Consider the following 288358-nt stretch of genomic DNA (forward strand, 5'->3'; position numbering starts at 1 on the left):
CAACCATTTTTGTTCGACTTGTGCTGCTCGGGTAATAATAAACCCGTTCAAAATTTCGGAACTGTTTCATTCTGTTGCTTAAACAACACCTTACTTCAAGGATTTCTCGGATGACTAAGTCTTTGTTTATGCAAGTAGACCGTAATGCTTCATCCCATGAATTTTTTGCACGCACGCATAAATCGTGTAAAAAAAAGAATTCAGTGTAATGCGAAGAGAGAAGTGAAAAGTCTCATCACTCATTTCTCATTTCTCACTTTTCACAGTGAGCAGTGAGAAATTAGAAGTGAGTAGTGAGACGTCTCACTTCTTACTCTTCATTTGTCACTTCCAAATGTAAAAATTGAGAAACAGGAAATGAGAGAGAAGTGAGACTCACTACTCCCGCCTCATTTCTTACTTTTCACTGTATGAGTAGTGAGACAACTCACTACTCCCACGTCATTTCTCACTTTTCACTGTTATAAGTGAGTGGTGAAACGTTTCACTTCTCACTTCGCACTACTATCATATTCAAAACAGTCCACATAGTCTTTGGTTATGCAAGTAGACCGTAATGCTCCCATGAATTTTTTGCACGCACGCATAAATCGTGTAAAAAAAAGAATTCAGTGTAATGCGAAGAGAGAAGTGAAAAGTCTCATCACTCATTTCTCATTTCTCACTTTTCACAGTGAGCAGTGAGAAATTAGAAGTGAGTAGTGAGACGTCTCACTTCTTACTCTTCATTTGTCACTTCCAACTGTAAAAATTGAGAAACAGTTTCACTTCTCACTTCGCACTACTTACTTTTTACTGTGAGGAATTAGGGGTGAGTCATCTCACTAGTAACTTTGCGCTTCCCATTTTTCACAGCGAAAAGTGAGGAATGAAACGTCTTACTTCTCACTCCCCGTCTCACTACTCACTTCGCGCCCCTCACTTTTTACAGTGAGTGACTTTTAACAGTAATAAATGAGGAGTGAGAATTGAGACGTCCCACTTATCTTTCCTAATTTCTCACTTCACACTGTTGAAAATGGAAAAGTGATAAGTGAGTAGTGAGCCGTCTCGCTTCCCACTTCGCACTAGTCACTTTCCACAGTGAGAAGTGGGAAATAAACGGGACCCATTTTTCACACCTCTTTTCTCACTTTTAAAATGACCTATTCGGTCAAATCTCCTGCTCGCTCAAATGAAATGTTCGGTCATCTTCTTCTTCTTATTGGCATTACATACCCACACTGGGACAGAGCCGCCTTGCAGCTTAGTGTTCATTAAGCACTTCCACAGTTATTAACTGCGAGGTTTCTAAGCCAGGTTACCATTTTAGCATTCGTATATCATGAGGCTAACACGATGATACTTTTATGCCCAGGGAAGTCGAGACAGTTTCCAATCCGAAAATTGCCTAGACCGGCCCCAGGAATCGAACCCAGCCACCCTCAGCATGGTCTTGCTTTGTAGCCGCGCGTCTTACCGCACGGCTAAGGAGGGCTCCATTCGGTAATATAATCTATTAAACCAAATGATCTGTTCGGCCAAATAACCTATTCGGCCAAATGACCATTTCAGCCAACTGACCTTTCGGCCAAATGTGTTATTCGGCCAAATGTCCTAATCGGCCAAATGCCCTATTCGGCCAATTCACCTATTCGGCCAAATGACCTATTCGGCCAAATGACCTTGACGACCAAATGACCTATTCGACCAAATGTCCTATTCGCCCAAATGTCCTATTCGGGCAAATAACCTAATCGGGCAAATGTCCTATTCGGCTAAATGGCCCATTCGGCCAAATGACCCTTTTCGGCCACGTCGCCGCCCCCGAACAAAATTGTGACAAACGCCTCAGCCGACGATTTCCCGACCGACTCACATTTCTGCTCATATTTAACGGACATCAATTAAATTTCTGTGTTTGGGATGCATGAGCGGGATTTGTTGGTTCTGAATTTTACTGAATTTTGAAAGAATTGACGATCAATCATTTCAATGGTTTTGGCAAATTGCTGGAGAGTTTCCGAATCGTTAGATAGAAAAATTTCGAAAATGCATCGAAAGGTAGAAGTGCTATTAGCGTCTAAAATTTTGTCTAATCCGAGACCATCACGATTCGGAAATTTTCGTTTTACACGCTGTATACGAGCCTTCCCCCTAGACGCAGTTCACGTCAAGAAAACACGACAAGATCTCATTTAGTTTTAAGTATATCTTATGCACTGGCAATGCACAATCGCTACTAGGTGAATCAATCAGGTTTTTAGTTTGGAATCCTTCACCTACCTATTGATGGTTTTGGTTTGCGTGGGAGGGTTATCATATTCGTCAAATCGTCGTTGGAATCTTTGTTTACAAAAGCAGATAAGTCGTTTTGAAAATTTTGTCTTGGATTAGTCCATTTAAAAACGAAAATACCTATCATTGTTTACTAAAACTTTTTTTTTTTAATTTCCCAAGCGTTCATGATCTTCTTCTTCTGTGACCCTGCATTCCAACTGGAAGTTGGGCTGCATTTCAACTTAGTATTCTATTAGCATTTTCAAGTTATTAATTGAAAGTTTTTCTATGCCCGCCATTGCATGAGTATGTGTCTTGTGTGACAAGTAGGGGAACTGTTCCGTTTTCCATTTAACTGAACATATATTCATCTCATCTCGAAAGAAATGAAATACAGCACCAATTTCGTCGATTTTTTTTGCTAACATGCGTGCTTACTGCTGAAAAAACCACAAAAATAATAAACAAATCAAATTCCTTTTCATTGCTTTGTTTTTCGTGGGATGAATATCGGAGCTATGAGATGAAGTCCAGGAACAGTAACCCTACAATGGATTCACTTTGCCCAGGGAGTCGAGAATGCATCCCACCCGAAAACATCCTAGACCGGACCGAGAATCGAACTCCCCATCTCCAGATTGGCAATCCTACGCCTTTGCTCGGAAGGCTAACTGGAGATCCCCAAGCGTTCATGACGCAATGTCATTAATGTCATGAAAGAAAGAAAATCTTTTCATAATGTTTGCTGTAAAAGGAGGGTAATTTTAATTTCTAATTGCGGTGAGGACAAACGACGAACCAGTACAGGATCCACAACAATAATAATTTGTTTACGCTAGAGATGGCGTCTTAAAAAGTAATAGGTCAAATGTAACTAAGGAAGGGAAAACTTAAAAGTGGCAACGAACTCCTTTGTTCGTTTTTTGGTTCGTTTCAGAAAGCCAGAAGTGCGGTCGAAACTAAGCAGAATGGAATCATCAAAAATGAACAATCAAGTTCTAACGAGACCGTCCTTGAAAGGAAGATTTTCATCCTGGTAGGGTTACTGGTCCTGGACCTCATCTCATAGCTCCGATCAGTGTTGGTAAAATCACTCATAAATTTCAATCAACGAGCGTTCCCGTGCGAACGAAATCGTCTGCGATTTTAAAAGAAAGCATCCCGCTTGAATTCTTCATGCTAAAACGCATCATTTCACTCATTTGCCAAAAAATCATTTTGGTTTAAAAACGCATTTGAATTCAATTTGGGGACAATTTATTGCTTATATATAAAAGAGAGTCTAATATTTTATGCGACAAACGTCAATTCACTGTTTCTACCGAAGGAAAACAAAAGAAAACCTACGATGATTCAAATGGATGATTCAACTCATCCATGAGTTTTTAGGTGCTGAGTTGGGTGCGTTTCAACTCACGCTTGATTTGAATCATCCATGAGTTTTGAGATTTTGAGTTTTTACCAACACTGGCTCCGATATTGATCCCACAAAAAATAAAGCAATGAATAGGTATTTGATTTGTTTCTTATTTTTGTGATTTTTTCAGCAGTGAGCATGCATGTTAGCAAAAAGAAGCGACGAAATTGGTGCCGTATTTCTTTGTTTCGCGATGAGATGTATATATGTTCAGAGGAAAACGGAGCAGTTCCCCTATTCCAACGATACCTTTATGGTGCGCTTTTTATTTGTAGGTGACATTTTTTTTGATGGCTTGATTATTCTTCGCTGTATCGTGATGATGACGTGGTCGGAGTAATAGCTTGCTTCTCATGGGTTCGATTCTAATAATGAATAAATTATGGGTTTTCTCATTGTGCTCGATGAAAAATCAAAATACCTAATGCTTTGTTGGTATTTAAACCTCAGTCCAATAACAATCATTGCGTTTTATTGAATGACGATATAGACGTTCAGAAAAATGTTTACCACTGCGCCAATTACTATTCTATGACGATATTATTAAAATAAAGATTAAAGTTAGCATTCCATGGTATCCTATCGAACTGTCCCTGCGTGATTGCTCAATAAGTAATCCAGTCTGATGCTTAAGCTTAAATAAAACGAAAGAGAAGGAAATACATAATATTTGTTTATATAGTGCGGTTTCGTATGTATATTTCAATTTTGTTGTTTTTAACAACAAATTAATAATATTCGTCTAATTACATATATACAAACTTATGTTTACGAATGCCCATGTGCTTATATGCCTAATTGCTACGCATATGCATACACAATTATTCTTTGGAACTAAAATAGTTTTATCTGCAGATGTGAATCGTTAAACCCGCCATTACCGTTCCGCTCCGAAACAAACAAAATAAAACTCAAAATAGGTTTACTACCGCGAGACCTTGACATCACGGGCTCCCCCTAGTCTTCATTGTTCCAATGGACCGTGAATTTAAATCATCGTGCCCAACACAGTCTGGCAGTGATGCTAATGTAAACACGACTGCACTCCCACGCCACCCATTTCGCGACAGGCATGGGGTGTGTGTGCAACTGATTGATTCCGAATCCAGGCACAATCGAACGCGTGTCTTCGTAATAAACGCCCGTTTTGTCTACTAATTTGACTAACCAACAGCCATTGATTGCCTCCAATGCGGATGAGAGATGACCCATGGGCGACGATTCAAGCCCCATGCGATTGACAAACCGCAGTGTGTCAGTGGTGCCGAAAAACTAGAGCTCCGCTCAACCTCCACATCTGGGCGCTTCACATCTGATGCCTCATGCTGTGTGGGAAAGGAAAAGTGGAGAATGGTCTGATTGATGCCTCGTGATTTTTTTTCTTGGCTACGTCTCATTATTAAATCATATTGAATTAAAATTATGCTCAAAATGACGATCCGGGTAGACAATAATTCGCGATTTTTTGTAAGGTTTGGTTTGATTTGGTGGGATAGGATATCATGATTTTCCATGTCGTATTGAAATTGATTTCGATTGGACGGGTCTTCTTTGTACAATATTCTGTGAACTTTTGTCAACAATTAGACATCAGCGGTACTTTTTTTTAAATATAAAATCAAATATTTAAAATAGCTCCTGGAATCTTAAATAAGTCTTCCTGCATGAAGAGGGGTGGCCGGCTACATGAGAATTAGTTACGTCGCACTGGATGCAATGTTTAGATTTCCTGACATGTAATTTTATGTCATCCTACATAGAGAAATATACAATTTAGTTTATGTTATGTGCTTTTGTGTCATTTTATTCAATTACGTCACCTGTAATAATCATTATTTTTGCAAAGCAAATGCAAAAACAGCTGTCTTAGAAGCCTCACAGTTCATAGGGTTTCTTATCCCGTTCCCGGCCTAACTTGCGTACGACTGCATTATTTCATTGATATTTATGACAGGAAGCAACTTTTTCTGAATTTTGTGGGCTGTATAATACTGCATTGAGGTTCACTTCTGCTTAAAAAATAGCTATCCATGCTAAATATCGTTCAAAAAAGCTTTTATTTGATTTTAATTAACGATGTGCAGCACTCATTTCAGTCATAGCGATTCCCATTCCGGCATACAAAAAACCAGTTCCCGGCCTAAGCAAAATTTCACTCAATCTCTCAACATTTTACTCTCATTCTCTCTCGGGACGGTAGAAAATGCGACGCAAACAAAAATATGCACGTTCCACGACAAGATGCCAGATGGTATTTTTCTTAATCATTTTTATTTGCTTGAGAAGACATATTTACTCATCCAAATTTCTTCCAAATACTTAAAAACAATATTTTTTCACCTTTTGAAATCGAGAGAATTATAAATAACATGATAGCGTCAATGTATTAGATAGTTTTCCTATTAACAATGAAGGATCATTTTCATTCTCCTGACCTCTTGGCAGCACGGTGCGGCACGAAGTTCTTGGGCCGAGGTGATTTTTTGATCGGTTTGAGGATACATTTTAAAATGTATTCTAATGTGTTTAAATAAGTCCTTGGGAAACGAAAAATTAAGAAGAATTGAAGCGCGTGTGTGTAGAATTATGGTGTGGTGATTAACAGCTTCAAGCAATGGTTGCATCGAGCACTGTGACGATTTTCAGGTAAGTGTTTATTTGATGATACCGTTTTGTAAAAGTGGAAAGAATCACTCCGGCTCAGTGGTGTGGCATCGGAGAGCGAAATTTTGAAATCTACTTTTTTATTTTCTACAATTGGATCAATTAACAAGTGGTTGAAAAATATTGAGTATTGTGAAAAATAAATGGGAGACTTTTTAAAAATTATCAATCATGAACCTATGGCTTTCAAACAGTATAAATCATTAGTTTTATGTGCAGTGAGCCGGGAACCGGGTCCATAGGCCCAAGTAGTGATTTACCCTATCTGTTGAAGTGCTTTTTGAACAAAAAAAAATGCGAGGCGACAATGTTCCAGCGGGGGATGTAATAATGCCAACAAAGAGAGAAAAAGAGTAGTTGGTCCAGTACGTAGCCTGTGGCATACATTTTTATCCCATGCGGAGCGATTTATGCCATTCTCTTCTGAATATAAAACAACCAAATTAATGGAAATTGAATAACGGAACGGAGAGAAGAAGGCCACAACGTCTACCTTCGCGAATCGAACGGTAACAGGTTTACTATGAATCATCCACCTCTGTTGGAGTTTTTGTTACTTTCATCCAATTTCCATGCTGTGCTAACATATGGTCGACTCAGCTATAGATACTTTACATTATATAGACTAGCGGAAACATGGGTGGGCCATATCACATTAATGTATTTTTTGCTATCAAATTAAACTTCACATCACTTATAGCCAAATTGAAAGTTCAGCTAAATCTTAGCATAACTCATCTACAGATTCAGCAGTATCTATAGGTATGAACAGCCGCGTGCAGATTCAATGTCGTTTACCTAAATTGAAATCGGTTGACTTTGCACAGTCAACTCAACATGAGTTCTTCAGTCCCACTCACAATATAAATGGAGGGGTTTTACCAATTTGAGACGGAAATCAAAAAACAATTTCACGAAATATTTAGCCGGCAAATGTAATGTGGTAACCGATTGTCTAACAGATCAGGTATGAAATTCCGAGTAGGAGAAAGTAACTTAATAATACCTCATTTTGTTATTGATACCATACCAAAATTAATAAACAAAATACTTCATGCATGACATACTGTTATTACAACACCAAAATCATCATTCGTTTCGTGTTTTACTGAGCATTTTGCAAATAATTTAAGGGTATTATGTTTTGGTATTCTCATTAGCGTAACTAGTAAGGGTATGTGATAACACACTTTTTCCTGGCAAAACGAAACGAAATTTTAATGTTCTTTTTTGGCTCGATACGAAACGAAACGAAATAGAGGAACTGCTCCTAGAATTAATCTCATGGCTCCGACATTCATCCCATCAAAAACAAAGCAATGAAAAGCAATTTGATTTGTTTCTTATTTGCATGTTGACAAAAAAAGCGATAAAATTGGTGCTGTATTTCTTTGTTTTGCGATGAGATGAATATATGTTCAGTGAGATGGAGATCGGGACAGTTTCCCTATAGGTTAACGTCCTTGACTTCGAAACGATACGAAATCATTTGATTCGAAGTTTAACAAAACGAAGCGAAATTTTTATTTTATTATTTTTGCTTTAATATTTATAAAGCCAAATAATTGTTTTACGAGCAACAGTATTTTACTAACATATCTGATATGTTTGATTACATATGTATTAACAATACAGATTACTCTGGCAACAAAACAAAAAAAAACAGCCGAATGCAAAAACAGTAGGTCGCATGTAGGCCGAGCAACATAAACATAGCATTGCTGCTTCCACAACAATTAAAAGATGAAATGCAAAATCTGCATTTTTCGATTGAGAATTTTAATTAATTTAATACTGAAACTTTTCTGACAGCACACACGCTACAAAATACATCAATTCAATGCGAACCAAACTTTAAGATTATGATCAGAAACTGTGCGGTAAACAGCGTATGGATCCGGATCGGAAACGGTTTTCCTTGCAGATGGGCGATCAAGTTCTGCCAAAAGCCTACAACCAATAGGCCAGGAAATAACAAGCTGTCCACGTGCTAGGCACAGCGGTATCCACAATAGTTCTTCACTCATGTAGTTTCCTTGTTGTGAGCACCAACAGAAGCGTGCAAGTGCAAGTCGAATCAGCACCCACAATATACTACCACAGGAAGGGTCTAGAAGTGGACTGACTGGATTGGACCAACGCGTATTGCTTCCTTCTTGGTGGACTGTATATACAAGAGCAGCAATCAAAACCTTGGCAGTGGACGTTTCTCTTTGATCGTTAATTCTTGATTCTTATAACATGGTTTGTACAGAGTCAATGATTAGGGGCATGAAATGCGTTCTATTATATACACTCCCAGCTAAAAGTTTGGATTAAAAAAAAACCACACCAAAATCTGAATTCTAGTTACAGCCAGTGGCGCCGGGAGTGGGTGGGACAAGTAGGACATGTCCTACGCATGAAAATACCTGGGTAGGACAGTCGAAGCATTGTCCTACCCATGATTATGGTAAAAAACATACCAATGGATACTTGAAAGATCTAATGCTATCAACACTGTTTCAATTTCTAAATCTAAAAAATATCAGAAGTTAAACTGACAATCGTAGAAGGTTCCGGGATTGTAAGGGAGAAATTCTTTTCATTCCAAAATGTTCTCAATGATGTATTGAGATTTTTCTAGAAGTCTTGAAATTTCAAACAGTTTCTACTCTACCATAAAATTCTTGAAATTTTTCTGGGAGTACGTAATTTTTTCCGCTAGTTCAGGGAGACATTTTATAAAAATTGACAGACTGACAGGTGAATTAATCAAAAGTAATATCTAAACAAGCTTAACTTAGCTAAGAGTGGCTGTACTTGTCAACGGTTGGTGGTCTAAATTGCACTACGATCCAAGTACATAAAGGTTGGTATTCACTACCTACAGCTCCAGTCAGTTGGGAAAGGAGAGTAATGTTAGTGTGTACTAATAGTTGCTACTAAAAACCAAGAAAACTTCTGCATCCCCATAATACCACGGAAAGGAAATTTCGTTAACTCGGTAAGGTAGAATAGCAGAAGTATAGATCGATGATTCACTTAGAAAAGTGATGTAGTCTTTGCCAGACCTCCTGTTTATAAGGCAGAAGCGGTAGTCGCTAGACTGCCGAGCTCGTATCCAAAAGTTGAAGAACTAAACAAGGATATGAGAGAACAATCCCAGAAATATAAAGCAGTTCATGATGATGGTAGCAGGCATATGAGAAGAGGAACTCTAAAAGCTTATGAAATTTCATTGAAATCTGTAGGAATCACAAATATATCTACGTTTGCATGAAATCTTAGAAGTTAGAAGGAAAAAAGTCTGAAATTGGGAGTAACATTATTCTTGAGATTTCTGCAAACCCGTAAACAGTACTAAACACCCTTTAAAAATCTTGGACGATCATAAGCTTTACTGGTAGATCGTAGCGATGTTTCTGAAGATTTTTAAAGGTTCGAATTTCTAGAAGTTAGTGAAATTAAGTGCTTAAAACCGTCCAATATTTTATAAAATTGACAGGAATCCATAATCACTTCTGGAAGTTTATGAAAATGTTTGAAGACATGCTTTTTGGAAATGTTCGATAAACACTAGAAATGTAATGTTTGTCTTAATAGTTAGAAACTTATTTGAGGAGGTCCGAAAAAATCCGTGAGGATCTCCGGAAGGTCGGAGAAATTTCATGAAAGTATTATATAGATTTGAAAATCCAGTTTTTGTCCTACCCACGTCTCGAAACGTGGCCGCGCCTCTGGTTACAGCAAAATAGAATGCTGAAGTATGTTCATTGTTCAGCAATCGATATGACATGTCAAATATTTTCTCTCAATATCATAAGAACTCGCGAAGAAGTTGAGAAAAAACGATCATGAAAGTGTTGTTTTCAAGACCTATCTTTGTTCATATTGAATACTATTTAAAAAGTTTTTTCTGCACATTCCGAGGTTGAAAGGTAAGGAAAAATCCTTAATTATGTGAATGGAAAAAAAGAATTTGTTATGTATGTATTTTGCAGTCATATACCCAGCTGGATACACAATAACGTTGCTGCGCTCTCGAAGAAGTAGAAGCGTGAGAATCTTGTCGATAATAAATAGCATCTATAACTTTTGAATGCAAAAATACAGTGTGTGCACAATTTAGAAAAGCAATTCGAAATAAATAAACTGTTTGAATTCATTGCATGTTGGATTTTTTTGTAATTCAACTTGCACTAGTGGAAAATTTGGAACCATTAATAAAAGCTCATTAAAATATCTGCATTTTAAAAATTGCTGTATTTAAATTTTGGCATTTTCAGGATGGATGAATGTGCTGATTATCGAGCATCATGCAAATTACTTATTACGACTCATTCGAAAGATAATGAGCTTGAGATATTTGACAGAACACATTCTTATTGGAAAGCATGTTGACATTTTAACCAAAGTTGCACTTTTTGTTCGAAATTAACATAAATTTTTAAACCTAAATTCTTCGAAAATGAGCCGACAAAATTTCAAAGCAAGTGTGGTATGGTCGTCTTACTAATCGATGCACTTTTAATAGCAATTTTGGCTGAATAGGACATTTGGCCGAATAGGAAGTAAGACGTCTCGATTCTCACTCTTTATTTCTCACTTATCGCTATAAAAGGTGAGAAGCGCAAAGTGAGTCGTCTCACTACCCACTTTGCACTACTTTCTTTTTACAGTAAGAAGTGAGAAATGAGGTGTGAAAAGTGAGACGTCTCCCTTCTCGCTACTTATTTCCCACTTCTCACTGTAAAAAGTGAGTTGTGGGAAGAGAGAACTGAGACGTCTCACTACTCACTTCTCATAGTGTGAAGTGAGAAATGAGGTGTGAGAAGTGAGACGTCTCACTACTCACATCGCGCTTCTCTCATTTCAAAGCGAGAAGTAAGAAATAAGGAGTAAGAAATTAGACGTCTCACTTCTCACTCCACATCTCTCACTTCTCACTATCAAAAATTAAAAGTAGTGAAACGTCTCACTACCCACTTTGCACAACTCACTTTTCACAGTGAGAATTGAGAAATGAGGTGTGAGAAATGAGAAGTCTCACTTCTCATTCTTCATATCTCACTTCTCACTTTTTACAGTGAGCTACTCACTTCTAATTTTTGACAGTGAGAAAAGAGAAATGAGTAGTGAGAAGTGTGACGTCTCACTACTCACTCGCGCTTCTCACTTTTTACAATGACAAGTGAGAAATGAGTAGTGAGAAGGGAGATGTCTCAATTCTCACTCCTCATTTCTCACTTCTCGCTGTAAAAAGTGAGAAGCGCGGGTGAGTAATGAGACGTCTTACTTCTCACTCGCACTACTCACTTTTCACGGTGAGAAGTGGGAAATAAGTAGTAGATAGTGAGACGTCTCGCATTTCACACCTCATTTCTCACTTTTCAAATGACCTATTCGGTTCGGTCGAATGACCCTTCCAGCCAAATGACGCTTTCGGCCAAAATTGCTATTAAAAGTGCATAGATTCACGGTCGTCTTCCCACACTTGTTTTGAAATTTTGTCGGCTCATTTTCGAAGAATTTAGGATTAAAATTTTTTGCTAATTTTAAACAAAAAGTGCAACTTTGGTTAAAATTTTAACATATTTTCCAATAAGAATGTGTTCTGTCAAATATCTTAAGTTCAAGATCTACACATTATTTTTAGAATGAGAATCGGACATAAGATTAAAGAAATATATGTAAAAACTTTGTCATATTTTCAATAAAGTGAAGTAAGTGAACCCAAACTTATGTCAGGGAGTGTACACAAATGTTGTGGAATTTTCCATGTCGATTGAGGAAGAACGGTTTACAATCCCCGAACAACTTTGTAGAAGACGGCAACATTCTAAATCCCACAGATCTCGATATATCGAACCCAATTGATTTCTCATATACATTAGCACCGCCTTGCGAATGAATTCTGAACTAAACAGTTTGTCAACATATTGGTTTTAAATCTTTGAACAACTTTGTAGAAGGCAGCTACTTTCTAAATTCAACAGATCCCAGTAGCGCCGCCTTGCAGATGAATCCTAAACTAAACAGTTTTTCAACATATTGGCAACAACCACCGAGCAACTTTGTAGAGGACAGCAACTGCCTAAATCCTATAGATCTTGAAATATAGATCCAAACTGGTGCTTTCATATAGGGGTGGGGAGACTTGATCCCCGGGGAGACATGATCACCCCTGTTTCATCGAGAACTAAAGTAGTTTTTTTCTAGCGTATTTTTAGTATAGATCCTCTAGACAAATGACCTTTACGTGGTGAGTTATTTTTTGGATTGATAACCTTATTTATTCTGCAGGGCGGTTTGTATGTTTTGACCTTCCTAAAGATTTTTTTATTGGCCACGAAAAATTTGAACAACTTTTCATAACAATGACCAAATGCTTTCGTTTTTTTTTACAGCACAAAGCCATAAATATGCTTAATGATCTGTACTGATAAAAATGTTAACATTCCATTTTTAGGATATTTGGATTTTAAGTTATTTCCTTAATATGGGGACACTTGATCCCTCATTAGTCACGCATCCAAGAATTTAGAGCAAATCAAAAAATCAAAAAAATATAAAACCGTCTAAGACGAATTAAGTACTGTCCATTTAATTCCACCAGTTAATTTCCGTTATCTTTGCAGATACGTATTTCGACCACAACTGTGTGGTCGTCTTCAGTGTCTTGTACTTGACTCGACTTGGACAGTACTTAATTCGTCTTAGACGGTTGAATACATTCCACTAAAAGAGCTTAATATATTTTTCTGAAAAAAAAAATAAGTCTGTTCTCTGGCTTCTATTTTTTTTTGTAGATTTGACAGATTTGATGAAGGGTTGGCAGGAAAAAATATTTCTTTCGTAGATATCATAGAAAGGGGATCAAGTCTCCCCAAATTTTAAAATTGCATGTGCTGTCGAATTCAATAACAAAAATAGTTCATGTATACGCACAGTAATTCGAAAATTCCGCGTATTTTGAAGGACAAATGTTAAAAATTCTGAGGTCACCTTTCTAATTTTATCAAAGCAAGTTCTTGGAGAGGGATCAATTTCCTAAAAAAAATTTAAAAGTCGATTTTTGACAGCACTTCAAAAAATAGATTGGGTATCAATAACAACAATAATTTAAGGACTGTCATACATCAGTGGAAATCGCGTATGTTTATTTATTTTTGGCTGTGATACATCGGAAATCAGAAAAGGGGATCAAGTCTCCCCAGTCTCCCCTGTACTTGTGCCCCGACAAGTAGAACAATTTCAAGTCAATTCGAATCTTTTTTATTTGACAAACTGCATATATCCATTTTACACAATTTCGAGAAAACAACAAAAAGCTGTTTTTGAACAAATTGGCACCGAATCTTTCGATTTCTTCGGTAAAGATCAATAGTTTTTGGCAAAACTCAATACCCTGGGACACTTCCAGTACAAAAACTGCAAGCAGTACTCCTAAGTGCCTGGACATATGTAGTTTCTCAAACAAACGAAGTTTTTTTCATACATTCCCGAACAAAATTTTTTTTTCGTATTTTTTGCCAGAATACGTGTTTTCAGGCAAGGATTCAGAATATATAAAAATCTCATTTTGGCCAAAAATGTTACATCTGCAGTCTCTCATACAAACTGTTCATTTGTTTCTTGACTTATTTAAAATTTGTTTTACTACAATAGGATTTTTAGAAATTTTATAAGAAACATCGCGCCGTTTATTGAAAAAAAAAAAATAATGATACTATTTTCACCGGTGTTCGGTTGGTTCCGGATCTTCCGGAGGACCAGCATAAGATTCATTGGACTTAATGAATGTCTTCAATGGAAGTTCAAAGTGAGACCCTCCATTTTTTACTTCTTATTTCTCACTTCCTGAGAAGTGAAATCACAGTCCACTCTTCACTTTACTCAGTGAGATGTCTCACTTTTTACTTCTACGCTCTTATTTCTCATTTTTCACTTCTCATTTACTGCTTTCCACTAAGCATATACGGTATTTCGAAAGAAAAAAAATCGTTTCAAGTGGTTCGAAACGAAATTTTGCCTATATTAGTGGAATTTGAGCATGAAGGAATCTTATTTCTTGATTTTGTTTCGTTTCGTGAAATTACAAAAAAATCGCTAAAAAAAACTAACTATTAACGAAATTTAACGGAATTCCGCGGAATTTCTAAACAAACTTTGACTTAAACCATACTGTACGGCTGTGCATTATCAAAAATTTTGGCTGTGCCGCTGAACAAAATCGTAAAGCTATTTTCTAGGTTTTGTTATACAAAATTTTCTATTAACTATGCGCTACATAATCCCATCCTGAGTCAATAAATACGTATTTAGTTTTCTTCGACAAATCGTCTTCAGTGTCCAAAATGTCCAATGTTAGAAATGACCAACAGAAAAAGATAAATATCTTTAACTATTCTATCCTATTTTTTTTCAAAAGTGACCCGACTCAATATGTAAGGCGTCAGGCTCCTCAGAGTGTAAATGTAATCAGAAATGAATCAGATCAGTACAACTTTATCAAATATCGGAGACGAGCCAGCCTAGGGCTAACAGTCTCCCTAATACAGACAATAAAAAAAAACTTTGTCAAAGAGGCAAAGCCGTGGCGTGGATTCCTAGGGCCCTTGTGAAGTATTATTAGAGCGCCTTTTCCTTTATTAAAGGCCGACTTCTTCACCTCTTAGGCCTCAAGCCAGGTTTAATCGCATGACTAAGCACCGCCATTCATGGAGTTTTCAAAATAACTTCGTTTACAATTAATCTAATCCTAAATTGACTGTCAAGGCGTGACCGGCTCATACTGTCCATAGCAGCTGTTTTTTTGCACTCAATTGAAGCCGGTTGAGGATGAAAATTTGACAATTTTTTTTGCATGCCTCCTATACACACACATAAACAAAGACAAACAGACAACCGATTGGTACGTCGAGTTGAATATATAAGACTATGGGTCTCTGAGCCTCCTGTGAAAAGGTTGAGTTTGGAAGGAAATGATATCTTTTTGTTACTAGTTTTTGTAGGAGATTGGAAAAAATTATTTCTCCATACCTGGCAAACTGCTGCCATAAAAACTTTGCGATCGCATTTCTTAAATACAATCTCAAATACATATCTTTGTGCATTTCAAAAAGGTGCACATGATTCGTCTAGCAAGCAAATGTATGCTATTAATAATTCTGTATCTGCTTATACGCCTGACAGATGTTGATATATAAATGAGTATCCCACTTGATAAAAAATAAAATCTATGCATTCATTTTCTGGTTTCTAGTTAGCTCAATACCATAAAAAACGTTGATAATCCAATATGAGATATGCTTCAGCGTAATCACATAGTGCTTAAGTGAAATAAGGTTTTCAACAGAATTTGAATCAGAATACAAAACAAATCCCACAATTTCTATATTTTTATATAGGGGGAATGACGGCTTTGGCAGGTTTTGTTCAATTATTGTCAGGGGGGTTTTTTATGACTGATTATGCTCAAATTTGGCCTAAACATTCTTTGCATATCAAAGTATATTGTGGCCAAATTTCATAAAGTATGGTCGACAAAAACCCCCTGCCAATAATAGAACAAAACCTGCCAAATCCGTCTTTCCCCCTACTTACTAATTAAAGCTAAACTGATATAAAATTGATCAGATTCTGAAACACACACTGCACGATGCATTCCTTTGAAAGCAGCACAAATGCTGGAGTATTGCCTTATTGCCTGTTTCTTCTGTTATGTACTCTAGCTCTATTGATCGCAATGAGTTACTTGACTTTGAAAAAAAAAAATCAGAATTGCGTACATCAAGGACCGAAATAAAGACATAAAAAAAGAATTCCGAACATAATGTAGAATCGATTCAATAAAAATTCCGCGGAAAAAATTAATTTCGTTTCGTTTAGTAAAATTTCGAATTAAATAGACCGTGATTTCGCATCGTTTCAAAGTCTCGAAAGTTAATCTATATTTCATTTCCTTTCGTTTGGAATGAACATAGAACTTTTTAATTTCGTTTCACTTCGTGTCTTATCGCATACCCTTATTTTCCACTCCTTATTTCTCACTTCTCAGTTCTCACTTCTCAGTTCTCACTTCTCAGTTCTCACTTATCATTAATCACTTCACACTTTTCATAAAGAAAAGCTCGAATGAGAAATAAGACTTCATTACCTAAATTTTAAAACGACTTATCTGCCATTGTTAACAAAGATTCAAACGTCGATTGATCGATTACTCGCTGGTTTCTATACAGATACCGAAACCAGAGGATAGGTTGGCAGATTCGAATTCTTTCCGATTTGAATTGATTTTTAGGGGGGATTGATGAAATTTTAAGTTTGCCCCATAAGAGAACACAATCCCAAATAAACGACTGTGGACATAGAGGACTTGTTGTTTTCTAACATTTTAGAATCTTGAACTGCATATCCCTCGACGTCAAATCCTTCGTAAGAGATTTGAAGGATCAGGCAGAGGAGTTGGAAGGAAGGTGCTCCGCTTACCGTATGACAAACGGAATCAGCCTACGACTAATTGATTTCGCCAGCCTTCCTTATCGGCAAACCTGGAGATCACCACTGCAGACAAAATTACAAATGGGCCATGTTCTGATTATTGATGGATTGCACTTTTCCGACATTATCGATATAAGGACCTATCGCGTTCCGTCATCACTGATGCTCGGTACCGACGACCTGATGTCCCTACCGCATACGCGCAGCATCTAGGCAGAGTTGCCGGAAGATAGTGAACTCGACGGGACCACTTCTTGTGAGGATTGCTGGAGTACAGTTAAAGCAGCCATTAGCAACGCAGTGGAGAGCTGCGTCGGGTATATGGAACAAAGTCAACGGAACGATTGGTACGACGAACAGTGCAGCCAGATTCTGGAGGAGAGGAACGCAGCGCGTGGGGTCGCACTGCAATAAGTGACCTGGGAGCAACTTTCATTTATCAATTCTGCGATTGAAAATAAGCTTGGAGGCTTGAGTAGTATGAAGACTGCAAAGATCTATGCATGCATAGGTAATTGCGAGAAGAAGAATATTATCACATTTTTCTTTCACTCCCCAAACGTTAATAACGAATCCTTAATCCTTAATTGGGGTTGACTGTTGACTCATTGATCAACACATCTGTCAAGTTCAATGGTATCTCTCTTCGTTTCTTCGCCATCTCTTGCATTTCACTCTCTATCCTCCACTGAGGCGAAACATCAATCAAAGGAATCATTCATCTATACAGCTGACCACTGACTGACTGGTCAGTATGGCGTTGTGCGCCCGGCTGAGAAAGTTGCATCACAATCCCACTCTGTGGGTTTGCTGAACGTATATGTACAGTTACCCCACATATATGAAGAATCCGCAGCTCTGAAATAATCCTATCACGGATACTCACATCACAAACTCATATGGATTTAAATCGTTCTACATGATTATTTATGACAAAGGTGTTTTGCAAAACTACTAGCTGATTTCTTCCACTTTTCGAAAGCTAATTCATCTATTGTTGTGTTAGTTTTTTTCTGATTGTTAACTGTAAGGGTCACTGTACAAATCATGAATGCGAGTAGCGCTGGCTGATGGCGTCAAAAGGTGTGTGGGATGATAAAATCCGCAAACTTAGTGAACCTTGACAGAATATTCAGGGTCACGGTCCAACACGTTGACAAAATGATTTTTTTGTTTGCATGAAAAATAGCAATTCGGCTTGTCAGAAACTTTGCAAAACAGCAAATTTGTAGTTAGGGGCGATGAGTAAAATGTCTAAAATGATTCTGGTCAATTTTACGTATTATTGCCATGGAATAGCAGAACGAAAATTATAATTGATTATCCATGCCGATCTGTTTCGATACTGAGTCCGTGATTATGATTGATGATTTCCTCGATGTGATATGAAATAAAGAACCAAAATGAGTCACATTTATATCAAAGGATCTTCTTATTCTTCTTCTCATTGTCGGTGGACAATGCTTTTTTTTTGTCTTTATTATCGAGACTTTCAGCTCGAGACTGGCTCGTCTCGAAAGACAATGCTGCGTACTGCACATTCAACCAACTGATTTGAGATTTTCTTAATTTAAATCTACATTAAAAACCTTACAATATCTAATGAAAAAGTCCAACCATTTTTAGTGGAACGGCTCTAGTAGAGTGCCAATGAAAATTACATTTTAGAATTTCAAAAAACGACATTGCTCACAAGTTTCATTACCCCAAAATATGACCCCATGAAAAATTTGAGCTCAATCGAACATGATTTAGGGGTGCTCAAAATTAATCTAACCTTTTTTTCTCACAAGGGGGAAATAATTTTAAAAATGCATGAAACTTTGAGAATTACTTTTTTGAAAAAAAATTGCTTATGACGAAAACATTTTTTTATCGAATTTAAATACCGTACGTTACGCAAAGATTTCCAGGTAGCCAAAGTCTTCACCTTTTTGTTGATGGTGTTGGTTTGCGTAGGAGTGCTCTCAGATTTGACAAATCGAAGTTTAAATCTTTGTTTACAAAAGCAGATGAGTCGTTTTGAAAATTTGGTATTGAAATATGCCCCTATGCAAAATTTGAGCTCCATCGGATATTATTTAGGGGTGTTCAAAATCTTGCTATCAAAATGAATTCTTTGCAGCTTTGAAAACTTTTGAGATCAGATTTACGGAGAGAATTATCAGATTGCTAGGCAATGTTTATTACACTAAGGTTTGTTTTCACGCGGTATCGCATGAATTCAAAACACAACGTGCAAAGATCAAGAAAACTGATAATGTAGAAACACATGTCATTGCGGAACTTTTTTTTAACGTACCACATATAGGATACATACCACGGAAAACTTCCACCTGTGTATGACTTTTAATTAATCCTGCACGCGTTTTGACCATTAGTTTTTTCCCTTTCAACCAAACTTCAGCGTACTTCAGTAATCCTCTTCCTATGTGCCATGCTGTCGGTGGTCACGTTCGATTTAAAGAAAAAATGAATGCCATTAGGCGAAAAGTATCCTCCATGTGGACACGTGAGGCAGGCTTGCAGTTTTACAAAACTTTCCAGCCGATATGCTGGAATAGATGACGATTGGACTCCGAGAGTGGACCCACTTCAACTACGATGGCTTTTGTGGCTTAGCACTGTTCGATACTGGTTACCCAATATGGTTGTTACCAAAGCAATATATGGTTACACATAACTAATCGATTTGGTTTACATTTTATAGACGAACACACTCAAAACCTAGTGTGGTTGTTACGCTCGCGTAGAGAAAGATTGTCATAAAACGATGAGATCCGCCTAGGTTGAATAGATTAGTTTCCATCAATCATGTCCTTCTACTGATAGCTGCCATATTCATCTTATTAGAACAAAAGTATGAATAGCAGCGAAAGAAAAAAACCACTTTTCACTTTTGACCAATTAGTAGAGTAGAGTGGGGCAAGAGTGCGCGTGGGGTAAGAGTACGTTTTCGATTTTTTGGAATTATTAAAAAAAAAAAACTAGCAGCACTGCATCAGTTTGACAGGTATTCTGACCAACTATTGTCATGTGTAATTGTAAACGATTTGAATAAACAACAAGGGAGATATGAAGTTAGATAATTTTCTGGTCATTTTGCTGAAAATAATTGTGTTTCCTAGTATTCCATTACCATATATACGTTCAATCAGATGAACACTATACCATTTCGATAACCTATTGTATAGAGTACTTTATGGTGCAGAACTTCGATTGGGTTGGTTTTCAAGAGGTCAAAATCATTAACTGTATACATTTTGTTTACACATTAATAAATTTTAAAAAATAATGCGTACATTTTGGGGATGTGGGGTAAAAGTACGCAGGAATGTGTAGGGCAAGAGTACGCATATGAATCTTCAAGTTCTGATGCCATACCCGTATCTTTGGCCGAAATAAGACTACTTCCGAAGCGTAAATATCTACAACAATGAAAAAGACGGTAATCGAAAATTATTAAGTTCTCTTTCTAAGAATAAGCTGAAGTCATTTGGTGTTAGAAAGGACTTAGCGAACAAAGCGCTGAAGCGAAATCATGAAATTGTATTAGATATTGTTTTACATCTAAACATAGTCTGAAAACACAATTTCATCTAAATGATTATTTCATTTTATCAAAAGCAACATCAATAAACTGGACAATGCTTATCTGTGGGGGGATTAGGTTTGTGAAATGTATAACGATTTATATGCAATTTTTTAGAGGATTCATACAAAAATTGTAAAATAACGGGGAGGTGTGATGAAATGGCAAAATTTTGCGTTACGTAATTAGTGGACTTTCTGGAAAATTCGTTTGTTTACGCTACGTGAAACCTGATATATTTTTATCAACATAGTTTTTTTATTTAAAATAAAACAATGTTTTTTTTCGTATGAAAGTTCACATTTCTAGGACCCCCTCCCTCTTTCAGAGTTACGTAATCTTTAAATATTCCACGATATACTTTCAGTAAGCATCAATTGAATTTAGATCCTTTTTGTGTTAGAAAAACTTAAAATACACGGTTGGAAAAGTGCGTACTCTTGCCCCACCCAATGCGCACTCTTACCCCACCGGTGGGGTAAGAGTGCGTTTATTAGGTGTTTTACGTACGATAAGGGTTCTGCTGAAATGAATTTAAATATATCCATTATTTTTCCACTGGGTAAAATAAAGGAAGAGTAGAGTAGAGTGGGGCAAGAGTGCGCGTGGGGTAAGAGTACGTTTTCGATTTTTTGAAGTAATAAAAAAAGATAAACTAGCAGCACTGCATCAGTTTGGCAGGTATTCTGGCCAACTCTTATCATGTGTAATTGTAAACGATTTGAATAAACAACAAGGGAGATATGGAGTTAGATAACTTTTTGGTCATTTTGCTAAAAATAATTGGATTCCCGCAACTAGTATTTCATTACCATATATACGTTCAATCAGGTTAACATTATACCATTTCAATAACCTATTGTATAGAGTACTTTATGGTACAGAACACCAATCCGGTTGGTTTTCCAAGAAGTCAAAACCATTACTTGAATATTTTTGGGACTGTGGGGTAAAAGTACGCAGGAACCGGTGTAAGAGTACGCAAAAGAATCTTCAAGTTATGATGTCAAACCCGGATCTCCGGCCGATATAAGACTTCTTCCAAAGTGTAAAGATCCACAACTAAGAAAAAAGGGACAGATTTTGAAATTATCACAAGATTTTAGGATAAGTTTAAGTAATTTGAAGTTAGAAAGGACTTAGCTAACAAAGCACTGAAGCGAAATAATGAAATTGTATTAGGACTTGTTGTACACCTAAACATAGTACGAAAACACAATTTCATCTAAATGATAATTTCATTTAATCAAAAGAAACATTCATAAATTACGCAACGTTTAGCTGAGAGGGGTTGTGAGATGTGTGACGATCCATATAATTTTTAGAGGATTCATACAAATAGTGTAAGATAGGGGGAGGGGTGATGAAATAGCCAAATTTTACGTTACGTGATTGGTGGACTTTCTTTAAGGAAAATGTTTTTGTATACGCCACGCGAAACATTTTTACCTCTTTTTTACGAAAACATTTTTACCTCTGTAGTTTTTCTGTATATAAAAAAAACCATGGTTTTTCGTATGAAAGTGCACATTTTTAGGACCCCCTCCCCCTTTAAGAGTTACGTAATCTTTAAACATTCCCTAATATATGCTCATTAAACATCAATTAAATGATATGGAAATGCTAATATCATCATGGTTTGACTTGCTCATATGCCAACGCGTGCGGAAGGATTTTCTATCGACGAGTACTGTCTCCAAATTTCTAATATGACATCAGCATTTAGTCGAATAGGATTTTTATTGCACGCGATGGCATATGAGCAAGTCAAACCACCTTCCTTTTGCCAGTGGAGATATATGAGCTTCCACACTGATATTCTTCCCTCCCCCTTCATACGGGAGCTTGGCAGAAGGAAGGTCGTGTGATATGTGCCATCACAAATATTGCCCTCCGCTCGCTTTCAAATCGACTTCTATAAAAACATTCTTCATGCCTGCCGTATCCTAACGGAACTATCAATTCTATACTTTCGCCTCTAATGCTATCATGAACATGTACGTCCAAGTTTGGAAGATGATATTAGCATTTCCATATCATTGTAAATCGTTTAACTTCACGTAGAAGTAACACACACGAAATCATTAATTTAGTATCAATTAAATGTTATTAACTCTTATTTGTGTTAATACACCCAACCAGCGGATGGCAGATTTTGATACAGTTCTGCATAAGAACCTTACAGAAACTGTATAATAATTGGGCATATACAATTTCGGAAGATTTTAATACAATTATTGTATTGAAATAATACAGATTTGTATTATTTTAATACAATATTTGTATAAAAAGCTTACAGAATTGTATATGATTTTATACAAGTATTGTCAGATTTGTTTTTTGGGTGTATATACTTAAAGCACATGATTGGATGAATGCGTACTCTTACCCCACCCGATGCGCACTTTTACCCCACCGGTGGGGTAAGAGTGCGTTTTTCACTTGTCTTGCAATAAGGGTTCTACTAAAACGAATCTTAATAATTTCAATATTTTTTCCACTGGGTAACATAAAGGAAGAGTATATGAATCATCGACACTGATTTGATATGCAGAAGCTTGCATCATAAGGGCCACATGATCGATTGAAAACTAAGTGCGTACTCTTGCCCCACTCTACTCTATACGAATCGTCGACATTGATTTGATATGCAGAAGATTGTTTCATAAGGCCCCCATGTTCGATTGAAAACTTAGTGCGCACTCTTGCCCCACTCTACTCTAATCAGTAATCTGCTCCTGGTACAAAAGATAGCACAGACAAATTAAGGGTAATGTTGCATTGCACGTTTCAGTGATGCCTCGGAGAAGATTAATAACCATGACCAAAAATTCGCTGGCATGAATAAAGTCGATAAATATTTATTGAAACGACCGATCCATACTTACTTGATACTTGATTGGCTACAGCTCTTCGATGAACCTACGCCGAATGGAGTATCCTTCTCCACTGGACTCGATCCCGGGCCAATCGCTTCCAGTCGCCCTGAACATTGAGCGCCCTCAGGTCCTCTTCAACTCCAAGCAGCCATCGTATACGCGGCCTTCCACGAAACCTGCGTCCTCTTCCGGGTTCTCTACTAAATACTATCTTCGCTCGACGTTCTTCCGGCATATGAACAACCTGACCAGCCCACCGTAGTCTGCCGTGTTGTATAAGCTTAATAATATCCAGCCCTTTATACACCTGGTACAATTCGTGATTCATGCGACGCCGCCAGATACCGTTCTCCTGTTTACCGCCGAGTATTGTCCGCAGCACCTTACGCTCAAACACTCCGAAGGCTCTCCGATCAGCCTCCTTTAACGTCCATGTCTTATGGCCGTATAAAGCCACCGGAAGAATCAGAGTAGTATACACCCAGGTTTTTTTTACACGGTTTGGTTTTGGTCGTTTAAGACCTTCAGTGACAATGAAGCAACGAGTTAACCCCACCAAAAAATTCACAAAAAATCAAAGAAAATTCAGGGGGTATTTAAAAAGCTATGAAAGTTATGGTTAACCGAGAAATTAATGAATTCCAACCGTGTAAAAAAAACCTGGGTGTACATCGCGAGTTTTGTTTCCGTTTGCAGACTACGGGACTTAAGCTGGTTACGAAGTCCGTAATGAGCCCTATTTGCAGCTGCAATACGCTTTTTCACCTCGCGGGTAACATCATTATCGCACGTCACTAAAGTTCCAAGATACACAAATTCTTCTACCACTTCAAATTTTTCACCATCCAGCACCATTTCGCTACCACCACCACTAATGAACCCACGTTGATTGCCAGCGACCATGTACTTCGTTTTGCTGGTATTGATCGTGAGTCCAATCCTCGCTGTCTCCCTCTTAAAAGGCACAAAAGCCTCTTCCACGGCACGGCGATCAATTCCGATAATATCGATATCGTCCGCAAATCCCAGGAGCATCTGCGATTTTGTGATAATGGTACCGCTTCTTTGCACACCAGCTCTCCGAATCGCTCCCTCGAGCGCTATATTGAACAGTAGGTTCGAGAGTGCATCACCCTGTTTTAATCCATCTAAGGTAACAAATGACGTCGATATTTCATCCGCTACCCTTACACTTGATTTCGATTCGTCCAACGTTATACAAATCAGCCGTATCAGTTTCGCCGGAAAACCATGTTCAAGCATAATTTGCCATAATTCATTCCATTTCACTGAATCGTACGCCGCCTTGAAATCAATAAACAGATGATGTGTCTGCAAGTTGTACTTCCGGAATTTATCAAGGATTTGTCTCAGGGTAAACATTTGATCCGTCGTTGATCGGCCCTCACGAAAACCTGCTTAGTATTTACCGACGAAGGACTCTTCAAGCGGTCTCAACCTGTTGAACAGAATACGGGACATAATTCTGTACGTCGAATTAAGGAGAGTTATTTCTCGATAATTGGCGCACTCCAGTCTGTGCCCTTTCTTAAACAGAGGGCAAATGAGGCCGTCCAACCAGCTAGCAAACGACCGATCCATGCGATCCCTGTGGAGTAAAAGCTCCTGAATATTGGCTTTCCTCTTGTCAGCACAGATAGGAGTAAAAAAATCGTATGGTGGCCAAAACTATTTCTTACAAATATTTGGGCTTGAAGTGTAGCCTAGGATGAGGAAATAATCATAAATTATATGTGAAATGCAATTTGTCTGAAATCAATCCACCTAACAGTCTAAAAGCAGATAAAAAACTCACGAAACCCACGGGAAAATAAGAATCTCCTTCCAGCAGAATGATCCAACAAAAATAATAATGAAATTTGCAATACTTGTCATGCTTTCCACGGAATGGTTTGTTTGAAAAAGGGCGCGTCAACTGGTTAACAACTGTTGAAGATAAAATAGACGCGAACGACTGATACTTTCCTTGCTTGACTCCGATTGGCTACCACTCCATTGTCCAGCTGTAACTTCATTGATTTCCTGATGCACTCTCCAAAGGTCATCTCATATATGCTTTGTGAGCAAAGACCTAGGAGAGCCAGTCATTATATTAATGAAAATATCACAATGAAGAAAAAATACAAGTTTGTTTAAAAGGTCTGTTGCTGTCCCCAATAAAAGTATTTTGTCCGACAAGACTTGTTCCATTGACTGTGAGTCAGAATGGACAATCCACCGTTGTGAACGTAATTAGAAGGAATAAGATAAATATAATGTACATATAATTATTAAGTTGAATATAATCTCTCCAAAATTCTTGCCGACATCGTCAATCAGAAGTTTATGGGGGAATGAAGGTTGGCAACACACTATTACATATATCCGTATTTTTTTAATAATTGTTTGTTATATTGCCTGGTGTTTCACTAACACAATCACAATTTCCCGAAGGACGGAAAGAGGCAGACGATACACCGCCCAAGGCCCTTTCGTATGTATAGGTTAAGGTGAAGGTGGGTTGAGTACCAAAACAAAGCTTTGATAGTATTGGTACAGTAAAAACTTTCATATACTGTAGTAGTATTGGTGTCGTATTTATAAAAAACAAAGAATATTAGTAGGGTGATTCAAAAAACGACCCAGCACCATCTCGCTCACTCGATTCCGTCCCATGCTCCGAGTGTCCTAAAAAAACCGATTTGAACAAAAACTGGTTGAGCGCAAGCCGGTTCAGGTTTGTATGAAAACTAGAATGGGAAACTAAACCTTTTATTACACTGATTACGGCGCTTTACCTCCAAACGCTGGCGAAAAGAGAACCCACATTGCTGAAAGCAACATTCCAGAGACTTCAGTGAACGAAAACCGCACCGCAGGAAAGATCCATTGATTACGTAACGCAAATATAGCATTTTATACTCACCCTTATGTCATACTTTTTGTATGAAGTATCTGCCCCTGGTACGATAGATATCACAGACAAATTCTGGGTATTTTGTTGAATTGCACGTTTCACTGATGCCTTCTGAGAAGCCTAATTATCATGCGAAAGAATCGCAACCTCGATTAAAATCGACTCCCAACTATTGGAACGATCATTCAATATGGATTGTCTATGGAGATATTTCATCCCGTCATTTGGTCTCCCCCCTCGCCATCGCCCATTGACGGAGTGCCAGAATCAAAATAATATTAAATTCAACCTCGCCATATCAACTGTCATACAAACCTGAAACGACCTACGCACGGTAAGCCTATTCAAACCAGCCCAAACCATTGGATGACACCCAAATTATAAATCATAATCAACCGAGCGTGGCGAAGCAAAATTATTTTTTGAGCCACCCTACTTATTAGTTTGCTGCTGCCGGTGCCGGTGCACCGCGGTGTTTACATTCGCTCCGCGATCAGTTTTTAATCGTTTTTTTCGGGCAAATCTAGCAGTTTATACTAAGTTTTCGGCTCAAATAAGTGACTGATTTCAAAAAGTGGTGTTTAATTTGCATTCTATCAACATTTCGGGCTGCTCATGTGCGGAGAAGTGAGTAAAAACTTGATTTTTCCAATGCCCTTTGAGAAGAAGTGAAGTGCAGTGATGAACGCACCAAATCGCGAACGGCTATTAAATTGGCCGGAATACATAGGATTCATTGAAGAAACATGTTCATTATCACGGGAAGTAAGGAAATATGCTGTAAACAGGTTAGTAATTTGAATAATTAACTTTTGTTCGATGCTGTTCGATGCATTCGAATGTTGGTGGGAGAGGAGTGCGGGAGGTGTGGGGTTGGCTCGTGGAAGGTCCGGTGCCATATTGGCTGCCATCGTGGTACTCTTCCAACTATGTCCTTAAACGACTTTGTCAGTAGATGTAAATAACCAGCGCGGGGGGGGGACATTACATTTCAGTGAAAAACTTAAACAAACGAGCATAAATTCCATACAAAAATCCTAGATGGCTGAGTTGGAGATATTGACAAGTCAGAATACCCCTCAATAAATGCATCCTGACACCGCCGATGGCGAATTAGTCTGAAAGCTGTTTTCTTTTGCCAACTTGAGCCTTATGGGTTTGTTCTCGTTGTAGTCCAAGATGTTCAATTACCTGATAATACGAACATCCTGATTCATTCAATATAATGAAACGGTGAATGCATATACAAATTTCAAATTACGATAAAAACGAAGATAAAAAGGATTAAATGTAGAGGAAGGTCCTATTTTTTGTACTTTATTTGCGAAAACTATGGTTTACTTATTGTGCACAAATCTTCTTCTTATTGGCATTACATCCCCACACTGGGACAGAGCCACCTCGCAGCTTAGTGTTCATTAAGCACTTCCACAGTTTTTAACCGCGAGGTTTCTAAGCCAAGTTACAATTTTTAACAAATAAAATATTAAATTAAATACCATACTTTTAAGCCCCAATTGTATTTTTTTACAATAATCTGAGGCATTTATGAAATAACCACAGCTGGCAGAATGTTCTTTAATATCTAGAAATAATATAACAGTGTAGAAATGTTGAAAAAACTAAAAGGTGCAGCCCAATCGTATTGTACGCAAAAGTGACGTAGGACTACCCGACCAGTTAGTCATAACAAAATATTATCACAATTATATCAATATGTGTTACGAATAGCAATACTTGCAAATAATTTTGTTATAAAGGAGGAGGCGAAGAAGGGATGTAGGAAAAAAATTCATGATCGTCATAACAGGATTGTATCATAATGTGTTATGTTTATTTTTACCGACAAAAAATTGCCTACATTTTTGGTAGATAGAAATTGAAAAAAACGAAGGTATCACCTTTAGTATAACTTCAATAACTTCAATCAAAGTTGAACAAGCTGGACAAATTTAATTGCCTACATTATGGATAATCATGATCTTTCCAATAACATAATTTGTTATAGTATAAGCTATTTTTATCATTTTTGCCTTTCTCGTACAACAAAGTTGTAAGTTGTATACATATCAGCCTAGGTTCAAGCGCCATTACTCGCCCTCTGGAACGAGAAAGAATAGAAACAAAAGCGATGAAAACGATCTAAAACCCATAAGACGTTAAAAATATAAAACTTTTACTTACAACATATGTTTCGTGCCTGGAATCATTGTCTCGATAATCATCGTCGTAACCAAATTTACTTTTAACATACATTTTTGTCACAGAATTTATGGTTTCATAACAAAATTACAGTATTTTGAATATTGGAGACATGAACGTCCACGGAAGATCAAACAGGCATTATTTTGCTCGTATACTGCTTTACCACGTAACGCGTGCATTAAAAATATATTTGTCAAAATAGGGCATATGGCAATAGAGGGAAGTCTGGCTTTTTTGCGCTCCAAACCAACAGAAAAAACTCAAAGGTGCAGCCCAATTGGGTTGTACGCAAAGGTGACGTTGAACTACGTGGCAGTACTGATAGCTGTTTTTGTGATTGTCTGCTGAGATTGAGTGAGTCGTTCGATAATTGTATCTCGATTCGAAGCATTGATAAATGCTACTTTTGAACTTATTTTCCTTATTCTAATAGATTACTAAGTTGAAAAGTAGGCCAAGTTCCAGTTGGAATGTAGTGCTATGGTAGAAGAAGCTTGCGATGCACTTACTAGTTTGACCAGACTAGATTCACCAAAACCGATTGCTAAACTGTTAGCAAGTGTACAGTAGTAAATAATCATACATAAATATTGTAACACACTGGAGTCTGCTTTTACGCGGAGGATATGGGCCGCGTGAATTAAAACAACGTAAAAAACCGCATAAATTCCAAAATATGTCTAAATGAATCGCGATAATCCCGAAATTTTAGTGAAAAAAATTGCATAAAAAGCGATTCGTGTAAAAACAAAACGCGTAAAAAACGACTTCAGTGTACATCGGGAATGAAGCGTTGACTCTTCCTTGATCGGATGGTCCAAGAAAATTGAAAATCCATCGAGAAACGGCTGAGATATTAACGATCAAAGTCTATCATATTTTCGTGACGTTTTTCGATTTTTTGCAATCGTAAAGTGTACCCCTATATAGAAAAGACAGACGTAGTTCTACGTCAAAACGAATTGTATAGATTTTATTTTAACTATGGGGAGAATGAAATCCATGAAATCCCATAAGTTATTAGTTGTCGGATTTACGTTTCGCGTTGCTTAAATCCGTCCACCAATTACGTTTGGGATTTCATGGATTTACATGAAATCAATCCACCTACCTTGCTGGATATGCCGTAAGCCTAATAGGAGTAGACTTACTTACCAACACGTGTAGAGTATCCTTACCGATATGCCGAAACAAACTAAAAGTCGTACGTAATTGCTCGAACGCGTCCTCTGCGATATACTATTGGCATATATCATCCAACGGGCTCGTTATTGATACATGTTTGATTGATGGAACCATAAACTGAAGCACCGGTGTACACTCCTTTCTCTCCCGAAAACTTGGTTTGCATGATTCTTGGTCCAGCTATCCAGTATTGATCGTCTATTGCCATTCTGCATGAGAAGGGCGATAACGAAGTGTGTTTGGGAAAATCCTTAGATCTTCAAATTCGCTCATATTTTTCAAACGGCTCCTCACTTCTTGTATGGAATTAATATGTAACAGTTCAATTATTTTTAGAATGTCAGCGCAGCGCAAAATCCAAACCGTCCGATGCTGCTGCCTACTACGATCTCCCGATTCTCCTAATTTTTGATAGTTTGGTAAAACTCGCAGAGATCTGTCTCTTAGCTGCAAATTCGCTCGAAAAATCTTGAAAAATAAGAGCTACAGTGTTCTTTTATTTAAAAAAAACTTACGTTGTCTGTGCTCTGGGGTCATATTGACCCCAAATTGAAATCGTTATAACTTTCTTACTGTTTGGCCAATTTTGGATTTTTTGGGCTATTTCGAGAGATAATTTAATCATCTTTCAGGACGCTATCTAAGATTTATCATAAGTGGGCGGGTACCTCGCGGGGAGTACCTTGCGGGGAGGGGCTTCCCTGAAAAAGGGTACAAAAACAGTGATTTTTTATTCTTGTTTTGCTATTATCTGAAAATCCTACCAATTCTGAGCTACTGCTTTTCAAAAAGATTATGAAGGCAGGCGTGCGCTTTGACATGAGGCATTGATTAGATTAGATCATGTCCGGTAGGTGGTGGCATATATGAAATCATTAATTTAGACTAACTCATGATATTACGATATATGGAATTTCCTCATTGTAAATATTCCTATCAAACTAATTTGAAATTTGTGAAAAATATGCCTTTGGCCTGTTGTCCGAAACAAAAGCCAACACGCACTCATCTGGTGGAATGGACTGTCTTGTGACGAAAAAAATAATAAAAAATAGCGTTAGTGTGCTTGCGATGTTCTTGAATGTGTGAAATATTGCTCTAGCTTGAGATCCTTCGTACATACACCTAAGTTGTATCCATACACCTAAGTCCGTCCAGGACTGCAAAGTGGTGCTCAGTGTAATAAGCATTTCTTCCAAGAGATGCCGCTAGTGAACAGTTATATTTGAGTAGATTTTTCCATGAGAGATCTGACGTATCGCCGCCGTTTGGAAGAAGTGCAGTCCTGGACATCCTGAACATTTTTGCTGAATACAACTTGGGTGTATGTACGAAGGATCTCAAGCTAGAGCAATATTTCACACATGCAAGAACATTGCAAGCACACTAGCGCCGCCTAATTGTAAAATTCCTAATTATTTTTTTTGTCACAAGCCAGTCCATTCTCACCAGATGAGTGCGTGTTGGCTCTTGTTTTGGACTGCAGAACGATCGCGCGATTGGCCGAAATATTATGTTCTGCATTGCGCGGCCGTCAGTGCCTGTTTTGTAGTGTTTCTGCTCAGTAAGCAGATAATTCGCGCGGCCGAGTGAGTAAACAATTGGTGCGTGTTCGGACGTGTTTCAGGTAGGATTTAGAACATTCGTAAAATCCGAGTTTTTGGTTCTGTTTTTAACGTTCGGTGAATAAGTGTGCGGTTGAACGTGTTTTGTATATGATGCGAAACATTTGTAAGATCCGGGTTACTTTGTCCTGCTTTGGACGGTTCGTAAGTAAATTGATGAATATATTTTAATAATTTTTCGGCATATACTGTTATTGACAAACGCTCTATATTGTCAAATATTATTCACCTTACCCACTAACAATAATTTTCCTTCCTGAGACATCTATGAAGGTAGTATGGGTTCCCTGCATCTTCACTAGTAGATGTTGAACTAACATTCCTTCCCTTCCTTCCGTGATTGTAAGGACGTGGCCAGGTATACAACTGCTACTGTATAGGAAAAGGTACTAATCCCAAGTACCAATTTGCGACAATATACAGTAGATTGCTCAATTGAGCATTATATAGCCACCCACGATTTGTACAATCACATATGCTATGCTATGCTAAGACAGTCCATTCTCACCAGATGAGCTTTTCCAAAGGCATATTTTCACAAATTTCAAATTAGTTCTTTGCCAACTTTGCCAAGGACATAATTTTTACAAATTTCAAATTTGTGCGATAGGAATATTTACAATGAGGAAATTCCATATATCGGAATATCATGAGTTAGTCTTAATTAATGATTTCATATATGTCACCACCTAGCGGACAAGTTCTAAACTAATCAATGCCTCATGTCACAGCACACGCCTGCCTGCATAATCTTTTTGAAAATCTGCAGCTCATAATGGGTAGGATTTTCAGATAAAAGCAAAATAAGCATAAAAAATCACTGTTTTTGTACCCTTTTTTACGGAAGCCCCTTCCCACGAGGTACCCGCCCACCTATGATTAATCTTAGGTAACACGCCGAAAGATGATTAAATTATCTCTCGAAACAGTCCAAATCCAAAATTTGCCAAACAATAAAAAAGTTATAGCAATTTCAATGTGGGGTCAATATGACCCCAGAGCACAGACAACGTAAGTTTTTTGGAGCACAGACAGAAGGTTAAACTAAAAGAGATTTTCTTACAATTTACGTTAAATTAACTACTAATGGTACATGTTTTATAACAACCGCTGTTGTAAAAAAAAACTGCGGTAACAGAATAACAAATTCTGATATAAATCTGTTACTATCTACTGGTCGGGTACTCAGCCTCACGTAATGGACTTTATACGTATAAAAGGGGTTGGTAGTTAGTGAAATGTCTATTGTTTGCTTCGCGGAACTTTTAATCGATTTCTATTTGTTTGTATTGAAATTACACATTCTCTATGAAAAAAACTGAAACATCAAGTGAATTTTCTCAAAAGATTCCGACTTTGTATTTGTTGACGTTTGTGATTGGAAATGCGCATTATTGAAAATAAATCATTTTAACAAACACCAGAACAGCTGAGAAATAATCTGATTTTGAGTGGGATCGCTGAATTGAAATTTAATTCAGAATACCAGCAATTTCTTTTCTCGCTAATTAAAATTTTACTTTTTGCGCCTTCCCCGAGTTTGTCTTTCCAAACATTAATAACAACCAAATGACTAAATTTTGTAAGAAAACTTCACTTCCTACTCATAAATGGCTGCAGAAGCTATCGCATCGGATAACTTTGATGGTCGCTGACGGCCACCACCGCTACCTGTGTTATCATTAAATATTATATAAGTTTCTGTCGATTTGAGGAAAACTCATCTTGAACCAACTAAAGGGGCTAAAGGGATTAGTTCATTAGATATAATAAAGCTGCTTTCCGGCGCGCGCAAGCCATTTTGATCGGGATTCCGCAGAGAGCGGACCGATTTTGAACCTGGTTATGAGCTGTTAGTTATTCAAAATGATTATTGTTGAGAAGAGTAACAACGGAAATTTGACCCAAGACGACGTTTCTTCATATTACAAAACATTATCGCTTGGCATCTGTTGGTCCGAGCGACGGTCGCCGATGGGTGGCTGCTGTAAATAATTTCCTCTAGGGTGACGTCTCCATCTATTTGGCTGTCGTCGGCGGAAAGTGAATTTTTTTGGCAAAATTGTTTGATATTGTTTCTATTAGTTATTGTAGGTGAGATCAATTCTTTCCGTTCCATCATATTATTTTATTCAAAAGATGGTTTATCCGAGGTGAATTTTTTTCAAAACGCAAAACTTCATCATTTGGAGACGACTAAAAGTTGCCTTCGGTAGCAGAATCTGCAAGCGCGTGAAATGAGCTTGAGTTTGAGCTTGATTGAATGCTTGTAGTTGCTACTCCATTATGACCAGATCAGCTGTTCTTCCACAGAGAACCAACAGATGCTTGCTTGGGACTAGCAAACATCTTCAATGTACAAGTACTGAAGATCTCATTTGTTAGGTCATACAGGCGCCTGCCACGTCAGAATGCATGTCAATACAGGGAAGGGGGAGGAAATGATGATGTAATCACTCGCCCACTGCAAGACGAGTATACCTCTGCACTTGCCATAAGTTCATACGGAATGTATTGGAATTTCGGGAATTAAAATTTTGGCGAATGCTAGAACATGAGAAATATAGAGAAAGATACAAAGTTGGAGAATGGAACGAACCTGGGATTGAACCCACGAACCCTCCTGTGTATGAGGCAGAAGCAAGCGCGCGAAATAATGCAATAAGTTTGTTCGAATGGATGGCATCAGTAGCAGTAAAATGAAATTTCCTCAATTTTTCGATTATGTTTTGTTACTGTTAGGGATTGAAATGTCGTATAATTTGGGATATATCGGTTCTTTGCAGGACCATTATTTACACAAGGGAATTTTCAGACAGAAAGTTGCTCTTCGGTAGCAGAATCAAAAGCACACATCGGAGACTGAGGATGTAATAAATTTGAATGGATAGAATCACTAACAGCAACTAAGCTACCACGCAAAACGCCGATGCCACCGAAAAAGTCCATTTTTCATTCAACCTTTTCTCTCTAGAAAATGCTTGTCCTGAGGCGAACCAATATTCTTTCCCCAATGCGCCTTTTCAACAACTATCTGCAACCAAACGCTTGTCAGAATCTTTGCGTTGAAATTTCACTTCGTGCTGTTATTGTCCGACGGCCACTCGATGACTGCTCGCAAAGACGCCACAATTTGGTATCAATTTTCAGCATCGCCACTGTTGACGCGGGATCGCAACCCTTTCTTCAGATAAAATGCTGGTTCGTTGAGATTGAATGATCTGCACCAACACGCCGACGATCACCACCAATAATGTTATGGGTTTTCGTTGGAAACGCCTTTGCTCTGCTGCGTCCGCACTGCGTGAAATCTTGTTCGAACTGAGGATTAGACCCAAACTCACCATTTGCTTGAGTTTGATGTCTGTGCTTGCGATGCATATACGTGATTGGTTGATTTACCTATTTGATTTTTTTTAACGATTATCGATAATAAATAGTTAAAAATCAGTATTTTCAGATGAATACAAAGAAGCGTTGACTTATCTTTGATCGAATGGTCCAAAAAAATTGGAAATCCATCGAGAAACGGCTGAGATATTAACGTTCAAAGTCTATCATATTTTCGTGACGGTCTCCGATTTTCGCAATCACAAAGTGTACCCCAATATAGAAAAGACAGACGTAGTCCTACGTTAAAAAATATTTTGGATTTTTCAGCGCCCAAATGGGCAAGCACCACAATCAGTACATACAATGAAAAATTTAACCTTCCCATACCAACGGATTCCTGGATATCGGATAGTTGGCCATCTGGCCAAAGTTTGTCCATGGGGGTCCCTACCGTGGAAGACGACTGCCTCCTATCGTAATTGATGTTCTTTTGTCCTTTATTTTCTCCCAGCTTTTATTTTCCATCCAAATTTTAAAGACTTTTTGGTGTTAAGTTTTAAGTTGATTTGTTAATTAATCCTATGTATACGACATAATAAATTAGCATATGAAATAATTAATATGACATTCAAAAATTCACGCTCACACAGCGGAGCATCTTCCAGCAACATCCCCAGAACAGAACCCTTAGGCCTCAACAATTCAATTTGTTCATCTCCGAATGCCAGCACTCTCAGGAGGCAGTTAAAAATTTTTCATTTTCCAGCACCCAAATCTTTCACCAACATCAAACCAAACCCAAGTTCTGAAATTAATTAAAAACTGGCATACCACAACATTCATGTCACCAAGCATTTATCCACCGATCTCGATAATTATTTTCGACTTCTCCGATTGCCAACCGACCGATTGTGGTCCACATTCCAGTAGGTGTGCTGCTGCAGCACCTCGAAAAAAGTTCTGTGCATTTGTCGTTTCATCACATTTCACTTTGATCCCCGCACACATGTTGGGTTATTTTGGATGAGTGAAATTTGTCCAATGTCATGAACCAATATGAAAGTTTTGGTACCCTAATCAAAGCACTTGTTTTTTCTGGGACCAATTGATATTAAAAATTAGTAAGCCCATAGATTTTTCTATGGTTAGTCCAACTTGTGCCTAATTAGTGGTGGCTGTGAAACATGTTCGAACGTATAGAGCCCATGTGGCAAATGAAAAATCATAACCATGAAAGGAACGTTTGAACATTTGAGATTATAATTGGAACAGGTTCAATTAGTAAAAATATAGGTTATCTACTATCCAAATTGGAGATACCCTCAAAAGTTTTTTTCAGATCCACATCAGATACTCACTCGTACGTTGCTACATTGCAACTAATGGCCTTCCTTCTCATACCTATGTATGTCTATTGCGTTGAAAGTCTTATGTTTGGCTTCGGCTTCTCTTGTGTTTGATGAATCTGATGTATTTGTATTAACGACGTACAAACGACGTTGAATTTTGCACTTCAATAATTAACATTATTGTACAAAAAGTATCGAAAGAACAACATCGACGGATTTTTTTTGCGATTTTGTAACTCAACTATTCAGCAAATTAGACAAACAAGGCTTGACAATAAAATATGTGAAATATAAATGTTCTCTTTTATTAATTTTGTTAAGTTTCAGTTACGTTGAAAGAAGGCTCAATAAAAATGAACTGCTGGCCAAAGTACTCACATCCGTTGGAACGGAGCTGCCATCTCGGGGTTTGCCTCTGGGGAAAACCATTTAGTCGCTGACAGATCCTACTCAATCTCAAAACTTGCAGTCGTTTGTTAGCATTTGAACCAGAATTGAGGTAGACGCTTGTGAGTACCTCGAGCTCCTTCCACGTTCTCAACTTACTGTGTCGTTTCATATAACTTAGATTAAAATTTTTCGCCTACAACCAAACGTTCTGTACAAAAGGAGGCAAACACATTTTGTTCCAGGGAACTGCATTTTGTTGTACGTGTGCTACCAACAAGAATCATTCCACCGATGTGATGTAGGTACAGGATAAAAGGTTGTTGTGGGCATGTCCAGTTTTCTAAAGAAAACTTCTGCTGCTGACTGATGTGGATGACTGGAGCGAAAACTTTCGTAAAGCGTGCTCTAGTAAATGTCACGGAGGCTGCAAACGAACAATTCCATTGGTGCTGCTTGTGGGAGAATCTTTCGGGTTCTTTTGAGCAGCAAACCAGTGTTTTAGTATGATTTGCTGAAACATAAATGTATATATTTATAGCACCCATTCCATCAATGTGCATCATACATTGTTCACCCTATTCTCTACTCCCGTTCCATTCAACAATCTTAAGCCTTAACAGTCACGATTTTTTAGTATTATTCTGCCGTCATACGCATGTTTGTCCCATTTTTGCTGGGATTCCTATGTACATGGAAGTTATGCGTATAACGTCAGTATAACCTATTATGTTATTATAGTCACTTTTGATTAGCTTTACATGTTCGAATATGGAGGGTTTCACGCGGTTTGTGTTTGGCTATTTTTGGCTTCAGAATTTATCAAAATCAAAACATTGAATTGTCCCCACGAAAAAAAAACAAAAGAACGAAAAATCCGGTGGTATTTAAAATGATAAAATAATTCATAAAATCCACCCGCTGTAAAAAGTTGAGTTTCTGTGAATTGAGATTCAGTCTGAAATTTTAATGACTTCGTTAACTTTCCATACTGTGCTGTCAACACATCATCTCACTTCGACCAACTACATCGAATGGCATGAGAAACTTGACCCTTAATTATTTGTCTAATTTTTAATGTGAAAAACACTGCCTTTCAGTACTTTGTGGTTCATAAACGGAAAACCAATTCAATTTCAACAGCATCTTTTCTCTCTCTTACTTTTCAGAAGCATTCGAATGTGACATGAAGCTTCAAACCCATCCTTAATCCGTCGAGCACTCCAAGTTGCATCACCCGTCACTCACTAATTAGCACCGTTCTATTTGTTCTGTTCTATCCCGTAGTTAATCCCGTCGGATAAACCCTCATCCCTTCGGAGAAGTGACATCATTCAGTGAAGAAAAAACAATGCGGATAGTGTCGCTATGGACTTTGGTGACATTGTCATCGCTGTGCTCGGCCGCAGACATTCTAATGGTCACGATGGGTGGCACAAAATCGCACAAAATTCCTTTCTGGGAGCTGGCTAAAGGACTGATACCGAGGTGAGTGTTGATGGGATGGCATTCTCACTTGTCTTCTAAATAAAAGCTCTATCTGGACAGTATATCTAACAATTTGATGATTTGAAAGTTTTTACTAAAATAGTAAACCGTGTAGTTAATTCATTCGGCCATTAAAAGAGCAAATTAATAGAAGCAGAAGAGCAGATTAACAAAATATTCAATCTGACTCACACTAAAAACGCTGTAACTTTTTTCCCATTGGGTTATTTTTTTATATTTTTTTACACATTTAGCTAAGGATACATTGTTTGCATTCTGTAGGTTTCTTTGAATACGTTGGCATATTTTCAATAACGAAAACAAGTTCGCAGAAAAAAATGTAGGTGCACGACATCTGAAAATCGAAATCTTTCGCATTTCACAGTCGCAGTAGGTAGGTCTTTCTCTTGTAATGAAACACTTTAAAGATCGTTCGACAATCCAGTGTAAATAAAGAAATAGAGTAAAATAAAGTTTTTAGTGCTTCCCTAAAATGTCTGCAAGTGTACGAAACATGAGGAGCTGCTTTTGTGAACCATATTCAATCAGTTTACTCAACGCAACAAATTTGGAATACTCAACTCTAAAGTGAGATAATGCGTTGTTATACGCCAGTGAAATTTTGTGTGCATCAGCAGAGATCGCACGGAAATTGCACATTGCACATTGGATGATTTAAGAAGGGACATCGTCAAGCTCACGCGCTGGCCAGAGGTGGAAATACTCGCTGCACAAGCAAGAATAGAGTGTATTTGCACCTACCAAAAATGCCTCACTCGCGCGAACCTTCTTCTTCTTCTTCTTCTTATTGGCATTACATCCCCCCACTGGGACAGAGCCGCCTCGCAGCTTAGTTTTCATTAAGCACTTCCATAGTTATTAACTGCAAGGTTTCTAAGCCAAGTTACCATTTTTACATTCGTATATCATGAGGCTAACACGATGATACTTTTATGCCCAGGGAAGTCGAGACAATTTCCATTCAGAAAATTGCCTACACCGGCACCGGGAATCGAAACCAGCCACCCTCAGCATGGTCTTGCTTTGTAGCCGCGCGTCTTACCGCACGAACCTACTGCCTGCATTTTCCTGGCGCTTGCTTTGTTCGCGAATACGGGCAGAGCAAAAACGAAAAGCAGGGCAGTATTTTGTTCGGGAGTACAAATCACGGTCGCGAGTATTTGCGGTTACTTCGACTACAATGAATAAATTTGACTTGACATAAATACAATAACAATAAACAACCTTGTTCTTGCTCGAACATCCGTGAGAAACATGTTCCGATGTTGTTTTATGACTTTTTGTAAATTAATTAACCCGAATGATTCGCGAAGCTTCACGAACATTTTTCGGGGTTCGTTTATTTTGTTTTCTCTGCGAGTAGTAGGTGGTCAAGAAAAAGACAAAACAAATGTTCGCGAGGAATCTGTGTCAAAAGGTCGAAGCTCAAAAGGTCGAAGGCCAAAAGGTCGAAGGACAAAAGGTCTAAAGGACAAAAGGTCGAAGGGACAAAAGGTCGAAGGGTCAAAAGGTCGAATATGCGTCATAACGTCGAAGCCCAAGCAACACAGCTTGTTGTATCCCCGTAATAGCATTATGTTTATAACTATTTAAAGAGGTATAATACTGTTGGCAATTTCATATATACGACTACAATATAACGGAAAAAGTGCAACATCTTCTAAGTTACATTCGATCTGTTTCTGAAACGAAAACAAGACGCAGTGTTGTTCAAGTTCAAGTATTTTAGGGTAATTCGCCAAATGTTGAACAGCTAATTTCTTCGTCTATTGTTGAACGTACGTGCATTTCTTGTGGGAGTTCAACAATAGGCGACAAAATTAGCCGTTCAACATTTGGCGGTTTCCCCTACTTGATTTATCTAAGAAAAATCTGGCTGTCAATTTTGTTTTTCTATTATTTGGCCTTTTTGAACATATTTATAATTGTACCATAGGGGCTTTTTAATGGAAGTAAAAGTAAAAGGTAGTTATTCATTTTTTTATTCGTGATTTACGATCAACTATAATGCCTATCCACCTGCCGTTCCAAATTTGTGGTGTATCTTCTGTGGATACTTCTGTTTTTTTTTTGCGCCATCTCCATCTAATAGAAACAATAGCATATTTGTCAAAGTATAATACAAATTTAAATGAAAATCATAAATGTTGTTGTTCGAGACCATCACCATCCGCCGCCAACGTCTAGCATTACATCGGTGTCCAAAAATTTTAGAACATGAGAGAAACCGCAAACTGTATTGAAAGGCTGAATAAGATTATGCTTTCGTTCACTTTTTAATGTTTACTGCACACTTAAAATTTTGCACCGAAGTCGGTTCTTTGTTTAAACCGAACATGATCGGTTGCCATTAAAGTACCGAATGTTTCGGTAAAAACATGGTTTTCAGTCACATGTTTACGAATAAAACCGATTGATCGGTTGCATTGGATACCGTCTAAGACGAGTTTTGTACTCTCCATTTAATTCCACCAATTATATCGATATCTTTGCAAACGCGTATGTCGACCACACATTTGTGGTCGAAATACGTATTTGCAAAGATATCGAAATAATTGGTGGAATTAAATGGAGAGTACAAAACTCGTCTTAGACGGTTGAATACATTCCACTAAAAAGAGCTTAAAATATTTTTTCTGCATTGGGTAGTTTTTGACAGATAAGATGTGGAACAGAACCGAAAAATTCGGTTTATCATTCTTGTTTTCTGTTTCGGTACTTTGAAACCGAGAAAACTCGGTAAAAAATTTTCACGGAACCGAACATCCGTGTCACTGCAGCAAGATGTTAAAATTTCTGAACAAAAGAACTCGGTGCAAAACAAGATGCATTCCATCATTGTGTGTACACGTCTTGGAACAAATTTTTCATTTCCAATGATAACAAAATAGTTTCTGAAACTGGGATAAACTACTGTAAGGTAAGGGATCGTACACTTATTACGTAAGTAATTTTTCTCAGTTTTTCGACCCCCCCTCCCACCATGTAAGATTTTTTTCGAACAAATGATTTTATATTTAAATGCAGCGTAAGATATTGACCGATCCCCTCTCCTTCCATAAGGGCTTACGTAATATGTGTACGGCCCCTAAGGAAAAAACATTGGAAACAGATTAAAATTTATAATAAATGTTTTTTTTTCATCTCAGGCCAATTACGCCAATAAAATGTTTTAAAAAAGAATCCATCATGTTAAAACCAATGCACACGATGCACCAATATTGAACGACCCAAAAGACAATTTATTCGCATTTGAGGAACAAGCAAAAAAAAACTGCTGTTATTTTTATTATACAGCATTAACATTAAATTCAATAAAACAAGTAGGGTAAAAGACCCAATAGTGGAGGAACTAAGCACGTTCTACCCCTTTTTTTGGTTCACACTAAGCCTATACTTCATTTCACTTACCTCAAGGGCGCACATGAAAGATTTTTAATTATATTTTATCCGAAAGGTGTTCTAATGGCACCAGCATCCATCATTGTAACCTAAAATGGTACCTCCAATTATTGGTACAGTGTTCCAATAGTTGCGGTATTTTTTAATTCGTGTTCCTATAGTTGTGAATCCCATTGTTTTCATATGGAACTCGCAACTATTGGAACACTACCACAACTATTGGTGCAAAGCAGAGAAAAGGATAAGGTATTTTATTGATACTTTACCAATTTTGATGCAATTCTTGACCCGTTTTCCTCTGTTTCGTGTAATGACAGGTCAACAAATTGATATACTATATGGGTTGGTGCGTTAAATACGTAGATTGTGTAAAAACAACACTACTGCAACTATAGGAACACCCACGACTATGGGAACTTTTACCCTATTCAAAGAATGCTGTGTTTTGTTTTCGTTCAAAACTGAAAGTAATTCCTTCGGGCATCACAAAAATATAAACAACCGAACTCCGTAGTTTCTACAGTTCAGTCGGTTTTATTTGACAGCTTTCGGTATGGTTTTGTCGGTTATAAAAATTGCAATTTTTGTAACGAATTAGAAATTTTCCATAAACATTGGATAATGTGAATAAAGAAATGGATGTCAATAAAGATATCAGGGTATAAGAAATAAATATATATATTCCCCAAAATAAGGCCGATACAAATATTTAAAAATTATTTTGTCTCCCTCCCCCCCCTTCTCTTCGGATTTTTTGCCAAAAAATAATATTTTGAGGTGGCAACAAAATAAATTTTGGATTTTTTTAATTTTAATATTTATTTTTTATTATCCCCTTTCCCTTTCCGAGACCAGTAGGAAAAAATGTTAATTAAATATTTGTAACGGCCTAATGCAAAATTTCCAAAAACTATAAGTATTTTTCCAAAAAATACAAAACATCCATAATTTAACCAATATTTGCAATGAACAATTACAAAGTTTTTCAGAATTTTATTTCTTTTTGGAAAGTTATTTTATTAAAATTGCAATTTTTGCTTTTATAAGTGCTAATATAATTTTGTTTCGTGTAAAATTCTGTTTTATGTATGGACATTTTGCATTACTTAGGAAAAATTTATATTTATTTATCGATTCAACACCGATTTATTTATTGGCAATTTCTTATTTTTTTAATAAAAATTTTCTTAATTTTTAGGGGGAGTTAGTCATTGAAAAATAATGTCGTTAGAAAGTCAACCTTATGTTTAAATAAATTCAAATGGCATAAATAATCAACAACTAAGCGGGTAAAAAGTAACCTCAGTATCATTTTCAAGCCACGTTGAATGGAGAATATCACGATGAACAACAATATTGTTATTGTTACCATTGTTTTCTTTTCCCATTTTAGTACGTTTTCATCTCATAATTCAATATCAAGCAATAAATAAATTGTTCAATATTGAAATGCAACCCACCAAGTAAATATTAACAATTCAGAAGCATGACTAGACTAACAATTCAAGTTACAGAAATGCATGTAATGAAAAAAAAACACAATCCTTGTTTTATATTTAAAGACAAATATTCATACTTTTGAGCATCAGTGTAATGCAAAGCTGACAACAATATCTGTGTTGCATAATTTCTTATATAAAACTCATAAGTAACATGCTACTTTGACCAAAACATTGGAGTTTGGTATAACACATAAATCAGTTTTCGATATAAGTTCACATTATGAAGGAGTTTTACATGTCACGAGCAAAAACAAAAACAAGAGTATCGCGAATCTATTGAGTGCTTAGTTTTATGTTGAGATTATTCAGAGTGATTGTGTATAATAATAAGGTGAATAAATTTTGATCAGAGTCGGGAGTGATTCCAATGCACATAACCCTGAAGCCCCAATGAATTAGTCGAGAAAGTCAACCGAAACATGATCCGTGAAGCATTAGATGGCCATTGCATGGTTCGATATATTCTACCTCGTCTTTGCTCCAATTCTTTTACTTCAAGAGGTGTACTGGATTATGAATAGTAAGTATAGTATGTTTTTGCCTTTCTCGTACAACAAAGTTGTACCAGAAGGCTATAATTTCACTCCAAAAGTGTGTATGTGTGTAGCCCATAAATATTTTTTTTTTTTCATTTTCATTTTTTTCATTTACGCGTTTCATATAGAAGGGCTTGACAGATTCGAGTGCAACTGGTTTCATTCGACGGAGCAAATTTCCTAGTTGGACACTATTGTTTTTGTTTTATAATAAATCAAGCAATTTGGATTATATTTTTATTTTTTAATCAACAAAAACACAAATGCACATTGAATCATTAATCATTTTAGCCGTGGCGCAACCCAGGGTAACCCACGGTAAGTAATTTTTAAGCAACGTATTAGAATTGCACCAAATCTTTTTATCCCTGAAATGTAGGCAATAAGCACTGCATTTACAACATTAATTTGAATTCAACATATTGAATCGAGAAAGGCATCATCACCACCGGTGGATAAATTTGGGTTTTTTTAGGAAGAAGTGTTCGTAAATTGATTTGATTAAAGTGAAATTATTTTACATCATGTTAATATCTTATATCCAAAGACCGATTTTTGGGGGTAATTTTTATAGTCATATACAAGTATATACATATATATAACATATATATGACAAATAAACCTAAGTTTTCAGATATAGTTTAAAATCAGTTATAAACAAGTTTTCAATGAAAAGGAATAATTGATAAATCTAGAAACAAATAAAACAGAATTACAATCACACGAAAACACAAAGTGACGAACAAAACCTGTTTACAATTTATATACAAATTATTTTTATTTGTTTCTACTAAAGAAAAGTTGCAAATGCTACTTGGGAGGTCAAAAGATCGAAAGAACAAACAGACAAGAATCAGATGGGAGTTGTGAGTAGTGACAAGTGAGATGCAAGATGAAAGTAAGGAGCAATGATAAATGAGAAGTGAGAATTGAAAAGTGAAAAGTAAGAAGTGAGAAGTGGAAAGGAAGAAATAAGAAGTAAAAAGTGACAGTAAAAGTAAGAAAAAGAAAGGAAGAATAAAAAGAACAGAAGAGGAAAAAATAACAAAGAAAGAAAGAAGAAGGAAGAGGGAAGAAGGAAAAAAGAAGGAAGAAAAGAGAGAAAAGGAAAATAGAAGAAGGAAGAAAGAAGGAAGGAAGAAGAAGGAGAGAAAACACAATGAAGCAATACAAAAGAAAGAAGGAGGAAGCAAGTAACAGGAAAAGAGAAGAAAGATGGAAGAAATGAGGAACAAAGAAGGAAGAAAGGAAAAAGGGAGAAAGAAGGATGAAAGAAGGAAGAAAGAAGAGAAGAAGGAAAAAAGAAAAAAGAAAGTAGGAAGAAAACCAGGAAGCAAGAACAAAGAAGAAAGAAAGAAGGAAGGAAGAGAGAAGAAAGAAGCAAGAAACGAGAAAAAAAAGGAAGAAGAAAAAAAGAAGGAAGAAAGAAGGTGGAAAGAGGAAGGAAGACGGAAGAAAGAAAGAAGGAAAAACGAAGGAAGAAAGAAGAAAGAAAGAAGGAAGGAAGGAAGAAAAAAGAAAGAAGGGAAAAAAGAAAAAAGAAAAAAAATAAAGTAGGAAAAAGAAAGAAGAAAAACGGAAGGAAGGAATAAAGAAGGAGGAAAAAAATTAAAAAAAAGGAGAGAGAACCAAAAAAAAAAGAGTGAAGAAGGAAAAAAAGGAAGAAAGCAAAAAGAAAGAGGAAAGAAAAAAAAGGGGGAGGGCGAAAGAAGAAAGAGAGAAGAAATAAGAAAGAGAAAAGGATGAAAGGAGGAAAAAAGAAGTAAGAAGGAAGAATGCAAGTAGGAAGAAAGAAGGAAAAAAGAAGGAAGAAATAAGAAAAAAATGAGTTAGAAATAAAGAAGATGAAATATGGAAGGAAGAAGTAAGAAAGAAGAAAGGAGGAAAAATAATTGAAGGAAGGAAACATATGAAGTAAGAAGGAAAAAGGAAGAAGGAAGAAAATGGAACGAAAAAGGAAGAATAAATGAGAAAGGAGGAAGAAAAAAGAAAGACCTTTCGTCCTTTCGACCTTTTGACGCAGTTTTTTTGTTTCGACCTTTTGTCTCGTCGACCTTTCGACCCTTCGAATTTTTGGCCTTTTGACCTTCGACCTTTTGCCCTTCGACCTTTTGTCTTACAACCGTTCGCGAGTATTTTACATTGCCTACTTCTCGTTTTGTGAGTAAGGTTCACAGATTTCCACCACTGACGGTGGCAGAGGCAGTTCTTCATCGCAGAAATTCTTAACGTCATACATCAAGCAGGGGGCTACTATCGCTGCAATCGAAATGACATGATCTGGTGCAACGATGAGCTGGCAGAGGCCATTACACCATTCTGAGACTATTTTCTCTTGTCTTTTCTATTTCTCTTTTCTAAGTCTTCTACATTCAGCTCGGTCCATCGCTCCACGTCGCCAACCACGCAGTCTGCGGAGGGTCCACAAATCGTCTTCCACCTGATCGATCCACCTTGCTCGCGGCATTCCTCGCCTCCTTGTTCCCTTCGGATCGTTGTTGAGAACAATTTTTGAATTATTTCCCGACAATCTGGCTACGTTCCCGGCCCACCGCTGTAGTCTTATTTTCCCGGTGTGAACGATGGATGGTTCTCCCAACAGCTCATGCAACTCATGATGTAGCAAGCACGCCATATTTATTAATTTATTTCAATGTTGTATAAACATTAAAATAAATGAATAAATAGATAAATATGGCGTACTTGCTACATTGTTTCGCAGCACTTTCCTTTCGAAAACTCCCAGTGCGCGTTGGTCCTCCATGAGCATCGTCCAGATCTCGTGTCCGTAGAGAACTACCGTTTTAATAAGCGTTTTGTAGTCACCGCACCGCATCCAGAACAGATCGCCGGAGGGTACGTTGGTGAACACGTCAACGATTACCCCAGCACAGTCCAGCTCTATGGCAACTGTTCACCACAAAATCCCGTTGATAACTCCCTGCGCACAGATGAAGCCCCCACAAACAAATCAATCGCCCGCAATGTCCTCAACTTACCTATTGAACGTTCTGCAAGAACAACAACCATCCCAGGTCGAGCAGTAACCTCCGTTACAGTCCAAGCCAAGTTTCTTCTTTTGCAAATGTGGTAAGTTCAGCAAGGACCAGGAAATGTCGACCTTGAAGAAGACCACCGAACATATACCACAAAAGTTCAACTCAATGGACCCAGTAGTTCTACGCCCCAACAAAAAAAGACCATCGAAGGACTGTAAGAGGGAAACAATCGGAAAGAAGATTCTTGCCAATCAGCAGATGCAAGAAAGCGTTGGATGATGACTGGAGAAGGTCAAAAAGAACGACATCTAAAGCTCCCAAACGTTCACTTGTTGTGCTAACTCCAAACTTACCCTTCACATGCAACAACCAGCTCTTCACACTCCTGTGCCATACTCAGGACAGTTCAAGGGCAACAGCAAGCGGGTTTTCCCCGTCATTGTGGAAGTTAGACCCCTACCGGAGCTGTCGGACAACCCTCGGCACTCGGACTAGGTCCAGAGGTAGTTTCAGTAACACACTACAACAAATTCCACAAGCTCCGATACGGTCCTAACGCCTCTATCAATCCCAGCTCATCGCGCCTCAGCGCCCCCTAAGAAAATAAATCCCTCCTCCCAATGGCAAGAACCTGCCTCTGGTGGAGCTTTGGGGGAGAAGTACATCTCTCGCCTCAGTTTCTTCTCCAAATTCCAATTTTTTCCCGATTCCTGCCCCTTCTCTGCCAGTCGTGGACTCTGGACCACTAACCCTTTGCAGCTGTTCTTTCTTCATCGTTTCTCAACCTCAGTTCCGTCGAATAAACCAGTGAAATCTAAGAGGATTTCACAACAATCACAACGTCCTGGAGCTGCTTACTACAGGACAAACCTGGAGTAATCGCTTTGCAGGAGATCTATCGCAGCACTGCAGTCCGGCCGTCATGGATCGTTCGTTAGGCACTAAATATTGGTGGCTCACTGAGGCGGAAGCAACGTCTACCGATCACCCAGGTAAAAGTAAGCATTTAAATAAGCCGTGCGTGCGACTATGACGTTATCACAAACCTAACAAGCTTTATACTAGCTCTATGATAGCCCGATATAGCCGAAAAGGCGAAAAATAGTGCCAAAGGTTACCTGGACAGCCACGATCGGCATTTCTGACTATTCACGTTTCACCCAAATCGTCGTCAATGCTGATTTCCCGGTAGTCTTGCAGTTAAAATCGTATATGCTCCATAAATCTCCCGAATGGTAAAATACCAAATCTTCGGAATAAACTCCAGAGAACACTCAAAGTTCTGTCGACGCCGGCGTTGATTATCGGTGACATCATCGGCTAACACCAGGCTTGGGGTAGCCGCTCCAACAATCACAGGCAGAAGAAACAAAGTGTGCAGCGCAGCCACCGAGTCTGGCCTTACCATCCTGAACCATGCCTCATCCACGGTCCGCATATGCTGATTCTGACGATCGAGCTCAGCGACCTGATTCAGAAACGCCTTCCTGCCGATCAAGAAGTCGGCAGCTGTTAAAATATGTAACAAACAGCTAATATTGTTTAATGAAAATGAATTTTTCAACTTACTAGTACATAAAATACAAATATAAGTATACGCTATATTCACATTCTTAACTTGTGATATGCAGATATTATCATTTTGTATTTTTGCACTATGATTATGAGAGTTCAATTCAATTATAAAAGTAGGTATCCTTCTACTAGCCGTCAGATGGAATGTCATTCTACCTCGGTCACTTCGAAAATAGCGAATCGCATAAGCTTCATCAACAAGCATCACCCATCGCTGACATTGAATAGATGCCTCCTTGCTCGCGTGTGACCAGGGGAAATTCGCTCGTCGCATCCCCAGGGTTGTTACGGAGATCCAGAAATATTTTCCGCGCCAAATCCGCGCCGACTAAAATCAAATCCGCGCCATTTCCGCGCGACATCAAATCCATTTCGCGCCAAATCCGCGCTACTTAGAACTAAATTCTAAGCAAATAGGGTTAGGCGGGGCAAGATGGGTCACGGGGTAAGATGGGTCTGGGCCGTTTTTGAGCATCGTGTACATTTTAATGTGGAGATTATGACTTTGTAGGAGGTAGGGTAAAATGCCCAATAGTGGACCCCCTAGTAGCGAAATTTTGCTCTTTTTGTCATAAGGAGTAGAAATTTTCAACATATTAATTCCGCTTGACATCTGATATCTGCATCTCCTCTTCACGATACATACATAAAACACTTAAATACACGACGTTATTCGTTGAAATTATCATTTTAAAGTCTGACTGAATAGGCCCTATAGTAGACCCCCTGGGGGTCCATAATAGGAATTTGCTTCCCTATAGTCGACACTTCATTTGATTTTTATGTTCCGTTTCGGGACGTTCTTCTTCCCTATTATGGACCCCCCAAAATATTCCTATAATGGACACTCTCGTGTTTATTTTTTATAGAATTGTAAAAAATCATTTATTTTTACTTTCCACAGCATTTCCAATGTATGTAATCATAGGACTGTAAGGTAGGTTCTCCCGATGGAATTTCATAGCAAAATTTTTACATTGTGCTGTAATAATGCAAAAATAGCTGGAGGGTCCACTATTGGTTGGGGGTCCACTATTGGGCACTTTACCCTATAATTTGGTTCTACTTTATTGTCACTCGATTTGATGATAACAATTTATTTTGGTGGGGTAAGGCAATGTAGAATATTTTTCAGCATTTTCAGCAGTTTCTTATGCGAAACACACTTTCTATAAAACGTGTAATCTCGTCGAGCAATGTAAAATTTGAACATTTTTGGCAGTGGCGTCGCGTAACCTCACTTTTTACCTGTGCACTCACCCAAAAAATGAAGATTTTGATATTTTGACAGCGCAAATGGAAACTAAAATGATCAGAGTTGTTTAAACTAATCATAATCTAGTTATTCTATGCATTTCCAAACACCAATTCCTTAAGTTTAAGTCCAGTGCACAGGTAGATTGAGGTTAGGGAAACGCCACTGATTTTTGGTAACATAGTGAACGTATTATAAGTAATGTAGTAGGTGATGTTATACTAACTCCGTTGAAATAAATAAACAGACATATAATAAAAATTTGAAATTGAAATTGAAATAAATAAATAGACATTCTAACATGAACTTACAAATGGGGCAAGATGGGTCAGCACATACTGAAGGGCATAGTTCGTATTCAAAACATATTTTCCATTGCTGGTTTAATCATTTTAAGGTTATTTTTGACAAAATGATGTTAATTTGTTTATTGAAAATGTCTATTTTTTGTCTTTAAGAAAGCAATACTCAGACGGCTTGTTTTTATAAGAATATGCAGACATTTTTGAATGTAGAGCCATTTCTTCATCCAAGGCTCAAAAATTATTTTTTATTCAATATAATCATTGGCAAAAAAGATATCTATCAGCGTATAATTCAATATTGGGAATAAAAACATTATTAATTGCAGTATTTAAAGGTAACCCATCTTGCCTCGATGTTTGACCTATCTTATCCCGTCATTTTTTGATTGACAGAAAAATAGACTTCTACTTGATTGACTCGAAATGGAATAAAAAGTGGAGTTTTTGTTATTTCATACCTCTGGCTTACATATTATGAGCTATTTTTATAGATCCATGTTGAAAAGTTAAATTAAAATGTTTCTGTTTTGAGATATTCAGGGTTCGCCTTAGGCGACCCATCTTGCCCACACTACGCATAAAATATATATTTTTTTATCACAATTTACGTCTTCTCTTCAACTTTGGTGTAATTATTGATCACAAGACAAACTTGCGTACAGAATAAGAAATTTGACAATGCAGCTCCGGTTTTTAACAAAACGTCTGTAAAACAATTATTTGAATTCGTATCAAGAAAAAAATAATACAAAATCTAACATGGTTGCCCTAACTCCGTTGATTTCCCAGTCAGAATATTGAGTTTCAAGCGTAAATTCCTTCGGAAATTTCTGAGGAATGTTTTCAGAATTTTCAGCAGAAATTACTTTGTGAATTCGGTAGAATAATTTGCGTGAATTTTAGAAAAAAAAGTCCGCTATTTGTGCTTATTGTCCTTCAATTTTGCAACAAGTTTCTCTAAGAATACAAGCATAAATTCCGACAACATTTTTAGTTGAAATTAATTTGCAATTTTTTTACCATGTTGGAATTTTAGCCTTAATCTCCGAGAATATCTGCGAAAACTTCTCCGAAAATTCCTGCAGAAATTCATCATTCGTGTGCAGATTCATCCCAGGCCAATCCTCCGGAAGTTTGCTCGGAAATTTTCTAGGAAATGTTTGCAGAAATCCAACTGCTGTCGGAAATTATTCGGAAATTCATTTGGGATTTTTTTCGTGAGTTCAAGTAAATTCGTCAATAATAACCTGCGGAAAACCTTCAGATTTTCGGAAATCTCTTCATAAATTCCTACGAATATCGCTTTGAGAATTCTTGCAGAAATTGAAGAAATTCCGCGGAAGTTCATCCAAAAATTTCTTTATTGATTTTTGGATTTTAAATGCTGCTAAAATCTTTATTATGTTGTGGAAATTTATTTACAAGGACCCTTATAGGGTCCTTGTGAAAACAATTTTTAGTGTGTTTCTTCATTTTTTGTTGATATCCCTGTAAAAATATCATCGGAGTTACAAAAAATATCATAAAAAACCTTCAGAAAAAACTTTTGAGAATCATCTTCTAATTTTTGAAAGACTTTCTGCGGAAGAACCTATTAAAATGAGGCATCTGCATCAAATCAAAGAACATTTATGTATTTACTATTGTTGTATAAACCCTTATTCGTTTTAGATGAATGTCATGAAAGCAATTTAAAATGTTTTAACACTATTCAAGAATTCCTGACGAAAAAACTTTTGATAAATGATAAGATATACCATGCTAAGTGGTTCATCGTAAAAGAAATAATCAATCAGAAAATAAACAAATAACTTGGTATTACAAAGAAATTAACAAGGTGAAAATGGGTGAAAATGGTTCAATAGACATGTTTTGCGATGTTTCAGTATGGATTAAAAATGGCAACAAGTTACATCCTTCTCTTCATAACATTCGTTTAAAGTATGTTTAAGAATCTAATACATGCTATTCAATAAGGGATTGGACATATTCGAAAAATAAAATTAAAAGCTTTCAAACGTATGTTTTGTTCTCAACAACATTTGCTAGTTTAAAATAAAGTCCATCTAGATAGACATAAAACTAATTTTCTAATAAATAGTCTTAGATCTAGCATATTATTTTTTAATTTTTTTTCCTAAAACTAAATCCGCGCCAAATCCGCGCGAAACCGCAAAATCGTTATGTAAATCCGCGCCAAATCCGCGAAAACCGCGAAATCCGCGAAAATCGCGAAATCCGCGTAGTCGTAACAACCCTGCATCCCCCCAAGCCACTCATTCCCATAGTGCCAATATTTAACTACCAATTATCACTGCGGTATTTGCCGAATCGAAAGCCAAACCGAAGCCGCGTGGCACGTCGTTGGCGTTGGTATTTGCCTATTGGTAACGGTTCACATGCACGTGCGTGCATTTATGGTAGGATAAACAATGGGAAAGTGTAGTACCAGTGCTTGATCGAAGGGTATAAAATTCCAAATCAAAATCCAAAAACGAATTCTTATTAGAGTTTGATTAGGGAAGTACTAAAATATCATTTGTTCAAACCCAATTTGTTATGGTTATGACACTAATTCAAGGACGAATTTTTAGATCGTCTTATCTGATTTTGCAATCAAAGATTAAAATGTCGATTTGTCGAATCTGAAGTTGATTCGAAAGCGTGAGTCATAAGATTCGACGTATCGACATTTGAAAGTACGTTTATTGTTTTTCTTATCATTATTTGTCGTGTCGGACTGGAATGATCTATTTTCCGACTAATGGCCACATTCTCTCCCGTTGTCCAACGCTATTCGGAGGAACGATGCACGTGGCCATGTGATCGTTTTATTAATTAATTATGATTTTGCCCGGATAGCAATCCCATTGTTGCAATCGCCAACCGCTCACCTGATCCGGAAGATCCGTAGGCGAACCTCGGGCAACAGCATTGAAGTAACGACTGGGCGCAACCGAATGGTGTACCCAAATTGAACATAATGAGATCTTATCGCCATGTTGATGCTTTAGAAATGTACGTGATGTTTGTCTTGTTTTGGTGTAAGTTCGATTCGAATGGCACTCCCGAAGCCTATTACGTTATCTATCTGATTTCAGCGGCGATGACAGTTGCAAATATTTGTGAGATTTCGAAATTGTTTGAAAATCGAAAAACAAGAAATCTGCTTTGGGGTAAAATGACACTAGCCAACTTTATTTCACTCCTTTCAACCGTTTTCAGCGTACTTTAGAGATTTTTCTTCGCTGAATTCAGAAGTGTATTCACGTCCAGTTTGTAGAGGATTAGCATAACAATAAAATAAAACGAAAATAACTGTACCTTGACTTACCGTTTGCTTATTTACGTACAGACTAAATAGAAGAAATGAAAAAGAATCGAACGAACTAGAGACAAAACAAAGTATGAAAAATTGACATTTTCTCCGATTGCTGTGATTCGGGTAAATAGGGGTAAATCAAGACAAAATTTTCAAAACGACTTATCTGATTTTGTAAACAAAGATTCAAACGACGATTTGACGAATCTGATAGCTCTCCCACGCAAAGCAACACCACCAATAGATGGGTGAAGGATTCCGCTACCCGTTGATGGTGTTGGTTTGCGTGGGAGAGCTATCAGATTCGTCAAATCGTCGTTTGAATCTTTGTTTACAAAAGCAGATAAGTCGTTTTGAAAATTTTGTCTTGAAATATGGTTTTAGCATTGAGCGTCCTTGACTTTTGAATGGAACAGAATGGAAAAGAAATTATGTGTAGGGTTGATGTCCCAGATGAGCTTTTGACGTGAAAGGTAAAATAAATCACTTAGGAAAGGGACAATAGTGTGCGAAGTAATTCTATATACCTGGGTGGTGCGAATAGAATCGATTTGGTTGTCAAACTGAAGCCAAACTTTTCTATTGTGCCGGAGCCAAACATTGAAGATTGTGGTTATGTTTGTTTCAGATCCTATATTGAGAAGTATTGTTATTATTTGTGAAAAAAATAAAAATAAATTTAACAACTTCTTTGTAACAAATATTTTCACATTATATTTCGAGTTGAATATTAGTAGGAATGCAATTAAATAGCACTCGTTACGAAATTTTCCGAAATTCAACAGCTGATTGGAGCAGGAATGTATAATCATCGTAAAGTCATGTAGAGTCTCGCGCATTTGTGCGCCTTCATGCAGCATGGAAAGAGAAATTCGAAGAGCGGGAAATGTTTGACAGCCAAGAAACTGCAAAATAATTGCTTATGGGATTGATTTCAAAATATCCCTCTCCTCGCTTGAGAGCAGAAAAGCGGCTCTATCCGCAGCACCCAGCTATATACAGATACATTATTTTAATTGTATGTGTGTGCGCAGGATGAGTTTGAGCTGAAAATAAGTTGTGTTCTTCTACAAATTGATCTTGAAAATTAGACCAATACAAAGGTAAATCATCCGATCGGGATTAAAATATGAAAGAGTGAGTGAGAAAGGAGGTAGAGAGAGTTGATGAATTGAGTACGTGAGCACATCATCGTCATTCAGAAATCTAGTACAGTCGATTTCTCCTAATCTTCGGAATTTGAAAAATGGACGGTGAAAATTTGGATATTTACCACACAGTTTTTGAGAAAAATGAGTTTTCATGGTTCTGTAAAGTTGGTTTTCTGCTCCTAATCTTGAAAATGAGGTTTGAATTACATAGAATAAATCTTACTTGATCAACATAAGGTGTTGGATTTTTTTAGGTACGTTCATTTGTTGTGAAAAACGGGATTAAGTTCCGTATTTCGTGAAAGAACGTATTTTCACAGAAATTTGGTTTCTCTACTCTACAAAGCTTTTCACTTTCACTTTCAGAATAAAGTTTGGAATTCATAAGTGGGCATAGAATGCATACGAGTTGTTGGATTTTATTAGGCACGTTTGTAGTGAAAAACGGAATTTTAATCACAAAAGTACGTTTTCTCATAGAAATTTGGTTTCTCTGCTCTGCAAAGCTGAATTGCGGCATCTCACTTTAGGAATAAAGTTTGAATTTCATAGGATGGGCCTTACAGAATGCAAATGGGTTGTTAGATTTTATTTGGCACGTAAATGTGTTGTACAAAACAGAATTAAATTCACAAAACTACATATTCTTATTGAAATTTGGCTTCGTTTCTCTGCAAGGATGGATTTCAAGAACAAAGTTTGAATTTCCTAATTTTCCAAATTTGTTCTCAAAGCGAGAAGCTGAAATTTAGCATTGAAAAGTAGAGACCAAATTTCTTTGAAGATACGTACTTTTGTGAATTAAATTCGGTTTTGTCGTTGGATAACGTCTTTCCCGAAGGTACTGGGTCAAAATCTAAAATTGAGAACCGTCACGAAATCATGTAAGATTTTAAACGTTAATAGCGCCTTTGAAGATTCAGTTTTATTGAAAATCAAGATTATTTACGATAAACTATTCAAAATTAAAATTCTTGTTATATCCAGTAAGATTTTCAAAACCAACCAGTTTTGTTCATGCATTCCCAACACAGACATCAGATAGCTGTAAGCTGCGGGCCTTTTGGCGAACCGCAATATTTTCTTTGTGTATGAAATAAGCAGTGCCTGCCGCGTGACCCGTAACGCAGGGTAGACCCCTTTACTTGGTGTGTTACGGGGTAAGATCTACCACGGTTACATTGCCAGCTACAGGCAAATCCTGACCCAACGAATACCTTCCTCATTATCCAACTCCATGGTACTTATGAGGGTGTCGCAAAGTCCTAGTTACGGTGAAGATGGGGGAGGCCAGGAGTAGTAATCCTCATGATTTTGTTATTTTTGTCTAACACTGGAATCAAGGACCCCTCCCGTTCCTGATTTCTGATAGCATTCTAGATAAGGATTTCAAAAGTTAAACATGAGTATCACTAGAGTCCAATCTACGAATTACATCGTAACAATGGTAGTGCTAATGCTTGATAAGCAGTGCCTGCCGCGTGCGAGTCATTCTTTACACGCGCATCATACCGAATGGACTGCACCGGTTCGGACCGAAACAAAACGATGAGAGTTATGGCATCAAATCTGTTGAAAGGAAGACGAGAACAACGAGACGGTAGCGGAGAGAGTTATTAAGAAAATGGAATCGAACTATGTAAGCGCCATATAAGGTTGGTGTCTTGGCTAAATGCGAGAAAGGCAGTATCACCACTCGGTGAATTAAGTTGGTTTTTTTTGTTGCTGTTTGTTATTGTGAAGACGAACTATTGAAAATAAATCACTTCTTTTCAATACTATTTTTGAAAAGAAAGCTGATCCGAGGGCTACGAACTGGTGAGTTGAAATCCGGCAAGGGGCGCCTAACATAGCTCTGGTCCTCACAAGTTCCAATACTCACGCTTCCACGGGTCTTCCGATGACAATTGACCGCCAGCTAAAGGTTGCGTACTTGGCTGGTAGTGTAGCCTGGGCACTGTTGTCCTTATGACATCAGCTATAGTGAGAGGGTGAGTCATGTGGGGTCTGCCTAGGATGTGGTGGGGTTCGACAGTGGGCTCTGTTGAACTTCTATAAAAAGCTGCATGTGTCCCTAAGCAGGCCCTATCATAGCGACCGTGTGCCGCTCAAAGCGCACTAGCCTAGTCCTGGTGTCGGGTGGGACTTTAAAAAAAATTGACCCGACTGATCGAGCGTCTGTTCACCATGGAGGTGCGGCTCCAACAGCGTCTGTTCTGGCATCCAGCGGCTGAGTATGAAATGCTATTCCCCGGAAACTATACCTAAGATGGCAGCCCCATCCCGGTGGATAGGAAACCTTGGGCCAACAACCTAGAAATTTGTTTGAAAAATTGAAACATCAATTTGTTCGAGAATCAGATAATGAAAGAATACGGACTGATTTTACGGCGACGACTCTTAGCGCGAAACAACGGACACGAATAGGAACATGGAACATTTAAACCCTAGCCCAGCAGGGTAAATTGGCACAACTTGCCAATGAGGCACGCCGCATGAAGCTTGAGATCCTGGGACTGAGTGAAGTCCGTTGGCCAAACTTTGGAGAACACAGAACGCCGTCGGGACAAGTTCTGCTATACTCTGGTTTACGAGGTGAACACGCTCCCCGGCAGTTGGCTTCCTACTAAGCGCTCAGGCACACTCTGCGCTTATGAAAAGGGAACCTATAAGTGAAAGGATAATCGTTGCCAGATTTAGAACACGGGTCCGGAACCTCACTATAATCCAATGTTATGCGCCAACCGATGCTGCCGATCTGCAAGACAAAGATAACTTCTACAGCCAACTCAATGCCATCGTAGGTAGAATCCCGAAGGGTGATATCAAGATCTATTTGGGCGACTTCAATGCGACGATCGGATCCGACAACTCGAACCATGAGTGCATTTTGGGACGCCATGGTCTCGGAGAAATGAGCGAAAACGGAGAGCTGTTCGCAGAATTTTGTGGTAATAACGACATGGTGATCGGGGGATCGCTCTTCCCTCATCGACCGGTTTACAAGGTCACGTGGGTCTCCCGTGACAGCTTTACAGAAAATCAAATCGACCACATCTACATCAGCCGAAAATAAAAATGGAGCCTTCTTGATGTACGGAATAAACGTAGTACCGATATCGCGTCTGATCATCACCTCCTCATCGGCGAAATACGCCAGCGCATTGCGCGAATTCGTCGGCAGGAGGAAAGAGTTGGACGACGATTCAACACACGCCGACTGGAAGACGCCACGGTGAAACGGTCCTTCGTTGAAGAACTGGACTCGTGCTGCAAATATTCCGGAAGGTGGCAGCGTGGAATACCAATGGACTGTCATCAAGAATGCCTTCATCGCCACCAGCGAGAACAATCTGGGCGAACTGCGCACCCAGAGAAAACAATGGATCACCGATGAGACCTGGAGGAAGATAGAGGAGCGAAGAGAAGCCAAAGCCGCGATAGAGCGATCAAAAACCAGAGGAGCCAAAGTCTTAGCCCGTCAACGATACTCGGCTCTTGAGAAGGAAGTAAAACGCTCATGTCGACGGGACAAGCGAGCGTGGGCAGACTCTCTGGCCGACGAAGGAGAGAGAGCCGCCGCAACCGGGGACATTCGCTTCCTCTACGATATCTGACGACGCTTAAGCGGGACGAAGATGAATGCAACGATGCCTGTGAAAGACGCGAATGATCAGTTATTGACCGATCCAACTAACCAGCTGAAACGCTGGTTCGAGCACTTCGAACAACTTTTTCAAGTCCCAGCCAGGCCATCACCACCTCGGCACGATCTGCCTAGGATCCGACGTATAACACGCGTCAATACCGAAGCTCCATCACTGCTAGAGATTCAAACAGCCATCCAAAGCATGAAATCGAATAAAGCCCCAGGGGTCGATCGCATATCAGCCGAGATGCTCAAAGCTGACCCCATGACATCCGCTCAACTACTGCATCGTTTATTTCGTAATATCTGTGACACCGCAACTTTCCCGGTCAACTGGATGCAAGGTATCTTAGTGAAGGTGCCCAACAAGGGTGACCTGACTGTATGCGATAACTGGCGAGGCATTATGTTGCTGTGTACCGTTCTCAAAGTTCTATGCAAAATTATCCTAGCCCGGATTCAGGAGAAGTTCGATGCGACTCTCCAGCGGCAGCAGGCCGGATTCCGTGCGAGAAGATCCTGTGTATTGTCACGCTCCGCATCATTCTGGAGCAGGTTAACGGATTCCAAGAGTCCCTTTACTTGGTATTCATTGACTACGAAAAAGCTTTCGACCGTCTCAATCACGAGAACATGTGGGGCGCCCTGAGACGCAAGGGGGTTCCTGAGAAAATCATCGGCCTCATCGATGCACAGTACGAGGCCTTTTCGTGCAGAGTGCTGCACAATCGGGTGCTGTCCGACCCTATCCGGGTCGTAGCTGAAGTGAGGCAAGGATGTATTCTATCACCGTTACTGTTCCTCATCGTAATCGACGAGATTCTGGTAGATGCGATTGACCGTGAACCAAACCGCGGGCCGTTATGGCAGCCTATAGCCATGGAGCACCTAAACGACTTCGAATTGGCTGATGACGTTGGACTCCTCGCGCAACGGCGCTCTGATATGCAGAGTAAGCTCTACGACCTTGCCGAGCGCTCCTCTTCAGCAGGTTTAGTCATTAACGTCAACAAAACCAAATCGGATGTAAACACGGTGACTCCTTCCAGTTTCACAGTAGCCGGGCAACCAGTGGAGAATGTTGAAAGCTTCCAATATCTTGGTGGCCAAATGGCGTCAGACGGCGGTACCAAGATCGACATAGGCGCACGGATCAAGAAAGCAATAGGGCTGCCTTTGTGAGTTTAAGAAATATCTGGAAAACAGGCAGATAAGTTTATTTATTATCAGACTAAGGCCGGAGTGGCCTGTGCTGCACATAAAAGTCTTCTCCATTCAGCTCGGTCCATGGCTGCACTTCGCCAACCACGCAGTCTGCGGAGGATCCGCAAATCATCCTCAACCTGATCGATCCACCTTGCCCGCTGTGCACCTCGCCTTCTAGTTCCCATCGGATCGTTGTCGAGAACCATTTTCACCGGATTAGATTGTTAGTTTGGTACGGCGGTGAACTCTATTCGATCGGAGCGTCTTGCGGAGTCCAAAGTAGGTACGATTTCCAGCCACTATGCGTCTCCGAATTTCTCTGCTGGTATCATTTTCGGCAGTCACCAGTGAGCCCAAGTACACAAATTCTTCTACCACCTCGATTTCGTCACCACCGATGAAAACTCGCGGTGGGTGGCTCACATTGTCTTCTCTTGAACCTCTTCCTATCTTGTACTTCGTCTTCGATGTGTTGATGACTAGTCCGATCCGGTTGGCTTTCCTCTTCAGTCTGATGTAGGCTTCCTCCATCTTCTCGAAGTTACGTGCCATAACATGTCGTCGGCGAAGCCAAATAGCTGGACGGACTTATTGAAAATTGTACCACATGTGTTAATCCCTGCTCTTCGTATTACCCCTTCCAAAGCGATGTTAAATAGAAGACACGAAAAACCATCACCTTGCCGTAACCCGTGTCAGTTTATCCGGAAATCCGTGTTCGTGCATTAGCTGCCATAGCTGGTCCCGATCGATTGTATCATACGCATATGCGGCTTTGAAGTCGATGAATAGATGACGTGTGGGCACGTTGTATTCGCGGCATTTCTGCAGTACTTGGCGAATGGAAAACACCTGTTCCGTGGTGAAGCGTTCGCTCTGTCGCAACCTGCGAAACCTAGCGACTTGCAGTTCCATGTTCCAAGCTTCCAATCGAGATCCTTTATTCGTCGCCTAGGTCTTTGCCGATTATCTCTTATATTGTTCGTAATTATTGGTTTTCCAGGCGGCTTATTGGGCCTGCGCAAACCTCCTATCTGGTCTGAGGGCCTTCTTGTCAGGGCTGTTTAGCGTCCCACCTAACACCAGGACTTGCACTTGTGCGCTTTGAGCGGCACACGGTCGCTTTGGTGGGCCTACTTGCGGATACATGCACCTTTTATAGGAATTTAACAGGGCCCACTGTCCAACCCCACCACATCCTAGGCTGGGGCTTGCCTACTCGCAGATGTCCAGATCGTCAAGCCCTTGGACATAGTCCCTGCTGCCCGCAATTGTATATGGGTCATTCCATACCAAGTGACCGAACCACTTGTAATCGACTTACACCAATATTTATCAAATTTTGTGGATTTGTTTATCTACCGATTATATGTGAAAATCCAAATTTATTTGATGATTGGACAACCCCTCGGCAAATGCGAGCACCCCCGTTTTTGTCGATTTGTAAAAACTATATTTTTGAACGACTCATAACTCGGACAGTTTTAAAGCTACAAATAACTTCTTTTTATGCATTTTGAAGAGAATTCTTCAAACTTTTTGAAAAAAATATCGATTTTTAGTAGAAGTGTTGCCATCTCCATTGTTTTTGCGTTTTAAGTATAAAATTGTATTTTTCTGCCAATGAGTATATTTTTATTTGGAAAATAACACCAGCATCGTGTTCTCCAGAGAATTTTGCATTAGAAACACTTGAAACCCCAAGGTACTATGAGCCGTTCTCGAGTTATAGAGTTTTGAATGTAATATGATTCATATGGAGCTTATCAATCACATAAGATTTTGTTATGCATACCCAACCTTTACCCTTTTTGCTAGTGTTTTTATAAAATTGCCAAGAATTGTTTTCTTAAAAGAAATTGTAAAACATGTAACATTGAATAGAAAATAATTTACTTGGCAACGTAGTCACTTTGGAAAAAAAAATACCTTTTCTGTATTGTTGCAAAGCGTACTATTAAACTATTACTCACATAGGTACTATAGTATTTCACCTGCTATGGAAAGATTTTTTTTTAATTTTATAGATCATTATTAATTTCATTTCATAAAATTTCATAATTTCGAAAGCTTTCGGCTCTTATGCTGTTAAGCGTTACGGAGCCGAAATCTTTTTTTTACTATTCTATTCTTACAAAATAACGTTAGATTAAGTTCACCGAAAGACTCGTGTTTTAATCATCACATTTTCTTAAAAACAGCAAAAAAAAAGACATACGAAAAGCAATTACGACAGAGGAAACGATATGATTATCTAAAAAACCTTGATTAATTTACCTTGCGGGAATGGTGCACTTCTCGTGCATTTTGAAAATAGTATTTTGACCATATGTTTCGAGTCCATAGTCCGAACCAGTCAAATTTAAATAGCAAACAATGGGACAGGATTCCCCGTAAAATGCAACATGTTGTGAGCAAATCGGTTAAGGGCAAGTGCCTTGAAAGTGGATGAAACTTTTCTGCACACACACACACACACACACACTCACACAGATATCAACTCACCTCAAGCTGAATCGATTGGTATACAACACTATGGATCTCCGGGCCTTCTACAAAAAGTTTATTTTCGAAGCGAACATATAGCCTTTAAGAACGCTTAGTGTACGAGAAAGGGAAAATAAAGTAGCTCATAAGGAAGTAGACTTTCACTATGTTATGTTGGGAAAAGGGTATGAAAAAGGAAAATCATTAAGTAAATGATACTTGTACTTTCAGAAGAAGAGGGTAAGTGATTTGTGACTATTTGTGACAAGTGGGAGGTAAGAGGGTTGAAAATGGCAAAAAACGTTGGATGCAATTTTCAAACGAATTTTGTAGTTATACACAAGGCAGAAGAGAAGCTCAATGTCAATACTAGTCGACCAGAGGAGAACTATCCACGAAAAGTTTTTATCTTACTACCACGGGAATTAAACCCACACTTCACAGCACCCAAATGTGATTTGACGACAGCCATGAGCTCTCAGTCACTCACCAAGGAATCGAAAATTGTCAACTGTGTATGTATATTGTCAAAATATGAAAAAACATCATAAAAATTGTCTCCTTTGAGATAATGATTTTATTTTCCGTATTTTGAAAATAAATGGATAATATTTGCTATCCATTTTTTTTTATTTTTTGCATTTTTAACTACTAGAGAATTCAGATTTTCTTAAACCATGTGACATATTGCGTTAAAGGTTGACCCTAAGGATGCCGAAAAACTTTGCAGAAGAAGGATCACTCAGGAAAATCGACACATACTTTATGGGAAAAATCCATGTATTTTGAAATATACATATCATGCGTCGGCACATACCTAATTGCATACAAATTCACACATGGATACTATGACCCAGATGGATAGTATTTGTGAACACTTATGCAATGCATGTGGGCTCATGGAATATATGTGTCGAAAATATGGAATCCTTTTCGCCAACCCCATTGCAAAAATCCATGTGTGAACTCATGAATATAATGTGGAGTTTTTTTGTGAGTAATCCTTGCTGGAACGACGATCAAAATTGTTTATCCAGCTTTCCACGTTCGCCATAATGGCGGCTGCTATAAATAAATCTGACAGTAACTGCTTCCGACGCTTAACTGTTTTCGACGCTGATCTGATTTCGACGGTGCTCGTATCTTAGCAACAATTTTCACACTGTTTATTTGTATTTATCTGAGCAGGAACCGCATGGAAAAATTGCAGCAAAAAATTTGACAAATATATTAACATTTTTATGTTGTAGGTGCAAGAATGGCCATTTGGCAATACGGAGCATCAATATCCGCATGATTGAACATAACATTCAAATACAAAAAAAAATCAAAAAGAGGTCCCATACTGTTTGCAAAAGTACCAGCGCTTCTGGTTCAGTGTTCAACCATTTGCAACGCAACAAGTTTTAGTTTAGTTTTAGAACTCAGATCCGAGTATTTCTGAAGCAATCGGATTGAAGGGACATCAAATACAAAATTGGAGGTTCTAGAACGTTGATGGCAAGTGCAGTTATCCACGTAAGAGAAGTTTGAATTCTTCGGTAATACTTTGATTCAAGTAGCAAAATCTAAACCAAAAAAGTTCATATTAGGCGTGGAGTAATACATAGTAGCACTGTGAAATGTGTTTACCATATCTGCACAATTATCTGTTAAATACGACATATATTTGAATTACATATACTATGCCATGCACCTAATTTCATTTATAAAAATAAAAGAATCCGTTGCAACTAAGGAATAAGTTTATTGTTTGGGGCCTTATTCAAATGTGTTGTATTCTGTTTTACTTTCATTTATTTATAATGGATAATTGATCTCATTTCCAGTAGGTCAAGTTTAGAAAGTATATGAAGGAATCAAAAAGATCACCAGAATTAATTTTAGAAGGGGGGTCCCGTAGCGTAGTTGGCTACACGTTCGCCTTACAAGCGAATGGTCATGGGTTCGATTCCCAGCCCCTCCACCAAACCCTCGTCAGTCGCCGGATCCGCAGCCCATACGGTGGCGTTTGGGGTACGCGCCTTACCGTCACGGCTGCCTGATGACGACTGACACTTTGACACTCTTCTCGGAGGCATTCCTCCAACGTTACCCGAATAAATGGCAACCGAACAATACAACGATCAATGGATACACGACATGGACAAACGGACACAATGGACTCACGACGAGATGGACTGGCACCGACAACAATAATGGTAATGGAAATCTAAAAATAGATTCTGTGTGGATTCTGTACAGCAGAATACCACAGTAGATCTCGGCACAGTAGCGGTTAAGTAAACACAGAGTGCCTAACAAATAAATAAAGGAATTAAAAAAAAAAAAATTAATTTTAGTCACAGTTCTACATATATTATCTAACATGTGAACCTTTACCAACGTCATTTTGCTATTAACAACGTAGTATTTAGAACATGATTTTGCTTTGTTTTCAAGATTTATGTCTAATTTGTAACCGTTTGTTCCAATGTGTAGCTTGTTAGCTCCTGCATAAGCATCCCAATGTCTCGACCCCCACGCTAGTAAGCACCTAACGCCTAGTCCATTTCGAATCGATTTAGTAGAACATCCCGATCCCAGATTCAAGGTACTTCCGGTAATTTATTTAGCATCAGTTCTATGAGCTCCTCCACACTGTTCCCTCCGTGGTTGAGATAGGGCTCATACCCCTGACTAACGGGAGTCCTAATTGCTACTACCGCAGAAGTGCGCGCCGATCAGTAAAAGTTTCGGTCTTCAGATTTGTTTAAATTTTTACAAATATATTATCAAAAGTTCGTTTCTAGTGAAATTGGGAACTATTCAGTAGCCAGTGCATAGTGAGGCTAGCATAAAATAGGAAAGTCGAAAAAATAGTTATTTCATTGTTTTTCTTTGTATATTGTATAGTCGAAGTGAACACAAAAGAAAAAAAACATCCCGCACCGATAGCCGGTGAAAAAACATAAGAAAAGGTAATTGTCTACCTATGCTATTGTTATAATAGAGAATGGTGAAGTATATGGCATGGTAAGAGAGTGACTATTTGGTATTAATCCTGTGGGGCAGGTTCGGGTCTGTTTCCGGTCCTTTTCTTTTTTTCCGTTGGCCTCGGGTGCAATACCCGGAGGACCCCAGCGACGACGACGACCAGCGGACCTTGAAGAAATCTCATACGAAGCACGACGGACGGTCTGAAAGCTAAAATTCGCCGGTGGAAAGCATAGGAGGTTGCGTGTTGCGCATCCAGGACCTGGTAACCACGTGGACTGGCACTACGCCATAGGTCAAGCCGGACATATCTTTCTTTTCCCGGATTCGAAGCGACGTGGGTGGTGCACTACTATAATCTAGGCTCGGATACGGTCAGTACTCCACGCTCAGCCGCAACACAGCTAGTAGCTGTTCCTCAGGAAGGCAATCCCGCCGTACGGTAATGGCCGCGTTTCGCCTTCGTCCAGCAATCGTCGTCTCCTCGATCTATCCCTGAGTGGTGACCGCAACCCAGATCCGTCAGAGTCCCCGCCTCATCCAGCAGCATGAAACATCGAATAATATGCAAGTACCCTTGCAAACCTCGGTCTGTGGTAGTCCACCAAAAACAACCGTTTCTGAATTTTCTTCCTCTGTCGTCAGTGAACTCGGTTGGCTTTCTCCTCCGTGACGTGACACAGCAATAGATGCTCCTACTGAGGTAAGTGCTAGATGGTGCAGTAAATATAGCTGCGCTAATTAGCTTACGACCCAGTGCTTGACAACTTCCTTCCACAAAATTTGTTTTTTTTTTGCTTGAGTGGATAAATTGGGCTTCTTCTATGAATAAGGTAACGTGGAAATCCTCAATTTCAAAATTTCGCACTCGAAGAACATTTTTTCAATTCTTTCCACAGTTTAATACTGCGATTCTTACATTAAGCTTTGGTATTGAACACCTCAGAACATTAGAATTTGGAAGCTAAAATGTGTTGAATTTGATAATGCATATTGTATGGTTATACCCGTGCTGCATTTGTCATGTTTGTAATCTTTGAATTGTAAACTCCACATTTACAGAGGTTTCAAATCTCGCACACGAACTACTTCAACCTTCGGAGAAATACTTCAACCTAAAACGAAAATGCATATTATATTATATTTGTGACGTTAGGTAAGTTTAGAATTAGTTTAAAACTATCTGAAGCTGGTTACAAAAAATCTGCGTTTTCTTTGAGTTTTGCTTTTTTCGATAACAATAAATAAACAATGTAAAAATGGTTGCTGAGATACAACCAGCGTCGATTACAATTCAGCGTCGGAAGCAGTTACTGTCAGATTTATTTATAGCAGCCGCCATTATGGCTAGCGTGGAAAGCTGAATTCTGCCAGCACTGCCAAACTACGTGTATGTACCAATCATTCAACTGAGCGTTATTTCAAAAATTTTATTTTTTTAGGACTGAGGAACAAATTGTAGTATAGTGCTGGCAGAAACATTTCAACAATCAAACTTCCAAGCGTTGTAAAATTTCCAGCAATGCTTATTCTTTAGCAAGCTTTTTCGGCATCTTTCAGACTATATGCTAACGTATTGAGTCAGATGATTGAATTAACGATAAAATAAAGCCGCTAGTAGCAAGAATGCAAAAAAAATCCATGCAAATCTTCATATAAATTTCAAACGCGATGCGGAAAGTGGGGAAGCAACCAATTGAGCTGTGTGTGTATGTGTCAATGCGAATGTGTGTGTATGTTCGGAAATTGGTAAAAATATTCAATGTTCACATTGAAAAAAGGACTTTTCATTTTTTAAATCCTGTATCTCAAGATCGGAACATAGTACCTCGGGGTTTCAAGCGTTTCCAATGTAAAAATGGCCAAAGAACACGTTGGTGAGGTTATTTTTTAAATAAAATTATACTCATTGGGTAAAAAATGCATTTTTTGGACAAAAACTTAAAAATTGTTCATTTGGCAACACTGCACATCAAAAAAATATTTTTTAATAAATTCCTTGAAAAATCTTCTTTTGAATGGTAACCTTAGATTCATTATACACCTCACAGTTCCAGAGATATTAACAAAACAAAATGATGGGTTTCATACATTTGTCCGAAAAGGGGGATGGTCGTATTAATCGTGGGGAGGTCCAATCACTACGAAATTTTGGATTTTGGGGTATAACCCAAACATAAACAATTGGTCCAAATTTCATTTAATTCTAAGAAAGTCGATTGCACGTTTGCATTTTTTCTCGGTCACTTCATATGGAATGACCCATATGCTCCCACCTAATTTTTATATCTAAGCTGCCTCCCGTTTCCAGAAGGGGAGGTTTTCCGAGGCAACATCGCCATGAAAATTTAAAAAATGTACATATCAAATGAGAAATTGCCAATAATGAAAACAGGATAATCGCATAATCGAATCACTCAGAATTCGTTTGTCAAGCCAACACTCCCACGTGTGTATAGTACACGTTCACATTAGAGTATTTAGAATGTGTGGCGGCTACACATATTATTCATCAGCAATTGTACTGATCAAGTGGGGTTGTGTGTGTTGTGTTGGCTTGACAAATGGATTGTGAGTGATTCGACTATGCGTTAAGTTGCGAAGGCCGATGGAGGTCTTTCGTAGTTTAGTAGGTTAAAGCACCAGTCTAGCGTACTGAGGATCGTGGGTTCGAGTCCCATATAAGGAGAGTAGTTACCTCCAATACATTTTTCTAATCATAATCTTCCATATAATGTACATATTCACATCTGAATTTTAGAACATTGTAAAAAAAACTGTGGTTGTAGAACGCAAGCTGTGGACTCAATGACAGTTTAAAAGACAAAGCATATGGAGAAAAATATTTCCCAACTAGTATCCCAACTTGTATCTTCTTTATTGTTAATCATGAAAACAAATGAAATATATCAATCGTACTGGGGCGTATCTGCAGGGTGGTGTGGCGCAGGGTAACAAGGGTCGAATTATTTGCATTTCTCATATGTTTTGATCAGCCGTTTCATCAACAACCGAACTATCAATAGGAACAATTATTTAACTAGCTGAATGGGTCAACTGTCAAAATTAGTATATTGCCCAAATGATCCAACTAAAATAGTCGACTACTATAGAGGAAAAACAAGATTATAACACAACTACTACAGCTTCAGTTATTTATAACAATTTGTGATATAAATGAACTGCAATGCTATGTTTCGGAAAATTTTCACAACATAATTATTACAAAACTAGTTACGTTTCACAATTCTGTAAGGGATTTAAGTTATTTTAGAAGCATCCTTAACTAAGTTTATAACTGCCTTTGTTTGAAAACTGTTGAACTCAGTCTCCTGCTTGGATATTGATTAACTAATCAAAAGTGAAACCGGTTGAATTAGAAACGTAATGATTAACTAACCTAGCAGAATCAGTTAACGGATCGGATAAGTTATCCTAGAAGTCAGTTGATAACGCTAGACAATTGTCAATATAATATTTTACTGGCTTTTAAGATTTTTATTTTGGCATCGGTAACATGGTTTAGAAATCCTGTAGTTAATAATTGTGGAAGTGCCTTTTTACTGAATGCTAAAGAGTGAGGCAAAAACATCCCAGTTCTGGATTGCAATGAAAGCATTTAAAAAAAATGTTTTTTGTTGGGTAGCGATGAATGCAAAATTTTCTTATATAACGAATTGACTACTGATTAATAAATTATTGAAAACTGTTGTATTTTACTAGATAAAGCTCAAACCATTGCAAAAATAATTGAATGAAAATTTTAGTTTCTTGGAGACTGGCTTGAAAAACAGTTTTTATTACCTATTTTGCAATTAGTCGTCTACGTGATGAAATTATGACCTGCAGCGGACCGACCCAAAGTCGTCGGTGACGGTGCACAGCACTAATTGATAAATGTTTTCCAAAAATAAAAACAATACTCACGATGTTCAATAAGCAATAACAATCCATAAACATAGTTCTTCAAACTAACTTTCTTTATTCTTTTCTTGAAAAACATGTACAAAAAGAAATACGATGTCTTGATGACCGATCATTTTATAGATTGAACAGGTGATAAGCAGTGGATATATCATGAAGCGAACTCACCTGAATATTATCCAATATATGCGTCAAACCTCTTCGGTTCTTAATCCGCTAGCGTTCACTGGTTCGATAGAAAATCATCAGCATAACACCATTTTTGGCGAAAACGAAGCACCAAACGTTACGGACGCTTTATAAACACTGACTTCCAAGGAAAAACCAAAGCAGCTCTATGTAATGCAGGTTGAGAAACAAAATCTATAATGGTACCTCTCTTTGTAGTGGTTTGTCATCGATGACACTGTCAGATCCCACAAAGTCAATGCCAAGCTTGTCATTAAAATGGGATCATTTTTGGATTGGAATTATGCAACAGCCACCGTGCGCTTGTTACCGATATGAATCACGGAATAGAAGCCAGCATCCGGGAGGAAGCTCAGTTTTTCATCTCAATCGACCCAACGATAACAGTTTAATCCGATTAGTGTGTACATGCCGTCTACATTCCATTTGATAGTTCCGTCCTGGCCGTGCCAAATGATCAGCCGTTTTTGGCCTTGACTTAACGAAAGCTAACCACCACGCGTCACGTCCATTATCGGTAGATAAATCCGATTCTGTTAATTACTCAAATAGTTTTTTTCCTTTATTTTTTTCAGGGGTCATAACATCACATTCCTAAGTGGCTTTCCAGCGGATTTCTCCTACAATGGCCTACAGGAAGTCACCCCTTCCGGATTGGTCGAGTACATTCGAAACTACACCAACTGGGACCTGTTGGGCGCTCGAATGAAGGGCGACCTTCCTCTCTCCCTGTGGGATGTGTTCCGATACTCGTGGCAGGTTAGTTAACCAACATTATGGTTGAACAAACGTTGTCATTAAATACTCTATTTTTTATTCCTTTTTCTCTCAGGCATGTGATGCCACCCTCGAGGACAAAGAAACTATGGATCTGCTAGGGCGGAAGTTTGACCTTCTTATCTTGGACGGTGCGTACCCAGAATGTGCACTGAGTTTGGCCTACCGGTTGGGGGCACCCTACATGTACATCAACACCGTTGGGTTCTACACCGGAACGATGGCGATGGCAGGGAATCCGGGCCCTTATTCGGTCACGCCGGTGTTCTATCGATCGTTGACCGACGATATGAACTTCTTCGAACGGATTGTCAACAGCATCTGCCATCTGACGATACAACCGGTTTATGCGGTAAGTAACTCGAGCAGGGATCAAAACATACGATAGATTATGATCAGCGCGCTGTGGCGAACAAAAGGCAGCGCTACTAGGTACTCAATTATGAGTAAGTACAACATCTGCATCTGACTTCGAAACATACACCCAATCAGGGGATGGTTCATTTTAATACAGTTCTGAATAGAAACCTTGCAAAAGTTTTGGCATAATCAAATTTGGAAAACTTTTATAGGGTTTCTTACCCCATTCCCGGCCTAACATGCGTACGACTGCATTATTTAATTGATATTTATGACAGGAAGCAACTTTTCCTGAATTTTGTGGGCTGTATAATACTGCAATGGGGTTCACATCTGCTTAAAAAATAGCTTTTCGTGCTAAATATCGTCAAAAAAGCTTTTATTTGATTTAAAATAACGAAGTGCAGCACTCATTTCAGTCACAGCGATTTGCCATTCCGGCACACGTAAAACCAGTTCCCGGCCTAAACAAAATTTTACTCGATCTCTCAACATTTTACTCTCATTCTCTCTCGGATCGGAACGGTAGAAAATGAGACGTAAACAAAAATATGCACGTTCCACGACAACAAGATGCCAGATGGTATTATTCATAATCATTTTTATTTGGTTGAGAAGATATATTTACTCATCCAAATTTCTTCCAAACACTAGAAAACAATATTCCTTTCATCTTTTGAAATTGAGAGAACTATTAATAACATGATAGCGTCAACGTATTAGACAGTTTTCCTGTTAACGATGAAAGATCATTTTCATACTCCTGGCCTTTTGGCAGCACGGTGCGGCTAGAAGTTCTTGGGCCGAGGTGATTTTTTGTTCGGTTTGAGGATACATTTTAAAATGTATTCTAATATGTTTAAATAAGTTCTAGTGAAACGAAAAATTAGGAAGAATTGAAGCGCGTGTGTTCAGAATTATGGTGTGGTGATTAACAGCTTCAAGTAATGGTTGTATCGAGCACTGTGACGATTTTCAGGTAGGTGTTTATTCGATGATACTGTTTTGTAAAAGTGGAAAGTATCACTCCGGCTCAGTGGTGTGGCAACGGAGAGCCAAGTTTTGAAATCCACATTTTTATTTTCTACAATTGCACCAATTAGGAGTAAAACAAGTGATTGAAATATATTGAGTATTGTGAAAGATAAATGGGAAATTTTTTAAAAATTATCAATCGTAAACCTACGGCTTCCAAACAGTATAAATCATTAGTTATCTGTGCAGTGAGCCGGGAATCGGGTCCATAGGCCCAAGTAGTGATTTACCCTATAATCGTTGTAATGAAACCTTTTAATTCAGTATGATTTAAATTCATCATCTGTATGAAAAGCTTAAATTTTTTGAATTGAGTACCTTGTAGAATCTGTAAATGAACAGTTTTAATACAGAATTGTAAAATTTGTTTTTTTCCCTGTCCATGGATGATGGGATCGACGGAGGTTCGTCAAGTGTCTCGGTATAACATGAATTAATGGAGTTAAACTAAATTCACTCTCAATAAGTTTTATTTTTTTTATTGCGGTCGCATTATTTAATATTTTTAGGTCCATAACAATTTTCCAATTACATGCATATTTTTATATTGTGAAACATACATACACTGACTAATTAACAATTCTTAACTACCTAAACAAAATCGTTTGAAACTTGATGCTCCACGCCCCTAATATGCGCATTGAACACTGGCACATCCTTTATCGTCAGCAGACTATGCGTAAGATTGGAGGAGCCGGCAGGGCCCAGTACGAGTCTTTACTAACCTTATACACAAATAAGAAAGACTTCGGAAGCTAACGATCATCCGCTGTAGCTCTTAGGAGTAGTAATAGTTGTCTTAATGGTTAATATATTTTCGTAGTAATAGCAGTAGCTGTAGTAGTATTACCAGTAACTTGTAGCTAAAACTAAGTAGATTCGCTGCCTCTATTAGCGTAATGATCTCAGGCCGATTTTCTTTTTGTAGAGTATTATCGTTGAGATTTTAAATTCATTCTACAAACGGTTTAAAACTAATAAAAATTTTAAACTCTAGGTAACTTGAAACAACATTGTTTATATTTATATTATCATTGAATTATTTATTAGGCCAAAAATGTGTTTATGTATTGTGTTGTGTATGAAAAGCTAAAGTTGGACTTTTATTTCCGAAGGCAAGGTACAGCGTAGGTAACCCTTCAGAGATTGGTATAATACCAATGGTATTAGATGGGAAGAATGGAAATCTAGTGATTTGCAAATATTATAGACTTAAACTGAATAACGTGAGGTACAGAAATTGACTGAGACAGATAGGTGATGGGTGAATTGAACAGGGTGAGATGAAGTGGCATCGTGTGAAACGTTTGATTTATTGGGAAATGAACTTTTCAAACTTACTAACACTTGTATCCCCTGGCTTTGCTACAATAGGTTGAACTCATATGGCTCGACGACACAATTCTCAAAATTGCTTTTTTATATTATGATACGTTCTCCAACAACAGATTATATTAAAAAAATACTGACTATTTAACTCATATAACTTTAGCATCGAACGTTACTTAGAACTCAGATATTAGGATGACTTAACGAAATACACAATTATTCAAAACCTTTTTCTATGGGTGAAATATGAAGACAACTTTTAAGCGAATATATCTTATTACCATAACAAAATTTGCAGAATTTCGCTGATTTGATTACAATCTGAAAAATTTCATTACATTTTTATTCAAGATTGGTTACTTGGAGGTGACAATATTACCACCCGTTGTCAACATAGACTGCTTTTAGGTATCTAATGTCATATCCAAGAAACCCTATGTTCTACTTCACGTTAAACTAATTCACTTTCGTTGTAACTATTTATTGATCCGGATTAACAATTGATAGAAAGACTGTAAAATTACTACGAAATATAAATTATAAACAATAACAGAAATTTTGACAATATGCTACTACGCGATACTCAATACAAACAGTGTTCACCGCATGAAGATAAACTAATTGTGCTAAATATTGGTACCTACTAGTAACGGTAACACTTATGTTAAGGTCTAGACTTGTGTTTCGCCATTTAAATAATTATATCCCTATTTCAAGAAGTGTTACTTGGAGGTGGCAACGGTATCACCCGTTGTCAACATAGACTGCCTTTAGGTACTGATTGTCGGCTCCAAGAAACTATAAACTAAACTTTACATTTAAATTCTGCTCAAATTTTACATTTCAAATCGCCAGATAACCTTCGTTGTGTGTTTAAAACGTTTTAAATTAGAACTTCCATTATTTGCTTGACAGACTGACGGGAAAACGACAATGGAAAAGGGTAAAAGGGAAATCTACACTACAACAGAAATTTTGAGATTTTGCTAGCTTTCACAATACTAAAACAAATAGTGTTCAAGTGGTCAACATAGACTAGTTCTTCTAAGTATTGGTCCTAGTAGAAGCAAAACTTCTGATCGGGTCCAGTCTTGACAATTTAAGCTACCAGGTAGCTCCAGCTGGACACCCAAAAAAAAAAATAATAAAAGTATTGTAAAATTTGTTTTTTGTGTAGCTTGGTAAGGCCCGATGCCCACGCAGAGTGGACGTGGCGTTAAAAAGACACTAAGTGAGCATCAAGCTTCAAAATACCGCAAAAATGTAATTCACCAAACATCTATTTTATGTTCCGAACAAACCAAAGTAGTTTCCTAAAAATGTACATTTTTCAATCATTTTTCTTCTGCATAGAGGCGAGGAATGACATCGAATATATTTGCTTCGATCCGATATTTTTGTAACGATATTTTGCTTACAATATAATTTTTTGGAGAACAGCGTAGAAGAACTCAAAAAGTCGAAAAGTTATTCTGAATTTCCTAACGGAATTCATAATAATGGGGACGTAGGATAACCAATCCGGTGAATGCTGTATTCGATTCTCGATTCAGTCGGGGTTGTTTTCGGTGGAAAAAGTCCTCGGGCATAGTTTATCCATTGTACCTGCCCCACAACATACTCATGCAATTGGCTGGCAAAGAAAAGCCCAATTCAAATGATAACTGTGGAAATGCTGACATAACACCAAGTTGAACAGTTGGAGACTCTACACTGAAGAAGAAAAAAATGAAGCAAATTGCTCGAGCAGCACACATGTTGTATATAGATCACAGTAGCTTATGTGTGACCCGATTTAGTCACATTTAGGTTGTTGTAACCAGTTTCATTAGACTTGTGCTGCTCGGGTGCCAAACGGATTCCATCTTGATTACCAAACGGAATTCTTCTGAATTTTTCAACATATTTTTTTTCCAAACATCCAATCTTCCTACCTTCTAAACCAAATTGTTCCGAATTTTCAAACCGAATTCATCCGAATTGCAAACGGTATTCTTTCTAATATCCCAACAGAATTCTTCCAAATTTTCCAAATGGAATGCTTACGATTTCCCAACCTATCGTTTCCAAATTTTCAAATTGTTCGATTTTCCATACGGAAATCTTCTGAATTTTCAAGCAAAAATCCTCTGACTATCCATACGTAATTCATTCAAACTTTCAAAAAGAATTCTTTCGTGTTTCGAATTTCCCTTCTGATTTTTCCTGAATTTTCAAACGAGATTCTCCCAAATTTCCAAACTCATTTCTTCCAAACTCCCAAACGGAATTTTTCCGAATCACCAGATACAATGTTTGGAATCTCAAAGCGAAAACCTCTCGAATTCTTCCAAATTTCCAAATAAAACCCATAGGTCCAAACGGAATGCTTCCAATTTTTTTTTTTACTTTATTCTTTCGATTTTCCTAACGTAACTCTTTCAAATTTTAAGACGTAATTTTTTCTAATTTCCAAACGCAATTCTTCGAAATTTGTAAGCGAAAATCTTCCTTTTTTCCAAACGGAATCCATCCAAATTTCCAAAAGGCATTTATCATAATTTCTAAACGGAATTCTTCCGAATTTCCAAAAAAAAAATTCATGTATTTCCAAACAACATTCTTCCAAGTTTTCAAAACGGTTTTCAAAATCTAACGCTTCTAAATATTCGAATGGAATTCATTCCAATTTCCAAACAAAACTCTTTGAAATTTCCATACAAAGTTTCGAATTTCCAAACGGAATTATACCAAATTTCCATATTCCAATTAAACGGAATTTTTTGCATTTCCAATCAAAATCCTTAAGCATTTCAAACGGAGTGCTTCCAAACTTTTCAAACTGAATGCTCTCGGTTTTCCAAACGTAATGCTTTCAAATATTCAAACGGAATTCGTTCTAATTTCCACAAGAAATTTTTCCAAATTTTCAAAACGTTCCAAATTTTTAAACCGAATCCTTCCCATTTTTCAGTCGGAATACTTCCACATTTCCGAACGAAGTGCTTCCAAATTTTCCAAACGAAATTCTTTCCAATTTTAAAAAGGAAATTTAGTCCAAATTCCAAACAGATTTTTTTTTTCAAATTCCAAATTTTTCAAATAGAAAGCTTTCGGTTTTCGGATTTTTTGCTAATTTTCGAACGAAATTCTTTCAAATTTCTGAACAAAATTTTCCGAATTTTCGATCGGAATACGCCCGAATTTCCAAACACAATTCTTTCAAAATTCCAAACGTTTTTCTATCAAACTCTCCATCAGAATTCTTCTGAAATTCCATTTGAAGTTCTTTAGAATTTCCGAACGTTTTTTTGCCTTTCTCGTACAACTAAGTTGTACTGAAAGGCTATCATTTCACTCCGAAAACGAACTTTTTATAGAAGCCTTTGAGACCCATAGTATTATATACCAATCGACTCAGCTCGACGAGCTGAGCACATGTCTGTCTGTCCGTGTGTATGTATGTGTGTATGTGTGTGTATGTGTGTGTGTATGTGTGTGCACAAAAGCTATAAAAAACAATAGATAACTTTTCGTATAGTAATCCTCAACCGATTTTCTTGCAACAAGTTTCATTCGACAGGGGACGAAGCCTTGTTGATCACTATTGAATTTTATAACGATCGGTCATTGCGTTTCAAAGTTATGAAGAAAATGGTACATCGGACCATATATACTCCATATAAGGTTGGTGTCTTAACTAAATGCGAGAAAGGCACCACCAACGCTAGGTGGATTATTCCAAACGAATGTTATTCTATAATTTCCAAACGAAATTCATCTGAGTTTTCAAACGAAATTCTTTCAAACAAATTTTATTTTGTGTCTTTATTTGAGAGGCTTTCAGCCCTAGGCTGGCCAACCGCAGAACAAAAATATTCATTTTTTCAAAGCAAATATCTTCCAATTTCCAAAGAGAATTATTTGTATTTTTCAAGTTCTTCACAATTTTGAAACCTAATTTCCAAAAGAAAATTTCCCGAATTTCAAAAGGGAATTGTTCCGAATATCTTAATGGAATGCTCTCTATTATCCAAACGTAACTCTTTCAAATGTTGAAACGTTATTCCTTTCAATTTCCATAGGGAACAATGTCTTTATAATGTCCAAACGCAATTCTTCCAAATTTGCAAACGAAAATCGTCCGAATTTCCGAACATTTTTTTTTTTTTGCTGAATTCCAATTAGAATTGCTACTAAGTTTCAAAAAGAAATCTTTCAAATTGCAAACAAAAATCTTTTTCCAAATTTCGGATTTCAAAACGTACCGCTTCCAAATTTTCAAACGGATTCTTTCGAATTTCCAAACAGAATTCCAAATTTCCAAACAACATGTTTTGAATTTCAAAACGAAAATCTCTCGAATTCTTCGAAATTCTTCCGAATTTCTAAATAAAATCCTTCCATATGTCCAAACGGAATGCTCCTAAATTTTGTATACGACATTCTTTCGATTTTTCAAACGCAATTCTTCCAAATTTTCAAACGAAAAACTTCCTTTTTTCCAAACGGAATTAATTTAAATTTCCAACAGGCATTTTTCATAATTTCTAAACGGAATTCTTCTGAATTTCCAAAAGGATTTTTTTCATGTTTCATAATTTCTAAACGGAATTCTTTTGAATTTCCAAAAAGAATTGCAAGGAATCAACAAAATTCTTACAAGTTTTCAAACGAAATGCTTCCAAATTTTCCAAACGTAACGTTTCCAAATATTCAAACGAAATTCTTTCCAATTTCCAAACAAAATGTTCCGAACATCCAAACATAATTCTTCGCAATTTCCGAAGGAATTTCCATCCAAATTTCCATACAAAATCGCTTTAGATGTCCCAACGTAACGCTTTTAAATGTTCAAACGGAACTCATTCTAATTTCCATTAGAAATTATCCTAATTTCCAAAAAAATGTTCGAAATTGCTTCTCATTTTTCCAACGAAATCCTTTCAAATATCCGAACGGAATGCTTCCAAATTTTCCAAAAACACGAAACAAAACGAAAACACGTTGATATGAACCATCTATGTAGAAAATTCAGGGACACTAAAATTGAAAACCCTATTCCGTGAAATTTCCTATTATATTCCTATTTGTAAAATTTCATTAACTCTAATCTCGATCCCAGTGGACAGTTCTTTCCGACTAATGAACTACCAAAAGTAACTTCTATGGGTTTAAACCCCGTCTTTTCTCACGCTTCAGAATTCGCGCTTACCCCTTCGCAGTTGGCCGCCAGACAAGTTATGTCTCGTGACCTACCCACAATCTCGGGAATTCCAACCGAACGGCCTGTGTTTATAAGTAGCTTCAAGAACTTAACACTGGCTTGCGGCTACACGAATACCGAAAACTTGGCACGGCTGCAACGTTGTTTACGCGGTCAAGCGTACGCCGCGGTACAAAGTCAACTACTTTTACCAGATTCAGTTCCGTATGTCATCGACACCTTGAATTTGTTGTATGGCAGACCAGAAATATTGATCAATGCGCTGCTCGGAAAGGTTAGATTGGTCCCAGCGCCCAAAATCGAGAAATTAGAAACTCTGATCGATTTTGGTATGGCCATTCAAAGCTTGTGCGATCACTTGGAGGCAGCAGATCAGCGCGCACACCTGTCAAAACCATCATTGCTCTCAGAATTGGTTGGTAAATTGCCCGGACATATCAAAATGCAGTGGGGCGCTTATCTTCAGCAGTTCCCGGAAGTCAACTTGAAGACCTTTGCGAGTTTCATGTCGGGTATTGTCTTGTCTGCGAGTAAAGTGACTGTGTATTCAAGTGTCAAAAATGCTTCAAACGAAAAGTTCAATGCCAAGTTTCGTGGAACTCTGAACACCCACACCGAAGAAGGAGAAGTCAGTCAGGAACGGGAAAAATTGTGCAATGCGTGTCGAAAACCAGATCATCGGATTGCACAGTGCGGAAATTTCAAGCAACTTGCGATAGAAGACAGATGGCTTTGTCGTACGTGCCTCAACGATCATGGAAGAAGGAGCTGCAGAAACTCTAATCGTTGCGGAATTAACGGATGTCAATACCGGCACCATCCACTTTTGTACTCGCCGCCATCCAACGATACCATGCCATCACTGATTACAACCGCAGAGAATTTTTCTCATCGTCATACTGTAAACCTGTTACTATTCCGCATTGTTCCAGTAACGCTTCATGGACCGGAAGCTTCAATTGATACCTATGCTTTCATGGACGATGGTTCTTCAATGACTTTGATCGAAGATAACTTAGCGAAACAACTTGGTGTCGATGGGGTCACGCTACCGCTATGCTTGTTGTGGACAGGTAACGTCTTACGAATGGAGAAAACTTCCCGTCAGGTCAATCTTAGCATCTCTGCGATACACAGCAAGAATCAACATGAATTGAATGACGTCCGTACAGTGGATAAGCTATCGCTGCCTCGCCAAACGCTCTCGTTTGATAATCTTGTGGAAAGAAATCCTCACCTCAGGGGATTACCAGGGTCAAGTTATCACGACGCAACACCAAGGATACTGATCGGGGTAAATAACTTGAATGTTATGCTTCCACAACGCGTGAAGGAAGGCCTACGACAAGAGCCGGTGGCTGCGAAGACCAGGCTGGGGTGGTGCATTTACGACGGTGGAAGACATTGGAGCAAAAAGTGAGGTAACTGTTGCTTCTAAGCAGGATGAACGAGCTATGCGTATCCTTGAAACTACAACCGTTCGCATAGGAACAGGGCGCTTTGAGACAGGGCTTTTATGGAAAAGCGACCAGGTAGAGTTTCCCGACAGTTATGGAATGGCAATTAGACGACTGGAATGCCTGGACAAAAGGATGAGAAAGAATCCATAGTTACGGGAGATCATACAAAACAAGCTGACAGAATATGTAATAAAGGGTTACGCACATCGAACTACGCCAGACGAAATAATCGAAGCCGATTTGAAAAGAGTGTGGTATTTACCACTGGGCGCAGTGTTCAATCCAAGAAAGGCTAAAGTTCGTTTGATTTGGGACGGTCGAGCTCAAGTAGATGGTATATCTTTCAATTCATTTTTGCTTAAAGGGCCTGACCAACTGTCCTCGCCTCCAGCAGTGCTGATGCGCTTCCGACAATTCAGAGTTGCCGTTTCATCTGATATTAGAGAAATGTTCCACCAGATATATATTCGGTCCGAAAACAGACAATCGCAAATATTTCTTTGGCGCACAAACGAGTCTGGACCTGCGGAGATATATGTAATGGACGTAGCGACGTGTTCTAGGATTACTGTGGATGACAAGAACTGATGAACTGGGATTCTCTACAGATGTTACAGAGGAAGTAAAGCAGCTTCTACGATCTCAGGAGCGTCCGACAAAACGTCAGATGCTGCAATGTCTGATGGCTTTCTTTGACCCCTTTGGGTTGCTTGGTGTAATTCTTGTACATGGAAAGATATTATTACAAGAAGTCTGGCGTTCGGGTACACTCTGGGACGAGAAAGTACATGATGAGATTTTCGAGCGATGGGGGAAATGGATCGCAACGTTGAACAAGATCAGTGATATATTTACATATTCCCCATTGTTACTTCGATGGTGCGACCATGTATCATTACATTGGTCTTTAGTTGCACATTTTCGTAGACGCAAGCGATGCGGCCTACTCAGCGACGGCATATTTTCGCATTACAAAACGCCCGAGGAAATGGAGAATGCAGTCTTGTTGCCGCAAAAACTAAAGTGGCACCCCTTAAGCCGCTATCCGTTCCCCGCCTTGAGTTACTCGCTGCGGTGCTTGGTGCTCACTTAATGAAATTTGTCGAAAGCAATCACACTGTGAATATCGAACGATGCTTCCTCTGGAGCGATTCAGTAACTGTCTTGTCTTGGCTGAAATCAGATGCTCGTAGATATAAGCAATACGTGGCTTGCCGTAACGGAGAAATTCGAACGTTGTCCAATGTAGAAGATTAGAGATGGGTGCCATCTAAACAGAATCCAGCCGAGAAAGCCACCAAGTGGGGTAAGGGTCCGTTGTTATTGGCAGACGGTACATGGTTCCAAGGTTAAAATTTCCTTTCGCAATCAGAAGAAGATTGGCCAAAGCAAGGTATCGCAGTACAACCCGTTTATGACGAACTACGTCCATGCCATATACATAGAGAATTGACTGTGCCACAATAAGTGAAAAATTTGGATAGATTCTCAAAGCTGTCCAGGTTAATCAGGGTTGCTGCATTTGTGCATCGATTTGTAAACAACCCGAAAAGGAAGAAAATTAATGAGGAACCAGTCAAAGGACACCTAGGAACAGAAGAATTGCAAAAAGGAGAATATACACTGATTCGTCTCGTACAGTGGCAAAGTTTCACGGATGAGCTCGTGCAAATAACACGTTATCAGAAAAAAACCGATGGCTCGGCAGAACCATCTGGAAAGGTCAAGTAGCCTCTATCAACTTTCTCCAGTGATAGATGATATTGGTGTTCTACGAATGGATGGAAGAATTGGAGCGGCATTAAATGTGAACAACGATGCTAAGTTCCCGATTATTTTGCCACGTAACCACCGGTTCACATACCTAGTGATAGAGCACTATCACCGAAAACTCCGCCATGCAAATACAGAGACTGTATGAGACATTCCCCGATTGCGTTCCAGCGTGAAAAAAGTAGAGAAAGATTGCCAGTGGTGTAAGGTGTATAAAACTATTCCGCAGATCCCACGCATGGCCCCTTTACCATATGCTCGTATGGCTTCGTTCATCAGGCCGTTTACCTACGTAGGTTTGGATTTCTTCGGGCCCCTCATCGTCAAGGTAGGTCGTAGCAACGCCAAAAGCTGGATAGCATTATTTACGTGCATGACGACCCGTGCAATCCATGTGGAGGTAGCCTACAGCCTCAGAACAGAATCATGTGTGAAATGCGTGCCCCGCTTTGTTTGCCGTCGTGGCTCGCCATCTGAAATATACTCAGACAATGGTACCAATTTCGTGGGTGCAAACACGATGCTGGATCAACAACGGAAGCAGATAGCAGAGGACCTCAACGCGACATTCACTAACGCCAACACAAAATGGTTGTTCAACCCTCCAGGTACACCACATATGGGAGGATCCTGGGAGAGGTTAGTTCGTTCAATAAAAACTGCTCTGGAAACAGCCTATAACAATAACAGAAAACTTGATGACGAAGGTTTGGGGACTCTAGTAGTAGAAGCCGAGGGAATCGTCAATAGCCGCCCTCTTGCGTATCTACCACTCGATTCAGAAGAAAGTGAGGCGCTGACACCAAATCACTTCCTACTCGGAAGTTCAAGCGGAATACGTCAACCAGCAATGGAGCCTACAGACCCGGGATCTGCGTTGAAAAGTCCATACAGCCAGATTAAAATGTTATGGATATGTTTTGGAATCGTTGGATACGAGAGTATCTGCCAACTCTTACTAAACGACCAAAATGGAACACAGACGTTAACCCACTAACTGAAGGAGATTTGGTCGTTGTGGTAGATGAACGCCCTAGAAACAGTTGGACGCGAGGCCGTATCGTACATGTTATCAAAGGAAGCGATGGCAGAATCCGCCAAGCACTTGTTAATAAAACTGCGAAGGGGGTTTTGCGTCGATCAGCTGCCAGATTGGTGGTATTACAGGTTCAAAACGACAACCTCTCGAATTTCCAAACGGAATTCTTCCGAATTTCCAAATAAAATCCTTCCATTGGTCCAAACGGAATGGTTCTAAATTTTATAGACGACATTCTTTCGATTTCTCAAACGCAATCTCCCTTTTTTTCCAAACAAAATTTATTTAAATTTTCAAAAGGCATTCTTTATATTTTCTAAACAGAATTCTTCTGAATTTCCAAAAGGATTTTTTTTATGTTTCATAATTTCTAAACGAAATTCTTCTGAATTTCCAAAATAAAATTTCAAAGGGAATCAACAAAGTTCTTACAAGTTTTCAAACGAATTGATTCCAAATTTTCCAAACGTAACGTTTCCAAATATTCAAACGGAATTCTTTCAAATTTCCTGACAAAGTGTTTCGAATTTCCAAACAGAATTCTTCGCAATTTCCGAACGGAATTCTTCCCAATTTCCAAACGGAATTCTTCAGAAACTCCAAACGGAATTCCAAATTTCCATACAAAATCCTTTCAGATGTCCAAACGTAACGCTTCTAACCCAAGTAACCATTAGCACTATATTACGCCAAATCGCCAATATACGGCTATTTAAAAACTTATAAGCATTAAAATAGCATTAAATGACCGATTTGGCGAAATATACGGCTTATTGGTCACTTGGGAAATGTTCAAACGGAATTCATTCTACTTTTCATTAGAGATTTTTCCAAATTTCCAAATTACTTCCCATTTTCAAACGAAATTCTTTCAAATATCCAAACGGAATGCTTCCAAATTTTCTAAACAGAATTCTTTCGATTTTCCAAACAATTTTTTTTTCGAAAATAATTTAAATTATTCTGATTTTCCAGACGTATTTTTTTTTTCAAATTTCCAAACGGAATTCTTCCAATTTTTTAAACTGAATGCTTCCTTATTTCTAAACGGAACTTTTACGAAATTCTAAACAGAATCCTGCTCAATCACTGAACGGGATGCCTCCAAATTTTCCGAACAGATTTCTTTTGATTTTCCAAACGAAAGACTTCCTAATTTTCAAATGGAATTCGTTAGATTATCCAAACGACACTTTTCCAAATCTCAGAAAAAATGTTCCGAATTTCCAAACGAAACTTCTTCAAATTTTTAAACAAAGTTTTTATCAATTTCCGAACGGAATTCTTTCAAATTTTTAAACCCGATTCTTCCTAATTTCCAAAAGAAAATTTCCCGAATTTCCAAAGGGAATTCTTCCAGATATCCTAATCAAATACTCTCTGTTATCCAAACGTAACTCTTTCAAATGTTAAAACATGATTCTTTTCAATTTCCATATGTGATTCTTTATAATGTCTAAACGCAATTCTTCCACATTTTCAAACGAAAATCGTCCGAATTTCCAAACATTTTTTTTTGCTGAATCCCAAACGGAATTGCTTCTAATTATCAAAAAAAAGCTTTCAACTTACAAACAAAAATCTGCTTCCAAATTTTACAAACGCAATGATGCCGGATTTTCAAAAGTAAGGCTTCCAAAATTTCAAACAGAATTCTTCTGAACTTCTAAACAAAATTCATCCAAATTTCCAAACAAAATGTTTCGAATTTCAAAACGAAAACCTCTCGAATTTTCAAACGGAATTCTTCCGAATTTCCAAATAAAATTCTTCGTTTGGACATATAAACGGAATGCTTCCAATTTTTTTATGCGGCATTTCTTTGATTTTCCAAACGTAAATCTTTTAAATGTTAAGACGTTATTCTTTCCGATTCCAAACGCAATTTTTCTAAATTTTTAAACAAAAATCAAAATTTCTTCATAATTTCCAAACGGAATTCTTCTAAATATCTAAAAGGATTTTTTCATATTTCGAATTAAAACTCTTCCAAGTTTTCAAACTTCCAAATTTTCCAAACGGTTTTCCAAACAGTTTTCCAAACGTAACGCTTCCAAATATTAAAACGGAAGTATTTCGAATTTCAAAACTTAATGTTTCTAAATGTTCAAATGGAATTCTTTTGAATTTCCCAACAAAATCCTTATGGATTTCAAACGGAATGCTTCCAAACATTCCAATCTGAATGTTCTCGGTTTTTCAAATATAATTTATTTCAAATATTCGAACGGAACCCATTCTAATTTCGATAAGAAATTTTTCCAAATTTCTAAACAATATGTTTGGATTATTTTTGCAAATTGCAAATTCCAAATTTTGCAAATTCCAAATTTGCAAATTCCAAAATTACAAACAAAAAAACGGAATGATCCCAATTATTCCAATCGAAAAGCTTCCAAATATTCAAACGAAATTCTCCTAAATTTCTAGACAAAATGTTCCAATTTTCAAACGGAATTCTTCAGAATTTTCAAACGAAAAGCTTCCGAATTTTCAAGCTGAACCCTACCCGAACTCCCAAACGAATTTACAAATACCACGCTTCAAAAGGAATGCTTCCAAATTTTCTAATCTGAATGCTCGCGGTTTTCCAAACGTAACGCTTCCAAATATTCAAGCGGCATTTATTCCAATTCCCAAACAAAATATTCCGATTTTCTAAACCAAATTCTTCCCAATTTTCAAACGGAATTCTTCCCAATTTTCAAACGGAACTCCTCCGATCTTCCAAACGGCATTTCTCCGAATCATTAAATACCAAAATTCTTCCTCATTTCCAAAACGGAGCTCCTCCAAAATTCCAAACGAAATCCTTTTAAATGTCTAAACGAAACGCTTCTAAATACTTGAGCGGAATTTCCAAACAAATTCTTCCGAGCCTTCAAAAGGAATGCTTCCAAAGTTTATCAATCTGGTTGCTCTCGGAATTCATTCCAAGTTCCACAAAAAAATGTTTCTGAATTTCCAAACAAAATATTCCTATTTTCTCAACCGATTTCTATCAATTCCCAAATGGAATTCTTCCCAATTTCCAAACGGTACCCTTCCGAACTTGTCATAAGACGAGTTTGTACAATTCCATTAAATTCCACTACTTTATTGTACCTTTGACATATACGTATTTCGACTTCAACAGTAAGGCCGACTTCAGTGTCTCGTACTTGACTCAACTTAAAAATAATTTTCGTATTTTCCGAACTTCCAAACGGAATTTTTCCGAATTTCCAAACAAAATCCTTCCAAATATCTAAACGTATAACGCTTCTAAATGTTCGAGCGGAATTCTTTCAAATTTCCAAACAAAATTCTTCCGAGCATTTGAAAGAAATCCAATTTCCCAATTTGAATGCTATCGGAATTCATTCCAATTTCCACAATTTTTTTTTTTGATTTCCAAACAAAATATTCCGAATTTTTCAAACCGATTTCTTATCAATTCTCAAACGGATTTCTTCCCAATTTCCAAATAGAATACTTCTAAAGATCTGAACGAAATTCTTTTAAAATGTTCAAACGGAATGCTTCCAAATTTTCAAACAGAAGTCTTCCGATTTTCCAAAATCAAATTTTTCATATTTGGTCACGCAAGGGTTAATCGGAAGAATATGAGAGATGATCACATATTCCACAATGAGCAATACTATTGATCCCTTTTTGACACACGTCAGATTTATACTTGTTTCACTCGCGTAGATAAAAGATAAGAGAGTTATCTGTAGAGTAAAATTTTGAAATCTCTTACCAGTCAGCTGATTAGGTGAATAATTCAGTTTATATCAGACCGCCGGGAAATATACGTCGCTCGACCGCAATAAAATTAAGTAGTTTCTTGCACGGAATAAAAGTGTTTTAGTTCAGTTCAGTTAAGTGTTCAAAAACAGTTTTTAGAAGTGTCCGAAACCGTATCCGTTTCCCGCGCGCAACCAATATTCTCAAACACAATTCTTTACAATTTCCAAACAGAATTCCTCCGAGTTTCCAAACGAAATTCTGTTCAATTTCCAAATTCCATACGGAGTTCTTCCAATTTTCCAAAAAAAATTCTTTCAAACTTTCATGGAAAATTCTACATTTTCCTAACGAACATCTTCTAAGTTTCCAAATGGAATTCTTTCTAATTCCCATGAGCAATTCTTCCGAATTTCGAAACGCATTTTTTTTCATATTTTCTACAAAACTAAATTCTTTCTCAGAATGTTTTCAAACTTTTCAAACGGAATGCTCTCGGTTTTCCAAAAGTAGTAGTAGTAGTAGTAAAATGTCTCTTTATTAAAGTCGTTTTCTGTATGTTACAAGTAATTTTACATATCGATTGATTCTGCATTTTGGGCACTTCATCTCTAGTTTTCATCTTCAGTTTTTTTTACATTGAATTAGGCGTCTTTTAACTATTTTACATGTCTTCCATTGATGGATTTTGTCTTTTGGATTTAATTTTTTAATTTAATATCCTACCTACTTAAACTAAAGTTGCCAGCCATGCCAGGCTAGTGTTTAAACAACCAGACCCCCCTCAGCAGCCGTTCTCAATAACAAACATGCCGAGAGTGAGGATCTGATCGAAACGGCTTTTGCAGTCTCGGAGACGGGTCGCAAGTTGGTTGAAGATCGGCACTAGTTGCTCCGGTGTGAAAAGGGGAACAGTATCCTCCGCAGAAGCAGACTCACCAATATTTTGCCGCCGGAACCCGGGAGGAGCCACTGGAGGCCATTGGATGCTTTGGGATGAAGCCAACGCAGCAGGATTACCTTTTGACGGAGGCAGTTCTGGAAAATTCTGGTCTGACAGCGCTGGTGGTTGATTACGTTTTGGTTGATTTTTCGTTGATGAACTCTTTCGAATCAGTATGAACTCCGCACGTTTCGGGCAGTTCCTGTCGTTGGCTCGATGATTTTTTTCACAATTCACGCATTTGGGGTCAACTTCCTTCATTATGTTGCAGTCGACCAAGGGATGATTGGCACCGCATGTACTGCAACGCGGTACCATGTACCATGACCGAAATGGCAACAGTTCATGCACTGAGTTACATCCCGGTGAACTGGTTTGTAACGCTGCCATTCGACGATGGTGCTATTTATTACTGTTATTGTCTTCAGATCTCTCAAGTTGGAGGATCCGCGTTCTAGATGAACCAGATAAAGCTGGTCTCTGTATCTTCGTGAAGAGTCGCGACGCGATATTTTAAACACGTTGGTAGTTTTAAGCACGTTCAAACCGCAGCTCTTTAACTCCGTGGCCAGATCTTTAGTATCCATTGCATCGAGTCCTCGCAGTACCACTTTCAGTGGCTTAGTGCCGGGGACATCGTGAGTGTAATGCTCCCATTTTTGCTCTTTCAAGAGAGCAAGCAGCTTTTCGTAGTGTGCCTTTTCATCGGCGATCAGCTTTACTCCCTCCGTGCACAGCCGGAAGGTACACTTAAGACCTTTAGCGATCCATTGTCGTATCGTTGGGTGCAAATCCGGGTGGTTGCCTTTCACAAAAATCGGCGGAAGTTTCACTTTGCGCTCAGGTTGCTTCTCCTTCTGTTGATGCTGCTTTTTCGTCCTTATTGCCAGCGCATTACCGGCGTCGTCATCATTCAGGGTAGAGTAAATATTGTTGGTCAACCCCCTCTTCCTCTTGTTCACAGTCGAAGCGGCTGTTGCGTCACCCATCGCGGGATCGAAGCGAAATAACACACACACCAATGCGCGTGTACTCGAATAGAAACGACCGGGTCGAATTAAGATGCTCCAAAAGTAACGATTCAAAATATTTAAACGGAATTCTATCCAAATTCTAAACGAAATTCGTTCAAATTACCAAACAAAATTTCTCGAGTTTCCAAACGGAGTTCTTTTGAATTTCCAAACGAAACCCTTCTAAATTTCCAAAAGAAAATCTTCTAAATTCCATAACGGAATTTCTCCAAATATCCGAACGGAATTCTTTCTCATTTCCAAAACAAAAATTATTTGAATCTACAAACGGAATTCTTTGAATTTCCAAACGGAATTCTCCGGATTTCCAAACGGAATTCTTCCTAATATCCAAACTCAACTCTTCTGAATTACATATGGAATTTCTTTACATTTCTTACACACCAAATTTTCTTTCAGCTGGAAGGCAAAATGTTTTTTTAAAAGTTTACTGAATTTCAGCTTTGTGTTTTACTGAGTGCTGAGCAATTCAGTGTTTTCTGAAAACCAGCAAATCTATATCAAAATATCAAATGAAAATGTCAATAAAGTTTTATAATCTCTTTTTCTTGTCATAAGACGAGTTTGTACAATCCCCTTGAATTCCACCAGTTAATTGTATCTTGACAGGTACGTATTTCGACCTCAACAGTAAGGCCGTCTTCAGTGTCTCGTACGTGACTCGCCAAGTCGAGTTAAGTGGTGGAATTCAAGGGGATTGTACAAACTCGTCTTATGACAAGTGAAGACATTCCACTAAAAAGCTCAAAATAATTTTCTTAACAATCTCTTTTTGTTTGCCTCAAGTAGGATTGATTTTTTTTAAACGGCAATGCAGTGCAATAGGCAGTGCAGGTATTTTCGTCTGTTCGTCATAGTCTCGAAAACCAATAAAAGAGACGCTTTTTTGTAAAACTCATACATACCAAATCTTAAGCTCAGGAAAAACGTTCTGCTATAGTGGAGTTCTTGCAAATGTTGCTTTCGTTGGTTTTAGCCCCTATGACGATGAACGGAAATACCTGCCGTGTCCCTACTTCAATTAAGGGCTTGTTTTTATAAGTATTTTAAATTTGAAAAGTTTCCATCGAGGTGGCTGAAAACAACAATTGAGTTTGCTGAATGAACAGCACACAAAAAACAGCAATATTTTTCTGGTCTTTAGCGAAAAAATTTTTGTGTGTAACGAAAATTCTTTTAAAATTTTAGCGATAGTTTCCAAGGTAAGTTCTGATGCATTTCTGGGAGAAATCTTCTAAATTTTTTATTCCTCATATCCTTTTTTCTTGCTGTACAGAATTATCACGTAATAATCAGGATATGCAACAATCTCAATACTCATAAACATCCTATTGAAACTCCTTTTTCATTTTTTTTTATCCTTCAACATTGTATAATTTATATATCCTGTTAACAATGCTGGATCGTGCTCAGCATCCTCTCACAGCATTGATACGAGTGGTTGCCAATTACCATGAAACGCCAATCAACCGCTATCAAACGCCAATTACCTTTATCGTGCATTAGCGCGCACACAGCTCCGGGGACCGCACCATGTAAATGTCACGGTTCTCATCTTCTATCAAGTGCTGACCTACCACCACTGCGGCAGTGCTCTCTGGAGCTGACCTCAAACAACCTGTTACAAGCCAACTGTCGCCAACTGGTCATGTATTGCGGTCAACGCTCGTTCGACTTCCCCGACCCGCTGGCGGTCCATTCATGTAGCTACACTTTCTGATCCGATCCGGTCGATTAAGGCAATCGTTCTAGAAGCGACAAAAATACGCGTACGTGCGGTCATTTGCCACTGATGACTGCGCGCTGGCTTCTACCGATACTAAGTGGTCAATTTTCTAGACCACGGCTTTCCACTTGATACGTACCTACGTACCTTTAGTGGCAGTGCTGTTGATCGACGTTTTCCACTTGACTGCGTATCGACGCCTCGTCGCCTCATCATTATCATCATCATCATCGTGTACGGCGATGGTGAACGCAAATTTGGAAAACGACCAAACCTGTTACGACTAAAAAGGGTTTGTCGCAAAACGCAATCTGTTTTGTTTTGCTTAAAATGGTTGCACCTGAGAGAAACAGTAGAACTTTGATTCTTTATAGCACAATTAAGTCTAGAAGTCGCGTTTCTACAAAATTGTTGGATAACAAACTTATTTTTATTATAACAGCTTCTTTTATAGAGATCTCGGAAATAAATCAAACTTTATTATTAACAAATCAGAGCAACGAGTTCATAACAGCCCATTTAATTGGAATACGAACACTTCATATGAAAAATACGACTATATAAGATAAGATGAGCTCAATTGTAGCACATTGAGGAAACACAACAAAAGATGGCAATAAGTTGCACTTTGTACCACGTGCCCTCCATTACATTCTACACGCGCGCCGGATAAATTAGATATCAGCTTACAGTTCCATCACGGAGATCAGGAAGGGAACATGACTGGCATGATTAGTACCAAAACTTTTCCTATTGAAAAATTATAATTACCGAATAGAGTTTAGCAACGGCGCAACCAACGAATGCGGTCCTAATGGGTGGATAATTGAGCTGGATTGATTCTGCAGTAATTTAGAAATTAATGCGGTTCGTCGGATAGAGTCTCATTATTGCAGTTAATGAGCGAGTAAACTGACTATGATGCCTTATCCAAATAATGGATTTGAACCTAAATTGGAAGTTGCCGTTGCTGTACATATTAAATAGCCCAAAATTTAATTATCTCTCTGAAATTATGATTGAACTTATGGCCAATCCACATTCGCCGCAATGAAAAATTCTCCGGGTATGACCAAAATAATTGTGCGAAAAGGAGGCTCTCTTTGTCCACGCTCTCTTTCGCTACTCTGAGCTACTTTTGCATTTTTTGCTTCATTTTTACTTCAGCACGTAACCAAAAGCTATTGTCTTGAGACATCTGCCAAGAAATCCGAAGTAAACTTTGATATATTTTTGTAATAATCGAAAGAGAAAGTAAGCAAAGAGAGACTCTCTTTTGCACATACGACCTATTCTCAAAGTAATCTTATTTTGATTACTTTTTCTTTTTTCATAACGGTTGGGCCGATGCACAAACTCCTTCGGCTTGCTATGCTCAAGAAATTCTCTTCGAAAACCTTAGAGCAAAACATTCTGAAATTTACGCAGAAATGCAAACAAATTCCTCCGGAAGTTTTGGCAGTAGTTTCTCCGGAAGCTCCCTCCACGGGTAGAAGAAAAGAGCAGATTAATATATGAATAACTGCAGCGGCTCCGGGAGTGGGTGGGACAAGTAGGACATGTCCTACGCATGATAATACCTGGGTAGGACAGTCGAGGCATTGTCCTTCCCATGAGTATGGTAAAAACATACCATACGGATAACAAAAAGATTTAATACTGGTTCAATTTCTAGATCTAAGAAAATGTCGTTTAAACGTTTCAAAGTTAATCAGAGGTTTGAAAGTTTATCAGAGGTTCAACTGCCAATCGTGGAGGCTTCCGGGATTGTAAAAGTGAAATCTATTCTGAAAGGCTCTTCAGAGTCTGTGAGGATTTTTTTCTATTCCAAAAAGTGCTCAATTATAGTTTTTGCTCTTCCGTAAAATTATTGAAAATTATCTGGAGGTACGTAATTATTTCTGCTAGTTCAGGAAGACTCACAGAATTTCTTAAATTTTATAAGAATTGACAGACCGACAGGCGAATTGAACAAAAGTTCAATATCTAAACAAAGATAATACTTAGCTTAATTTAACTCCAAAAATTGCGAAACTAAACAAGAATATGAGCGAATTGCAGAAATATGCAAATATGAAGTAGTTAATGATGATTGTAAAAAGAACTATGAAAGCTTCTTCTTCTTTGTTTTTATGAAATTTTAGAAGTTAGAAAGAAAGAAGTCTGAAGTTCCAATAACATTATTCTTAAGATTCCTGAAAACCCGTAAATAGTACTAAACACCCTGGAATAGAGGTTTCCAAACTTTTTGGATGTGCGACCCACCTGGCAGAATCCTATATTGCTTGCGACCCACACTGGGGCAGCCCTGGCTCAAACATGGAATTACCCTCTCAGGCATTGAAATGATGAAATTGACCATAGGTGTCTTCAGCGAAGTTTCAATATACCCCAATGCCGACATTTTGGTCAATATCCACAATTTTTAGCGATATTAGCGATAAATCCCACACACCAAATCGGCCAAACTGCGTTTTTAAAGTGCGGTTTTTTCAGAGAAGTTAATTAGGTACTTTATTTCGATGAACCTTGCTAAAAGTTTCAAAATTCCAGAGCCTGCTGTGATGATTTATTTGCTTATTTTAAAAAGAAAGACCAAAAAATGAAATTTGATCAGTAATTGTATACTCAGTTTTGTATACTTTTTCAACACTTTTACTGTTGGATATTGTTCAACATCGTAGATATTGGTAAAATACACGATTCGTGGCAGTGATCCAGTTATAAAAATGATTTCTGGCGATTAATCGCGGAAAAAGGCAAATTTATGGTATTTTTCACGTATGTCGTTTATGCGATGGGGCAAAGACGGGCAGGTGTTTTAATCGGCAATGGACAGAAATGTTCATGCCCTTTCATACAAACACTTTCCCAAAGACGTGATATTCGATAGTTTTTGCCTAGGATGTTTTTGCCTTTCTCGTACAACAAAGTTGTACCAGAAGGCTATAATTTCACTCCAAAAGTGTGTATGTGTGTAGCCCATAAATATTTTTTTTGTTAAACGCGTTTCATATAGAAGGGCCTGACAGATTCGAGTGCAACTGGTTTCATTCGACGGAGCAAATTTCGTAGTTGGACACTATTGTTTTTGTTTTTTAATAAATCAAGCAGTTTGGATTATATTTTTATTTTTTAATCAACAAAAACACAAATGCCCATTGAATTATTAATCATTTTAGCCGTGGCGCAACCCACGGTAAGTAATTTTTAAGCAACGTTCTAGAATTGCACCAAATCTTTTTACCGCCGAAATGTAGGCAATAAGCACTGCATTTACAATATTGATTCGAATTCAACATATTGAATCGAGAAAGGCATCATCACCACCGGTGGATAAGTTTAGGTTTTTTTATAATAAATTTTACTGAATGCCAGTGTGCGACCCACCAGGTACCAAATGCATTGATTTTTAGAAATTGGATAAAAATGAGTTCGCGTTCGATTGAACAAATCATAATAAATTGCTTCATACCCCAAAATGCCAAAATGCTAAATACTAAAATACGAGTTGCCAAAATCTCATAATTTTTCTCTATTTTAATTGGATATGGATTGGATTTGTGTTGGACTTGGATTGGATTTTTTTGGTTTTTGTTTTTTGTCTTTATTAAGGAGACTTTCAGCCCGAGGCTGGCTCGTCTCCGGCGCATTTGGATTTGATTTACATTGGATTTGAACTGGATTTGGATTTGATTAGGATTGAAATTTAATATTAATTAGATTTGGATTGGATTTGAATTGGATTTATATTGGAATTGGATTAGATTTGAATTAGTTTTGGATTTGATTTGGATTGGATTTAGTTTGGATTTGGATTGAATTTGGTTTGGATTTGGATTTGAATTAGATTGAATTTGAATTGGATTAGGATTGGATTTGGATATGAGTTAGATTTAAATTGGATATAGATTGGATTTGGATTGTATTTGGATTGTATTTGGATAGAATTTAAATTCGATTAGATTTGGGTTGTTGTAGGATCGCGTCCGTCCGTCGCTGCGGGTAAACAAGACTGAGCTGTCACCATCTCAGCAACAATCATCATCATGAACAGTGTTGCCGAACACATAACAAATGCAAGATCTACACATTTAAGGACTACTGACATATTGTGCATTTCATCATAAGTTGTACGGTAATGCACGTCTAATATACTACAATCCCCCTTTTGATATACAAATGTTTGGGTTATACATATTGAATTACTTAACGTTTTCACACCCACTCAAGATATCATAGCAAGTTATGCCAGACGAACTTTAGCCTAAATTAAAGTAAATGGTCATTGTATTTACTGTTGCCATCTGGTAAATGTCTCTAGAATAGATTCACCATCATTTGGTTGACTTGTTACCATCTGATACATTATTACAGTCCAAATCGATTTGAATAAACTACAATGCACGCGTTCTAACCATCGCTGCAATCCCACAAAGAATTCAAGATTAATATCAGTGTCTTAATAATGGATTCCATCTTCAACTTCACTTCACTTCAAATCTGTCAATCTTCACAAGAACTGTCTTAGTCACGACTCATTATTACCAACACTTCTGCCACGAATGACTGGCACTATATATACACCTTTTGCAGTATAATCCTATTCCTGCATGTCCTTCCTCCCTCTTCTTTATAAATAGGCGACCATGGCCGGTGATTTTCCACAATTAACATCTATTAATTTTGAAAATTATTATTAGGATGCTGATTCCTGCACTATTCCTGTAGATGAAACATTCGAATGGATCTTTCAAATCGTTTTCTGACATAAGGCAACTTTCGTTGCATAAGCCTACAAGTCATCATAGTTTAATCAATAATGTTCACCGCTCACCACAATCCAATCAATAATGGTCATATTATTGATAATCCATAGATATTGTTAACTTTTCCGATAAGTATTCTAGCATACCTGGCATGTCTCCTTGTACTTCTACAAAAACCGTAAATAACATTCAAAACATATCAGTATATACGTCTTTTTTTAATATAATATTGTCTAGGTTATGAACCTAAAAGCGCTATCCAACGCAGATCACTTTTCGACCAAACAGTATCCAATGTAGGCTAATTGGATATAAGGAAAAGGACTTTTCATGAAGCAAACGTTTCAAGCAACGTCTTCAACATTTAAACTCGTACTCACATCTCAAGTTATTGATGACCTCATAACTATGCACAAAGTTTGTCCAGATAAACATCGTACAACGTGAGAATATGTTTGCCTCAGGGAGAACTCAAGAACAAGTATACACACCTCTCCTTCACAACTTCATAGTAATCCTACTGGAATAGTGCGTTTCGTATACCTATCACACAATAAATCGTCAAGGGTATGGATTCAATAGCAGTCCCCCTATCATATCAAGCCTAAACCCCCCCTTTAAACCTTCGGTCATTTGAAGTAGCTTTGCCGTTCAAAAGTCGTACGCCACCAATGTAATCTCGTTTTTCTTAGCTCCTCTCATGTCGATAGATTTATACACGCACAGACATAAAGAGCAAGTGTTTATAGAATACTGGCCAAGATTTGAAATCCCCTGCTAACGTGAACTGCCCGGCATTCAATCTCAATATCAACAAACACTTGTGTAGGTATATACTACACAAACTAAGAAACTCCAGAACTCAGTGGCAATTAGTGAATTTTAGCGCAACAGTAAAATGTGACAAACAAACCATAAGCACACTAGCACCAGCGGGCATACCTCCAACATACTACAAATTAACCCTCACACCACACACCGGTTTGAACTACTCTGATTTTTTATGCATCGACTCTCTCATTATTATATACAGTTCCACGTATTTCAAAAGGAACTTTACTATATTATGACAAATGCCCTCGGATAAAGAATTCGACCATTCTTCGACAGGGTTCAAGCAATTGCAGACAGAAACTGTCTTCTTCAAAGCCACCAACAAAAATCCAACACTCATGTGAAACTACCAAATTCAAAGACCATACTAAATCACAAATAGTCAGGTCTAGCCTCTTCGTTGCTACATCACAACCCATCTTATAACACACTTCTTCTTTTCCTCCAATGGCTCAATATTCCAACTTGAACTTAGTATTCTCTCTGCACTTCCTTAATTGAAAGCTTTTCTATTCCCGCCATTGCATGAGTATTTATCTTGTGTGGAAATCACAATAATGGGTATACTATTCCCAGGGATCAAGAATGTTTCCCACCAGAAAGCATCCTAAACCAAACCGAGAATCAAGCTTAAACGCCTTCGCTCGCACAAATCAGCATGCCTTATCACACCTACCAACGTCATGTATCATCGGTCTCGTTGCAATGCACAACTGAAGCCACTTCCATCGAATCAAGTATTTCCACAATTTCCAAGCATGAAGATTTAAAAACCAAATAATAATATTCACTTCCTTCCATACTACATACACTCATCGTGAAGCCTACACGAAGGGGTATTACTTTACCTGAAGAGCGTGTTTTACAAAGTGTCGACACTGGCAGAATTGGAACAATATTCATCTTCCATACCCATACGAAATTGCGTTCCAAACGATCAGGAGACCTGTCCAATGCGGCACATGTCAGTACTCTTCCTACTCCTACAGAACTCTACCTTTACCCACCAATGAATCTATCATTCTGGAATCCTTTACAACGGAACAAGAATCGAACACCGCCCACTCGCGAATTGCAGCTGCGCATCATATTGCACAGACAATGAAAAAACACAATATCTCTCTTTCCACTTTAATGACTTAACATCTCGAACCGGGACATCGCTGTCTCCAGCACTTTTCAGTTATTTACATGATTACATGATGATAGTCGAGAGTTTGATAATTTCCAACCTCACAAATCTCAAGATAGGGTCGTGAATGAACCTAGCCGCCTTTAACACATCCAACGTTGTAGCCATACATCTTACTGCTAAGCCAAGCGAAGTTCCAAGGGTCGCAATAAAACTATATTTAGTTATTTAGTGCATCTCGAATCATGCACCTCGAATCCACTTGTCTTACTCCGACGACAAAGATAGCATCGCTCTTAAGCAACTAGTCACGGCACAATACGCTCTACCAAACCGCCAAACTGCGAACAATCAAATAAACTCTACTATGCACCAAACTGAAAATTGGTCTTTAGTAAGTGAAAACATCACTGTCAATTCATGAACATGTTTTCTCCAAACTTCCAAAATTTAGCTTCTTAGCATTCGATGCTCGGTAATACCTTAGAACAGAATTTTGTGAAATACACCGATAAACACCCATGAGTGCACCTCTGCACCCTCTGCAATCTCTTCTTTTTAATCTCCAACTAATCCAACAATCCTGTCAAATGTAACCAAATGCCAAGAAGGCTTATGTTATGCAACAGGAGCATCTTTTCAATACAGATCTCTTCATTTTCATTGTAGCGCCAACAATGGACTTTACCATATGAATACTGGTCCTCCACTTATCATAATTCATTCATTATTTCTTTTCTCTCCGGGGTCGACACTCACTGTCATCAACATGTATTACTTTTCCAACCTCCAAGTGCTCAGAGGTAATCCATGTAATATTTGCATGTCATTCTCATCAAAATTCTATATTTTCCTGCTTCAGTAGATCTCATAGACTCCGGACTCCGCGCTCTCTGAGAAAAACAACAACTATCAAAATCAATGAAACTTTTTTCCGGAAAACCAGAAGACTTCCGCCCTTTCACATTTCAGGGAAACTCTCCGCACCACAATGACTACTGCAGAATTCACAGATTCCGCATGACAACTCATCGTCCGGGAAATCCTATAAACTTCTGCTTGCTCCACGAAAATGCCAAACATTTTCTCTATACCTTCAGAATCTACAGATTCTGCCTGATTTGCTTCATCTGGGAAATCCAAAATATTTCCGCTTCTCCACGAGAATGTCAAACATTCTCTCGAACTTTGCCCCTGGAGAATTCTTAAAATTCTCGCAACTAATACTGGAGGAATCCTTCAGATTCCCGCCAACTCCAAGAGAATCACTTTGATTCTCGCAAAGTTCGACGCCACGGAGAATTCTCGTCAATTCTCGCATCTTTATTTCATCCAATCGGCAGCGAGGTCATCGTTTTCGCTCCGCAAAACCCAAACAAGGAATGCTATCCTCTTCAGTTTTTCCCTCTACAGGGAAAAGTATCCACTGGTTTCAATATACCCGTGTTTTCGAAATATTTACCTTTTATGATCCCATCCTCGTCGCCAGTTGTAGGATCGCGTCCGTCCGTCGCTGCGGGTAAACAAGACTGAGCTGTCACCATCTCAGCAACAATCATCATCATGAACAGTGTTGCCGAACACATAACAAATGCAAGATCTACACATTTAAGGACTACTGACATATTGTGCATTTCATCATAAGTTGTACGGTAATGCACGTCTAATATACTACAGTTGTATTTTAATTGAATTTGGATTTGATTTGGATTAGTTTTGGATTGGATTTGGGTTAGAAGTGGATTGTATTGAACTTCATTCTATTCGCCCAAATATCGTATTACAAATAAAGGTAATTGACCCCGTAAGGTTTGCTGTTCTCTAATCATCCAATTATTACTTAGATACCAATCTAAAAGTTAGTATAGATTTGTGGGACAAATAGTGACAAAAGTATGAATCAAGATTTGTTTTTCGCGACCTACCATTCATCACCCCACGACCCCTATGGAACTTACGATCCACAGTTTGGGAACCCATGCTCTGGAAGATTATTGGATGATCATAAGCTGTACCGGTAGATCATAGCGATGTTTCTAAAGATTTGTAAAGGTTCGAATTCCTAGAAGTTTTTAATAATTGCTTCAAGCCATTAAATATTTTATAAAATTTACAGAAATCCATAATCAACTCTGGAAATTCGTAGAGAGGTTTGACGATATTCATATGGAGTTTTGTAACTTACCTAAGGATGTCCGAAAAAATCTTTTGAAATACGAAACGATGTCCGGAAAGTCCCTGAGACTCTCTAAAACTATTCTATATAGGGTATCTGTTCCTATATCAATAGCAGTAAGGCAAAGCGCATATGAAATGCATTGATTTCTCACCCAATAACCAAGAAACATGAGAATAATATTATGCTCACCTCACGTAATTTTTAATTGAGAACAATTTGGCAGCTTCAAAAATGAAATTATTATCACATTCTAGAAGTATTTAGCTAAAAAACATCATCACCGCCATGTACCTATATCAATAACATTCAAAAACAGTTAATCCTATGCTTGTACCTATATCAATAATACTGTTTCCAACATAAAATACACACACTATAACTTGTGTGTATACGTAACGATATGATTGCAGTGATGCCGAATTCGTCAATGTTTTGTATTTGAGTTGAAATATAATTACAAAATTGCAGTTTTTGTTGTAGTTTTTCAACTTATCAGTTTAATTTTATGTTTGTAATAGATAATTTTTTCGATATACCTTATTTTACAAACATAAGAGTTGAATTTCACAGTGAAAGTTCATTCAAGCATTTTTGAAATAAAAATCTAGGTCGGCAACCCTTGAGAGTACTGCAAGCCATGTAAACAGTTTGGAATACGGACAAGGATAATTTAGACGTTGTTCGTAATAAACCTATATCAAACTATAGGAAATCGCGTTGGTTTTTCAAGTATAATTATATTTATAGTGAAAATGTGATGTGCTTTATGTGTTGTGAAGTGAGTTTTGGAAGAATACATTTGTGTTGACTTGAAATTGAGTGGAAAACAACGGCTTGAAAATAGATGAATCTGCTAGTAGCAATCGAGCAGTGCATCAAACCATCAGTTCAGAGGTAGGAAAATGAAAAAAAAATGCTTTAAAATTTTATCTTTAAATAATTTGATTCTTGTGACTTAAAACATTACATAAACAAAATCTTGAATAATGTTCCAAACATTCAAGAATGTGTTCCATCCATTATTGTGTACATACGATGTGAGAGATTGTAATTAAATTGATTTTTTATTTGGTTTATCGACGGTTGAGATTAATATACGGGCTGTTATTAATATGGGAACAGATACCCTATTTGATAATCCAATTTATGTCCTACCCACGTCTCGGAACGTGGCCGCGCCTAAATAACTGAATAGCAAAAATAATATCAGACATTGTTCGAGCAAATAGCTCATGAACAACTAATTTTGTCATTATAATAACAAACCAATAGCAAAATATTTGCGGAAAATAAAATATAAAAATCAATTATTATGGATTGATATTGATATCACTTAAAATAAATCGCCGAATTCGGTAAAATCTTACCGAAATCTCAACAGCAGAACTGTTCAGTAAATAATTTTACTGATTTTCGGTTATTTTGACAGTTGGACAATGGAAAAAATTACAAAAAATCTGTAAAATAATTACCGAACAGTTCGTCTGTTGAGATTTCGGTAAAATTTACCGAATACTGTGAAATGAGTTAAGTGTGTGCTGAAGTTCCAAATGATAAATAAATAGCAAAATTTGTAATGATTGCAAAATTTTTCTTTATTTGATGTTCTGCTCTTCCTTACAATAAAATATAAATAATAAATTTTGGTATCATAAGACAATTTGTTATTGCCATGCTATTTTATGTTACTCGTGATAACATAAAAAAAACATGATATCACAGCAAAAATTGTTACCCGTGTAATCAATTCCTCCTCTAGGAAGAAATTGGTCCTAATTTTTTTAATCAAAGCAAGTAACCATTGAGTCAACTATTAAAATTCTGTGATTAAATGATGGAGTGATCCTTCAGAAATTCTAGTTGCTGCACCAAGAATTCCTACAGAAACATCTAGCAGAGTCACTCCAAAATATTTTTCAATAATAAGTACAGGTATTGGCCCGGGAATACCACAAAAAACTTCAAAGATATACGGAGAAAAATATAATTGATTAAGTTTCAATCAAAACTGTACAATTAAACTATATAAATATAACAAAAATGTATTTTCAAATTGTGCAAAGAGGAAGAAAGTAGCAATTCCCAGAGAAATTCCGTAAATTTTTATCAAACATTATTTCAAGAGCCTTTCCGAATATTCCTCAGCAAATCGTCCAGGCATTCCGCTGAAAATTCCACCAGGAATTATTCTAAAAATATCCTTAGGGCTTCCTTTGGTAGTTTCTCATATTATTTCCCATGAATTCTGCTTAGAATTCCTCCGAAAAATCCTTTAAGGCCTGAGGGAGCCTCTCGCGCGGAACAGCGCTATTTTCGAAATAAAATCTCTATGATTCGAAATTGAGAAGGAATTTCGCTTATCTTGAAATATATCAAGGAATATTCCTACTTTTTTTAAATTTAAGCTCTAAATTCTGAACTATTGTACAACTGAAATTTTTGCTTTTCAGCGCCTCTCTCCAATGATTTGAGGCATAAAGAAACCGGATTTTGCAAAACCTATTTGACAAAAAATTTGAAAATTTTGCAACTATCATTTTGGTGTAATAAAAAGAATATGCACGTATATGTAACCGCATAAAATTTTTAAGGAAAGTCTTTTTACTTCAACCAAGTTTTCCAAATTCCATACAAAAATTACCATTTTGGGAAAGCACCCAACATCATATTTTGACGTTGCGCACGACAGGGAAGGAGCGATAAGAGCGATCAATTTTGTATCTAGCGTGACACTAGAAAATAGCGCTCAAAATCACTTTTGCAAACTCGAAGTCACCAAATTTATAAATTAAAGGTAAAAGACGAGACAAATAAACCAAATAATTATTTCCTTATATCTCTCTAGCTGCAGGTCCAGGAATTGCTCTTTATATTCCTCCAGGAGTTCCTCCGGATATTATACTCCTAATATACTTCCAGAAATTCGTCAGAATATTCTTTATATTAATCCAGGCGTGCCTCCGCATATTCCACCAAATAATTCTTCTGATAATCCTCTAGGAATTCTTCCACATTTTCCTCCAGGAATTCGTCCACATATTCCTCCTGGAATTTATCTGGATATAATTCCAGGAGTGCCTCCGGATATTTCTTCTGATATTCCTCCAAGAATTCTTCTGGATATTTCCCCAGGAATTCCTCCGAATATTTCTCCAAACAATCCTTCGGATATTCCTTCAAGAATTTGTTAGGATTTTCGTCCACAAATTCTTTCGGATAATACTCTAGGAACTCGTCCGAATATTCCTCCAGGAATTGTACTGGATATTCACCCTAGCAGCACAATATTGACTGATTTGGTTGCTGTAACATATAAATGACTGAATATGGTCGTATATTAACAATATAAACATGTTTACAACATGTGTGCAGCACGGGCATCCAGGAATTTATCCGGATATTCCTCCTGGAATTTCTCAGGATAATGGTGACGAACTTAAAATAATATTTAAAAATCACCCCAATAAAGTACTAAAAAAATCCTCCAGATATTTCTAAAGGAATTCCTTAAAATACTCCTCCAGATATTACTCCAGGAATTCATCCGGTTATTCCACTAGGAATTCTTCCGGATATGTCTCCAGGAATTGTTATGGATATTTATCCAGGAATTCCTTCGGATATTATTCTACGAAATCTTCTAGATATATCTCAAGGAATTCCTCCGATACTCCTCCAGAATTTTCTTCGGATATTCCTCAATGAATTCGTCCGGATATTTCTCCAGGAATTCCTTTAGATATTCTCCAAAATATATTAAGTATATTAAAATTCCTTCTGGAATTCTTAAGAAAATTCCTGAAGACTTTCCCGCAAAAATTGCTTTGATGATTTCTTCAATAATTTCTACGCGATTTTCCCAAAAATACCTCAAGGACTATTTCAAAAAAAGAAGTCTCTGGGAAGTTCTCAAGAAATCCATACTAAAATTCGTCCTGAGGAATTTCTCGAAGAATATCTTCAAAGTTTTTCCCGAAAATTCCTCCTGGAACTCGTTCCAGAATCCAGGAAACACCTCGGAAATTTCTTGAACAATTTCTCAAGGATTTTATACGTGAATTTCTCCATGAAAGTAGTTCTTCAGAAAAATCTACATGATTTCATCAGTGTATTCCTCCGAAAATTTTCCTTGGAACTCCTCCATCACATCCTCATGTAAATCCTTGAGGAAATCCAGGAATTCGTCTAAGAATGTGAGTGAGTTACTTCAAGTATACCTCCAAAAACTTCTTCGTAAATTCCTCCCGCAACTCCTTCTTTGGAAATTTTTACACAATTTATCCGTAGATTCCCACGAGAATTCAGAAAGAAATTCCTGGTTGTTTTCTTAAGAGAATTCCTTGGCGGGATTCTTGAAGGAGCTCTCGAGAAACTCTCGAATAAGCTTCCGGGAAATTCCTAAATGAAGAGTAATTTCAGAAGGTGTTTACAGAGGAATTCCGTGGGAATACACGGAAAAACTGATACGAACCAGTAAACCTCCGGAAAATCCCTCGGAAAATTCCCCTTGGAATTCATTCCTTCGGTAATTTCTCTGAAAATTCTTTCATAAATTCCCCCGAGATTCCTTTCATAAACTCCTCGGCGATTTTTTCTGGAATTAGCCCAAGTTCCTTTTTTTGGAATTTCCCTTGGTTATTCTTCCGAAAATTCCTACGGAAACTCCTCTGGAAGATCCTTCAGAAAGATGAGCCAGCCTAGGGCTCCATGTTTCGGTAATAAAGACATAAAAAAAGTTCACCCGGGAATTCCTTCGGGAAATCTTTCGAGAATTTCGTTGGAAATTCTTTCCGAAATTCCTCCAAAACATTCTTGGGGAATTCCTCGAGGAGATCCTTCAGAAATTTCTCCGAGAGATGGAATTTCTTCGGGAATTTCTCTGAGAGTTCCTTCGGAATTCCTCCGTGAATTCATTCGGGAATTCCCCCGAGAGATCCTTCCTGGAAATCATTCGGGATTTTTTTCTGGGAGAACCCTAAGGAGTTCCTATGGAATTTCCTCTGGGAGAACATTCAAGAACTTCTTCGGGTAATTCCTCCAAGCCTTGGGGAATTCACGCGGAAATTCATTAGGGAAAACCTTCAAGAACTCCTCAGTGAATTCTTTCGAGAATTTGTTCAAGAATTTATTCGAGATTTTCCGGGAAATCCTTCGGGAATTCCTCTGTTAGCAGCTTTAGGAATTCCAACGGATGCTCCTTCAGAAGTTCCTCCAGGGATTCCTTCGGCAATTCTTCTGGGGATTTTTTCGGCAATTCTTCAGGAGATTGCTTTGGAAATTCATCCGGGAATTCCTCTGGAACTTTCTTCGGGAATTAGTTCGGTATTTCTCCAAAAATGTGTTGGACAATTCCTCCGATAATTATTCCCGGAATTCCTAGATGAATTACTTCAAAAATTCCTCCATGAATTACTTCGGAAATTTCTACGTGAATTCTTCGCGAAGTCCTACGGGACTTCCTTCGGGCATTCTTCCGGAAATTCCTTTGGAAATTTCTCCGGAAATCCCTTCAGGAAATTATCCGGGAATTCCTTCGGTAATTCCTTCGGCAATTCCTTCGGTAATTCCTCCAGGAATTCCATCCATAATTCCTCCGGGAATTCCTCCTGTAATTCCTTCGAATTTCCGCCGGTAATTATAGGTACAAAGAATCCCTGCATGCATTTCTTCGGGTATTCCTACTTGGGTTCTTCCAGAAATTCCCCCAAAGGAATTCCCGGAGAAATTCCCAGAAGAATTCCCGGAGAAACTTCGGAAGGAATTCGCATGGAAATTACCGGAGGAATTGGCAAAAAAGTCCCAAAAGAAATCCCAAAAGAATTACCGCAAAAAATCCCAAAGACATTATCGAAGAAAATCCAAAAAAAAACCCCAAAGGAATTTCGGGTGAATTCACAAAGGAATTCCCGAAGAAATCCTATGGGGAATTCCCGAAAAAAAACTTAGAGGAAGGTTTTCCTTAACGAATTTCCTCGCGAATTCTCGAAGGATCGCTTGGTGGAATTCCTTAAAGTAATTCTCGAAGGTTCTCCCTGGATAACTTCCATATGAAAATCTCAAATGTATCCCCCAAAGAATTCCCAAAGGAATTCCCGGAGGAATCGCAGAAGGTATTCTCGGAGGAATTGTCAAGGAATGTCTGGAGAAAATCTCTTAAAGAATTCACAAAGGAATTCCCGTAGTACTTCCCGAAGGAATTCCCAGAGGATTCCCGCAGGAAATCTTGAAGCAATTTTCTAGGGAACCCTCGAAGGAATTGCCGAAGGAATGTCCGGAAGAATGTCCGGGGGAATCACCTGAAGCATTCCTGGAGTACTTCCCGGAGGAATTCCTGGAGAAATTCCCAGAGGATCCTTCGGTAATTCCTTAGGAAAATCCTCCAGGAATCCCTTTGGTAATTCGTCCTGGAATTTCTTCGGTAATTCTTCGGAAAATTCCTTCTGAAATTCCTCCGGCAATTCCTTAGCAAATACCTCCGGGAATTCCCCTGAGAATTACTTCCTGAATTCCTCCGGTAATTATACCAACAATTTCTGGATGCATTACTTCGGGAATTCATCCTGGGGTTCTTCCAGAAAGTCTTCTGGGAATTCCCTAAGTAACCTTCAAAGGAATTCCCTGAGAAATTCCCAGAAAAAATCAGAAGGGTTATGTACAAGACACAACCGCCCAACGTAAACTACGTAAGGCAGTTTTGTTAATTGAGGATTGTAGTGCGGTCATGCATGAATATTTTTAGAAAATTCAGTTGATTACTTATGTCACTGGTATCGAACAAAACTAGCGTATCTTAAGATATGAAAATTATTAGATACGACAATTGTTTAAAAAATTTACTATGAAAACTGTCTAGCAGTGTCACCAGTGTTGGTAAAATCTCAAAATCTCAAATCTCATCGGCGATTCAAACCATGCGTGAGTCAAATCCCACCAGAATCATGGCCCAGAGATTTGCTCATAATTCGAATCGCAATTTGCATCATTGCATGATATTTATGTGTTCTTCATTGTTGAATGCATTGAATTAACTGTTTTTCGTCTAAAACAATGGCTTTTAATTGAATATATAAACAAAACATACGCCTCGATTGCGTTTTGACGCGAGAAATCATTTTGTGGTGAGTGAGCGAAGCGATGCGATGCTCCCCCTACAGAATCGCAGGCTAGTTAGCTCGTGCATGAAACCTCGATCATTCAGATTTGAGTATGATTCTACCAACACTGAGTGTCACTATGGATAAAATGGATAAAATATTCGTGCAACCATTTTATTAACATCATTGCAAGACTTATGAATCAGGGAGCAAGAAGGTGATAGCTCTATTGTAACTCATATAGCCCGCTTCAAGAACGTATGCGTTCTTTGAGCTTTTGTCGTGTACAATAAGTACCGCATGATTGCACCCACGTATTATAAAAATATCTTAAGTGCAGTCACACTTCCTGAATCAAAGGTAAATCCTTCTGATTCAGGCGCGCATTTAATTGGACAAAATATTATTAGGCCGATATAAATATTTTTTTAAAATATTCCCATCCCCTTCGGATTGTTTTGCTCAAAAATAACAATTTGAGGGGCAACAAAAAAAAATCCGGTAAATTTTGAGAACTTTCAAAACATTCTTTACCAAATCCGAGTTTTTTTTCCATTTTATTATTTACTAGCAGACCCGACGAACTTCGTTTCGCCTAAAATTGATTTATTCTCTGATTAGTTCTCGAGGTATGCAGAAATTTTTGGTTCATTTGTATGGGAGCCTTCCTTCCCAGAAGGAGGAGGGGTTTCAAACCACCACAGAAACATATCTTTCCTTCCAAAACCTTCACACGCCAGATTTGGTTCCATTTGCTTGATCTCGAGTTGTGATGAAATTATTGTTTCATTTGTATAGGAGCCAGGTTTCAAAGAGGAGAGGGGTCTCGAACCATCTTAAGAATCTTCCCCGGCCCAAAAACCTCTGCATTCAAATTTTCACGCCACTCGATTCAGTAGAAGAAGAAGAAGATTACCCCCTTCCCCTTGACTTTGCGGAGACCAGTAGACCTTGACCTTGCGTAGACCATAATTTTTAATAAATATGTGTAACGGCCTTATTAGTTTTTAGTTTGCAAAAAAAATGCTCAACATTTTTCCAGTCAACAGTCCTTTTCTAATATAAACATGTTTGTGCAATGACATTGCGATGATTGCATTACTAGCAAGGGCATTGGGATTGATAACAATTGATCGTCTCATGCCTGCACAAACATGCCCCTATCTGCATCACTTTTTACACACCATGCACTACATTACGCATTTTTGTTACATTTGTTTCAACCGCAGTCACTGGTCCGGCTCCATTGTTTTACTTTTTGTACGAAACACCGCACAAAAAGCAGAGTCCAAAAGCCAACCGCACTGAACGGCGACGGTCGAAACGAGACTCTTGCGGAAAAAAAAGAGGGTGCTGCCAAAATGATCCGATACCCTATTTTCACGTTCATAACCCAAAGGTTCAATATAATTGACAAATTGGTAGAGAATTTTCGAGTCGATTGATATATAAATCTCAAAAATCCATCGGAAGATGAAGGCGCTATTAAAGTTCAAAATCTTACATGATTTCGTGACGGTCTCGAATTTGGAAATTTTCATTTGTCACCCTGTATCCGAGTCTTCCCCTTAGACGTAGTTTACGTCAAAAATCGTGCAGGAATTTCCGAAGGAATTCGCATGGGGATTACCAGAGGAATTAACAAAAAAAAGTTTCACAAATGAACTCCCAAAGATATTTCCTAAGGAATTCCCAAAAAATCCTCGAAGGAATTTCGGAAGAATCCACAAAGGAATTCCCGAAGGAATTCGCTGAGGAATACCCGAAAAAATCCTCAGAGGAAGGTTTTTCCTAATGAATTTCCTCGTGAATTCTCTTGGAAGAATTCCCTAAAGATATTCCCCAAGGTTCTCCCTAGGGATTTTCGGAATAAAAATCCCCAACGAAAATCCCAAATGAATTCCCCAAAGATTTCCCAAAGGATTTGCCGGAGGAATTTTACAAGGAATGCCCGGAAGAATCGCCGAAGGCATTTTCGGAGCAATTGCCGAGGGAATGTCCCGAGAAAATCTCTTAAAGAATTCACGAAGGAATTCCCCGAATACTTCCCGAAAGAATTCTTGGAGGAACTCGCAGAGGATTTCCAGGAGGAAATCTTGGAGCAATTTTCTATGGAATTCCTTGTGGAATTGTCGGAGGAAATCTTGGAGCAATTTTCTAGGGAATGCGAAGAAATTTCCAGAGGAATTCTCTGAATAATTTTCAGAAAGAATTTTCGAAAGAATTCCCTAAAGAATTTCCGAGAATTCACAGAAGAATTTCCTGAGAAATTCCCAGAGAAATTCCTGAATGAATTCTTAGAGGTATTCCCGATGGATTTCCCGGATGAACTCCCGAAAAATTCCCAAATAAATTACCGGAGGAATTCATGAAGAAATTCCCAGAGGAATGAAATACTCAGAGGAGTTCCCGGAGAAATTTCAGAAGGAATTCCCGCAAGAACCTCCGAAGGAATTCTCAAAGGAATTCCCGAAAAAAATCTCAGAGTAAGGTTTTCCTTAGTGAATTTCCGCAGGAATTCTTCAAGATTCCCTTCATAAATTCCCGATGGTTCTCCTCGAGAATGGGCTAAATATTCTGTCAGAACCCTGCTCATGTTGCTGTTGAAAATTATGCTCAGAATTCTGGTGGAATCTTTTTCACGATTATATCGAAATCCTGATCTGAATTCTACCAGAATCTTGCAAAAGATCTCAAAGGCATCCTGCTCAGTTTTCTGTCGAAACTCCAATCACGATTGTATCGGCAATTTGACAAGAATTTGGAAGAATGTTAAGGATTCTATTAGAATTTCGTTCAGGATTATGTCCGAATTCCGTTCAAGAGTCTGTCGGAATCATGCTCGGGATTCTGTCGTTGTCTATCGGAGTCCTGCTCAGGATTATTTTGAATCCTTGTCAGGATACTGTCGGAACTCTTTTCAAGATTATGTCGGCATCCTGTTTGGAATTTGATCAGGATTCTTTCGTAGTTCTTGTCTAGAATTCGAAAGATCGTTTAACAAGATTTCGGAACGATTTCCAGGTTTCTGTCAAAATCACGATCAGGACTCATGCTTCGTATTCTATCGAAATTCTGGTCAAAATACCAGTTGATAGTTAAAAAATAATTCAATGGATAGAAGAATGCCTTGCGATAAGAGATTCATTTTAGAATTACCCAAATGAATCCATTATATGTCATTCTTTAACAGTAGGATTTAAAGGCTGATGATATTATTTAAATGAGATTGATTCTTATCACTGGTAACCCGATTTTTTTACAATCATGTTTAAAATTAATTTTGATCAATTAACCAATTCAATGTTTTTGTCTTTTATTTCTTTATTTAGATAAACATACCGAAGAGATTCCTAAAAAAATTCTTTACTGAGACACTAAGTTTTTCTTTTTCGAGCTCTGCAAAGTTGGGCACCGCTTGTAACTCAGTAAATTTTTGAACTGAACTTCGGTCGGTTTTGTGTTTTTTTTTTCAAGAAACAAAACGTCACTTTTACTGAGATCTCCGAGCTTGTGTCATCATCACGAAAAGACATAGCCCGCTGTTATCATTGAACAGCAATATAAAAAAAAATGTGCCCAGGGCATCATCGCTACGATCTGCCAATGAGCTAAGCAATAAGTTGTCAGCAGCCTGGAGATCTCGGCAAAAATCATATTTGTGGAAACTCGGCGGTGCCCATCACGGGAAAATAGGAAAAATCTGGAAATGGTTTGATGGCTCTAGAAAATTTTAATTTTATATAGTCTCAAAACTAGGTCTATAATCTGAGAAAGTCAGATAAAAATTTAATAATGATTTTACTTAAAACGAATCAGTTTTAACCTTTCCATTCGTAATAAAAACGTCCGCTATTAACACCATTGAATACCACAAACCTTGCCACTAAAACTCGTTCACCACTGTATCCTCATGTTCCAAACAGGTAAATATGGCGAAATCTAATCAACATGCTAATAATAACATTCTAGCCACAAAACTCAGTTCATTATTCGTCCATTGCTAGACCACAATCCCATCCCACCATCGCCCATCACCAAAGCATACTCCGTCATAGCTCCCGCCTTCCAGCACCACCTGTCAAAGCTACACATCGTACTGTACACCACTTGGTCAGTCGGTCGCCATCGTGGCCAACACACCACATCGTGATTAACGAGATTTAAAATCCACAATTTACGCACGCATAATGACCATATTTTGCGCTGCAGCCGTCTCTCCAAATCGGCGAGTCTTTTTCCACCTTCTAGCATCGTTAAACTTGAACCACTTATCGAGAGCTGCGCTGATGAATCAATCAGCCGAGTAATCACTCTTTCTTGCGGGGTCTTCCCATTGGCAAGGTCCAAGGCCCGTTTCATTACATTGTCATAATATTTCAATTAACCATTTCTTCCTCTTCTGCTTACATTCGCAGGCGAGTATGACGATTCTGCAGGCAATTGTGAGGCGTCACCTTGGGGCGGACATTCCGCACGTGTGGGACCTCTCGCGGAATGTTAGCTTCATTCTGCAGAATGGTCACGCCACCGTGACGTACCCTCGACCTTTGCTGCCGAACATTGCCGAGATCGCGTGCATTCACTGCAAACCGGCTGGGCCGCTGCCCAAGGATCTGGAGGACTTCATCGCCGGTGCCGGTGAGTCCGGTTTCATCTACGTCTCTATGGGTTCGTCGGTGAAGGCCGCCAACATGCCGGACCACTTGAGGAAGTTGTTAATCCAAACCTTTTCTCATTTACCCTACCGAGTGCTGTGGAAGTACGAGTCCAGCTCGTCCGTACTGAACGATCTCCCACCGAACGTAAAGTTGGGTCGTTGGTTGCCGCAGCAGGACATTTTGGGCCATCGGAAGCTACGCGCCTTTGTGACGCACGGCGGCCTGCTCAGTATGTTCGAAACGGTGTACCATGGTGTCCCGGTGGTGACGATGCCGGTATTCTGCGATCACGATGCCAACGCCGCCAAGGCGGAAACCGACGGCTACGCGCTCCAGCTGGATCTGGAAACGTTGACGAGCGAGAAGTTGGTGCGAGCGATTCACCGGGTGATACACGATCCCAAGTTCCGCAATGAAGCCAAGTGAGCTGCTGTTTAATTGCTATGATTATGGTGTGAATCTAAAGCCATGTTAATAATAAATTTTAATTTTAGACGACGACAAACACTGTTAAAGGACACTCGGACGACTCCTCTAGAGACGGCGATCTACTGGACAGAGTACGTCCTGCGGCACAACGGAGCCTACCACCTGCAGACGCCAGCACGGAATCTGTCGTGAGTATTGATGATTTATTGATCTTAGTTTTTATTTACGTGGAAATAATTTATAATATTGAATGATTCCTGATTATGAATAGTTTTCATAAAATGGGTTAAATAGCTTCCAAATTACCATAATTAGACTTTCACACGTTTTCTATAAGATTTATTTTACGAGTGAAGTGGTTCAAGAATTGTTTATTATGAATCTTTTCAATCTGCTCGACCTCAAATTCCAAATTCAGATTCTCACCTTATGCGAATGGCGTCGCATCATCCTACTCATAGATTTACTCCATTATTTTTGTATACCAAGGTGTACCACTCCATGTATGAATTTTGATAGGAGCTTCCAGTCCCAATTATGGTTAATATCAATCGACTCAACTCGATGAAACGAGGTGATGTCCGTGTATGCATGGACGTAGCTTAGATATCTTGTGCAGGAGCATGCAATATTTAAAGTCTTTTTAACCATAAAATAAAATTCTAGAAGGTCAAATGATACAGCATGAACTTTAAACGATTCAAAAAAAATTGTTTTATATTTTCATCAGGAATTCGCTGGAAAGAAATTTGTGTAGTGCACATAACATGTGTTCCAGTGGAAATCACAGAATTCTGTTTCACCTGATTTCTATTTGCTTGATTTAGCGCTCATTTGGGATATTTATAGCATATTGATTACCTTTTAATGAGAGCACCAAAAGCCTCTTTTAGTTCCGGGTCCCAAGGGGTTAGAAACGTTGAAAGATTTTGACAAAAGCTATAGAATATTTAATTATGTACCTTCATTTATAAACGAAAATGGGTATGGCGATGTGCTAGCGGATGAATTAATCGGCTATTTTCTGACGCTCTCCTTGCTGTCTGACTGCTCTCGATGCGACTTCCTTGCTGGCAATCGGACGTCCCGGTATACTAGAGATGTCAATCGAACATCATATGGCCAGATCGTTGTTCAAAAATAGCGCATGGGGGAGAACAGTGCAAAACGCCCCCACTCGTAAATTCACTCATATGATCTATTGCAGGACATTTCTCGCTTAACTTTTCAAAAGCACCTAAGTTACATTTTTTTATGAATCAATTAGAGTACTGCAATCAAAAGCTTTCATATTGGTCTGTTGACTGCAATATTTAAATTAAATCATGAAAAAATGTTACTTATGTCCTTTTGAAAAGTTAAGCGTGATTTCTGAACGAATGTTACCATTATAATTCAATATTAGTTATTCATTGTCGAGGTACAATAGAATTTAGCAAAATCCCTTCATTTTCCCTTAAATTTTACGATTTGCGATTATTTCACCTCACCCGTTACCTTCTCGTTCAATCCATTAAGATAAAACAATCAACCATGCGTTTACCACTATTTCACATGCAATTGAGTAATTCTACGTCATCATTCGGGCGTTTGGCCCCAGGCCAGTTTTGAAACATATCTTGAATGCGTTAGAAAGTCACAAAAACATTTTGGTTTTGAATAGGAGATCATTGTGAAATGTAGCTGGTTTTGTAAATTTTACATCTGCACGATGAAATGGTTCGGTATTCTTGATATTATTGGCGAAAATATCGAAAAACTTAAGGGGCGCAATTCGGGCTGATCTCCCCTACTACGAATGCAGGGTACAGGCTTGCAAATATTCGGCAGCACTCGATGAAGGTGATGTTTTTTTATTTAATTTTTTTATTTTCTTCCTTCCTTGAAATCGATCTCACATTCCCGAAGAGGGAGAGAGGTAAACAACAGAACTCACATCACCCAATGCGCCACAAATATGAAATTCACCACAGTCAAATGTACACATTCTTTCAGCAAATGACAACAAATCACCAAGCGTTTATATGGGCCACTCACATTCATCCCGAACGCACGAACTGAGCAGCCTGTCAGAGCGACTTGTTTTGGGTTGAATGGTAAATTGAATGGTTGGTGCTGGAATGATTTTTTGACTATCCCCCAGTCCCACTCACGACGGCGGCGATGAGATTGACCGTAGAATATGCTGAGATCCATGTATTTCACTGCATTGACTTTGACATATTTCAACCCTGGCAGGGTATGTCTTCATTGTTGAGTGGAGAGGGAGTTGTGGAATGCCTTTACGCATTAACCCACTGCACATTTGGCTCTCCTTCTTGAACCACTTCTCGATCCCTTTGGCTTTCTTCGTGCTTCCTATGGGTAGTAATTCTCAAATTACTAGCAAATGCACCAGGAAACAATTCACGATTACATTTCAAAACGATTATTACTCAACTTTAATCCAAAAATTCGTTATTCAGAGATATATTTGTCAATTTAATTTTAAAATCGATTCCCTGTCTTCCAATAAAACTTCAAGAGTTTTCATATTTCGACAGAGCTGTTGAAAATTAGATAGGGGGAAAGACGGCTTTGGCAGGTTTTGTTCTATTATTGGCAGGAGGGTTTTTGTCGACCAAATTTTATGAAATTTGACCACAATATTCTTTGATATGCAAAGAATGTTTAGGCCAAATTTGAGCATAATTAGTTAAAGAAAACCCCCTGACAATAATAGGACTAAACTAGCTAAAGCCGTCATTCCCCCTATTAATTTTCTATCTTTTTTTTGCGATTTTGCAAAAATTGGGAATACGATTGATGTTTTGGAATCCTCAGAAATCGTTTAGTTTTTGGTCAAGATGAACACAATACTAGGTGTTCCAATCTGCCAAATTCACGTTTCAGACATCTAGGATTCAAGTATGGGAGAGCCTGGGAGAGCCAGCAAGTCACTTCTTTTTGCTAACCATTTTATTTATTTGGTAGGCTCGGTCGTGTGTGACACTTTGCGGACCCGCTATTCTTAAGTATGATATTTTTACAATGTGTATCATCTTATCATTAACAGTTAGTAGGGAAGGGGGACGTAGACTCGTGGTGAGGAGGATATAAATTACTTAATTAAGGACGGACTGGGTAGGAATTTGGATTAAGGTTATTCCAGCTGCTAATCCGGGCATCTGACGTTGAAAACGGTTTTACGTGGCGTCGTGCTCGATTTTTGTTCGGCATGGAGCATCTTCCGGATGGCTTTGTGGTACACGGAACGGAAAAACAGAATCGAACGGAAAAAAAATCTGAGAAGGAGAAAAACACGGGCATTTGACTTTGATATCATCCGAGCAAAGAAAGGCATAGATGGCCTGCATATAATCCACATCGCGATCTCCCAACACACCTCTTACTTCCCTGAAGGGTTGTTAACCTCGGGCCACAAGATATTCAATAATTGCCCTCTGGAGGCGTCATTTTCCGAGCAGAACCAAACTACGTGATCGATGTCATCGTAACCAGTACCGCACCTACATAAGTTGCTATCGACAAGGTTTATTCTGTACAGATGTGCGTTTAGTGAATAGTGATTGGACATATGTCTTGACATCACGCGAATGAAGCCTCGACTTAAGTCCTCTGAACTACGCTCGCCCAGAAACTTTTGGAACTATGGAAAAAAGCCACCGTCCAAGTTCATTGTGTGTCCAATTCCTTTGGCAACTTTGAAGAGTACTCTGACGGAAAAACTCGTTGCTCGAGAATTGTATATCATAAACCTCACCTTCCTGTGCGCCCACCTTTGCCAGCGAGTCAGCCTTTTCATTGCCGTAGATTGAGCAGTGAGATGGGACCCAAACAAAGGTAATCTTGAATGATCTTTCGACCAAAACACGCATCTGCTCTCTTATGTTTGGAAAAAAGTAAGATGCGTGCTTAACAGGTTTCATCGACCAGAGTGCCTCGATAGAACTAAGACTATCCGAGAAGATGAAATCACGGTCTACGGACTGATACTGGAAATTATCCCCAAAGCGAAGGTCATTACTGCCAGCTCAGCAACATAAACCGAACACGGTTCCTAAAGTTTTTGGATCCGTTGATGCGAGAACCATCAGTGAAATATCTGTTGTAGCAAGACCAAGATCTGAAGAAATGTAGTTGAGATAGACTCTAAGAAATCTTGAACGACAAGTCGGTTCAAGCATTTTATCGAAGCTACCTAAGACAAGTGTGTTACTTGTTCCACATTTGACGAGTATTCTAAGTGAAAGCTCCCAGTATTTATTATTTATTCAGACTAAGGCCGAAGTGGCCTGTGCGGTATATAAGAGTCTTCTCCATTCGGATCGGTCCATGGCTACACGTCGCCAACCACGCAGTCTACGGAGGGTCCACAAGTCATCTTCCACCTGATCGATCCACCTTGCCCGCAGCGCACCTCGCCTTCTTGTGCCCGTCGGATCGTTGTCGAGAACCATTTTCACCGGGTTACTGTCCGACATTCCGGCTACGTGCCCGGCCCACCGCAGTCGTCTGATTTTCGCGGTGTGAACGATGGATGGTTCTCCCAGCAGCTCATGAAACTCGTGGTTCATTCGCCTCCTCCACGTACCGTCCGCCATCTGCAACCCACCATAGATGGTACGCAGCACTTTCCCTTCGAATACTCCAAGTGCGCGTTGGTCCTCCACGAGCATCGTCTAATGAGTCTAATGAGCGTTTTGTAGATTGTCAGTTTGGTATGGCGGCGAACTCTATTCGATCGGAGCGTCTTGCGGAGTCCAAAGTACGTACGATTTCCAGCCACTATGCGTCTCCGAATTTCTCTGCTGGTATCATTTTCGGCAGTCACCAGTGAGCCCAAGTTCACACACTCTTCTACCGCCTCAATTTCGTCACCACCGATGCAAACTCGCGGTGGGTGGTTCACATCGTCTTCTCTTGAACCTCTTCCTATCATGTACTTTGTCTTCGACGTGTTGATGACTAGTCCGATCCGCTTAGCTTCCCTCTCCAGTCTGATGTAGGCTTCCTCCATCTTCTCAAAGTTACGTGCCATAATATCTATGTCGTCGGCAAAGCAAAACAGCTGGACGGACTTATTGAAAATTGTACCACTCGTGTTAATCCCTGCTCTTCGTATTACCCCTTCCAAAGCGATGTTGAATAGCAAACACGAAATACCATCACCTTCCCGTAACCCTCGGCGCGTTTCGAAGGGACTCGAGAATGCCCCTGAAACTCGAACTACGCACATCACCCGATCCATCGTCGCTTTGATCAACCGTGTCAGTTTATCCGGAAATCCGTGTTCGTGCATTAGCTGCCATAGCTGATCCCGATCGATTGTATCATATGCGGCTTTGAAGTCGATGAATAGATGATGTGTGGGCACGTACGTTGTATTCGCGGCATTTCTGCAGTACTTGGCGAATGGCGAAAACCTGGTCCGTGGAGGAGCTTTCGCCCATAAAACCCGCCTGGTACTGCCCCACGAACTCCCTTGCAATTGGTGCTAGTCGACGGCGGCGTTCAGCAATGTGATGGCGCGGTGAGAGCTCCCAGTAACGGTACTTTAAAGGAGTGACTCCAGCAAGCACCTCCAGGCAAATGTTATGCGTTGAATGCAAACAACCAAGGGCAATACGCAAACAACGATACTTAATTCGTTCCAATTTGATCAGGTGGTAATCAGCTGCTGAGAGGAAGCAGAAGGAGCCATACTCTAAAACAAAGAAAATAGTCATTCTATAGAGTTTGATGAGGTCTTCCGGGTGAGCACCCCACCATGTTCCGGAGAAGGAACGTAGAAAATGAATCCTTTTCCGGCCTTTCTCCATCAAATATTCAGAATGGAGTTTTCAGGTACATTTAGAATCAAACACGACCCCAAGGTATTTAAAAGATAAAGATTGGTTGATGTCATCATTCAACAGCTTAAGTTTCAGTTGAGCATGCTATCGCTTCCTAGTAAACACAACCAACTAACAGAAAAAATATTTTAAGCTCTTTTTAGTGGAATGTATTCAACCGTCTAAGACGAGTTAAGTACTCTCCATTTAATTCCACCAATTATTTCGATATCTTTGCAGATACGTATTTCGACCACAACTGTGTGGTCGTCTTCAGTGTCTCGTACTTGACTCGACTTGAAGAAAACAATCGCAACTTACACTATTTATACTACGCTAGGTACCTAATCTAATCCTATTTGCCTACCGTATAGGTAAATAAATGGCCCAAACAGTCAGATTATTTAGGGTACTTTGCAATGGTCCTTACAAGACAGCTGCACATGGACCTCTTAGAGAGACCACGGCATCATCTGCAAGTTGTCCGAGCGTGCGTTGTACTCCAAACAATTGTCAATATTTTTAACATATAAATTATAAAGCAAGGGACGTAAACATGTACCTTGGGGGCCCATGTAACTAGTTCTGGAAGTTGTCAGAGTGCCGAGTGTGAATTTCTTTTGTTTTTCTGACAACAAATTGTACAAGAAATTATTCAAAATAACGGGCAATCCATTACTGTACAGATTGTCTGACATGGGAACTGAATCAAAAGCGCCCTTAATATCCAAGAATCTTCTTCTTCTTCTTATTGGCATTACATCCCCACACTGGGACAGAGCCGCCTCGTAGCTTAGTGTTCATTAAGCACTTCCACAGTTATTAACTGCGAGGTTTCTAAGCCAGGTTACCATTTTTGCATTCGTATATCATGAGGCTAACACGATGATACTTTTATGCCCAGGGAAGTCGAGACAATTTCCAATCCGAAAATTGCCTAGACCGGCACCGGGAATCGAACCCAGCCACCCTCAGCATGGTCTTGCGTTGTAGCTGTGCGTCTTACCGCAAGGCTAAGGAGGGCCCCGATATATCCAAATATCCAAGAATACTGAAGCCAATTGCTCCTTGTGCGCAAAGACCAGTTGTATGTATATCTGAAGAAAGCAATGCTAAACAATCGTTTGTTTCTTTGCCTTTTCAATCCAAACTGAGTATATGAAAGCAATGCATTTTATTCGACCCAATGGTCGACTCTTCAAAGGATCATTTTCTCCAATAATTTTCTCATGCATGATAGCATGGCAATCGGTCGGTATGAATTGTGATTAAACGCTGGTTTCCCAGGCTTTTTAATAGCTATTACTTTGACCTGTCGCCATTCAGGTGGCACAATGTTGTACTCCATGAAACAGTTGTACAGGTCAAGTAATTGTCTTTTTGCGATATCTGGGAGGTTTTTTAGAAGATTTGATCTTATCGCATCCCGGAGCAGAGTTATTCGATGAAAGAAGAGACATGGATAGTTCCAGCATTCAGAATGGTCCAACCAAAGAACCGGGATCGGAAAATAATCTCGAAACTGCGGTTCTGCTGGTACGAAATCTGGACAGACCTTTTTTGGAAATTGAATATCCATCGATTGGAGTATTCTTCACTCTCGTATATGGAAATGCGGTTCCGCATGCTGCGGGCCGTTTTCCAAAGTGTTGTCTGTCATTGAGGTCTCTCGCGATAGTCCCTCGACAAAACGTTGCCAGTTGCTACGTTTTTTAGCCTTTAGAAGATTTTTGAGCAGCTTTCTTTCAAGCCTCAAGTACTCCTCAAAATACTCCGACCTTCCGTGTTTATGAAAAGCCTTGAAGGCATCACATTTTTCAGAATACAACTTAGTACATTCATCATCCCATCCAGGAGTGGCTGGCCTTCTTATGACAGATGTACTTGGAGCGCGTCGTTTTTGAGCTTCTAGTGCGCTTTTATGAATCAATTCGGTAAGGAATCAACACATCCAGTGGCGGAATTATATGGCGGGTATCCAATCATGGTTTGAACTAGTGTAAAGCGTATCATGGTTTGAACCATTTTCAAATCAGTCGACATTACCATCTCATTGGCAGGAGTTGAACTTTAAACAGTATGATTGGCATATTTAGGTATATTGGAAGTTATAGAGTTCATTTAAACTTTCGTACATATTGTTTAAATAGTAAAATGAAACGAATTAAAAACGTCCTGAATTGGCGCAAAATTCCCCCCCCTTGGCACAATTTCCAAAAGCTCATAAAGGACGCATTTCATGACATCGAAGTGAGATCAACATATCAAAAGAAAGCCATTTTTATCTGTAATCGACTGACATCATCGTACAATTGAGGAACGGTTTTAAATAGTTAAAATAGCAAACGAAGTTTATTTTAATGTATCCAGCGTAGTGAACCCAGCCTGAAATTACCTGGCTATCGTCTCGCACAGGAGCTCGGTTGCACATTTCCTTTCCATTAGAAAAATACTGATTAATCATCATTGATTTGTTAATTTTTTGTGGCTTCATTCCTAGAAAATAAAATTATATTAGGTTCTGCAGCGTCTGTATCTAACCTCAAACTGATGACAGATTAGTAGTACTTCGCGTTGGACTCGGAGACAGCCAACCAATCACGAACTCGAACTTGGTCGGAGTCAGTGGAAAGTACTACTGAACTGTCAAAAAAGTTCATTTGACGAGGACCGAATTCATTCGTGACGTCATGCTGCAGAACCTAATTAAGTATTACAAAAAAATCCACCAGAAATATACCAAATCCTTGAATAACCTACACTCAGGCAAATGAACATACGAAATTCATATGGTCAAAGTTATGAATCTACAAAATTGTTGAAAATGGTTGATACATAAGTCCCTCATGAAAATTTTCATTATATGCGGATTAGGAATTCATAATACAGCATTATGAATTGATTAATGTATGGTTGAATGCAATAATGAATTCATAAATCTACATTATGAAATATTTAAAAATCTTTATAGAAATTAGGAATTCCATAAGGCGTGATTATGGCCTCTAAATGATACTGCTGTACTTCATAAGGTTATGTTATAGATATATTCATGTCCACTGTTACGGTGGATTACGGAGGTGTGTGAGGCTCAAAAGACCCCGAAAATCTCCCCACAGCGTTCAGCGTTCGTTCGCGTACAGCGTTCATAAGTCCTCATAGTGAATTCATAAATGTGCCTTAAGAAAATATTATGTTTTGTATTGACCATGAAAATTTATTTCATAATGAATCCTTTTGAATTTCAAAGCAATAACTTGTGGCAAATTTCCAAAAGGCAGAATTATGATATTCGAAAGAGAATTTGCCTGAGTGTAGAAGAATTATTTGACTTTTGTTTGTTTGTTGATAGCGGATGAATGCCAATATTTTTCAATAAATTAAGGCCTACTGTGATTGAAATACAGTCACTCTCAAAATTGAGCGTACAGTATGGATTAGTTGACTACATTCGAAAATTTCAAAGGAAATTAAATGGTTGGCTCGGGTTTTTTAATGCATTTCAATATTCATCCCTTCCTTCAATGTATGCGTACATAAAATTGTTGAAATTTTCTCTCTAAAGTTCATTTATTTGAAAATAATCTCAAAATACGCCTATTAGATGTGACAAAATTGAGCGTACAGCGAAGTTTTTTCTATAAAATTTCTTATTATAAACACGATTAATGTATTTTAATATTGTTTTCTCATGATTATATTTATAATAATAAACATCCGCTAGTTAAACATTCAATGTTTTGAAATTAAACCATGTTTTAATCAAAATATCGAACAAGTAAGATGTATAAACAATGCTATTTAACAATTCAATGCTGCTGGGTAAAATAGATGCTTTAATTTGTATGTTTCACCGGCATCGTATCTTATATATGATAGATAATCGAAATCGAGCGAGACATACGATTAATTTGGGAAATTCAGTCGGTAGGGTAAGACGGTATAATGCGCCCCACCTGGCCAAAACGCCCCCCTTTGATTTCTAGAAAACTATAACTAATTAAGGGTCAAAATCAGTTGGTACCTATAAGTATTTGTAAACCCATCATACTATGTGAATGTGGAAGTATTTTTGTATTACACAATGAAAAAAATAGCAAAATACAAAAAGTTACAGTTTTGATGTAACTTTTTATGTTTGTTAGCTCAACATTCTGGAGCGACTCTGGCATACTGTCCACAAAACTTGCACTGGAACACTCAGCTGGGCAACAAAATAACTTTGCTCAGTGGTTAATATGATATAAAATTGCTTCTATCTTCAAAAATGTAACGATTTTCGAAAACATGTTTCACTGGTCAAAACGCCCCAGTGTAGGCAGGACGATATGCCCTTACCAACTGGACACAAGCGCAGCGAGCCTGCAGCAGTTACTTCCAAATTGTATGGAAAATATTAAAATGTAATTCACACCTGCTTAAATGGACCTATGTTGGTTTTTTAATGTCAAGCGCATAAGGATTTGTAACCTTTTCATTATGGGATTGATAAAATACTAATGAAGGGCTATGAAACGTCTTTGGCTAAGGTGGGGCGTATTGCCCAGGCACTTGTTAAAATCCATTTTTTCGCGACTATTCAAAAAAGCTTAATTACGTGTTATTTGTAATATTTTTATATGACTACTCACGGGCAATGCATTTGCGACTTCCTGGACTACCAAATAACATAAAGTTTGCATAAATTGCGTTGAAAAGTAAAAAGTTATCAAGGAGTTGCCTTAGGGGGGCATATTATACCGTCTTACCCTAAATGATGAAAACAGATGTGAACATACAGAGAAAACGACAAATGTTAGGAACTAGTCGACCCGGCAGACGTTGTCCTGCATAGTAGGCGAAAATGTGCGTTGTGAACTACCCATGCGAAATTTCCATACGGTTCTTAATTTTAGTTTTTCACGATTTGGTCAACCTTATTCGTGATTTTTGCATGAGGAAATATCATATAAACCCGTCGGAAACGATAACGAACATATTTGCTGAAGGGATGAAGTACATCCATCCAGCCGTTTTCGAGTTATGCGGATACGAACACAGACCATTTCATTTTTATATATAAGAAGATGACATAATTCAAATTTAGAATGTCTTTAACTTAAATTTGTTTTTAAGCTCAATTATTGTCTCAGGTCTATCATTAAGAGTAATATTATTGAATCCAATCATTCACAGCCAAATTCTAAAAGTACAAGGTGCATGTTAAGGTACCGAACATAAAAACAGCTTTTCAACCACGTAGAGCACTTCTGGTTGAATATTGAAAAGATGGCCTAAAATTGTAATTTCATAATTAAATTTGAATTAAACTCCACGATCTGTTATCATAAGGGATACAATTAGATGATTTCCATGTGGCGAGTAAAAATAAACTTTTTTAAGAGTTCGGCAGCTTATTTAATGATATCTTGGTGAATTTAAATGATTCAACCAAATTTGTTCCTACAGTACCTGAGTCTTCAAATATAAAATTACATCATATAATGTATCCGTGTGCTGCTCTTTTATTAATATTATTATTAATGAGTGTCCTGAGCTTATAAGCTACCTATACATCGACTTTTAAATAAAGTTATACTTGATTTGAAATATGCCATTCCCAACATTTGTCGTTTTCTCTGTATCTTTACAGCTGTTTTCATCATTTACCGACTGAATTTTCCCAAATTTACCGTATGTCTCGCTCGATTTCGATTATCTATCATATATAAGATACGATGCCGGTGAAATCCATATCTTAAATTTGCCCAGCAGCATTGAATTGTTAAATAGCATTGTTTATACATCTTACTTGGTCGCCATTTTGACCAAAACATGGTTTAATTTCAAAACATTGAATGTTTAAGTAGCGGATGTTTATTATTATAAATATAATCATGAAAAAACAATATTAAAATACATTAATCGTGTTTATAATAAGACATTTTATAGAAAAACATTAGCTGTACGCTCAATTTTGTCACATCTAATAGGCGTATTTTGAGATTATTTTCAAATAAATGAACTTTAGAGAAAAAATTTCAACCATTTTATGTACGCATACATTGAAGGAAGGGATGAATATTGAAATGCATTAAAAACAACCGAGCCAACAATTAAATTTCCTTTGAAATTTTCGAATATATTCGTCAAATCCATGCTGTACGCTCAATTTTGAGAGTGACTGTATGTAAATATTTTCTACATCTTGAATGTCAAAAAGGCACTCATTCGGCCGCCATTATCGTGCGCAAAATACTGGATAAAGTAAAAATTGATCACGGTTTGAACTAAAATGTATCGTGGTTTGAACTTGTAAATGCAGTCATGTTCTACTGGTGTCCGCTAGGAACATTTACATGATTTTCACACGTTTCGTGTTACTAATCTAATGCGATAAGATGAATAATAAAACAAATTTGCTTTTCTATAGGTTTATTCACCGTTTCAGGCATGCAATTAGTAGACGGCTTTGGCAGGCTAAGCTTCCTTATAAACTAAAGTTCGCAGTTGTAACATGCCTGCTATTTGGTTCAAACCATGATTTCAAACTATGCAAAGGTCTTTATTCTAGTTACATTTACTTGGCATGCGACAATTTCTAAACCATTAACAGTCGGAATGGGAATTCTGTAGAAAGTGTGACATTTTTTCCCCAAAAGAACGCCACCATAATGATCATTCCGATCTTGGCGAATAATGTTAAAATCGTGGAAGTTGATTTAATCTTCAGAAGAAAGCCATGTTTCACAGAGTGCAAAAATATTTCAATCGGAATTGCGAATTAAAAACTTGAACACGTCTAATTTATCAGACTATGACAGTTCCACTGCGGCACAGTGATTGTATCTTGTGTAATGGCCGTATTATCCATCGAAAGATACAATTTCTGCAAAAATGGGCCATGAAACAGTCAATTGCTTCAGATAACTTTCAACTGTTGTTATAAAGAGGTCAATGCTTGGCCTCAATGAATTCGGAATATTGAAAAAATTCAAAAAACGGTTCACAAGATCCTTAAAGGAGATCAATCCTCGCTTGGACGGAATACTTTTTCTGGAAGTGTGAATTGCATTTTTCTTTAATTGATTCTCCTAGTCGGATGTTTCTTGGAAACATCGGTTTTTGGCAATGTCGGGAATGTCTTGCTGCAACTAGGATCTAAAGGAGCAGTGAAGACAGGTTGCTTCGGTATTTTAAATAATCCCCCATTACCTTCAGATTTTGGCAAGCTTTTGTGGACGACTTTTGTTCTCTTACGGTGCGATCCCGGGGAAGACGGTGCCTTCCTCTTTTCGGGCACGTGTACCTCCGAAGAATCATCCATATCAGCTACGTCGGAGTCCAATCCATCAATGGCAACGGAATCGAAGTAATCACTTACTCGAACGGCAGCTGAAATAGCAGCCGTGGCGGTGGTTGTGGCGGATGTGCCTTGCGACATAACCATTTCCCCATACGACTGCTTGGAGCGCTGTACCAACGAGCACTTCACTTTTTGGGTGCGCTTTTTGTACCCCGGGCATTCTTGCAAACATGGGGAGCATCTTTGCCACAATAAGCGCACTTTGTAACTTGCTGCTGGCCGGACTCGTCTCTATGCTTTTCAATACATTTGCCACAACGGGGCTTGTTGTCGCAAAACTCGGCAGTTTGCCCCAACTGTTTGCAGTTGGTACAATTGAACACATTTTTTCATTTATTTAGTTTACAACTAAACAATCAACAATTTGACGCCACAATACACGATTCGAGGCCGATCGAAAGTTCTTACACTCCAGCTTGTCGCCTTTCTTGTAGATGGGGCATATAACCCCTTCCTTCCACTCCTCCGGTAGCTGTTCAGTAGACCTCTTCATGTTTTCAAAAAGTATCAAAAATTCAACCGGTCAGCCCAGAATCACAATTCTTCTGCTAAAATAAGTCTCCTGTCAAACTTTCAGCTAATTTGGATAACATTTCGAGGTGGCTCAAGTCGATTTAGTGTTTTTGGGCTGTTTTCAATTTTGGAAAAATTCTAACAAGAGATATAAACGTCGAAAACTATCGTAACAACCTCTATACGGAAGCTTTTGGTATGCTCTACAAGTCTTGTGAACATTGCGATTCGTTCCATTCACGATTTGTCCATGTTAAAGTGATTTTCAAGCTTTTAAGTGCATAAAAATGCTGTTTCCCCCAAAAGTCGTTGTTCTACAAAATTCTTGAATTTATGACAAATGATTGTTAATTTATTATAATATTATTCCTCTTTTTTCCCTGGAAAGTTGAGTAATATAATTGCCAATGTGCGATTTACCGTTAAATTCTTAAAAATCAGAAGCTGAACATTTGTTATAAATTTGCACGCTGAGATTTCTTCAAACAAGTTGTTCAAACAAAGAAGCTTCGATTTCTCTTGTTACTACGATGCACTCAATATTAAAAGCATGCAGACATATGGTGAAATTAACAAAATTTAGAAGTTGTTTGTTGTAAGCATCAAATATTATATGATTTGATTTATGTTTTGTTCGAACAACTTGTTTGAAGAAATCCTAACGTGCAAATTTATGACAAATGTTCAGCTTTTGATTTTTAAGAATTTAACGGTAAATCGTACATTGACAATTATATTACTCAAATTTCCAGAGAAAAAAGAGGAATAAAAATATAATAAATTAGCAATCATTTGTCATAAATTCAAGAATTTTGTAGAACAACGACTTTTGGGGGAAACAGTATTTTTATGCACATTTTCGAGCTTTTAGAAAATCACTTTAACATGGACAAAACGTGAACGGAACGAATCGCAATGTTCACAAGATTTGTTAAACACACCAAAAGCTTCCGTTTAGAGGTTGTTGCGATAGTTTTCGATGTTTATATCTCTCGAAAATAGCCCAAAAACACTAAATCGACTTGAGCCACGTCGAAATTTTATCCGAATTAGATGAAAATTTGACAGGAGACTTATTTTAGCATAAGAATTGTGATCCTGGGTTGACCGGTTGAATTTTTGATACTTTCTGAAAACATGAAGAGGTCTACTGTTCAGTTCCCCAGATTCTGACAATCAGTTTGTGCAGCCAAGTGGCTAGCTTTTCCGGGCCCATCTTTATGAGCTCAGCTCCGATACCATCCTTACCAGCTGCTTTATTGGTCTTTAGCTGTTGGATGGCATCCTTAACTACCCTCAAGGGTGGGGCTGGTTGGCTTCCATCGTCCGCCGAACCGACGTAGTCATCTCCTACGCTGCCTGGACTTTCACTGCCTGCACTCTCAGCGCCATTCAAATGTTCCTCGTAGTGCTGCTTCCACCTTTCGATCACCACACGTTCGTCCGTCAAGATGCTCCCATCCTTATCCCGGCACATTTCGGCTCGTGGCACGAAGCCTTTGCGGGATGCGTTGAGCTTCTGGTAGAACTTGTGTGTTTCTTGAGAACGGCACAGCTGTTCCAACTCCTCGCACTCCGCTTCTTCCAGGCGGCGTTTGTTTTGCTGAAAAAGGTGGGTCTGCTGTCTCCGCTTCAGTCTATAACGTTCCACGTTCTCGGGTACCTTGCAGCAGCGCGACCGCCCACGCTGCGTCCTTCTCCTCCAGAATCTGTCCACACTCTTCGTCGAACCAATCGTTCCGTCAACTTCGTCCCACATATACCCGACGTTGTTCTCCGCTGCGTCGTTGTATTCCAGCTGTCCTCAAGAGGGGCCCCATCGAGCTCACCGGCAACGTTGCCTCGAGATACTGTGCGTATGCAGTGGCGACATCAGGTTGCTTCAGTCGCTCTAGGTCGTACCGCGGCGGTCGTCGGTACCAAAAATTGTTGATGACGCAGTTAAACTATCACCAGATAGTGGTCAGAGTCGATATTATCGCCACGATATGTCCTGACGTCGATAATGTCGGAGAAATGCCGTCCATCAATCAGAACGTGGTCGATTCGTGATTCTGTCTGCAGTGGTGATCTCCAGGTGTACCGATACGGGAGGCTGTGTTGGAAGTAGGTGCTGCGAATGGCCATATTCTTGGAGGCGGCGAAATCAATTAGTCGTAGGCCGCTTTCGTTCGTCAGCCGGTGAGCGCTGAATTTCCCAATAGTCGGTCTAAACCACTCCGCTTGGCCAACCTGAGCGCTCAAATTTCCTATGATGATTTTACCGTCGTGACTTGGGCAGCTGTCGTACTCACGTTCCATCTGCGCGTAGAATGCGTCCTTATCATCATCAGTGCTTCCGGAGTGTGGGCTATGGACGTTGATTATGCTGAAGTTGAAGAACCGGCCTTTGATCCTCAACCTGCACATTCTCTCATTGATCGGCCACCACCCGATCACCCGCCTTTGCATATCGCACTATTGATCCCTTCCAACAAACCTCCTGCAGCGCTACGATGCCGAATCCACGGTCCTTGAGCACATCGGCGAGTATGCGTGTGCTCCCGAAGAGATTTGCAGTTCCACGAACCGAGTTTCCAATCGTTAGTTCCTCTTCGTCGCAATGGTCTTCGCCGATGGTTCCGGTTCGTACTCCCATGTTGATTGTTCATTGCGTATGTTTTTTTAAAGCTGGCTTGCAGGGCCTGACATCATATCCCCTAAATTTCCGGAGGACCATTCCTCCTTATTCTCGGTGGACCATGGTGCACTGTTTCACTTAGAGTCCCTCGCTGGCACTCGGACGGCCACTTTCCCCTATCATGAGTATTATGAAATTATGGCATATCATGTGGCGCAATTGAAAACAATTGTCGTGCAGTATTTGGTCTAAAACATTGTCAAAGAATGGTTTAAGAAAATTTGTTTCTTTTCTAAAAAAAATAAAACACAAACTGATTTTCCTTTAAAAAAAACTATTTTTTCAAATCACAAAATTTTCAAAAATTCAATGTTGAAGAGATTTACTATAGGTAATAGCTAATGAATCGGATAAAAAATGCCATAGTTATGATTATTTTTATGAAACTCTTAACTTGAAGATGAAAATAACATTGAAGTTCTTTGTGCAACCTCTAAACTTCAATACTTTGGCCTAAAACTCTGAGACTACCATTTTTTTTTCTCCATAAAAAAAGCGTTTATGCGTCCGAATTCTAGGTTTAGGAATCATTAAAAAAAAAAATTGTCGACTGGTCAAGCTCATCTCATTATCAGCTATGTAGATACCGCTCTACTAGTGCCGGCGCCCGACTGTCAGAGATATTGCGAAATATCGTGTGATATACGCTGAAGACTCACAGGCATATCAGCCTATTCATACTATCCAACTGTTGGACATTGCAGCTTGCCCTCAATTTTGATACCCGCACTGGACACTCGTATACCGCTTCTAGCGTTCTTCTACACCTGCTTTGACTTCTAATAGCAGTCTGGATGAGGATAAACCACATGAAACATCCTTAGGGGCCGTACACATATAACGTAAGCACTTATGGGGGAAGGGGGGTCGGTCAATATCTTACGCTTCATATAAATAAAAAATCATTTGTATGAAAAAAATCTTACATGGGGGGAGGGAGGGTCGAAAAATCCAGAAAAATTGCTTACGTAATATGTGTACGACCCCTTAGTAGCTTTAGTGTCCGAACCGAACTACAAAATATACCATAACAAAGCTAATGCCACAGATAACAGATATTGAGGCTGGTATCCGATACATGACCGAGACCGAGTTATTTAGAAAGCCAAATTTAGCGTTACGTAATTTGCGAACGAATCCTAAGACCATGCTTAAAGCAATGATGGTAGTCATTTACAATTTCAATTATCGAGCAATGCCGCACGAGCAAACTCGTTTGCGAATTCAAAGGAATGCATCACGAATGAGTTATCCATGCTAAATCGCATCGTGACAGAAGATTTGCCAGAAAATTATTTCGTTCCTAATTTTTAAAATCAATTCTTCCTAAGCGTTTAAAATCAATTTGGGGGCACTTCATTGTTTACACACCCAAGAGTATCCTTTGCCCTATGCGATGAACGTCAATTCACTAAATTCAACACAGGAAAACATTTGAAAAACCCAAATGGATGTCAGTCATGAGATGATTGATTTGAATCGTTCTGGGATTTTGAGTTTTTTTCAAAAATTGGCTTAAAATTGGCGCGGTAAAAAATCCCGTTGGTAACTGTGTCAACTTCCCTGTTAATTGAAGTAGCATCTCGTCATGGTACACGAGTGCAACAATTGTACATTGGCGTAGAAATCTTGCCGTTAATAACAACTGTGGATTTGAAAGCTGCGAGACGGAATTTTTTTTTTTCTTTATTTTTTTTTTATTTAATTTTTTTATTTTTCTAGTGGGGGGAGATGTTATGCGTACAAGAAAGAATGAACTGTATTTTGAACATTTCAATTTCTTTTTACTATTTTCTTTTTTTTTCAGCTTCTTCACCTACTATGGTTTGGATGTGATCTGTTTCTTCCTGGCTGCTGCCTATTTTCTCCGTCTGATGGTGCGACGGGTGCTGAAGCCGCAAATCATTCAACTTACCAAGGAGAAAATTCATTAACCTGGAGTTGAAAACAAGTTTCAATACCAAGGGTAATGAAACGCTTACACCAAAATATCAAAAAGGCAATACAAAGTGACACGAAAAGTGAGATAATGTAAACTAGTGAGAAATCGGCTTAAGCATTGGATTTATTTCAACAGTCTCAGCGGAATTAAAAATGCAAGGATGAAATCAATATCGCTCCTTGAGAAAAAATAATCTCAGACTTGTGGAGCAGTTTTCTAGGAAATGTTTAGAAACTAAAGCCAAAATTGGTGAAAAAAAAGAAAACCCGGATATTCTACAACCGATTTGATACTTATTTCCTTATCTGTATAAACAATTGTTAGCATATTTATGTAAACTACCTGTGCTATAATGGAAAGGAAAGAGTCACTAAAAGGTTACTAATGGACAATTCGTGTTCTATTATTCAAAGAGAATAACTAAATTGTTTTCCCCAAACATATTTAAATCAGAATACCTTTCCTATGATGGTCTGTTCTACGTACCGTAAAGTGCTTTCCTCTTCAAAGAGTAGTCCTCTCAGGACCGGCAGTGAGACGAGCTCGATGAGCGATTTATTTTAATCATAAAGTTTTCATCCACATACACACGATGTGATAACTGGCTCGAAAGCGTGACCGAAATAAATAATGAAAATGGCAAGGGACGAGCACAGTGAAGGAAAATCATAGTTTCATATTATTAACGCTAAAACCGATTAGCAACCGCTTTGAGGGGTGCGCTAGCGGGATTTAAAATTTTGCTCACTTTTTTCGCTACAAGTAGAATACGGGAGTGTAATACTTTTAATAGTCACTAGAACGTGAAACCGGGGTAGTATAAGTGTCCATTAATTTATTTATCCCATAACCCTTGGGTGACGGGTGACTCCGAATCACGATGTACAATGTTTGCGGTGACCGTGAAACGGTTACTGCTTTTCAAAATGAATCGAAATGGAGTCAGGAATCAATGTAAGATGTTTTAACTAGAGTTTAAGTGTGTACAGATAGATGTTTAGATGTACAGATGTAGTGTAAATACTAGGATAATAAAATTAAATCACTTTGGACATTATTGTGAAAAATAATATCACAGTCATGTGAATGTGAACCTTATGAAGTTTGTGGATGTATTCCTTCGACAATTTTGAAATCCTTCCGAAAATTTAGGCAATTTGATGGCTACCTCACCAATGCGGCGCAAAACGATGTAGGGTAACGGTACAAATAGTGAAGGTAAGGCTACTCAGTTAGAGGAATCGATGTGATGTCTTCCTGTTTTTATGTATGTTTACAAATAAAAACTCACTTTTAGACACTTATCTTCAACCGATTTGCTTGCAGCAAGATTCTTTGTCTCCTGAAAAGGACAATACTTTCTTATTGTATCCTATTGAATATTATGGCCAGATCGGACTATGGGCTCAGAAGTTATGAGCAACCTACTGTTTTTTTCACAATAGACGAGAAGACACTATTATCGCTAGGTAGCATATTTTAAAAGGGAAATTGCTATAGATTGCCAATTAAAAACTAATTTAAATTATTTTAGTCAAAGTATGCAAACCTGGTATAGTTTTTATTTATTTTTTTGTGCCAAAATGTATGCATTGTTCTTCAAGTTCAATTCCAACTGCTTATACCAGGGGAACAACATACAGTGACCTGCGAAAATAAAAGCCCACCCCCCCTGTTTAAAAACTTTAGCTTGACAGTCATCATTTTTTGAGAGAAAATAGTTATTCAACAGTGGTTCAACTGTTGATACCCCTTTTTTATTGTTTCAAGATTCTATTGAGATAGATTATTGGAAAAACATCAAAAAAGGTATGACAAAAATAGAAGCCCATGTCCAATTCATAACGGGTAAAATAGTGAATATCCATTCTTTATAATTAATATGACCCCCTTTAGCCTCAAGTACTTCCTGCAAACGTTTCGGCATACTTTCAGCAAGGTTTTGCAGATTCTGCTGGTTGATTTCGTCCCATGCGTTCTGCAGAGCAGAAAAAAAATGTCATTGTTCGTAACTCCATCTTTCGCCACACCATTGTCCAGAATAACCCACAGACTCTCGATTGGGTTCAAATCTGGACTCTGGGGAAGCCATTCGAGAGGTTTTATACGACGTGAGCGGAAATAAGCCTTATAGCCTATTCAGATTACGCCATTAATGACATAATAATTGGCGTTTCAGGGTAAATACGCTTTATGATGTCATTATTTACGTAATATTCCATACATTTTGCGCTGTCAAAAGATACCCGCTAAAAAGAGTCATAAAGAATTTATTACGAACAATTAGGGGAACTGTTCCGTTTTCAATCTCACTGTACATATATTCATCTCATCGCGAAACAAAGAAATACGGCACCAATTTCGTCCCTTCTTTTTGCTAACATGCATGCTCACTGCTGAAAAAATCACAAAAATAATAAACAAATCAAATACCTTTTCGTTGCTTTGTTTTTCGTAGGACCAATATCGGAGCTATGAGATGAAGTCCAGGAGCAGTAACCCTATTACGAGAGAGCTTTCGTTCTAACTGGGATGCAGGGAGAAATTCAACAAAACAAAACTGACAAGCGTCACGCTCTCTTTGCCAGAGAGAAAATTCTCTCTGTTTTCATTTCGTTTCGTAGTTGACAGTCATGCTCTTTCTGTCGCAGCAGGGTCGAATGCATGTTAGATGAAAATCTTCTGAGCGCTGAAGAATAACTCGGATTGTGATGGTTTTGTGGAAAGCATTTTATATGATGAAAAATAATGATGATAATTATTTATTCTCCACTTATTCAACATGAATTGTTTAAAAAACAGATGCTCTCTAGAACAAATCGAATAAATTTTCAAAGTTCAAGGGCCAATGCGGAAGACAATTTAAAACGTAGGAATGGTTGTAAAACGAATATATTTGATGAATAAACATGATTTCATAAATTGTTTCAATTCTGCTCCTTGAATGGCTTAATATACTTTGGATTTCAACATTTTTCACGTGGGACAACTGTACGATTTGAATGGGATGTATATATAATGTAGAATAACCTTAAATAAAACATGGATTGGTAATGCATTAATTCATCCAAAATCCAGTTAAAATTATATCACATTCACACGATTCGATTTTGTTAGAAGCTGTATCATTGATTGTCGAGTAGAACGCAATGGTTCAGTCTCCATTTTTGAAAAAAAAAATTAAATTGCTGAGTTGCCCTTCATACATGGAGATACTGGTGGAAATACATTTTAGTTCGATAATATTTCTTGAAAATTGGTCCTTTTTTTATTTATTTGTGAGAATTCCCAAAAGTATCTAAATTTTTCTATCAAATCTCCGTTCGATCATAGTACAGAATCAAAATACTTTTTAAACTTAAAAATAAATTGAGGAATAGTCTGATTCCCCGAAGAACGGCGCACCCAACTAATGAATGTATCTTCGCTCATTATCCTTAATGAGAGCTTCAAATATTCTTCGAAAATCCCTTTTCATATTTCTTTTATATTTTTTTTTCGTAGAAACTTTGTTCAGAAAAAAATGTTCGATTGTCGCCACACAAATGCTTGATTTCGCAAATTAAATTTTAAAAATCTCCTTGAATTTAACCCTGTATTAGCGTGCAAATGAGGAAACATGGAAACGTCAAGATATATTATCTTGATGCAGTCTGAACACCTCGTAATAATTGGATACCCTCTCACTTAACAAAGTCATAAATAGCCCAATCTGAATAGGCTATTAGTCTTTTTAGCAGTGTGTTTAGGGTCGTTGTCCTGCTGGAACACGAAGTCTCTGCCCAGTCCAGCTTTCCGAAGAGAATCGGAAAGATTTTCCTTCAGAATATCGATGTAAACATCAGCGGTCATGGTTCCGATGATGCGTTCCAAATTTCCCACACCGACCCAGGAGAAGCATCCTCAATCCCCATACCATTATATTACCATCTCCATGCTTCATGGTAGCTTGCAAATGACGTTCCTGGAAACCCTCTTAATCCTTAGGCCAAAATCGTTCACGACGCTTCTTGTTGAAAACTTCAAATTTTGATTCATCGGTCCACAAAGCACGCCTCCAATACTCTTTGGGCATCTTTACATATTTCTGAGCAAACGCTAGGCGTTTTTCCTTATTTATAATGAACGGAAGTCACTTCGTAAATCTGCTCTTCAATCCCTGCTCAGCCAGCCTTCGACGAATCGTTCGGTCCGAAATAGGGAGCGAGAGATTCTCCTTGATGGCACGAACTGTGACTTTTGGCGATTTTTTAATTTCCCGAATGATTCTTTTATCTGTTCGTGAATCTGTCTTCCTTGAGCGGCCTCTTCCGGATCTATCAGTGACTGCGGCCACGATTGTTCAAACTGCTCCTCTACTGATTTTGAACTTTTCTGCTGACTTCCGCTGCGAAACTTGGTTCAAATAATCTTGCACAACAAGATTTCGGATCTGTAGAGATATTTGTTTTCCACATATAGTTTCTATTGCACCGAAGCAACTTTATCAACCAACTTTGCACTTAAATTTATAGACTATTCGAAGTGAGCAAATGTAAACAATCATCAGGGGGCACTGCAATACTAAATCACATCAATTGAGGGGTGTATCAATTAACCATTATTTATTAAGGTAATTATTGCCACTTTGGGCTTTTATTTTTTTTGACACACTTGTTTTGAGGGTATTGATAAAAAAACCCAAGTAACCGTAAGCATTAAGTCACAGCATGTTTATAGCCTTATATTGGCATTAAAGCAGCTTCAAAGCTGAACATTAGCATTCTTGAAACATACATGTTCTATATAAGCATTGCTAATGCATTGAAGTCTAGACAGATGTGGCATTAGTATTAGCATCATATTTACCTATAATGCTCATTAAATGCTATATTAAATGCCTTGAAGCACAGGACATTTCAAGTGCATATCTGCTCTAAAACGGCATTAGGAATGCAAGCTATTAATCTATTTATAGACACCTAAACACAATTTTAGTCATCCGCAGTCGAAAAAAACTTGTCGTTAGCAAATCAAAGATAAGTTTTTGTTATTTATTAGTGAATTCTGGCAGGAATCTATGATTTTTACTATCAAAGAGATAAGTGCCAAAAACATAAGTGTTTCGTCACACTTATACACCATTGGGTCTCCGAATTTTTTTAAAAGATATTATGCTAGAGGATTGTGCATATGGAATTTACAAGCTCTTGGCGTACGAGTTAGGAAAAACATATTTATAGTTATGCCCGGAATTGATTACATAATGTATTTCGATCATAAATGGTATATAATAAATAATACTCCTCGTAATACTCGGAATAATACATACAAATTAAAATTACATATCTTTATTCATGTTCGTCGATAGCTTCCACCTAATAAGTTCCGCTTGACTTACTGTCTGATTGCACAGGATTCGAAGCAGCAACGATAACACAGGCTGAAACCCTGGAACAAATCTGTTTTCATCCTGCGGTGATTGTAATGGTCTTCTAATGTCACGTAGGAAATATATTTTGGCATGATTTCTTCCAGAACTTCTCCAGGTTTTTGTTCTTTTGATGAGCATCAGAATATATTAAAGGTGCTGATAAAGGGCCTGGTCTGGATTGAATTCACAATTGAACAATTATTCATATTTTCCGTGGTTTACATCTACCCGAGCCTGAATCATTTCCTATTCGTATCTGCTCTGGAATTTGCTGCAAAAGAACACAAATATTTTCAATACTGCATAGCTATTCTAACATAAGGTTAAGGCTTACATCACTAAAGTTGGCAGAAGGATACCATTTTTTTCATTCTGATAGGCACTGAATACTCTGGTGTACGTTTTGGTAGTTTTTGCTATTTCTTATGGTTTTCTTGGCCAGCATCGCACATCACAGTCACTTCAGCGCTTCTTTCTTTATCCGGTTTTTTCTGTCTATCCACAGCGAAGGCAGTACCGATATGGTTTTGGTTAGCTTGCACAATTGAATCCGAGATTGAATCTTTTGTTTATGGTCGTAGCATCTATAATAAAATTGTATTTTCATTGCATATTCTATTGTATAGATATTGTGATTAACTTACCGATTACGCATCTATTTTAGCACAAATGATTAAAAAATAAGTAAAAAGAACTGGCGAAGTTAAACTTAGTAAAATATGAGTGCAAGTTGGTTTCGTTTCGTAAATAAAACACACTTGACATTTTCATCGATCGATTTTTATCCAAAGTTGCCAGTTTTACAAAAAAGAAAAAATCCCGAAAAACTTTGAATTTTTGAATTATTTATTATTTTATTATTTATTTACATTAACAATCAATTTAATACATTTTAATAAAACCCGATACGGGCCATACATTTATTATGATCTCAGTATATAAAATAAGATTTTGGACAGTATAGAAACTATTACGTGCTTTAACCTTTCTGGGATTCTTTTAATGACTACAATATGTGTACTGGCAACACAACTGATTTGGAATCGAAATCAAACAAACTGAGTTTAAATTGGAGAGTTTTCATCGCATTCATTCACTTCCCGTATGGCCCTGGCAGCAAAGGAGCACTTCAACGATGAGCGACGAGACATCTCAGTTCGAGACCCAGCAGAGAACATTTCACCTAATTTGTATTTCAAAGGCGAATAAAATATTAACCATAAGGAATACAGAAATAAATAAAAAAGTTTCATATTTTGATATTTTGGTTTGCATATCGTTTCATTTAAAAAAAATACAATCTAAAAATAGCAATGAATGCCAAATCAAATATTCCCATAGTATGCTTTATAAAAGCATTAGCAGTGCTATAAACGGGTTGTCCTATTTGACATAATTCCGCTGCACTGTAATAGCATTAGTCGTGCTATTTGAATGCTTTTATTATAGCATCGTATTGGCACGCTATTTCGCCTTTTGCGGCATTAAATAAGCATTATATTAGCAGGCAGAGCTAGTTAGCTATAAAAGGCTGCATTAGAAACGGATTTAATGCTATATTAAAACAATTTTATAATGCTTACGGTTACTTGGGAAATTAAGGTCACTCCAGACGGAATCCAAGTTTAAAAGTGCTCGCGTTTTCGGAGGCACATCACTCGATACGGAAGCAACGCACAACTGTCATTTTTATTATTTCACGCATGCTGGGACGCAGCAAAGCTAAATCAACAAAAATGACAGTTGTGCTGAATCGAATGGTGTGCCCCCGAAAACGCGAGCACTTTGGAACTTGGATTCCGTCAGGAGTGACCTTAATATATGTAGTAGAAGCATCAAGTTCTCATAAAAAACGCAGTCAAAATACGATATACAACGGATAACTATTCTTTTAAATACATTGAAACATTAGTGTTTCTCGAGAAACACTTCACTATCATATTAAACCAATAAACATACATGGTGGGCTGTTATTTATGCCGGTCACTGTACCTGTCATTGGTGCAAATTACTTGCTGACTTGCATCATAAGCAAATCAACAGAATGAATGTATTAGCGTTTTCACACAAATGAATAACACGTTTCGCTGTACTAAGGGCGATTCAATTATGACGTCCACTACTTTTTGAGATTTCTAGACCCTCCCTTCCCCCTCTGTCACGCTTTTTTGTATACCTAGTATATGTACTGTCACAAAATCTTGGACCCTCTCCCCCCCTAAAACCAGTGACATCATTGTTGAACGACCCCTAATATATTATGCGCTTACTATAAAATAAAAGTCATATTCATTCACGTTCGAGTTTTATTGGAGTTTATGTCACTCCTAATGAGTCGTACTCAAGACTATTTAACTGCGTGTTTCCTTCCAAATATAGTATTATTTTTCTTGTTGTAAGCAAAATTGCGTTACAATTCACTGAGTATTAATTTAAAACAATTTGAACAACTTTTAGTCGATGCCGTTTAGGGTGTATGTAAATCTGGTATAATTCATACTGATTTAGTGCGCCAAAATGTATGCCTTGCTCTTTGCGTTAACCTTATAACAGAGCCAGGGCAACCCCACGCTTGGCATCGGTGAACAATTTTACTTACACTCATGTATCAATCCACGAAAAGATTGAATAGACGAAATGCCTGTATTCGAATTTTGCTCCATTCTCTCCCGTATGAATACACTCTACTGGCGTTTGTTAGATTTTCTTACACTTTTGTAAACGAACTGAGATTACTAGATTCTCATACAAATATTGTATAAAAGTTTACATTCTTTTGTATAAGAATCTAAAAAACTGCATATGCCCAGTTCTTTTTTATTATTATTATTATTTATTTGGAAGGCTCAACCGCAGTAAGCATCACGGAGCCGAAAATCGATTTGAATTATATACAATTATAATGTATAACCTAATTTATATAATTCATTGATTCTTCTATCTTCCTCAATAATATATTGTTGTCGCAAATCTGCATCTTCGATGAAAGAGAACGAGCTTCGCCTCCCTCTCCGAGCAGAAGAAATATCAGGAACGGTAACTAAGCTGCTATCGCTTTCGCTGGAGGTTGATTGTGTTGGTTTTTTGGACATCTGCTGGCTGCTAGCTGAATCGGAGTCGAGCGACCTTTGTCGCTTTGCTTCGCATTTATTTGTTTTCGATGCCGCTTTCAAGATTTTTATTATGTACAGGTTATATGACTTCGTCAGTAGATGGGAATAACCAGCGCGGGGGGGAAACATAAATTTTCAGTGCAAGTAAACAAACAGTAAACAAACGAGCATAAATTCCATACAAAAATCCAAGATGGCTGAGTTGGGGATATTTACAAGTCGGATAACCTGTACATGAAAAAATCTTGGCCGCTTTAACGCTGACAGCGTTCACCGGTCCGGAGATACTAGGCCATTGTTCTTCATCAATTGGATGCTGCTGTTTGTTGGTTGATAGCTGCTCCGGTTTGGTCTTTTGAGACTGCTTTCCAGAAGATGTTGTTTTAGATCTAACGTTTTTTTGGCTGCTTCTGTGGTTTTGATGCTTCTGAGCACCGTTGTTTTGGATGAGATTTCTCACCGCAATTGACACAGGTGCGAACTTGAAGAAAGTATGTTGCCAGCGTGACTTCTTGTTCGATGGTTATGTATGACGGGATGGGTTTAATTAATTGCATTCGCACCACACGAACGCCGTTACTGAGACCAGGAAAGTAATTCTTCCAGACCTCGTTGCGAATGGCAATCACTTCCCCATATTGGCGCATATGGTCAGCGATTGTAATGTTATTGATCTCCTCCGGAAGATCGTGTAGACGTACACCAGTGGCGTTGCTTTCAATGTATATAGGAAGCATGGCATTGTGGCATTTTCCATCACACTCCATTGCATGTCTTAAATGGTGCTCTGCAGCGATCTTCCTGCATATCAATATACACCACATTTTTGACATTATGAGGCTGCACACACTTCACTGTTGACATGTCAAGTTTTATTTTCTCATCAAGAAATTTCTTGATGTCTGGAACGCTAGGCCGCTTTGGGAGAATTGATGTGTCTAACACTATACAATTTTTTCTCGTCACCGGCATGATAGCAATAAACAGTAAACCGAAAGCACAACGCGTGTAGTGTACGTCTAGTCTGAACGAGAGACGGATAGCAACTGCGTGCCCAGTTCATATTCAGATTTTGATAGATTGTTTGACGAAATTGAACGGGAATCTGTTTGAGATCGAAGAAAGGGGCTTTATTCGGTTCCTCAACCTTCAACCGATCGCAGATTTTCTACGTCAACGCATACTGAAGCATGCCAATCGCCTCTAACATTGGAATCGTCACTGGGATGCGCGCCTGCTAGTCGTAAGGAAGCCCCAATTCCCCTCAACACAGTCGAGCCTTGCCAGCCAGCGTCCAGCAGTCATCCCGGTCCTGTGTTTGAGATCGAAGGAAGGGGCTACAGCTCTCCGAGGGCAGGTAAGTACTAATTCGCTTTCTCAACTTTCGACCGATCGCAGATTTTCAACGTCTACGCTTATGGCTGTTTGTCAGTCATCTACGGAATTAGGGTCGTCACCGGGATGTGCGTCTACTAGCCGTAAGGATGTTGCTCGTGCTTGGATGTATTACCAAAATGTCAGAGAATTAAACGACATTTTCCTTGCTTCGTTCGACTGTAATTACGACGTTAGGGTTCTTTTCAAAATTACGTAACGCTAAATTTGGTGACTTTGGATCACCCTTCCCCTCGTAATAAGAGAAGACTCTTATATACCGCACAGGCCACTTCGGCCTTAGTCTGAATAAATAAATAAATCACCTGTTCTTCAGGTGTCCCACAAGGAAGCAATCTGGGACCGTTACTGTTTGTCATATTTTTCAACGACGTAGCAACTTCTCTTGGAATTAGATGCAAGCTGATTTATGCTGACGATCTGAAAATATACATGGTAGTGCGCTGTATTGAAAACTACTCTCTTCTACAAACGCTGATTAATATGTTTGCTCTCTTGTGTCAAGAAAATAAGCCTGTGATCAGCGTTCCAAAATGTGCTGTGATGACTTTCCATCGCTCTAAGGATTCGATAATATTTGATTACTACATCGATAACTGCTGCCTCAAGAGGGTGGACCACATAACAGATCTTGGCGTTGTATTGGATTCAAAGCTCAGTTTTCACTCCCATTATGCGTCGATCATTTCCAAAGCCAATCGTCAACTTAGCTTTGTGACTAAAACTGCAAAGGAATTCACTGATCCACATTTTCTAAAGACTCTGTATTGCTCCCTTGTAAGGCCAATTCTCGAAAGCACATCCATTGTATGGGCGCCAAACGACGTAACATTGAATCTGAGAATCGAGCGTAAGGTACACCGGGGCAAGTTGAAACGGTTTTTTCAAAGTTGAAATTTGAAGTGCTGTAAAAAAATCATCCTTTGATAAATTTTTAATCCGTTTGCGGTGTTTGATAGTTCGGGACAAATATTATACATAAAAAATAAGCAACTTTACCTAACCTTTTTATGGATATTTTGTAAACTTAAATTATATTTTTATATGCATCGTTTCAACTTGCCCCGCGTATCGGGGCAAGTTGAAACACTGCGCAATAAGCCATAAGTAAATTTCGCCGTATTATAAACAAAATATATGTATGTACTCAGTAAGACTCTAGATGCACGAGGATGTAAAAGTGACTTTACTGCCAGTATTCACAAAAGAGTCCCATGTAAATTTTTGACGGTTTCTATTTTCTTTCAGAAATTAGCTCAAAATTGTCTCCTGTTTAAGAAAAATTGATAAAATAGTAGGCTTTGTTCTAGAAATTTGAAAATCAAATCCCATTTGTGTTGTCTCATCTTGATATTTACTCTCAGATTTTTTGCGTGCAGATTGATTACGTCCTACTGGTGACCACTCAGATTACTATTTAGGATGGTTCATTATTTGGTTCACTTGAATTGTGTGTAATGTGACCAGAGGTCTGCATTTTTCAACTTCGTTTTACAATTTTATTACAATTCATAAAGCCTTATAAACATTTTTCCAATGGTTTTTGGGCCAAAATCCATGCGAAATGTACTTTTGGAGGATCCACTTCCAAGCCGGTGACGCAATCCATATAGGCGTCCCGCGTTTCGCAGGACTCTTGCTTGTCACATGAATTGTGTGCCTAATTAATTCGGTTGTGGCTTCTCCATAAATTCACATTAATTAACCAGCGTATCTCTCATAAACTCCTCGATTAGAGAAAGAGGGGACTGGGGAAGTGAATGGTGGAGTTACTGAAATGTTTACATGCTCTATGTTTTATATTTTTGAGTGCCAGTGCTCACTACGAGGAGAAGTTGATTAAGAATCTCAAAACTAGACCATGCAGTTTAACCATGACCGTTTTCATCCTATTCTTTAGTAAAGATTGTAGGAGGGCATTCATGACGGGATGGGCGGAAATTTATTAAATTTATTTTCAGAAGTTTGGACCTTTTCATAAATTTATGTTCTCCGAATGTATTTACGGACCATGTTGAATTCTGGAAAAAAAATATTACTTTAAATTGCGAGGATGACGTTTTGAATCGTTGTTTCAACTTGCCCCACACCACGCATTTCTATTTGCCCCGATGGGTTAAATAAGCGGACCAATTTCAAATGGCCATCTTTCAAAAATTAAAATGGATTTTTCATTGATTTTTCATAATCATTATGCTTATTCAACATTGGATGATTGCCTACCATGCAAATTTTAAGAAGAAACTATTCCAAACCTCATTTTGAGACCTCTTTCATTGGCATGTTAAATAGTTGGTTTAGATTTTGCAAAGAGTGGAAAATAAACAATGGCAGGAATTGCTTCTAATAGCTGCAATCTTCCGGGAATGGCAGTCAGAAGGTGCGCTTAGGGGAGTAGTTTGTTGAAAAAAATGAGCAGGGCATTCGGTCATTTCAGATCTAAATTACAGCTTCTGTTTCAACTAACCACGCATTTCAACTTGCCCCGGTGTACCTTATCCAAAAACGATTCATCAGGCTCGCATTGAGACATCTTCCGTGGCGGGACCCCGCCAATTTCCCTGCCTAGCACGAACGATGCCAATTGCTTGGTCTTGATACCTTGGATCGGCGACGGAAAATTCAGCAGGCTACGTTTATTGTAAAGTTGCTGAACGGATAAATCGATTGCTCCCATCTCCTTTTGTTGATTGGATTCCGCGTACCTGGAAGAATGCTGAGACAGCGGACATTGCTGCACACTGGATTTCATCGCACTCTATTTGGTTATAACCAGCCCATATGTACCATGATTCGTTTGTTTTCATCGATTGAAGCTGCATTCGATTTCGGAGTTTCCACATCCCAGTTTGTGAATCGATTAAAACGACAGAACCTAATTTAAGCTAATATTCATGTTATTCATTAACACTGTTGAATGTCAGATGAATTTATAAATAAACAAATAAACAAATAAGTGCATGTTCATGAGTACATTTTCACGTTTGAGCGGTGAAAAAGTGAACTAATCTCTATATGACGAGTTCATTGCAAATGCATTTGGCACTAGATTTACCCGATGGTATCCTTTGCTTTTTTATACAATGTATCCGTCCTGCAAATGCTGGTTAAAGCGTACTATTGGTACTTCGAATATGAATGATGGAATAAAATAGACCCCATTCCGCGGTCCTTAGAATCTTACCCAACAACTCCTATCCCTACCTCCTCGTGGCCCTGGCCGGGATTCGAGCAACCTTACGGAAGATCGGGTAACCAACCCCGGTGGGAACTATGGTCGTATGCTGACAGGGAAGGGGGATTTGCTCCTCTCCGGAGGTGCAAATCTGATCGAGCGTCTGTCCTCCATGTTAGGGGCGGCTGATCATCGTCCGAGTGCCAGCGAGGGACTCTAAACTAAACTGTGCACATCACGCTGCATCGTGTCAGCATAGAGAAGGCAGCCCCTTCAACGCGATGTAGGTAGCGCAGCCCTGGTAAGGTAGCCTACAGAAGATTCTACAGTTACCAAGAAAGGCAAAAGTAGAGCAAACGGATTGATTGAACGGCAACAGACCCGACAACGAATAAAGGACAACGATTGAAAAGTCGGATCTTGGAACGTGAGAACTTTGCATGAACCCGCACGTGTTGGGCTTCTGGGGAACGTGAATTCCGGGCGGTGGATCCCATCACAAACACTTCATTCAAGTACCACATCTACTATAGCTCCGGTGACAGAACAGGCCGAGGAGTTAGCTTCATGGTGATCGGGAAGCAGATGAAGCGTGTTATCCAGTGTAAGCAGATAGGCGACCACATTTGCGTACTGATAATGAAGGGTTGATTCTTCAACTATAGCCTGATCAGCATCTATGTCCCATGATGAGTTCTATGAAAGTCTTGATAAAGCCTATGGAGAGTGCCCAACACACGATGTAAAGATTGTCATCGGGGATGCAAATACGCAGATCGGAAGAGGAAGTTTCTTTCACTCTGTCATTGGTACGGAAAGCCTTCATTCCGCTACCAACGATAATAGTCTGCGACTTGTAACCTTTGCTGCTGCTAGAGGAATGGCAATCAGCAGTACCTTCTTCGCACGTAAGAATATCCGCAAACACACCTGGCAACATCCGAGTAGAGACACTTGCTCACAGATAGACCACGACCACAGACGGACATTTCTCGGATGTTATAGATGTAAGGCCCTTCAGAGGTCCGAACATTGACTCGGATCACTACCTTGTAGTTGCAAAAATTCGGGCGCGACTCTCCGCCGTCACGAATTCACGAAATAACAGAACGATGCGTTTCAATATCCAACGCTTGTCAGTTGAAAGAGTTGCTGGACAGTACCACCAGAAGCTGAACGAGCGGATAGGAGATGCCACCGGATCTGGTGACGTCAACAGATTGTGGGAAAATATCCACAAACCTGCGACTACAACAGCGGAGGAAGTGTTAGGCATTGTACAGCGACACCAACAAAATGGTTGGTTTGATGAGGAGTACCAGCGAGTGACGGACGAGAAAGGAGTCGAATACTAATGGCTTGTACCCGGGCAGAAGAGAAACGAATCCACCGCAGGTAAAAAAAGGCAACACGAAGAGAGTGTGATAGCTGAAGCGCAGGAGAACATGGATAGAAACGATATACGGAGGTTTTACGCAACTGTCAATGGCGCGCGGCATAAGACTGCGCCAGTGCTCGCCATGTGCAATGACCGAGAGGGGAATTTTCTGACAGACAAGACTATGGTGGCAGCTAGGTGGAAAGAGCACTTCGAAGATTTGTTGGACGGTGAAAATGAAGGTGTATTAAGGAGCAGGATGGACATAGTCGGCGATGGTCAAGCTGCGGAACCACCAACGCTGCCAACCACCAGAGGGCCTAGGCTGGTTACGTATACGTAACCAGCCTAGGTCCCGCAACATGCAGACGGAAACGAAATTTGCTCTATACAAAGCTCTGATTCTACCAGTGGCCCTTTATGTACAAGAAGCGTGGACGTCGGAGAGCTTTCGGGGTTTTCGAGCGAACAATGTTGCGTACAATACTCGGAGGGAAACTATATAAGACGCATGAATCATGAGCTGTATAAAGTACACCAAGAAGAAAATATGGCGAATCATATAAAATTCGACATACTTCAGTGGGCTGACCAAGTGTGAATGTCGGAAGAAAGAATAGCGAAAACAATATTCAACAGAGAACCAGATAGGGGCCGGCGACTTCGTGGAAGGCCACGAACACGCTGGCTGCACGCGGTGGAATCGGACCTGGGGACCCGGAACGTTCGGGGAAACTGGAGGAACATCGCTCAAGACGGACGATTATGGAGCTCTACAATACGCCAGGCATAGGTGTGCACGAACTCGAGCGGTTAGTTTTCGGGAAAAACAGTCATCACAATTTGAAAAATAAAACACTTGAACAATTCTGATGTGACTTGCTAACTCCAAGTCCAAAATCCGACTCTCGACTCTTTATTTACAAAAACGTTATTTATAATTACTGGCTATTGTTTACAATTTTTCTCTCATTTTCAATAATGTTGCAGAATGTTGCATGCTACCTACATTTACTCTCATGTGACATTCTGCTCCGAGAGCATTCGTACTCTCTAAATAAACAATTATTTAACAATTGAGTCAGCTACTATTTCTAGGCCAGCTTATTCGCCAAGTTTTGCTTATACTTAAATATCCGTTGTTTATTTTCAACAGCGGTTGCTATTTGATAAACATAAATGGACAGGTTCCAACCTGTCCAATCTTTCCTTTTGTTCGTTTATATGACATACTTTAAATATAGAAGAAAAATGATGATTATTGCATGGCGTTTAGGGTCGCTACATCTCTTCCAACCCACTGAGCTTGAAATTAGAATTGTAAATTATCATTTCAAGTGGATAGTTGATGGTTTCGTTTCAAAACTTTACGGTTCTCCTGAAGCTATAGTTCAAACATATTCATGAAATATTCAAAAGTTGTCCTCTGATCATTAAAAAATACAAATTTTCAAGCAGTGTATATCTGAAATTCCTTGATACTATTTTCGTGCAATTTTCTGATTCCTCAAATTAATTTTGCTATAACTTTTTTTGTAATATTTTCGCTTAATCCCTCTACACATATACTTCCTCGAGAGTGTCTTACCTGATGATGCCTTCTTAACTCGCCTAGCGTCTGCTTGCTGATGCTCGTTTCTTCATCATATCTCGTGTAGATCACTTGGTCGGTTTCAGATTCCGAGTGCAGGGTATACTCCTGGTGTGTTGTTTGGTTGTTTGAACTTGTAACGTTATATTGGATCTCCGTGGTGAAGTTTTTGATATATGATGTCTATCGTTTGCTGGGTGCGTAAAATTTGATCGTACCGTTCACTAGTAATAATTTGACGTGCCATCTCCGAATTTATATGTTGCTTTCTTCTGGTTGTAGTCCATGAATTTGCTGCTTGCCTTATTGCAAAAATGTGTAGCTATTATAGTGTATCTCCAATAGTTTTCAGTTGATTCGCCGTTGATACGTAAGTTGTGGTGAATTGCCGTGTATACGCTGCTCAGTTTTGTTGTGAGACATTCGCATCTTTTGTTGTGTGGTGCAAATTAGTTGTTATTGATGAAGTTTTGCTCGATTGATATTTCGCCTTGGGTTGATCCTCTTCATAACTTGTCTTCTACCGTGGGAGTTTAGTCCTCATGGTTTTCCTGTTTTTGCTTATCTCGGAGTTATTGTGTTATTCCGCCTGGTTAAATCTTCTTTTATATCGCTTTGTATAATTCACCTTTTCCTGATGTTCCTCCGAAAATTTCTACTCCTGATGTTCCTCCAAAGATTTCGTCCCGTTGAATCCGTCTTGATACCTCCACACTCTTTATCTTTAACCTTCCGTATGACCTGTCGTTCTGGTGATACCAATTAACTCTGGTATGTATTTCTCGATGCACGATGTCTTCCTTCGCCATCGGATGTTGTCTGTTCGTCTTCGCTGGATGTTCTCTCGCCCGTTTGCCTCTCGAGTAAGTTATTGTGCACATTTACATTTGGAAAATAATTGTGAACTATTTTACTGTATTTTACTACTCTACACTGTTTTTGTTTTTTTTTTTTTTTTAACTTTACTGATTACCGGATAATGATTACATCTTCAATGCTATGCTACATTTTTTATGAATTTGATTCTACTTATGGGGCTTGCCTCCTTTAAAATTTATCGTTCGATAATAAAAAAAATAATTGATTGTATTTCTTCATCTGATTATGTTATTCTCGCTGAATTATCCCCCGGGAAAAAAAAATTGAGTTGAAGCAAAGAATGTATTCTGCAGGTTTTTGTACAGATATAACTAAAGATAATATAATTTTCGGCAAAATACTTTCTGCCACATATTCCATATTATACCTTATTGGTTTTTGTTTAGGTTGGCCTTGATGGTTAATTGCTGCAACTGCTCCCCTCCACCGTTTCTGGCTTTTGGCGTGTTTCTGAAATGAGACTTAGACCTCGTGTTTAGTTCATATTTCATATTTAGGCGATAATTTAACAAAAAGCAAAATTCTCAGATTCTGTTAATTTAACAGTAACCCAGCTTGTTTGTAATACCTCGATAATTATAATAATATTAATCATTTCCGAATTCTCTTTCTTTTCACGAGTCTTACTATAGTAATTTAAAAAATGTTATTTAGTATAACCATGATTACCTTCCCATTTATTTGTTTTACCTTTTTTTTTTCAATTCTCAAATTTTTCAATTGTCTAATGCCCTTTTTTTAATTCAATTTGATATTGATTTTCCCTAGATTTCACTTAGATTCGCTCCACTTTGAATTTTTTTTTATCCCCATTTTAACCACATTGTCTCTTCTCACATATTTAATGATTTTCGTTTTGTTCATTTTCTCAGTCACTATTTGTTACATATTTAATCAATCATTCATACAACAAGTTCCATATTCACACATTCCGAGGACGTCTCCTCTTCTCCATTCAAATAACTGTTCACCTTCATACTATCAAGCACTCAAACATTATTTTTCATTTGTTGTCATACTCTGTCACATATTCCTTCTTTATGATATGTTTAATACAAGAGATTCCATCGCGCAAATCTCTCTCGGTACCCAAAACTAGTTTCTCATACTCATATTAATTAGTTTTAAAAAAAATCACTTTCATATATCGTTCTTCTAGAATCATATTTTTACATTTCCGTTATACTTACAAACTTTACGAATTTCCATCGATTATAATTTATTCGGCTTCTTCCATATTACATATATATTTTTTTTTAACTTTACTTGTTGTCTTCTCATACCTGTATTCAACTTCTAGTTCCTCATATTTCCCTTTTTTTTAGCATATGTCTTTCATATAATAATTTTGATATTTATATTACCTGATTTATCTTCAAGTTGATCTCATATTCTTACATATATCATTATCTGTTTCATTCTGGATGGCCATCCATTATCTTTTTAAAATGCTTTCTCACTTATCATCAGTTGTAAATACGTTTGTAATAAATCATTCTGTTTAAATTACTGTTTTATCTTTGCATTTTAATTTTTCTCGCAACGAATCAATTAAACTTTTCATAGAAATTCTTTTTCCATACCATTTTATATTTCAGCTGTTCAACAATATATATTTTATATCCCATTACATGTTGCCTTTTTATTTTCCCTCATTATCCCTCTTTCATATTTTCCCATAGTTGTTCTGTTTTAGACCCCAGCAGGTTACCCATTTTCATCCGTATTGGATTTATCATTCTTTTTTTTTCTCCCATAGTGCCCCTGTTTTAGACCCCAGCGGGTGTCCCATTTATATTCTCGTTCGTGTTAATGTTTTGTGTTTTCCCATAATTTTCCCCATAGCTTTTACAAGCTTTAATAGAAGTAATAGTTGATTCGTGTTACACAGCTTTCCGGCAATGCTGTTGTTATACTTGTAAATGTAGGTTCGTTAAATTTAAATATTAATGCGTTGACTATACTGTTTATGCTAGTTACCTTCTTCATCCGTTGTATTAAAACATATAATATACGCCTTACAAATGAAATCATTGCATTCTTTGAACTTATTTTAGTTGAATTTATTGACTATTTTGTATACTATTTAAATAAATGTTTTTTTTTTCATCATGCTTGCTAATATTTTAGTTTGTCTCCAATTATAATAGTTATGCGCTTAACTAGGTTTCATATTGTTTTAAATTTATTATAGTTATATTTATTTGCTAAATCGTACTTATTGATTGTATATATAACTTGTATAATGTAAATTAAAATGTAAAGATATCAAAAATAGTCTAAGTCAATATATAATATATTACAGAACAGTACAGAACTTAAATCAATACTTATTCTAACTAAGTTTAAAACTTATTTTAACTAACTATGTTCTATCTATTTACATTACTTATGCTAATCTTTATAATGATAATCCTTAAGCCTACTATGTAGACTCACCATGCTCGATACTAAGCTTTACTTTTCAGTCGTTGTATTTCTTTAGTCTGTTATTATGCACTTTTTCAAGTCTTTTCCCGTTTTTGATTATTGTAGTTTGCGCACTTGGAAGACTAACTACTTCATATGGACCTCTCCATAAAGATTGCAATTTCTGTCCTGTACCTGTGGGGTTGGCTTTCACTAAAACCATCTCTCCCCACATTGGTTGCCAATCTTTTGCTGTTTTGTCGAAATATTCCTTCCGTTTCTCCTTCGATACTATCAAGTTTTCTCTAGCCGTGTCGTGAATACATTTTAGAGTGACTTTCAATTCGTTGGAATAGTCTCCATAGGTAAATTCCATATCTCTCATTCTGTATATTGAATTAGGAATTCTTGCTTTTCTGCCATAGAGTAATTCGAAAGGCGTGAAACCAGTCGATGAATTAATTGTAGTGTTATACTGGAATGTAAAATGGGGTAAAAGCTTATCCCAGGTTTGTGGATCTCCTCCTATAAATTGGCGTAAGTAAATTTTTAATTCTCTGTTGGATCGTTCCACAAGATTTGCCTGAGGATGATATGCTGTTGTTGTTATCTTTTTATTTTAAAACTTTACAAACATTTTTCATGAGGTTGCTCACGAAATTTGCACCTTGATCTGTTACTAGTTCCTTGGGTGTTCCAAATTTTGATGCCGAAAGTTTTCGCTACAGTTTCGCTTTCTTGATTTTCCATTGCCGCAACTGTTAGATATCTGGTTAAGTCATCCTGTATGACCAGGCCATATTTGTTGCCATTATTAGATTCAGGTAGTACTACAATATCCATAAATATTTTATCGAATGGTTCAGTAGATGTAGTGGTAATCTTCATTGGAATTTTGTTTGAGGCACTAATTTTGTTCTTTTGGCAAGAGTCACACTGCTTGACATAGTTTTCAATATCTTTTCGCATATTTTCCCATATGAACATTGGGCTTATCCGCTGAAACATACGTTTACCCCAACATGTCCACCCAATGGGCAGTCGTGAAATTCCTTAAGTACTGTATCTCTTTCTTCATGTGGCACCCACATCCTCTCTTTGTTTGGGGCAAACAACGTGAATTTCTTATTTAATTTTTCTGCAATAAATCGTAGCATGTTTGCATATATAGGAGCTTGGAGGTTTCTAAACGAAATTATTTGAATATTTTTCGCTTCATTTGCGAATACTGGATGTTTGCTAAATCCATTCGTCAATTCCTGAAATAATGTTTTCGGGTCTTCTTTTGATTGCTTGGTTCCGTTCAATATAATGCCCCACATTTTGTGATCTGGTATTGAAAATATGTTTCCATTCAAATAATCTTTCAGCCCATGAGGCAGCTTAGCCAATTCGCTCAACTCTTTGTATGCTGATCTGCTGTTAAGAATAACAAACGTTGCATCAATTTTATTTTCTGGAATTCTTTCTTTAGAAAAGTTCAAAATTTGAAATCAATTTTACCATCTCGTTCAGCGTTTTCAAATTCTTCGTATACATTCTCATGACATTGATCGTCATCTATGTTGAAGCTTAAATCAATGTTATCCAGTCCATCCATATCTGCGCTCCAATTTTTACTCGTTTTTCCATTGAAGGCTTTTGTGTTTGCATTGTCATGATTGGTCTTTTCCTTTTCTTGCTGTTGTATTTGCCTTCTTTGTCGTCTGGTAACGACTGCAATATGGTTTGGGCTACTTTCCTTCTCATTATCCGGCTGCTGCAGTCTAGATAAGAAGTCCGCTACAACGTTATCCTTTCCTTGTTTGTATCGAATATCAATTTCCAATCCCTGCAATTTCAATCTTAATCTGATCAAGGTTGGAGAGGTTTCCTTCAAGTGCCATAGCGAAATCAGTGGTCTATGATCAGTGTAGACTATAAACCGCTGTTGATAAATATAATGTTTAAAATAGTTTACCGCCCATACGATTGCAAGTAATTCCTTCTCAATTGTATGATATTTACGTTCAGCGCCAACAAGACTCCTACTGGCGAATGCAATAGGTCTGTTTATAGATTTTTCATTTGAAAGTACTGCTCCGATCGCATAATCACTAGCGTCTGTAGTTAAAACAAATGTATCATTGTAATTCGGCCTTACTAATAAGGTATCTGAAGTTAGAAAGTTTTTCAGTTTTGTAAATGCTTGTTGGCATTCGTTGGTCCAATTAAACTTTACGTTTTTCCTGAGTAAATCATTTAATGGTTTTCGTATTTCGGCTATTCTTGGTATGAATTTTCCATAGAAATTAACTGTTCCTAGAAACGAACGAACATCTTTTACTGTTTTTGGTGTTGGCATTTTCTGAATTGCTGTTATATTGTCCGTTACAGGATGAATTCCGCTTTTATTCACGATGTGTCCCAAAAATTTAAATTCTGTCCTTAAAATTTGGCATTTTGATGGTTCAATTTTCAAATTATGCTTACGAAGGGCCCCCAATACCTTTGACAAGTTTTTGTTGTGTTCTTCAATTGTACTTCCTGAAACTATTATGTCATCTAAATAAACGAATGCTTTTATGCCTCTTAGTTCGTATAACACAGTGTTCATCAATCTTTGAAATGTTGATGGGCTATTTCTGAGTCCCATAGGCATTCTCGTAAATTCGAAATGTCCTGTTGGGGTGGAGAAAGCTGTTTTTGGAGCGTCTTTCGGATGAATAGCAACCTGATAAAATCCTGATTTCAAATCGATTGTTGAAAAGTATTTGCTATCACCAAGGCTATCTAAAATTTCGTCAATTATGGAATTGGGTATACAAAAGGTTTTGTGATAAGATTTAGAGCTCTGAAGTCTACTACAATGCGATATTTCTTATTGCCGTCTGTATCCAAGTCTTTCTTCGGAATACACAAGACTGGTGCATTCCATGGACTTTTACTCGGTCTAATGATCCCTTGCCGCTCCATTTCCTCTATCTCTTTATTGATTTGAATTTTGGTTTTCTCTGGGAATCGATATTGTCGTTTGTTGATTGGAACATTAGTTGTAGTCTCGATCTCATGAACAGCCGCATTAGTTACTGTAAGGTGATCTCCTTGGAGCAAAAACACATCTTGGTAATTAACCATAATTTGGGCCATTGTATGAAAATCATCTGTTTTCAAATGTTTCATTTCTAGTAATTTCATTAATTCACTTGTTCTAATATTTCCGTGCAATTGTTCATGAATGTTGTTTTCTACAAGGCTGCAATCCAGTTTTTGATCTAAATTTTCGAACCCATAAATTTCCTCGGATGGTTCATCTACCATAGCCTCTGATGTAAAAACTTCTCCCATTTTTCTGTTAAGTTTGGCAAGGTCGTCATTTACAATAGTATTCGCAAAGTATTCTTCTTCGTCTGTGTATATATCATCTGGATCTGGTTCCTCTGGTTCTTCTTCATTTTCATCAACATGTTTCTTTAAACTGTCTTGGTCTTCAATATCCCTTAAGACGTAGTCTACTATGTTCCATCGTATTCGATTATTTTCCATATATGGCTTCTTACCCTCTGCATTAGTTTTGAAAATTCCAATTTTAAAATTATCTTCAATGGCATGAACGTGTTTTTGATAAAATTCGCTCCAATTATTGCTGGGACAGTCAGATTTTAACCACATAAAATTTTGTGGGAAATATTTTCTCTCCAATCTTCAAATGTATCCAAATAGATCCTATTGATAAAATCGAATTTTAGTCACTCCTTGAACTGTCATTTGATCTTTCGTATTTATGGATTTTGCCCCTACTCTGATTGCTCTTTTGGCGCTGATTATATTCATTTGAGCCCCAGTGTCTAAAAGATATTTTGTTAATTCGTTTGGATTTTCAAGTGTGGCAAGTTCCAAACAGAATCGATGATCGTAGGTAAATTCTATGGGGTATCTAATACCTTCATTTTTCATTTCGTTTAATTCCTGGTTTTCTTGAACCTTAAGCGAATAATTGTCTTCGAGTTGGTTGGTTTGTTCCTGTTTGTCATAATTATTTTCTGCAAAACAATTTAAATCCGTATGTTGTTTCATATAAGTATCCTTAGGAAAATGACCTGTATCAATAGTTTGATTATTTGTTCGACATCCTTTGTCAATAATATGTTCAGCTTCTTTAAATGCAAAATCTTCGTTATCTGTTGTCTCTGTTTGACAAGCCATGTCACTAAATAATACGTAATTCCGATTACTTGTGTTTCCTTCACTGATTTTTCCAGCTAATGAATTGACGCCATTTATTCTCCTTTTATTTTTAGTAGTGTTCACAATAATATCTGGTTTGCGCAAAATGATATACGCAAATTGCTGATCAATATATAATGTATGTTGCTTAAGAAATTCTGCTCCTATAATTCCCGGTACACATAATTCTTTTATTAAATGGAATTTAATTTTATATTGCGAATTCCCCATTATCATATTTATTTCTACTGATCCTAATGTGAACGTTTGCGTTGAATTGAATCCAGTCATATTTAATTTGTCGGACAAATTTACTTCAGTTTTCCCCATATTAGCAGCTACGTCCCATCTCATTAAGTTACAACAAGCACCAGTATCTATCAAAAACTTCATTTTACGATTGGGATTGCCCATTGCTTTGAGGGCCAATAAAAATTGATTATCGCTCGTACGTATAATTGGCACCCTTTCATGTGCCGGAATACAAATATTAAGCTTGTGCATACCTGTAGAGGAGTTTTCTTCCATCTTATTTGAATGTGAATTATTGGAATTTTCCTATAAACTTTAAATTTATTGTTATTATTATCCACATTATTATATTTTGCAATATTAGTGTTATAGCGTCTAATTGGTTTATTATCTATTTGTCGGGGTGTTCGGACGCGATATTCGAAACCCCCATTGATCAGTTTTTTTGTTTCGTGTTAGATGTAGTCCTTTGAACATATGCGTGTGAAAAAACATTTTGACATTCTTCACCATTCAAGTTTTTTCTATTACCCTCGTTAGAGATTTGATTGAGATTGTCTTCCATAGCCTTGTTCAATATTTCCACTCTTACGTTGATCTCTTCAATTTCATTTCTATCGTCCCACTCGTTTTTTAGCCAGATAAGTAACTCTGGAAATGATTTTTTTCTCTGGAATATTCCTGCATGGGCTAGATCCTTGTTTCGAAGTCCCCCTAAGAAGTGTTTTCGCAAAGATGATAACCCAAACGGCCCTTCATTTTCTATCCATTTATACAATTCTTCTCCTCTCGCTTTATATTCATCAAACGATTCGTTTGGTTTCTGTAAAAGTGTTTCAATATCTTTCATGAGAGCACTAATGCTTTTCTGAAACTTAAATTCTCGTTGTAAATTAGCTTTCACTTCTGTCCAAGTAGGGGCAATTAAATTCGAAATTTTTCGAAGAGCCTTACCTTTCAATTTCATCCATATAACATTCAATAGCGGAGTTTGATCGTGTCTTTCTAACTGAGATGCAAATAATTCCAATTGTAAAATGAATGGTTCCAGCTCTTCTGGATTTCCATCATATACGGGTATACATTGGAGTGCTGTTATTTGTGAAAACTCCATTTTTCCTTCCGTTTTGTACCGAACTTTCACCAAAGTATTTAATCAAGAATCAATTAATTGTGACATTGAGGTGTTAAATTGAATAAACTTGTTTGTAAGAACACAAATCCTGCGAACGCATATTGCTGGCAATTACTGTACTGCTGTTGCATACATTATTTCATTCAAATCAAAAGCTCCCGTACGTAGACGTGTAATCATATCCAATGCATTGCATTGGAAACGCGCCCATTACCGTGCGCCTATCTGCTCGTCCGCGGTTTGGACGACTAATTGCCGACGCATCAAAATGTACTCAGTCCGTTCGCGGGTCGTTCGTTCAGTTCGTTCGCGGGTCGTTCGTTCAGTTCGTTCGCGGGTCGTATTGAAAACAGTGCCGAGAGAGTTACCGAAAAAAAGTGTGTCATCCAGTGTCCAGTGTAGAACATCGTCGTGGAAGGTAAATATATAGTGATAATTAATTTATTGCAGGTGAACATATGTGAATGCCATGGGTATCTTAATTTTAGTTTTCACCGGAAAATCCATCAAGACGTCTTCGAGTTATGCGAAAACGAACAGAGACCGTTTAATCGTGGACAAATTCTAGTGCTTTACCGCAGTGTTTCCTGTTGTGCGGTAACCAAGTATCCGTGATAGGTGAGTATAACATCTCTGTATCGTGTAAATAATTTCACCTTTCAATTTTAGTCCTGGACTTAATACCAACTTTCAATCGGATACTCTGGGCTTGGCATCTATTGAGTGTGAGTATTTAGTAGTAAATAATGTGTTGAGGATACTTGTATTATGGTATTTATAAATAAAAATGTTTTATTTATTATTACATGTAAATGCTTCGAAATGCCCGAAATTCATGTACTCACCTATACCACATTTTTTTTTTACTGCTCCGATGCTCCAGGGAATTTAATTAATTTGTCCGAGTTTTTTGTTCATTATGGCTGATTTTTTTGTCTTTTTTCGCACATTTAAAGTTTTTATTCTGATGTGCACAATCATTTTCTTCACTTTTTACACATTTTGGATGTGAATTTCATTTCACTAAGTTTTTTTTGAACTTTTTCACTTTGAAATTAAACCATTCTGTCTTCTTGATTTTTTTATAACTACTAGACAGTTCGAAACGGCGTTTCCATTGCCAAATTTTAGCGGTTACCGCTGTCACCAATTGCACGAACTCGAGCGGTTAGTTTTCGGGAAAACAGTCATCACAATTTGAAAAATAAAACACTTGAACAATTCTGATGTGACTTGCTAACTCCAAGTCCAAAATCCGACTCTCTTCTTTATTTACAAAAACGTTATTTATAATTACTGGCTATTGTTTACAATTTTTCTCTCATTTTCAATAATGTTGCAGAATGTTGCATGCTACCTACATTTACTCTCATGTGACATTCTGCTCCGAGAGCATTCGTACTCTCTAAATAAACAATTATTTAACAATTGAGTCAGCTACTATTTCTAGGCCAGCTTATTCGCCAAGTTTTGCTTATACTTAAATATCCGTTGTTTATTTTCAACAGCGGTTGCTATTTGATAAACATAAATGGACAGGTTCCAACCTGTCCAATCTTTCCTTTTGTTCGTTTATATGACATACTTTAAATATAGAAGAAAAATGATGATTATTGCATGGCGTTTAGGGTCGCTACAGGTGTATTGACGCTGTAGCTGTGAATATTCTACAAATTACAATTCGTTATTTGCGCTCCGAATGGCTATGACTGGTCGGGACGCGTCGCTTGCGCTCACTGACGATGCCGGGTCGGACGAAGCCGGCCGGCGACATGGTTATCCTCGGGTTGTTCGCGATCGACTTGCGACAGTCAGTGATACCAACAGAAATAGAACTGACTTTGTGTCATATCCCCATGGGTAAGGAAACTGACGTAATAAGACTGGTATGCACCTCACATCCTCCTTCTCCTCTATAAAAAAAATATCCTCGGTTCAATTTATGAACATATGTAGGGCAACCAACTTGATTTGGACCCCATTTTCTTCCCTCCTGGTGACATTCTCTTGATTTCTGAACTAAAATCAATGCCGCTGCTAATTCCCCCATTGGCTTCAGGAAAACAATATTGTTCAGCATCTGTTTCACTGGTTTCCCGTGCGAAAATAGCGATATTGAGATGAAATTTCGAGGAAATTAGTTTGTTCAAGAAGGCGAGCGTTACAATGCGTTACGCTTCAAAGTATACATCACTGAAAATCACAGAACGCACACAAACAGTTTTTGTCGAAATTGTGAACCTAAAACGCAGGAATCGTCTCATTGATGCATGCCAATTGAAAAATAAGACTTTGCTCTGGTTAAATTGACCAGCGTCAATTAGAAATTCGACTTTGAATAGACTAAATTGGGGGTGTCCAAAATGTGTACATTTGGGGGTCCAAAATATGTTGCACTGTCCAAAACGAAGAATATTTTCAATTCAGAAAGTTACAATTCTCAGCGATTTATCAACACTTGATGCCAATTTCAAATTTCTATTTCATAAATGAGACTTCCATCTTTGAAATGGTGTGATTTTCGTCTATATCAAACGTGTCATTTTATACATATAAGCAGATGTCGGTGAGCACTTCCTCTAGGGGTTCAAAATGGAACATTTACCCTAACACTATTACCAAATGTTGAAAAAAAATTCTCGCGAAGTGCAGTAGATATTTACTCATCTCTTCCTATTTTATTCTTCAATCATTGATTAATTAAAATCTAGGATTTATAAGCGCTTATTGAGGATCTTTTTGCGTTTCTAAAGGCAACTCAATAATTATCCTTTAATCAAAGAATCCGATATTTTATTCTCGTAGTTCTATATTGCTGTTCTTATTTCAAGCCATTCGCCTGGTAGAAATGACCCATGCGATGTGTTGAACTTGAAAATTTCAGAGCATTCTTTGTCTGGACATCATTCCTTTTCAAGCAAGTCAGGCATCTAATGCCAATGTTTGGCCGATTTACTATATTTCACGCTGCACATGACAAGCACAGGCACGTTCTATTAATTCATAGACAATGTCATCCTCACTAATGTATAAAAGTCTTTGTCAATTATCAGCTAGCAATCCTATAACCAGAGAACAAAAAAGTGAAAAACTGTCGAACTTTAAGTTTACTTATTGCGCATGAAAAATGACAAGAAGCCGGATTGCAACCCCTTTTGACGTTCCGATCGGAAACAAGATGGCGGCTCCACCTACATCTAAATCTAGTATTTCTACTATCAGCCTTTTAATTCCAAGCTTTCATGATACCTGATGAGAAAACAAAATCTTTTGACGTTTGGAACGTGAAACATACTTTTGTCCGAAAATACTTTGTCGGTCTACCCAGCTAACTTTAAAAGCGAGTAAAGCACTTATTTGGCCAAAATAGTATTCTTCTGCCAAATAACTAGCTTGTTCATCTGAAATTTCTTGTTGGGTACGGCTTGACCAGAGAACACCTTACTAACAAGAGATCATCGAGTGAATTTCAACAATATCTGAAACATCGACATTCAGCGCACCACGGACTTAACAACTTTGAGCTGAATGAATACAAATGGTTTCCACAGGAGGGTGAAACACCTATCATCCGTGGTACAATGTGATTCTACTAAAAAACATTTTTGGTACCCGCTTTTTGGGTGGTATACTCAACTGTTTATTTTTGGCCATGGGGTCGTATGTAGTAAATGCTGATTTATCGGTATTTAACTTTTCCAGACAAAAAACTTGCAATTAGCTAATTTTGATCAAGCCTTTTTGTGTTTGTATGGCATATGTCGAATAACAGCAAGTAGATACCTACGAAGCTTCAGATAAATTAATAAATTTACCGAAATAAGAACAAAAACATTGAACGCTATTTTGAATAAATGATGGATAGACAAATTAGCCACCCCTCTCTAAGGTTTCGATGACTAATGAAAATAGTTCTTCCTACCATTTAACAAAAGAGGTTTCAGCTACACAGTACCATACTCTTTAGAGATTTTTTTCCGCTTGGTGCTGTACTTGGTAGTAATAATTTGGCGGAGAGCAAAAACACTAATTGCTCGTCATTTTGTTTTGCATGTATATATAAATTTTGCATTGATTTTCATCACGCTAGAGAGAATTTCTTTTGAATGGTTTTCACTAAAACAACCATTTTCTGAATTTTTACCGGCTGTCTCACCCTACTGGCATCGCCTATCCTTTCAATGGGAACGCATGTTGGCTAACATCTCTGGGGTTCAGCGTGCCGTGGGCATCATTGACAACAAAAAATTTGTTAACGAAACATCATTCCGGGTCTAATTTTCTAGGATGAAGTAATTATTGTACATAGAGCGTTTTGATCGAATTCATTACTTTTATCGTTATGTACTACGTATTTCATGGCAAAAAATATGTTTGATTCCCAATCTCCAAACCAGCTTTCAATACCGCCTTGTTGGGACAGTGTGCAGCACATTGAATTTTTGGTAATAAAAGTATCAGAAATTTACGCCTATAGCAAAATAACATCATGTATTATATGCTGAAACCAGAAGTATAGCAGTGTGTGTGGTTTTTCGTTACCAATCAAAGGTTTTCTATATTTTGCATATGGTTTTTTTTTTATTACCATTCAACATATTTTCTTCATCGGTTTTCATTACTGATCGGGAGTTCTTCGTCTCCAGATTAGTTTTCATTAAAATTTAAAATGTTAAATGTTAAGTTAATATTACCCGATTAAGGAGTTAATGCCGCATGTATGGTTTTCACTATATAGTTCTAAATGTCTTCTTCTTCTTCTACCAATATTACATCCCCATACTGGGACAGAGCCGTCTCGCAGATTAGTGTTCATTAAGCACTTCCACAGTTATTTACCGCGAGGTTTCTAAGCCAGGTTACCATTTTTGCATTCGTATATCATGAGGCTAGCACGATGATACTTTTATGCCCAGGAAAGTCGAGACAATTTTCAATACGAAAATTGCCTAGACCGGCACCGGGAATCGAACCCAGCCACCCTCAGCATGGTCTTGCTTTGTAGCCGCGCGTTTTACCGGCTAAGGAGTTCTAAATGTGTCTATTTTTAATTAGTTTTCATTGCCAGTTTTCCTTACCTCTCGTATAGTTTTCATTATCATTCGAATTTTTTCTATCGGTTTTCAATACCGATTAAGAGGTTTTCATTACCTCCTGAAAGGTTTTCATTACCTCCCGAATAGTTTTCATTACCATTCGAAATGTTTTTTTTCCCATCGGTTTTCATTACCGATGAGGAGGTTTTCCTTACCTCCCGAATGGTTTTCATTACCATTCTCCTAAATGTTTTCATGACCACTTTTTTCATAGGTTTTCATTACCGATGAAGAGATTTTCATTATCCCTCAAATGGTTTTCATTACCATTTGAAATGTTTCTTTTCCATCGGTTTTCATTACCGATGAGGAGGTTTTCCTTACCTCCCGAATGGTTTTATTACCATTCAAAATGATGTTTTTTTAAATTCGGTTTTCATTATCAAACACAAAAAAAAAAATCATTCTCGTGTCACTCTTTTTCAATTCCACAAGCATCTTACCTATTCCGTTTTTAACTTGCATCGAATAGCTTAATCCACAACCAGTGTTACAGCCTACAAATTGGTACAACAAAATGAATTAACTGGCAGGATCGCCAATGTAAATATGCTACAAATTACAATTCGTTATTTGCGCTCCGAATTGCTATGACTGGTCGGGACGCGTCACTTGCGCTCACTGACTGCTGATGCCGGGTCGGGCGAAGCCGGCCGGCGACATGGTTATCCTCGGCTTGCTCGCGATCGACTTGCGACAGTCAGTGATACCAACAGAATATAGAACTGACTTTGTGTCATATCCCCATGGGTAAGGAAACTGACGTAATAAGACTGGTATGCACCTCACAGTAGCCAACCAGGTATCCAGGTAGGTAGACAAGTTCGACACAGCTACCTTCTCTTGCGTAAAATGATGATTCTGAAAAGAAAAACGCTTTGTTTTCTTAGTGTGCCTTTCCAATCACAAACAGAAAGAAAACAGATCGGTATCTTGAAAGAAACTTCATATGGCTTCCTCTGACGCCAATCGATGATTTGGCGCTTAAACGCGGTATTCATGCAAATAAATGCTCGTAGTGTCTCCCTCCAACGAGCACTTGCGCTGCTACAGACACCAAACGATTATGATTTGTACTTTCAAGAAAATTCCTTGATACTGGTTTTGCTCGGAGGCACTGGCATTGTAGCGTGGCCAGCGGTCGTCAATGGTCCCGGTCGCCGAAGAGGTGGGGCCTCGGTCTCCATTGCAATCGAATACTGGCAAGCTGAGGTCCGGTTTTCGGGAGAGCTGACCATATGGAATTTTTCCAAAGGAGGACAATTCACCCAAATCGTAGCGAAAAAGGAGGACATTCGGTTCAAAAGCAGGACATAAAAAATATCGATCGATTTTTGATCTTAAAAACAAAAACAAGAAATCATATATCAATACGATTAAGTTCACAAAGTGAAGGCCATCTCATACACTTATCTACTAGCATATACAACTTTGTTTTAGCTGAGAGATACGACATTTTCTTCTACTTTTTTGACATTACATCTCCAGATGGAATATTTCCAACTGTCGTTATCTTTTCTATATAATAAAAATAAAATGGTCTGTGTTCGTATCCGCATAACTTGAAAACGGCTGGATGGATTTTGCTTTCTTCAGCAGTTACGTTCGTTACAGTTTTCGACGGGTTTATATGATATTTTTTCATGCGAAAGTTATTAATAAAGTTGAGTAAATCGTGAAAAAAACTAAAGGCATAGGTGTATTGAACGATTAAGATTCATATGGAATTTTCGCACGGGCAGCTCCCATCGCGCATTTTCGCCTACTATGCAGAACAACGTCTGCCGGGTCGACTAGTAGTCTATATTAATCACTTTGCAGTTATAATCTAACCGTTACAAAGAAGATCAAAGAAGATGCTTGCTTCTTTTCTTGTGGATCGATTTTAGCTTCAATGTTTGGCAATAGATTCGAACAGAACATTTAGGTGCTATAAGGACCGAAAACAAGATGCTTAGTAGACCAGTGTAGATTTTTTTCTTGAATGCCACTAAGAATAACAATTTAATTTAATGAATGATATCGTTAGGGGAAGAAACCCCAAAACGCCCCAACCCCCCCACCCCCCGGGGTTAAACGCTTTTTGGATATTCCCTCATATTTACTGTATTTGGCACGGCCGTAATAAAACTAGACCAAAAATTATGTAAGTTAGGCAAAAAAAGTGTCAAAATAATTAATAGGAAATTTTCCGAAATTTTGATGAAACATCTAACATTTCAGCGAGTCAAAACACCCTAGGGGGACTAACCTACAATGTACTACCCGTCTCCACGCACTGTCCATCCTAGAATGCTGATTCGCTGACGCGTGGTGCGTTGATCCCAAAGAGCTGCCAGGTAGAAGGCGTTTTGCCCCGTGAGTTTTCCGGCAACGAAATAACACCACTTTTTTTTAATGGGAATATTATCAATATGATTAATATTTTCTACAATTTTAAAATGGCATCAGCTAGATATATTGTTTAGTTGCATAAGGTAAAAATACCCATGAAAATCGTTACAGCTAAGACATTAAAGCAGAAACATGATTCGGGGTCGTCTTCCGGAGTCATCCGTTCGATACAATGGAGACCGGCCGACAGTGAAATGTCACTAGGTCTTGGCATTCTTACTTGAGTTCTTACGTTGAGTTTGTCATCTTCGAGGTTAACAAAGCTTGAAACGTAGATTTTTTGAAATTTTGTTCTCAATTTTTCTGCAACGAGATAAAACAAAATATAATATAATATAAAAAGAAAAAAAATAGTAAATTTAATTATAAAACTTGGATTTACAAACCTGGACCACGTCTCAATACTAAATCAATCGGTAGTGAAACTGAATGATAACACCATACAACTGGTAAACTATACATACAATTCAAACAAATGTTCCACGTCAAGACACTTCACTTCAAATAACACTGTAATTCTCGCGTGATTTTTGAAAACGTCGTAAGTCCAAAAGAGAGGCTCTCTTTGTTTACTTTCTCTTTCGATTATTACAAAGCCATACTAACATTTACATTGGATTTTCCAGCACCGATCTGAAGAAAATAGCTTTGTCTAGTGTGCTGAGGTAAAAATATTGCAACAATTTTTAAACTAGCCTAGATATTAGCAAAAGAGAGCGTAATAAAAGAGAGTCTCTCATTTGGACTCACGCGATAATTGTACTTGAAAAAAGGAGGATTACGACCAGTGTGACCCAGTACGAAACACAAGATGAAAAAAAGCACTTTTTGAATCTTAATCAACTTTAGTTCATTATTCAAGTAGCAAGTAGTATCCCAATTGAAGAACTGAGTAATTATTAAAATTCAAAGGTGAAACAACTAATACGCCCAACCTTTTAAACATTTTACATATATAGGTATCTTATGTGAGAATCATTATACACAGAAAACATTGGATACTGTGATATTATTTGATATCCTATCTCAAAAAGCTTGAAGATCATATCAAATCAATTAAAATCTCAAATATGCGCCATACGGAAAGCTGGCGAAAGATTCTTCTCCCACATTGCGATGTATGTTAATTCGTACTCTATAACTGTTTGATGACAAAAGAATAAATTATATAGAGTCTTACCTGCATATGCTGCAGTGGATTAAACAAAGCCCAATTTCCTGTGGTCTATTGGAACCAAAATACTCACTGTATCATCTATCGGAAGGCTCTCATCATTGATGCCCACCAGGATAATTCCCTGCAGACTGATATTTTCGGTGATTGGTATGTTGAAAAGTAGAACTTCGTCGACGACTTCGCTGGTATCGTGCTATCCAATCGTTGAATGTATGGCTTTATACCGTTTTTCTTTTCGCTGGACTTCATAGCTGAATTTCGCTGTTGATAAACCTTACACAATTAGATATTTTTTCCGAAAGCGGATCAGCCGAATTTAAAGCAAAACTATCACAAATCCAGAGAAATACGGAGCAGCAAAAGTTTATAGCTGTCATCCTTGAGCACGGATTGCTTCGATCTCCAAATAGTTAGCAGCAACAATTGAAGATAAAGTAAACAAAAGACCTTTTTTCTCATCGCACACGCAGCCCGCAGTGACAGTCCATTCAGTTCACCAGCTGGTTAGTGAAAGTGACGGCCCTATACAAATGCATGGGTGAATACTATCACTTGAAAGAATAAGGACAGGAAATTGGAGCCGAATTATCATCAGATTCAGCTCGCTGTTGGCAATCCGAGTTGGCTAAGCTATTCCTGCTTTGTGTTTCCTTTTTCGTCGCTCCAAGCTTGGATATGTATTCAACCATATCCATAACATATTCATGAAGAGCAAAAGACATGGTCAGATGGCTTTGGGACATCCTGTATCATCTAAACCGCCCTTGAGTTCAGAACTTGTGATCTACCCACGGAACAAGCTTTTTCGGCACTAGAAGCTTGGATATGTATTCAAGAATTTTCATAACATATTCCAGAAGACCAGGAGACATGGTAAGTTGGTTTTGGGACATCCTGGTTTATCCAAACCGTTCTTGAGTTAAGAACTTGCTAGATTTTTTCGTTGCTTCGAACTTGGATATGTATTCAACCATATCCATAATACATTCCTGAATATCAAGGGACATGTTAAAATGGTTTTGGAATAACCTGGGTCATCAAAACCGTCCTTGAGTCCAGAACTTGCGATCTACAGCCACAGCAGTAGATTTTCCAGATAACCGTAAGCATTTAAAAAAAACCCAGATTAATCCACCTAGCGGTGATGGTGCCTTTCTCATTCGTTCAAAAGGTTTGGAAAAATCTCAAATAACAATCGCCAAACGCAATTTGTTGCAAAAAAAATTGGATGAGCATAAGAGCAAAAAATGGCTTTTTATTTAGTAGTTTTAAAATTAGTATTTTCGCCATAACTTTTGACCCAATTGTACGATCCGGCCAAGTTTCTATAGGAAACAATGGGACAAGATTCTGCGTCGAATGCAATCTGTTGCGAGCGACCTGAGAAGCAAACATATTGCACATCAATCACAGTAACTTATATATGACCGGATTCAGTCACAATATGGTTACTGCAACAAGATTTGTTGAAATTGTGTTGCTTGGGGAATAGATGAAGTATAAGTGCTAAGAAAGTGATCTAGACTGTTTTGAACTCTTTTTCACAATAAATAGTAATTTTACCATAACATCTAAGCCCTGGTCCGATCTGGCTAATTTTCAATAAGAAAATATGAGACATTCTACGTCGAATGCAACTTGTTGTGAGCAAATCGATTGAGGATAAGTGCCCGGAAAATGAGTGACATTCTTTACGCGATTTTTACGAATGAAGTTGTAAGTTGGCCATAACCTCTGTTCTTATAGGTCGATCTGACCAATTTCAAATAGGAAACAATGGGACAGGATTCTGTGTCGAATGCAACTTGTTGCGAGCAAATCGGTTGAGGATAAGTGCCCGAAAAATGAGTGACATTTTTTACGCGATTTTTTCGTATGAATTTGTATTTTGGCCATAATTTTCGATCCCATAGTTCGATCTGGCCAATTTCAAATAGGAAACAATGGGACAGGATTCTGCGTCGAATGCAACTTGTTGCGAGCAAATCGGTTGAGGATAAGTGCCCGAAAAATTAGTGACCTTGTTTACGCGATTTTTTCGTATGAATCTGTATTTTGGCCATAGTTCGATCTGACCAATTTCAAATAGGAAACAATGCGACAGGATTCTGCGTCGAATGCAACTTGTTGCGAGCAAATCGGTTGAGGATAAGTGCCCGAAAAATGAGTGACATTTTTTACGCGATTTTTTCGTACGAATTTGTATTTTGGCCATAACTTCTGATCCTATAGTTCGATCTGACCAATTTCAAATAGGAAACAATGGGACAGGATTCTGCGTCGAATGCAACTTGTTGCGAGCAAATCGGTTGAGAATGAGTTCCCGAAAAATGAGTGACATTTTTTACGCGATTTTTTCGTATGAATTTGTATTTTGGCCATAACTTCTGATCCCATAGTCCGATCTGACCAATTTCAAATAGGAAACAATGGGACAGGATTCTGCGTCGAATGCAACTTGTTGCGAGTAAATCGGTTGAGGATAAGTGCCCGAAAAATGAGTGACATTTTCTACGCGATTTTTTCGTATGAATTTGTATTTTGGCCATAACTTCTGATCCCATAGTTCGATCTGGCCAATTTCAAATAGGAAACAATGGGACAGGATTCTGCGTTGAATGCAACTTGTTGCGAGCAAATCGGTTGAGGATAAGTGCCCGAAAAATGAGTGACATTTTTTTAGTTTTGCGCACACACACACACACACACACACACACACACACACACACACACACACACACACACACACACACACACACACACACACACACACACACACACACACACACACACACACACACACACACACACACACACATCACCTCGATTCGTCGAACTGAGTCGATTGATATACAACACTATGGGTCCCCGAGGCTTCAATAAAAAGTTTGTTTTGGAGCGATCATATAGCCTCTCACGTATACTTAGTATACGAGAAAGGCAAAAATGGTATAATTTTCGATCCCATAGTCCGATATGGCCAATTTTCAATAGGAAACAACGGGACAGGATTCTACGTCGAATGCAACTTGTTGTGAGCAAATCGATTGAGGATAAGTGCCCGGAAAATGAGTGACATTTTTTACGCGATTTTTTCGTATGAATTTGTATTTTGGCCATAACTTTCGATCCCATAGTTCGATCTGGCCAATTTCAAATAGGAAATAATGGGACAGGATTCTGCGTCGAATGCAATTTGTTGCCAGCAAATCGGTTGGGGCTAAGTGCCCGAAAAATGAGTGACATTTTTTACGTGATTTTTTCGTATGAATTTGTATTTTGGCCATAACTTCTGATCCCATGGTTCGATCTGACCAATTTCAAATAAGAAACAATGGGACAGGATTCTGCATCGAATGCAACTTGTTGCGAGCAAATCAGTTGAGGATAAGTTCCCGAAAATGAGTGACATTTTTACACGATTTTTTCGTATGAATTTGTATTTTGGCCATAACTTTCGATCCCATAGTTCGATCTGGCCAATTTCAAATAGGAAATAATGGGACAGGATTCTGCGTCGAATGCAATTTGTTGCGAGCAAATCGGTTGGGGCTAAGTGCCCGAAAAATGAGTGACATTTTTTACGCGATTTTTTCGTATAAATTTGTATTTTGGCCATAACTTCTGATCCCATAGTTCGATCTGACCAATTTCAAATAGGAAACAATGGGACAGGATTCTGCATCGAATGCAACTTGTTGCAAGCAAATCGGTTGAGGATAAGTGCCCGGAAAATGAGTGACATTTTTTACGCGATTTTTTCGTATGAATTTGTATTTTGGCCATAACTTCTGATCCCATTGTCCGATCTGACCAATTTCAAATAGGAAGCGATGGAACAGGGTTCTGCGTCGAATGCAACTTGTTGCGAGCAAATCGGTTGGGGCTAAGTGCCCGAAAAATGAGTGACATTTTCTACGCGATTTTTTCGTATGAATTTGTATTTTGGCCATTACTTCTGATCCCATAGTCCGATCTGACCAATTTCAAATAGGAAACAACGGGACAGGATTCTACGTCGAATGCAACTTGTTGTGAGCAAATCGGTTGAGGATAAGTGCCCGGAAAATGAGTGACATTTTTTACGCGATTTTTTCGTATGAATTTGTATTTTGGCCATAACTCTCGATCCCATAGTCCGATCTGACCAATTTCAAATAGGAAACAATGGGACAGGATTCTGCGTCGAATGCAACTTGTTGCGAGCAAATCGGTTGAGGATGAGTGCCCAAAAAATGAGTGACATTTTTGAGTAGTTTTGCACACCCACACACCCACACACACAAACACATACACACACACACACACACACACACACACACACACACACACACACACACACACACACCCACACACACCCCCCCACACACACCCCCACACACAGACATCACCTCAATTCGTCGAACTGAGTCGATTGGTATATAACACTATGGGTCTCCGGGCCTTCTATAAAAAGTTTGTTTTTGGAGCGATCATATAGCCTTTACCGTATACTTAGTATACGAGAAAGGCAAAAACCCGTACGTGCGACTATAACGCTGTCACAGCGCAAACATGCTTTATACTGGCTTATAGAGCCTGACTTTTATAGCTTTATATTGCCGAAAAGGCGAAATATAGTGCTAATGGTTACTTGGGGTTTCCGTAACTGAAAGCTCCAATATATAGGCACCAACATTTCAAATTTTCTCAAAGACTTCCACATAACGAATATGTACGTTCCGAGTTTTTTAGTTTTTGCTAATGATTCCCTCCTTAGCCGTGCGGTAAGACGCGCGGCTACAAAGCAAAACCATGCTGAGGGTGGCTAGGTTCGATTCCCGATGCCGGTCTAGGCAATTTTCGGATTGGAAATTGTCTCGACTTCCCTGGGCATAAAAGTATCATCGTGTTAACCTCATGATATACGAATGTGAAAATGGTAACCTGGCTTAGAAACCTCGCAGTTAATAACTGTGGAAGTGCTTAATGAACACTAAACTGCGAGTCTGCTCTGTCCCAGTGTGGGGATATAATGCCAATAACAATACACAAAAGTCAGGGATCTTAGCCCTATCCTGGTTATAATAAAACAAAAGTTTGCTGTGCATACATCTTTATTTATAAATGGAGTGCAAATAATTTAATCGCAACCCAATATTGTTTATACTTTTACTGGAACTACAACATTTGATAGTTGATAGAAGAAGACATTTTTGCGCTAACAAAATTACGAATTATTTCTAAATCTTGGCAGATTATTTTTATACGCTAATATATAACATTTCTAGGAACTTTTTTCAAATAGGCGTAACTGTGTTTGACCTTGAAATTTGAAATGGCTAATACTCTCTCAATTCAGCATATTTCGTTCAGCTAACGGTACTACCAGATAGATCGGAATCTATTCTTCCTGTTAGGCACATAAGTTCACAAAAACAGATTAATTAATGAGCACAGTTGCCGTTCCAAAAATCAAGCTCAGAATCATGTACGCCCATTTGAAAAAAGTTCCTAGATTTGTTAATTCCTTGTAATATCAATTGTTGTTCCTTGATATTGTAGATCTATAGTAGTCAAGCCAATATTAGTTTATCAATTATGATATTATACAGTCGACTCTTTACATCTCGATGTTCTATATCTGGATATCTCTCCCTATGTCGATGGTTTCCTCATTCCCTTCAATCTACATGCATTTGAGCTTTCTACATCTCGATATCCCTCTATCTCGATGTGTTCTGATCATATTTTGTTCAAGATTTACTCTCCTTATGTCGATTTGTTCAAATTTTTAGGCTACTAGACCATCTTTGGACAATAACAAACTCATCAACAACAGGAAACGACATTTGTTTTGTTGTCGTTTTTCATAGCAACGAGCTTTTTTGGATCTAGTACCCATTTCAATTTTCCTTCCATTCCTCGATCTCTCCCTATCTCGATGGTCGCTTCAAAATCGAGATGTGGAGAGGCTACTGTATATTGAAAATATATCAGAATAAATCTTAACATTGCAAATTTGAGGTTAAAGCACTAAAGATACATTTTTATTTTGAAAAATATTTTGCGTTTATTTTGGCAATTTGCTCTACTGTCTATTGTTCATATTTTTTTCATATTTTAATTAATTTTTTTTTCATAATTTTCATTTTTCATTTACTTTTTCAACGATTCAATATTTTATTCTATGCACATGGTTTCTGTAGAAAGTATTTCGAGAAAACTAATTTATTATATTAATTTTAAAATTTTCCATTCAGTCATAAGACATAATTACATAGAGGAAATGACGGCTTTGGCAGGTTTTGTTCTATTATTGTCAGGGGGGTTTTCTATAACTAATTATGCTCAAATTTGCACTAAACATTCTTTGCATATAGAGGAATATTGTGGCCGAATTTCATAAAATTTGGTCAACAAAAACCACCCTGACAATAATAGAACAAAACCTGCCAAAGCCGTCATTTCCCCTACCTGTTTTAAAACGAGTTCGTACTATCGCATCTAATTCTACCACTTGATTGTAACTTTAACGAACCGTATTTCTACCTCAACAGTGAGCCCGTCTTCAGTTTCTCGTACTTGGCAAGTCGAGTCGTGTAGGAGACACTGAAGACGGTCTTACTGTTGAGGTCGAAATACATATCTGTTAAAGTTACAGTCAAGTGGTGGAATTAAATGGGATAGTATGAACTCTTCTTATGACAAGTAAGCACATTCCACTGAAAGCTCAACATAATTTTCTCATCATAATTACATAATTATTTGACACATTTTTGCCCGAATCAATGTAATATTTAAAGCATTATTCTCATTAGTCAGACCTTAAATAATTTTAGTACCGGTCCTGTTCCATCTCTGGCGCAATCTTCTGCTGTTTGTCCATCACGTCGATAACGGTTGTCATGTTCTTTGCTTTGTTTTGGCTGATCAAATCCCTGGCGGTCGGAATTACCGGTTTTGTGACGGCGGCACTTTTAACGTCGTCACCCTGATGAGCTACCGAAACCAAACCACTACCATTCTTCCTTTTAGTGCTGCTACCACCGTCTACACCATTCCCCATTTCAATGGGTGTTACGTTCACCGATTTTGTACTTTGTTGGTAGTACATGAACCCGGCACCCACGGTTCCAATAGTTCCGATGACGATGGATAACCATTTTATGGTACTGTTTATGTTGAGGACACTGTGGAGATATAAAAGGTATATAAATTAGCGACGATTCTAATTTGGACTTTAACAAATGACATAAATGGGGATTTTCATGGTGTTTGATGAAAAACATCAGTGAAAATCTGACTATGTGAAAATTGCTTAAAGATTTACATAAGTCAAAACCATTTGTAGTCAAATGCTTTTGATTTTGTCCTGAACAGGTTCTCTGGTATTGGTCGAACTAGGGACTACTTTCAAACATGTCTCATTTGTAATGACACGTTCATAAAATCCAGCAGATAGAACTCCTAGACATGGAAGATATTTTGAAAAACTTCAAACCTGAAGTTATCTTCAATAGACTGTATTAGCTAGTTAGATTCATAAGCTGAATGAATCGTCTGATCAATGAGATAAAAGTTAAAGTGGCCAAACACGGACGACCAAATAGAATGAAAAAAATATTTGTAGAACCAAAATAGTTTGCAAATAAACATGGAATGAAAAAAAACGCACTCAAATTTAGTTTCACTTACAGAAACAATGTGTACTTGAGCTGATTAGTCCATGTCTTATTCAGCGAGGCGCCTTCTTCGGCCCAAAACATCGGCATAATGACTTTCGGTAATTTTCCTAGCAAAGGATGCTCCCGAATAGGTTCCATTTCCATGCTGAACTGCAAACGTTTGGCAGCCGATACTGGGGTACCCGAGAGCTGAAGAAAAGAAACAAAATACGTAATTTAGAACTACATCCATAACTGATACCGCAACCTTACCAAGTGGAAATGGATGTATATGTCGTGATCCTTTTCGTTGGGATTTAGTCCATCAACCGCAGCTGCTAACTTCGGATCCGCATCAAAGAAATGTGGCTTAGAACCGATGAACGGTGCTCCTACGCAGGCACTCAAATCAATCGTTCCTTTCGGTGGGCAACCATCTGGTGGATTACGGCAGAAACAGTGTTGCTTCGGGTCATTCTTTTAATGTCGTAAAACAGCGGTTTCCATCATTCATAAAAGTCAAATAAATCAAATATCAACGTACCTTCGCATCGCCAAAATCCATCTTGAAAAAACTCATCGGCAGACCGGCATATTTGGATTTACCGGCGTAGAACGCTCCCAATGAGCGGCATATATCCGGCGACCAAGCCCACAGCTGATCCTTCTTTGTCAAAAATGGCGGAAAGATGGTCGAATCGGTTCCGACATACTTATTGCACTCGTCGCCATCGTAGATGTCCATTTCAGTTTCATCGTTGAAGGTGATTACGCGCCCTATGTCCATTATATTCTTAACCCCTCGATACACCATAAATCGACCAACAGCAGTTCCATTTCTCTGAAAAATATATTCAACTCAATTTTCATTACCCCGACTGAACCCAAATATGGCTTCAATACCAATCCAAACATCGAAAATTTAAAGTGGGTCTCATTGTGGGGCATTACGGCTCCCTCCGACTCCAACCCCGAGCAGAGTGCTTGCGCAGCAAATTCTTCGCTGCTGCAATCAATCAGAATGCCATCAAACAGCAGATCCATTACACGGGTCGTCAAAAAGCCCGAAGTCAGTGGATCCATAATGATTTCCAACGCCTTGGTGACTAACGGCATCATGGGTTCTCGATCGCGTTGAACCATCAACAGTGCACCCAAAACCAGCGGATGCGGAATGGTGATCATTTCGTCCCCCGTCAGAGGCGCGGTGAGGTCCGGCCGGAAGATCCAGGTATTTTTCAGAGTGAAAGTCATCGTGTCTTCCTGTTCGTTGTCTTCGGTATCGTATTTCTCTTTCCACTCTCTAATCGAGAATTCAAGTATAACTTATATTGGACCATTTCCACGCCAAATAGATTTACTATCATTGATTTAAATGAAACTTGGCACATGTTTTCAGTCGGCTAAAAAAAATGTCCGCTGGTGTTCATCATCTTTCAAGAACATTTTTTTTAAAAGCCCAAGTGTTTTTACTTAGAGGTCTCCAGTAGCTCTGCGAGCAAAAGCGTAGGAGCCGGAGCCAAGCCGGAGATGGCGAATTCGATTCTCGGTCCAGTCTAGGATGTTTCCGGATTGGAAACATTCTCGACTACCTGGGCATAATTTATCCATTGTACTTGCGACACAAGTTACATACTCATGCAATGGCGGGCATAGAAAAGCTTTCAATTTAAAACAGAAGAAATGCTAATAGAATACTAAGTTGAAACGCAGCCCAAGTTCCAACTGTAATGTAGAGCCATTGAAGAAGAGATGTGTTTTTCCTTACAACTTATTTAAGAAATCATAACTTCAAAAGCATTTCAGATAGAGAAAAAAAATTGTTGTTGTACTTGTAGGGTTATAGTTGACTCAAAAAATCCGAAGGGTTGTGTACAAGACACGACCGCAAGTATTGCGATTGATCCTTCTGCCGTTGCTAAGCGATTGATTTTTACTTTGAAGAATTTTTTTTTCGAATCAGCTTTCTTTTCAAAAATAGTCTTATTGAAAAGAAGCGTTTTTTTTTCAATAATAAGCAGAAACAAAACCAAATCAGAGTCTGGAGATAAAAATTCACTTAACTGCAACTGCGAATTAATTTTTCCAACACGCTAACTTTCACTTACTCAGTGACTGAGTAAAATTGTATTGCTCTCTCTTTCTATCCCACGGAAATTTTACTCAATTTCCATCAAAAGCAGGACAACTCAAAACTATGAGTAATCCTGCTTTTGACGGAAATTGAGTAAAATTTCCGTGGCAAGAAAAGAGATGGCAATACAATTTTACTCAGTCACTGAGTAGGTGAAAGTTAGAGTGAACGGCTCGGGTGCACCCTCGTGAACCGATTAATTTTTAATGATGAGCCTTTTCAAATATTAACACGAACAAAACCAAGATGGAAACCATCCAGGGTTTGAATCTAAAGGAGAATAACAACATCTCTCACTTATCATATCTGTTATACACTCTCGATAGGTAGCAGCCCCCTGAAACGGCTGTCATCTGCATACAATATGATTGAAGCCGAAAACTTGGTGCTAGCTGTCAAGCTGTGGCTTTAAGCACGGAACACAGTGACGCATGCGACAATATCGCTCGGGGACAGATTTAATTCGGATAAAAAATAAATAAACAGCATTTTTATTTTATTTTAGGCTCGATTTTAGGCTGTTGTTAAAAGAAAAAGCGCACCATCTAAAATATGTTTCTAAACATTATTGCAATTATTAGCTGATTCGTTCATTTCAGATACACATGTTTCGCTATAGCGCAAAAGTTATCAGCACCGGTTTTTGTCAGAATAACAAATACCAGAATAATATTGCGCTTTTTGCACTTTATAAGAGTTCTGCGAAATTTTTTTTCTCACAGGCATGTTTTTCTCACACTCAATACACTCAAAAAAGTTTGATTTTCCGTGTATAATATTTGAGTGTGAGTGCTCAATCTGAAAACAAATAGACGTCAAATCATGGTGGGAATCGATTTAGTGTACACGGTTACATGTGACTAACGAGTAATGGGTTATAATTGGGTAAATTTCAGTAACTAAAAACGATCAACCCGAAATGAGAGTGAGCGTGAGAAAAAGAAGCGGGCAAATCACAATCTACACATAACTCTTCAAATTGGTGAAATCGGCAATAATAATAACAAATTTGCCAAGTCTGCCTGATACCCATGTCGATAGTTTGATAGATGTCTGAAGGAATTTGACAAATATTTGGCGTTGTGATAAACAGTGGGTCATTAATTCCTAATGCATCTTTCTGTTTGTAAACCAAATTTTTGCAAGTAGAAAAAATAAAACTGCAAAACAATTAACTGATTGATCAGCAGCGATTTATTTTTCCACTAAATTTTAGAACACTATGCTCGTTGGAATCTGAAGCAAAATAAAACAATAACGCTGGTATCTCCAGCAGTGTTCTGTTCATGTTTGAATTTTGTTCAAATAAATAAAATAATTATTTATCTTGCTGCTCAGAAATGCCGCGTAATTGCAAAGTGCATTGATTCGAATTCCGAACGTAAAATAACGCCTTCAATCGCCAAAACATAAAAAAAAATTGAACCTCGTGATTCAATCTGCAGAAAAAACAAAGCTGTGCAACAGTTTTGAGCTTTTGAATCTTGTCTTGTCTTGTCTTGTCATACTTTTGAGCTTTTTTGAATCTGAACTTAAATTAATCTAGGGCAGCTGCTGGGAGAATGCATGTTTCAGATTCAATTAAAATAAAATGCAGCAGAACAACACTACTAATCTGATTTAATTCTTATAAGAAGGTTATAGGTGACTTAGGGTTCTTAAGATTAACTCATAATCGACGAAAATTCAAATGTTACACATTTGCGACATGGGCAGAATAGTTAGGTTAGGTAAAAAATATTAAATTTCCAGTTCAGGCATCCCTAAATTATCAAAATCGGATGATAATTGACAGAGTTACAATATATTTATTTAATTGCTCTCAAAGTTTGCCTAACCCAGTTAATTTGGTCATTCATTTATTTAGTTTACATCTAAACAGATAACACTGAATCAACAATTTGACGCCACAATGCACGGTTCGAGGCCGCATCTCTCCATCCTCGGATACGCCCCACGCTCGCCAAGTCGTTTTGCACCTGGTCTGCCCATCTCGCTCGCTGCGCTCCACGCCGTCTCGTACCTGCCGGATCGGAAGCGAACATCATCTTTGCAGGGTTGCTGTCCGGCATTCTTGCAACATGTCCTGCCCATCGTACCCTTCCTTCATCGTATCAATGACCGATTTATCTTTAATAATGTGTATTTATAATCACTCATAGCGACAAAGTCAAAACCTTGCGTGAAAACTTCACTTTCTACCGACGACAGACAAATCGGCATAGCGAAAAAAAACTGTAGTAAACACCAATACTGACGCCATACAATTTCCTTCAGTCATAATGTGAACAAATGTTTTCATCGTCTTCTTCCGACACGTGCTTGACATTCACCTACCGACGTTAGCTTTGCGCTTTGAATGAAGTTCATCTAGGAACCATCTTCATTTTCAATCATCAAAAGGAAAAATACTAAGTTGGAGTCTCGCGGGAAAATTTCATGTTGTGCCGACAACATCCAAATCGTTGCAAACGCCACATTAGAAAATAAATTGTAATCACCTGCCGACAGCCTATGCTCGGACCGGCACTAATGCTATGATTCCGCTACCGATGCCAAACAATTATGCTTGATTCTATGAAGAAAGTTCGTCTTATATCAACTTTCTCAATCACTAAAATCATATAAGTCAGAATCACGCATGAAAATTTACCAATTCGTAGCGGTTGCACTTTAGAAAAATTATTTCAACTTAACCTTCTTTCCAAACATAATTATGGTCCTAAAAAGAACCGATTCATTTCCATTTATGTGCCTCACTAACAGCAACCACTCGACTGCACGATCGCCATACGATGATTCGGCGCTACGGACGCCGTTAATTGTCAGATCCGCCGAAGATGCTGTTTTAAATACGGATGTAAATGATGTTCGTGTGCTGCTGCCACGACCGCCACCACCACCGCTGCGACAGTCGTTGTCGCTAGGATCGCTTCTGGACGCCCTGGTCCGCTCTCCGTGAAATCCAGAATGAAAATGAGCGAAACACGGGGCTTTTTATACACAGGGAAAACGAAGCAGTGGGCCAAAACCCAAGTAACAAATTCCATGCTTATTGGATTTATTTAATTCTTATAACGAATTTCGAATAGCATTCACCATAGCTAGTTGCTAAGCTTTATTGTCGATCTTATTGCTATCAATGAATATGCTGAAAAAGCTTCAAACGTCAACCGCCTATTTACCTTATGAGCGGCTCTATAGTTGTGATGGAGAGCGTGATAAATCCTATTTTCATAGCTTGATCAAAACCAAATTTTTTGGTCGTAATTTGGTCACACGAGTAACCCCAATAAGAATATTTCCATCGCAAAGAATACAAGACACTGGCTGATTGGCCCACCAAGAGAAGATTCAAAATAAGGTATAAAAGAAAAGTGCATTCGCTCGCAGAGCATTCAGTCTTTTTTATACCACCACTAAAAATTCGCGGTTATTTGAAAAGATCGTTTTCTTACTTTTTGGACTTAGCCGAAGCAAACAGCCTTTTTCAAGGCTCTAAGAGTTAAAAATAATGTTCTCCTTCAGTCGCTATCGCACGGATTAGGAGGCCCTACATCCCCTGCTGGGCCAACTTGTGGCTTATTTCAGGCAGTCCTTCAGTGGGAATCTTGGTGGCAAAACACACACACGCGATTTCTTCAAGAATATTGCAGTTCTTTCTCTTGATTTTCTTCAACTTGTTTCGGCTCGATACCAATGCCGGCCGGTCTCGGCTCAACACTGATGCAGGTCGCCCTCGGCTCTTCATTGATGCCGGCTAGTTTCGGCTCGACTCTGCTGCTGCTGCCGGTATCTCCTCGGCATTGCTGCGGTGTCGGGTCTGTAGAATGGGCTGCTTCTGGAACATTTTCTGCGGCTGTACTGGCATGCTTTGGCTGATGGTGGTCTCGGCGCTGCCGGGCCGAAAAGCGGATGATGCGGACGATACTGTTTTGCGAAAAGATGCGAGTGCTGTCGAATCGATGCTGCTGTGGCTGTGCTTGTCCCGGTTAGAAATGAAAGAAAAATATCCCGTTGGAAGTTTTGAACAGAATGAGAAGGAAAAATTACGTCACCCTCTTTTATGGCTTATTTTGGTGCGCAGTTGCAGCTTATCCGCTAGCGTCTGCACCCATCAGAATCAAGCGAACAAATGACGCGAGGAACAAGCGGCACCCATATTTATAGGTTTCATTGCAGTCAATGTTTTGCTTCGAAAACAGTTTTAGGCCTATTGAAACAAGTTTTTCGGGTCATATCAAGTATGAATATGAAAGGCATACTTAAGATCTGTCGATTAAGGGGTTTTCCGAAAAGATCCGTTCACTGGGACAAACGCTATTATCATTCAAAATCTTTCAACACAGCGTAACGCGATAGATTTAAAAAAATTGAAATGACACCCGGTATAGTAAAGAGAGACGTAAGTCCTACGTCAAAATCCATCGAAAGATAAAGACGCTATTAGTGTTTGAAACCTATCCAAATTTCGCGACGGTCTCGAATTTGGAAATTTCCATTTTACACCCTGTATCTGAGTCTTCCCCTTAGACGTATAGTTTACGTCAAAATTTAGCCATGAGCCATGCTGCTTACTCGTATTCTTCATGTTCCACACGAAATCGTCGTCGAAACTGGCCTTAATACGATTTTATGGGTCCTCAAACTTCTGAGGTCGGTGTGGAGCAGTAAGCCCATGCTCATTTCCTATGACCGAAACAGCTGAATAATTCGGTTAATTGCCATAATGCAGGCATCCATCCGCGCCTCTTGCTTGTTCCCGAAATACCGACATGCCAGTTCCAAAAGATCGCTCTGTCGACCAGTTCCAGCTGCTCTTGATCTTCTTCTTGGCCTTAGTACCCGTTCAATGGAAAACGTACACTTATTTTATTTTTTTTTTCAAAGAGATCTCAGCATTTTTTGCTTATTTTCCCAAGGTGGGCACCGCCGAGTTTCAGCAAACATTATTTTTGCCCAGTTCTCAGAAAAAGTGACGTTTCAGTTGCTGAGATATGGTAAATATTTTGCCGAAAATCAGTAATAAACCAAATTTTCTGCCGAAGTAAAGCTCTGAAATTTACTGAGCTAGAGCGGTGCCCAATTTTGCCGAGCTCGACAAAGAAAAACTTGATCTGAATGTTTAATAAACCATATCCATCATTACTCAAAGTAGTATGTATGTCGAAATGTATCAAGTATAGGCTTACACTGTCATTGTTTTGCACTGGCACGGGTTTTTCATAATCATGTAGAAATTGTAAGGCATCAAAGGTTCATGAACTAGGCTCATAAAACTCTGCAGCTCCTTCTCCGTCCGCCTCCGCAGGCGCTAATACACCACCGATGAATCCAACGATGTGACCTTGGATGAACCGTTGATGAGAGTTATAAAGTATGGTACCGACTTCAAGGTAGCCAGAAAATCTTCAAACTGCTGACAATCGTCTTGACTTCAGAGCGGATCGGCTGTGTATCGGTTCTGCGTCATCGGTTGGTTGCGCCTGGGTGCTGGTTGAAGTGCGATGAGTTTGGATGTGTCCTATTCAAATAGAAGAGTGTTTGATTGCTCGAAACGACGAAAAAAAACATGCAAGACACGTAACTTCGTGTGGGGATTCCTCAACCCCCACAGAATACTGTCGAGGCCGAGCGAATATCCTTAGCACATCCGTCGAATATCTGAATTATCATAGGCTGTGTACTCACAAGTATGTTCTGACAGAACGAGTAGCGCTAGTGATACATAGACGATGTACCCAATATTCGAATTAGTATCGTCCCTTTCTTTGTTTCGTTCTGTCAATCGAGCTCATATTCGTGTGCTAATGGGCGCCTACTATTCGAACGCCGATTGCTTCGATTTAGAAATTCAAATCTCATTCAAATAATTCATGCTTCCATTTCGTATCTTTGATTATTATTTTAACACAATCCGCTACTACCACAAATACTTGACGCAATACATCAGAATTGACGAACAGGAACTGAGCAGAGCTTGATTCGACCTTGGATGGACCAGACATCAACGGAGTGGACATCAGATCTTCAGACATTCTGACGAGTGGCGACTCCTGCTGCGTCACATGGACTACGGAGGACAAACATTCTCTGAGATTTTTGACTATATATTATAAAACAAAAACTTAACTGGGACGCGGAGACCCGGAGGCCTCCGCAGCGCCACCAGGCGCCTGATGGGGAAGGAGTTAATCCTCCTCGTGACTTGACGTGGACGGCGACGGACCAATTCTGGACAATTAATTGGTAGGACACACACTTTGGAAATCAAAGGAAGAAGTCTCCGTCTGTCGTGCGAACTTTGACGACACGGATGTTGCCGCCTTTCCCCGGGTGTCCAACGTGCAGGATGCTTTTAACCGGCTGAAATGTTAGCGTTTCGAAGTCGGCCGCCGACGAGGATTAATCCGTTTACCAAGCGAGGGCATAGTAGTTCTAAGCGAGACGTAGGTTTCACTTCTTCATTCTTACGTAACGCGGCTAGTTCTTCTGGAAAACTTTCTCTCTGGGCTAGGATCAGTAACTGATGTGAAGCTGCTTCTCGTTCTTCATATCGCACTAGACCAACTCTGCGGTCGCTAATGTTTCGACAGTTGTGCACAAATCTCCGGACGAGGGATACGATGCGAACTAAATCTTGTAATGACGATCGAAGGCTGAAGATTGTGCTAGGTTCAATAACTTGAGCTGGAGCAGACACCGATATTTGTTCCTCCAGTAACAGAGGATCTATTTTTTATCATCAGACTAAGGCCGGAGTGGCCTGTGCTGCACATAAAAGACTTCTCCATTCAGCTCGGTTCATGGCTGCACTTCGCCAACCACGCAGTCGGCGGAGGGTCCGCAAGTCGTCCTCCACCTGATCGATCCACCTTGCCCGCTGTGCACCTCGCCTTCTTGTTCCCGTCGGATCGTTGTCGAGAACCATTTTCACCGGATTACTGTCCGACATTCTGGCTACGTGCCCGGCCCACCGCAGTCTTCCGATTTTCGCGGTGTGAACGATGGATGGTTCTCCCAACAGCTGATGCAACTCGTGGTTCATTCGCCTCCTCCACGTACCGTCCGCCATCTGCAACCCACCATAGATGGTACGCAACACTTTCCTTTCGAAAACTCCCAGTGCGCGTTGGTCCTCCACGAGCATCGTCCAGGTCTCGTGTCCGTAGAGAACTACCGGTCTTATAAGCGTTTTGTAGATAGTCAGTTTGGTACGGCGGCGAACTCTATTCGATCGAAGCGTCTTGCGGAGTCCAAAGTACGTACGATTTCCAGCCACTATGCGTCTCCGAATTTCTCTGCTGGTATCGTTATCGGCGGTCACCAGTGAGCCCAAGTACACGAATTCTTCAACCACCTCGATTTCGTCACCACCGATAGAAACTCGTGGTGGGTGGCTCACATTGACCTCTCTTGAGCCTCTTCCTATCATGTACTTCGTCTTCGACGTGTTGATGACTAGTCCAATCCGTTTAGCTTCGCTTTTCAGTCTGATGTAGGCTTCCTCCATCCTCTCAAAGTTACGTGCCATGATATCAATGTCGTCGGCGAAACCAAATAACTGGACGGACTTCGTGAAAATCGTACCACTCGTGTCAATCCCTGCTCTTCGTATTACTCCCTCCAAAGCGATGTTGAATAGCAGACACGAAAGACCATCACCTTGATACCCTCTACGCGTTTCGAAGGGACTCGAGAATGCCCCTGAAACTCGAACTACGCACATCACCCGATCCATCGTCGCCTTGATCAACCGTATCAGTTTATCCGGAAATCCGTTTTCGTGCATTAGCTGCCATAGCTGGTCCTGATCGATTGTATCATATGCGGCTTTGAAGTCGATAAATAGATGATGTGTGGGCAGGTTGTATTCGCGGCATTTCTGCAATACCTGACGTATGGCGAACACCTGGTCTGTGTTAGAGCGTTCACCCATAAATCCCGCCTGGTACTGCCCCACGAACTCTTTTGCAATTGGTGTTAGTCGGCGGCATAAAATTTGGGAGAGTACCTTGTAGGCGGCGTTCAGCAATGTTATTGCGATGATTTTGTAGATGGGACACACGACACCTTCCATCCACTCCTGCGGCAGAACCTCATCCTCCCAAACCTTGGTAATTACCCAGTGCAGCGCTGTAGCCAGTGCCTCACCACCGTGTTTAAACAGCTCTCCTGGTAGTTGGTCAACTCCAGGGGCTTTGTCGGCCGATCTCCACCTGGATTTCCTGGAGTTACGTAGCCGGAAGTCACATGTCCTGCGCGCATGCTCCTAGGTTCATTACCATACCGCCACCATTTAGGTGCTCTTCGTAGTGCTGCCGCCACCTTTGGATCACCTCACGCTCGTTTGTAAGAAGGTTCCCGTTTATGTCCCTACACATATCGGGCTGTGGCATGTGGCCCTTACATGAAAGGTTCAACTTCTCATAGAACTTTCGTGCGTTATTAGCGCGGTACAGTTCCTCCGTCTCTTCACGGTCTCGATCCTCCTGCTGGCGCTTTTTCCTCCGGAAAATCGAGTTTTGTCTGTTCCGCGCCCGTTTGTATCGTGCCTCGTTCGCCCTCGTGCGGTGTTGCAGCAATCTCGCCCATGCTGCATTCTTCTCCTCAACTAACTGCTCACATTCGCCGTCATACCAGTCGTTTCTCTGATCCGGGGGCACCGAGCCATGCCATTCAATATTCGCACTGCGGTAAGTGCGTACGTTCGTGATGTCGGAGAAGAATTTACCGTCGATTAGAACGTGGAACTAGGCTCATAAAACTCTGCAGCTCCTTCTCCGTCCGCCTCCGCAGGCGCTAATGCGCCACCGATGAAACCAACGATGTGACCTCGGATGAAACGTTGACGAGAGTTCCAAGTATGGTACCGACTTCAAAGTGGCCGCAACTGTCCAGAAAAACTTCAAACTGCTGATAATCATCTTGTCTCCAGTGCGGATCTGATGTGTATCGGTTCTGAGTCATCGGTTGGTTGCGCCTGGGTGCCGGTTGAAGTGCGACGAGTTTGGATGTATCCTCCGATTGAAACAGAAGAGTGTTTGATTGCTCGAAACGACGAAAAAAAAACCCAGATTAATCCACCTAGCGGTGATGGTGCCTTTCTCGACCTTCGTAAAATGTGTGTGCTTGAAAAAAGATGAGCTAGTGGCTAGGAGTAAAAAAGACAAATTTCTTTGTCCGTTCTATGAACATCAGATTATTTATGGCAAAGATATTGTAGATCCAGTTGAAAACCGAAAATCATATTTTGTCCCATTTCCGGATGTCGCAACTGCATCGCGAGTGGTGCCCGACTATGGCACAGTTGCGCACTACTCGCGATGCAGTTGCAACATCCGGAAATGCGAGAAAATGCGATTTCGCGGGACCTCGGTTCGGTTTTCAGCTTGATCTACAATATGCTAATAAGAATTTCGACATTTTTGTTTCCTTTTCCAATCTTTCCGTACATAACCCTGTTTTATTTCACCCAGTCATATATTTTAAGGATATCACTTTTGGATGTTAGTTGAACTGAAGCTCCGACTACACAAAAAGAAAACGAAAATGTCATTCCCATCACGCGAGCGGAGGGCAATATTTGTTATGATATGAATCTCATGACCGTCTTTCTGCCAAACTCCCGTCTGAAATGGGAGAGACAGAGACATCATCTCAGTTCGTCGAGCTGAATCGATTGGTATATAACACTATGTGTCTCCAGGCCTTCTGTAAAAGTTTGGTTTTTGGAGCGAACATACAGCCTTTTCGTAAAAGGCTAAAATGGTGTTTCGGCCATAACTTCCGATCCCATAGTCCAGTGGTGCTCAGCATTTTGTGTGTTTTTTGCCTTAATTTGCTTATCACACAATAAAAATGAGCTTTCATCTTACAAGTTAGTACTTGGACGAAAGCTTTCAAATATATCTATCAGCAGAGGATATTAAAACGAATATTAATGGTAAAATCATTCCGTACGACTTGATCAAAGTAAAATTACCCTGCGGCCCGCGGTCCGCACTTTTGTTTTGCTTTGATCGTTTCGTACGGAGTGAATTTAACACCAACATCCGTTTTATTACCCTCAGCAGATAGATATATTTGAAAGCTTTCGACCAAGTGCTAATTTGTATGGGTTAAGCTCATTTTATGGTGTGAGAAGTAAATTAAGGTGAAAAACGCCCAAAGTGCTGAGCACCACTGCCATAGTCCGATCTAGCCAATTTTCAATAGGAAACAATGGGACAGGATTCTGCGTCGAATGCAACTTGTTGCGTGTGAATCGATTAAGGTTAGGTGGCCGAAAAATAGGTGACATTTTTTGTGATTTTTATGAAAGAAGGTATTTTGGTCATAACTTCAGATCCCATAGTTCGACCTGTCCAATTTTCAATAGGAAACAATGGGAAAGGATTTTGCGTCGAATCCAATTTGTTGCGAGCAAATCGGTTGAGAATAAGTGCCTGAAAAATGAGTGACATTTCTTACGCAATATTTTTGTATGAATTTGTATTTTGGCCATAACTCTCGATCCCATAGTCCGATCTGGCCAATTTCAAATAAGAAATAATGGGACAGGATTCTGCGTCGAATGCAACTTGTTGCGAGCAAATCGGTTGAGGATAAGTGCCCGAAAAATGAGTGACATTTTTACGCGATTTTTTTGTATGAATTTGTATTTTGGCCATAACTTTCGATCCCATAGTCCGATCTGGCCAATTTTGAATAGGAAACAATGAGACAGGATTCTGCGTCGAATGCAACTTGTTGCGAGCAAATCGGTTGAAAATAAGTGCCCGAAAAATGAGTGACATTTTTTACGCGATTTTTCGTAGGATTTTGTATTTTGGCCATAACTTTCGACCCCATAGTCCGATCTAGCCAATTTCAAATAGAAAATAATGGGACAGGATTCTGCGTCGAATGCAACTTGTTGCGAGCAAATCGGTTGAAGATAAGTGCCCGAAAAATGAGTGACATTTTTTACGCGATTTTTTCGTATGATTTTGTATTTTGGCCATAACTTTCGATCCCATAGTTCGATCTGGCCAATTTCAAATAGGAAACAATGGGACAGGATTCTGCGTCGAATGCAACTTGTTGCGAGCAAATCAGTTGAGGATAAGTGCCCGAAAATGAGTGACATTTTGTTGAGTAGTTTTGCACACACACACACACATACACACACACATACACACACACACACACACACACACACAGACATCACCTCGATTCGTCGAACTGAGTCGATTGGTATATAACACTATGGGTCTCCGGGCCTTCTATAAAAAGTTTGTTTTTGGAGCGATCATATAGCCTTTACCGTATACTTAGTATACGAGAAAGGCAAAACATGCAAGACACGTAACTTTGTGTGGGGATTCCTCAACGCCCACAGAATACTTGACGCAATACATCAAAATTGACGAACAGGAACTGAGCAGAGCTTGATTCGACCTTGGATGGACCAGACATCAACGGAGTGGACATCAGATTTCAGACATTCGGGCGAGCGACGGCTCCTGCCACGTCGGATGGACTTGACTACGGAGGACAAACATTCTCTGAGCTTTCTGACTATATACTATAAAACAAAAGCTTAACTGGGACGCGGAGACCCGAAGGCCTCCGCAGCGCCACCAGGCGCCTGATGGAGAAGAAGTTAATCCTCCTCGTAACTTGACGTGGACGGAGACGGACCAATTCTGAATAATGAATTGGTAGGACACACACTTTGGAAATCGAAGGAAGAAGTCTCCGTCTGTCGTGCAAACTTTGACGACACGGATGTTGCCGTCTTTTCCCGGGTGTCCAACGTGCAGGATGCTTTTAACCGGCTGAAATGTTAGCGTTTCGAAGCCGGCCGCCGACGAGGATTAATCCGTTTACCAAGCGAGGGCATAGTAGTTCTAAGCGAGACGTAGCTTTCACTTCTTCACGTAACGCGGCTAGTTCTTCTGGAAAACTTTCTCTCTGGGCTAGGATCAGTAACTGATGTGAAGCTGCTTCTCGTTCTTCATATCGCACTAGACCTACTCTGCGGTCGCTAGTGTTTCGACAGTTGTGCACAAATCTCCGGACGAGGGATACGATGCGAACTAAATCTTGTAATGACGATCGAAGGCTGAAGATTGTGCTAGGTTCAATATTACCAATTTCCCACCTTATCGGCCGCGACGATTTGAAATCGTCGCAAAACAAATTGACGCCAAAATCATCGCCAGCAGAAATGGCCATAAGATCTGTCAAATCAACTGTGAACAAAATTTTATATACTCAATAATCACATTATTTCCAAAAATTGAGCCCTGTTTTCAATGCAGATTGTCATTATTTTCTAATAAAACTAACATAATTTTAGCGTAAAGATGTTGGCGACGATTTTGATAGTGCCTAAAAAATGGTCGGCGTGTTTTGTTACCAAGGAAACAGACAATAACTAGAGCTGGATTAGACACCGATATTTGTTCCTCCAGTAACTCCAGGTCCTCCTGATAAATGTAGCCGTTGTCGGCCATAAGGTTTTGTCTAACTGTAACCAAGGTGGCCCTTGCCACCACATCTGGAAGTCCTTCAGTTGTTGAGGATCCATTCCTCTTGATAGAACATCTGCCGGGTTCTCCAAGCCGGCTATGTGATTCCAGATACCTCCACGTGTGATGTGCTGAATTTCAGACTCCCTGTTGGCAACGAAAATGTTCCAACGAGACGGAGGCGCTGCGATCCAATACTTAACGATCATTGAGTTGGTCCAAAAATACGACTGAACTGCGATCTTGAGACTTTGGACGCCTTTTTCGTACAGATGTGCGCCTGTTAGTGCAGACGAGAGCTCTAATCGTGGAATCGAAATATGTTTTCGTTTCTTCTCTAGGTCTTCAAGCGGAGCTACTCGAGATTTAGCGGTTACCAGTGATGACGAAACTGTTCCATCGAACGAGACACACCTGATGTAGATGCAGGCGCCGTACGCCTTCTGAGATGCGTCACAGACCATGTGAAGCTCGACGGACAATGTTTCGCTTCCGAATGCAATCCAACGAGGTACTTGCAACAGAGTCAGACCTTCCAAACTTTCTCTAAATCCTTTCCACCACATTTGAAGCTCTTCGGGTAGAATATCGTTCCAGGATCACTTTGTTCTCCAAAGACCCTGGAGAAATACCTTGGAAGGAACAAGACTAGGTCCAACCAGGCCTAACGGATCGAAAAGCTTCGCGAAAGCGGACAATATAATCCTCTTGGTAATCTCAGTAGCAGGGTTCCACCGAGGTACAGTGAACCGAAAAATTTCCGAACGGGGTTCCCATTTAATTCCAAGGGTCTTAACTGTGGGGTTAGAGAGTTCGAGATCCAAACAAGAGCGTTCATCTCGCAGATAAGGTGGAATATGATCAAGCATTTCTCTAGAGTTGAAGATCCTGCGACAATTGTACAGCTTCTTCAAGGCTGTCAACGCTCTCCAGCGTATCGCCGACGTAGAACTCGTAGAGAATCGTATCAGTGGCGGCAGGAAAGTTGTTCTTCTCATCCTTTGCCAACTTCTTTAGGCAACGCGTGGCCAAGTACGGTGCTGAAGACGTACCGTACGTGACTGTGGTCAGCATGAACAATCGAATCGGCTTAGTTGAATCCTCTCTCCATACTATGCATTGGAGTGGATGATCCATCGGGTACATCTTGATCATCCTATACATCTTCTCAATGTCAGCTGTCATCGCGAACTTCCTCAGACGGAAACGTAGTGTTATGGAAGTAAGGTCCTCCTGAACCACAGGACCCACCATGAGAGCTTCATTCAATGAAACTCCAGACGTGCTTGCGCACGACGCATCAAACATGACACGCAGTTTGGTCGTGGTGCTATCAGGCTTTAATACCGCATGGTGCGGTAGGAAGTATGCTACCGGAAATGTGCTTAGGTCTCGTGCTGAGATCTCACCCATATGCTGCATCCGAATATATTCGTCGATGAAATCGGAATACATCTTTTTCACGAATGGATCGGTTTCCAATCTGCGCTCCAATGCCATGAAGCGACGAGTAGCGATGGCCTGAGTATCTCCCAAGAGATCAACGAAAAATTGTTTCTTGGGTAGCTGAACAACGAATCTGCCGGTAGAGTCTCTCGTCGTCGTTCTCTCGTTCGTTTCACATGCCGACTCTTCTAGTGACAATGTGCTGGTGGTGCGACACGATTCCAGCTCAAAGAACCGTGCTAGTCAGCTAACTCATCCGGAATCCCTCCAGAGATTATCCAGCCCAAACGAGTATTTTGGAACATTGGACCAGAATCTCCCAGCTTCATTTGACGCTCTGCAATCATCAGCTCCAGATATACTTCTGCTCCTATGATCAGATCTACAGCTCCAGATTCGTGGAACGTTGGATCGGCTAATACTATCTCCTTCGGAACATTCCAGGAACGGATGTCAATGCTTCGTGTTGGAAGATCGACGGTTACTCGTGGCAAGATATGGAACTTAAGATTTGCCACATAGTTTGTAGCAAGCGAATGAACTTCCGCGAAAACTGCTTGAGTAGATGCAGTTCACGATCCACTGATTCCGACGATCGGTAAATGCTCACGAGTTCGTTTGAACTTGAGCCTTTGCGAAACGGTTTCAGACATATATCATCGCTGAGAACCAGAGTCCAGCAATGCACGTGCAAGCAAAGTTTTACCGAACTGATCGTAAAGGCTTACGACAGCGGTAGAGAGAAGAACGGTGTGCGGAACATATCTTGTTGTAGCTAGTGGAGCAGTGTGTAGGCTTGTACTAGGGCCGTCTATGGCGGATAAGTGTGAATGAGCGTTACTTGCATGTGTGGAATTTGATTGTTCTGTGCGTCCAGCTTGTGTATGCTGAGTGTGTGTTGAGTGACCGATTTGTGTTGGCTTAACTTGTAGTGGTTGCTGTCCAGGTGATTTCCTAGATGACAGATTCCCATATGACTGTCCTGGCTTGGCAGACGGATTCGCGATGGTGGACGAGTTCGCGTGAAGTAACGAGTGGTGCCGTTGACCACAGTGGAAGCACGATCTTCGGCTGCAGAATCGTGCGAAGTGTCCTGATGACAGGCAATTCAAACAAAGCAAATGTTTCTTCACGCCGTCGAGCTTCTCCGCAATCCGCATCTTCGAAAACTTGGTACACTTAAAGGCAGAGTGAGCTGATTCTCCGCAAAATGGACAGCAGCTTGATTGGATTCCAGCATAACTGACTGTTGGACGAAATGGCTCGAAACTAAAAATAGCTTTAGTAAAACAACCTAGAGGGTATGTCAATAAGCACATCGATAATTTCCTCTGTTATTTACATAAGTCGAAGTGACTGTGTTGACAGATCATCAGTCATTGAATCTGGAGATCAGGAGTTCATATCTAGGTAGCAACAAAATTGGAATTTCAATTTTCACAAAAAAAATGAACTCCGATATTTACTCTCTACTCTTAAATAATATTTAATTAAATTAAATTTAGTGGCTGTACAAGACTTATTTAACAGATTCAAAAAGTCTGAATAAGCACTATTGAAGCAAATTAATATTACTGGATTGGTCCGTGAAGATTGAGAAAAAGTTGTGTAACATGCAGTAAAGTAGTTGTGCAAGCACGTCAAAAACAGCTGAATAGATTTGCCAGATTCGCTGGTAAAAGGATTAAATAAAAGTTCTTAATCATACGTGTACAAAGAAAGCAAGGCCTGCCTTTGCGAGTTTAAGAAATATATGGACAACAGGCAGATGCGTGAACGCACCAAAATACGAATTTTCAACTCTAACGTGAAATCTATGCTACTATACGCTAGCGAAACATGGTGTGTATCAGTGGAGAACACCCAACGGCTGCAGGTGTTGATCAGCAAAAGCCTGCGGTATATAATTCGGGCCTGGTGGCCTCACAACTGGGTCTCAATCAGCGAGCTTCACCGTCATTGTCACCAGAGGCCGATAGCAACAGAAATTCGGGATCGGAAGTGGGGCTGGGCTGGCCACACCTTATGTAGGGGCGGAAACGAAATCTGTAAACAAGAATTAGACTGAAACCCAGCGGGACATCGCAGCAGAGGCAACCCCAGAGGCACAGGAAGGAAATCTTTCAAGTCGGTCCTTAGCACCACCGGAGGTATACAGGACCCATAAGTAAGTAAGTAAACCCCTTTCAATTCTCCTTCCATGCTTCGATCTTTCCCTATCTAGATAGTCCCTTCAATATCGAGATGTAGACAGTGGACTGTAGTTCCAAAAATTTTGCTCTTAGAAAAACTATTTCACAGACGAGTCTCCATACCGGAGTTGATCTTCCATTTTTCTTTAGTTTTTTTTTATGTCGTATAGGAAAAAAATCGAAAAAACAGTTTTTTGTAGGAGTTTGAGTTTAAATGCTAGTTTCTGAATGTTCGGGCGACATTTTTTAATTTTTTTTCAATGCGTTTAATAATAAAAAAAAAAACCAGCATCAAGTTTATCTCTATCTGGAATGGTTTTGGTGTTACGATTTCTCAATTAAAATGTTAGTTTTCTGAAAAATTGTTAGCGAAAACAGCTCTTGAAAGATGATGATTTTTTTTTCTATAGCCGATTTTAAACATGTGCCAAGTTTTATTCAAATCAATAATGGTCATTTCTGGTTTTCGGGTTTTCCAGCACATTATTGCTGGAATCCTTCATTAGGTACAACAATTATCCTTTGGTTACTTACTCAAAAACGTACGGGCCCATCTCGCGCACGTGAGGTTTTCCGCCCTTCATCACAACATCCGGGTTGGTCACGTGGAACAAGTACAACTTAAAATCGAGGGGAAATGGAATTTTCTCAAACATGGCACGCGTTGGGGACCCCGGTTTCAGCATCAAATTCTGGAAGGTTTAAAGCTTATTAGACTGCTTCTGACAATTGGAAATTTTGCACAACCATTCTAACATAGCTAGGCAACCATTATAAGTTAACGAAGATAGCCCACTACATTACACAAGTCAAGACCGGTGGCTGTCCCGAAGGCGTTTAACTATTTTATATAAATCAGAAACTCATCTATTATCATCTCATCTGAAAAAGTATCTGCTTTCAGCAAACAGACTATTGGCGGCCACCCACTGCACATCGCATCGAATAACAACGGACAACTAAATATATTCCTACACCTCACGGCATGGAAGTTGGAAGGACTTTCGTCCCCCGTAAAATATCCACACGGTGACAAGGAAATCAGCTTGCCTAGTGACGAAAAACCAAATCAACCACGTTCTAACCGACGCACGTTCAATTTTTCTCCGACATCACGAACATCCGCGTTACTGCAACACCGCACAAGGGCGAACGAGAAACGATACAAACGTGCGCGGGATAGACAAAACTCGACTTTCCGGAATAAAGTGCAATACACAGTCAACAAACAGCCATGTCCTCCCATTTTTATCTGTCACGGTTCACGAAGGCTAGGGGTGGATTTTGGAAGTGAAATCGGCGGAAAATTATTAAGCTCTTTTTCACGTTGCAATCTTTACAGATACGTATTTCAACCTCAACTATAATGCTATCTTCAATGTCTCGTACTTGAGTCGACTCTACAGAACGATTTAGGTCAACTTTTGAGCAATGTCTTCGAAATTTGATTTATTTTTAACCTTACTAAGATGTTGGGGTCAATATGACCCAAAACGAAACTTCAAAGTAAAATAACTTTTTACCTGATAATCCGATCGTTCTGAAATTTCTTGACTTTTAATATTTTGTGGAAATTAAGCATCTGACATGAAAAAAGTATTTTAAGGTGCAACAGGAACGACCCCACAAAAAAAGTTACGAATAAGATGTTAGGGTCATATTGACCCAGAAATGTAAATGCTTATAAAACAGTCAAATTATAACCGAATTACAAAGTTTATATACCGTTCGAAAGATAAACTCATCAATTTTGTGGCTATGTGCTGATGAGCTGGTTCTGGAGACAATGGCCATCGGGAAACGATTTCCACGGGGACCTTGTCGGTCATATAAGGGGAGCATGAAAATCGCTCCATATATGCCATTCGATTGCTAATTCTTCATATATTCTTTTAAAACGGTAATGTATGGTCCATGAGAGGGCTTCCGACGAAAGTAGCCACTCTTGGTACATGCAAGGTGCCCCCGGGGAACACGCAGGAGGGGACATTTCCGTTTTGATGATGATGATGATGATACTACCATCTATTGTAGCAAGGCACCTGCCGATAGCACTGGCCATATCTGACAAACGATTTGATCATGATTATATTATTGTTTGTATTTCATCAAACTCCTGTATGAAGGGCCAAAAATGGGTGGGGTGGTTCCATAAGCAGAAACACTTATGCGAATCCACGGGATGTATAGAGAATCTCCTTCCAGAAGAAAGTTCGTACATACAATAATATAATCTAGCCTTCGTTTCCCAGATTGACCCAATAGATGGGGAGAAGAGCCCGCCCTTTATCCACGAGATGTTAACAACAGGAAGTTGGCGATTCCACTCTTCCTATCCAAATCGCTTCAATCGGGTGCCCTGATGGTTATTTTTTTTTGTATTTGATCATATAGTTTCAATATTATTTGGTAAATATATGTTTATAATGGAATTCTCTCACCAAGTTTCAATTCGCATGTCCTGGACGAGGGAGGACCTTTCTTCACAGAGACACTTACACGAAACCCACGGGAAAATGAGAATCTCCTTCCAGCAGAATAATCCAACTAAAAAAAATTATGAAATTTGCAATACTTGTCAAGCTTTCCACGGGATGGTTTGTTTGAAGAAGAGCGCGTCAACTGGTTAACAACTGTTGGAGATAAAAGTATTAGACACGAACGACTAATATTTTTCCTTCCTTGACTCCGATTGGCTACCACTTCATTGTCTAGTTGTAACTTCATTGATGCCCTGATGCACCCTCCCAACCCCATATCATATATAAATATATATACAGTCAAATCAGTAATATTGGAAAGTAAATATGATACACAAATTTAATATAACACAATAATAGACAATATAAAATTAAATAAATGTGATTGAAAATTCAAATAGTCGTAAATTTTATTCACCGGCTTCATCGCTATTTGCTGTTATGTTTTGCCTTTCTCGTATACTAAGTATACGGTAAAGGCTATATGATCGCTCCAAAAACAAACTTTTTATAGAAGGCCCGGAGACCCATAGTGTTATATACCAATCGACTCAGTTCGACGAATTGAGGTGATGTCTGTGTGTGTGTGTGTGTGTGTGTGTGTGTGTATGTGTGTGTGTGCGCAAAACTACTCAAAAAATGTCACTCATTTTTCGGGCACTTATCCTCAACCGATTTGCTCGCAACAAGTTGCATTCGACGCAGAATCCTTTCCCATTGTTTCTTATTGAAAATTGGCCAGGTCGGACTATGGGATCGGAAGTTATGGCCAAAATACAAATTTATACGTAAAAATCGCGTAAAAAATGTCACTCATTTTTCGGGCACTTATCCTCAACCGATTTGCTCGCAACAAATTGCATTCAACGAAGAATTCTTTCCCATTGTTTCCTATTGAAAATTGGTCAGGTCGGACTATGGGATCGGAAGTTATGGTCAAAATACAAATTTATACGTAAAAATCGCGTAAAAAATGTCACTCATTTTTGGGCACTTATCCTCAACCGATTTGCTCGCAACAAATTGCATTCAACGAAGAATTCTTTCCCATTGTTTCCTATTGAAAATTGGTCAGGTCGGACTATGGGATCGGAAATTATGGCCAAAATACAAATTTATACGTAAAAATCGCGTAAAAAATGTTACTCATTTTTCGGGCACTTATCCTCAACCGATTTGCTCGCAACAAATTGCATTCGACGCAGAATCCTTTCCCATTGTTTCCTATTGAAAATTGGCCAGGTCGGACTATGGGATCGGAAGTTATGACCAAAATACCTTTTTTGCCTTTCTCGTATACTAAGTATACGGTAAAGGCTATATGATCGCTCCAAAAACAAAACTTTTTATAGAAGGCCCGGAGACCCATAGTCTTATATACCAATCGACTCAGTTCGACGAATTGAGGTGATGTCTGTGTGTGTGTGTGTGTGTGTGTGTGTGTGTGTGTGTGTGTGTGTGTGTGTGTGTGTGTGTGTGTGTGTGTGTGTGTGTGTGTGTGTGTGTGTGTGTGTGCGCAAAACTACTCAAAAAATGTCACTCATTTTTCGGGCACTTATCCTCAACCGATTTGCTCGCAACAAGTTGCATTCGACGCAGAATCCTGTCCCATTGTTTTCTATTTGAAATTGGCCAGATCGGACTATGGGATCGAAAGTTATGGCCAAAATACAAACTCATACGAAAAAATCGCGTAAAAAAATGTCACTCATTTTTCGGGCACTTATCCTTAACCGATTTGCTCGCAACAAGTTGCATTCGACGCAGAATCCACGCAGGAGGGGACATTTCCGTTTTAGCACCAAAATATACCGTGCGGCGGCTCTGCCGTCATGATTTTCCACAAAATAGAGGATAATGCGCTTGAAATCGATAAAAGACCACATTGGCCACTCCTGGTATATGCAAGGTGCCCCCGGGGAACCCGCAGGAGGGGACATTTCCGTTTTAGCATCAAAATATGCCGTGCGGCGGCTCTTTTGTCATGATTTTCCAACAAACAGATGGTTATACGCTTGAAATCGATAAGTAACCACATTGGCCACTCCTGGTACATGCAAGGTGCCCCCGAGGAATCCGCAGGAGTGGACATTTCTGTTTTAGCACCAAAATATACCGCGAGGCGGCTCTGTCGTCATGATTTTCCACAAAATAGATGATAATGCGCTTGACATCGATAAAAGACCACATTGGCCACTCCTGGTACATGCAAGGTGCCCCCGGGGAACCCGCAGGAGGGGACATTTCCGTTTTAGCACCAAAATATGCCGTGCGGCGGCTCTTTTGTCATGATTTTCCACCGAACAGATGGTCATGCGTTTGAAATCGATAAATGACCACATTGGCCACTCCTGGTACATGCAAGGTGCCCCCGGGGAACCCGTATGAGAGGACATTTCCGTTTTAGCACGAAAATATGCCGTTCGTCATGCTTTTCCACAAAATAGATGATTATGCGCTCGAAATTGATAAGTGATCACATTGGCAACGCCTGGAACCTATGAGGGCCCCCCAGGGATCCCGTAGAAGGAGACAGTTCCATTTTTACACCAATATAAGCCGTGCGGCGGCTCTTTTGGTGTTTTCCTATCAAACAGATGGACGTGCGCTCGAAATCGATAAGTGACCACATTGGCTACATTTGAAACCTCGGAGAACACGTAGAAGAAGACATTTCCATTTTTACACCAACATATGTCATGCGGCGGCTCTTTCGTCGTGATTTTCCTCCAAATAGGTGCCCTCGAAATCGATTATTGACATATTGTCCACCCTTAGAACCTATGAGGTGCCACAAGTCTTCAAAAAGTTGGTTATGCGCTTGAAATTGTTCTTCATTTGAAATTGAGTACTGAGTCAAATTAAAATAGTAGTTTGTGCAACTAGTTGCAAAAAGATGATTTTTTCAGCACGAGTTGTACGTTTATCCAACGAGGCTTGCCGAGTTGGATAAATACTACGAGTGCTGAAAAAATCGAGTTTTGCAACGAGTTGCACACGCTATTTTTTGCAATGACGAAAAATGGGCTTAAATATGATAAGTCTGTACCAAAATGGTAAAATTTTATTCACCTAACATGACCAATTTTGCCAAAAAATCATGTTGCTGCAGAAAACAAACAGATTCCATGTTATCGTGCCCCATTGTGTGTTCGACAGACCATAAGGCGATAGATAAACCTGCCTTTGGAGAATTTGATGTAATGTCCATCAAATTATTTCATTTATTACGTGTCACAGAGAATACACTATTTGAACACTCCCCCAAGCCAATTTAGCTAAATGTGGTCATGTAACTATTGTTCCAATGCTGGTTTTCCATTATAGCACCCAAATGAGTGCTTTAATGGATTTTTTGCAATTCCTGATCATAATATCTGGTTTACAATTCGCCGATGAGTCATGAAACGGCCTACTTTTCCATACCAACGAAATGGGTGCTTTAATGAACATTATGCAACTCAAATGGGTTGCATAATATTCATTATAACACTCATTTGGGTGCTATAATGAAAAACCAACATCAGAACAGTAGTTACATGACTACATTTTGCTGAATTAGCTTGGGTAAGTGTTCAAATAGTGTATTATCGGCGTCGCGTAATAAATGAAATAGCTTGATGGACATGACATCAAAAATTTCCAAAAGCAAGTACATATATCGCTTCACGGATTATCGAACTATGCATTGTTGCACGGCAGCATGGAATCTCTGCAGCAATATAATTAATTGGCAAGAATGATCATATTGAGTAAATTCTGGAAGAAATTAGACAAGTACAAGTATAATTTTGGTACAGATTTGTCATATTAAAGTCCATTTTTCGTCATTGCAAAAAAAAGCGTGTGCAACTCGTTGCAAAACTTGATTTTTTCAGCACTCGTAGTATTTATCCAACTCGGCAAGCCTCGTTCGATAAACGTACGACTCGTGCTGAAAAAATCATCTTTTTGCAACTTGTTGCACAAACTACTATTATGCAACCCATTTGTGTTGCATAATGTTCATTAAAGCACCCATGTCGTTGGTATGGAAAAGTAGGCCGTTTTATCACTCAAACGCCAACTGTAAACCAGGTATTATGATCAGGAATTGCAAAAAAATAGTTTCTGGGCTACTGTGATGATTCCTTCGAACAGCTCTCCAAGGATTTTCTATTCCGCATCTCGATGTTACCATTAGTCGATGGTCCCTTCAATATCGACTCATAGAAGTTTGAGGTTTTCACCGATCGCCGTGGGCAATGATATGAAAACGCAACATTTCGATATAAAAAAAATCTCTCCTTCTGTGAGACTCCTGCGGGTACCTTATAGGTTATAGATATTAAGTTCAGAATGAATGACCTATTTGATAGAAAAAAAAATTAATCTACCTAGTGGTGATGGTGCCTTTATCGTTCGTTCAAAAGGGTTGAGAAATATATAAGAAAAGTCTAATATAACACTAATAGGTAGATAGCTCTTATTTTTCATATTTGTTTATTTGCATTCTAAAATTTTCTGCTGAACGCAACTTATTGCAAGCCAATCGGATGAGCATAAGTGCCAGAAAAGTGATTTTTCCATGCAGCTGCTGAAATTAGTATTTTGGCCATAACTTCGGAGCCCATAGTCCGATCTGGCCAATTTTTAATAGGAAACAATAGGGCAGGATTTTAGTCGAATGGTATTTACTGCGAGCAATTCGGTTGAGGAAAAGTTCCTAAAAAGTGAGTGATATTTTTTGTGCACAGACACTTTCAATGAATTCTTCACGGCACTCCACAATTACCGGAACTGGGCCTGGGGTTCCCCCGGGTTGATATTAGATTTCAAGAGCATAACCAACTATTTGATGGAAAATTATAGTGAAAGAGCCGCTGCACGGCATGTCTTTAAGGGCCGATGTCCACGTGAAGTTTTTTCACGCTGCTTGCACGCCGCGTTCACGCAAGGTACCCAGCATCAAATGGAGTAATGCACACGTAAACGTGTGCACGACTACATTTGATGCCGGGTACCTTGCGTGGACGCGGCGTGCACGCAGCTTGAAAACACGCTACGTGGGCATCGGGCATAAGTAAGAGTAAGAGTAAGCACGGAAATGTCCTCTCCTATGAGTTCCATGGCGGTACTTCATAGGTTCCAAAATGGAAAATGTGGTCACTTATTCATTTCGGTATAAAAACGGAAGTGTTGGTTCCATGAGTGGCCAATGTGGTCACTTATCGGTTTCAGGCGCACAATCATTTTTTTTTGTGAAAAATCATGACGAAAGAGCCGCAGCACGACATATTTCGGTGTTAAACGGAAATGTCCCTTTCTGCGGGTTCCCCAAGGGCACCTCATAGGTTTTAGAGTGGCCAATGTGGTCACTTATTGATTTCGAGCGAATAACCATCTCTTTGGTGGGAAAACACACCGAAAGAGTCGCCGCTCGGCATATTTCGGTGTTAAAACGGAAATATCCCATTCTACGGGTTCCCTGGGGGCCCCTGGTAGACTCCAAGAGCGGCCAATGTGGTCAAATATCGATTTCAAGCGCATAATCATCTATTTTGTGGAAAATCATGACGACAGAGCTGCTGCACGGTACTTATCTGTAAAATAAAAAATCACGATAATAAAGTTAAAAAAAAGCTGCCGCACGGCATATTTTGGTGTTAAAACGGAAATGTCCCCTTTTACGGATTCCCCGGGGGCACCTCATAGGCTCCAAGAGTGGCCAATGTGGTCACTTATCGATTTCGAGCGCATAATCATCTATTTTGTGCAAAATCTTGACGAAAGAACCGCAGCACCGCACATTTTGGTGCCAGAACGGAAATGTCCTCTTCTACGGGTTCCCCGGGGGTACCTTGCATATACAAGGAGTGGCCAATGTGATCATTTATCGATTTCAAGCGCATGACCATCTGTTTGGTGGAAAATCATGATAAAAGCCACACGCCACACGGCATGTTTTGGTGTTAAAACGGAAATGTCCCCTTTTACGGGTTCCCCGAGGGCACCTCATAGGCTCCAAGAGTGGCCAATGTGGTCAGTTATCGATTTCGTGCGCATAATCATCTATTTTGTGGAAAATCATGACGAATGAGCCACCGCATGGCATATTTTGGAGTTTAAACGGAAATATTCCTTTCTACGGGTTCCCCAAGGGCACCTCATAGGTTCCAAGAGTGGCCAATGTGGTCTTTTATCGATTTCGAGCACATAACCATCTGTTTGGTGGAAAATCATGACGAAAGAGCCGCCACACGGCATATTTTGGTGTTAAAACGGAAATGTCCCCTTTTACGGGTTCCCCGAGGGCACCTTATAGGCTCCAGGAGTGGCCAATGTGGTCACTTATCGATTTCAAGCGCATAACCATCTGTTTGGTGGAAAATCATGACGAAAGAGCCCTCGCACGGCATATTTTGGTGCTAAAACGGAAATGTCCCCTCCTGCGGATTCCCCGGGGGCACCTTGCATGTACCAGGAGTGGCCACTTTAATCGGAAGCCCTTTCATGGACCATACATTACCGTTTTAAGAGAATCTATGAAGAATTAGCGATCGAAAGGCATATATGGAGCGATTTTTATGCTCCCCTTATATGACCGACAAGGTCCCCGTGGAAGTCGTTTCCCGGTGGCCGTTGTCTCCAGAACCAGAATATCGCCACATAGCCACAAAATTGATGAGTTTATCTTTCGAACGGTATATAAACTTTGTGATTCGGTTATAATTTGACTGTTTTATAAGCATTTACATTTCTGGGTCAATATGACCCCAACATCTTATTCGTAAGTTTTTTCTAATATCCGAAGAAGGTTAACCCACACCTATTTTCACCATTCTCAAACTGTCAAAGTTAGAGATTTAGAGAAAATCTTATAATACTTTACATATACCTACAGATAGACTTCAAAAAGCAAAAGAATTTGGCAACTTGTACTAACCTTTCTGATCATGGACTTAAGCAGCGCCGGAAACATCCAAAGGCTAAACAACATCCCACCAATCAATATACAGGCACAAATTATGGCAATCTTCTTGAAGTTCATATCGTCCATTTTCATTTTGCTAAGTTTCTTCTTTATCACGTTCAACATCGCATGTGACATTTTTGATTCAAGTTAGACTTCTCTGGTCAATACCGATTTGAGCTGCTACTTCGACTTTGGCACTGCAAACAAATTACAACCTCATTTTATGCTAAGTATTATTATTATTTCATTCATATATATTATATTTTCATATTAATGCAGCCCAGAATTTTCAACACAAATCTAGGTAATTAAAAAACAAGCTCTATAAAATGATAACCAAATTTAAAATGTTTTAAATTGTCATTGACAATTTATACTTGAACAGTAAAACAAATGGATTGAAAATATTTCTATAGTGATTAGACTTTTGCACAACTCCCATCTGCAGTATTCTAAACACCAAACACTAATCCACCTGTTATCGATGAATCCCGGAACGAGATGTTTTTGGCACGTTCGAGCGACCCGACTCCCGAACTAAAACTGTTTCCACAGCTTCGTCCAAATCATCCGCAAACCTGCCGATAGACCCAAATGCAGTATCCAAACCCCACATACTCATCCCTCAAATCGTGACTGATTACGTTATCAAGCTGAAGTGGCAAATTTTAGAATCCAAGAATTGGTGCCCTTGCTCCGCTTTCACCGCCAACGACGACGACAACAGTGGCCACCCCACGTTGACTGTGAGAGCGCCTTCAGCTGGACCGAACCTCGTCGAACCGAATCGTATCGAACGGCTATCGCTTAAAAATGCACTTTTATGATTGGTGACGGCGAGCCGCATAATGCACGTGTTTCCAACTGCAAACTTTTTCCGAAGGTGGAGGGGGCGTCATTTTTTGAAATGCCCGTAAATGTCTATTTGCCGATAATTGACCTATAATTTTACTTGACGCTGGGCCGTGACGGCATCGGACGGATAAGCCACCCAGGTGCAGTACATGATGAGCAAGTATCGAACTTCGACAGGGTGTATAGACACTTGACTTTCGTTGCGGAGCAGCTTTTAATGAAGATATTTTCCCACGGGGTGTCTACTATATTAACAGTTGTGGGAGGTACCCCTTACTTTAGTCCTTGAAAGGGTTTACAGCAAGAGGATATGGTTTTCTTTTTATTTTGGTTTAAATTTATTAGTATGTTGTTAACTTTATCAGTATTTCCTAAAATCTTTATTGTAGATTAACGTAATGAATTAGTTTTGCAATTATTGTTTTTTATGAACAATTCTAAATCTCTACTCACACTGATGATTCTTCCTGCTATTGATTTATGGAAATAAGTTACACAAATTGAAAAATCTTCAACAATTCGGAAAACCTGTGATAGAGATAAGAAAAATACAGATGATGAGCTATGACATAGTTCGAAATGAAAAATAAAATTCTTCCAATAACCTATTATAACATCTTACCTCAGTATCGTTCCTGCTGCATTTCGGTCAGCATCACCTTATGCGGATTTTCCAAACCGCCGATGACGCTTGGCAAGTTGCGCCCATTGTTGATACTGACCAAATCCTTCGTGGTCGGGATGACTGGCCGTATGGGCGAGCTGTTTCTGTTGTTAGTCCCCATGCCACCGGATCCGTTTCCCTTGGCGGAACCATTTGTGACGGCTTCGACCGGAGTAACGTTTCCCGTTTTGGACGCATGCTTGAAGTGCATAAACGTGGCAGCGATGGTTCCAAATGTTCCGATGATAATTGTCAACCATTTGACGGTGGCGTTGAACTTGAGGCCGCTGTGTTTTAAAACGAAAAACGAAATTTTAGGAAGTTAAGCACATGATCCAACACTAAGGTTAAGTGCAATTAGGAGCGCATGTATTGACAATCAATGGATGGATAGCTTTAACATCGTTTCGTATTTTTATCATCCTTGCAGTCGCACTGCCACAACATTGTAGTAGTTTGTTCAACAATTTTGATATTTTTAACATCAAATAAGAGGCTGTGAGTTTTTTTGGTTCTGAGATGATTATGGCCTTCACTGGTTTAGTTTTGGATGAAAAGACACTAAAAGCTGTGGCCCCAAAAGGTCGGAACGACGTTATGACAGCGACTCTCCGTGGATGCGTGTGCACGACGCGGAGGTTTGACTAGAAGAGGCAAAGTCATGGCTTGCTGCTCGCCAATTGACACGCTGATGTTTTTTTTTATATAGAGGTATGAAGGCAAATCTGCATACAGACACCTGAAATTATCACTCAGGGAGTGGGGTTGGCGCGGAAGGCAGAAAGCCAGCCCGCCGGACCCACTAAACCCACCCAAGCAACAGAATGTTACTTGAGTTACCCTCTCTACTAATGCCCTGGTTCCCCCAGGAACTGCCTCCCAGCATTACTTCTGGGGGATAGGCAGTACTTAATGTACTCGCTCATTCACACTCATACAGATACTCATCCCTTATGAGTCTTACTTGGGTGCTCTCTCCAACATACCCTCTGACACACCCTGACACTCTTTCTGACGCACCATATGAGTCTTACCTGGATGCTCACCACTAACATACCATGTGTGTCTAACTTGGGTGCTCACCCTTTACCCACCATGTGAGACTAACTTGAATGCTCATCCTACCACCTGATTCACGCTCTAGCACACAAATCTGAGCCTTATTTGGGTGCTCACTCTAGCACACCCTGCCACTCCTCCTGACACATGCTCTGACACACCATGTTGGACCTACTTAGGTTCTCACTTCTGACATGCCATGCGAGTCTGACTTGGGTGCTCACCTCTAACATGTCACGCGAGTCTGACTTGGATGCTCACTCTACTCATCTCTGCCATGCCTAGAGGTGTCGATAGGTACCAACAGTTCTACGCTACGACCCTCCTATATGCAGTCCATACTAACACCTATGCGGTCACTCTTCTACCATGCCTCGTGGTGGCGACTGCGGTTGCCACCCGCTGCGACACTCTTACCTCGACATGTGCAAACCTCTCATTCACTTCCCCGCGCTCAGCCTGTTTTCGCTCTAACTAACCAATCACAAGTTAGTCATGCTTGTCGACTGCTACTCGGCGCGCCAGATTCTCTGCAAGCTGCAGGCAATCTGAGTGGTTGCAGTCGAAACTGCGTTCCACTTCTCCACCACTTGGCACATCCTCTGGATAAGAGTATCCGGGGTTGTGTCCCGACCGCAAACGTCTAGCATAGCTCTTCATTCGACGTTGAAACGAGGACATACGAACAGCATGTTCTCTGCAGTTTCGTCAAAACCTGGGCAGTCAGGGAAGACGGGGCTGCTCGCGTGCCCAAACCTGTGGAGGTACTGCCGGAAGCAGCCATGTCCTGACAGGAATTGTGCCAGATAGAAGTGAACTTCCCCATGGGGTTTCTCCACCCAGATCGATATATTAGGTATCAGCCGTACCTACCTTTAGAAGAGTTATCCCACTTGCGCTGTCATCTGGCAACCGAAGTCACCCTGATGCGTTCGCGGGCTCCTCTGGTGCCACGTAGCTCGAAACACTCCTCGTCTTCCTGGATGACCAGCCCGACTGGCATCATGCTCGCAATCACGCAAGCTGCATCGTGTGATATCGTGCGGTAGGCAGATATCACTCTGAGACACATTAAGCGGTACGTGCTCTCCAGCTTCCGCAGGTAACTGGTTACCCCCAGAGCTCTCGCCCAGGACGGGCCGCCGTACCTAAGAATAGATACGGCAACGCCTGCCAGTAGCCTACGTCTACTGGCACACACCTTGGAACTGTTGGACATCATCCTCGATAATGCCGCAACAGCAGTCGAAGCCCTCTTGCACGCGTAGTCGACATGGCTGGCGAAGGTCAGCTTGTCGTCTATTACGACCCCGAGGAGCTTCAAACTCCGCTTTGATGCGATCGCGACGTCTCCCATATGAATCACTGCATGATGAACCGACTTGCGGTTGTTGACGATAACCACCTCCGTCTTATGTTGCGGTCAGTTCTACCTCGGAAACTGACTCCCCGTAGACCTCCAAGGTTATGTCATCTGCGAAGCCGACGATCTTAACACCAGGAGGGAGCTTTAGCTTCAGAACCCAGTCATACATAAGGTTCCATAGTACCGGGCCCAGTTTTGAACCTTACGGAACTCCTGCGGTAATAGGTACGCTTCTCTGACCGGCAACGGTCTCGTATAATAGTACACGCTTCTGGAAATAGCTTTCCAAAATCCGGTACAGGCCCACCGGCAGGCTCAGCCAGTGTAACGAGAGCGCGATGGCATCCCAGCTTGCGCTGTTGAATACATTCTTCACATCAAGTGTCACTAACGCACAGTATCGAATACCTCGCCTTTTCTGTTGGATCGCAATCTCGGCGGTCTTTACCACCGAGTTAATAGCGTCCAACGTGGACTTACCCTTGCGAAAACCGAACTGATTGTTAGACAGGCCGTTCGTACCCTCTGAGTACGGGGTCAGCCTGTTGAGGATGATCCTCTCTAGCAACTTGCCCGTCGTGTCTATTAGGCAGATTGGTCTATGCGCCGATGAGTCGCCTGGCGGCTTCCCGGCCTTCGGCAACAACACCAGTTTCTGTCTTTTCCATCTTTCGGGGAATCTACACTCATCTAGGCATCTTTGCATAGCTAGCCTGAACATATTCGGGTTCGCTATGATTGCTGCCTTGAGAGCGCTGTTCGGAACTCCATCAGGCCCTGGAGCTTTGTTCGTTACCAGGGATTTGGCCACCGCGAGTAACTCTTCGTTCGTCACTGGAGCCACCATTTCGGCCGCACCCATATTGCCTTGTGGTGCAGGAGGCCAGGGACTTGTGGCTCGAGACGGGAATAGTACCTCGATAATCCTCGCCAACCTATCCGGGGACCGTTCAGAGGGTGAAGAGCTCCCTTTGGTCTTGGCCATCACTATCCTGTAGGCGTCACCCCACGGATTCGCGTTGGCTCCTTCGCATAGGTTGTCGAAACACGCTCTCTTACTGCTCTTAATGGCCTTGTAAAAGGCCAGTTTCGCATTTCGAAACACTTCACGGCGGTCTGCTCTTTCATCCTCGGTGCGGGCACGTTGCATCCTTCGTCTAGCCTTGAAGCAGGTTGATCGAAGAGCCGCAATCTTGGGACTCCACCAGTATACCGGGCGTCTGCCATTTTTCGGCAAGGCTTTCCTCGGCATGATGGCGTCACAAGCGCGTAATAGGACAGCTACCAACGCATCCCCGCTTAGACCTTCAGTGTTGGCTTCCAGTCCCAGGGCCGCGGTGAAAACTTCGTTGTCGAAGTGATTGGTTCTCCACCCCCGGACCTGACAGGGATCCCCGGACCTCGGATGTTGCACGCCATAGTTGATCTTAAAGCGAATTGCTAGATGATCACTATGGGTGTAGCCCTCGTCCACCCTCCAGTCCAAGTCTGGTGCCAGACCAGGACTGACAAACGTTACGTCAATCCATGACTCGACCCCGTTCCTTCTGAACGTGCTAGCGGAACCATCATTGACTAGCACTACGTCGAGCTTCGCTAGCGCCTCTAGTAACGCTTGACCCCTTCGATCCCTTCGGCAGCAGCTACCCCACTCCACTGCCCAAGCGTTAAAACCTCCTGCTATGACGACCGGCTTACGACCCACTAGGTCAGACGATAGCCTATCTATCATCTGGTTGAACTGTTCTAATGGCCACCTTGGTGGGGCATAGCAGCTACAATAGAACACACCATTGATCTTAGCTATCGCGACACCCTCAGCAGAGGAGTGTATCACCTCTTGGATCGGGTACCGTCCCGTCGTGCAAATAGCCGCCATCCTAGACCTGTCCGCCACCCAATTGCCGTTATCGACAGGGACGTTGTACGGGTCGGACAGGAGGGCGACATCAGTCCTCGACTCCGAGACCGACTGCCACAACAGCTGCTGGGCAGTTGCACAGTGGTTAAGATTCAGCTGTGTTACTTACACGGCTTATTCTTATTTTTCTCTCCGATGGGACACGAAGACCCACCCAGGCTTGCTTTCTGCTGGCACAGATAAGGCACTTTGGTGCCGGGCGTGTGTGTATGTGTGTGCACAAAAGCTATAAAAAACATTAGACAACTTTTCGTATAGTAATCCTTAAGGTCACTCCTGACGGAATCCAAGTTTCAAAGTGCTCGCGTTTTCGGGGGCACACCACTCGATACGGAGGCGGCGCACAACTGTCATTTTTGTTGATTTAGCTTTGCTGCGTCACAGCATGCGTGAAATAATAAAAATGACAGTTGTGTGTTGCTTCCGTATCGAGTGGTGTGCCCCCGAAAGCGCGAGCACTTTGAAACTTGGACTCCGTCAGGAGTAACCTTAACCGATTTTCTCGTTTCATTCGACAGGGGACAAAGCCTTGTTGATCACTATTGAATTTTATAACGATCGGTCATTGCGTTTAAAAGTTATGAAGAAATCGAACTATAGAAGCGCCATATAAGGTTGGTGTCTTAACTAAATGCGAGAAAGGCACCACTAACGCTAGGTGGATTAATCTGCGTTTTTTTTGATGAAATCTACATTTTGAACAATCTTGTGTGAAATTTCTTAAGAACTTTACGTTGATATTCCAGGAAATTTCTCGAGAAAATTCCAGAGAATTTCCCTTGAGATCTCCTTCGAGTCTCCCACGAATATTCTGAAGAATTTTCTGTTTTAACGTTGGCCATGCCCAACTAGTCGTCCTTGTTATTGTAGACTGAGAAATCAAACGTAAAAAACCCTTTCTACCAGACGCATTCTTCTACAATTATGAAGAACTTTCTTTATGAATTTAAAAAAATACTTAACAGAAACTCAACAGGAACTTTCAGTGGATATTCTGAGATTCCCAAAAAATGTCTTTGGTAATTCCAAAGAGCTTCTGTTGGTAATTCCAAAGAATTTTCGAAACTTCAAAGTAGTTCGCTTGGAAAATCCGGAGATAATTTCCAAATGAATATTTTGGAAAAACTTGAAGAATTTTCTGGAGATGTTCATCAGATTTTTAAGGCGAAATTCGAAAGATTCTTCCGTTAATGTCATGAAAATATCTCGAAAAAAAAAGAAAATATCTCGAGAAACTTAAAGAAACGTAATAAAAAATCCCCACGCAGATTCACGCCGCCCCCACTGCCGGCTAAAATGGCTTTCGGCATAACGCCGATAATGCCGCCGCTGAATATCGGACCGGCGCACACCTCTACATCCAATAGACTTTAGTGTGCAAAAATCAAATAAATATAATATTCTTAATCATATTAAAAACTAAAAATCGATCAATGTTTTTATTGTCCTCCTTTTTTAACCAAATGTCCTTCTTTTTCGCTCTATTCGGGTGAATTGTCCTCCTTTGTGAACTTTTCATATGGGCATTCTACGTGTAGTGAGCTAATTGGTGTTCAGCATTAAAGAAAAATGTGAAACTTTGTTAACGAATAGTGTTTAGGAGTGATAGAAAGAAAAGAAAACAGTAGAAAAAATCAAGAGAAAAATCATATGGATGTGTATTTGTTTGATGCGAATGTTCGAAATCAGTATGCGTTCGGAGAACATACGAATGTTAGCCAAGGAAAAAAGTAGTTTTCAGCGTTTTTCCAGCAATTCCTCAACAGTAGTAAGTTTAGATATGTAAAAAATAATGCATCAAGAATCTGGCTTTCTCAGTCTCTGGGTTTATCAAAACGGCTATATTTTGAACTGGCCCGATGTTTCGGCAGGATGTATTCTGCCTTTTTCAAGGGAAAATTATCAGTCAATCGTTTTTCGTTTTAAAAGATATGTCTGTTTCATATTTTTGGGCTTCTTGTATGCAAAAACTTGAAACTTGAGACATATCTTTTAAAACGAAAAACAGTTGACTGATAATTTTCTCTTGAAAAAGGCAGAATACATCCTACCGAAACGTCAGGCCAGTTCAAAATATAGCCGTTTTGATCAACCCAGAGACTGAGAAAGCCAGATCCTTGATGCAACATTTCTTTCCCAGTCACTAATTGATAATAGTGAAAAATTAATGTGAAAATGCAATGAATATGCAATGATGGAGGTAAGTCGGTAAATAGCCCTAAAATATTAACTTAAATTCAAAACTGGATTAGTATTAGTGCGTATTCGAATAAAATCATCATCATTATCGTTTTGATTACGGTTTATAGAGCCTTAAGTGATCTTGTTGTGTATGTTGTTGTTATCACGCCTATCTAGAGAGCAGGAAGTAGAGGGTTCGAGTCGCTCCCAAAACACATGGATTATTTTTCGAAACAAGATATTTAACAAAAAAATGACCTTCGTACAGTCGAGTTGCCGAATAATAAGTTGAATAAATTAATTGTCAATTATTTGTTACTCACAGAAACAGCTGATATTTGAGCTGGTTGGTCCAGGTCTTGTTGAGCGATGCACCTTCTTCGGCCCAGAACAATGGCAAAATAACATTCGGAAGATTTCCGAGCACCGGATGATCCCGAACTGGTTCAAGTTCCATACTGAACTGTAAACGCTTGGCAGCCGAAACAGGCGTTCCTGAAAGCTATAAAAAATCAAAATATCACATATTGGCCCATATTGGCCATCTTCTAGTTTAGGTCCTCACCAACTCAAAATGGATGTACATGTCGTGGTCCTTCTCATTGGGCGTCAGTCCATCAACGGCAGCCAACAGTGCCGGATCAGCATCGTAGAAATGCGGTTTCGAACCGATGAAAGGTGCCCCCAAGCAGGGGCTCAAATCCATTGTTCCCTTCGGTGGACAGTCGTCCGGCGGATCTCGACAAAAGCAGTGGTGTTCCGGTTCGTTCTTAGGATTATTTTTTTCTTTAAGCACGCAAATTTATAACCGTTCATCAACATACCTTCAAATCACCGAAATCCAACTTGAAGAAACTCATCGGCAGACCGGCGTATTTGGATTTGCCGAAATAGTACGCTCCCATCGAGCGACAAATTTCCGGTGACCAAGCCCACAGCTTATCCTTAGTTGTCAGGAATGGAGGAAAAATGGTCGAATCCGTTCCCACAAATTTATTACACTCGTCACCATCGTACATATCCATTTCGGTTTCATCATTATAAGTCACTACCCGTCCTAGATCCTTTATATTCTTGACCCCTCGATACACTGACCACCGACCAGCATCAGTTGCGTTTCTCTGAAAGTAGTGGGGTCAGAAACTTGAACACGTGATTCAACACAGATAAAGCAGTACAATCCCAAACAGCGAAAACACGAAATGAGTCTCATTGTAAGGCGACACTGCTCCTTCCGATTCCAATCCCGAACAAAGCGCCTTTGCTGAAAATTCGTGGCTGCTGCAATCGATATAAATTCCGTCAAACAGCAGATCCATAACTCGAGTCGTCAGAAAGCCCGTCGTCAATGGATCCATAATAATGTTCATCCCTTTTGACACCAGTGGCATCATCGCTTCCCGATCTCGCTGGACCATCAGCAAAGCTCCCAAAACCAATGGATGGGGAATGGTAATGATCTCGTCTCCCGTTAGAGGGGCGGACACGTCCGGCCGAAAAATCCAGGTATTCCGTAGCGTGAAAGTCAGCGTGTCGTCCTCGATGTTGTCCTCGGTGTCGTACTTCACCTTCCATTCCCTATGGTGAAATGAATTAAATTTCCCCGCATTGACATCGGAGGCATCCGCTATGGCACCTACTCGAAATAATAAGGACCTATCTCCCGCACGTGAGGCTTACCGCCCTGCATGACTTCGTCCGGATTGATCACATCGAACAGGTACAACTTGAAATCAAGGGGAAACGGAAGTTCTTCGAACATGCCTCGCATCTGGGTACCCGGTTTCAGCAACACGTTCTGAAATAACGAACGTCATTAGATTTGGCTTTAAAATATTCCAAAATTCTTTTAATACTAGAATATTTTTCATAAAATCTCATATAATATATAGGTATAGGAGTAAACAATATTATTGAAAATAAAACAAGTCCATCCCATCAAGAAACCCGGATCTGCAAGATACTTTGCTTATGAAAAATCTAAGCACAACTTTCAAAGCTGTTAATACCACAGTATACTACATAATAGTTTTTCTTTTTCATACTACAGGCATGGTTTTAGCAAATGGAGAATGTGTATCTCCAACCAGATACCTGAGATAATAAATCGGCTAGCATGGGGTTGGAAGATATAAAAGTTTCTACCCGACCCAATAACATCGAAACCTGGGGTGGCATTGTGCATCTCGATTCGAACGTAATTCTATCGAGTCGAACATGTTTGGCATTACGGGTTTCGATTCGATCTCGAAAACGACTCATCGTTCGAGTATGCTCGAGGAGGTACAAGAATAACGAGATGTTTTGGCATTATGGATGCTCGATAGCACACTGAAAAACGACTCAAGTCGAATGAAGAACACTCGTCACCTTTTTAGCTTTCGAATGTTGTTCGAGAGTCATTTCTTGCTGAAAGTTTTTAATTATATTAAATGTTTTATTATTGTTTCTTGAGGAAAACAATTATCCCGAAATCCGCGTAAAAACGACTTCAACTAAAATTGGTTTTTCGCAGTCTTCACGTATTTCATAACGATTTCAAACCGCGTTAAAAATCCATGAGGAAAATCTGCGTAAAAACGTGCTTATTCCACAACTAGCAGACCCGACGAACTACGTTTCGCCTAAAATTATTTATTATTTATGATCAGAGACAGTTAAGCAAAAAGTTGTGTTTCATTTGTGTGGGAGCCCCTCCTTCTAGAGCGGGGAGGGGTCTCGAACCATCTTAAGAACCTTCTCCGGGCCCAAAAACCCCACCATACAAATTCTCACGCCGATCGGTTCAGTAGTTTCTAAGGTTCAGACAGACAGAAATTCATTTTTATGTATATAGATCTACGTAAAAATAAATTCGAATAAACATAAAACTTATAATTTGTGTCGTAACAATATCTCAATTTACAAAACATGTCGTATCGGCATAATGTTTTAATCGGTTGCAACTGCTCAATAAATGATATTGCTTTTTAAAGTCATCGAGCACAATTTGCTTGTTTATAAATTAACTGTCAATTCATGCCATGAAGGATGCCTTTCCAACAGGCAACATACTACACGCAGATGAAATTACTCTTATTCTCTCTGTTTACTCACATTCGCCATGCGCTGAAGGTTGTCTCTCCTGCAGGCGGCATACTAAACACGGAGACAGCTATCTCTTATTCTCTCTGTTTACATTCCGTTTGACAGAACATACTCGATTGAACTAGTACAACACCATTCGAAAACTTGTACTGCGACTGAATGAAGTCGAACGAAATACATAATGCCGCAATTTTTTCGAAACGAATCGAAAAACTTACGAATCGAGTGATTCGATTCGAGATGCGCAATGTCACCCCTGTTGAGGGGACTCTCTTTTGCACAAGGCAATTAATTGAACGGGGCTACGCAATGGTTCTTTAAAAAGCTACATGTGTCCGCAAGCAGACCCTATCAAGGCAACAGTGTGGCGCTCAAAGCGCACTAGCCTAGTCCTGGTGCTGGGTGGGACTTTAAACTGATTTGACCCGACTGATCGAGCGTCTGTTCACCAAGGAGGTTGTAAGAATCGAATAGCACAGGGGTTCCTTACAGGGTCGATGTTCTCGGGAGGACACACTTTCTTGGTTTAACTTTGTTACAACAGTGGACCAATACAAAACAATTAAGACACTTTTTCTAATAAAGACAATAGTTACAAATACATTCAGAAACCTATATTTATTTTAAGGAGATCGATATAAAGGTGTGGAGGGGGGGGGGGGGTTCTTTTATCGTTGCGGCCGTTCGGGATACATGGAAGTCTCAGGTTGGTGCATGCATGATAGGCGAGAGAGGCATTATTGGCGGGTTACCTTGATGATGTGTTTCCTTTGGAGAACACAGAACGATAATCGTTGCCAGATTTAGAACACGGGTCCAAAACCTTTCTATAATCCAATGTTATGCGCCAACCGATGCTGCCGATCTGCAAGACAAAGAGAACTTCTACAGTCAACTCAATACCGTCGTAGATAGAATTCCGAAGGGTGATATCAAGATCTGTTTGAGCGACTTCAATGCGAAGATCGGATCCGACAACTCGAACCATGAGCGCCTTATGAGACACTATGGTCTCAGAGAAATGAGCGAAAACGGAAAGGTGTTCGCAGAATTCTGTGGAAATAATGGCATGGTGATTTGGGGATCGCTCTTCCCTCATCGACCCGTGACGGCTTTATAGTAAATCAAATCGACCACATCAGCATCAGCCGAAAATGGAAACTTCTTGATGTTTGGAATACGCGAGAAAGAGAGAGAGAAAAAGAGAAAGAGAGAGAGAGAGAGAAAGAGAGAGAGAGAGAGAGAGAGAGAGAGAGAGAGAGAGAGAGAGAGAGAGAGAGAGAGAGAGAGAGAGAGAGAGAGAGAGAGAGAGAGAGAGAGAGAGAGAGAGAGAGAGAGAGAGAGAGAGAGAGAGAGAGAGAGAGAGAGAGAGAGAGAGAGAGAGAGAGAGAGAGAGAGAGAGAGAGAGAGAGAGAGAGAGAGAGAGAGAGAGAGAGAGAGAGAGAGAGAGAGAGAGAGAGAGAGAGAGAGAGAGAGAGAGAGAGAGAGAGAGAGAGAGAGAGAGAGAGAGAGAGAGAGAGAGAGAGAGAGAGAGAGAGAGAGAGAGAGAGAGAGAGAGAGAGAGAGAGAGAGAGAGAGAGAGAGAGAGAGAGAGAGAGAGAGAGAGAGAGAGAGAGAGAGAGAGAGAGAGAGAGAGAGAGAGAGAGAGAGAGAGAGAGAGAGAGAGAGAGAGAGAGAGAGAGAGAGAGAGAGAGAGAGAGAGAGAGAGAGAGAGAGAGAGAGAGAGAGAGAGAGAGAGAGAGAGAGAGAGAGAGAGAGAGAGAGAGAGAGAGAGAGAGAGAGAGAGAGAGAGAGAGAGAGAGAGAGAGAGAGAGAGAGAGAGAGAGAGAGAGAGAGAGAGAGAGAGAGAGAGAGAGAGAGAGAGAGAGAGAGAGAGAGAGAGAGAGAGAGAGAGAGAGAGAGAGAGAGAGAGAGAGAGAGAGAGAGAGAGAGAGAGAGAGAGAGAGAGAGAGAGAGAGAGAGAGAGAGAGAGAGAGAGAGAGAGAGAGAGAGAGAGAGAGAGAGAGAGAGAGAGAGAGAGAGAGAGAGAGAGAGAGAGAGAGAGAGAGAGAGGGAGAGAGAGAGAGAGAGAGAGAGAGTTCATTAAGCACTTTCAGAGTTATTAACTGCGAGGTTTCTAAGCCAAGTTACCATTTCTGCATTCCTCAGCCACCCTCAGCATGTTCTTGCTTTGTAGCCGCGCATCTTACCGCACGGTCAAACGAATAATTCATTACTCTAAACTCTACTTTGGAAACTCTACTTTGCTACAAAACTCAAGAAACTGTAGTCCTCTTCATGTCCATTTCGGTGCTGAAGAAGTTTCAAAGTTGTTGCTGTCGTTTTCTGGACATTCTGAAGAAGATGTGAGTCATTTCGTAGCTGTGTTGGAAAACTCGAATCTAGCTCTTGGCGTAAACGATTTCATAATGAAGCTAGTTGTCATCCGAAACTTGAAAGGGAAAGCTCAGTCCTGGTTACATGGTCAAGCGGATTTCATGCTCAAAAGTTACAATGAAATTACAAGAGGTCTTCAGGAATTTTTCGATTTTCTTTTGAGCAGATTCGAGTTACGGAAGCGTTTGGAGAAGAAGATTTGGTCAGGTTCTATTGAAACGTTTGTTGATTATTGTCAAGTAATTGAAATGTTTTTCCTGAAATCAAGTTGGACATATTGCAGCATTTTGTTGGAAGAAACGTGATGCAATGCGGAGAACGAATCGACGAGAAGAGAAAACCTCTAAAAAAGTTCTTACATCTGAATCCATGACTGAATCCACTGTAAAAAATGACGTTGTAGGAGATGGACGTTAGGAATTGATAGTTGTTAGCTTTTTTAATGAAAACAAAATATTCAAAGCATTATGTGCTACAGTAAGTCCAATTTCACTAAAACGGCGCAGTTTAATCCAAAATCTAAGACATTTAAACATGATGATAGTAAAAAAAAATATCGCGGTATTAGTGCAAATATTCTCAAAATATTAGGCGTCTATAGAGATGTTATAATTATTCAAAATATTAATTTCAGAATTGAATTTCGCGTTATTGCTGACAAGCACATGGGACTTTTCGATGCCATAATCGGAAGAGATGTAATCATGCGTCCTGAAATTCGTGCGATCATTCAAATTGGAATTCGAATTTTTAAAACGAAAGAAAGGTATGTGCAGTTTGAAAATTTATCGTGTTTGAACAAAAATCCTAAAATAGTTTCAAATATCAGTTCAGATACATACCAAGTTTTGTTTTCAAATATCGGAAACATCTCTGATAACCATGAGGCAAAATTTTTAGAATGTTTCAAACACAAGTATTATTTAAACCAAAAACCATTAAAGCCTGTTACAGAATATGAGATGAATATTAAATTAAAAAACCCAGATTAATCCACCTAACGGTGATGGTGCCTTTCTCGCGCAAAAAGGTAATAAATGTAGCCTTTACGCTTACACCTCGATGATGTACAAGAAAGGCAAAACAGTTACACCGTCTAATGTTATGATAGAAAATTTACACTAGTAGACGACAGATGGCGCTGCCAAAAGTTTCTCGAATTTCCTATGTTCGAATTTTGACGTTCGGACAATTTCATAGTACTATGAAACTGAACGAAGAGCATACTTACGCCTAAATGCGTGCAACACGAGCATCTTTATAGTGCGATGAAACTCTTAATGGGAAGCCACGGATAAAATATTCATAGATGCAAGGCATTTTTCATAACACATTATTGTTCTATGTGACTATGTCTCATCACTATTTTAATATTATCTATTTATGCAATTTGCAATTATTATGAAATTCAATAGTGATCAACAGCGTTTTAGTCTCTGTCGGATGCAACTTGTTGCAAGAAAATCGGTTAAGAGTTTCTATGTGAAAATTTGGCTAATGTTTTTTATGGCATTTTGTGCACACGCACACACATACACACACACACACGCACACACGGACAGACAGACATTTGTTCAGCTCATCGAGCTGAGTCGAATGGTATATAACACTATGGGTCTCCGGGACTTTTATCAAAAGTTCGAATTTGGAGTGAAATGATAGCCTTTCGGTACAACTTAGTTGTACGAGAAAGGCAAAAAGAGGAATATTTCCATTTTAAACCTAGAAAACTATCATTTGAGCTTGAGCCTGAGCTTGAGCTTGATTGACTGCTCGTAGTTGCTACTCCATTATGACCAGATCAGCTGTTCTTGCACAGGGAACCAACAGATGTTTGCTTGGGACTAGCACACATCTTCAATGTACAAGTACTGGTGATCTCATTTGTTAGGTCATACTGGCGCCTGCCACGTCAGAATGCAAGTCAATATAGGGAAGGGGGAGGAAATTATGATGCAATCACTCGCCCACTGCAAGCCGAATATACCTCTGCACTTGCCACGAGTTCATGCGGAAATTGTTGGAATTTCTGGGTTAGGTTGGAGAGGCAGAGGTCCGTCTTGGTTAACGAGCTGCCAATGTGATAGACAGGAGAAGGTAACTGATGGAATTTCTAATTGGATGTAGAAAACGAGCTCTATAGTTCATTTCCAATTCTAGCAGATTACTGATAGAATACTCAAGTTGAAGGTATAGGAATAGTAATGGAAACGGTATGGAAGTCCATTTCCAGTTCTAGCGATTGCTAGAACATGAGAAATAAAGAGATAGATACAAAGTAGGAGAATGGAACGGACCTGGGATTGAGCCCACGACCTCCTGCGTATGAGGCAGAAGCAGTAGCCATATGACTACCAAGTCCGCTTCGAAACAAGAGGCCGCGCAATGCAGAACACAATAATTCGGCCGACCACGCGATCGTTCTGCTGTCCGAAACAAGAGAGATCACGCACTGAACTGATTAGTTTTATTACCGTAAACCTAGAAGACTATCATTTGAACAGAAAAACAAAGTTGATCCCAAAATTCAAGAGCTCTTGAAAGATGGAATTATCAAAGAGAGTGACTCACCATATGCTAGTCCTATAGTAATTATTCCTAAAAAAGATAATGATTTCTGATTATGCATAGATTATAGGAAATTGAACATGAATACAGTTCGAGATAATTACTTTTAAACAGTTATTGATGATTTGATTGATACTCTAAAACATTAAACTATTCTATTCTATATTATATCATAGATTTTAAATCTGGAATCCATCAAATTAGGATAGCGCCAGATTCAACGAAGTACACAGCATTTGTAACACCGAAAGGACAATATGAATATTTACGTGTTCCGTTTGGTTTGTGCAAGGCACCTGCAGTTTTTCAAAGATTTTTTTTTAAATCTTTCGTTTATTTTGGAGGCTCAATTGCCGTGAAGCGTTACGGAGCCGAAATCAAGTTTAACAATTCATTTCTTAAATCTTATACATAATATTAGTTTTGGGGAATCGAAAGACTCGCGGTTTGGTCCTAACCTCGAATACAATAATATAGTAGGAAAGAAAAGGAATTTAGGGTGCTTAAGTAATTAGGTTGTTGATGTTCACATAGTTGACATTCTTGGCGATGTTTCACATCTGTAACGGGACAAACATTTTTTTGGGAGACAACAATGAGAGGAAGACATACGAAAGGGGTTAACGACAGACATTGAAATGGACAACAAGAGGAAGACATTCGATATGGGGTACGACAGACAAGGGGGTGGGCAGACTAAGATCACAATCGTACATCAGCAACTTTCACAAATTGGTGGACGAGGGACATGTATTCGAGATCAAGGCCCGCCAACACTTCTCTAATAGGCTTTGGTTGTTTTCCTCGGACCCGGAGATGTTCAGTTAATGCAGATCTGGGGCCGCGATTCTCCTCGCACGCCCACACGACATGATCAATGTCCTGATAATCCTCGCCGCAAACACAGAGATTGCTTTCCAAAAGCCCCACTCTGAAAATATGTGCGTTTAAAGTGTAGTGATTGGACATTAGACAACACATGGTTCGAAGGAAGTCTCGTCCTATATCCAATTTTTTGAACCATGGACGCTTCGACACCTGCGGGCGAATTGAATACAGCCATCTACCCAGCTCCCCATTTGTCCATTTCTGCTGCCAGCTGATCAAGGTTTCCTGGCGAACTAATGAGAGAAATTCATCGAAGGTGATTTGCCGATCGTGAATATCACCTTCCACGGCGCCCACCTTAGCCAAAGAGTCCGCTTTCTCATTTCCCGGGATCGAGCAATGAGAAGGGACCCAAGCCATGACCGTTTTGATAAAGCACTCAAAGCTTTCCGTATCCCGGTTAGAAGATACGCTGAGTGCTTAACAGGTTTCATTGACCGAACAGCCTCCAAGGAACTTAGACTGTCGGTGAAGATGAAAAAGTGGTCAGGAGGTAGGGATGCGATTTGCTCGAGTGAATAGTGTACAGCAGCTAGCTGAGCGGTATACACGGAACAAGGCTCTTTCAGCTTAAAGTAGGCGCTATGAAAAACGTTAAAAACACCGAAACCAGTGGAGTCATCCATTTTTGACCCGTCTGTGAAAAAGCTTCTCTCGTCGCTGGCATGCCCGTATTTGCTTACAAATAATGGAGGTATGACCTCCGCACGAAGAAAGTCTGGTATTCCATGAACCTCCTGCTTCATGGACAGATCAAAAGTAACAGAGGAACTGTAAGAGTCTAAGAAATTAGCACGATTGGTGTCAACCGAAGATGGGCTTACCTCCAGCGTCATATGCCAGTGGTAAATATTCATGAATCGAGATTGAGGGTTTTGTTCGAACAGCTTCTCAAAGTTGTTAATGACCAATGGATTGAGAACCTCACAGCGGATGAGGAAGCGGAGCGATAATTCCGCGAAACGATCTGTCAGAGGCAGTACTCCCGCAAGTACTTCCAGACTCATCGTATGAGTCGAATTCATACAACCCAATGCGATACGGAGACAGCGGTACTGAATCCGTTGAAGCTTCAGCATGTGTGTTTAGCCGCAGACTGGAAGCAGAAACTACCATATTCGAGAACCGACAGAATGGTACAACGTGATAAGATCTTCGGGATGCGCTCCCCACCAAGTTCCCGTTATCGTTCGCATGAAGTTGATTCTTTTCTGGCATTTTTGTGTCAGATACACAATGTGCTTCCCAAAGGTACATTTCGAGTCGAACCAGACCCCAAGGTATTTAGAAGACATGCCATGAGTGATTGCCTTACCCAACAGTTGGAGCGGGAACTTTGCAGGCTTATGTTTTTTTGAAAAGACAACCATCTCAGTTTTCTCCGGAGATAATTCGATACCCAGCTTTAAGGCCCAAGTAGACAAGTTGTCCAAAGTATCTTGCAATGGTCCTTGCAGATCAACCGCTGTTGGCCCCGAAATGGATACAACACAATCATCTGCAAGCTGTCTCAACGAGTAATTTGGCATGAGACATTCATCAATGTCTCTGACGTAAAAATTGTAAAGAAGAGGACTCCATGAGCCCTGGGGGAGACCCATGTAGCTAATTCGTGAAGTTGCCGAGTCACCATGAGAAAAACTCATACGTTTCTCTGACAACAAATTGTACAAATAGTTGTTCAAAATTGGTGAAAGTCCACACTCGTGGTGTTTGTCGGATGAGACATCGTCGCAAACTGAATCAAAAGCCCCCTTAATGTCCAAAACCACTGAGCCCATTTGCTCTTTTTTAGCGAAGGTAAGCTGAATTTCTGAAGAAAGCAACGCAAGACAGTCGTTCGTTCCCTTACCCCTGCGGAAACCAAATTGTGTATCTGACAACAAACCATTCGATTCAATCCATTCGTCTAGCTGGAAGAGAATCATCTTCTCCAACAGCTTCCGAAGACAGGACAACATCGCTATGGGGCGATACGAATTACAATCCGACGCGGGTTTTCCAGGCTGTTGGATGGCTATCACCCTCACTTGCCTCCAATCATCCGGAACAATGTTGCACTCCAGTAACTGGTTTAACAAGCTCAATAGGTGCCTCTTCGCGACGTCAGGGAGGTTTTTGAGCAAATTGAACCTGATTCTATCCATCCCTGGAGCAGAATTGTTACATGAAAGGAGAGCAAGCGAGAATTCAATAATCGAAAAGGGCCTATCTATATCGTCCCTGTCAGCAAAAGCATCACGTGACACTTGCTTCACCGGCACCGAATCCGGACTAACTTTCTTTGCAATATCGAGTATCCGCCGCGACGAGCTTTCACGATCTTCGTTTACGGACGACGCGTTGCGCATTCTTCTCCCGACGGTCCACAGAGTTTTCATTGAGGTTTCGCGCGATAAACTTTGACCAGCTTTTTGAACTGGATCTCGAGCGCGATGTACCGTTTGTGAAGAACGATCGATCCGTGTTTCCGAAATTCCTTAAACGCGTTGGATTTTGCACGATAGAGCTGTGTGCACGCGGTGTCCCACCACGGACTATGTGGTTTCCTACGAACCGAAGCTCCTGGCACCGGCCAGCGTTGTGCATGGAGAGCGCTGTCAATAACCAACTGAGATGGAAACTGGTACTCTTCCCGCGGTGTAAGTGTTTCTATCGACTGTATGCCATCAATGATGGCCTCCCCATATTCCCCCCAATCGATGTGCTTTGTGAGGTCATATGAGAGGTCGATAGAAGCGGATTGATTATGTCCATTGGAAATTAAAACTTCGATCGGCAAATGATCACTACCATGGGGATCTTGGACCACCTTCCAAGTACAGTTCAACCATAATGAGCTCGAACAAATGGAAAGATCTAGACGGCTATCTCTTACTGGAGGAGCCACTCGTGTAACTTCTCCAGTATTCAAAATTGACATATAGAAATCGTCGCAGAGGCCGTATATCTTTGTTGAACGGTTGTCGTCGTACAGTTCCCCCCAGCCTGTTCCGTGGGATTTAAAATCTCCCAGGAGCAACAGTGGCTCGGGCATAACCGAGCAGATGTGCGAGAGATCTCTACGAGATATCGCGGTGTTTGGAGGGAAATATATCGAGGCGATACTGAGGTCTTTTCCTCGGATAGTCACCTGACATGCGACAGCTTCGGTGCCTGACATCGGAGCAAAATCGACCCTATAGAAGGAGTGCTGTTTTTTGATCCATAAAAGCACCCCTCCATATGGATTTGCCCGATCGCGGCGAATGATGTTAAAATCGGGAAAATGAAGGTTTACATCTGGTGTTAGCCATGTTTCACATAAAGCAAAAACATCGCATTGTAATTTGTTAACTAAAAATTTAAAAATATCTAATTTTGGAAGAATACTTCGACAGTTCCATTGTAGAATCAAAATCATATGAGCCTTATCGACGAAATTAGTCATCGAAGGGTACGACTCGAGGAGGGGCATTTTGATTTCAAAGATTTATAAACAGTATTTCAAAGAATTGATTGACGATGATAAAATTATTGTATATATTGATGATATTATGATCACCAGTAAAAATTTTGAAGAACATTTAATCTATCCCAGTCTCACATTGAAAGTATTGCAAACTTTCCCCTTCATAACAACTGCAAAGATGTTCAACGATTTTTGGAACTTACAAGTTATTTTGGGAAGTTTGTACAGAATTTTGCAACTATTGCAAGAACTTTGTATTGTCTTTTGAAAAAAATTGTGTTTAATCAGGAACAGTTAGATGCTTTTAATGCACTGAAAATAAGTTGATATCTCCGCCAGTTCTAGTGACGTACACTACGAACACAATTTCATTGTGATGCAAGTTCTTTTGAATTTGGGGCTATTTTGCTTCAAAAACAGAATGATAGGAAGTCCATCCAGTTTGTTACTTCAGTAGAAAAACGGATGAATATGAATCAAAACTGTACAGTTTCGAATTAGAGACGCTGGCAACAGTATATGCTATCACAAGGTTTCATATTTATTTATCAGGATTATACTTTAACTTTTTACAGATTGCAGTGCATTAGTACAAACTTTGGCTAAGGGAGAGGTAAATCCAAAAATTTGTAGATTTGCAATGTTTTTGGAAATTTATAATTTTGATTTAGAGTACCGGGATGGCTCTAGAATGCAACAAGTAGATGCTTTTAGCCGCCAAGAGAAAACGTTCAAAAAGTGCTTAGAAGATGCAAGAACGGAGCATAATAGTTGTCCTTATGAAAATATAATAATGAATGTTCTCCAAGATTTTGACATAGACGAAATATTATTATTGCTGAAGAACAAGACGACAAAATATTAAAAATTAAAAAGTTGTTAGAAAGATCACCTTTTCCAAACATTGAACTTGTTAATGGAGTACTTTTTAGAAAAGATGGTGTTAAGCGTTTAATGGTAGTTCCTAAGTTAATTATTGATAATATCAATAAATTAAGCCATGATAATTGGGGTCATATTGGTATAGATAAACAATGTTTGAGATTAAAAAACAATTGGTTTTGTAGAATGAAAAAAAATGTCAAAAAATACATAAATAATTGTTTACTATACATATTTTACAGTCCTTCTGGAAAAAAGAGGGTTTTGTACAAGTCATTGACAAAGGAGATAAACGTTTCAAAACTATACATTTAGATTATTATGGATTAGATTATTACCTTCATCTAATAGAGTGAAATATGTGTTTATAATAGAAGATGCATTTACCAAATTCATAAAGCTTTTTCCCACGAAATCTACAGGTTCAGATGAAACGATTTCTCATTTGATAAATTAGGTATATCAATTTTTATAGTAAGCCTAATTTAATAATATCGGATAGAGACGCCTGTTTTACATCTCAAAAATTCAAAAATTTCATCAACATCAATCAAATTGAACATATCAAAACAGCTGCCTATACACCGGACATTGACCCCCATGCTTGCAAAATTATGTTATGATTCATCTAAAAAATGGGATAAATTATTATCAAAGGTAGAATTTATATTCAATAATACATATAACAGGTCAATTGGTAATTATCCTAGTGTCTGGACTCCAAGTCCAGCAAAGTAATTTAGAGTGTGCACATCATAATATAAAAAAAATTGTTGCTAATATGCAAACAGTAGGGGAAACTGGACACACATGATCCCCGGGGACACATGATCCCCCCCTGTTTTCTCGAAAACTAATCACATTTTTATACCAGTGATATGTGCAAACGGATCCGTTAGATAGATTATTGAATCTGAGTAACATTTGATATTAGTTACTTTATGTATATGGGTTTTAGAGATGTTTTATTATTTAAGCATTCTCAATCCTTTTTTTCTTCAAAGGAAAAAAGTTTAATAACTTTGAATATGTCCAAACAAAACGTACCAAATTTTTACTTGACACAGTTTTATTATTGTAGAATTGCATAAATTCATTCAGTTAACTATGGTTATTCTCCATTAAATACAAAAAACAAAACAAGATAAATACTCAACATGGACACACTTGATCCCCCACAGTTTGGACACACTTGATCCCGATATTGCATATATTAAGGCGTTTGTTGTATACCGTCGCATATTAATGTATTGTATGTAGGTAACTAATTGATCTGTTAAAATTCTTTTCTAGTTAAAAAGTATAAATAAATTTAATTTCACTTTAATTTTGTCAATCAGACACGCGCAATTTGAATTTCTTAATAGCCTTATTTCATTAACCAGAACAAAGTGTAGTTGAACATACTTAGTTTGGATTAGTTAGATTTAACATTATTTTCAATAAAAAAGAGTTCAAATTAGGCTTTAAATAGGCTCATTCAACAACTTTTGGTCAGTCGTTTAAGAGAAGTCGCATTTTTATAATAATAACACGCACTACAAAAATGATTATGCGTGACAGTACCATATTGATGCATGAAATCACCATCCTGGTATGATCACGGTTGTGGTATGGGTAGTAGTCTGGCGATCTCGATGTACCGTCGTCGAGGGTGACAATGGGTCAAATAGGGGTAAGAATGCGTCACTGTTTCAGCTACTTAGAAGGCCTGTAGAATAGATTAAATGCATCTGAGGGTGTTACCAACAACTTGGAAACAACAGATCTACTTCACACACTATTTTTCATAGTTAGGATGATTAATTGCTTTGTATTAAATTAGATTTTTGAAATACCCTAAATAATTACTTCCGACATTTTGTCATATTTTTGTGCTTTAAAATTAGTTGAAATATATTTTGACCTTACATAAAAACCTTACAAATACATTAGGATAGCTCACATCTCTTTACTCTTAATGATATCTCGTCAAAGTTGCCAGTACTGACTCCCTGGAATAGATGTCTGACGAAAGAGGCAAGAACAGAGATAGAGAGAGATACCCGACGAAAGAGAGGAGAGAGAGTAAAGCGGAAAATCTGGACTGGTATGAAAGGCAGAAAATATGGAAGAGAAGAACGTGGTAAACAGCCGAATGAAGTGGACGTGATGATCGGGAAAGGAAGACCGGAGTGATCAAGTGTACCGGGATGATCGTCAAATAATTCCCCGGTGATTCGCGGTGGCCTGCAGAAAATATTTTAAGCTGGTAGTTATTCTGTGATTCTGGAGGTGCCGTTCCTGTAGAGGGATCACGAACACGATCCACAGTACCGGCGAGTCCCGTGCTGGTGACTTACGAGCGTGTAGTAATTGCCGAGTCACACGCTGCGGGAGAGTCATAGTCACAGCTATGGCGGTGAGGATCTTGCAAGGTCCGCGTGGTTCGTCCCCGCTTGCAAGATTCCAATATCCTATGTACTATGGCCCCGTATGCGAGCGCGTGGAACGTCGGGAAATTGACCGAATTATGTCCATTTGGATCGAGGAAAAAGGTATGCCGGTGATTCAAGGTACGAAGCTTCTGGATTCTCCCCCCCCTGACTATGCTGCATGAGCTCCATCAGTTCCTGAACAGCCGCAACAATCCCCCCTTTACAGCCCCCCCCCCTTTAAATGTATCTTATCTCTTTAAATATACGTATGCCTAAGTAAATCTCTTTCCCATATTCCATTTTATGTTGAGAGATACCCTTAGTAACTACTAAAGATTCGCCTATGTTTCCCTAGTTAAAGAGAGATCGTGACTCCTCCGAAGCAAGGTGCGCCGACCCTGACCCTTGAGCTAGTCGCTTCTTACAAGGGCAAGCAGACCAAAATATAAGAGACCTTTTTGAACGATTTTGCTCTACTACCTCTAAACTACCGGTGAGAACGATGACCCATTGTCACCCCCGATGGCGGTATCACACTCTTTTTTTTATTGGTCCCAAAACAGGTACTCAGGGATATTTACCATTGGCAATGGCATTTGCAGTGTGCCCAATTTTCAGAGATTTAATAGAATAATTAGATTCTAAAATTACAAAGCTTTATTTATGTATCGATCAACAATTTTTGGTATCATAACTGTATCAATCACAAAGAGAGATCCTCTTGGGAACATCATGGTTGTCGTGATATGACCACTGTCTTTTAATGGAGTGAATGGTTTGCAGATAAATCATCATCACCATGCCAATTTTGTTGCTATAACAGACATTCTATCTGTCACTATTACTCTATTCGAGAACCAAAATACTGGCGTTGCTTAATACCAACAATATTTAATTTTCGCACGACTGTTATTACGACAGACTATGAAGAATTGTTAGGATTTGAGACTAGACAAATTCAACCTTTCATTGGACTTGGAAGAACCTGAACATGTTCAGCTCATAAAGGGATCAATTTCCCCCTATATGGGGATCAAGTCTCCCGCAAGTTTTGAAAATGCCAAATTTTCTATCTTTCGGCAAAATCGATTTTTTGGTAACTTTCATGAATAAATAATTGCTTCCAATGGCGTTTTTGAATAGCTAATTAAATTCTTTATCAAGTCCATCAAGAAGCGTGCAAATCTGTGTATGTTACATCGAGAAATATCCTAAACAAAAAGTGGGGATCATGTGTGTCCAGTTTCCCCTATCTGAGGCATTAAACATTTCACACGTTCGTGAAAACGCTCTTAGTAAATTTTTACAAAATCAATTAGGTGATTTCATAATTCTTAAGGCTAGCGGCAGACATCAATTAGCGCCAAAATATAAAGGGCCGTACAAAATTCATAAAATTTTGCCAAATGATACGTATGTTGTGACTGACATAGATGGATTTTAAATTGCAAATACCCCTTTCAATTCGGTTTGTTCACCTCAAAATGTGAGGAAATGGATAAGTGAGGTGACATGTTATCATATATCGCTTATGAATGTCCACGGTTCATACAAATTTTTGAAAATTTGTATGAGCAATTGTCCACGCTGGGGGAGGGGGTATCTAAAACTGATCAAAATCTGTCCACGTGGTATATGGATACAAAGATGATAAGTGAGAGATTTTTCCATTCTCTTCTGGATTCAATCCTTGGTCGCACTTGAATCCCTTTCGGGATTCCACATTTTTCTCTAGGACTATGTCGATCGGAATCATCCCAGCTATAACGCACACCGCCTTATATGATATGGTGCAATATGTGCTTGCGACTTGTAGACACATCAGCCGGTGTACTCTGATCAGTTTCTTCACGTTGTACTTGGCTTTTAGTCCTACGACCCATGCTGGTACGCCATGACGCCAGCCTTTATTAATCTACGCACCTGACTATACACCGCCGATCTTTGGACATAATTTTGTGATAAAGTCCCTTTGGCATGCATCATCGTGGAACCATACTGGTTGCTAGATAAGCCACCACATCAAACATTGGAAGTGGGTAAAGCGCTTGTATGACTAAAAATAGTCTTCATCAGCTAAAAAACTAGCTTATTCAGCTAAAATTGTTTGTTAGGAGCACACTATGTATAGTCCGACAATCTATTCAGGATAACCCTCTCTAGCAACTTTCCAGTAGACCTGTCATCAAAAACGAATCGGAGCGCCACCGTATGAAAATTTACGAGGCAAAGTCGTGAAAATTTCCCACCCCAAAATTTATACCTTCAACATGGCCTTGCATTGTAACCGCGCATCTTTCCGCACGGCTAAGGAGGACCCCAACTTCCAAGGAAATGTCTACATGAATTCCTTCAGTTTTTCGCTCTGCAATTATTTCAGAACTACATGTAAAATTTGTTTAAAAAATCAGCAAGACTTTTTTCACATTCCGCATGAACTTTCTTCAATAATACATAAAATTCTAGAATCTCATCAACAACTTTTTCAGCATTTTTTCGAGAATGCCTCCAGTAAGTCCATTTGAAAATCCACATTATCCAATTAAAGAATTTATCCAAACAATCTTCCAAGGATTCAAACCAGATTTTTTTTCGGGAATTTCATCAGTAGAAATTAGTTCATGAAATCTTTCGAGACCTCCTTCGGATTTTTCTACAAAAATTTCAACGTGAATTCTTCTGGAGGAAGAATATCGCGGCGTCATTCGTGGAATTTTCCAAGAAATACCTTGATGAATTTCTGGGGGATTTTCAAAATAAATTTCATGAGGAATCTAAGGAAAGATTTTCGGAAGAATTGGTTGAGGGGTTTCTGGAATAATTCTTGAAGTGAAATCCGTGAAAATTCCTGAATGATTTTTTGGGGCAACTCCTGGACGACCTTGTGGAAGAAAAAGAGTAAATTCTACAAGATATTCTGGGGGAATTCCCGAAGGAGTTTAGCGGGAAAACATCCAGTAGAGTTTTCTGGGCGATTTATTTAAAACTGTTGGGGACAGTACATGGAGAATTTTCTTGGGGTTGATGACTGTTAATGTACTTTTGAGATTGAAGTCTTTCGGCGATAGCAGTTTTAATAAGTTTCAAATACGTTTCTTGCTCCGAGATTTCTAAAACGCTATGTATCAAGACTGCTACCGCCAAATAAATTCAATCGTTCAGTGGGAATTATCGGGAATATTTCATTTAATAATTCGTATGATTTGTTTTTCGAGAAGTTTTCAGAAGAATTTTTGTTGCTATTTCTAACCGGAAGAATTTCCGAAGTAACTTATTTTAGGTATTTTCTTGGGAGAATTTTTAGAGAAATACCTAGAGCAATGTCCGGAAGAATTTCAGGATGAACTTTCGGAAATTCCTTAACGAACTTCCGGAGGAATTCCTGGAGGAACTTCCGTAGGAAATCCTGAAGAAACTTGCGGAGGAATTCCTAGAGGAACTTCCGGAGGAATTACTGGATAAACTTCCAGAGGATCTGCTGGAGGAACTCCCGGAGGAATACATGGAGAAACTTCCGGAGGAATTCCTGGAGGAACTTCCGGAGGAACTTCCGGAAGAACCTTCGGAGAAATTCCTGGAGGAACTTCCGGAGAAATTCCTGGAGGAACTTTCGAAGGAATTCCTGGAGGAACCTCCGGTTGAATTCCTGGAGCAACTTCCCGAGAAAAGGATCCATCACGCCGACGCCGATAGCACCAATTTCTGCCGTTTCCAATGGTCTGGGGAGCATCCTTCATCCAGGCATCGTTGAAGCCAGCTCCTGAACATATCTTGATCAGCAAGAATGGCGTGTTTAATGAGGATTGGAATTAGATCCGGTTTTTCATATAGAAAATTATTCTGAGCTTTTAAGAGAATTATCTTTACTTGTCATAATACGAGTTGGTACTATCCCATTTAATTCCACCATTTGATTTCAATATTACAGATACGTAGACAACAAAAAGTCCGTCTTGAGTGTCTCGTCAAGTATGAGGCACTGAAGATGATCTTACTGTTGAGGGAGAATTCGTATCGTGTAATATTGCTTGAGAAATCCCAACACCTTCCCCGAGCAGGAGCGACGACCTCGATAACAGAAATTGGTATGAACTAGCCTTGCATAAGAGGTAAAATACCCAAAAATTATACCAAAAACTTATATGCAGAACACTTGAGATATAACAAGCTTAGGTATTTCAATACTAAATGAATAATAATTGGTTATGCATTTGGTATTGAAATTCAATTTAATAACTCAGTATGTTATGGCTGAAGTATTGTACATATTAGTTTTTTGTATTATTCGTTTGATATTTTACCTCTTATGCAGGGCTAGTTCATAATAGAGTATGGTATCAATAACAGCATTAGGTGTTGTTGAGCCAATTTCTCCTGCTCGGGTCATCATGCATCAATATCTCACCTGTTTCACCATAAATTTGAGAATCACTGGAAATATCCCAAAGCTAAACACTAATCCGCCAACTAAGGTACAAGCACAGATTATAGCAATTTTCTTGAAATTTAATTCGTCGAGCTTCATTTTTTCAATCATTTCACTATTTTCGTTTAGTTCAAATAATACGAAGAAAAACAGAGCTATTTTTTAGTAGCACAAATGCGAGAGGACACTTGGTACTTTGAGGAATTCAAATAGATTTTTTTGTGAAAAGAGCACTTTCATTACTTTTTAAAAAATTTCGCAACTAGTTTATTCAACCAACTTCAATCCATGACCCAACGAAGCATTTCCGTTGCCACTACTTTTCGCACGTTCAGCCGACCCGACTTTCCAATGGAAACTATCTCCACATTCCGAAACGAGTCATCGATGAACTTATTGGGAATTCGCATTCCTCGTGCATCCTTGCAAATCTATGCTTTGCTTTCAAGTTCAAGTTGCTACAATCGGAACCGTTCCACGCTGGGAATGAAATCACATGCCGAAGCACAGTAATTAATAACTAATTACTATACAGTGATTGATATAATAACGTTTTTTATTTCGCTAGACTGTAGTTATTTCGATTTCTCGGAAGTGCTACATCATGCTTTATAGACAAATGTTGAAGGGGAAAAATACGTTTCCATGAAAACTTTTATTAGCGATTGCGCTTCAATTTGATGTCTTGAGCAAATTATATGAATGGAAACAAAGAGTAAGTCACCATAAACTGACGGTGCTTTGAAGGCGGATCAAACTCTTGCCTTTCTCATACAATTATGGAGCAAGTTATTTTTAAGATGCTAAAATAAGTGAACAATACAACATTTGATCATCAGGTCAATGAAATTCCCGTTAGATCAACCATTCCGATATAGATGTCATCGGCGGAAAATCATAAGGGAATAAACCGCGTTACCGCTCAAATTTTTTCAAGACCCAAAAAACTTCAAATGTCCTGCAGGGTGAAAGAAAAAAAAAGGATTTTATGGCAAAAGACTTTGAAAAAAGCTCAAAAAAAGCCAAATGGCTTTAGAATTAGTAGAGTATGCCTAATAAGGGCGATTTGGCCCGGACGAGATACATTTAAGGCCGATAACGGCTCTAAAGAAGATAGAGGTGAAGTCTTCTACAACAATGCAAATCATCTTTTTGATCCGAATAAGTTTCTAGAAAAAAATGTTTACATCTTTTGCAAAATTACTTTAGATAGGTAGGAAGGCATCATAATTGCATTACATTGTTTTTAGATAACGAATACTAGCTCTTTTTTTTAATAATAAAAGAAAAACGACTTTCAAAATAGATTGTCTCAAATAAAATGCCTTTAAATTAAAAACATCTCCTGGTCAAAAGGTCCTTAGATCACACATACTTTACTGTATACCGAGGTTTTTTTTGCGAGGTTTTTTTTACTAGGGTTTTTACACGGATTTTCGAATTGACGCGGTACCCAGTTGAAAATTTTCTAAATCTTTTTGAATGGAAAACACCTAGAATATATTTACGGATGTGGGAACGATCGTTTTGCAGAGTACCAAACTCCATACAATAAGGGTATTGCTGGAATGGGCTCGATGAGTAGTAGCCGGAAATCGATGTTTGTCGCAACTTTGAAATTCAAGATGGCCGACTTACGGAAACCCTTCCAATACACTGTTGACTCGATTTTGTCTACCACCTATTTTGTCTATCCCCAATTTCATCACGTCATCCCAAATGCGGCGTTGAACTTAATCTAGAATTAAAAAAACACCCTTAATAAAGATTAAAAAAAAAACGTCACCCCAAAAAACAATCGATTTTCGTATATAATACAGCGAGCAACAATGATTTTCTTGAAATAACTTTTACCGCATATGGATTATTATGAATGAGTTTTGCGTACCTGTGAAGGATTCTATAGGCATGTTTGACAAGAAATAACGGGTACCGTTCACACGTTTTGCGTTTCCAATACATGAAGTAATTAATATTTGTCTAATGAACTTGAAAATTGATAATACAAATGTTTCCGATTTTGTCACATGTCCTATTTTATTACCCCAAAATTTACCAGGGGGTTTGTGTGGGAGTGAAATAGCTCTTACAAACTAGTGTACAACGAGATTAATATTTGCCACTCACTACTGCATGTTCGGTACTCATCTAGAGTGCCATCGCAGCAGGCTCGTCCAGGCACCAAGTCAACTTGTCACTTTCGACTGCGAACCAGCATACAGGTAAGACACGTGGCATCTGCATAAGAGGTTCCTTTCTGGTTCAGGGGTGATAAAATCGGGATATTATTGTACCATCGGCCAAAAACAATTCCAAGAATACCTTCGGAGGTTCCTGAACGGCATTCCTATCTAGTAATACAAAGTAATTCCTAAAGTTCTTCGGAGAAATCCAACAAACCTTGAAGCTGATAAGGACAGTTCAGTTTATAAAGAGGACACTTTATATTATCGATGTATTTTTAACCATAAATCTTTATAGAAATTTGTTTATCTGACATTCTAGAAATGGATTCCAATTATCAACGAAACCATTCTAACTCAGAAAGTTGCGATATTCAAAACAATCTCAATTTATTGGATTTTTAACAGCTCCTACCGTTTATATTCCGTTTTTTGGCTGCCACAGGCTCTATTGTTTCTGGATATTGACAAATCATTGACAGTGTATTTCTTTCAGATCTTATTAATGATTTTGTTGACATGTCGATTTTCATTTTTTTTTTACAAAATGTCAATTTTGCTTATAAAAATACGTTGGGAAGCTTATGTTTACTCGAAATTCGAGAAGCTTTGACAAATGATGCATTTTGTTGAATTTAAACTGTTTTATATCTTTTACAAAATACAGTTGATAGACAGTGTATTATAATATACGATAAAGCAAACTCCATCAAAACTGATCAATCTTCCTCTGGAAGTTTCTTCAGGAATTCCTCTGGAAGTTCCTCTTCCAGGAATTCTTTTGGAAGTTCCTCCAGGAATTCCTTCGAAAGTTCCTCCAGGAATTCCTCCGGAAGTTCCTCCGGGAATTCCTCCGGAAGTTCCTCCGGGAATTCCTCCGGAAGTTCCTCCGGGAATTCCTCCGGAAGTTCCTCCGGGAATTCCTCCGGAAGTTCCTCCGGAAGTTCCTCCGGGAATTCCTCCGGAAGTTCCTCCGGAAGTTCCTCCGGAAGTTCCTCCGGAAGTTCCTCCGGGAATTCCTCCGGAAGTTCCTCCGGGAATTCCTCCGGGAGTTCCTCCGGGAATTCCTCCGGGAGTTCCTCCGGAAGTTCCTCCGGGAATTCCTCCGGAAGTTCCTCCGGGAATTCCTCCGGAAGTTCCTCCGGAATTCCTCCGGAAGTTCCTCCGAATTCCTCCGGAAGTTCCTCCGGAATTCCTCCGGAAGTTCCTCCGAATTCCTCCGGAAGTTCCTCCGGGAATTCCTCCGGAAGTTCCTCCGGAATTCCTCCGAAGTTCCTCCGGAATTCCTCCGGAAGTTCCTCCAGAATTCCTCCGGAAGTTCCTCCGGGAATTCCTCCGGAAGTTCCTCCGGGAATTCCTCCGGAAGTTCCTCCGGGAATTCCTCCGGAAGTTCCTCCGGGAATTCCGCCGGAAGTTCCTCCGGGAATTCCTCCGGAAGTTCCTCCGGGAATTCCTCCGGAAGTTCCTCCGGGAATTCCTCCGGAAGTTCCTTCGGGAATTCCTCCGGAAGTTCCTTCGGGAATTCCTCCGGAAGTTCCTCCGGAAATCCCTCCGGAAATTCCTCCGGAAGTTCCTCCGGGAATTCCTCCGAAAGTTCCTTCAAGAATTCCTCCGGAAGTTCCTCCAGGAATTCCTCCGGAAGTACCTCCAGGAATTCCTCCGGAAGTACCTCCCAGAATTCCTCAGGAAGTTCCTCCAGGAATTCCTCCGGAAGTTCCTCCAGGAATTCCTCCGGAAGTTCCTCCAGGAATTCCTCAGGAAGTTCCTCCAGGAATTCCTCAGGAAGTTCATCCAGGAATTCCTTCGGAAGTTCCTCCAGGAATTCCTCCGGAAGTTCCTCCAGGAATTCCTCCGGAAGTTCCTCCAGGAATTCCTCTGGAAGTTCCTCCAGGAATTCCTCCGGAAGTTCCTCCAGGAATTCCTCCGGAAGTTCCTCCAGGAATTCCTCCGGAAGTTCCTCCAGGAATTCCTCCGGAAGTTCCTCCAGGAATTCCTCCGGAAGTTCCTCCAGGAATTCCTCCGGAAGTTCCTCCAGGAATTCCTCCGGAAGTTCCTCCAGGAATTCCTCCGGAAGTTCCTCCAGGAATTCCTCCGGAAGTTCCTCCAGGAATTCCTCCGGAAGTTCCTCCAGGAATTCCTCCGGAAGTTCCTCCAGGAATTCCTCCGTAAGTTCCTCCAGGAATTCCTCCGTAAGTTCCTCCAGGAATTCCTCCGTAAGTTCCTCCAGGAATTCCTCCGTAAGTTCCTCCAGGAATTCCTCCGGAAGTTCCTCCAGGAATTCCTCCGAAAGTTCCTCCAGGAATTCCTCTGGAAGTTCCTCCAGGAATTCCTCCGGAAGTTCCTCCAGGAATTCCTCCGGAAGTTCCTCCAGGAATTCCTCCGGAAGTTCCTCCAGGAATTCCTCCGGAAGTTCCTCCAGGAATTCCTCCGGAAGTTCCTCCAGGAATTCCTCCGGAAGTTCCTCCAGGAATTCCTCCGGAAGTTCCTCCAGGAATTCATCCGGAAGTTCCTCCAGGAATTCCTCCGAAAGTTCCTCCAGGAATTCCTCCGAAAGTTCCTCCAGGAATTCCTCCGGAAGTTCCTCCAAGAATTCCTCCGGAAGTTCCACAAGGAATTCCTCCGGAAGTTTCTCCAGGAATTCCTCCGAAAGTTCCTCCAGGAATTCCTCCGGAAGTTCCTCCAGGAATTCCTCCGGAAGTTCCTCCAGGAATTCCTCCGGAAGTTCCTCCAGGAATTCCTCCGGAAGTTCCTCCAGGAATTCCTCCGGAAGTTCCTCCAGGAATTCCTCCGGAAGTTCCTCCAGGAATTCCTCCGGAAGTTCCTCCAGGAATTCCTCCGGAAGTTCCTCCAGGAATTCCTCGGAAGTTCCTCCAGGAATTCCTCCGGAAGTTCCTCCAGGAATTCCTCCGGAAGTTCCTCCAGGAATTCCTCCGGAAGTTCCTCCAGGAATTCCTCCGGAAGTTCCTCCAGGAATTCCTCCGGAAGTTCCTCCAGGAATTCCTCCGGAAGTTCCTCCAGGAATTCCTCCGGAAGTTCCTCCAGGAATTCCTCCGGAAGTTCCTCCAGGAATTCCTCCGTAAGTTCCTCCAGGAATTCCTCCGGAAGTTCCTCCAGGAATTCCTCCGGAAGTTCCTCCAGGAATTCCTCCGGAAGTTCCTCCAGGAATTCATCCGGAAGTTCCTCCAGGAATTCCTCCGAAAGTTCCTCCAGGAATTCCTCCGAAATTTCCTCCAGGAATTCCTCCGGAAGTTCCTCCAAGAATTCCTCCGGAAGTTCCTCCAAGAATTCCTCCGGAAGTTCCACCAAGGAATTCCTCCGGATGTGTCTCCAGGAATTCCTCCGGAAGTTCCTCCAGGAATTCCTCCGGAAGTTCCTTCAGGAATTCCTCCGGAAGTTCCTCCAGGAATTCCTCCGGAAGTTCCTCCAGGAATTCCTCCGGGAATTCCTCCGGAAGTTCCTCCAGGAATTCCTCCGGAAGTTCCTCCAGGAATTCCTCCGGAAGTTCCTCCAGGAATTCCTCCGGAAGTTCCTCCAGGAAATCCTCCGGAAGTTCCTCCAGAAAGTTCGTCCAGGATTTCCTCCGGAAGATCCTCCAAGAAATCCTTCAGAAGTTCCTCCAGAAATACCTCCAGTAGTCCCTCCAGAAATTTCTCCGGAAGTTCCTCCAGGAATTCCTCCGGAAGTTCCTCCAGGAATTCCTCCGGAAGTTCCTCCAGGAATTCCTCCGGAAGTTCCTCCAGGAATTCCTCCGGAAGTTCCTCCAGGAATTACTCCGGAAGTTCCTCCAGGAATTCCTCCGGAAGTTCCTCCAGGAATTCCTCCGGAAGTTCCTCCAGGAATTCTCTCGGAAGTTTCTCCAGGAATTCCCTCGGAAGTTCCTTCACGAATTTCTCCGGAAGTTCCTCCAGGAATTCGCTCGGAAGTTCCTCCCGGAATTCCCTCGGAAGCTCCTCCAGGAATTCCTCCGGAAGTTCTTCCAAGAATTCCTGTGGAAGTTCCTCCAGGAATGCCTCCGGAAGTTCCTCCAGGAATTTCTTCGGAAGATATTCCAGGAACTCCTCTGGAAGTTTTTCCAGGAATCCCTCAATGAGTTCCTCCAGAAATTTCTCCTGAAGTTCTTCCACAAATTCCTCCGATGGTTTACCACAAATTTTTCCGGTAGTTTCTCTAGAATTTCCTCCAGGTGTTTGCGCGTGCGCGCTAGAGCTCTTCGCGCTCATACCTTTTCGACGGTATGCCTTCACTAAACGGAACTTCAACATTGCCAGCAATGATTATCGGCAGTATAATAAACATCGTTACAGACATTATGTTTATCTCACGCAACAAAATCTCCGACGACACCTTAAGAAGTTTTAGTCGTTCGTGAATTCTAAAAGGAAGAAAACTGGACTGCCATCAAGTGTTTTTCTCGATAACGACATTGCGCTGAATACTGAGGAGAATTGCAGCCTTTTCGCTAAACACTTCTCAAGTGTATTCTCGGGCTATTCGCCTTCTCAGGATGACATTGATAGAGCTGTAAGTGGATTACCTAGCAACCTATCACTCTCGCAGAGTAAATTTCCTGTGCAGTGGAAATGCTTTACTATGTTCCCAGTTTTCAAGAAAGGCGACAAACGTGATGTGAGAAACTACCGTGGCATTACATCACTCGGAGTGGAGTCGAAAGTGTTCGAGTCGCTGATGAACGATAGAATGTTCGCTTCCTGCAAGAATTACATCAGCCCCTATCGGCATGGTTTCTTTCCCGGGCGCTCTGTTGAAACGAATCTTACCAGTTTTACTTCGTTTTGCATGGAGAACATGTGTAAAAAATTCCAAATAGATGCCATTTACACCGATCTCAAATCTGCCTTCGACAAAGTTAATCATGACTTGCTGCTTGCAAAACTAGAAAAAATGGGCTGTTCTTTTGCTTTACGCACCTGGCTCAGATCATATCTGGTTGGACGACAAATGTCGGTCACTATTGGAAACAATTCGTCCGACTGTTTCTCGAACCTTTCTGGAGTTCCACAAGGTAGCACCATTGGACCATTGCTATTCTCGCTTCTCATAAACGATGTAACCCTTATTCTGCGACGTGGAGGTATGCTGCTGTTGTTTGCCGATGACCTTAAAATATATGTAGTTGTCCGAGACCTCAATCACTGCTATTAGCTACAGAACCTTTTCGAAATCTTCCATGACTGGTGTACTCGGAATATGATGGTTCTGACCATTCCGAAGTGCTGTGCCATAAGTTTCCGACGAACGACTAATTTCATCCAGTTTGACTACAGTATTGCTGGTTCTCAACTTCAACGGGTTGATCATGTTAAAGACCTAGGCGTTATTTTGGATGAAAAGCTTACTTACAGCTGTCATTTCTCAATACCATCGATAGAGCCAATCGCCAGCTTGGGTTCATGTTCAAAATCTCCAATGAGTTCTAAGATCCTTTGTGTTTCAAAGCACTGTACTGCTCTCTGGTACGCTCAATACTAGAGTTTGCATCAGCTGTTTGGAATTCCTACCAGGCTGTATGGAGTGAGCGGTTCGAAGCTTCCATGGAATGACCCGTTGAACTTGCCTGCTTACGCTGATCGCTGTCGTCTATTCGAGTTGGATACTCTAGTCAAGCTGAGGAATGTGGCTCAGTGTGTTTTTATTGCAAAGCTTTTATCATCTGAATACGATGGTCCTGAGTTGCTGTCGAGGATCAGTTTATACGCACCTGTCCGAACGTTTCGAGCGCGAGCACTGCTACACGAAGAGCCACAAGCTACTAACTATGCTGCAAACAGTTCCATTGTCGCCATGATTCATCGCTTCAACGAAGTGTCCGATGAATTTGATTTCAACATCTCTACATCCAGATTTCGCCGCTTACTGGACCGTCTTTAATGTTTTTATTGTTTGGCCACCATTAGATTTAAGAATTTCATGTAGACAACACAGTCCGATGAATAAAATTCAAATACAAATGAAGTAATTCTTTCGGAAGCTCCTCAAAGGAATTCCTCCGGAAGATCCTCAAAAGAATTCCTCCGAAAGCTTCTCAAAGGAATTCCTCCGGAAATTCTTCAAATCAATTCCTCGGGAAGTTTCCAAAAGAATTCTTCCGGATTTTCTTTTAGGAATTCTTCAAGAAGTACCTCCGGATGTCCATCAGAGGAATTCCTCCGGATGTTCTACAAAGGAATTCCTCCGGAAGTTTTTCCAAGATATTCTCCGCAGTTTTTAAGAAATTCCTCCAGGAATTCTTATGGAATCTTTTCTAGACTTCCTTCAATAATTCCTTCGGAAGATCCCCCTTAGTTCCCCCGAAAATTCCTTCTTCCTCAAAAAAAAACTAGTAAATACAAAAAATAATAAAAGTTCAAAGAAATCAAGCTTCTAATGAATACAGGCATACCTCGATAGTACGTACACCTGCGTTATTTTAGTGTACGTACTATCAAAGCGTACGTTCTATCGATTTTTTTAAAAATAATCTTTTATCTTTTCTTTTCGCCTTATACCGGATAAACGAATTTATTTAAAAAAGGCATTATCATCTCTATTCGCATTAATACCGGGCAGATGCGATCATTGTTTCATTCTTTCACTTTTTTTTCAGGCAAGCGAGTTCATTTAAAGAATGGACTATATATCTTTTTTGCCTTAAACCGAGCAAATTGTTCAATTGAAGAAGGCATTATCACTTCCTTTCCCAATATACTGGGCGATGTAGTCACCTACAGAATGCATAATCTCCTCCCTTCGCCTTATACCGGGTAGACGCGTTTATTTTAAGAATACATTTTTTTCCCCTTTGCTTAAATCAGAAAGTAAAGAATGTGGCAGTACAATGGATACACTTGTGCTCAACCACCCGAAAATGCTTCCTACCGTAAAGCATCCTAAGCTGAACCGGGAATCGAGCTCCCAACCCTCCTGATTGGCAACCTTACGTTTTTGCTTGCTTGGCTAACTGTTACATTGGTTCTATACCAATCGCCCGAAAACCATTCGCCCGAAAACCATTCGCCCGAATGCCAAACGCCCGAAAGAGCCAAACGCCCGAATGCCATTCGCCCGAATAGGCCAAACGCCCGAATGAGCCAAAAGCCCGAGAGCCCTTGAAATGAAAAAAAAAATCTGTTTGATATTTTTATAGTAAGTACATTACAACATAAGTCTTAGGTGATAGGAAACTTAGGAACTAATTAACACAAGCGCGATCCCCGTCAAAAAGCTCAACCACTCACCTGGCTTGTATGACGCAACGAGCCCTTCTAACTTTATGTTTTTCTCAATGTTTTTTTTTATGCTGCTTTGCTATCGGCTGGGACTGAAGCGATCGTAAAATATCAGTGCTAGCTATTCGTTCTTCTAGCTGGAATTGCTTTACAACACTGTAGAAGGGAGGATTACCCTGTTCTAGCAGCGAACCCCATTTGTTATGCCATCCTTCAATGTGGTTGGAGGTCCGTGGAATATTTTGCGTCATTCTTCCATGAACTGACCATAGGCGGAAATAAAGGACCTCGACTGTATTTTTTTGCTTTTTGTTTGGCGACCATTAACGTAAAACTCACTCACATAGTTTAAAAAATTACAGAGAGACTCTGGGATCGTTTTTTGCAATTCTTGAAATGCATTTGGAATCTCTTGACTCGGCAAGAATGCCAAAGCAACAACTTTCTTATACGCAAGTTGGATAGTGAAATCTTTGGAATAAATCGACTTCAGCTAAGGTGTGCTAGTTTTCTGAATAAACTTTGGTTTAGGTGAAAAAATCTCCACGGTTGATTGGTTCCAGGGAAAAATCTTTTAACAGCATTTATTCCTGCTATTTCGAAATCCAATAGAATATGCTCCGGCTCAAGTTCGCATTGGTATTTCTCCGCAATTTCTTCCAGCGCACTGAAAGCTGATTCGTAGGTTCTCTTCTTCTGTAGCAACATATAAACCAAAGGAACAAAGCGTCTATGATTTTCTTCACCTACACTTCCATGTATCGTGAAAATTTGAGAAAAGTGTTGTGGAGCCGTGATAAAAGTTCCGTCCATAATCCAAATTTCCGATTTCATCAGCACTTTTATGTGTTGTGCCGAAACAAACAAGAGGATCTTACCATCATCGCAATCAACTAAAGACTGCAAGAAGAGCTCTCCATCCAGATTTACTTTATAGCGTTCGTCGATATGATCAAAATCATTACATTCCAGTGACTCTGGTTGCATATCACGACGTCGCCGACGATGTATTATGTGGCGTTGGGCAGATTTGCTGATCAACGATTGAACCTTTAAAAAGAATAATCAAATTACATAAGCTAATAGCTTTCAATCAATATTTCCATTCTCAATTTCACATGCTGTTATTTCTGATAGTTTTAAACTAAGAATAAAATCAGTTCATACTGGCTTATTCGGGCGATTGGCTCATTCGGGCGATTGGCTTATTCGGGCGTTTGGCTCATTCGGGCGAATGGCTCATTCGGGCGAATGGCACATTTGGGCGAATGGCTTTCGGGTGAATGGCATTCGGGTGAATGGGTTTCGGGCGAATGGTTTTCGGGCGATTGGTATAGAACCGTTACATTCGGGGAAATTGCATTCGGTGAATTGGTTTTCGGGGAATTGTCGTACAATCAAAGATAACAAGAAAACTGATTTCGAAGATGTAAAAAAGGGATAACTTGCTAAGTTAGTTTAATTTTCTGGTCTTAAAAATTGTTTATGCCTATCTTGTTCACCAAGGTGTAATAAAAAAGCTAAATATGCACGCCAAAAACGATTTTTTTAAAAGGAAGCCTGGAAGGCCGACTTTCATATATCGATCAAATCAACTCGACAAATTGAGCTAGTCATTAAATCTAAATCATTGAATGGCGATCTACTACTCACAACACAACTGCAGCTACCGTGGAGCTAATCTCTAGCCAAAAAGTGGGAAGTGGGAAAATATCTTTGGCAATATGGCAACTAGGTCCCTTTCTATTCAACATATTCTCGACAAAATATAAAGTAATTTTTTTTCTGAAAATGTGGGAATTGAGCTTCAGGAAACTAAGGAAGTGATCTTAGAACGCCCCTTAACTTCATTTTAAATTTGTTCATAAATATTTTCCTCTTGAAATTCCTTATGAACTTCATTTGATTTTTTTTCTTATTTTAGAATTTCTACTAGATTTGTTTCGGATACTCTTCTATAAATTTCGTCGAGAATTTCTGCAGGAACTCCATTGGAAATCCATCAGGAATTTACAAAAAAAACATCCTGGGACTCAAACCAGGAACTCCATTACGAATTTCTTTGAGAATTACTTAAGGAAATCTTCCAGGAAATCCTTTGTGAACTCCTTCGGATACTTCCACAAAAATTCCTTCGGAAATTTATCCTGCAAAAGGAACTTTTCGATAGTTTTTTTTACACGGATTTTCGAATTAACGCTGTTTTTTAACGAGGTACGTATCCCCCTCGTAAAAAAAAACTGGTTGTATTACTTTCAGAAATATATTCTGATATCTTTGTTTGTTCCTAGGTTGATATCAATTAAATGGCATTAAATCATAAAAATAATCACAGCTTATAAATATCCAATCAATAAAATATTTCACTCCTCAAAACGTCTCAATTTCCAACCCGACCCTTCATTATTGCATTCCTGTGAATTATAATTCTCTGTCTTTTTATCAACCATCAATCTGTTGCAGATAGCCAATCGAACGCTACCGCAGCCCAGCCAAGACGCATGCCATATATCGCTTGAAACAGCCGGCCGATGACAGAATCACCCACCATTTGGGATCTTTGATTTAGCCCCCTCGAGAAATGATTATCGCACATGACAACCACGCGCCCAAATGGAATGCACCATACCGAGCTGCTTGGGCAGCGTTGCGCTCGAGTTTTCCCTCTGAATCTGATACCAGCGCGCCTCAGTAGATCTTTCGCAGAATTCTACCATCATGGGCCAGCAAATTGCTCACATAACTATTTCGATAGTGTCGACTCGAATTTTTTGTCATCAGCAGTTATGAAACGCCGTAGCAATTGCGTACAAGTGAAGCCCTGTCGGGATTCTCATTGGGCGATGATTCACGAATAGAAAATCGAAAAATAATTGGAGCTTTTATGAAAAATTAATGTGCCAACTGGATTTCTCCCGCATTTCACTGCAATCAGCAAGATTTGACGCACGTCGAGTTTTCCGCGCTTTTCCACGCTTATAGCCACTGTACTAGCTGATAGGAAAGATTGAAAAAAAAACTTGCAACTTATGGTCATCCCTGCCGGCCCAGTTTGGAACAACGCTTGGCGCTGGGACTAATTTGGACCAAAACTATTACATGATTCATCTCAAGCTGGCAATGGATCCAACTCGGACGGGTCGACTTTGGTGGTGCTCCAGTAATCTCATTTCTTGGTATATATAGAAGGAGTAGTTTATCAAATAATCATCAGTCAGTGGTACTTCGAAGGTGTCGCCTGGTGAGGCAGTTTTATTCCGATTAGTGATGAAGTTGCAAATTGTAAGTGATTCTATTCTCGACTGAGAGCGAAAGTTCTGAAGATTATTGTTCGTTCTTTTGTTCAGTTTCTTAGTGCGTGCTTGGCGGTGGTGTTGGTGTCCGCAGATCCCGAGCCCTCGGCAACTCCTGCCAAACCACAGAAACGGGCCATTCTAGGAGGCTACGGTTACGGATTAGGAGGATATGGTTTGGGTGGGATAGGGCTTAGTGGGTACGGTTTAGGAGGATATGGGCTGGGTGGAGTGATAGGCGCTCCTGCCATAGGACCGGCCATTGCCGCTGCACCTGCATTAGCAGCCCCTGCCTTACCTGCCTTACCGGCCTTTGCTGCACCAGCCATCAATCTGCAACCAACCATTACCAGAAACATCCACACACATTCAACGGTGAATCAACCAGTCCCGGTTCCAGTGCCAACTCCGGTGGCCGTTCCCGTGACTCGACATGTAGCAGTGCCAGTACAGGTTCCATATCCGGTGCAAGTTGATAGGCCCGTACCACATCCGGTTGCAGTGCCAGTACCAGTGCCTAGACCATATCCAGTCCATGTGCCGGTGGATAGACCAGTGGCCGTTCCAGTGCCACAGCCATACCCAGTTACAGTTACCAGGTGAGTCCGATGGTCTATGAAAATCTTAGATTACAGGTCAGATTCTACCGTGCGCAGCCAGAGCTATAATGGCATTCCACAAAGATTCCTGCCTCTATCCGTTTAGCAATTTTTGACTTAAATTACATCTAACGTGAAGACTCGGATACAGCGTAAAACGAATATTTCTAAATCCGAGACTGCCACGAAATTAGGGGGGATTTTAGTGCTTTTATCACTAGTAGGGTTTTTATCGTTGGATGAATTGTCGAAACTATCATATCAAACGATTCAGAAACTCTCCCGCAATTTAACAAAACCATTGAAATAATTGATTATCAACGTTAAACTATTGAAAACTTCAATTCTTCCCAAATCCAGTAGAAAATTCAGAACCAACCAATCCCGTTCATGCATCCCCAACATGGACGTCAGATTGATGTCAGTTACGGGAAGAGATGTGGCCCGGTCGGGATATCATCGGCGGCGGCGTTTGTGAAAATTTAGTTTGCTGGTGGCGTTTTCGAGCGGATCTTTTATTAATTATCCTAGATTTCCACTGGAAATTCAAACACGAAAACAAGAATTTTCACTGGCAATTCATTTGTATTCATACGCAAAAATCCTCTAAATCCTCTGCTTGATATATTCATAGGAATTTCGGAATTTCTGACAGATGCTCCTCAAAATTTCCTTGGGAAACTCTTTTGAATTTGACCGGGAAAATCTTCAATATTTCTTCAGGAATGCCTTTAGAGTTTGCTTGGGAAACTCTTCGGAATGATCTTTGGAAAATTCTTCGGATTATCCACGGGAAATAATATTGAAAAACTCTTCGCAATTTCATCGAAAAAATGTTTGGAAAATGCTTTGGAATTCTTCTAAATTTTCTTGGGAAGCTCTTCGGAATTTTCTCGGAAAAATCTATGGAATCTTCAGAGTTTCTGTGGGAAAATCTTTGGAATATGTTTGAGAAAATCTTCGGAAACTATTTGGGAAAATCTTCGAAATGTCTTTATAAAACATTTCGGAATTTCATCAGGAAATGCTTGCAAACAGTTTTTAAGCAGCAGCCCTGCGTAAATGTTTGCAAACAGTTCTTAAGGTCACTCCTGACGGAATCCAATTTTCAAAGTACTCGCGTTTTCAAGGGCACACCATTCGATACGGAAGCAACGCACAACTGTCATTTTTATTTTTTCACGCACGACGCAGCAAAGCTGAAAAAATAAAAATGACAGTTGTGCGTTGCTTCCGTATCGAATGGTGTGCCCTTGAAAACGCGAGTACTTTGAAAATTGGATTCCGTCAGGAGTGACCTTAAGCAGCAGCCCTGCGCAAATGTTTATCCATGACTTCGGGCTCAAACGTGCACTCATAAAAATGAACATGAACCCGAGCGCAGGCTGGATGCTCATGTTTTGCACCGCGCTCACAGCCAGGATGCCTTTATTGGGGGGTGGGGATTGCCTTTATTGGGGACTTGCCAATGTCCCCAAGCCATCTTGAATTGTTGAAATTGAATTGTTGTATGGAATTTATACAAACAATTGCGTTTTGCACTGAAAATGACCATTTCCCTCCTGCGTTGGTTATTTCCATCTACTGACAATACTGTGTAAAATCGCAGTAGAGAGATAGGCCCCCACTTCCTTCAGCAAAACTGTTCGCCAGAATGTTTGCTTTGTAGGTAAAATATCGGGGGTCAAGTTTGACAATACCCTGAAGACCCAGATATCCAAAACCTTGGGAAGATTTCGTTTCTGAGAGCATGCAAATGAATTTGACATGTTTGAATCCTGAATCACATTGTTTGATACTTCTGAATACTCAGACAAGTTAAGCCATCATGAAAGTTATGCCAGTGATTTATTTTCAGGAATACGAGATGCTAATTGACAATGTCCTCATCGTCGGTATACATCCAATCCGGTTCAATAAGCATTTACGCATGATGCAAACCCAATTTTCTTGAATACGAGATTCTCAAGGTACTTCAAAACGTTTTGGAATTCCGCCCACGGTATCGATCAGATCAATCAAGACTTTTGAAATTTTCTTATCGTTGTTTTACACCTAATCTGGTTCAATAGGATTATGCGTATAATGCAAACCCCATTTTTGTTAAATATGAGATACTCATGGTATTCCAAAACGTTCTGGAGTGCAGTCCCCGGTATCTATCAGATAAATCAAGGCTTTAGCAATGACATCAGTATAGGTACTCCCCCAATCCGGTTCAATAACCCGAGTAGACGAAAATATCTCAATAATATCAAATGTTGATAAGATAGCAAAATGTGATATGGACATGATTGATATAAGAGATAAAAGATCAGACGACAATATCAATATTTTGCCCCAAAATATCATAAGGATATCAAGTTATGCTATTTGTAATAAGTGATCAATATCATGTGCCATTAGTTTGTTCTTATCCGTAGCATATCTTGATATTTAGATGATATTTCTGTTCAAATTTTTGATATTGTTGCCTGTTCTTTTATCTCTTATGTCAATCAAGTCCATATCATGTTTTGTTATTCTGTTCATAGCTTCTGCCCGGGAAGCATATACGCATGATGCATACCAATTTTCTTAAATATGCTCCAAATGCTTAAGGTAGTCCAAAATGTTGTGGAGTTCAACCCACGGTATCTATCAGATCAATGAAGACTATTGCAATGTATATACAATATACCCAATCTGGTTTATTAATCATATATGCATCATATAAAGCCTATTTTCTAGAATTCGAGATACTCAAGATACTCCAAAACGTTCTGGAATTCAGCCCACGGTATCTACCGGACCAACCAAGGTTGTTGTATTTACCCAAACCGGTGTAATAAGCATATGATCCTAATTTCCATGAACATGAAATCCAATGCCCAATATTGCTCTTGAGTCAAGATATACAATGAGGATACCCTGTGATTTATTCTGCGTTCACGGACTTGGATGATCAATCGTTAGGGTTTCCAAGCCGTTTTGGTGAATCTAAAAGATCTGTAGTAGTATTGAGTCATAAAAACTCAATGAACATACCGGGATATCATATAATACATTATTCATAAGTTGGTTCATTGGATAGATCACATGATCCGAGCTCCAAAAAGGCTCTATAATACAGTCGATACTCTAAGAGACAGAGTAACCGAGAAAATATGTTTAGTGTGGCATCATTTGCTTCCACGAGTCGATACCGAGTCGTAGAACATTGAATCATGGCGGTCCTATTGTAGCTTTTGAAAATAATGAATGAATTCGTACTGGCTCAATGCACCTGCTGTGATGTTTAGCGATGCACGTATACATCTTTCTGGACTTGGTTGATCGGATAGATCATATCTTTTCAACCCCCGGGTATTTTGGAGAACCTAAAAGGCCAGTAGTAACTAGTAAACATAATGAGTAAAATTTTATCGGCTCAATGGGCCTGCTAGGATGTGTAGCAATGCACGTATACAAAGTTCAGGACTTGGTTGATGTGACGTTTTGGAGAAAAAAAGGGCATGTAGTAGTTTGTTAAAGTAATGAGTGAAATCTTATCGGCTCAATGGACCTGCTGGGATGGTTAGCGATGCACGAATACATTGTTCAAAGCTTGATTGATCGAGTAGATCGTATGTTCTGAACTGCAGGCCGTTTTGGAGACACTGAAATAGGTTTCATTTATTTAAAACTCGATAATTTCATGTCTTATGATCACATAGCTATTTTTGGACATATTCTCAGCTTTGGGCATTTTGTTTCTAGACATATTTTCTTATGCATTCGAGGATATGTACTCCAGAACAGTTTGAGCGGCCTAGGTCATCAAAAAAAATATTTCAACACCTTCTTAGTTCTTTCTATACTAGTTTTGGCAGGATCGAGCGGAAAACCCCAAATCTGTATTTTAAATCCATGTAAAAAAAAGTTGTTCTGAAAGGGTTAACCGTGTGTATCAGAACAAGGACCTTGGTCACAGCGGCGCTCGAACATTGATGTTTTCTGCGCAACTTTGAGCAACGATTCAAAACATTGGTTCCAATCTACAGACATTGCATTGGTTTGAGCTTGGCTACAGCAATTTGGCGTTCAAACTATAGTTTTATAGAATTTAATTTCATTGGTTCTATTATACTTTGTCCGTAAAAGTAAAAAAGGAAGTAAGGCTTATCTTATCATGCGTATAGATATTTTGAAATATCCTCAATGATAGAGTAGAAGGACATTAATCGATAAGATTTATAATTAATTGGAACTTTTGCGAAAAACTGAACATTTGTTTATTGATACACGGTTTGGTTTATCGAAACTTCAACGTCTCATGTAGCATAAAATAAGGTTATTATAATGCTCTTCACCTTTACAGAAGATAGTATATTTCAATCATTAATTATCATAGTTTGGGAATTTCTTATATATTTTAGTGAGAAACTAATTTTGTTATTTGGGCAGCAAATGGTCATTTTTGGACGCAAATGGTAATTTTTCACACATTCAAACATTTTTAAACCCGCTTTTATCCAATTGTATTGTATTGGCGTTTCGATGTTGCAGCTAAACCTTTCTTATCCTTATTAAAAATAGGAAAGATGCTTAACAGTCCCAGCGGCCATATATAGGACAACCCTTGTAATAACCCATTACCTGACCTGCCCAACCTTTTCAAGCCACGGGCCCGTTTTCAGATTGACCACTTGCTGGCGGGCCAAGAAATATTCGGTACATATTTTTAATACATTTTAAAAATTACCAAAGTGAAATATATTTTTTTGCAATTCCTGATTATGGTTTATCTGGTTTACAGTTCGCCGTTGAATCATAAAACGGCCTACTTTTCCATACCAACGAAATGGGTGCTTTAATGAACATCATGCAACTCAAATGGGTTGCATAATATTCATTATAACACTCATTTGGGTGCTATAATGAAAAACCAACATCAGAACAGTAGTTACATGACTACATTTTGCTGAATTAGCTTGGGTAAGTGTTCAAATAGTGTATTCTCTGCGTCGCGTAATAAATGAAATAGTTTGATGGACATGACATCAACAATTTCCAAAAGCAAGTACATCTATCGCTTCACGGTTTATCGAACTATGCAATGTGGCACGGCAACATGGAATCTCTGCAGCAACATAACTTATTGGCAAGAATGATCATGTGGAGCAAATTCTAGAAGGAATTAGACAAGTACAAGTATAATTTTGGTACAGATTTGTCATATGAAAGTATATAATATGAAAGTCAATTTTTCGTCATTGCAAAAAAAGCGTGTGCAACTCGTTACAAAACTCGATTTTTTCAGTACTCGTAGTATTTATCCAACTCGGCAAGCCTCGTTCGATAAACGTACGACTCGTGCTGAAAAAATCAACCTTTTGCAACTTATTGCACAAACTACTATTTTCAAAATGGCATTTAGATTCAAAGAAAAACTAAACACGATATTATTGCGTTTGAGCAATCTTTTTTATGTGTTTATTTTCTTATTTTTACTCTAACAGAATATGGAAATGTTGACTTCTTTTCAATACTTGACGCATATTGATTGCACAATCGGTGATCGAATTTTGCAAGCAGATAATGAAGATCCACAATTACTTTTTTTTTGCTGGTTTGTCTGGCTAAGACCCACAATTATTTTTTACTGATTACATTCTTGATAAGAGTTGTTCACACAGATAGAGAGAAAATATCTTACAAGAGATGTGTCCTCCTGAAATATAGTTTCGACCTCGTTATTGCATTTGAGGTCAATTATCTCCATTTGAAACATTCCAGGTACATTATTTACATCAGTAAACGGTATTGAGTGCTCTCAAAAATTAGCGAATGGGCTTCAAGAATACCTTTCGAAAGGCTTCGAGAGCATATTCAACAGATTTGCAGGAACTGTTTTCAATCGGATTAAAGAAATGTATCAGTTTTCGACAATCAATTGTGCCAAAGTGTTTCAATTCTGTTTCAACAGTTTGCATGTTGGATAATGAAAGTTTGACGTGTTGATTCTTGGCTTGCATCTTAATGTTCAAGTCATTGAGATGTTTGGTGACATGTACTTTAAAGCCCAAACTACTCATCTATTCAGCTTGGTCATTGGTTTTGTTTTATCTTGTAAAAATAGTGTGATTTTCTTCCGCTCTCAAGCAACGTACCATGGGTTAGCGAACGAACCAACACAACAAATCTCCGCATTCTGCTTCCATTTACTTCAACATAATTTGGAATTCGTGGTCGTGGAGTCTCCATAGAGTATCACAAATTAACGATTTAGTAACAAATAAACAAATTGCTTCAATTTTCAAGTATCACAACGATAGTGTTCTTTTCCGTCATAGCAGGTGCTCCATCAGTTGTTAGGCCTTAAGTTTCAAAGAAGAGTTCAATCTCCTTCATACAGGTCTTAACAGCTTTCCCCAGGTCGATACCGGTAGTCGTTTCCTTCATTGGGATCAAAGCTGCTGATTCCTCTGCGATTTGAAGATGATCATAAATTCCCCTTACATTACCGCCATCGGGGGTGACAATGGGTCTGGGGGGTGAGAATGGGTCATCGCTCTCACCGGCAGCCTGGAGGTCGCAGAGCAAAATCTTGCAAAAAGGTCTCTTATATTTTAGTCTTCTTGCCCTCAGATACATTTAATCCATTCTACAAGCATTCTAAGTAGTTGAAACAGTGACCCATTCTCACCCCCATTTGACCCATTGTCACCCCCGACGAGATTGTACGACAATTCCCCGAAAACCAATTCCCCGAATTCAATTTCCCCGAATGCAAATTCCCCGAATAACAATTCCCCGAATGCAACAATTCCCCTAATGTAACAATTCCCCGAATGAAACATTTCCCCGAATGCTTCCCTCTTCTATTTGAATATGCTGAGAAAAGGCGTAGGATGGCCAATCCGGAGATTGTGACTTGCAAGTTCGATTCCCGCCCCGGCCTAACACGCTTTCGGTTGGGAAACATACTTGGACCTTGGACATAGTGTATCCGTCGTACTCGCCACACAAGATACGCATAGGAAAGCTTTCAATTTAAAAACCGTGGTAATGCTAACAGAACGCCAAGTTGAGAAGTAAGCCAAGTTCGAGATGGAAAGTAGAGTCATTGAAGAAGACGAAAACTAAGCCTTTAAAGAAGGCAATGCTTACTTTGAATGAACGCATCTGGCCGGTATAAGGCGAAGTAAGGAGATAAAGCTTTCTTTAAATGAATGAGTTTGCTCAGAATGATGAAGCATCAGCGCGGTTTAATGCAAAGGGACAAGATAATGCCTTCTTTGAATTACGGCATCTGCTTGGTATAAGACAAATCGATAATGCCTTATTCCGGTAGAAAGCGAAGGGATGAGATAATGCCTTCTTTAAATGATTTTGTTTACTCTGTATGAGACTAAAAGAATTATTTTGAAAAAAAAAGTCTGTCCGTTATAATGCAAGGAGAGGAGATAATCAATTATATGCTTCAAAACTGACCCCTATTCTACACTACATTTGTATGTAATGTAATGTATGTAATGAAAATTTTCTAATGGAACATTCTGCAAAATGGCATTCCACCAAAAGTCATTCTGAAAGAGTATAATCCATTTAATGTCATACACTCTTATGGTACATACCACCAAATGTTATTCTGCGAAAATGAAATCAGTCAAATGTTTTTCAGTGAAATGATAAAAAATCGATACTCATTACTTAACCTTCCGTGACTCGTCAGTCACGATGTAAAATGCACAACACCTTTGAAAAAAGCACACTTGTCGTTTACAAAAGCGGCGGGCCTCCGTAAGAGATCCAGGACCATGAGAGTCCTGGAAGGTTGAGAAGAGATATCATACATATTTTCCTTGTTCTGGTCAAATTCACCTACATCAAAATAAAAGATCACATTCATCCTTATTGCGGACAAACACCTGCTCCCCAAAAGGAAAACTTATCTGCTATTGCCTTATTTCGAGCTAAGGTCTGCTTCTGAAGAAGGGATCACATCTACCAGTTCCTTACTTAGTGCAAATGCCTCCTTTTAAGGAATGAATCACATCCCCATTTACTTATTCCGGGAAGACATATTTTATTAAAGAAAGAATCAAATTTACTGTTTTAGTGTTCCTGGAAACAACCCACTTTTAAAGAAGGAGCACATTTACTATTGCATTATTCTGGCAGATGCATTATTTTTTAAGAAGGAATCGCATTCACCATTGCCTCATTCAGGACAAACGCATTATTTTTGTTCAAGAGAATTCACAACCACCCTTGTCTTATAGTTCTTTAAAAGGGATATTCAGGACAGGAGTTTTATTTCATTAAGACAGAAATTTACCCAAACGCTATTTTAATTTTTCAAAAAATGCAGCTTAGGGTGGCTCAAAAAACACTTTTTCAAAAATGTTGATGGGCCGCCCTCTTATTCGGTTCTATTTGATGCCCTGATGCTCTGGACAAAATTTCAGCCAAATCTGTCAACGTTTGGGCGGTGCTAAACTTGTCGGAAGTTTATATGGAAAAATGTATGCAGAAATATCCAAAAACAGTGATTTGTAGTTGGACGGTACAATTTACGATCAAGAACAATGATACTCATTCAGTTCTTGTAGAATTAAATACAGAACGTAATGCTGAAAACCGCGAGAAGATTAGAGTTTATTAGGCAAAGATATTAAGCATATTATTGGAGTGTTGTAGGGGTGAATTTATTTCTTTTCAAAGGTAAAAGAAACGAAATATGCTCAAACCCCACTACAGAGAAATGCCAATAACCGGGCAAACTCTAATCTCCTCGCGGTTTTCTGCATAACATTCTGTCATAAATTCTTCAAGATCTTGATGAGTATCATAGTTCTTCTTGCTAAGTTGTGCCTTCCAACTGCAATTCACTGTTTTTGGATGTTTCTGCATACATTTTTCCATATAAACTTCCGACGAGTTTAGCACCGCCCAAACGTTGACCGATTTGGCTGAAATTTTGTCCAGAGCATCTGGGCATCAAATAAAACCGAATAAGAGGGCGGCCATCAAAAAAATTGAAAAAGCTTTTCCCATACTACTTTGAGCCACCCTAATGCAGCCGTTGTTCGACTATTTTAGAAAAAAAAACTACCTTAGAAATACTGTACTCTGATATCTTTTTAATTTACCAACACATTTTGGAGGATCAAGAACATTAATTACTATCAAAGGATCTTCAGTTAATAGTCTCCAAGAAGACACTCAATAACGTATCTTTGAATGCTACTCTGTTCGGACGCATACAATCGATCGCAAAGTTGTTTTTGCAGAAGATACTTCCTTTTCGGGGAATTGTTTCATTCGGGGAAATGTTACATTCGGGGAATTGTTACATTCGGGGAAATTGCATTCGGGGAATTGTTACATTCGGGGAAATTGCATTCGGGGAAATGGTTTTCGGGGAATTGTCGTACAATCCCCCGACGACGGTAAGTATTTTTTATAGATTGCAAGCAGGTAGAATCAGAAGCAGGTGGTTTACGTACTGGAAGGATTTTAACCGAATTGCTAAAATCTCATTAACAACAAAACTGGTCGGTGCTGTATTACTCGACTTTGTGTTTTATCTGATTCCATTTCTTAATCAGTAATAACCTACAGTATTTATTAATAATTTAAGATACGGTCTTCAGTAAGCGGTTACCCACGGCAGCAAAATTAAATTTACATAAAAAATTAGAAATTTTTCATAACAAATTAGGAACTTGCCAATAAAGAAATAAGATTATAAGCAATAAATAAAAAAAAATCTCCCTGTATAATGCAAAATTTTCATAATCAAATAAGAATTTTCCACAAAACAAAAATAAATTAGCACTTCTAAAAGCAATAATTGCTATTATAAAAGAAGAATTTTAATGAATAAATCAATATTAGCAATACGGTTCTTTTTTTACACAGGTGGGTTTTAGTTGATTACAACCTTTAGCGTTGATGAAACTATGATTCAACCCCATGAAAAAATTCACAAAAAATCAAAGAAAATTCAGGTGGTATTTAGAAAGCGGTGAAAAGAAAGGTAAACTGGGAAGTTAAAGAATACCAACCGTGTAAAAAAATATTGGGTGTAAACAATTACAAAATTTTCCACGAAATAAATATTTTTCCCATGAAAAATAAAAATACATTCCACAAAATAATCAATAAAGAACCATCAAAGAATTGCCATAAAAAATACAAAAAAGCAATAAATATTATTAAATTTTCCATGAACAATAAACGCTTTCAAAGAAGGGGTCAGTTTTATTGCTTTTTAATATTTCTTGATGGAAATTTTCATATTTTTTATTGCTCTTAGTTGATTATTTTGTGGAAAGTTTTTAATTTTCAATGGAAAAAATATTTATTTTGTGGAAAATTTTGAAATTGTTTATTGTTTTTATTGATTTATTTGTGGAAATGTTGTATTTTATTCAAAGGAACATTTTTTTCTTTCAATATTTCTATAAATATTGTTTATGTTTTTAGAACAGCTAATTAATTGTTTTGTGGAAATTTTTAGTTGTTCATGGAAATTTGCATTATTTAGGAAAATTTTATATTTATTTATTGGCTTCTTTATTGCCATATTTCCTATTTTTTATGGAAAATTTATAATTTTTTTGGGTAGGTTTTATTTTGACCTGAAGACCGTATCTTCAAATACTGTATTTAACCCGAGAAACCATGACCCTATATTATTCCATCCCATATGGTTGATCCAGTGGGCAGTGTGCTCTGGAATTGACTCACCTGGTGGAACACATACATAAAGCAAAACGTATTTTTATATGCAAAATCGTTGACATTTCCTGTATGGATCGAATTCAATTTCATTTTATTATATGAAACGAACGGAAAATATTTACTAGTAATGAAATTTTTTTTTTAGCGAACCGTTCCATTGATGCCTCCTTATTTCTAAGCTCATCATCACGAATTATTAGGAAATCTTCTCCTATGAATTAAAGGAAACTAGCTGTCTCGTCGAACTTCGTTTCGCCAAAAAATGATAAGTTTGCAGAAATATTTTCCTGCCTTCAGAATTTATTTGGAAAACTGTTTAGAATGATTTTTTAAATTATTTTTTTCGATTTCACGAGTGCCATTGAATGCAAGGAAAAGAAAATTATTATAAATCAGCAAAAGTCGGTCTGTCCATCGTTGAGTGTTGCGCGGTCGTACGAATGCCAACTTTGTTTTATATAAGTATAGTTTTTTTAACATGACTTCTTAAAAGTTTATTCTACAGGAATTCCTGTAAAAATTTTATCCAAGAATTCGAGGGGGGGTGTTGGTTATACTCTCCCGGATTTTAAATTCACTTCAAGAACGCCTTATGCATCCCCAGATCTTCTGGGAAGATCCTGGAAAGTTTCTTTCATCAGTTCATGAAAATTTCTGCAAGATTTTCACACATGTCCTGTTGGAATTCTCTCATATGAACTTGGCGTTACATGCTCCATTTGAAAATAGCCGTGTCGCAACTGAGTATTCATTAAGCACTTCCACAGGTATTAACTGCGAGGTTTCTAAGTAGATTCACTATTTCCATTCCTGTGTCATAAAACTAACACGTTGTTGTTCATAGTCATAGGAAAGTACCAAAAAAAACCTACACCGTACCCTGAATTTAATCCAGCCACCTTCTGCATTGCCTTGCTTTGTTGCCGCCAGGCTTAGGAAGGCAAAATTCAGGATTTTTGATAGCATTCTCACTAGGAATTGCACACCATCCCGGACGAACTATTGAAGAAATTTTAGTAGAGAAATTCCTGAAGAATTTTTGTGTTTCTTGTAGATAGAATACATAAAGCTATCCAACCAGTCGCAAGGAAATTCATCATCCTTCGATATTTTCTGAATACTGTTGATTTTTTAGTGAGGGTAAACAGAATTCTGCAACCAGACACCTGAGATGATAACTCAGAAGTCCTGATTAAATTGAGAGGTTGGGAAGTCCTTACTGTGCCTACACAACCCGCTAAAACCAAAATCATTTACACTAGTCTTAATCCCTCTGGCTCGCCATCAAGCAATACTTCAGGGAGGGAGTGGACTACCGAAAATGGCTTCCGCTTATGCTATGGCACACGACGTTAAAAAAAATCATATGACGTTTTAGATTATGTCCGTCATCCGCAAGTCGCGACGACCTTGCAGCTCGGTCCAGAGCATCCAGGCAACAGCCACTACGCATGAGCCGCAATACTTCCGCACAGTCAACTTCCCCGCATCTCAGCCACGGCATACGTATTGCCGGGAAGAGCAGAGTGTCCACTGCTCCACAGTAGTTTCTACTGCAGCTATTGTTGTCGAAACTGCTGTTTAGCTACTGTGTTAACTGCATCTCGATGAGGTTGTCCGGGGTCGCACTTGTGCTGACGTACGGCGAACACTGGGTCCATGGTAGAACGTTCGCCAATGAATCCTGCCTGGTACTGCCCCACGAACTCTTTTGCAATTGGTGTTAGTCGGCGGCATAAAATTTGGGAGAGTCCCTTGTAGGCGGCGTTCAGCAATATGATTGCGCGGTAGTTGCTACAATCCAGCTTATCACCCTTTTTGTAGATGGGACACACGACACCTTCCATCCACTCCTGCGGCAGAACTTCATCCTCCCAAACCTTGGTAATTATCCAGAGCAGCGCGGGTAACGACGACTTCGACGCGTGTTGTACGCCATCGAGAGTTTTGAGCGCAGGCATACTGCAACGTGGTGATGGTCGGATTCACATATTCGCACTGGTGCGGGCGTTCGTGATGTCGGAGAAGAATTTACCATCGATTGGAACGTGGTCGATTTGATCGTGGTCGTTTCTTGGTGAGGTGATCTCCATGTGGCCTTGTGGATATTCTTGCTGGAAAAGAAAGTACTTCGGACTACCATTCCACGAGATGCTGCAGAGTTTACGCATCGATGTCAGCTGTCATTCGATATGGTATGCAGACTGTCCGGTCCGACAGTCATGTATGTCTTCCTCAGATTAGACCTCCTTGGGATGCTTCCGTTGTGCATGCTTCATAATGGCCCAGTATTTTCGATGGGCCTTAGTTTCGGTGTGTTTCGGGGATGAAGGTTCATTTTCATGACATTGTCCATTGGTACCAAATGTGATCCCGTTGGCTTCGTACCACTCTAGGACAACATTTGAATAGTGACACAAAGCAAAATCCGACCAGAAGATTGTAGAGAGCTCGCGTTGCTTCAACAGCGAAACTAGACGCTTCTATAGACACTCCTTGAGGCGAATCTCCTCGTTTACAGTCCCGGTAGTCACGAACGGGGCACTCCGTTTGCCACATGAGCAGATCGCTTACCAAATCATGTGTCTCTTGGCAAACTTAAAAGCTTTTGCTTCCTTACTTCCTCCAGAACATCAAATTTGTGCTGAACGGTGAGGAACAGTAGCTCCGGAAGCTGCCGAAAGTCATCATCCATTATGAAACAATGAGGCTTCGTCAGAATCTGGGTGTACAATTTCCGGGCCGGTGACTTTCCCTCCGTATTTTGCCAAACATCCCGATTTGGAACGTTCCCCAAGTAACATTTTGAGTTTTATCTATTACCAGTTTTCGAGAGCAAATCTTCAAGACTGGCAATAAAATTAAGATATACATAAATGACAACCTCTTGATGACCGCTACAAGGTTGTTAATAAAAACAGCTCTCAAAAAAGGAATTTCTGTTTCGTGAAGCTTTTTGTTATTGTATTAATGTGACCATACGTCCCGTGTTTCGCGGGACAGTCCCGCATTTTCACTATTTGTCCCGCGCTGAAAAGTGTCCCGCGAAACGTCCCGCATTCAACTTATTTCTAGATAATGTCCCGCGAAATACAGAAAAATAAAATACATTATTAGCTATTACGAGTCACACATCACCCGACTCATGGCAAAGAGAATCGTTCATGATTCGACTCGCGGTTTGCTTTTCTATGATTTCTACATGTTGAATTAACCGGATTTACTTTGTTTGCGGAAATAGTTAAATAAATTCATAAGTAACATAAAATACGCTTTTACTGGGTTTTGGTGCTTTTTGAAGCGAGATCCTTTTTGGCGAAACTCAAGCACGATGCTCTCCATTCAGAATCACAAGCGATCTGGAATGGGACGGGTTTTTTTTTCTGGGCAGATATATATTCAGTCTTACCTGTTTGGACATAAATTGGAACTAAAATCGTGGACCATGTTCTTGACGACGAAAGCTTCAACCAGAATACACTTTTAGAAAAATATGATCTAATTAATTCATAATTCATAATAACGTTTGTTAGGTATTTTAGAAAGGGTTATTCAAGTTATTCGGAAAATAATTTTCAAAGTTCGATATCATTGCTTCTATCGCTACAAACAAAATATTTCCTAACAAAATTCTATACACTAGCTAAAAGTCATTTAACTGCAACGCCTTTGAACTGCAATTCGATAGTTGCAACAGTTTTGAAGTTATCGGAGAGGGAATCGCTAAACTTTAAAATTATACGAAACACCATGGCAGCTACATAGAGCTGCACATTCAACGTGTGAAGAAAGCTTTGACTTCTAAACCCAACAAACATTGGAAACTAATTGAGCGCTTATTCAATCAAAAATAGTCTTCTTCAACTGAAAATTTAGCTTATTCAGCCCAAATTGTTTGTTGGGAAGTGAGTTGTCGTTTATCGAACAGTACTAAAAAATATTAAACTATGACCTTTTTTTTTGTCCCGCGCTCACACAAAATTTATTTGGTCACATTATATTGTATTGAAGAAAAAAGGAAATCGTAGAAATGGAAGAATGCAATAAAACAACATTCATGGACATGGATGTAAAATAATGATCAATTATCGAAAATTGGGTGCCCCAGAATTCGTTGGCGTGCATATAATGTTTGTACCCGTTCGAATTTCTGGTTAATCCAGAATTCGACGCTGTTGTTTCATAAGGGCGAATGTCGCAAACGTAAACAATGCCTTTTCATGCAAATTCCTCAATAACTAGGACCGCTTCCAGCTAACAACCACTTGGCAATGGTAGCGCTCTGCGCCTTCTATCGAACGGCAGTGGAAAATTCCACCAGAAGTTTCTAATCTATCTGAAATCGGTAGAACAAGTCAATGTTTACGTTTGCGACTTTCGCCCTTTTGAAACAACAATGTCGAATTGATGTGATGTCTGTGTGTGTATGTGTGTGTGTGAGTGTGATTATTCATTTGGTTAAGAAAATTATTTTGAGCTTTTTAGTGGAATGTCTTTATTTGTCATAAGACGAGTATGAACCATCCCATTTAATTCCACCACTTGATTGTGTGTCTGTGTGTGTGTCTCGGCTTGTCGAGTCAAGTACGAGACATTGAAGCCGACCTTACTGTTGAGGTCGAAATACGTATCTGTCAAGGTACAATCAAGTGGTGGAATTAAATGGGATGGTTCATACTCGTCTTATGACAAGAACTTTATACTCATAAGAAATACTAAATACAACTGATGATTTTCATCGCCTGTTGCTTATAATGAATTATTTCAAGAATTTGGAAGTCTAAAGAAGAATAATAATTATTCCAAATGTTTTGGAAGTCTATATGGTAGTCGAAAACCATTAATTGCTTTATAATTGTGCAATTTTGACCTCCCTAAATTACTTTTCTCGATACATTTTATAATGAGCGAGAAAAGCATCGTCACCGCTAGGTTTAATCTGGTTTTTTTAATTCTTATTCAACTGATCCCTATGATACCAAAACAGCGGTTCAAACTAAGAACAATTTGTATGACATATGGTGCGAATTTGTATGGAAACGAAATAACCCAATAAGCCATTAGAAATCTGAATTCTCTAAAAAAACAACTCTCCCTTTTCTTTCAGAACCGTACCGGTGTCAGTACCACAGCCCGTTCCAGTTCCCCAACCATACCCAGTGCCACAGCCTGTTCCAGTGCCACAGCCAATCCCTGTGCCTCAACCGATTGCTATACCCTTACCAGCCCCCGCACCACAACCAATTGCATATGCACCGGCACCCGTCCTACCCGCCTATGGTCCATCGATAGCGGCTGGACCCTCGATTGGGCCCATCATCGGCGGTGGAGGTCTCATCGGCGGCGGCATCATCTCGGGTGGCGAACTCAGCCCCGGTGGTCCCATCCTTAGCGGGGGTCCGATCCTCAGCGGGGGTCCAGTTCTTAGCAGCGGTTCCATCCTCGGCCACAGCTATCACGGGCTCGGACACCTTGGATTAGGGCTGAAGAAATACATAGGCTAGAACGCTGCCACGACCACCACCGGCCAGCACGCACCAGAGCAACGTTTTACATTACAAAATAGTCACTTAATTGTAGGAGATTTTTTTTAGTTTTACATAGGACAAATAGTCAAAGGTAGGAGGTCTTCCACTGATTACGCTGAAGTTCATTGGGGGGAGAACAAAGTCTGACATTTTCTCACTTTCAAATCGAAATTATATGAATGTGACCACAGAAAGGGGGTGAGCTGGGCAATGCTTTGCGTAATTTGTGGATGGCCTCCAAATTGTGACTTCGATCCAACCCGATCCAAAACTAGGTCTAATGCGTTTTGTTTATGAACAGACATTTACCCTTTTAAGATGCAATTTTCATTAATGCGTGAGTGAGAACGAACTGAGCAATCGAATCGAACATGGAACGACAAGTCTAGCACCTATTTCTAAATAGGAATCAGTCAGATAGTAGGTAGGTAGGTAAGCATAACATAATGCAATCAATACAATCAAGTACGAGCAAAGTGTCACCACGAGTGGCGGCGGAGATTGAAAATGGAAACGAGCAAGTTGTTTCGAGTTTGCAATTCATCTCACAGTCCCTTATGCACTGAATGGATTGGGTTTGCCTCCAGTGGTTCCCGACTATGAAGCATCTTAGACCCCGTGTCGGTCAGTGGGAGAAAATAACACGAATAATTCCGGATACCGTAATCCGGGGGAACATTGATCAGTTTCACCATTTTCAAGAAATGAATAAAATATAATTTCCTGTTATTACAATTACTTATTGGGAGCTAGGTATCTTAATATTGACTAAATTTGTTGCTGAATGATATAACCTTCGGATGAATTTGCATTTACAGTCGACTCTCTACATCTCGATGTTCTATATCTCGATATCTCTCCCTATGTCGATGGTTTCCTCAGTCCCTTCAGTCTACATACATTTGGACTTTCTATATCTCGAAAACCTCCCTATCTCGATATCTCTCTATCTCGATGTGTTCTGATCATATTTTGTTCAGGATTCACTCTCCTTATGTCGATTTGTTTAAATTTTTAGGCTACTAGACCATCTCTGGACAACAACAAACACATCAACAACAGGAAACGACATTTCTTTTGTTGTTGTTTTTAATATCAACGAGCTTTTTTGAATCTAGTACCCATTTCAATTTTTGACGTAGGACTTACGTCTTTCTTTACTATACTGGGTGTCATTTAGATTTTTGGAAATCGAGAGCGTTACGCTGAAAGGGAAGACTTTGAACGTCACTAGCGCCTTTATCTGTCGATGGATTTTTAAGATTTTTATATCAACCGACTCGGACACTCTCCATCATTTTGCCTATTTCATTGAAACTTAAGATTATTAACGATAAGGTATTGAAAATTTCAATTCTTGTCAAAGCCAGTAAAAATTTCATATGTAACAAATCCCGTGCATTCCTAACACGGACATCAGAATGCGGTATGTCACGGGCCTTCGGTTCTACCGGAAGATTTTCTTTGTGTATAAAAGAAGCAGTGCCTGCCGTGTGCGAGTCATTACAATTTGTGACAGCAGCGTGTTCTGACGTGCTTTTTGCTCGCGCATTTTTGTTTCGTTCGTACGCTGTGTTTACCTACACAGCGACAGCATGCAGTCACCAGCGCCAGCGGTAGAAGAATGCCGGTGGGTCTGCGAATATGAATGAAAGAAGTGGGCGCATTTTTTTGTCATTCTGTGCATGATGATGGTCGGATGCAGTGGTATCGGTGTGGTGGATGCAATCACCCATCGCATCGCTCGGAGTTCACGGCTAGAGGCCGATGATGGCTGAGGCAGCGAGGGCAGCGGTGGTAGATGAAGAAAAATAAAATTAGAGAGATATGGTCTGCTCATCCATATGATCCCTGGATGGGTACTAGTCATGTCATATGACTGAGCATATGTTAAGTTGTGCTTGGTACTAAACAACACGTACATTAAAACATGGTTCTGATTCCCCATCAAAACAAATCAACTATACTGGTAAAAATAAAAATGTTTATTAAAATAATTACTTTCATTTATTTGTTTCCCTAAAATAGCACATTTTGCCCAAGTCTGAAAATTTTATAAATAGAATTTTTAAACTTCAAATACTATGTATCATCAATTAGAAATCTATAAATGCCCTATATTTGCTTGAGTAAATAAGGGCTTAATAGTTAGAAACAAAGCAATTCTAATTATGTGTTTAATTATTACTTTTATTTCCAGAAGTTTTGATTAAACATATTGCTAATAATACTACACAGCATGGAAGTTGTCGTTTCCAATATCAATACCTATAATCAAACTCCATAGATCCAAAAGTTAGAAGTTAAATTTAAATACGTGACGTTTATACAAGTCCTACGTCTTCTCGCGGTTATGTTGAAAACATTACCCATTGCTCGTTTTTTTTCCATTGCTCGATCTCTCCCTATCTCGATTAACATTAATTTTTGAACTCACAGCATGCTGCCAAAACGCACTTTAAACAAGTATAATCACAAAGAAATTAAGCTCATACCTATAGTTATGTGATAAACAATCTTATTTTCTCGGTTAATCCATAGTTTTTGTTTCGAAATTTTGATACATATTGTTCAAAAACCAAATAATTCCACTAGCGGTGATGATGTCTTGCTAGAAACAATCGATGCACATCGCTTCGCTTCACCTTAAGAGATTCTAACTATAATTGCCTACCTTAAGGCGTTTGCACACGCTGCTTACATAAATAAAACACAGTTGGCATTTGTACGACCACGCATCACTCTAGAATAGACAACCCAATTTTTGCTAATTTATATCCCTTTCCTTCTTTTATTTACGATGAAGTTTTATTTACGATGAAAGAAAAAAAAACTGACAATCAAAATACAATCTCTCTGATGAAATGGTTTGTCGTGCATTTTGTATGAAAATTTCAAATCATGTCATCTAAGTTGACATTATCATCAGATAACGGAAAGATCGATTTTTGTTAATTTTGGTTTGGCTACTAAATTAATTTATTAGAAAAGTGTCATGATAAAAAAATGTCAAAAAAAGGAAAAATTATTTTGAATAACCGGTTTGTTTTTTAGCTAAATTGTGTACGTAAAAAAATAAATCAGCAAATTGATCAGTTTTGAGTCAGCTAGTTTATCTATAGATAAATGATTGATCAACGTTACCCCAAATTGAAAAATCAAAGACCTTGACAAAAAACATTTTTAAAACAAGTTTAAAATTATCAAATAGTCAAGAACAACAGCCTTTTACATTCTACAGCAGTACTCGTTTTAAAAGTATGAAAAAGCTATGATTTTACTTACATTGGAAATATTTACAAAACAATGAAAAAATGATCAATATTCCCCCGGATAACGGTAAACTTTAATAACTCTAAAAATGGCACGTACAAATTGCGTTCAGGGTCGGATTCAGCCGAAAGGGGGTCCCGGGGCCGACAGTTTGTGGGTGCCCCAAATTGTACAAAAAAGGTTTGTTTTGTTACATAAGCGCACGACAGGAATCAAAATAACACTGAAAAGTAAAAACTCATTAGTAAATAATGTAGATAATCAGTTTAATTCATTTACATTTTTTTTTCAGAAAAAAAATTCATCCAGCCATTAACATTACACCAGAAAAATATCTATTTTAGTTTGCTATTGAGTTTTATGTGCAAGTATTGATAGTTATCAACCATCAAACATTGAACGTAAAATTATTGGCAATTCCAATCGCATATAAAGAGATCACCTTTATATTGTATTTGATTAGTTTTGGTTATTAAATATCCTAGAGTGTAAAATAATCGAAAATGTTTGGTGAAGTCCACATTTCTTCACTTTTTAGCTCACTTCCAGCCACATTCATAGCCGGCTCTGAACTGTCAATATTCAGTTGAATATTAGTCATTGAATATTTATGCACATTCTACAAATAGTTAAATTGTCTGAAATCGGAACACGTTTTAAATGAGTAAAGTAATGTATCACATAGAATTGAATCCGAATTTCATCCGCGATATAGCTATTGCATATAATTGCAACAAAGATCTTAAACTAAAGCGTATCCGGCTGTGTTAATTAACTCAAGTTTGACCGGAACGTTAGTAACATCCCTCTGCTTCTCACTTCTCATCCCACTTCTTAAGCGTGTTTTATGTCAAATGACCAAAACCCCCGTCACGCTAAACAACCCATTTTTGAATATTGTTTGAAATCCGCGCTGAGTCACTTTATCTCTGACTCATTGATAAACTGACTAAACAAATAGCAGATTACTTTTAGAGTTTGTCGTGAAGTATTGTGGTAGATCGAAAAATTGGGTCGCGTGAAAAGCGACCCCAGTATACAAATAAAAATCTCTACATTTTTTTGTATTTAAGAATTAATATTCATGAATTCATAAAAACTTAATAAAATCAGAATATTTGTTTGCCTTTATTGTACAATTAAGTTATACCGAAAGACATCATTTAACACCATAAACGAACTTCTGGTAGAAGTCCCAGAGACCCATAACGATACACAAATCAATTCATTTCGAGCTGAGCAAATGTCTGACTGTCCGTGTGTATGTGTGAATGTGCGTGTGTATGTGCGCGAACAATTTTCACATAGTCAATCGATTTTCTCGGTATAATTTGCATCCGACGTATTCTGCCTGAATCCTGACAAGATTCTACTCGATCCTGGATAAGCTTCTTCTCGAATCTTGACAGGAAGCTGTTTGAATCCTGACAGAATTCTACCCGAATACTGACTCGATTCTGCTCGAATCCTGACTCGATTCTGCTCGATTCTTGACAAGATTCTACTCAAATCTTGACAAGCTGCTTCTAGAATCCTGACACGAACCCGACTAGAAGGCAATATCAAAATTATATCATCCTATGTTATTATGATATACTAAATTTTTATAGCAAAATGTGTTAGAAACATGGTGCAGGATGTTGTTAAAATATCTAAATTTCTAACAAAAACTGCACGACTGGAAACAAAAAACTATCAAATTTTGTTACAATTTTATCATAAAAATAACATATTTTGTTAGAAATTTATAACAGAATCAGATACAAAATATATTGTTTCTGTGCAGTTGGAATTTTACAGGTCGTGATAGGTCTACAGATTGCGACCAACAATCATATTTTTTTGTTTTTGTCTGAACAAGAATATTTTTCGGGAACATGAAATTAACAACATTACAAATAAGGCAATAACCTTCTCAAATTATATCAGCGTTGTGACTTAAGTCGCCTCCTCCACGTACCGTCCGCCATCTGCACCCCACCATAGATGGTACGCAGCACTGAAGAATTCTATGGCTGAGAGATTTTTCTACATCTATTTTAATTGCCTACTGTTGGGCAATTCGATGTTAAACATTTTTCAAATCATATTATGATATATAATAGCCCTGTTTGTCTGTCCAGACTAGCCAACCAGACGCAGCACGCGGGGAAATTCTCACAAAAAATAAAATATTTGACACTTCAAATCTTTTTTACAATCAGATGCAGCAAACAAAACCAGTAACAACCTTAGACAACCAGACACAGCATTTGATGAAAAAAATCACAGACAACAGACGTTGAAAATTTTGTTTTTTTTTAAGTGCATGAATTAATGAACCGTTTATATTAAAAAAAAAACCCTTGCCACGGGCGCTACAGCGTCCACGAATAAACTAGTTATGATATAATCCTGTTACAACATTTGAAAGATAATGGCTACTGAGAACTAAATTGTATCAAAATAAGTTATAAATATCACAATATGTTAAAATTGTGTTAAATTTTTGTTATGCTCTTCTAGTCGGGAAGTCCTAGCAGAATTCGACTTGAGTTCTGACATGATTCTGCTCGAGTGCTGACAAGATTACGTTCGAATATTGACAGGATTCTACTCGAATCATCACACGATTCGATTCGAATTCTGGCAGGATTCTGCTCCAATCCCGACATCCTTCTGTTAGCATCCTGTCAGGATTCTGCTCGAATCCTAACAGTATTATGCTCGAATCCTAGCTGGATCCTGTTCTAAAACTAAAAGGATTTTACTCTTATCCTGGTTTTGTTTGAATCCTGACAGGTTTCTTGTCAAATCCTAATAGCTTTCTGCCCGAGTCCTGACAGGATTTTGCTCGAATTCAGAAGGATTCTATTCGAATACTAACAGGACACTGCTCGTGTTCTGACAGGATTCTGCTCGAATCATAACAGGATTCAGCTCGTATCCTAACAGGATTCTGCTCGAAACCTAACAGGATTCTGCTCGAATTCTAATATGATTTTGATCGAATGCTAATAGGATTCTGCTCGAATCCTAACTGAATTCTGCTCGAATCCTAACAGGATTCTGCTCGAATCCTAACAGGATTCTGCTTGAATCCTAACAGGATTCTGCAGGAATCCTTACAGGATTCTGCAGGAATCCTAACAGGATTCTGCTCGAATCCAAATAGTATATTGGAAGAATCCTGTTAGGAATCCTAACAGGATTCTGCTCAAATCCTAACAACAATCGTAACCGGATTCCGGTCGAATCCTAACAGGATCCTGACAAGATTCTGCGTCAATCCTGACATGATTCTCCTCGAATCCTAACAGGATTCTGCTTGAATCCTAACAGGATTCTGCTCGAATCCCAACAGGATTCTGCTCAAATCCTAACAGAAGTCCTAACCGGATTCTGCTTGAATCCTAACAGGATTCTGCTCGAATCCAAATAGTATATTGGAGGAATCTTAACAGGATTCTGCTCAAACCCTAACAGGAGTCGTAACCGGATTCTGCTCGAATCCTCACAAGATTATGCTTGAATCATAACAGGATTCTGCTTGAATCCTAACAGAAGTCCTAACAGCATTCTGCTCGAATCGCAACAGAGGTCCTAACAGCATTCTGCTCGAATCCCAACAGGATTCTGCTCAAATCCTAACAGGAGTCCTAACCGGATTCTGCTTGAATCCAAACAGGATTCTGCGGGAATCCTAACAGGATTCTGCTCAAATCCAAACAGGAGTCGTAACCGGATTTAGCTCGAATCCTAACAGGATCCTGACAAGATTCTGCTTCAATCCTGACATGGTTCTGCTCAAATCCCAACAGGAGTCCTAACAGCATTCTGCTCGAATCCCAACAAAATTCTGCTCGAATCCCAACAGGAGAGCTATCAGAATTCTGCTCGAATCCTAACAAGATTCTGCTCGAATCCTAACAGGATTCTGCTCGAATCCTAACAGGAATTCTAACAGGATTCTACTCGAATCGCTGACTGGATTCTCTTGGAATCCTGACAAGATTCTGCTCGAAGCCTAAAAGGGTTCTGCTCGCATCCTAACAGGATTCTGCTCGAATCCCAACAGTATATTGCTAGAATCTTAACAGGATTCTGTTCAAATCCTAATAGTAGTCCTAACCGGATTCTGCTCGAATCCTAACAGGAATTCTAACAGGATTCTACTCGAATCGCTGACTTGATTCTCTTGGAATCCTGACAAGATTCTGCTCGAATCCTAAGAGGGTTCTGCTCGCATCCTAACAGGTTGCTGCTCGAATCCTAACAGGATTCTGCTCCAATTCTAACAGGATTCTGCTCAAATCCTAACAGGATTCTGCTCTAATCCTAACAGTATTCTGGTTGAATCCTAACAGGATTCTGCTCAAATCCTAACAGGATCCTGCTCTAATCCTAACAGGATTCTGCTCCAATCCTAACAGGATTCTGCTCAAATCCTAACAGGATTCTGCTCTAATCCTAACAGTATTCTGGTTGAATCCTAACAGGATTCTGCTGGAATCCTAACAGGATTCTGCTCGAATGAGTATCAAAATTCTTGAAATTGTTCCGGAAATATGTTTTTTCATGTGGTTGAGACCATAGGATGGATATCAACCGGAACGGTCATTCTGGAACAGGTTCCAAGAGGGCCTGAAGTGGCCACAAACTATTTAGAAGAAATCCTGGCAAAATGGGTATCAAAATTCTTGGAATTGTTCCGGAAATATGTTCTTTCATGTTGTTTAGACCATAGAATGGATATCAACAGGAACGGTCATTCTGGAACAGGTTCCCATGGGGCCTAAAGTGGCCACAAATTCATTCTGAAAAACTCTGGCAATATGGGTATCAAAATTCTTTGAATTGCTTCGGAAACATGTTTTCCATGTAGTTGAGACCCTGGGATACATATCAACCGCTTTAAGAGGTAAGCCAGCAAAGGGCTGAAAACCTGTCAAACAAAGGCGAAAAAAAAAATATCAACCGGAAAAGGAACAGGTTCCCGGAGGCCCTAAAGTGGCCTTAAGCTCATTTAGAAGAAACCCTGGCAATACGGGTATCCAAGTTCTTGGAATTATCTCGGAATCATGTTCCCAAGTAGTTTAGACCATAGGATCGATGGCAATCGGAACGGCTATCCTGGAACAGGTTCCCGGAAGCCCTGAAGTGGCCACAAACTCATTTAGAAGAAAAAATATGGGTATCAAAATTCTAAGAATTGTTTCAAGAACATATGTTTCCAAGAAGGTGGGACCGATGCTGGGTCATTGGGCCGAATGGCCATTTGCCAGTGTTTCTTCAGAATGAGTTTGTGGCCACTTTAGGCCCCACGGGAACCTGTTCCAGGATAACCAATCCGTTGTCAAACCATGCTATGGTCCAATTTCTCATCAGACCATGTTTACGAATCAATTTCATGAATATTGATTGCCAGGGTTTCTTCAGAATGAGCTCGTGGCCACTTTATGCCCCACGGAAACCTGTTACAGGATGACCAGTCCGGGATCAAATCATAAGATGGTCCTGTAACGGAGTTAAGTAAAATTCTTTTAATTTTCAACGAAGTTTATCAGTCATGACGCAAGAAATCTATATTTGGTTGACTATATATCTTTAATTTACACAAATTTTGGGACTTGGCCCAGTAAATCCGGAATTCCGGTAACCAGCTTATCCGAATCGATTCTATGTAATGTGTATCGAATAGCGAGTAAGTTTCTGAATCCGTAGCAACCAAAATCGTCAAAATCGCTAAAAATTGACAATGTTATGATCATTTTGAATTCGTGGGTGACCGGGTACTCTGTCGGTAACGTAATAGTGTTCTTTTGTCGGTAACAAAAGGGTTGAATGGTAAACATCAATATAAACAATGCTAATTATGTTTTTTTCTGCACATAGTAAGCACACTCAGTGACACGCGAATGAATGAGTTGGTGGAGCAGTCGTCTGACTATGTTATTCTATGTTTTGAATAATCATGCGATGTTTGTCAAAATTCGGACCGAAGTTGCTTCATGAAGATGAATTTTTTGGTGCAGGTTTCCAGAATGCTACAAAACCGATCCAAACCCGTCAAGGAACCTTGGAAGAGGCACTAACAACCTGTCTCGTGATTTCATGAAGTAGAACACACCAAAAATGAGTTTTACGACTTTTAGCAAGGTCATTTGATTTGAGAAAAAAGGTACCCCCCTCGATCCCGCAATTATTCCGGAACCAGGTGGCTAATCGGTTAAGAGTCAAAGGAGTTATGATTTTTAAAGTCATTTTTAGTGCCTAAAAAGTATCAAGGGAGGATAAGAGTTAATATTGATTACAAATTAATTATCAATTAAGGAGAAAACCGAAATGGGCAACTAGTGAAGCTGGATTTTTCTAACAATCCATACGTTGAACCTAATTTCGGAAATGGTGCGCCAAATGAGAACAGCGCACCATTTCCGAGGGTTTAGCGCACGGATTGTGAACTTCGCTAGTCGCCCATTTTAGTTTCCTACTGAATTGATAAAAAATCCCATACGGATGATACTGTTGCTAGAATTGTGATGGCTGCCAGTAAAATTTTTTTAAAGTAGAAAGGGTATGTGAAGTACACACAAGGGTTGTAGCGTCTTGCTCCTCGCGCATAATGTATAATGACGATGATGACAGATTGATTGTATCGGCGTCATTGCATTGCTTCGTTAAAACGTCAGTACGTCAGCTTCAGATGTCCATCAATATCGTCTGCGTCAGTGCACATCTTGCCAGCAGTACACATTTGGCAGTCCAGAGTATTCCCATGCTGAGTGATTCCTTACTCTAATCAAATATTTAGAACAAACAATGTATTGAAATCTTACAATTTAGTATTCAGAAAAATATTTTAAGCTCTTTTAGTGGAATGTATTCAACCGTCTAAAACGAGTTAAGAACTCTCCATTTAATTCCACCAATTATTTTCGATATCTTTGCAGATACGTATTTCGACCACAACTGTGTGGTCGTCTTCAGTGTCTCGTACTTGACTCGACTAGAATTTAGTATTTTTTTAATACAGCAGCGGTTCTCAACCTGGGGTACATGTACCCCTAGGGGTACCTTCGCTGGTCTCTGGGGGTACCTGAGACAAAAATGCGTAATGGCGGATGTTGTATATTATAATTGTAAAAAAAAACTAATTTCACGATTGACCTCGAAATTTCAAACGACTAGTACTCATTTATTCAGTCTATTTTGTTTATTTAACTAAATACCAGATAGAACGAAATCTTTTTGTTTTACTTAGGAAATTTGCCGTCCTGAATAAAGAGCACAATCCTAGGGTTTGGGATTTAGAGAGATTCTAGAATCGCTGTTCAAAAGCCTACGGTCAATATCTATTACGCCCATTTGGAAAAGATCCATCAATTGATATAAGTATTAAAAATTTGTTTTCAAACGTAACAAGCATGTTTACTAAATCATAATTTCTACTTCGTAATTGGCAAAAACGAGTTCCGCTCAGTAAAGTTTGAGGCAGATTCTATAACATGCATCACGTCCTTATGGACAAAAAGGAACTAGCTACGGGTCTGCTTGTGACAAACTGAGCGTCGCGTCGATTTCAACACACTATTAGAGAGGAGTGCAGCGCGAGTTTTCTTCAAAATTGAAACATCGTCACATTTGGCCACATGGATAACGGGTTTCAAAAAGTCCATAGTAGCCCAAGAGTTCCTCAGATGCTGCACACTAATTACGAATTCTACTAGCCACAACGGTTTGTGGAGGCAAAACAATAAGCAATCGATTTACAGGTATAAGACAAAAAGGTTGATGATCCGATGTTAATGAAGCTGGAATACTCAAACGCAGAAATTCCTCTAGTCTGAATATGGGTATCAAAGTTGCGAGATGATTACAGGAACATTTTTGAGAATGGATTTTCGACCTGGAGCTACCATTAGCCGGAAAATTAGTTCAAGATTCATGATAAATCATAAATTACTATGAAGGTTCACGTCACAATGATGAACAAAAATGCATTTTTAACATACCCTCGAAAAAACCCGGAAAATCTCCAATGCTCGTAAATCGATGATTTAGGTAAAGGATAGAAAAAATAAAAGAATTTCTACGTACGATGGTTGCGGTTTTATCAATTTCGGATTATTTTAAGCATTGAGTTTCGTCAAATTTTTGCCAAACTCAACTTTTTTGCCCAACCCCTGTACAAGTGTACATACTTGACTTCTCTAGGCAAAATTACTGCCTTAGATCATTTAGTAGTTTTTCAATAACTCATTCCAGAGGCTCAATTTCAAAATGTGTTGTATGGTGGACTTCTAGTGCAAAGGTTTATCTACAACTCTGCCCAACAGTTCATTGTTTGAATTTCACTAATAACGGAGCTATAGCGCTAGTAGCAGTAACTTAGACTAAATGATTGCATATTTTGTTATCATTTAGTATAAGTATAGCAACTAGCACCGTAACTCCTTTAGCAGTGGAATTCGAACATCGACCTGTTAAGTAGAGTTGTAGAAAAACCTTCGCACTAAAAGTCCACCATACAACACATTTTGAAATTTAGCCTCTGGAATGAGTTATTGACAAACTACTAAATGATCGAACGCAGATTACTAAATGATCGATAACATCCTTGGTAGCAATGTATAATTTTGGTGAGCTATGAGCTGTAGGGCTTCACATGGGCATCACAGCATTATAATTTCTGTTTCTCAATTTAAATTCCAGGATTCTCAATTCTCTAAAGCTCTATCAAAAAATTCTATCACATTTCCGAGAACAGGAAATCAAATTTCTCAGAAGCTGACACCTAGTAATATCCTTCAATATCCTGGAATTTCGATCAGAATTGCAATCGATCAGAATTACTCAGAATCCCATATTTTAAAAATATTCTAAAAAATTCAAATCTTGAAATAATAGAGAGGTCATAATTTCAATATCCTTCCAGAATATCTTTTTTCATCTTCGTCGGCATTACATTATTAAATGCTATGTTTCAAAGCCAAGTTATTATTTTTGGAATGCGTGCACGATGAAACACATGTGCCCAGGTAAATGGATAAAACATAAAGACCGAACCGGAAATCGAACCCAGCCTCCTTCACTATGGTATTGCATCAGAAGACTAGCACAGTGAAACAGACGTCTCACTTAGAACAAAATGCAATCAAAATCATCGTCACGGAAATATTCTCACCCAATGCTAAATGCACTGTATGAGGATAAGCAGCAACCAGGTGGCGGTAGTGAGCAAACGTCAAACACAAGCAAAACCGATGGGTGTGCTATCGGTGGCCGATCGACACAAAAAATTGAATTCACCGTTAAAAAGATGAACGATGGAACGATGGAACAGTGGAGAGTAAGACCCAAACCTAAACAATTTGAAGTTGACTCAACTATGACAATTATTAGTGTTACCAAAGCTTAAAATAGCAAGTCGAAGTACGTAAATTCTTCGGAAGCCCAAAATTATTTTTTGAAAATTCAATCGGTTTGATAGAAGGCACCTGAGAATCGAATACGAAATTTGGGCTTATTCTACGAGTCGAGTGACGTGAGGTGAGTCAATTTTAGCAATTCTCACGTGAGGTGACCATGTTATTCAAATGGGGCTATACGACTCTTCTCACGTCATTCGATAAATATACCAGATAAATTTTCAAAAAAAAAACTCCAGGGGTACCTCTAGCTATGCAAACGTTTGAAGGGGTACCTCCAAAGAAAAAGCTTACATTCATTGTATTAAAAGCTTGAAGAAATTGCATATGCCCAGAACTTATACAACTATTGTAAGATTTGTTTTTTGGGTGTTCTTAATTGTAACGGAAATATCAAATCGATGCTTTCGCCTAATTATATCATGAAACCATAATATTCTTAATTTGATCAAATTATGCTCATAGAGATGAAACAGCTAATATTTTTGCGCATTTTCACTTTTGATCACTTTCAACCCTCTCCACTACCTCTTCATGCTATAAAAGGACAAAATTTTGCACCCGGAACTACGAACAGCAAATTCTTAAGATAAATCAGTTGAAGCCCTCAACTACACGACGTGGAACACAGCTCACCGATTGAGAGGCACTGGACATCGGGAGACAACCACTTATCATTTGGTCAATCGAACTTGTGCAACTTTCCGGTGTTTGCGCCAACAACAGCAAGAGCATTGAGCCGGGCGGATAGAACGTGCAACTCTACAACCCAAATGGGCGGTAAACGATTGCGAGTACACGTTGGTATACGACATACAGTCAGTGGGAGATAGACGGCGGCAATAACGGTCGGTAATTGTACATTGTCCAGTGCGTAAGATTTAATTTGGATCGCAATCGCCGATAAGTACTCACGGTTAATCAGTCAACTGATCTTGATTGGGGCCGGAGTTGGGCGTAACTGATAACTTGCATGTCGCAGAGATTATGCACGTATGACGGAAGCCAATCTGCTACATACATACTTAGAAGAAAGTGGTGATCAATACCAACAAACAGTACTTGCTGAAGTTCAGAAAATATCTATAAACATCTTAAGAAATCTCAATTCTAGTTCTGGAATAGTCTACCAGCGTACAAAAATTAACATTTACTTCTTCCATTTCAGACAGGTGAAAAAGGGCCACCATAGTTCAACTGTTATTACCTGCCAAAGTTGTCATGCGAGACCGTTAGGCCGACAACTCTGTTGGTTGCATTAGGCCTACCGCACAGAAACCTATTCCGCGAGTAAATATATAATTGGAATCATTACCGGTTGTTCCGCTCTGGCAGCAGCAAATCACTTTTCAACACCCTTCCGAAGGAACCCACGGTGACAATTTACAATATGCAGATTGGTTTGTTGTACTGATAGTGAAGGTCGTATTCTGATTTGCAATGCATGTGAGCATTTAGCTGGGAGGGTCGTTTGCTGACTCCAAATATGGCATAAGAAAAAGTAATGCAGAGATCCGGATCATAGCGCGACCGAGTGATATCACTTGCACTTGCACAGGACAAAATGTCAAGAGCCAGAGGATACGTTTTAACGAACACGCATTTTGTAAAACGGTCGGACCGAAGACAGATTTATGAGTATTGATTCACGTGGTTGAGACTGTTCTACTCGATGGTACAAAACTTTGCATTTTGATTATGCGTGGATAGCTAAACGTTGCTATGTCTATGAGGCAAAAAGGCCATATCGCATCATATATTTTTCGTTTAGAACTTTGTTGACCCTCAAGCCATAAAGTCTCTGAAGGAAGAAAATGTGTTTGGTTCTAATCACGGGTGTTGGACTGTTAATGATTAGATTTTTTCTGAATCTTCTCCAGAAAATATTAAGCACCTGTTATGAATGCAGTTGTTCGTTACTCCCTGCCAACTATTTGTTTAAATAAAGTGTCCAATGCATACACATTATTTAAATGCCTTCCATCAATCCTGGTACTTGAATTTTCTTTCAATCCCCTACGTCGTATTCACAGCGACAAGTTGCAAGAAACTGTCCCACGTGTACTGCTGACAGTCGTATCGCAACCTTCAATATTTGATGATGCCGCTCGAAACACGTTACAAAGACGTCGCGTGACGGTGACTGCACTGCAAGAGCTGGTAGCGATTCTGTCTGTCAATCACTCAATCAATCAGAAAGACCTTTTGATTCGAATCCTGGCCAACGTAGCACGTCAGATGCTTTAGCGACAATCAAAGGTTGTATGATTGATATCTTTGAAGATGTTTATCGTGCGAAGAAGTAGAGCCTCTCGGCTCGACACATGTATGTCTGTCGGCAAGGTAATTTGTACATTGAAATATGAAAACAATGATGCGATGGAACAGCCCGTCATATGTGGTGTTTTTTGTTTCATCTGAAACCTAGGGTAGTTTTCACACTTTGACCGATGACATGCCACATGATCAAACAAGGTCAAAACCATTGATGATTTTTGGTTGCAGAACTATCGCTTTGGATAAGCCTTTTATAATCCCTTCCTACGTTTGCTGAATTAGTTACATCAGATCACAGAACATAAGAACAATTATCTACATTGTTCTCAGTGTAGCCTTCCAAGTAACATTCACATCTGTAATCAATGTTCACTTTTTATTTTACCTGTTGGCCTCAATTCGAGCTGTTTGATTTAACATCGCGATTTATAATAATCGATCAAATAGGCTTGTTATCAAGATAACAGTGAATTCTACTTTTACTCGGTATCAGGCCATTAGAACGAATGATCATTAGGCCAAATTAGAAGTAAAACTCGATGGATGGATCGAAAAATTATTCTTTATGGAATCTCCTGAACTATTTTATAAATTTATGGTAGCGTTTTATTGAACATTCAGATGTTATTTACGGATCCTTTTTCATTTTTTTATGGAACCGTCTTTATTGTTTATGTGCAAACGTATGTTTTGCCGAATCCGAAATAAGAGTGATTGTCTGAAAAAAAATCGCACAATTTGCACGAAACTTTTCAAATTGGTGAAATCGGAAATATTTAACCTTTTTTTAAATTGTAAAATGTCAATAGCCTTCAAATTTAAGACTTATATTGCCCAATGTTCTGGGGCTGATGGGCTGCAAAATGGTGGGTTGACATCAAGGAAGGAGCGCCCAACATAGCTCTGGTCCCCACAAGTTCCTATCTCACGCTTCCACGGGTCGTCGGATGACAAAAGACCACCAGCTAAGGGTTGTGTACTTAGCTGGTAGTGCCGCCTGGGCACTGTTGTCCTTCTGACATCAGCTAGAGTGAGAAGGTACGTCTAGAGCGTCTGTTCACCAGGAGGTGCGGCTCAAACAGCGTCTGCCTGGTACCCAGCGGCTAATTGACGAAGTGCTGTATCGCGTCAACTATACCTAAAGTGGCAGCCCCACCAGCGCGATGTAGGTAACGCGACCCCGGTAGGGTAACTTACTGAAGCCTCTCAAATATCACGAAAAATGAAGATCGAAGAAAAAGAGAACGTCATTTTTGGCAATCGGCCCGGCAACGAAATAAGGACTATAATTGGAAACTTGGTACCTGGAATGTCAGGTCCCTAAAAGAACCTGAACGAGTGAGCCTTCTGGCTCGTGAACTGCAGAAGGTTGGAGTAAACGTGGCCGCTATTCAAGAAGTCCGATGGCCTAGATTCGGAGAACGTGAATTCCGAGCCGTGGACCCTACAACCAACACTGCATTCAAATATAACATCTATCACAGCGGCGGCGGAAAAGCAAAGCATGGAGTTGGTTTCGTAGTGATGAGCAAGCAGATGAAGCGGGTGATAAATCTGAAAATATAAATCTGACGTCGTGAAGGACAGAGGACTTTTTCCGTCCTTTAATCGGTAAGGAGAGCCTTCACTCCGCTACCAATGACAACGGCCTACGGCTAGTAAATTTCGCAGCTGCCAGAGGGATGGCCACCAGTAGCACCTACTACTGCACAAAAGCACACTTGGAGACACCCAAATGGTGAAACTTGCAACCAGATAGACCATGTTCCGGTGTATGGGCGCCATTTCTCGGACATTCAGAGGTCCGAACATTGACTCTGAACACTACCTCGTTGTCAGTAAAATTCGATCACGGTTGTCAACTGTATCGAACGAAAGATCACAGCGAACGATGTGTTACAATATCCAGCGATTGTCGGCGGAAGGAGTATCGGCTGAGTACCGCCAGAAGCTCGACGAACGGATAAGTGCAATCAACGTTAGCGACAACATCAACGATCTATGGGAGTCGATCCATGGAGCGGTGATCACAACAGCACGAAAAGTGGTAGGCACTGCACAGAGGCGACCCAGGATGGATTGGTTCCATGAAGAGTGTCAGAGAGTGACAGACGAAAAGAACGTTGCCAGAAGCCGGATGTTGGTGTCGGGTACCCGATCAAATAGAGATCGATACAAGGAAGCAAGAGCAGCAGAAAAACGAACCCACCGCAGGAAGAAAAAATAGTACGAAGAACGATTAGCGAGGCGCAAGAAAAAATGGAGCAGAATGATATGCGGAGGTTTTATGAGACTGTCAATGGCGTGCGAAGAAAGACAGCGCCATCTCCCGCCATGTGCTACGACCAAGAAGGAAATTTGCTGATAGATAAAACCGAAGTGGCTGCCAGGTGGAAGCAACACTTCGAGACTTGAACTTGTTGAATAGTGGAAGTGACGGTGCATCGGTGAACAGAATAAACGAACAGAACACGATGGACAAGCTACACCAGATGAGGCTGAAAAAGCTATTAAAGAGATAAAAAACAATAAGGCTGCGGGGAAGGACCAGCTCCGGCTGAACTTCTCAAACATGGCAGTGAGCAGCTTTAGGAAGTTCTGCACCATATTATGTCGAAAATATGGGAAAACGAGGAATTGCCTGCTAGCTGGTTGGACGGCCTCATTTGCCCTCTCTTTAAGAAAGGGCACAGACTGGAGTGCGCCAATTACCGAGGAATTATCCCTCCTTAATTCGGCGTACAAAATTATGTCGCGTATTCTGTTCAACAGATTGAGACCGCTTCTCTTCGGCGAATACCAAGCAGGTTGTCGTGACGGCCGATCAACGACGGATCAAATGTTGACCCTGAGACAAATCCTCGATAAATTCCGGGAGTACAACTTGCAGACACATCATCTGTTTATTGATTTCAAGGTGGCGTACGATTCAGTGAAACGGAATGAATTATGGCAAATTAAGCTTGAGCATGGTTTTCCGGCGAAACTGATACGGCTGATTCGTATTACGTTGAACGGATCGAAATCAATTGTAAGGGTTGCGGGTGAAATATCGACATCATTTGTTACCTTGGATGGATTAAATCAGGGTGATATACTCTCGAATCTACTGTTCAATATTGCGCCCGATGGAGCGATTAGGAGAGCTGGTTTGCAAAGAGGCGGTACCATTATCACAAGATCGCATATGCTCCTGTGATTTGCGGACGATATCGATATTATCGGGATTGATCGCCGATTGGATGGTGAAAAAATGGAAGTGGTAGAAGAATTTGAGTATCTTAGAACATTAGTGACGTGCGATAATGATGTTACCCACGAGGTAAAAAAGCGTATTGCAACTGTAAAAAGGGCTTATCACGAACTTTGTAACCAGCTGAAGTCCCGTAGTCGGTAAACGAAGACAAAATTCGCGCTGTATACTACTCTGATTCTTCCGGTGGCTTTATACAGCCATGAAACCTGGACGTTAAAGGAGGCTGATCGGAGAGCTTTCGGAGTGTTTGAGCGTAAGGTGCTGCAGACAATACTCGGCGGTAAACAGGAGAACGGTATCTGGTGGCGTCACATGAATCACGAGTTGTACCAGGTGTATGAAGGGCTGGATATTGTTAAGCTTATACAACACGGCAGACTATGGTGGACTGGACACGTTGTTTGTATGCTGGAAGAACGTCAAGCATAGATAAAATTTAGTAGAGAACCCGGAAGAGGCCGCAGGCTTCGATTGGAAACGATTGGCCCAGGATCGAGTCCAGTGGAGAAGGATACTCCATTCGGCGTAGGTTCATCGAAGAGCTGTAGCCCATCAAGTATCAAGTAAGTAAGGTTCACTTCCTCAACATTGTTGTTAGACGCCTTGCAGTGGCATTGTTTATTTGACTATGGTGTTATTTTTTAAAGTAATTAATGATTTGCTGCCTCGATATTTGTGTGATCGAATTGAAAGAGGAAGTGACATTCATAGATATAATACAAGAAACGCAGTTGATGTAAAAACACCTTTCTTTTTGCATGGTGCTTCATAAAATTCATTGTTCTACAAGGGTGTAACCGTATTCATTCGATGCCTACACACTAGAGTTTCCATTTCCCGGCCATTTTCGTTGTCCCGGGATTCGGGATTTTTCGATGTTTCCTTAGAAAACTTATTTTTTTATTTAAAAACGATTTTATTCAATGTTCAGGGGTAAAGTTCATATTTTAGAAAGGCCAGATAATACAGATTTCAAATTGGAACTCAATTCAATTCTAATTTGAATCGATTCTTTCGAAAAAAAAAACGACTTCAAGAAGCAAATAATATTCACGTTTTTCTCGGAAGGTAGAGTACCCTTTTGGAATATATGATCGCCGAGTCCAAGAAGAAGGGTTCGCTGGCGGTTGAAGTCGGCTTGACTGTTTGCATTGTTTTGAATATGCATTGGGTTTAGACAGTTGCTGGGATTGCATTCAATACCCTAGTGACGAAAGATGGAAGATGCGCAGTAGAATCGTACTGGGCCCATAACCTATTGGATATATGGGAGCCCCTTCACAAAGAAAACACAATACTAGAGTATCCTCCAACCCATGGCAGGGTACTAATTGGTACTTTTGCAAAGAGCTGCAGCTCTGCCTAATCTTGAACAAATCACTTCCTAATCTTGATGTTAATAGTTAATTTATCGTTACCGCCGATAAAGTTAATTGTGTTCAACGTAATCGTTTGCTGCGATAAAGATGAATTAACTCAATTATTATCGGAGTTCGATAATTTAACGTAAGTTAACTCGATAATTTATCGATAATGGGGTTAATAGATTACGCTATTAAAGTTGTTATACAATTTTGACAGAAGCCGAGAATTGGACAAATTGATTGTTGATTTTGATCGAAGCGATAAACCAAAAAATTAGGCGGAGCATCGGGCTCGGACCACTTGTACTTGCGCATTTGCTAGAAAGTTTGTTGTGCGAACGTCGATTGGAAGGACATGAATTGGATCAAGAATTGTTTTGGAGGCAAGAAGCTCAGGAAGACTGACTAAATGTTGGGCAGCGCGAGGAGATTAGCACGGCGAATATCAGCTGGTGTACACAACCTCACTGTAGACGGGAGATGGGTAGGAAGCAGGCGCCAAATAGATGTAGCTGATCTTGTACTGTAGATACTTGTCGTTTAATTAATAGAGAGCTGTAGCTGCTGGAAAAAGTATCAGTCAGTAGCCCTCCATTGAGTGGTATAGGGGAATCTAATATTTTTGTGAAGGTGTTCTATTAACTATCTCCTTTTAGTTTGATGTCTGTTCCTCTCTTACTAATTTAATAATAAGATGATTGTACATGCCTGAGCCTTCCAAATAAACGAACTTGGAAAAAATCATGTATGATGGGAGGTATAAAAATATGATATGAGTTTATCACCTAAGTTGGGTTTCGCTTTCAAAACAAATAACTTTTGTATGAAGAAAAGTTACACTGTTTGCGATCCGGAAATGAAACAGTACTTTTTGTCCCGGGAATCCCGGGATTTTCGGGATTTCAAAAATAATATCCCGGGAATCGGGAAATCCCGAATTTTCCTAAATCCCGGGATTTTTTGTCCCGGGATGTCCCGGGATGGAAACTCTACTACACACATCAAACGTGCAGCGACACTAGCACAGGTAAAGAGACAATGTATTTTATTTTTAAACAGCTACTCGACAAATTTTTAGCATTAACTAATTTAAGTTTTGACGAAGTTTTACCCAACGGATACTTTTGTGTGTTTTATTTTTATTTTATTTTTTGTTATTGGGGCATTAACGACTACAACGATCGCCTTGATGATGATGATGGATTTTATACTTTCTTGACGTAATTATTAATTTAACTTTTCTTTGTGTAGTCTACAAGAGTTTGAGCCTCGAATACAAGTATAAATTATTTCAAATTTCATTTTCGTATGCCACATTTTGATCTGTTTGAATGATTAGGAGTGAATGACTTTTGTATGGTTACTACTGAAAGAGTTTTGAATGTTCGATATAGCTATCTAGTAGATTGTTTCGCGGTTAAACTGAAACTTTTGATATCGACGGAGCGGTATCACAAATGTTAGTGCCTTTGTTGACGAGAATCATGAATACTATAGAAAGTTGAAAGTTGACTTGAAACGCGATTCCTGGTGAAACTTTTGAAATCTGTGCGAGAGGTATTAGGTACATGTTTTGCATTTTCATAGACCTGATGCTTTAGCAAGATTGTGGTTTTGGAAAGATCAGTTTTTTAATTGATATTTTTTACTGAACAGTGATGGAAAATATTTTAACAACAGATCGAAGTAGGACGCGAGAGAAATCGGAAGCGAAATTTCATCATGCGTCAGTTTTTACTGTTTTTTGAAGAAAATTCAAGAGAATTCAAATTCCGTTTCAAAAATTATCGGAACTTGACTGCAAGAAGATACTAACGGTTTCGGTGACGAAATGGTGGAATTTTGATGGATGCAGCTTTTCTACTGACCAATCAGCAGAACCAATACTGGTGGCAACATGACGACTACAGCGGGGATAATGACAACGCAGACGACAAGCGCCGCTGTTGACGACGATCATAAACGCGGCTGCCTTACCTCCGAATAGTTATCTCGTAGAAATACCCTCCCTTCGTTGATGCCATTTGTCACTCAGCAATCCGACGTCCGGATGTAACTTGGGTTTTCACATCGCGCACCTTTCATCGCGTGGTAAGTCAATCTTAGTGAGAGGTAAGTACCTTCATGGATTGAGGACAGGTGAGTACAATTTTACTTCGTTTTATTTTAATATCACAAATTGAATTTTTTTTAAGATTTAAATTTGCCATTTTACTTGAACTACAAAACAATGTAAGGAGGCAAAACTAATTACTTAGAGTGTAGCGGCGGAAAAGAGTTATAGCATTTTTTAACAAATTCATGAACATATATTTGCACACACTAATTAGTGCTTCACGGCAAATGCTGGGTAAAGCGTACCATTGGTACTTCGCGTACCTGAAGGAATAAAATAGACCCCATCTCGCGGTCCTTAGCCTCTTACCCAGCAACTCCTATCCCTACCTCCCCGCGGTGCTGGCCGGGATACGAGCAACCTTAGGGAAGATCGGGTAACCAACCCCGGTGGGAACTATGGTCGTATGCTGACAGGGAAGGGGTTTGCTCATCTCCGGAGGTGCAAATCTTATTGAGCGTCTGTTCTCCATGTCAGGATCGGCTCACAACAGCGTCTGTTCTCCATGTTAGGGGCGGCTGATCATCGTCCGAGTGCCAGCGAGGGACTCTAAAGTGAAACTGTGCACCATGGTCCACCGGAAATAAGGAGGAATGGTCCTCCGGAAATTTAGGGGTTTGGTGTCAGGCCCTGCAAGCCAGCCTTTAAAAAATCATAAGCAACGAACAATCAACAAGAGAGTACGGACCGGAACCATCGGCGAAGACCACTGCGACGAAAAGGGACTAGCGATTGGAAACTCGGTTCGTGGAACTGCAAATCTCTCAACTTCATCGGGAGCACACGCATACTCGCCGATGTGCTCAAGGACCGTGGATTCGGCATCGTAGCGCTGCAGGAGGTTTGTTGGAAGGGATCAATGGTGCGAACGTTTAGAGGTAATCATACCATCTACCAGAGCTGCGGCAGCACACACGAGCTGGGAACAGCTTTCATAGTGATGGGCGACATGCAAAGACGCGTGATCGGGTGGTGGCCGATCAACGAGAGAATGTGCAGGTTGAGGATCAAAGGCCGGTTCTTCAACTTCAGCATAATCAACGTCCATAGCCCACACTCCGGAAGCACTGATGATGATAAGGACGCATTCTACGCGCAGCTGGAACGTGAGTACGACAGCTGCCCAAGCCACGACGTCAAAATCATCATAGGAGATTTGAACGCTCAGGTTGGCCAAGAGGAGGAGTTTAGACCGACTATTGGAAAGTTCAGCGCTCACCGGCTGACGAACGAAAACGGCCTACGACTAATTGATTTCGCCGCCTCCAAGAATATGGCCATTCGCAGCACCTACTTCCAACACAGCCTCCCGTATCGGTACACCTGGAGATCGCCACTGCAGACAGAATCACAAATCGACCACGTTCTGATTGATGGACGGCACTTCTCCGACATTATCGACGTCAGGACTTATCGTGGCGCTAACATCGACTCTGACCACTATCTGGTGATGGTTAAACTGCGCCCAAAACTATCCGTCATCAACAATGTTCGGTACCGACGACCGCCGCGGTACGACCTAGAGCGACTGAAGCAACCTGATGTCGCCACTGCATACGCGCAGCATCTCGAGGCAGCGTTGCCGGAAGAGGGTGAGCTCGATGGGGCCCTCTTGAGGACTGCTGGAATACAGTCAAAGCAGCCATTAACGACGCAGCGGAGAACAACGTCGGGTATATGGGTCGAAGTCGACGGAACGATTGGTTCGACGAAGAGTGCAGACAGATTCTGGAGGAGAAGGACGCAGCGCGGGCGGTCGCGCTGCAGCAAGGTACCCGGCAGAACGTGGAACGTTATAGACGGAAGCGGAGACAGCAGACCCGCCTTTTCAGGAGAAGAAACGCCGCCTGGAAGAAGCGGAGTGCGAGGAGATGGAACAGCTGTGCCGTTCTCAAGATACACGCAAGTTCTATCAGAAGCTCAACGCATCCCGCAAAGGCTTCGTGCCGCGAGCCGAAATGTGCCGGGATAAGGATGGGAGCATCTTGACGGACGAACGTGTGGTGATCGAAAGGTGGAAGCAGCACTACGAGGAACATCTGAATGGCGCTGAGAGTACAGGCAATGAAAGTCAAGGCAGCGGAGGAGATGACTACGTCAGTTCAGCGGACGATGGAAGCCAACCAGCCCCCACCTTGAGGGAAGTTAAGGATGCCATTCAACAGCTAAAGACCAATAAAGCAGCTGGTAAGGATGGTATCGGAGCTGAGCTCATCAAGATGGGCCCGGAAAAGCTGGCCACTTGCCTGCACAAGCTGATAGTCAGAATCTGGGAAAACGAACAGCTACCGGAGGAGTGGAAGGAAGGGGTTATATGCCCCATCTACAAGAAAGGTGACAAACTGGAGTGTGAGAACTTTCGAGCGATCACCATCCTTAATGCCGCCTACAAAGTGATATCCCAGATCATCTTCCGTCGTCTGTCACCATTAGTGAACGAGTTCGTGGGAAGTTATCAAGCCGGCTTCGTTGACGGCCGCTCGACAACGGACCAGATCTTTACTGTACGGCAAATCCTTCAAAAATGCCGTGAATACCAGGTCCCAACGCACCATCTGTTCGTTGATTTCAAGGCGGCATACGACAGTATAGACCGCGTAGAGCTATGGAAAATTATGGACGAGAACAGCTTCCTGGAAAGCTTACCAGACTGATCAAAGCAACGGTGGATGGTGTGCAAAACTGTGTGAAGATCTCGGGCGAACACTCCAGTTCGTTCGAATCGCGCCGGGGACTAAGACAAGGTGATGGACTTTCGTGCCTGTTGTTCAACATTGCGCTAGAAGGTGTCATGCGGAGAGCCGGGTGTAACAGCCGGGGAACGATTTTCAACAGATACAGTCAATTTATTTGCTTCGCGGATGACATGGACATTGTCGGCCGAGCATTTGCAAAGGTGGCAGAACTGTACACCCGCCTGAAACGTGAAGCAACAAAAGTTGGACTGATGGTGAATGCGTCAAAGACAAAGTACATGCTTGTGGGCGGAACCGAGCGCGACAGGGCCCGCCTGGGAAGCAGTGTTACGATAGACGGGGATACCTTCGAGGTGGTCGAGGAATTCGTCTACCTCGGATCCTTGCTAACGGCTGACAACAACGTTAGTCGTGAAATACGAAGGCGCATCATCTGTGGAAGTCGGGCCTACTACGGGCTCCAGAAGAAACTGCGGTCGAAAAAGATTCGCCACCGCACCAAATGTGTCATGTACAAGACGTTAATAAGACCGGTAGTCCTCTACGGACATGAAACATGGACAATGCTCGAGGAGGACTTGCAAGCACTCGGAGTATTCGAGAGACGGGTGCTTAGGACCATCTTTGGCGGTGTGCAAGAAGACGGTGTGTGGCGGCGAAGAATGAACCATGAGCTCGCCCAGATCTACGGCGAACTCAGTATCCAGAAGGTAGCTAAAGCTCGAAGGGTACGATGGGCAGGGCATGTTGCAAGAATGCCGGACAGTAACCCTGCAAAGATGGTGTCGCTTTCGATCCGGCAGGTACGAGACGACGTGGAGCGCAGCGAGCGAGATGGGCAGACCAGGTACAAAACGACTTTGCAAGCGTGGGGGTATACGAGGATGGAGAGATGCGGCCTCGAACCGTGTATTGTGGCGTCAAATTGTTGATTCAGTGTTATCTGTATAGATGTAGACTAAATAAATGAATGAATGAATTAGTGCTTCAGAAGATTTTATGTTTTCGATCTACATAATCATAACATTTATTATTATTCGTTTTCCAAATTGTTATGTAATTTAGGTCAATAATAATCTTTGCATTCATTATTATGACTAGAACACGTTAAACATGTGTTTTTAGTTGATTTTTGTTCCACTTTGATTCGTAGTGAGACAACGTGGTGGTGGCTGGCCCAATTATTACTTCCGATCTTTACTATACTTAGTATAGTAATAGTCAAGCATTCGTTTTACATATTACTAATATGGGGGGTAAGCGTGGTCAATTGTTATAGAATTTAAAAAGAAAACGAATGCTAAGACCAAGTGCCACCGGTTGACTCCAAGCGGGCCAGTGTAATGTGGGGTAGTTAGGGTTTAACAAAATTAACTAATAATATAACTTATTTTACCACGCACAATTTTAGGATTGTTTCTACGCATCATATTATTAGAAGGTTTGTTTTCAGTATTACTTAGCGCAAGAGAGGGTTTAAACTCTGCGTGACATTGCATTTATTCCCCGATTCAGTGAGTAATGGTAGTTTCGGGGCGGTAAGGATATCATTTTGATTACCAAAGTTGATTTGAATTATTTTCCACTGATGATGCTAAACTGATAAGCGGAAACAACATCTGTCTCCCTCTATTTTAGTCACGATCTTTCGGTGTCATAAGTGATCAGCACTCATAATATTACTTAATGTGGAGGGCACGCATGGAACATATTTTTGACGCGTGTCAGCCGGCTGACTCGGGATCGATAAGGAGTTTTTTTGGTTTGGTGTGGTTGTTTTGGTTCAGTTTGATTAGTTATATACTTAGGCAGCAAATGATAGGGAGCTTGTTTTTCAGCATAACGCGACGCAGGAGATATATTATTTTGTTTAGTTGTATGATTCAAATCTTCATTGTTTTATTCATTAAATAAATATGAGCAATGTAGCAATGTTATGTACACTTGAGATTCGAAACGGGTAGAACTGGGATTAAAAATCATATATTCTAATAGTAGTGAAAGAAGTCGGTTCAAAATACCTACCTTTATACAATGCATATATTCTCCATTTAATATCGTAAAAACGGTCTAAAGAACAATCACTAATTCTTTGGGGCCAATGATGGAGGCCCCCTCATTATTTTTTGTTACAGACGATCGGCTTTTGAAGAACAGCAACATCCAACATGAAGTTACAGTTGACAGAGTGGCATGGAGTTGAATTCATGGATCTAAGAGATAATCGTTATTCGTCTACGTGGAGTTACTATACTAATCATCCCTAGCAGCACACATGTTCCACATAGGTTATTGCAACTCATATGTGACCAGATTTAGTCACAATCAAGTTGCTGCAACCATTTCTGTTTGACTTGTGCTGCTCGGGATAAAATCATTGTCTCGTTTCAGCAATCGTAAATCTTCTCAACTACATTTCCTTTCCTATCAACATCAACTCTCTTTTCTTTTAATGTATCCGATACTTGTGGGACTGGTTGAACCCAGCGCCTGCTTGTGGTTGGAAGCCGGTGTACTATACGGTCTAGCGCATGATAACGGTGAAGGCTTGGTAGGTCTTCACCTAACTTAAGTGTAGATGGGCGAACGCTGTTGGCCAGGGTGAAGGCTGATAAATTACAATTACAATTACAATTACTTTGATTCGTAGTGAGACAACGTTTATATACATTTGATCATCAAAAAAAATCTTGTCACCTTCACCTTCAAAGTTAACAGTTTCCTTGGATAAGAACTGTGATAGAATGTGCGTTAGCTCGAAAACTGTATCTAGTATTGCCAACAAAAAATTCTGTCGAGCCTGTTAGACTATACATTTTTCGATACAGTCAAACCTCCATGAGTCGATATCGAAGGGACCATCGACTCATGGAAATATCAAGATGAGGAATAGCAAATCTTTGGAAAGCTGTTTGAAGGGACCATACGGTAACCCAGAAAATATGTTTTAATATGGCGTAATTTGCTTCCATGAGTCGATATCGAGTCATAGAACATCGACTCATGGAGGTTTAACTGTATGACAAAATTGACAAATTTATTTAGTTAATTTAATTTTGTTTCTGAAGCTTTTCCACATCCTGATCCATTGTACTCTGTAATATCAAGTGATATTCTATCTTAAACCAACAATTTCCTACCAGAAGAACATATATTCCAAATATATAGTAAAAAGCACGCCAATGTTTTTCTACCGGTGATCAAAAATTATAATTTTTCAAAAAGTAATAATTCAAAATATGCTTATTATTTTCTCACTAACATATTTACAGAACATTATTATTATTTTCTTAGACTAAGGCCGGAGTGGAGTATAGAACATATTTCTTATACTTGTTAGGGGCCGTACACATATTACGTAAGCAGTTATGGGGGGAGGGGGGGTCAATCGTTTTCGTATGCACCATATAAATAAAAAATCTATTGTATGAAAAAAAACTTACAGTGACCGGCATAATAAAAAGCCCACTCGCCGTTTTTCATACAAAATGGTCAACTTTGGAGATCTAGATCTCGATTGCGTGTGAACCAATTTTGCTGAAAATTTGACCAGAGCTCATATATAGCCTGAATTGTGCCACACCTGAGTTTTGACCATATTGATTTATAGGGTAAGGGATTATTGCGGTAATACCAAAATAGTTTTTTTGGCAAAAATTTATTTTTCAAATATCTTGAATTCTGTAGGTTGTAAACTGATGACTTATTCAGCAAAAACGCGTATTTTGGCAATACAAAAAAGTTTGTGGAATATACTTGTACACTAAAAGTTATAGTTTTCAAGATATTATAAAATCAAGTTTTTGTCAAAAAAATCGTTTTGGTATTACCGCAATAATTGTTTACCCTATGAATCAATATGGTCAAAACTTAGGTGTGGTGGAGTTCGGGTTGTATCTGAGCTCTGGTCAAGTTTTCAGCAAAATTGATTAACACTCAATCGAGATCTAGATCTCCAAAGTTGACGATTTTGTATGATGGACGGCGGGTGGGCTTTTTATTGTGCAGGTCACTGTACATGGGGGGAGGAAGGGTTGAAAAACCCAGAAAAAATGCTTACGTAACAAGTGTACGATCCCTTACAAACTAACGATACCTAGCATGATATTATTTCAGTGAACAATTTGTATATAAAATGTATCTATCTATTCATTTATGTGAATGTAGTTCTGTATTTAGCTTCAGAATTGAACATTTACTAAAATTAAATTTACTTCATTCCTATAGAATCATCAAGTTTTCAGATTATTTTCCTTTTAACAAAATTATTATATTTTCAGCAATATTACGATGTATGAGGAATTCATCGTTATTTTATATTATATCATGGCACAACCTTCATATAAATCAAATAATAGGTCCTTAGCGGTTAAAATCTCCTATTTGTTTCCAAATAGAGATCATCCTGCATCAAAAACGCCACTTTGTAGATGATAATTATAATATAATATAAATAAGTTATTCTTTATTCAATAATCAGAAGTACGGATATTATTTAAAAATATATATATAACAATACACGCATGAGAAGTCCCATAGCAGCAAGCAAGACTCAAGCCATGATGGTGGATAACTACATTCATATATACATACATAAAAATGCTTCTTTTCATGCATTTATTTAATTTTAGTTATAAAACGACTCTACGACACTACCCATAATTCCATTACCCATAATGCAATTACCCCGAAGGCCACTACCCCGAACTCCACAACCCCGAATGAGTCACTACCCCGAGTGCCATTACCCCTAATGGGACACTACCCCGGATGAGTCAATACCCCGAATCAGTCATTATTTCAAGTTTATACTTCATTTCAATGAAAAAAATGTTACTCAATAAAAGTTTATTAATAATTCATATGAATGAACAATAATTGGAACTGAAACTATTTCAATGCAGTATGGAACTAAGTATTCTTACTCCGTAAGATCCCGTTTGCACGTTTTCATGCACAATGCAGAGAGTTGGAGGCAATTGCGGTCCACGTCAAGGGCAACAAGGTAGAAGTTGTTCCTTGGTCGCTGTATCCGGATTCTGGATAAAGCGTGGTCTAAAACTCAAAATCGACGAGGGGGTGAATGGGTGAGTAAGAGTGAGTGAGTGATTAAGTGAGTGAGTAAGAGTGAGTGTGTGAGTGAGCGAGTAAGAGTTAGTGAGCGAGCGAGTAAGAGTAAACGAGTAAGAGTGAGTGAGTAAGAGTGAGCGAGAAAGAGAGAGCGAATGATTCAGAGTAAATGAATGGGTAAAAGTGGATGAGTGAGTAAGAGTGTGTGAATCTATGAGAGTGGGTGAATGAGTAATAATTAGTGAGACAGAGGAAGTGAGTGAGTAAGGGGGTTTATGTATGAGAGTGAGAGAAAGGGAGATCTTGTTTGTCTTCGGGAAGTTGCGTTGACTTGAAGAAGGCATCATCTCGTTTCGCCTTCTATCGAGCAGACGTTACTTTTAAAAAGGCAATATTTCCTCTGTGTACCTGATCGAGGTATAAGCACGTTCATTAAAAGCAGGTATTATCTCCTCTGTCTGCCTTATACCGAGCAAACCCGTCCATTTAAAGAAGGCATCATCTCCTCATTCTGCCTTATACCGGGCACATGCGTTCATTTAAACAAAGCATAATATCCTCTGTGTGCCTTATACCGGGCAAACCCAACCATTTAAAGAAGGCATCATCTCCTCTGTCTGCCTTATACCGGGCAAACGCGTCCATTTAAAGAAAACATCATCTCCTCTATCTGTCTTATACCGGGAAAACGCGGCCATTTAAACAAGGCATAATTTCCTCTGTCTGCCTTATACCGGGCAAGCGCTTCAATTTAAAGAAGGCATCATCTCCTCTGTCTGCCTTATACAGGACCAAAAGATTTAATTAAAAAAAGGCATAATTTCCTCCGTGTGCCTTATACCGGGCAAACCCGTCCATTTAAAGAAGGCATCATCTCCTCTGTCTGCTTTATACCGGGCAAACGCGTCCATTTAAAGAAGGCATCATCTCCTCTGTCTGTCTTATACCGGACCAAACGCGTTCATTTAAACAAGGCATAATTTCCTCCGTGTGGCTTATACCGGGCAAACCCGTCCATTTAAAGAAGGCATCATCTCCTCTGTCCGCCTCATACCGGGCAAACGCTTCCATTTAAAGAAGGCATCATCTCCTCTGTGTGCCTTATACCGGGAAAACGCGTTCTGTTGGAAAAAAGGATCTCTTACTCCATTTCGTAGAATAGTACTTTTCCAGGTCATAATGACAGGAATGATAGTTAAAGCCAATTAGAAGAAAAATCCAAACTGTTGGCTAAACTGGTTGGTTAAAAACTGGCGATTCATCGATATCTGTTGGAGTTAAACATAATACAGTAGCCGTTCGATAACTGCAGAATGTTTGCTTTTCAGTTAACGAATGCCGTTCGATAACTACAACGCATTCTAGACGTCAAAAGGTCGTCAATCGACGTCAGATGCAATAAAAGTGCATCTAAATATGCAGCGCAATGCAGCTGTCATTGAGTTTGATACCAGTTTGAAGTTTAACGGTCCGATAACTGCAAAACTGTTGCAACTATCGAATTGCAGTTAAAAAGCATTGCAGATAAATGACTTTCAGTTAACGAACGTCTACTGTAATAGAATACTATAGATTCTAAATGTTTTCGGGATAATTGCCTTTCGGGGTAATGGATTTCGGGGTAGTGTCCCATTCGGGGTAATGACTTTCGGGGTACTGTGCCATTCGGAGTAGTGGCCTTCGGGGTAACGGCATTCGGGGTACTGGGGTGGAGCCTTATAAAACATATGCTATATTATATCCTGTAAACATATGTATAATTATTTTTTCAATTGATTAACGACTGTTTATGCCCTCAGGGATATTTTTTCCAATTCAGGCCCGAAGTCCAGTGATAGCGGTGCTCTTCAGTCAAAACACCAACGTATTATGAAAAGATATTTTAGTTACTAGATAAAGATTGTCGCTTCGGTTCCCTTTGTCCTGCTGTCCGAAACATGTGTGGTACATACCTGTCAAATCGTATGGATTTTCCTTCTTTGACATTTAGCTCCCCTATCCTCGCCAGCAAAAGATGTTTCGGACAGCGACGACAGCGACAATCTTTATCTAGTAACTAAAATATCTTTTGTATTATGTTATGCTAACAAGAAGTAGTTATTTATAACCAAAATAACGATGAAATTGATGTTTCAGAGTAAATTATTGCAGCACAGTAGCATTTCCACAAACATTGCCAAGATTTCCCTTAATTTTCCTTAAAACATTACCTATTGTTTTAATATCCCTTACAATATTACTGATTTTACTGTAAGTATATGAGATGGGGTTGGGAGGGTGCATCAGGGCATCAATGAAGTTACAACTGGACAATGAAGTGGTAGCCAATCGGAGTCATGGAAGGAAAGTAGTAGTCTTTCGCGTCTATTACTTTTATCTCCAACAGTTGTTAACCAGTTGACGCGCCCTTCTTCAAACAAACCATCCCGTGGAAAGCTTGACAAGTATTGCAAATTTCATTATTCTTTTTGTTGGATCATTCTGCTGGAAGGAGATTCTCATTTTCCCGTGGGTTTCATGTAAGTGTCTCTGCTTACAGGTCCACCACCCCCATTTTTGGCCCTTCATACAGCAGTCTGTTGAATTCAGAATGATATTGAAATTTGACCTTACTGTTAAGTGGAACCGCATGCAGAGCAAGACTCAAGCCAGGATGGTGGCTAACTACATACATACATACATACATACATCAGTGATGGAAAATATTTTAATTTATATCTGTGATAAGAAATCGGGCCGATTTTCTTTTTGGAAATCCAATTAAATGCATATCAATTAATTATCTTAAAGATAACTCGTCTAGCTCGTCTAGCTCAAACCCTTGTAGGGGTATTCCTTCTTCGTTCTTCCTTCTTCTTCCGGTCTCATTGCTTCTTTTTCTTTTCACTTCTCACTTTCCACTAAAGTCATCTTTTTCTCACACTCAATACACTCAAAGAAATTTGATTTCCCGTGTGCATTAGGAGTACATTTCAGTAACATCGAAATAAGAGTTATTGAAAATATGTAAACTCCAGTGAAAACACTCCAGTGTATTATTTTACAGTGCGCGCGCTCTTGTGGCTATGGCGTGTAGTTTTTTGACAGTTTGACATGACATTTACAAAATTCAAATATCTTTCTATTAGTTGCATTTTTGCATTTTTTGACAGTTTGTCATGACATTTAGCAAATTCAAATATCCTTCTATTAGTTGCTCTTACTTAGTTAAGATTATAAAATCGTTTAGATGGATTAAAATCAAAGAGCCGATTTTTTTGCACAGAGTGTAGGACAACTCTGGCCCAATGTTCATCAAAGCTAAAAAGATCACCCATAGACAAATTGTTTTTTTCCAATTGCTGCAGCAAATTCAATTAGCCTTTCTGAGAACGAAATTAAGACACGAACGACGGCAATAACATTTTCGTATCGCACTTCAAAAGTCCGTACCATGTACCCTACTAGCGATGTATTTGGCCTTTCCGTCAATGATTCTGCCAAGAAGGGCGAAATGTAAGTGGTTCAGGGTGCCCATTGCACTTCGTAGCTATCAGAGTGGACCGAAAAGACCAACACAAAACAATCCAAATATGGTTCCGTTGTTGACAGCACAGTCTGAGTTGTTTGTGACAGATTACGAGAGTTTTGCAACTAGGACTCATATCAGCCGAAAACGGCACAAGAAGTGATTCTGGGCAATGTCGACTGCACTTCTTCTCATGTGAACGTAGGCAGGCACAGTTTGCTATGTAAGATGGATTTTTCTCATGCATTATGAAAAAATAGTATTTAGTAAATAACATAGATTTAGGCCGATTGGGATCTCCAGTACCCTTGTGAGCAAAGGCGTAGGATTGCCAATCCAGAGATGGCGCGTTCGTTTCTCGGTCCGGTCTAGGATGTTTTCGGGTTGGAAACTTTCTCGAAACCCTGGGCATAGTGTATAAAAGCCAGTGTTCAAAATAAAGATCATGTTTAGGAGTTGAATCAAACCGATGGTCAATACGGATTAAGGATTGCGGACTACGAGGTTTCATACGTTGTATCATGTTAAATGAAAATAAGATGTGTGAACTTACACATCAAGACCCTCTTTATCGTGTGAAAACTCGTAATCTGAACAGGCTATTAAAATGCTAT

At 39.4% G+C, this 288358-nt stretch overlaps 3 protein-coding genes and 2 long non-coding RNA genes across 5 annotated transcripts; 3 read left to right on the plus strand and 2 right to left on the minus strand.

Moving 5' to 3' along the window:
- The first annotated feature begins 37584 nt into the window (after nt 1-37584).
- On the plus strand, nt 37585-129159 carry LOC134203455 (UDP-glucosyltransferase 2-like). Its single transcript, XM_062678332.1, has 6 exons — nt 37585-37785; nt 68860-69043; nt 69117-69413; nt 109122-109786; nt 109859-109981; nt 127973-129159. The coding sequence occupies exons 1-6, from the start codon at nt 37649-37651 to the stop codon at nt 128097-128099; spliced, it is 1533 nt and encodes a 510-aa protein (XP_062534316.1). The 5' UTR covers nt 37585-37648; the 3' UTR covers nt 128100-129159.
- A 4262-nt stretch (nt 129160-133421) lies between these two features.
- Nucleotides 133422-134304, minus strand: LOC134203449 (uncharacterized). The gene is made up of 3 exons (XR_009977605.1): nt 134165-134304; nt 133855-134104; nt 133422-133791 (listed from the first exon to the last, which is right to left on the minus strand). It is a non-coding gene; the product is annotated as an uncharacterized LOC134203449 (long non-coding RNA).
- Nucleotides 134305-153056: 18752 nt separating this feature from the next.
- Nucleotides 153057-153876, plus strand: LOC134203454 (uncharacterized). The gene is made up of 3 exons (XR_009977606.1): nt 153057-153471; nt 153542-153671; nt 153723-153876. It is a non-coding gene; the product is annotated as an uncharacterized LOC134203454 (long non-coding RNA).
- A 14247-nt stretch (nt 153877-168123) lies between these two features.
- On the minus strand, nt 168124-225331 carry LOC134203452 (uncharacterized). The gene is given in 13 exon segments (XM_062678330.1): nt 168124-168892; nt 169398-169843; nt 169911-170207; nt 170270-170669; nt 188191-188348; nt 197062-197229; nt 198573-198897; nt 205461-205639; nt 205703-205906; nt 205962-206258; nt 206316-206715; nt 206778-206935; nt 225212-225331. Coding segments are annotated over 13 exon segments (3507 nt in total). The 3' UTR covers nt 168124-168537.
- Nucleotides 225332-237107: 11776 nt separating this feature from the next.
- Nucleotides 237108-255166, plus strand: LOC134203450 (tetra-peptide repeat homeobox protein 1-like). Its single transcript, XM_062678328.1, has 3 exons — nt 237108-237923; nt 237989-238533; nt 254354-255166. The coding sequence occupies exons 1-3, from the start codon at nt 237909-237911 to the stop codon at nt 254748-254750; spliced, it is 957 nt and encodes a 318-aa protein (XP_062534312.1). The 5' UTR covers nt 237108-237908; the 3' UTR covers nt 254751-255166.
- Nucleotides 255167-288358: the final 33192 nt, after the last annotated feature.

This window comes from Armigeres subalbatus, unplaced genomic scaffold (genome assembly GCF_024139115.2).
Source record: "Armigeres subalbatus isolate Guangzhou_Male unplaced genomic scaffold, GZ_Asu_2 Contig1857, whole genome shotgun sequence".
Taxonomy (NCBI): domain Eukaryota; kingdom Metazoa; phylum Arthropoda; class Insecta; order Diptera; family Culicidae; genus Armigeres; species Armigeres subalbatus.

Excerpts from the sequence above, each read along its gene's own strand:
- LOC134203455 (XM_062678332.1), top strand. The coding sequence starts at position 37,649 with ATGCGGATAGTGTCGCTATGGACTTTGGTGACATTGTCATCGCTGTGC. Across the intron at positions 69,044-69,116 it reads TGTTCCGATACTCGTGGCAG|GCATGTGATGCCACCCTCGA; the intron begins GTTAGTTAACCA and ends TTTTTCTCTCAG. Across the intron at positions 69,414-109,121 it reads CGATACAACCGGTTTATGCG|GCGAGTATGACGATTCTGCA; the intron begins GTAAGTAACTCG and ends TTACATTCGCAG.
- LOC134203450 (XM_062678328.1), top strand. Across the intron at positions 238,534-254,353 it reads TACCCAGTTACAGTTACCAG|AACCGTACCGGTGTCAGTAC; the intron begins GTGAGTCCGATG and ends CTTTTCTTTCAG.